Raw genomic sequence first — 203711 nt, forward strand, 5'->3', positions numbered from 1 at the left:
TGTGACTGACACCTCACAAATATTGCTTTATATTCCTTACAAGAGTTATTTCATTTTCTGCCAAAGTTCCCCTAAATCCTTTTTTATTAAGTATTCAAGTACCACTGGCACCACTGTACATGTAATTCCTCTTTGCTGTCACCTACACACTTCATACAAGTCTTGACATTATTTCTCATGAAACTTAGAAGATGCAGAATGGAGAAAGTACATTCCCCAAATCCAGTAATACTCTCCAAATTCCCTTGAATCTCATGGCTATCTTCACTGCCCTTTCCCTTGATTTTGAATGAACTGAAAAGACAAATGAAGATTTCCCCTCCAACTCAGATTGGTTAGTTCTAGGCAACATGACTTATTTATCTGAAATAGGTGACACTGAATGTATTCCTGGATTACTTTTTGAGCTGTACTGCACCACGAAGAACATAATTAAGACTTGTGTGGCAGTGCAAGCAAGTAATTTTATAACCAGGAAAGTAATGCTCTGAAATTCTTATTTTAGGAAATCAAAACAAAGGCCATTAATGTGAAAAATGTTGATCATACAGTAACTTAAATCTTATAACCAGAAAAATATCTTCAAATACAGTTTTTAAGAAATGAGCCATGAATGTTTGTAATGTTATCCTATCAATTAGCTGTGGACCTATTCTTCCTTAAATATTTCAAATTCTCTATGAATTTACAGCTACAAAAGATGTTCTTAATGCTTGCAATTCTACAGATACTGAGTAATTTAAACAATTGGCAGGATCACAAGTTCCAAAAATGCAATTAAGATTCTTTTTCTCTAGTCTCAAGCTATCTCCTTATCCATGCTTCTTTCCTGTGACACTTGGCTGGCACTGAGTGGGACTGGATGATCATAGAGATCATTTCCAACCTTAAGAATTCTATGATTTTGTCTTTGTTGGTTCTGGTTTCCTAATATTCTGAGGATACTTTGGGCTTGCTGAACTCTACATGCTCACTTGTGATGGAACTTGGCACTATGGTCTGTTCTGAGCTCCTGCTCACCCTCATTAAAAAAACTGAGGCGTGGATTTTTCCACTCAATAACCTAAAGAAAGTCAAGAAATGTGTGTTGCTACTGCATTTCTATTTTCTACATTTGTATTTCTATTTCTATTTCTATTATTTTCCCCCAAGACTCCACCTTATTCTGCACAATGCAGAGGTAAATGAGTGAAGATTGAGTCACTGGGCACAAGTCTCTCTGCCACTGTCCAGATTTGATCCTTTAAATGCCAGAAATGCACACAGCAGAAGCAAAGACTCTGCACAACAGATGTTGGGCTGAGAATTCTCAATCAAAGGGAATGGATCTGAGCCGTTGGGAATCAGAAGTAAGACTAGAGCAAGGACCAATATTAAAAAAACCCTCACATCTCCCCCTATATATTTTATTTTTTCAATATAGCAATGATTTCTTATTAATAGAAGCCAAATATCCAGTATAATCAGTGCATTTCTAAATCTGTTTTTTTTCTATGTGGGATATTTAGCTATTCTCCACCCTGCTGAAAGATGTATGAGGATACCAAAGATATTGGAAGAAAGCTCAATTTTTGTTGGAAAGACATGGAGATAAAACTGATGGATGAACTAAGCTCTACAAGATCAGGACAAAAGACACAGAACAGAAAGGTGACCTGTACATAGAAACTCACATTTATCCAGTGTCATCAGCTTCCAAAAAGTACAACCCAGGTATTTTGCCCCCATGATTATGTAAAACAGCTGTTGATATCATCACTGATGGTGACTCAAGAGGCATCTCCCAAGCTCTGAGCATGAACCTTCAATACTTAAAAGCAAGTGCCTGATATCTAACTGAGATACAAGCTTCTCTTATCAGTGCCTCATATGTATTTGCAGAGTGCCAAGGTCCAGGTTCCTGAATTGTCTCAATGAATGTGGCTTTATTTCCATGTCTAGCTCAGTTCCTATAAAAACCCAGCCATACAAACAATGTAATCTACCTCCACAAGCAGTTACCAGCAGGTAACCTGTGACTGTTACCTTCCTTAGCACGGAAAGCTGTCTCCAGTGTGGTGGTGCTCCAAAGTATTTGAACTGAATAGGTTTAAATTAGATATAGGTAGGTTTAGATTAGATATTAACAAGAAATTCTCTACTGTGAAGATGGTGGGATACTGGAACAGATTGTCCAGAAAAGCTGTGGATGCCCTGTTCCTGGAAGTGTTCAAGGTCAGGCTGATGGGGCTTTGAGCAACCTGGTCTAGTGGAAGGTGTTCCTGCCCACGGCAGGGGAGTTGGAACTGGGTGGGCTTTATGATTCCTTCCAACCTACACATTCTATGATTGAATGTTGATGGTCCTTCCACTGCAAGTCCTGCATCCAACAAAGGCCAGGCTTGACAACATCACACCAAGCTCTGCACACCAAGCTGTGGTAATACCTTCAGATTATACTCTGTGGAGCACCTCAACGCAAAGAGTTTTGTTCTGCTGCTTTTCATCCACGAGGGACGAAGAAAACTGGGGCGGGGGGGTGGGAAAAAAAAAAAAAAAAAAAAAGAAGTTCAGGCTCTGGCCTGGGGAAGAATTTTTTCCAGTGTATCAGTACTGCAATTCCAGACTGCACGACTCAGACAGCGCCAGGAGCAGGAAAGGATGATGTGAGCTTCAGGGCATCATTCCTACTGGAAGCTGAGTCGCAGGACTGGGGAGGGGGAAGGAAGGCTTGGTTTCACTACAAGTAAAGCTCTGCACAGAAGGAACAGGAACCCAGAAACCCTCAGCATTCGTGGCAGGCAGGATTTCTCCGTGCTGTGCACTCTTGCCGGGGGACAGGAATGCTTGGAGACCACAGCAGCCTGTTTTCTCCTGATGCCATCTGCTGGCTGAACTGCCAGGCTAAGGCAGAGACAGCACACCGACAGAAATGCCAGCACAAGGCTTCACTCAGCAACACTTAGCAAACCACTCAGAAAAACAGAATACTTATTTTTAAAGATGGAATAAAAATGCACAAAATTATTTTACAGGTTTAAAATTAGCGAAAGCACAAAAGTTAATATTTAGCTAGGACAGCTTTAACAAAATTATTTACATTACATTATTGCATTGCTTAGATTAAAAATAAAATAATTATAAAAAAGGCTGTTACTTCCAGAAACAGAGCTGGTCCCTGCTTTGGCACAGGCCCATCAAAAAAATTTAAATAAATTAAAGAAAATCTGCATGACAGTAGGTGTTGAGAGGGTTTGCTAGGTGGGTATTGGATATGAAAAAAAAGGTCACTGAATTATAAATTACAGAGGTTGGTATTGCCTTCTTTCTGCATTTGGACAGATTTTGGCAGACAGGACTGTCATCTGCTACTAACAAGACCCTCAGATGGTATCACATCTGAAATAATAATGACAGGAGGCTGGACAAAAGATGGTGTTTAGTTCTGAGATTTCCAAGCAAGCTTGTGAAAAAGCTGTTTGTCATTCATCCTGCAACATTTTGCACCATCAGTACTCAAAGCTCTTTTTGCAGATAAATATGACGAAAATTGTGTGGGTTTTTTACATTTTAATATAATAGCTACTGAATTTCCATTTCAGTAAGGCCTTCCAAACCTGAAGAAATAACTGCATTGAGAAATATATCTTGGACTGGTTGCCTTTCTTGCACCATGGACAGTTAATTTAATTTTTAAAATTTTGCTGTACAATGGGAAATCAGGGAAGTGCATGCTGAGACGGTTGCTGTTGTTAAGGATGTTCTGGAAGGGGTTGCAGACAGAGGCAAAGCACTAAAATGACCCAGCATAAACTACCCAAAGTAATATAATCACTGTCATCCACTGTTCTACTTAAACAATTTAGTATACAACACCTAGTTTTATTTTACTAGTGTAAGATGATTAATACTTGAATTACATCAGAAGTCATTCAAACTTGCATCATTGTAATTGAAAAATCTTTACAAAGGGCTGATTTCTCTCTCACATTTCTAGTTCATCAACCTGTACATACAACAGACGTGCACAAGGAGGATCTCCTGCCTAAGGCACTGAACTTAAAATAAATAAACAAATGACAATTATTATTTTATCTCTTTATTTTTTTTCCCCAGAATATTTTAATATTGAAGCCCAAGTTGTTATTTTCAAGGGAAAGGGATGGGGGTAAGGAAAGGGAGAAACGTTATGAAGACAAATTATTTTATTTAATTTATGGTTTTGTGAATGGTCATTTCTGTAGGCAACGAAAGGTTGTTTTCTTAAAAAAATAATAAAACAAACAGCACCATTAAAGAAAGCATGATCCCTGAATTCTAAACAAAACACTGTCTTGAAACACAAAAAATTGCTAAAATGCTTGTTTCACCCTGTCACATCTGGTGGGGTAACAAAGCAAAGCATAACAGCATTAAACTGTAGCAATCTTGCTGAAACCATCTACACCCCCTTCTGAAAATTCAGAGAACCACTTTCCGAGCTTGTCCTGTGGGAGTAACATTTTCTTTGGTAGAGGACTGAAGGAGGGTATTTACTTCACTGAATGCAGATAGAAAAAGTATCTATGCACGTTAGGGATCTCCCCAATGAATCTGTATTTCTCATGCATGTTAGGTACAAGTGGATTTCACATTGCTGTTACACTGCAGGAGTAATACTGCCCTATAAAGGCATAGAATGGCTAATGTTGAACAGATGTAAACATTAAGAATACTGACAAAAAAAATACATACACACAAAAAACCCTGTACTGAAAATGTGAACCAAGTTAAGTTTCCATAAAGCAGAAAAAATATTTTACAGCAGTACAAGAGAATTATGGCAACAAAGTAAAGCACTTTTCTTGTAACATTCATGAACAGTACAAATACAACAAAGTTATTCTACGGACTAAATTATTCTTTAACTATCAAATATAGTACAAAGCGAAATATTATGTGCTATAAAAGAAGCAGCTCCTTAAATTAGACTAAAAAATGCTTTTTTTTTTTTTTCCTTTTCGTTGGTTTTACAGTGACAAAGCATGATGACCGAAGACAACAGGATTCCATAGACTCAGAAACATTTAGCTACACAGGTCCATGATAAAGCCACTGAATATTTCTCTGGTTCCCCCAGTGCTCCGCAGAGCTACGGAAGGCGAGGGGCTGCTGCCAGGAGACTGCAGAAGCCATTCAGTGTTCAGAGCAGGGCCCTTCATGTGCTCAGCTAAAATGATCCCTTGTGCTGACACTTCTCAGCTATCTCGACTGTTTATCCTGGTACTTCACCACACCTTGGAGAAACTGCTAAACCAGAGGCTACAATAACGATTCTGAAAATTGTGCGTGTGTTCATAAGGGGAGGGGGGTGCAGCATAAGGTAATTTTACTTCAGAAATTGCATTATAAAGCACCATATGCACCAGCTTAAAAACTGTGCAAGGAATTGCAGGGCCCTGAAAAACCATCTGCACGTTCTGTAGCTTACCCTCACAACATGCACCACCCTCAAGAAGAAAGCCTATAGTACAGAGAATATACCTTTCACTTTATGGCTCAACCTTTATTTTTGTCTTTTAAATGCTATTTCATGTACTAGATCTCAGCAGATAGATAGATAAATAAAATGCAAACAGGGAGCATCCAGTTCACCATTTCTTAATTATTTTTTTAACATTATTTCAAAGGGAGTTTCTGCTTGGAAAATTATTTTAGAACAGAAACACACAAACACACTCACTGCAAATGCCCTAACGTTATCTGCATATCTCACAGGTATGCAATTAAAACAATAAAGAGGGAGGAAAGAAAAAAAGTGTTTCTCCCTCTCACCCAAAAGTGCTGCTCCAGGGGTAGGAGTAGGGGGACAATTTTGGAGATTAAAAAAACGAGAAAAGGTAAATTATTCATGCTGGACACTGGGAGACATACGTACGTACACACAAACACAGAGCAGTGTGTTCTTAAGTAATTCTTTCACCACTTTTCAGTGCATAAACTATTAACAACCCACGGTGCAAACGGCATGGTCATTAGAAAACACGATGACATCGAGCCTGAAACCTGAACAATCAAACAACAACAAAAAAAGGAGTAATTCAAAATTAACATCTAAATGTGACTGGGCTCTTACCAAAGGCCTAGGGTTGCTGTCCCCTAAGCATTTGTGTGATACCAAAATCCACGTAAGGTTTTCAGTCACGCTGGGATTCAATCAGGCTCTCACATCACCGTGGCTGCTTTTGAGTATTTTCATACCCTAAACCTAATCCGTAACAACACTTCACCACTGTTGCTAACTAATTGCTCGAATTTAATCCTGGTGCAACTCCAATGACTCCAAAAGGAAAGGAGTGGAACTGCACTATGGAAGAGTTTGGTCAGTTGTGTAATGTAACATAGCACCATCCAGTCTAATGCCATTTTAAATACATTTTATCATGACCTCACACATGCAAGTTGCAATCCTGATACAAAAATGACAATATGACATGAATGAGTGACCTATCACATTAGTCACACTCTTACCCTTTGAACAAAGGAAAACTATGTTGTGGCTGGAATTTATTTCTGTATTATGTCAGTCAATACAAGAACTATCTCAAGATGCAAGTACAAACAAATATTGACTTATGTGCTGTGGACAGGAAAACCTGAGCTAGAAATAAGGATTCCCAGCAGGCTTATATAAACATAGGTAAATAGAAGTCTAAGACTGGTTGCTCTCTTTTTTTTTTTTTTTTTAAATAGAAGATCCTAGCTCTACCAAGTATAAATACAATGCAATACAATTCCAATACAAAGGCTCCTCAACTATGAATCTGATATATATTAACTGACTGTACTCATGCTTACTCATGAGTATTACCCAGTTGCTGTTTTGCCAGCTGCTGGCATAGCAGTGGTTGCTAATTTTCACTTGGTTACTTTTAGGTTTTTGCTTGGCTGGCTTATTTTCCTACCAGAAGACCTGAAAGTGCTGAGAAGCCGTTCCTTAGTTCACATGTCATATTAAGGAGCACTTTAGTATAGAAAAAAGAAAGTATTATTGTATCAGCAACAAATTTGTTAGTCAATATAAATGGCCTTTGTACCACACAGTGTCAAAAATAATAGATATGTTGCTAATTACAATAAAAGAGAACATCAAGGTGCACCATAGAGCTTCCTATGACAGGAATGTATGTTGTAGATATTCCAGCTCACTTTTAAGACAACAAACGGCATTTATCATGTTTGTGAAAATGGTCCCGCAAGAAAATAAATATGGTTCCTTCACTCAGCAGAACCTCACTAATACACCCCTGAGTCAGGGAGACCAGTTACAGCTGATGAAAAGTACACAAACAAAGATCAGATAAAAGAAGTATGCTCTAAAATATACTTTTCAATTCTTAAATGTAGCTCTATCATTCACATTAGTACTCCAGAATGCAACAGTTCACTGCAGGATAAAACCAAGCAGTCTTACATCTCACACGTTCTTACTATACTGCTCTCTTAAAACTGTGCAAGGAACATCAGTTTTCTTGGGCAGGCTGTAATGGTCTTTGGATTAGTGAGGTTCTACTGTGATGGTAAAAAAAAAGTTTCTCTTGATGCTGACATTTGGGCAGACCCAAGCACATATTGGCAGATGGATGACTTGAACTCCACATGTTGCGTTCTTGAAGTGGGAGTAAAAAAAACCCAAGGTGTTTTCATCTCCCCAGCAACTGCATGTGCTTTATCCCTTTATAATATTTTTCTTTCAGGTGAATAGGACTCCAAAATCACCGTTTTTCTTTTTTGCTTTTATGGTGGCTAGCACATCTGGAATGCAGCTATAGTCCTGAAGGTAAATACAGTACTGGATAACTACTGAAGGTTACTTTAAAGATGCAGTATCCCTTTTAAAAATACATTTGGGTTCCAAATTTCTAAAAGGGGTCTGACTTCCTTTGAGGAAAAAAAAAAAAAAGTGAGTATTGTAAGATTCTAAGAATTACTTTAAATGGCAAAACTCTCAGATGTTATTTAAATCGAGTAACTCACACAAGAGGAAAAACAAATGATATAAGCCAACATTCAACCAATATGCAATTAAAATCTTGCCTTATTCATCCATCAGAAGAATGCATCATTTTTAGGCCACAGAAAGGCTACAACCTCGAGAACCAATGACCTCATGTCTGACCTTATTTTTATATATATATATTTGGGACTGACAAACCTAGTGGACAGATTAGAGAGACAAATACAAATAAAGACCATTTAAGTGACAAACAGGAAGAGAAAAGAGGTTTCTAATCTCCAGCAGAGAAGTTACTTTCTCCAGACTCTACTGAAGCCAATGTGTTTCCAGTGTTGGTCCTGCTAACTCATCACATATACAAATCTTTCTCAAGGAATCAACAAAGAAGACATGATGAGGAAGATTTGAGTTCCACAGTCCCTGGCAGGCACATATGGAAACTTCTCTAACAATCTAAATTCCTCTTTTAAATTTGTTTTGTTAGGTGAAGTGACTATATTTTAGCCATAGATAGTGAAAGTCAATTAAGGAAAACAATCTTGTCAGCAGAAAGACTGCAAACTGATTAGAAGCTACGATGGTCAGCACCCTGCACCTTGCCACTACCCCACTCACACCAGTTGCTGTTCAGTGTGTTATTCATTCTGCATAGTTACTCCACTTCTTACAGTGCTATTCTTCCACTGATCTTTAACCTGCAGCTCGTATCAACTATCAAACAGTGGAGAAAAAAATGTGCTGCACTTTGTGCAAATAAATAGAAGCTACGAATGACATGCATTAATGCATTTCTCTTTTTTTTTTTCAGCACAGCAAGAGAACTCATAGATGCTTCAGTAACAAGGCTTTTTTTTAAAACTACTTCTACAGGTTTCCTCTTCTTCCCAGAAAATGGCACTCAGGCAGAATAACTAAGTTCTGAAAGCACCATGTAGAAGAAAAAAAAAAAAAAAACCAGTTAAAAAAAGAAAAAAATCAATCCACTAATTGCAAACCATTAGTGGCCTAAACTGTTCAAATTTCTCTGTTCCTTTGTCCTGTCTCCCACGCTGATAAGGGATACTGCATCTTTGCCTCGGCTCCTACCGCACCACCAGGCAAGCTACACAGAGTTTGGAAGGCCCAATGCAGTCATCATGACAGAAGGCTCCGCAGCCTTTGCACACGATCATGGCTTTCAGCCTGCAGGAGCATTTCAGTTCCAGCTCATCGGCGTTGCTGCTGTCAGCAAATTTCTGAACCGGGATCTGCGCGTTCTGGTTTGACAGGCCTGTGGCAGTGTTTGAACCACTTCCTAAAATCCCAATCGATTTCTCAATTGCAGATGCTGCCCTTTTGAAACTTGTGCTACCAAAGTGTATTGTTGGATAATTTCCACAGAGCTGCTGCTGCTGCTGTGGGTGCTGCGTCTGTATTTTCTGAGCAGCAAGTTGGGTAAAAGGCTTCTGTGGCTCAGAAAGTAAATAGGAAGAGAAATCTGCATTTTTTAATGCAAACGCTTTTAACTGTTCTTTCACTTCATTTTGATCATAGGAAGCTTGTTTCATGCCCAGTTCGCAGCTGCTGCTTAAACCTTCCTCAAAAGAAATAGGTTCAGATTTTATATTGCTACAGATGCTTGCTGGCTGAGGCCAACTAAGTCTTTTAGTGGTTTCCATAGTAACTGTCGGTTGTTTTTGATCAGAGGGGACTTCTGCATTTGGGTGAGGTGGGGGAGGAGGTGGCAGGGGCGGAGGGGGAGCAGGGGGATGCGCTAACGTTTTACTCTGCAGAGTTTGAGAGGCACTGGCAATGTCATCACCTTCCTTAATTTGACTATTAGGGGAAAACACACTTCCTAGCCTCAGCTGGTGAGCTGCCGTAGAAATATTCACGTCTCCCAAACCCTTCTGTTCCAGGTGTCTGCTAAAAGCAAATGCGTTGCAGCCAGGTGGGCCTTTTGAAGTAGTTTGCAACAAAGCTGCCGTAGGAATGGGGCCTCTTGCAGCCATGGACATTTGGTAAAAATGCTGTCTGTGTGAGGTACTGGCTTCTGCGTGAAAGCTGCCATTTTTATCCATGTGAAATAAGCTCTGCTGGAAACTGCATGAAGGCAATGGTCTCTTCTGCTGCTTGATCTCCGGGCTGTGAGCGATCCGGCTCTGAATGGCATGTTTGTTAAGCCACTCCTGCTTAAATGGCTGTCCATGCCCTAGCTGATTCATGCTGGAACTAATTACACAAGGAGCCACTTTAACATCTGTGTCCATTGACACCTTCCCAGGCTCACATTTAATTTGAGCATGTTCCCCTATAGTCCTGGCCATCCTCTTTTTCGGATGGTTTTCACGCTTTCTGATTTGTAGCGGGGCTATGCTGCCTGCTGTAAATCCTTTACCATCTGGATTAGCAGAGTTGGAAGCATGTTCAACAATATTTCTCTCAGCCACTACTGTTTTACATACTGAGGTAGTTTGCAAAGGCAGGGGAAGCCTGTTAATTTCTAGCTTGGCTCCTGATCTGGGCTGCGGCAGCACTTTTTCTAAAGGCAGATTGCCTTGCAGTAACTGTGTCACTAAGGGGTTGTTGGCCTCCACTGATGACAAGCGACAGCTAGAGCCCCCAGCACTCGTCACTCTCTTTAGGGTTTCCGTTGTCAGGGACAGGGAATCTTCCATGGAGTCCACGATGGACGTCTTGGAGCTCTGCGGTGGCTGCACACTCGTGGCTATTTCTGCAGTCTGGGCAGGCAATTCAGGTCCTGTAAAATCCTCAGTGTCCATCCTGAAGCACTTGTCAGACTCATGAGTCTCCGATTTAACAGGAATGGCAATGCTTGTCAAAAGACTCCTGGACTGCAGTTCTGACATTTGTGTGTAACTGGAAGGTTCGCTTTTGACATTTTTCAAGCAGTTTTGCTCTGCATATTCCTTATGTTTACCAGAGGTAAGATGGCTGACCACTGGCTGGTCTGTATTCATTGCCTCCTCATCACGCCAACAAATTCTATTGTTAGTGTTGTACTGATTGGCACAGGCAGCACTGGCTTCATTTTTCAGTGCTGAAGGGCCTCTTAGGTGCTCAGCAAAGCCTTGGCTGGTAGTAACCACCTCAATTAATTTATTTTGAGGAGCAAGAGGCACTTCTCGAAGACTTGAACAACCTGCCTGCAAGTTTTTGCTGTCTTGCTTTGCTGTAATGGCGATAAAGCTGGAGCTGTGCTCAAGGTTTTCATTAGTGACCACTTCAGGCCTGCTTATGACAGACACCTGAGGACAGGCTATACTTTGTAAGGCAGCTTCTGTCCTTACAGGTCTGCCCTGCAGGTCAATGCTGTTCTCTGCGTGTTCAATAGAGGAAGAAAGTGACAGATTGGAATTCTGGTTCGTAGTGTGGTCAACAATGACTTTACAAGGTATAGACCTATTCATGGCAGTTTGTGAAAAGCTCAGTGGATGAGATTTACCAGAGAGATCCATCCGGTTTCGTGCTCCAGAGCTCTTTTCTAAGAGATCTGCACTCAATTTAGTAGCGTTGTCGTAAGAGCTCATTGTCACCATGTTACCAGTAAACACTGAAATGGGTGGCCTTGCAACAGAATCTGCAGCAGCGAGGGCCTCACTGCAACTCAAAGCTGACCTGGCGGTGGTGTGGATGGAGGCAGCGCTCTGCTCGCTACACCCGCTTATGGCTATCTTATCAGAAGGAAATCTGGTGGTAGTCCCCACTGGGGGAATCAGTACAGAACTACCAGAGAGATGATTTGGCAAGTTACTTGCAATAGATGAAGCTGGCACTGTGGCATAATGACCGGAGACTGCGTTATTCACATTGCTACTGGGCACTGGCAACCTTTTGTCATCGATGGTGTTTGATAAGACTGTGTTGTCTATGGAGACTGGAACATTACTGTTATCAATACATTTTGGTCCAACAGTTATGCAGGGAGTATCAGCCCCTTGGATGGTTTTCAGCATATTTATATTACAGGCTGAAATTGCTGTGTTTGCGCTGTCAACAGACATTAACACAGAGGATTTATCAACAGAACTTGCAAAAGAAAGTTCTTTAATTGCTCCAGACATAGCAGTGCTGCAAACACACACAGAGACTGAACTTTTATTATAAAGCACTGGCACACTGTTACTTTCAGTAGAGGTAGATGAAATAATTTTCTCACACAATTGTGGCACAGGTATATTTTCATCAGAACTGTGCACAGATATCTCAGTAGCAGTTTCTGGTAATGTAGCTGTGTTAAGGGACTGCTGCAATAAAGTGGTAGTCTCACGGTGATGAGAAGACTTGTTGCTAGGGGACCTGCAGTTAGGATTAACTATAATGACACCAGTAGAACCTTCAATCTTTGTGTCAGTAGTCGCTGGTATCTCCAGAGATGAGGTACTACTTTCCTTTGAGCTGAACTGCGACTTTGACTCTTTATTAGTCTGGAGTAAATGAGCTCTGGCTTGATGCTTTGCAAATAGCTTGGCCTTTGTTTGCTCCTTGATGTGTGCCAGTGTTCTTGTCTTTCCACCTTCGCATGGGGTCCCCATTGCACCAGAGACTATGCTGGCAGCTGCTGCCACGGCTGCTGCAGCTGCAGCTTCTCTTTGGGCTCTTGCTTGCTGAGCTCTTGCTTTGATATCTGCCAGAGTTCTAGCCCCAGTGTTTCTCCCACTGCTGACTGATGTACTTGAGGAAACTCGAGGTTCTGGTTTAGAAACAGGTTGGCTCTTGATGATAAAAGGTGGTCCAATTTTTGAAAGCTGAATCTAAAGGAAGAAAAAGAAAAAAAACCAGTGAATTTTAATGAGATCATCAACTCACTAAAACAACCAGCTGTCTCTAAGGGTCAGAGAAAGATCATGAAAGGAATTACTGTTCAATGGAGGTAGACAGAAAACTGCTAAAACTTAATGATATTTATGCTTCAATATTTTATCATCCTCGAGTGAATAACTGACACCTGTATTAGCCTACTCACACTGATCCTTCTGACAGGAAGGAAGATTGAACTGGACAACAACATGATGCTTATCAGATACAACTTGTCAGACCTGTTTTATATTCAGTGCATCTACCTGAGATGATCAGCAAGCCTCCTGCAGTGACACTGGACAAGAACCTGCAAGAAACCCCTTCCAGCAAACATGAAAACGTAATGATGATGAAGTGTCTTTCTCCTTGGTCACCAGTGATTAATACATCAGGAACAGCCTGTGTTCTTCTTATAAACCAGACAACAAATCTTTCCACTAGATAGGATGTAGTGTATCTACACTAAGCCTGTTTTCCAACTTCCACGATGGAGGATTTAAGAGGTATAAAAGAAGTGAGGATACACCTTTCCTTTACTCACTTGCATTTTTAAGAGACTTGCTTTAGTACATCCCTAGATAACTTCTACATTACTGCTCTTCAAAAATTAAATCCTCAAGACTATAAATAATAAACCCACAAATATTAAAAATTTAAATACCTACCACTTTAAGCAAAATAATAACCTGTAAAATCACTGGAATTATTAGGATGTTTCCAATTAGGCATATATTTTTTCAGGGTTAAGAATCTTGGAATTACTTTGTAACTCACACGCTCTCTCAGCATACCCCAAGGTTGGTAAAAAAAAATTCCATTTCTTAAAATGGACATATGTCTACTGGCTGTCCCTAGCAATAGGACCAATAGTGGTCAATGCTATGACTCATCTTCTGAAAGGAATTGAGAGGAAAACCAGGTAGTATTTGTAGAAAAAGTAGTTATAAGATATGATGGAATGGGACAGCCATATAGCAGAATGGCTTAGAAGAACTGGGGTTCTTTTTTCCTCTTTTAATTACAAAGGATAGGGGTTTGTTAGTGAGATGATACAAGAGCCAAATATTTGTTACACAAAAAGCACACTAGAATTGATTGCCCATAATTCTTCATAACATTCTGCTTTTGGTTTCAGAAGCAACTCTTTCTAGTTTCCACTCTGCACTACCAGAACTCCTAGAGCTCTAACTGTTTGGTTATTTTCTTTATTATTATTATAGTAATGACCTTTTTTATTCTCTAGTGATCCATATTCCTTTATGCTTAGAGAGTTATTAGAATTTATTAGGCTAGACAGACACCTTCCAAATATGAAAGAATATCACTAAGCTCAGAATGGAGCTGACTTCTAATTGCATCACTGCTCTTAAAAATAAATTAGCTGAAATATGCTTCTGCACTAGTGATTAAAGCAGTTAGTCTATTTGCCCTCCCGGCCATATTAAACATGTTCAGTGACTGCACCAGTTAAAAATAAATGCAGAAAAGGGCATTTCTGAATAATCAGGAACTAGTATTGCAAAGTCAAGGGCTTAAATGCAGTAAATTGGATCTTAAACTTGGCTGATGTCATCAAGTACGAAATTAAAAGGGTCAAAACACTGAGCCTATATATAACTGAATCCACAGAACTCTCTGTTATAAAAATACTCCTTTCAACTGAAATATACTTTTTTACTTAGCAGAATAATACACATAAAAGTGTTTGCTTAGGTGGTGGTTTGTTTTTTTTTTTTTTTACCTTTTGCTTTGCCATTAACAAAGGTACCTATATATATATAAATAACATACTTCCCCCTGATAGGTCTCTGCTCCCAGTTAATTCTATAGGGAAATCTTATATTTCAGCCTACCACAAGCCTTGGGCTTGCAAAAGGATCTTCAACTATTCTGACTCTTGGTTCTCTGGCTGGATTAAGGTGCTGGTTGTTTTTCTAAGTACTGGTTATGACAACGTTTATTAGTCATGCTTGCTAGAGGAGACATCCACAGGAGAACAAGAACAAAATACAGACGGCCAGTTAAAAAAACAAGTGCTGCATGTGACTGATGGGGAAGATCTTGAATTAGATTAAGCCATGGATGCTGGAGAGCTCTCCCACACACAAATTCAATTGTTTTAGCAAAGATCCCTACCGAACTACTGTAGATATATCTGTATCAGAAGTAATTTGGCATGGTGGAAATGTAATAGTAAGGCCAAACCATCAGTATTAACAGCCCTTATACATCCCCCAAAAAATACACCATGCACTGTGCCTGTATGCAGTTCATAGAGGGACATAATAAACCTTTTGCTTCCAAGCCACCCTGTTTATTCCTTACCTTAAGGGGTGGGACTCGGGGTTCCTCTCTGGGTGGCTGTTCTTTATCAGATGGACTTGTTGATGAAGCATTACGACTAGGCAGATCATCATCTATTCTTGCTCTCTTCTCTTTACAGATTCCAAACCCGTGCTGTTCTGCTGTTTTCCTCTTTGGGATCTCTGGGTCTCTACTTTCATTTCTTGCTTCCGGTGATTTTGTGGGTTCTAAAGACTTAGAATGTGAACTCTCTAGGCGACTTTGGGTGCTGCCTGTTAGCTTGTGAGATTTACTTCTGCACACTTCAGAGAACGTAGCTTTCTCTAGAGATGAGGTATATAGTTTATCATGTGGCTTTGATGGAAGCAATTCAGTATTTTTGCCAAGTGGTCCTTCTGATAAGACAGATACCTCTGAGGGCAAGAGTGTACCTTTCTTGTCACCTCTTTGCTGAACACTGTGATTTTTACTTTTGATCACCTCTGGAGGAGTGTGTTCTGGGATGGCTGCAATATAGGATTTCTCAATTTCAGAATGTGACTTACATGGCTGATGACTGAGGTTTTTGCTTTGGGACTCTTCCAATACTGAAGTATCAGGCATAATTGTTAGTGGACCAACTTTCATATTTTCAGGGGCACTCTGAAGTTGTTTTGGCTGAACAATATTCTCTTCTTGAACCACCTTAGGAATGACAGAGACTTCCTCTTTCGGAGTGGGGAGGGAGTCTTCCAACAAACACGGTGATTTCCTTTGTTGCAGAGTAAGTCTTTCACTGCTTGGGGAATTAGAAACTGGAGATATCTCTGATGGAAGAGGCAAACTATTTGTCACAAATGTTTCAGAAGTCAGAAGAACAGAAGATACTGAAGATGTTTCTGATGTTAAAGGCAAATCAGACATTGGAGATGTTTCTGATGTTAAAGGTAAATTAGAAGCTGGTGATGCCTCTGATGTTAAAGGTAAATTTGACATCAAAGATGCTTCTGAGGTTACAGGTGAGGTGGACATTGGAGAGATTTCTGACATTAAGGGTGTGTGCAAGTTTTCATCACTGGCCTTTTGCTGAATATCACCTTCAGTGTTTTCAGAACTGGACACTTCAGATGAGCAAGCTGTTTCAAGAGATGCTGGAGTACAGGGTTCCTCTGAAGTCGACTGAGTGTCTCCTCCAGGAGAGGCAATACAAACTTCTGGACTTCCAGAGGAAAAGGAAGTTTCAGAAATACAGGCATTCTCAGACAGCTGCTCCTCAGGGTCGCTGTGAAGCTCCATGTCCACTGCAATGCCTCCACCAGTGAACAGGGAACCTTCCAGAGCAGCACTTTGCATTTCTGGCACAATTAGCTCTTTTGCAGACTCAGAATCCTTCTCAGCAGTACCACTGACAGAGTTTGTGGATGAAGCTGATTGTGCTGGTGATATGCAATCCTCCAGTTGATCTATCACAACTGACATCTCCTCCTGAGGGCATTCTGACTTCAACTCTACTTTAATTTCAATGCGAGATACAGTATCAGTTACATCATTCATCGTGACACAGGACTCGGTGCTGTCTGCAAGCTGTACTGCCTCTGTTTCCTCATTTGTGCCAGCTGGACTTACAGACTCCTCAGAAAACTCGTGTTCTGGCTTATGGTTCTCCTCTTGGCATTCACAAATACTTGTCTCGACCTCTTCAGCAATTTCCTCCTGAATGACTGACTCTTCAGGTATCAGTATATCCTCGGAATCTGCTGTTAGATCCTTGACAGGAACCTGTTCCATACTACTGTTAGATGGACTATAATCTCTCTCTGGAGGTGGAGCTTTAGCACCTTTCTCCTTTTTATCCTCAAAGGTGGCTTGTTTAGAAGGACCAGGTGTGCCAGAAGATCCACACAAAGAATTGCTTTCATCTTCATCATTGTTCTGCACTGCAGTGAGCTTCGTTGATTCTCCTCTAGACATTCCCAACCTAAAGAAAAACAGAAATTAAAATAGGTATTTCCATCACATTAAGGATAAGGGAATAGGCTAACCTTTCTCATCCACATTTTTTATTTCCAAAAGACACATATTTTCTAGTTGAAAATAGTGGCTTGCTTAAGTGGTGGCTAACTAATATACATAGTTTTATGTATTTTGTATTTTGGAAACCTAACTACAGAGATTTTCTTAAAAATGTTAAAAATCATTAATATTTTTAATATAAGTAATCTCTCTGTTTACAATCCTGGTGGTTTTTTTTTTGTTTTGTTTTTTTTTTGCTTGTTTGTTGTTTTTTAAATACCAGCACAATATTGCAAGACTGGTACAGCATCCACTGCAGAAGAAATGCACAACTGCATCTTCTTCTAGCAGGAACAGTTGTAAAGGAAATCCCTTTTTCCCTCTTTCACCTGCTTTTAGGGGCAACACAGCCAGCAATATGACAGAAGTTTAACATTCTTAAGGAGCTAAACCACGTATTTGCAATCTAACCATTCACTCTGAGGGATGAAGTGCAAAGGAACCATGTATACTATGCACGTTTCTGAGGATTTTCTTAGCTTTCATCCTGAAAATACTAGTTTAAATAAAGTTTTATTACTTCATCAGAATTTTAAAATCCACAAAAAAATCCTAAACAAAACTAAGGCCAAGAGATGGAAGAAAAAAAAAGGTTGTTTTAAAAAGTGTATGTGCTCTGACATCCTCCTTTCCTTCTAAGGCCAGTGGGAGTACAGACGTTCAGCATCTTTAAAAAGATTTTCCAAGCAGACTTTATGCCTCAGCAATTCCATAACAGTAGAAAATACACAAAAGCTTGGTGGGAGGCCTTAAAAGAAATTTCATGGTCTTAAGGATCTTCTAATCTACTAAACAGATCTCTGTTTCCATTTTAATCAGAAAATAAAGAATAAAATGGAAACAAGCAAGCATAAAAGATATTCAGAAGCTATGGAAGCAAAATTGCTTGTCAGTGTGTACCCAGAGGACACAGAGATACAAAGGCCTATTCAGATGAAAGTACAGAACACGTAAAAAACCAAAATCTCTGGCTGTGCACTTTAAAAATACTGAACAGATGTATTAGTGAGAGCAGTAAACACAAAATAAACCCTCCAAACCAACCCAGCCCGGAAGTGGTATCCCAAATGGCACACTTAATTAACAGTATTGCCTACCACTAGACACTAATCATGAACAAAGTCTCCCTATGCCATCAATACGCTGAGGAAGGATCCTCCAGAGAAAAATTCAGAGCAGCAAATTCACAATTCCTACTCTGAATGCATTCCAGAAGATGTGTCTTTCAGACTAAAAATTCTACATATGGTCTAAGTTTAGGTTATAAGTTTAGCAAAGTTTAGTTTACCAAGGTTTTGGTGAGTTACTTCCTCTAAAATTCCTTCTGTTAAGGAGCCAAAGTTATCTCAGAAAGATGAGAAGGGAAAACAAATCCACTCCACTACTGAAATCTGAATGAATGGTCTATTTTCTCTAGCTGGGTTACATCATGAAAAAATACTGCTTGATGGTTATCTTTATGGATTGAGAATCAGCAAAGGAATGAAGGACAGGATAAAGGTGAATGAAACTGTCACACAGACACTACACAAATACACACATTCTAGTAACATATTGAAGATAAAGAACTGTAAGGGAAATAAGATAAAGCAGATTAAGGCCAGCAGAACACATAGTGAATCTTAATAGTTTTTTTTTTAATATTGGAAATACTGCTATGTTGAAGCAGAAACTGAAGTGAAGAAAAAGGCTTTCTAAAGAAGGCTCAAGATCAGCATGTTTAAGGCAATCTCAGATTGCAAAATAAACAGCTGATCTGTCTTCTCCCTCAGAGAAAAAGACACCCAAAGTTTGCAAAACAGCACAAAAATATCACAAATCAGCAGCAAGCAGATTTCAATGAAAGTGCTAAGGACAGGATTCAACTGGTAGAGTAAGGGCACTCAGTCATCCACTAAAAAAACCCCAAAAAGCATCTCAAGGATATTTGAATGCTGATATTCTAGTACTGTGATAAGTAGTACTGTGAGGAAAAAAACAGTAAGAAAAGGATTAAATCAGAAATAAAATTTGGAGGAAGACTATACAAAATTAAAACTTTGATATAGCTGATAGTACTATCCTGACATGTAACTCTCAAAAATGAGAAAATAAATAATATATTGACATAATAGAGTATAGCCTTTGCAATCTTGGGGCAACAAGCCAGAATAATGTGGATTTCCAGCAACATGCATCAGCAGATCCTAGATAAATAACTGCAGAATAAGATTTTGTATTTTGAAGAAAGTCAGAGAGAGGAAAAATGAACAAACATGAGGAAGTGGAAAAAGAACAAAAATGGATGGAAGTAAACTGCAACTGACAGTGCCACAATAAACAGCCTGGGTACAGATAAGAGCAAACACAAGATGCAATGTGTAGAGCTAACAGGGAAAAAGCACTCTAAAGTCTTTGATTGCCATCAGCTGTGGAGTATATAAAAATGTTTTCAGAGATTCTGCATTTAGTAATGGTCCTTCTCTAAGTAGAAGGTGAAACTTGAATTTACTTAAGGAATTTAGAAGATCAAATTCACTTAAGTCAGAGGAAGCATACTACTCTGGTTGTAAAGTGAGCCAGTTAGACTGCAAGACAGATTCATTTTGCAGACAGTGCATGTGAGAAACAGCTCAGGGATGCTTACAAATTCTGCTAGTTCAGTCAAATCAACATAGCTGAAAAGAAACAAAGCCCAATCATACTGAAAGCTAGTTTAAAAACCAAAGTGAAAAAAGGTAAGAGAATCAAGGAGTCACAGGACATCCTGAGTTGAAAAGGATCTTCAAGATCATTGAGTCCAACTCTTGCCCCTGCACAGGACTCCCCCATGAACCAACACAAGGTGGAAGCTGCAGCAAAAACTACCATTCAGTCAGTAAACAATGAGGAAAAGTACTAAAAGTCAGCAAAGTACATCTGCCTATATAAAAGCCAAAGAGAAGAATGTAAGTGAAACAATGCAAGCAGGGGAAAGGGCAGGGAGACCAGATACAATACTTCAGTCAAAATAGAAATTATGTGGAATATGACATTTTGCATAACAATGTTGATGTCAGAAACCTATGAAACCAAATGACATGTATCATCACAGACTGAGCAATCATCTGCCAACCACTATTGCATCCAGCATTCAGCCAGCCCAGCAGGACAGCTGGCTCTGCAGAATTATGAGCATCATTCTCTGAGAATGTAAGAAGCATTTTTGACTGAGGTCAAAAGCACTGCTGGTAATAAACTTCTACTTCTTGTGGAAGACCCTATACCAGTATCTTACACAAACCTTTCCTACATGAAAGGTTAGTCACAGACTCTTCTCTTGACATGGATAATGAGAAGCCATTATGCTCTTTATCTGAAAACCTAACCTATTTTTTTGATACTAAAAGGATCAACATCTGGACTAAACTGAAGTCTCAAAGCTGTTTACTAAGAAATTAAGCACTTTACAATAAGACAGTTTGACACATGAAGAGCCTAGAATTTCCATTATATGTAAAGATAAGGTGCTGTAGAAAAAATACAGTGGGGGAAAGCATCTAGCAAAGGTGCACAAAATAATACACTAAAATGGATCTGTCCATTTCTTGCCTCATTTTCATTACATTTCCCAGTGGTCCAAAGCAGCAGATTGTGAGAAGTAGTACTGTTACTGCAGAAAGATTTTAGTTAATCTTTAAGATAATCAGTTACATGAAGGGTTCCCTGTGCCCTGGATTTCTTAAGTGAAAAACATCTGACAGCAAAACTAAGACAACTTATGTAATGACAGTTCCCATTGAACAATTCTTCTGCTAAGTACTATGCATAATTTGATTGAGTAGATGGTGAGGTAGGTTGAGAACTGACAGAATGGCAGACCCAGACAGCTGTAATCACTGGCACAGGGTGTATTTGGAGGCCTGTCACTAGTGGTGTCCCCCAGGGCTCAATACTGGGCCAATGTCATTTAACTTATCCATCAATGACTTGGATCAAGTGGTAGATGCCTCCTCAGCAAGTTCACTGACAACACAAAGCTGATGTAAGTGGCTGATACACCAGAGTCTGTGCAGCCCTTCAGAAGGACCTTGACAGCAGGAAAGGTGGGCAGAGAAGGGTCTGAATATCAGCAAAGGCAAGTGCAGGGTCCTGCACCTGGGGAGGAATAACTCCAGGCACCAGCACAGGCTGGGGGCTGCCCTTCTGGGGAGCAGCTCTGTGGAGAAGGAACTGGGGGTCCTGGTGGACAATGAGCTGTCCATGAGCCAGCAGGGTGCCCTGGTGGCCAAGATGATCAATGGTATCCTGGAAGCATTTAGGAAGAGCATTCCAGCAGGCTGAGGGAGGTGCTCCTGCCTCTCCTCTGTGCCCTGGTGAGGCCACAGGTGGAGTGCTGTGTCCAGTTCTGCCTCCTTGGTACAAGAGAGACATGGAGCTTCCAGAGATGGTCCAGTGGAGGGCAAAAAAGATGACTAAGGGGCTGCAGCATCTCTCTTAGGAGGACAGGCTGAGGGAGCTGGGCCTGTTCAGCCTTGAGAAGAGACAACTGAAAGGAGACCTCATCAACTTCTGTGAGTACCCAAAGGGAGAATGTCATGAGGATGGGGCCAGGCTCTTCTCAGTGATGCCAAGCAATAGGACAAGTGCTAATGGGCAGAAACTGAGGCACAGGAAAACCTGAATGTGACAAAGAACTTCACTATGCAGTGACTGAGCACTGGAACAGATTGCCCAGAAAGGGTGTGGAGCCTTCCCCACTGGAAAACTGCCTGAGTGCAATCCTGTGCCATGTGCTCAAGGATGACCCTATTTGAGCAGCGAGCTTGGACCAGATTAGTGACTGTGGTCCCTTCCAACCTGACCCATTCTGTGGTTCTGTGATATAATTAAAAAACACTCTAAAGTAAAAAAGAAAGAATCAGGAATTTTTAAATAGCTAGTTTATACTTTATAATAAATTCTTAGCATTTTTAAAAACAGAAAAAAATTAAGTACTGATTAATTAGCTTTTAAAAATAATTTCTAAAATGAAAATTCTTGGATTTTAAGATGCGAGTCTCCTTAAATTTTATTTTTTTAAAAAAATGAAGATAAGCAATGAATCTTCAGCTGCTGAAGAATGCCATCTCTGTATCATCATCATCAAATTCAAATTGTGTTGAGTCACCCCAGTTGTGCACCTGGACTGATACTATATTTAATTTTAGTCAGTTGAAGGTATTTATTTATTCTTTGTATCTCACTTCTAAAATTAGATTAGTCATTAGTCACTAGTTCATTTGTCTCAAGCTAATATTTGTTCTATGTGATATATTCTTCTCAGGCCAATAGGCCATCTCAGCCAAAAAATAAAAAAGCTCTATTTGATTTTAGTAACTTTGTAACTAGCTTAGAAAAAATAAAACAAATGAAAACATATTACAGAAATATTGCTGTTGGTCTTCTCATCTGTAGAAGCTGTATTTATATTTTGCAGGAGGGAGGAATTGCCCTAAAACTATCTTTTAAAAGATAATTAAAAAAATATTCACATGCTTGTGTCTTAAGCTCTCTCTTTGGAATGAATTTTTATGGATGAGTTATGACTCTTAAAAATGCAATTGCAATGCAAGTGCAGACACACGACTATAATTCTACCCACAACTTCTTATATTGGGGAATGACTGCTCTTGATAACTGCTTTATTAAGTTTTACAGCATATGACCGTGCTATGTGAAGCATAGAATTATATTTTCATTTCCTCCTAAACGAAAATATCAAAAAATCCTTTTATTTGCTTCAGTACTTACTTTTCACCATAAAACCTTTCAAAGAATTTTTCTTTCCAAGGTTCTGTTTTCTTTTCCTTTTCAATCTCTTGTCTGATGCGCAACTGCATTTCTGGTGTAAATTCTCCTAAAAAACAAATACTAACAAATTGAACAAAAGTTGTCAAGGATTAATTCAATATGGGTGATTATAAATTGTGGATACAGTGGTGATGTACAGTGATTTCTGATACAGTCATCCAACAATGCCAAACGAAAATAATGAAAACCAAAAGGGCAAGTGACATAGAAAGATTTAATTTACCATATACCATCAGTATTTCAAAGGTATATTGGCAGGGTTTAGTTACATGCATTCATGTTTCCAAGGCTGACAGTGATGAAAATACTTGTTTTTTTTTTTTAACTGTCAAAATAAGCTGCCACAGCAAGCTGCAAAAATGTACTCTAAATTCAAAATGGAATCAGCAATTTCTCTTTTGCTGAATTACTGGTCTATTACAGTTTCTGTTCTAAAAGTGTTTCTCAAATGCAGAGAAAGAGACATTCCTCATAGAAACAATTAACCTTGGGCAAACCTGGGAGCAAGCAGAGTTACCTTCTGCCAGCCGCTGTTTCCAGCCCTGCGCCGCATACGCGAAGAACTCGTTATTCAGAGCGGAGCTGCTGAGGCGCAAAACTCCATCGCTCCCCATCTAGAAAATGAGCCCATGGCAGCAGAAGATAGTGTCAGAAACAGCGCCAGCCACGATCACATCAAAGCAGAGCTTCAGTTAGGGGAGATGGGGGAAGTGTAGGCAGTGGGAAGAACACAAAATGACTACTACTAAACCTGCATTTCCATGACAGTCCTTACTGTAAATGGAAGTGAGCTAATCCAGCATCTCTGCAGTCAGAAGAGTTACTGATGATAACACAGTTTACAACTGATTGATGTGCCTTAATCACAGCCCTGTCTTGAGACTATGCCTACAGGCATTGTACACAATCAAAAATCAAGATCGTTATTGTACTTGTGCATCTGCCTATAATAAGGTACAAAACAAATTAATTAAATTCAATGAAGACAAGTAACTTTGCTGTTTCTTAATAAACCTAATACTCATGCTAGCTAATAAGCTGTATTGGCCAAAGAGTGGATGACAGGCATCCTTAACAAAAGAACTGATGTAAACTCAGCACTGAAACTGAAAACACCTCTATTCATAATTTTATAGGCATCAAAAGTGAAATCTGTGGAAGAACATTAGAATTATTTGAATTTTCTACATCTGCCAAATATTCAATTATAAGACAACATTAAAAGTCTTAATCACAGTATTTTCTACAATAATTTTTAAAAGTAATCCAACTATTGAGCTGTCTTACCACAAAACTCAATGTATATTTTCAGAGTTTTGAGAACATTTCTGTTGCTGAAAGAATTCTAATAACTGAAAAAAGTAATTGCATGAAATAAATTAGCAGTGGATATCACCTCTATCATAATAAATAGATAGTTAAAAAAAAAAAAATTAGCAAATTAAAAAGAGAGGAAACGGCAGTAGAGGTAATGTTACTAGAACAAACACTGTCACTGTTTTACATCCTTCCAGGTAAGTAAGAGATAAATGTCTGACAAAACTATTTGTAATCTAGCAGCAAAATCCAGCACATTTTCCAGCATATTAACAGATGTTTTAGCTAAGTAACATCTCCTAGCTCTCAGTGCCTGTTTTAAACAAGAGCCAGAAAGACACGGCATGCCAGAAACATTCAATGATATTTCACTGTAGTTACCTCATGGAGCTCTACATTTCAGTGATAATACAGGCCCTATTTTGAAAAGTCTTTGCTAATTTACTTGTTGCCTAGTTGGCATCCTGTCCCACAATTATCTCAGAGGAGTAAACCAAAAAGATGTGAAGTAGTAACCAGAGAAATAGAAATTATCGTGGACTCTGAAAAACAGGCATTGCTAAAGGCATTTGATTACAGCAAGAAAATAATGTGTGCACAGTACAGAGTTCCTCAGCAGGATATGAACCTACAGAACTGCTGCCTGTGCTTTCCTGCTATATGGCATTGTTTTGCCAACATGTCACAGAAGTTGGATTTAAGTGGGTTGGATATGTAACATTTCCATACATCTCACGACGTGGGTTATGGAACACATGCATACTAATTACAGGTAGGCTATGACTAATGCTGAAACTAGAGGAAAACTGGAAAGGAACAGTGAAACATGCAGCAGAAGCAGCAAGATAAGAAAACCAGTGAGGTGAGAAAGGCAATAAAGAACATGTACTTATTGTATAAATCAAACTACTAGGACACATTATCTTCCTGCACAAATGAATTTTGCCAGAAATACCTAAATTCCACAATTAATACATTAAAGAGGGATTTTTAAATACCAGCCCCTCTTGCACCTGAACAAGCAAACCAGTATATGGTCAAAACCAGCACATACACAATTTTCTAGAAAGATCAGGTGCAAAGTCACAAAGGAAAGAATCACAACTTACTAAACAAACAACTTTCTGTTCCTTTAAGAAAGGTGCTGAAGCTACCTTATGTTGCAACATAAAAGGAGATGAAATGGAAACACTCACTTGCCAACATATGTTCTACTCCAATCTTTATTAAATTCAAGATTTTTTTCTCTAAGTCTGGCAATGTTTTGCAAAAAAAAGAGTCATACAGACATTAAATTCTAATAATATTTAATGACATTTAACTGCAGACTGTGTCTGAAAGGTATGGATCTCCTGAAACTCCATGGCTCAGCTGATGACAAACGGTGTAGCCATATCACCAGCCAGATCAAAAGATCTCATGGGAAAGTAATGATTTGTGGACAATAATTTTCGGTTAAATGAGCAAAATTATCCAACTTTTTCTAAGGTCACACCTCTATTAGATTTCATGCAAAGCTTGAATGTACCACAATAGGTGGAAAGAGATTGCCACTTGTCAGCAGCAATCCACTATCAGATTGCATTAAACATAATTTGCAATTGCAGCCAAGTGTGACTGAGCTATTTCACCAGACTGCATAAATGAAGAGCATTATAAAGACTGCCAAGTTCTATTACCATGTGAATACAAGAAGAACAGTATTAGCTTCATTGCAACCCTGTTGTTGTAAGGACAGGAGAAAAGCAAGCTTTGCAGGAAGAGTTACTGCACCTTTTATTTTTGTTGGCTAATAAACTTCAGAAAAAAGTACCAAGTTTTTGGGTGCTAATTTCTTAACAAAGTTTCAAAAAGAAAGTGTGAACCCCACGCTAAATGCCGGGAAAAGGTCCAAACAAAATTCAAATGTGATCTAGTTCACCTGAGAAAAAAGCACAGGCAGGAACTTCAGAACAGAAAGCAAATGTTAGCAAGGTCATGGGTAAAGGTAGTAAGTTCTTGTGGACTAGAAAAACATGCCAAATTGTAAGTATCTATAAAGAAAAAAAAAGGAAGGGGAAACAAACTCCCAAAAGAATAGCAAAAAGGGGGAATTATATTGGTTACCTAAGAAGAAGAAATATTATAGGTCAGCTAACAATGGAACAGCAGTCCATTTGTGAACTGTATCAAACACTGATGCATACTTCACTGACCACTTTAGGTATGAATTGCAGCTGTTTACAAATACTAGGTAACTATGTCCACAAAACTGAAAAGATGACATTAGAGATGCTTAGGTTAAGAAATGTAAGAACAACAAAGCAAACATGAAGTCATTGACTGACTACATGATAGTCATTGCCACTGATGAGCTGGCAGAGAAGGGCCTTTCCTTAGGGGTTCATAAAATTTATGGAACATTTATGTAGCTAGAACAACCAAAATCTAAACACAAGAGCATCTAATGATACAGAAGGTGGAAATACACTAATTAATTAGAGGAGAATCTTACAAAAATCTATTTTAACACAACATGAAAGAATCATTTCAGGCTTAAACATTGTAGAGGGATGTATGAAAGTAGACATCATTATCTAGACTTGGTACACATATGGATACTAATGTTAAAAATGGAAGAAATAAAGAGTCGTGCAGCCCTAGTGAGTTCACCCAATTTGCTTAGAAAATTGAGATCAAAGAAAACATTTGCTGGGAATGGAACAGGATGGATTTATTCAACCAGAAAAAGCTCAAAGAGAAAAGGATGAGGACAACAATGCTAAAGAAACTCATAATGGCCAAAGAGATAAAGCAAATGAAACAGAAACTTTGAAAATATTATAGAAGGAATAAAGCACTATGTGGAAAGTGGATACCACTACCCAAACTAAATTAACAAAAAGTTCAATCCTTTAGCCATTTTCAGTTCATTTAAAGAATTCTACACAGTGAATAACAGTTTGAACAAGTTGGAACAGACAAAACCCAAGTAATTTTACATCTAGTTGTTTTGAAAGAGTCCATCAGAAACAACAAAACTAAAAAAGATGTTTTATGCTTTTTCTCAATACCCTAGTCATGTGAAATCAGGCTAACATTTTTTGTGCTCTGTTTAACTTCCAAGGACTAAGAGGTCATCCTTCTACAGTGTTAGCTAATGATCTCTACTGAAATATTTTCTTACTTCACCTGGAGAATGCATTGTCACCCAAATCAACAAGTTAAAGTGGAAATTTTGAAGCCATTGAGTGTATTCATTTCTCTAAGCTCTGATGATAGAGACAGCACAGTTAACCACTAGCTTTAAATTAGAATTTGGAGAAACATGCCAATAAAGCAGTTCTTAAATACACTGTTAATTTTTATGGTATTTAAAAAATGCTGTGCAACAGAGACAGTGTGTTAATGAGCTGGAACAACAAACCATTCTTGGAAAGTTTATGTTTTATTCTGTTGAGCTTTAAATTTCTGGGTTTTTCTGATTAAGCACAATGCTAGAATTATGTTTTCTAATTAATACTTTCATGCAGAATTCACAATGGCTTTTGAATGTTCCTTTTTTTCATTGAAAGCACACAAAAAAACCCCACCCAACCCCAGAACATATCTGTTAAAACCCAGCATCTATTTGCATTACAAAGCAAATGTCAAATACTCTTATCAGAACAAACTGAGTAACCTTTCTAGAACAACTACTTCAATTATTTTCAGTTTCACTGAAAATTCTCTTCTGAAGATAAGGCAGGGATTTTTTTTTTAGCTCAACCTGTAGATGAACATTGATGTTTAGTAAGTATACAGAAATTACTGCATAGGTCTTTACTAGAATCTGGAAAGCCAAGGAATTAGTCAATCTATTACTTCTATATCTCTTTCAAATAATTCAAATTTCTCCTAATGCATTTATAAAATTTCTAATGATTCATTGTACATAGTTCTTGTGTAGTTTACTGTATTTCTTACATGAAACCTTATGTGTCAATATCATGCCATTTGACTAGAATCATAGAATAGTTTGAGTTGGAAGGGACCTTTTAAAGGCCACCTAGTCCAACCCCTCTGCAATGAGCAGGGACACACTGAACTGTCAGAGGGACCCACTCACCATCAGATGCCTCAGAGCCTCAAACTGACCTTGAAAGTTTCCAGCATGAGGCAGCTACCACCTCCATGGGCAACCTGTTTCAGTGTTTTACCATCCTCTTCATAAAACTTTTCTTCCTTATATCTAATCTGAATCTACCCTCCTTCAGTTTAAAACCATTACCCCTCAGTCCTACAGCAACAGGTCCTGAAAATAAGTTTTTCCCCATTTTTTAAAAGGTCCAGCCATCCCAATCCTCTCAGACTTAGAATAAAAATACCAAACAAAATCCAACCAACCAAAAATACAAATACAAAAGCAATCAAAAAAATCAGCAAAGTGAAGATTCATCCAAATGAAGGGTCCAATACAACTTATTTTTTATACCCTTTCTAAAAATTGCTACTAACTCTATATTTTATCTCAGGGGAAGAACAATCCTATAATTCACATACTTTCCCAAAGGTATGTAAAATAAATTATCTACAAAAGATGGAGAAAATACTTTTTGATGCTTTTGCATTAAACCTTCCAATATATTACAAATGAAAAATTTAGGAGCATTTATATCACACACAGGAAACATTACATTTTATTTATGTGTGCAGAGAGACACCACTGTTGTTTTGTAACATTAATTTGTAACAAATTCAATTCTCCAGCGCTGGGCATGAGCATTCCACTGACCTGTGATTATTGTACAGTGCAGATGGAGCATCTGAAGATGCAGCAACTTTAGTGACTGACATTCTGAAGGCAGACATTTTAGAGAGCTTTATGCTCAAGTATTGACTTGATCTACATCATCTGAAATGAGGGAACGAGGACAACAGAGACTGTGCAATGAACCTCAGGATTATGTTGGCGGGTATGATACCTGCCATTTTCACTGTTCATGATGTCCCTCCACCTTCCCCCTAAGAATAATGCCAGACATGAGACTGAGTGGATCAGAAGTGACAAGGAGGCTGTTGGAATCATCATGGAACCTAGGGATCTGTTGATATTTTCATCAGCAGTGATAGACATATACTGATAATGAAGTGGTGGCTTAACAGATGCTATAGCAGAATGGCTTTGTCATTCTCAACACATAGCTATGTCCAAGGCTTAGAGATATGGCAATAGGTAAACAGTGACTGAAAACAGTTCTTATGGAGGAAAGGAATTTGCTCTATAGACAGACTTGCTTATTTCTTCAAAATTTGAATGTTGTATTCATACAAACAGCGCAATAGTATGGGCAAATCAGATTCAAATAAATCCTGTTCTGTGATCCACTGCCAAAATAAGTTTATTTATAAAAGAAGGGGTTAAAGAAGAGGATAATGTGATGGAAGTGGTACATTTATTTCAGTCTTTGATGGTTGAACACCAATGCAAGAACTGCAAATGGTACGTAGGAGGACTTGGAAGATTTAGCTGACAATCGACATTTTTGACTTAACTGGCAAAATGACGATCTGATCATTCATGACTGATAGTAATATAAAATATTAGACTTGTTTGTGAAAAAAGAAGAAAAGAAAGACATGACAGAAGAGTTTTTAAAAATGTGATTTAAGAAGGCATACTTTCATAAATGCAGAATTAGATGGCAGAATCCTGAAGAACACGGTGCTAGTGAAAAAGGAGTCAAAAAAACTGTCACAGTTCTTTAAATAAACAATGCTGACCACATGGAGTGCAAAGCCTCCTGCAAAGGAGTAATGGGGATTGTACAATAAGACCACATTGTCTTAGTTAGGATCTTGCTGTTGATCTCACAGCATGTAGGGAATGGAAACGAGGTCAACTTACTGAGCAAGAATACCACAGCAGAACATGGTATAATGGGCCAAAATTAGACACAGTTGGAAAGGGACACATCAAACTCCAGAAGAAATAATTCTGTAAGTACATTAAAAGCAAGAAGATGATGAAAGAAAAAGTCCACTGTGCAACACTGGGGAATACTAGGGGAATACAGAGACAAAGCTAATGTTAAAAATTCCTTTTTTTTTGCATGAATCTTTGCCACAAATCTACTGGGTTGAAGTGCTTAATACAATTAATAACAGCAACAAAAGGCAAAAGGGTCAGAAGTGACCTTGAACAGGCAAGGAGCTCAACAAATATTACTTAAATGCATTTAAATCATCTGTGCTTGATAGTCTAGCCAGTTAAATGCCCATATATAAATCTATTTCAGAACTGTTAAAAGATGGATTTTGAAGAAATGATGAATACAAATGCAAAGTTATACATGCTAGTTATACATATACAGCACCTATGTATCACCTGTGTCTAAAGAAGGGAATAGGAACAGCTAAGGACTTAGAGACTTAGCCAGCTCCAGAACTCCATGGCCCATGCACAGACAACCCATTCTTTTTTTGTGATACTCTAGGCTGTCCTAAGATACTGATATGGACACATTCTGAGCAGACACAAACCAGAATCCAAATGGGACCTTTAACATTTTTAAGAAGCTAGGTGCTAGCCTCTCAGCTGACCCAAGAAACTTATGTTTAAATTGCTTGCTTCTTCCCCCTGCCTTCATGCTCTGGAAGATACATGCAATGGTTAAAACAAAAGATTGAATCATAGGATCATTGAGGTTGGAAAAAACCTTTAACACCATTTAGTCCAGCCATTAACACAGCACTACCAAGCCCACCACTAACCCATGTAAGGTATCACCCCATACACAACTGCCTGAAAATTAACCAGGAGTTGAGGAATAGCCAACACAGATTTGGAAGAGTAGGTTATGTCAGATCAGTCTGTTTTCTCTCTGACAGCATAAAAGACCTTGGTCTAGAAGAGAAGCAGTACAAGTTCTGTATCTTGATCATAACAATGAAGTGTTGCTTAACATTTTTTTAAGTAAAGCCAGGATATATAAATTGTAATTAGGTCACCAAAGAACTACTCAAAACTCTTTACATAGGGAACTATTGTTTATTTATTTTGAACAGGGAGTCTGTGTATTCAGAGGCATGATAAAAGATGGAAGTAATTTGAAAATACTATCAGTCAGAGAGCATGTAAAGAGAGCATCAGAATTCTCTTGACTGTTTTGTGAATTACTTTGGAAACAACAGGGATAAGCAGGGCATTGCAATAGTGGCAAATGCAAAGTTTGACAGTCTTGTATAATACAGAGCTAGAGAAATGCAAAATGAGGTAACTAACTGGCTATGCAATGGTTCTGTAGAAAAGTACTTGTATAGATGGACTGTTCACAAACTGAATATAGGTCAACCTTGCAATTGCAAAGAAGGTGAGCACGACACTCTAAGTTACAAAGAAGAGTACTGTGAAAAAGCAGAGAAATGAGTTTTGCTTTCCTTGGTGTTTCTTACTAATTGAGCTGGAGTAATACATTCAGTTCTGACTGATGCAACTCAGAACACATACAAAATGCAAAGGAGATAAATGAGGCTAAGAACAGACTTAAGATCCTAGATCTACTAAGACTGTATTATTATGGGCTGTTTCTCAATAAAAAGAAACAGGGACACAGCAATCTCCACACTCTACATGTAGATGCCAAAAAGAACAAAGAGTAACAGTCAGAATTGCAAAAAGAGATATTCGGATCAGACCCCAAGGAAAAAGCTTTCTATCAGTGAAAACAATGAAGCACTGGATTTCTTTGGGAGAGGCTGTGAATTCTCCACCACTGAACAGACAAAAAAGTTTTATCCAATATAAAGAAAAGCAGGCATTGTTGATTTTGCCTCAGTGTAGAGAAGACAAGATAAATTTTCCTTTTTTACCATGTTTTCTACGTCAAGATGGTATAACAAATTGCCATCTATTACAACATCATTTAAAACAAAAATAAAAGTGCTCTTGAATATATTTAACTTCTGACCAATTGCCAACCTCCAATTTCAAAGAAAGGTGCTTAAGAGTCAGTCCTTGCATTGGGGCTTCCAGGCTTCTAACCTCTTAATGCCCTTCCAGTGGAGTCACTCTATGCAGTCTGATATAAATGACCACAGCTTGTGATTAGTATCTGAAAGAGCCCCTCATTTGGACAGCTGACCTTCAGAACATTGTGATTTCATAAAATAATGCCTTAGGTTGCCTGCTTGCAATTAAAACCTTGGATTACACTCAGTTTTTTGAACCATCAATCTCAAACACAAACCCACTGTATCTGCTACCAGTTATGCTCCATGATGGCTGGAAGGATCCTTACTTATTCATGAACAACTTTTTTTACTAGCAGTTGATAGCTTGAGCCATGTTAAAAGTCAAGGTAGATACTTTCTCCCTTGAGGCTGTGTGGCAACCCTGTGGAAGAGGTTTCTCATTAAGCCCAAGAGACAGAAATTCTCATTGGGAAATACTGAATGGCTGCAGAGACTAGCATTATAAAGCCATATACTTTGTCCATACCAATATTTTAGTACAAGGAACTAAAAAGTGAAACAGAACTTTTTACTATATGTGTGCTCCTGTTAGTCTCTGGACTGCTCATGTTGTGACTGACACATTTTTCAGAAACTAACAAGATCTGCTTGCACTTATAAAAGCCTAAATTCTCTACAGTAATGCAAAACAATCATTATCCTGTTCACTACTTTGGCTAATGACCTGGGAACCAATTATGTCAAGGAGTTATCCACAGCTAGAGCTCTCCTTGTTAAATAATGGCAATTATAAAACTTAACTTCTACCCATCTGCAAAATACTTTTAAGTGAACTCACATGTATTTCTAGTAAGAAAATAATTGAGTAAGTTTCTCCATTTCCTATAGAATACTGCTGACTGTTCAAGTATGCCATTACCTATCTAAAAGTCATTTTTCCATTTATACAACTACTATTCAAAGGAGACTGTGATAAATGAGACCAAACTAAAAGAATGCTCTAACAGTTGGCAAGTCTATAAAAGAGAATGAGTGTGAATGCACTTGGGTCAAAAGGAAAAGCAGCTGTAGCTGTCACAAAAAATCTGTAAGTTCTGTTAAACAATGGCTGCATTTCTGATGGTAGTGTTTCTGCTACACAGCTCAATGCTAAGCAAAGATGCTGTATTTTACAGCATTTAGTCATATCTGAATAGTACCATATGGTAGCAATATCAGATCAAAGCAGAGGCTGAACTAACCCTTGATAATTGCAAGGAACAGATCATGTAGATAAAGCTTGTGAAAGACCATACCATAGCCAATTACTAGGAAAGCTGTCAAATAAAAGTTTTCTATTTCTATTTAGTTTAGCTGGCATAAGACTGAAAAAGGGAATTTTAATGTCCATAAATATTTCAGTCTCTTTGATATAACTGTGGCTACTACTCATATATATGCATTCACCATCTTCTATTTATATCAGTTGAACTGTGGCAGCAATCAATACTAACTTTTAGTATGCAAAAGACTTCCATGGGTTAGTTGTCTATTGTATGAAATACAGCAGCTGATTGTATTAAATTTGATGCTCTTCACTTTTAATTTTGTTCTGGTAGATTAAAAAGCTCAAGTCCAGTAATTTTTCCTCAGACATTTTTATGGCTTGTGCAAATTTTAGTGCCCTCCTCTGAGTTCTTTCGACAGCTTCTGAACTGAACTGGCCACACTTAACATTGAAGATGATGACTTAATAGTATTTATTTAATGAAAATGGTATTTTGTTTAGTTTTGGGGTTGTTGTTTCTTAAAGGTTCACTGAACAGATGTTTCTGCTGAACTGTCCATAATCATGACCATATTTTCTTTTCAAATTGGATTTAGAAACTAGAAATGGAATAACCCACATTATTTCCAGTACAAAAATGGTGTATGCATGTTCTGGTGTACACTAAATCAAAGAATGGTTTGGGCTGGAAGGGACCTTAAAAGATCATGTAGATAAAGTTCCACCCCCCTGCCATGGCCTGAGACACCTTCCACTAGGCCAGGTTGCACAAAACCCCATCCATAGGAAGCACCTGTACACGTGCTAGATAACCTACCAAGTTAAGGCACAAGCCTTTCATTCATCTCCCAGACCTGAGAGAACCACACTGAAAGTATTAACATATTTGTGTTATTGAAGCACAATAGCACACTTCAGGTGGAAATAAAAATCAATTCGTTTTTAATATGTCCAAGGATGGAGAACTCACAACCTCTCCAGGCAGCCTGTGCCCTCAGTAAAAAAAGTTTTACTTCATGTCCATTTAAAGCTCCTGCCTTGTGGTTTGTACCTACTGCCTTTGGTAGAGCCACATCTTTTTATACACATTGGTAAAGCTGCCTCTGGCTCTGGTCTTATCTAGGCAAAGTCCTACAACTGCACAAGGCACTCTAGGCATGGCCTTAGAGTGCTGAGTTAGATGGGATGGTCTGTTAAACTCCCATCACCATGGCCTTCATACCACTGCCTGACTCCAACCCCTAAAATCTGAACCAGCCTGTAATCCACCCTAAAGAAGAGGAGGAGGCACACATCAGCATGTGTCCACACACATGCTGATCCCCTTGAGGGCTACAATCACTCACCCTGTTCTTCTCTGCCTGTCTTTTGTTTAAAGGGAAGAAAAAGCTTGTCAACAGTTCTCATATACATAAAAAAAGGAAAGGGAAACATGCAGAGAAATGGTGTAATACTGGAGAGAAGCAAAAAAAGGAGGGGAGTGAATAGTTAAGGAGTCAGTAATTACCAAGTTCAGTACAAAACACTGATGATTTCAGGTCCTGAGGACACAGATGGTAGGAAAGTGGAAGTAGTAATGCAGCTGAAGACACAGAACATTTTTAAAAAAGAGACAGGCCTTGCTTGCAAAACCCCACAGACACAACAGGATAGCAACTGCTTCTTTGCCTGAAGATAAGGAACACTCAGAGGCTCATCTCAAATACAAAAATGAATACATTTACACAGTGCCATGACTGATGAAAAATCTATCCTTTCTCAAACCAGTTACCACCTATTTAAAGCCAGCAGTGGAGGAGTTTCTGAGTAGGAAGTATATAAACAGGAATACAAGGGAAATACTTTTGACAAGATGCAACTACCAGGCCTCTACAGTAACACTGAGAAATACATGAATGGTAAGAGAGACATCCAACACTACATACATATGCAAATACAGCAAACAGAAATGCAGAGTCTGACTCATGAGCTGCTGCCAGAACAAAGTCAGCCACCACAAGTTCAGGTCTGGGGAGGTGACATGGACAGGTACCAACCCATGCTATGGCTCTGTCAGCAATTCTGATGTATCTCAGCTTGGCTGCTCATGTTCACTCTGTATAAGCTCTCTTCCATGGGTCTCACCTCTTCACAGTAAAGGGTAATGTGATCCACAATATGGCTAATTTTCTTTAGTTCTGGTTATGAAGTTATCAACTGTGATAAGTAAAGCTCTTTGTCATTCCCACCTGATCACTAACATAACATGAACAGTCTGCCTTCAAATACAAAATGAAAAGACAGATTTTGAAGACAGATGGTGAAAGTGATTCTGAGTATTACTTTAGTCTTATTAAAAATAACCAGATTAAACTTAGAAGTAAAACATCAAAGGATGAAAAAGAGAGTATCTACTACTGTAGGAATAATTGCTTCAGACATGAAGAGAAAAGCAAGAAGCATCTTTTAGAGAAAGAAACAAAGACCTTTTCCATCTTCACTAAAGTGGGAAATATGCCGAGTAAGACTGAAGAATTGCAAACATATGTTTTCAAAATGAAATGTGACTTGTTAATTTAGACCTTGTCTAAATCAAGAAGACAAGTGGGATAGCTATATTCATTCCAATACACTGTAGTGTCAAAAAAGACAATAGAATCCAATCTGTTTGAGCTCAGATGCAAGAAATTAGATGAAGAATTTTAGGCAAGTAATAAATCTGACAAAATGAAAAGATAAAGCATGTTTTAAAATGAAACAAAATCCATGCAAAATAGAAAAAACCCCTAGAATATGCAGCAAACAGTACTGTCTAAATGCATCCAAATTCTAGAAGTAACAATTAAAACCCCTTTTTTTTAATATGTAGTTCACATAATTAGTGAGCCCAAGCATGTCAGAACACATAAAAAAAGCAAGTATTTATAAAGGTACTAGAAAAGGCACATAAGCCTGGAGGGAAAGTAGGCAGAAAAGCATATATGGATTGTGATCAAGGCAAGCATGTATGGAACTTGTTTAAGGAAAGATGACTCTGAGAAAGTTAAACATTATTAAATTATCCAAGAATGTTCATATTTTGTGGAGAGTGCAGGAAAAGGGATATAAACAACCAGGGTCTATTCACTTAGCTTTTAATAATAAAATTATAGATATATACCTTTGAGCCCAAGAAACAGAAGGTGAGGGGAAGTTACATGTAAGCATCTAAAATTAGTCAATCATTTTTGATGACTGTCAAAAATAAAAATCCTGCATCTAATCCCTTTCCTTTAGGCATTAGAAATGAGGGTGCAGAGGAGGAGAGTGCTGCAGAAGCACGGATGGATCACTTCTGCTTGCTCTTCCTTGTGCCACACCTGCATCCAACATCCTGTTTAAAGCCATTGTCTGTCTTCTGATTCAGAAAGGTAAGGAATGTTCTGTTCTCCATCTAATTCCAGAACAGCCCTGCAGTGGCAACACTGGAGGCACTGCAGACCCACTCATATCACTTAATTATTAACACTTTGCAAGGGAGGTGCAGTTTGAACACTACACATGGCAGTACTGCAGAGCATCCTTAACAGCTACATAACTTGGAGCACACCAGTCTCTTGTGCCCATATACATTACCACTTATGTCCACACATTAGTTATACTCTCATAACACAGCTCCTAGCACAGTCTTTTAAAAAGGCACTTCTGTAAGGCACTTACTTTCCCACTGGAAGGGAGCTGCTTTATCACTTCTCTTTTTAAAGTACTAATAATTCTGTCAAATGTAAATGGAACTTGTATTGCATAGAGAGTCCTCTTTTTTTAAGCACTAACAGCTGTGCACTGTACATTAGAAAACTTGCTTGAAGGGAACAAGAAGGGAACAAAAGCTTCACTAGTCTGCATCAGAAGAACAACCTTGAGTGAATGGCCCCGCACACATCAGAAGGACTTATGGGAAAGGATGCTGCAGAGACAGCTGTGGATCTTGTATTTTTTAGCTTTCAGGAGGCATAGCACCACTGCTGTGTCCTACTAGATGTTCCAACTGAGTTTAGCCTTGCTACAGACAAAAGCAAATGCAATAGTTCTGCTAACACCTCTGCAAAATGTGTTCTTAAAGGTGAGATGTGTTTTAAGTGTGACAAGAGCTGTAACTAGGCTTTAGAAATCAAAAAAGAACTTCCAGAACATGGATATGGCAGGATGAAAACACTGATTCACACTTCTGAGATACAGTGACCAAGCCTGCAGAAATATGAAACCATGACACTTAATCAAAAATGTAAAGCTTCCTATTCACATATGTAGACGTACTGATACTGAGGAAGACCTCGAGGGATTACTGCAAACAAGCAAACCAGAATTCCATTACCACATCAATCAGATCAGCCAGATTGCAATGCAATTGCAGTGAGCCTTTCTGGACTGCCTAGGGAAGCTGAAAGAGTAGCTTTCTTGCAGCTAAAGACAATTGGGATTTTGAAGTAAAATGCTTCAGCTTTCAACTCGTGTAAAATGAAACTGATGTTTGTTGTGAGTATGTGACTGTGAAATACACACATACACCATCCATACAGGTGTGTTAGGTAAAATAAGGATTAACTTCCTGCATAAGGACAGAAGGCCAGCTGGGGGTAGTAACCTGTCTGAAAACCCTTGGCTAGCTCAGCTCAGGAATCAGACCCAGAATCTTCCTGAAAAGGTAGACCCAGAAACTTACTGAAAAGATTAAATCTTTGGAATTTCTTCATATATCTAGTCTGTAAGATACCTGTATTAAAACTACCCTAATAAAGATGTACAAATAAGCACATTATAACAACACCATGCTGTCCACATCAACCAGTAAAGCTGAAGAAAAAATGTCAGCTAAAGGGAGAAATGTGACATAAAATGACCTTCAATTACTGCACACACAGGGGTGCCAATTTAACAGCTTTTTAAATCTGCTTAGGTGCAGATGACATATGTTACATTTAACCTTCAGTTGCAAATGTTCTCCTCAGAACTAAATGCTTTTGTCATAACCCTAAAACTATTTCAATGTAAAACTCAAACATTTACAGGAATATTGTAATAAATATTTGAAAGCTACTGATGATAGAGAATGGAAAAGGACATAGCTAAAAGGTTGTAGTATCAGCAAAAAAGGCAGCTAAGATAAGGTAATCATATAACTACTACTACACAATAATTCCATGTAGAGAAAGATAAAATAAACCTGGAAGCAAATAACACACACAGCACTAATTTCTGCAGCTGGTCTTTTTATAAAGGCAATTCTGCAAAAATCCAATGGCAAATACAATCCTCAAGCACTCATGAAGTTAATAAAACAAGCAGGGAGATGGTTATATTGCTACAAGAAACAAACTGTGAAAATCAAGCCTCATTTACTCTCTTCTGATAAAGAAACTAATATACAGTAAGATACATACTAAATACTAAGTGCTCAGAATGTCAGATACCAGACTTTCCTTCTTGACTTTTACAAGTAAAAGAATATTTTGTATTATTCATTACCCACTCTCCAGCACAGAATTCCTCCAACTGATGTGCTTGGGAGTAGGAGTAATTTGTGCACATCAAAAACAATGGTTACTTTCTGCCATCATTGCTCAAAATGTAGGAACAGATATTAAGCTGATTCATACTGCATGAAGACAAAGAGGTTTGAATTGGAACTCTGTAGATAACCTTCTCCAAAATTACTATTCGTTATTTTAAACAGAGCAGAGTAAATCACCAAATGACATCACCCTGTGCCTTTTTTCAATGCAAGGTGAGAAGGAATCTTTACATTGACAGATTCAAACTGCACCAACCTAAAATGAATAGGCCAAGACAGATAGGCACAACCTGCACTGATCTTACAATAAAAGGATGCTCTGATGTGATGCATAGGAATACTGACCCATGAGACAGTAATTATGTTGGGATTCGCTGATTTAGAAATCAAAAGAAAGATAATAAGGTGAGTTTTGACACATTCTAGAATCTTTGGATTTGTACATTGTGTTTTTCTTTTTAGTAGACTGACCTGCTACCAACCTGGAATATTCATAGGCCTGTCTGCAATACTACACGACTTAAGTAATTCTTTAGGAATACTGAAGTTTCTAATTTAAGTAACTGACTTGACTATCTATAAACTGTATATAAAAGATAGATAATTGCTGAATTTCTTTCATTAAACAAGTAAAGCTGAGACAAGATATAACTACCACTTTGATTTCCTCTACTATTTTGAATGTTCTTCCTGAATAGATTTGGTCTGATAAAATGGCAGTGCTACCTAACACACATGTCTGAGGTGGCTTTGAAGTATTTTTGTAGGAAGAGGTTCACAGCCTATGTGAAAGGGTGAGGCAGGTGCAAATCACAAGAGACTCAAAAGAGCCCAGTACTAGCAGAAGAGAAAATGCAAGATGGAGTGAAGTTCTCAAAGATCAGGAAGGTGTTAAGCAGTTACAGAGTCTGAAAAGACACACTTATTTCAGAGCATTGAGGAAAGAACATTTTATTTAGCTCTCTAAAGATTTGTAAAATCACTTCAGCTTTCTGCTACTCTTCAGATAATGTTACACTTCTTGGAAGCTAAGCAGGTGGGTGTGTTCCCTGTCCTTTTGCCTACTCCCCAGTGTTAAGAGGAAGAATTTGACTACCCAGAAGCACCAACAAGGAAAGCTGGTGTAGACACAACATGGCCAACTGCCCTTCATCTTCAGCAACCAGTTGTACAGACCTGTTGCACAACATACATTGTTTAATTAATATTTAACAACTCAATGATGCCATACAGCAATCTAGATATGGAGAGAAACTTCCTGCTTTGAAGGTATTTGATGAGAGGTGGTCAGGAAAGTTTCTGTTAAATGAATTATCAGCTTGATGTATCAATGTCAGAAGTAGGCATTTGATTAAAACTCCATTGTTCTTTAGCTGTAGAATTAGAGCTGTAAAGAAAAATACATTGCTGGAATTTGTGATAACTGAAATATCTTGTGCAGATACTCTTCTTTCCATATAGTTTCTACACCAGCATGTTTTCTATATTTCCAGCTCAGTCATATAGATCTCCCAGGGAATCAGCCTTCTATATCAGCTGAGTTTCAAGGATTTTGAGTCTTTGAATCTATACAGATTAATGAAGAGCTGAAAATCTGGAAGTTCAAATTTCAGCCAGGAGGCTCCTGCTATCCAGCAAGGTTTTGGAGCAGTCTGCTAAACAGACAACTCTGGGGTATGGCTGCTTCTCAGCCATGACTGGGACTGACCTCTTCTCTATGGTGACAGTGACAGGACCTGAGGGAATGCCCTGAAGACATGTCAGGGGAGGTTTAGGTTGGATATCAGGAAAAGGTTCTTCACCCAGAGGGTGGGTGGGCACTGGAACAGGCTGCCCAGGGAAGTGCTCACAGCACCAAGCCTGACAGAGCTCAAGAAGCATTTGGACAATGCTCATGGTGTGATTCCTGAGGCTGTCCTGTGCAGGGTGAGAAGCTTGACTGGATGATCCTCATGGGTCTCTTCCAACTCAGGACATTCTTTGTTTCTATGATTTGAACAATGTCTACATACTTATTCCCTCTGAGCCCAAATAAAAACAAATAAAATCCTTGATAAAATGCATCTACCATAACTGCCAATTTGCTCCAATTTATTTTATAGGCATTTTGAATACAGAAAATTACACATGGTCTCATTGCTACTGAAATAAAATTTAAACTAATATGCAAGCTGAAATAAATTTAAATTGAAATCATAACTCATGATACAGTTTATCTTTTCCCAAGGGGAAAAAAAGGCAGTGACCCAATTGTCAAAAATCTAACTGAAGGAGGAAAAATGACAGCATGAACATCAGAAGAATTGTTCTCAACTTCTTCCATTCTGGGACATCTTTCCTAAGGCTTTCTGTTCCATGGGCTCCAATAGCTCCCTGATAGCAAGCACAAAACTTGAAAATGAAAGAAAGATCAGAAAACACATCCCAACAAGCTCCTAACTTGTCCCTGAACTTCTCTTGAACACATTAGACTAACCAAGGTTGAGACAGAAGTCATTCATTTATAATAAACACTTGCATATAAAAAAACGCAGAAAACCTCAACTCCCTTAACTAATGGTTTCTAAAAATGCTTATTCAAACTGACACATGCATGACAAGTTTTGGCTGAGTACGATTTAAAGAGGAGGAGTTATACCACCCAGAAAAATGGTGTTTATGACAGAAATGACAAAGAATCATTCATCATGAGGTTTTTCTATGTGAAGCAGTAATAAAGCCTAAATGAAACTGCACTTCATTAGTAATTTATTTCACAGATCACTATATATACACAAATAGCATAACTCTATTACATTTTTATAGTGCCATTTATTACAGTACTTCACATACTATATCCACATGGCAACACAGAAATGCAGCTTTCTCTGGGGAAGACAACAGCAGCCAACTGCAGAGCAGCACAAAGGGAGGAAATACTTCTGAGCCAGAAGAGCAGAAATAAGAGTTTTCAGACTAATCAGGGAAAGGACAATACAAAACAATAAAACTGAACCCCCGGAGATGTGCAGCTAACTCAAAGAATAGTGTTGCACCATTTTTGCTTGCCTGATGCCCCATTTGATATAGAAACTAGAAATAAAAGAGGAAAACTGAATATCCTTGCCTTGTTCAGTCAGAGTGACCAACAGCAGAGACTCCCACCAGAGCTCCCTGGCTAAAATTCTCTCTCCTTTTACTTGATCCTTAAGCACTACATGGGCACTTTCCACTTGCCACAGGAAGGAAAAGAACATCAGTTCAGTTGCTTTCATCAGTCTGTCTCTGGGATGTCACACTTCAGGCACAGCCAAGGACATATGCTCAGACATCAAGAAAAGAGATGCATTTATTTCTCTGCTAAGATTTCTGCAAAGTGAGAGTTCAGGGCTATTCCACTCTGCACAGGAAAAAAATTTCAAACTTTCACATTTAGAGGCCAAACATTTCCATTAAACTTTCAGAGATGACTGGTGATTCCTGCCTTCCAAATGCAGGTGAAAACATGGTATGCTACATAAACCCACAGAATGCTGTGGGAACATGACAGACAGAAGGACACTTGCAAATGTCTTATCACAACATTTGTTTGTGAAGTAACAGTGTCCAATTATGTCTGAAATAACATCTTATATGCATTATGTGAATGCTCTTTGAAACAAAATGCACTGCTTTTAACTAGTGAGGCATGTTTAAATTCAACAAATATTCTCTTGATTTTCTTGCCAAGAAACTCTGCTGTAAGAACACTGATAAGAAGGCAAGTGGCTTGTCAGTTGTAGATACTCCACTTCTAAAAATAAATCTTAAAGTAAAAAACTTCTAAATAAAGACCTCATACCTGAAATGTAATTTATAAACATTGGGTCTTTGATGGTTGGAGAGAAAACATGATTTTACCTAGTACATTTTTTTCCTCTTTTTTGATGGATTAACTAGATAAGAGGACAAAAAATCAAAACTATCAGAAAAATATTTGCTGGGCACTGAGTTAAAATCTGTTTGACAGCAGGGAAAATAGTTTTCTTAAAACTTGTCAATATTGACTTTGACTGCATTGTGGGAGCTTGAGAATAAATACATTTATATTGTTTCTCCTATGGATCTTGTTCTGATGTTCTTTCTCAAGCATTCTGTTATTAAATTCTGAATTATGGTCCACAACATACAGTATCTAATTTGACAAGAGGCTGAGTAAATGTACATCAATACAACTTTTCTTTCTCTTTTTGTGTCATATTGAACTTCTTTGCCTTGCTTTAGTGGTAGACTAACTACTAACAGTTTAAGAAATAAAACCTGAATTGAAATACTGATTTCAGATGCAAGTTTTAATTGCTCATAAGAGATCTGCATTCTCTAGTTACTATATTAAAAGAGGGGCACTGACCATCTGCAAAAAATATAATGCCCTATTTGGGTAAGTTAATGAGTCTGAATTAAGTGCATGAGTATTCCCCATTGAAACTGGTAAGACTGTTTGAATCCCTAAGTGAGGCAAGTGAGTAAATGAAATCTCTCTTCTATTTTAACTACTAGACTGCTGGAAAGATTTCTTTTCCCCCCTCACTCTAAGAAACTCCGCAATCTGACCAACAAATGCAGGAAGGGCCAGACATTGTAGGAAAGATCACGAAATTGAAATTTTATTTCCAGCCTGTTACTGTCCAAATAATTTTCCTCAACAGATCTGAGCACATAGACATAAGCTCTGGAGAAGATACTCCTTATAAAAGGTGAATGAGTGGATTCAGTGCACTGGAGCTGAGAGATCATATGCAAGCATGTGCAAAAGGTGAAGAGCAGGAGAATGAACAGAACTGATATTGACCTGGACAGTGCTGGCAGAGCACCAAGAAAGATCACAGGTGAAAAGAGACTCAAAATAAAGAAAGTCTTGAGAATGAGAAGTTTATCTTCAACACCATAGGCAGAAAAGCTAATTAAGTGATTTGGCAAGTTTGAAAGATTTGCTGCCCAGTTTCCATTCAGACAAATCAGGGAACTGCAGAGTTTTCAGGAAGCAAAGAAGCAGGAGCTGGTTTTCATAGATAAATAAAGTTTATCTACAAAAGTTTATCATTCTACATCTAACAGTTTTACCTAAGAAAGTATGAAGATTTTCTAATTCTTTCCTGGAACGATTCCTAGTCAGTCAAATCAGCCTATATGAACACACTGTAAAAAAGTCCCATTAAAAATAAAATATTTTATGATGCTACTTACCTGCCTGTCTACTTCTGGAAGCAAAAGCAGGAGGTATTGTTGAAAATGCTGAGGTAAAGAAGCAAAGGTGTGTTTATTTATTAAAGCCCTCAGGTTAGTGTTCACTAGAATAGATCCCGGTGTTTCTATGTCAATATCCTCAGCTTTGGTCCATTTCAAATGTCCTGGAGTAAATAAACAGAAATAACTTTAAACATAAAAAAAGGAAGAAAGGAGGAACAAGTCTTTTTAAGTTTTTAGTTTTACTGTATAATACAATAAGCTCTAGAGAAATGGTACTCTGAGAAGGGTAACAAGCCTTTTATAGGTGCCTTAACAGCTTTTGTATTTGGATAATAACAAATATTTTATATTTGTCTCTTGAATATAAAATATTTTTATTTTACATTCAAGAGGCAAAATGCATTTGTCTTTTGACCTCTTATGTTCCAGTCAACATCACAGCTGACATATTCTTACTTCCAGCTCGAGACCAACTCAACTCAACAGCCACAGAAAATAATCCTGTCATGTCATCAACAATAATTATATAAGCACCTATTTTCAAGCAAAAGGCTGCTTGATGAGGCTGATGTGAATCAATCATTATGGACATCTTCTCTTTTGCCATCAGCAGTGCCCTGTGGCCTACACATCTTGTCCCATTGCACCTGCTAAAACTACCTGAGTGAACAGAGAGTGATCAAAGAAATGAGAATATTTAATACGTTAATGTCTGAAAACATTAACCACAAAAAACAAAAGCATTTTTCAGAATTCTCCTAAGAACTGATGATCTAAAATGATCAACACACAGAAGGCAGCAGCAGGAATTGTGAGATTAGTAAACAGGGTATGTGAGGAACAATACAAACCTGGACTAAGATAAAGACTCAGCAGAGGGAAAGGAAAATACACATATGGCTCATGAACAGCACTACAAAATATGTCTTTTTACTCTACACAGTGGACAGAAATGCTATCATCTTAACTTGCACAGTAAGAAATATATCTGTTAAGATACTGGGAAAAGAAAGCTTTCAACCACCAATAACAACGAGATGCTAGATCAAATCCACAGGGAGGTATTACAGTCTCCATCAGTGAAAATCTTTTAAGAATATGTTATTAGACAAATACCTGTCAGTCATGACAGAGGCATATCTGATTTTGACCTATGACTGATGAACAAATTAGATGATCACTGCAGATCCTGTCTGGTCTGATTTTGTTAGTATTTCTAGGATAATATTTAGAAGACACTTTTTAAAGTTTCTTAAAGAGCTACCTGCCTCAAGGTATTTATATACTGCTACAATCCCTTTTTTTTCCTCTGAATATTAACATATCAAAGTCCAGGTGGCTGGAAAAACTCAAAAGCATTTAACTCCTCCCAGGAAACTTCTTCAGGTTTCAATCTTCAATTCAATATTTTAAAAATGGTATAAGAGGGGCCTGAACTATATAAAACACTACAAACTCCACCAGAATCTCTAAAAAAGTGATTAAAAATTATTCCACCGCTATGATGAATGATGGCATTTGGCATTTTCACAGGATTTCTCAGCAACAATTAAAACTGACATGTTAAGGAGAATAAATATGTTTTAAAAATGAGAAAATGTGGGCATACTGCTTATTAGGAATTACTAAAATGCTACAAGCTACTTAACAGTAACATTAATAGAAGGAATGCAATTATGCTTTAGATTTATTAAAGGACCTGTGGTGGTTTCTTCCCTGGAAGTGTGTAAGTACAAAATACACATATGCAAGAAAATGAAGACTGGTAAATTCTAAAAGCTCCATTTCAGTCACAGCCTCCCATAAACATTCTTGTAATTTTATTTTTCAGCAGCCAATAGTAACTGAATGAGACAAGAACTACTTTGCACTCAGCACAGGATAACCTTTTCCTACACATATTTCTAACATATTCTATTTCAGTACAGCAAAGACTCCATTACCAGCAAATGAATGCCCTGTTATACAGGACAATTGCATGGAAGAAGTGCCCATTTTCATGAATAAACTTCACAATAAACTATTCTCACCATCTGTTCCACCCACTAAATATAAATGTAAAAAGAACACAGTCCCTGAGCATAACACAAATTGTATGATGCATTGAATTTTAATGCCTGCATGTATATTCTCTTCTTTAATCAATACAAAATACATATCCACATCTTCTAAGTGACTTCAAATTAGAGTAACATTTTCCCCAGCTAGCACTCCATATCCTATGGGAAGGCATACACACAGAGATAATCCAAACTGAAATAAGATACATGACTGCAAAATCAGTAACATCCTCCAGTGGCAGATATTCTCATAGCATGAAAAGCCCAAGACAAAGAGTCAAACCTATATTTTCTGATTTATTTGACTTGTTATCACTTACAAGAATACTATGGAGGTTTTATCATCTTCTAGAAGAAATGTGTGTATTGCTTCTAGGCCAGTAGCAAACTGGGGATGCCCATCACAGTCCTACTTAAAAAAAACACCCTCAAGATCTGTTCAGAAGGACAACAAATTCTCTCTCCTGCACACCTATGGCTAATTTAGGATCTGTTTAGCAGGTCCCAAGCTTCTAATGAGATTTAGTGAAGTATTTGGAAGTATGACACTACTGCATCATTAATCACAGCTCTGAGAAGAGTTTATGACAAAACATGTGCAAATGTTTTTTATGTTGTTTTCCACAGAGAAAGACATTTTGAATCCTTGTATACTGCAGGGGTATCACTGTCCAGATCAGAAACAGAAGCTGTAAGACAAGAGATAAACTCAGGCTTGCAGCCTTGGAAAATAAGAGTTTAGTCTTCAACATAGAGAACTAATCATAAGGAGATGGGAGCACCATGGTTCTACATTAAGGTATAAAAATGAAAACAGAAAAAGGACAGAAATCACACAGCTGGCAGCATCTGTTAACTAAAAGGGAAAAAAAGTAACCATATTTAATCAGAGCTCAGAAAGTCTACCAAACACAACATGTAATGAATGTTGGGCAGATCAGCAGAGTTTCAGACATCAAACAATATCTGGACATGAATTGTGCACTCTAGAGGACTCTGGGCCAATTCTCAAAGCTGCTCTACAACTGCACTTTTAGCATCCTAAGAAATGTTGTGCCATGAGAGAAACATTTCAGCAGGTACAAGAACAGTAACCCTTAAACAACCTTATACAAAGTTCCCTGCACTCCATCCATGGTGTTCCAAAAGGCCAGTATATTTATTTTCCAAAGTCCACCAAAAAACCCCTAATGAATTAATTTGATATCATCAGCCAACAGTTGATGTCATATCTGAAGATGGGGAAGAAGGTAAACTTGAAATGATGTATCTCAGTCTTAAATTTAAAGAAAAATTACAGGAAATCATCTAACATTGAACATAACTGGACAGAAAAAGCTGTAATACTGAACGAGTATGGTCTATTTTGAATAATGATGTTGGATCAACATAGAAAACTAGCTATCCATATGGGACTGATTGATAATCTGAAGATCATGTATGAAACCAAAGAACACTTTCATGGGAGGCTGTGATACAATAATGCTTATAGGTTACACTGCCAGGAACTGGCAACAGCACATTTAACAACTCTCCTATGGCATTTAGGAAGTAAAGTGCCTTGGAGTTATTTCACAGGATCATTATATATAAAACCACGACTAGGCTGGATGATTAATAAAGAAGAACAATCTTATCCCCACAAAGACAGACATAAAATAACTTCTAGTATTTAGCCACTACAAAAAGCTTGTTATCTTTTACATGGCCACATTGCAAAATACTTCTCTAAATGATTCAGCATTCTGCTGAATGCAAAAAGTACTTTGTAAAGATAAAGAAACAGTTATGTCATTATTTGACTTCACTTAAGCAGAGACAAGAGTCTTAGTGAACACTACATTTTGTGCCCTCTAGGGAATTTTTCCAATTAAATTTCATGCAGAGCAGGAAAATCTGCCTATCACATGGAGATTGAGGATTTACTTCTAGCATCTCTTCAGAGAAAATTCTTTGTTAATTACAGAACATGATCCATGAACATCATTAAAAAACACAGAGAAAATAAAACCAGAAACTGTATCTACCACCTCAAGAGATGTAGCTTCAAAAGAGTTACAGATCCAATTGAAGAACTAAACCAAAGGAGAACCAACCAAAACTTTTATGCCAAATCTCTATGTGACATGCAATAATGCAAATGAAGAAAAGAGAATGTTAACTTCTAATTGGGCAAGCATGTTAGCAAATATGCTACTATCTCTGGGAAGAAATGCACATTAGGCAAGCAAATTCACCATGAAGAAAGAATATCTGTTACACACCATCCCCCAGAAAATCATTACATAACAATCAGAATCTAATTGCTAAATCACCTCTCTGCCTGCAGTTGCTTAGGTCTGTCAAACTTTAAAAAGCAACCACTGAGGATGGAAAAAAATCCCTGACCATCAATTTTCCAGGTTGACAGAAAGATGTCTTCTTGAGAAAGGGTCAGCGTCTGAGTTTGAAAAAGGGACAGGTAAGCAGAAAAATAAAGCTTTTCAAGAGAACACAGAGTATAGAAAAATATCACTATTACAAGCAAGATATTTATTTTTCTCCTACTCACCTAAACCAGATTTTTTTAACCTCTTTAAGTGCTGGCTTGTTTGCTTTCCAGTTGGAGACTTTTGCCCATGTTTCATCTCTTTATCAGAACCATCTGCTTCACCATTTTTAGATTCCGATCCTTTGGAAAAAGTAAAATCCCTCAAATATGATCCTTTTGCACGTTTACTAACAATCCCCTCAGCACCCCCTACTCCGTAAACAAAACAAAAATAGAATTTTTAAAAAATTGACATCTTCTTGCTGAAAGGCAATATGCTTTTCTGGTCACAATACAATTCCTCCTCATCAGAGGAATTGGAAGTAAAAGCTCAATAAATCAATTGAGAGCTGAAAACTAAAGTTTACTGAACACTGCGGTCAATAAAAATGTTCATGGATCTAATAAAAATAACACAGCTCTATAATGCCCAGGAGATATTTTAAAAAATATTTTAACCTTAAGTTATGGGGCAGTAAAGCAATCTAAGGCTGAAAAAAGATCATTTCTTTTTGAAGAAACATTTAAAGTAAAGATATGCTTGGAAATAAAATTGTCAAATTGTGTAAAACGTAGACACAGAAATCTCTTAAAATGAAGCAACTTAACCACCAGAGCTAAAGGTCAAGGTTATGCTGCAGTGATAAGCATGGTATAAGAAGAAGAAAAGCTAACAAAAGGATTTGAGTATTGCAATGCAGAACTGAGACACAAATTCAGATTCACAGAGAAGCATGCCTTTCCCCCCCTTCTCTTTTTATGGCATTGAATACCAGCATGTGGTCCTCCATTAGAGCTCCAGAGCCAAACAAAATGTTATTTTGCATTCCTTTAAAGCTGCTGCTATTACCAATTGTCTTTTTACTGTGTGCCTTCAGTTTTTTATTAAAGAAAAATCTCCATCCCTGAGACGTGAGTCTTGATAAGGAAATAAAGACGTTAAACAAAGCCACCCAGTGGAAATATTATTGCAGCAATTCCAAATTCTGTATGCTACACATCTGATTCAGAGGAAGGCTCTGTGACTGGAGCTGATCTTGCACACGGTCCTTTAGCTATTTACCTGAAGGTGAATCCGACTGCTCATCGGACACCTTTAATGGTGTCAAAACAACACGAGGAACAGTCTTGTTTACCATCATTGAGACTCCATTTCTTCTTTTCTGCTGTTGTCTCAAAGCCTACAAAAACGATAACAACACATAAAACTGTAGCAAAAAATAATGCTTATAAGTGAATTACATATGACATTTCTCTACCATTAAACTGAATCCCTTAAAATAAGCATAATTCACACAGCTACTGACTTGCCAGACTTCACACTCGTCCTCTTTCTGTCATTTTCTTTTAAAATACAAAATCATGCTTTTTTCCCTTTTATAAAGAAAGAAGATGCACCTTAGATCATTTTCCAATCCAGTTTTGACAACAAAGAAACATGTAACTGTTTGCTCTACCTTAACAGCACAACGTGATAACCCATGAAATGTGAAGCTAAAATTTCAAAAAAAAAAAAAGTAAACCCAAAATGTTTCAAAACCAGAATAAAAATATATATGTCTGCACATCTCTTGCAGGTGCATCCTCTCCAGTATACTGCTCAGTCAATCAAGTTAACACAGAGTGTCATCAGTATGTACAGCATGTAAGGACTACAGTATTGATGCACTCACTCAGCCGTGAGTAGTGCTGCACAAAATCACTGAACATGGCAGGAATCATTTATTTTCGTGAAGGGAATCAGTCCTAATCTTGGAAACCTTGCAGCATTTGGCTTCTGTCTGTTTGACTTTGGGCATTAACCTTCAGAACACGAACATGATGGTGTTCTGGCAAATCTGGGGAAAAATGATACGTGAATAAATCTCTACATATGGTAGTGCTTTGTGTTTCATAAATGTATCAAATACAGGGCTGATAATGTGATATAAAATATCTACAGATTAGAAATAGCAAATACCCATCAGATTATTTTATATGGAAAATGATATTTCATTCAAAAAGTCTTAAAACATACAAATACAAATACCTGCCAATTAATACATCTGCAAGCATTAAAATTCTGGAATTAATCAGAACGGGCTGGGCTTAATACAGATCTCTGCTAGCCTCCTGTCTTTTTTTCTCCATTCTTACAGTGCACTCTATTTTTACAATTGTGATTTGTGTTACGAACTTGGGGGGATTTATTAAAGTAATACCATGTCAACAAGGAACATATTTGAAATGAATTATCCCTACAGGTTTATGAGCATGAATGACTGATGCCCTATGAGGCTTAAGTCTGTAACTTTAATGGACTGTAATATCTTTCCAAATTGTTCACATAGCTAAATAATAGAAAAAAAAAAAAAAAACCTCTGAGAAGAAAGAAATCGATATTGGTCTGTTCCTCTAAATAACACTCTACACAACGTAAAATACACCAGGCACATAGAAGCTATTTCATGGATTAACCCATTTTATTGTACTTCTTAAAAGACACGTAAGCACTGTGCAATAAAAAGCAAATTAGAAAACCTGAAATCAAACAAAGAGAGGAAGCTGGTCAGATCTGCACTGAACCAAAGAAGCAGCAGAAAGCCATAATGAACACCCTGTAATTTAAACCATTTTAAGACAGAAAATTCATACTGGTATCGAGCAAGCACAGCCAGACTTGTGGACAGAAATTTCTAAAGTGTCAACATTTCTCAAAAATCCTTCAAAATTCCAAGAATGACCCTGCAAACCTAAGTATGAAATCAGGTGATCCTTAATGAACCACAAAGACAGTGGGAAACAGTTCACTAAAAATTAACTGAAAAGACTGGCAATGTCTGCACTACCAATACACCAATATAACCACAACCCAAACTTTGTATCATGGTGCCCCACAATCTGGTCTGCCTCATGTCATCCTCATTTCCTCCACCCAAGGCAAATGGTTAGAGCCCAAACAATGCTCCATGCTCTCCTCCTGCCTCCTCCTGACTTTCCAAGACAACTTCCACCTCTACCAAGGGTCCATAGCCTTGCTGCCAGCATCCCTATGGAAATACCATTTCAATGATTTATACAGCCAGTGTGGCAAAGGCAGATTCTTTGTCAAGCCTCACAGTTGATTCTCAATGCTTAGACTGAACTCCCAGAAGGAGAGAAAGGAACCAGCAGTGTACCCAGCACCAGTGACAGGCAGGCAGTGTTCCCACACCTCAGGTGGCACACGTGCTGCTGGAACAAGGGCAGCGGTACCCAATACTTGTCAGGAGCACCACTTACCTTCTTTTCTGATACTGGCAAGCCCCCTGTAGTCCTTAAGCACATGTTTATACAACTGATCTGGCATTTGCAAGAAGCACAGGCCAGCTCATGCCTATGAAGCACTAATGCAGGACACTCACTGGACAGCAAGATGAGGAAATACAGCTGGGAGCAGACAAAGCTACAGAACTATTTACTTCAAGGCATAGCACACTTCTCGAGCTACAGCCTAAGCATCTCTGTATGTGAGGGCCAAGCACAAACCTTAAAGACACCATTTACCTTCGACAAACATTTGTTTTTCAAAGTTTCTTTTCCCCTAACATACATTGATTCACTGCCAGTCCCTTCCCCAGCTCCTCCAGTTTTGCAGCACAAGGAACTGATTACCAAAAAGGGCCCAAGTTAAGTCTGAAAATCAAGCTGACAGTAAAGCTACACACACCTGAAGGACAGGCTGTAGAACAAAAAAAACCAAACCAAAACAACAATAAAAAAAGTAAACACCAAACCAACCCCCCCCCCAAAACTCTTCCCCCCCCACAATGAAGACATTAAATCTAAGTAAAACTTTTAACACAAAGTTAACAAATTACCAGTCAATTACCCTGTGTACAGAGAATAGAGACATAACCTTCCCCATGCCTTTCTGACTTTTCATTTGTCAAATGAAAGATATGAGAAGAGGTACAAAGATATCAAGTAAATAATCTAACATATGATTTGCAGGGTAAAGAGATGGCTGAGATTCTGCACAGACATTCTTGTTGTGATATACTAGCTAATCACAATTTTGTGTTAAATTCTCCTCTGAATTTGAAGCTGGAGGATCTGAAATTTTGGACAGACAAATCTTTGCAAGACAACACTAGAAGCAACCCAGCAGTGGGAGGAATTACTGACTGACACCCAGTTACAGGGGAAGCCAAACACCAGAAGGAGTTAAGTATAAACAAAGGACAATCACTGTAGTCTCAGCTGAGGACAAATATATAACTTCTCCAGACCTAGCCTGAGGGATATTCATTTTAGAATACAAGACTACTGTAGGATAAGACAAGAATCTTGTAACCCAAGATTAATTCTACTTAGCTGGGAAGTCAATGAGATTACTCCAAGTGAAACATGCACCAAATGCCTGCTATACTGAGCTTTTAGTGTGCTGAGCTAATTTAGTGCTTTCCTAGTCACCACCACCAAATAAATCAAATTTATAACTAGCCCTGAAGAAAATCAGAAATGTTGTAACTTATTCCACGGAAAATGGTTCCAGATTCACTGTAGATACGGAAACAGAAACTAACACATTGTCATCTTTTACCGACACAGCCTTTTGCATCTCATCCATATTTAGAGATATATAACCTCCTAGCTGGACTTCCTACAGAGCTGCAAGAAACAGATGATGATTTTACCAAATGGTAAGGTGTCGATTTCACTATGGAAAATATAGAGAAAAACACATGTAGTGCATATGATATGCTTACATAAAGAGTATTTTTCTTTGAAAAGACTCTATGTTTATATTTCAAAGCATTCAATCACTTCATGCTAAATGCTTGAGTTTTAAAAAGCTGCACGTTCTAAATACTAGAACAGATCACCACTGAAGTATTCTGTAAGACACTACTACCATCCTATTTGTACCAAAAAAAAAAAAAAAAAAAAAAAAAAAAAAAAAAAGAAAGGAAATTAAAGTTCATGTAATATACAAGATAAAACATTACAAACTCGCTTAAAATTACTACCAAAATATAATACTTACATCCAGCCTTTCACAAGCAGATTTGCAAAGGACATCTGTGAATCTCTCGCACATAATGAGTATGGAGAATTCCCAGTATTCCCATTCATAAAAATGAACCTGTGACCATCTGTTGAATAACACTGCCATGGTCATTATACAGTGCTTGGCATAATTATTTGGTTTAATGAAGCTATTTTTATTGCCAAAATCTTTAAGTAAACTATCAATCCATTTTCAGCCAAAGAATTCAAACTAAAACAAAAATATGAGAATTAAGAAAACATAAACTCTATAGATAGATGGCAAAAGAAAAACACCGTGAAATTAACAGTGAACTCCTAATTCAAAGTGTTTTGTGTTTTTTTTTTTAATAAAGAGGTGACAAGTGCAAGATTCCTTCTTTTTTTTAGGGGGTTTCTATCCCTATTGGAGTATAGCAGTATTTTGGAGGTTCCTTGAATGCCATTGCATGCTCTTAAGAATAATAATTTCATATTTAGTTGATCTTAACACAGGAAAGACTTCTTCACCCATGTGACACAATGGTTGACTGTCTTCAGTAAAAACTCATAAAGTCATCTTTCAAGCAGGAATGAAATTCAACAATATAAACTAAAAGGTAACTGGGGATGAGGGCAAAATACCTCCCCAAAAGAGCACCAGAAGCAAAATGTCAGCCTCTGTGCTCTGATTTTACTGCTGCTCAGTAATTTTTAAAATTATTTTTCTTTCCCACATCTTTTCAACTCAGAATGAAAAAATGGAGCACACAGATAAACCATTAATGCAGAAAACTGCTTTCATTTGAGCTTAAATGCGTGACATGCTGAGAATGTTAAAAATTAAAGTTATTATCAACAAAGACATGTAACACTTGGTTGCATTAAGCAACATCGTCCCAGATTTCTACTTGTTCCATAAATGTCAAGACTACATTCTGAAACTCATGTAATGAAAAATAACCTTTGAAATTTCACACATTATGGATCAGAAATGTAAAGCTATGGAATTCCTCCATTCTGCCATGTGAAAACAGAAGCTATGATATACTGGGCAATGTCCTTGCACAAAATAAATAAAAACTCTACATCATGGTCATGGATCCCAAATTGACAGAGATGAAACAGGTTTATGGTTTAGCACTGATTCACTTAACATCACCATAAAATTCAGTCTTTGTCTTCCCTCTCACCCTCGTTTTGTTAGTAAAGTTAAGAGCCTTTAATTCCCACGTCTCGGTTAAATTAAAATTTCTCAGTAGCAACCTGTTTCACAGATAGACAGAGCAGTTAAACTAAACCAGTAAGCACCAGAAATCATGAAGAGTGCACCCATTATTATTTCCTGGATGCCACTAATTCTGATATTAAACATAAAGCACTCAGTTATAGACATGCAACCATAAGATCAAAACACAACAAACATGTCCTATGGAAACAACTAGAAAGCACAAGTACCATTTCCAAAGCAAATTAATTTACTTCAAAACAGACTAGTACTCTAAACATGACAGTATGGTGCCAAGTGGACACAAATGGTCATCCAGAGATGAAGAACAGTGTCAGAATCAGCAGGATGGAAGTTAGGAAACCTGGGGTTTATTTTCAAACAAATGCTAATACCTTCTCAAATAAGCATCCATTCTTGTCCCATGCCATCCTCCTACCTCGTGGTAGTTACATCTGTATTTAGAATAAAAATAATGTTTTGCTGCATATTTGTTCTTTAGGTCTCAGTAGGGCTCAGGGTCTTTCTGTAGAACTACAGTTTACATTAATACTGAACCTGTGTACCAGCCAACACTGAACTGAAGTGTTTGGACCTTTATGGGGCAGACACAGGAGAGCTGTCTGTTCACATGGGTGTCTGTACACCTGCAAGCCAGCACTACTTTCCATGGGATTACAACAATGCAGTCACAGCTACAGTTGCTGCAGGTCACAACAGACTGCAAAGGAAATGTCTTTGGTGCTTACCCAACTACAGAAAAAAGGGCAGAAAATATGTGATGTGTTCAATGTCTTTTTGACTTGCATGCGAATGGGAATGATGGTGGCAAATGCAAGCTTTTTTACAAAGAGAAGAATTGGGGTTTTCTCAATCATTTGTGTAGTATTAAATTAACAACATCCATCAGCTGAAAAGTGTTTTATGGGGAAATCTGTTCTTTGGCACAACAAAGCACATATAGGTAAGGAAACAGTTTGTAGAAAGCAGTTGAAAACCAAATTAAAATAAAGATAGCAGTGTCAATAAAAAAACCTTAAAACATTAGGCAACACTTTCCATGAGGTCAAATTTTCAAATACACTCTGCACAGGAGCCAAAGCATACAGCAGGGGCTTCATAGCTAGACTCCCCAGATAAAAAAAATCTTCTCATATTACCACTCAGACAATTTACATTGCACCAAAGTAAGCAGTGCAATGTCATTCTGCCTGACATCCTGTTTCAGCCTGGGTACTCCAGCTTGCCCACACATCCTGAGCACACAGACTTTTGGGGACCTACCCAACAGCTCCTGGAACACCATTTGTAGATAACTGCTTGTCAACATTTTGTAGGAGGCTTCCTAGAGCTCTGAAGAGTTGCGAGCTGTTCCAAATCCTGCCTTTTCCTGAAAAGGCCAACAATTTCTAGGATGCACTTCAAAATCAAGGCATGATTCATTGTCACCTGGATATAATTTCATGTTACAAACTATTCAAATTAAAAGGTGTTCTTTTCACATGGCCCAAAAGAAGATACTCACTTAAATATTCACTGCCAGTATAAAGAAAAATCACATAACTCCACTGGAAAAGCTTAACTGTGACTCCAGTCTCTAGTGATTATATTTTCATTAATACAACCGCAATGACCAATCCACCTGAAATAGTTCCCCAGGCTACTTAAGGGAATTCCCCAGGCTATTTAAAGAAACACATTATCAGATAAATGCAATGCTTAGAACTGCTATCTTCAGCTTGATTACCTGAGACTTGGAAAAAGCAGCTGCATCTACAGAACAGAAGAAAGAGAACACTTTCAGACTATATTTGGGAAGAAGACTCCACTATGTTGCAGTGGTACAATTAAACAAAGGTAATACTCATGCCAGGACATATTTTAAGTGAGGGATACTGTCCTACACTGAGGTAAAAGGGCAACTACACTTCAACACTTAAAATTGCTTAGTTATTTCTCAGACTAAGAAACTCTGCAAAATACATTTATTAGAACAGAAAAGGTGCAGGAGTGCTGTAAAAAGCACGCTGTGCAAACAACCCCGGAGAAGAAACAAGCAGAACGCTCCAGCAACTGGGAGGCAGTTCTTAAAAAGCAGCACAAAAAGAAAGCAAGGATTGTGTGGATTCCTGTCCCTTCTTTCCATCACAGGCAAGGGCTGAGGACCACGGGGATGACCCAGAGGAGTCACAAACACTGTCTTGCGCCTTACCCAAGCAGTGTGCTGAGCAGCTGGTACACGCTGCCCACGCAGAGGGACCTTTAGAGGGACATACCGTGCAGCCAGCCTTCGGGCAGTGCATGTACTCCCTCAACAGCTTCTGCTGGAACTCCTGCTCTCCCAGCTTCTTTTCCCCATTATGCAGTCTCCCTGCCATAGTTTCTCTGTCCTCTTCCCTAGACTTGTCTTGGCAATCAGAAAATCAGTTTAGTTTATCATCTTCGAACTTCCATTTTCCAGAATGCATTTTGTAAACTCCAGTGTCCCTTCCCAAATCTCTCTAGAAGTCAAAATGCAACATGTTTTCCTTCTTTTCCATTTGTTGTCAGGAAAATTTGTCAAGAATCGTCACTTATGTTGCCAGACATCTGATCAAATGCTTCAGCTAGGGAGCCAGAATTCTCCAACTGTGGCATTGGTACATTTGTTGCATCTGAAATGAAACATAAGAAGGTGGTTAACAGAGACAGCTGCAACAAACTCTCTATAATGAGGAATTCAGTATAAAAAATACCTCTCAGTTCACAGTGGATTTTCAGAGCCTTTCAGGAAGACACCCTGCACTTAAATTCTAAGTGATTAAGACAAAATCATAATGATCTCCTCTGTCACCTTTGCTTCTTTGGGGTGAGGAAGGGAAAGCAGGGCAGGCTTATATTAGAGCATGTGAGGGAGCAGTTCCTCAAATGAGTCAAAGGAGAGACACCACAGACAGACTCATACTGGATCGCTTCCTAAGGACAGCAAAATGCTTCAAGATAACCTGCATCTGGCTGTAGCCAAGGAAAGAAGTCCTAACAGAATGAGTGTGGAGGGAGCAAGATTGGTGAGTTTGCTCTTCTCTGAAAGAAATGTAAGCAGTGTGAGCTGAAGACAGGAAAGCAAATTCACACCAGCATCATGGGAGATCAGGATTCTACCTTCAGTGCCAACCTAGGCACTTGGACACCTGTGTTAAAAAAAACAAAACTAAAAAAAACCAAAGAGATCTTGATAAACTGGTTCTATGAATTTGGGTAAGTCAGGACTAAATTACAGTCTTAATCATCCTGAAATTTAGCCTCTTGTAGGTTAGTTTCTAATAAGAATTACAGTTGTGGTGGATATGTCAGCCTGAAATGTTATTTGGAGCTGTACAGGTCTAATGTCCTCCAATTCAGAAGCAACACTTGAGCTAAACCCTAACTTCCCCATAAGCTCTATTACTGCTTGGGGTGTGACAGCATCCACTGGAAAAAAAAAAAAAAAAGGGTATAGAGTTGCCATTTCTACCCTAAGACCAAATCCTATAAATGGGTGCCTTCCTTCTCATTAAAAAACTGCATCTACCCACTTCATGAATCAAATAGTGGCACATATATGAACCCAGCCACCAAGCATGCAGACAAAGCCCAAAGTTAAGGAAAACAAAACAAACCATGGCAGTGACATACCTTGTGTTGATTCCCTTATTTCCTGAGCTTCTCTCCTCCCAAACCCACTTGGCTGCTGTCTCTGGAGTTTCTGTCTCTACAAAGAGATCTGGATGCCCAGCACAGTCTCAGACATGTCCTGGTTCTGTATTCAGATCCTGAGTCTGAATGGAGTATCCTTCTCTTCTCCCAACAGAAAATTTATGGGTACCCTTCTCGGTGCTGATTCCAAAGTGCCAAAAGGGAGGCAGGATTTTCTTCCATGTCTGGGAGGTCTACTATCATCCCAGACACCATTAGAGCGCATCTTCGAGTTCTTTCTCCTCTCTTGGTACTGACCCAGGGAACACCTGGTACACTGACGGGCAAGGTGCTCTTACACTTGGCTATCAGAGTCCAACAGACACTAACACCACCTCAATGTCCTGGATATTCACACATTCTCAGTGTTACCTACGGGAGGCCAGTTTGCAGGTATGATCGTTTCTTCTGGGAAATGTTCCAAGAACATCTTGGTAGATACAGAAAAATCTGTATACAGCGAAGAATTCCAGAAAAAAATATCACCTCAAGTCAATGGAACAGAAAAATGGACCAGACAGAAGCATGTAGATACTATGCCATGACTTGATGTCCACACTGGAGTTAGCCTTGTCCAGAGTAAGAATAATGCACACAGTAGTGTGACCATGTACCACTGCTAGCAGATGCAGGTGTAGTTCAGTGCTTTCCCAGGAAGAGGTCCTTACATGGGTCTGCGTGCCAAAACTCTCGGGTGTGAAAATGAGGTAGATCAGTAAGGAACTGATCAGCACTGATGGGAAATCAGCGTGTGACAGCGTGCCATAAGCCTTCTTTTCAAAGGTACAAGATCAGCAACAGCTGGGAACACATGCCCAAGCACTCCCAACAGCACAAGGGAAACAGAAATCTGTAAAATCTGCCATCAGAAAGCCAAGCATAAAAGGCAGCTCTACACCATAGGCTCTTTTGTCTATAACCTCATATACAGGGACTGGCTTGTGGGACCTTACACTCAGAACAAAGTGTAAGCATTTTACAAGAGCAAAACTGAAATTTGTTCAGAAACCAAAGGGAAGTATGAAACACACTTAGTTGTAAAACACTCAAAATCTCTTTCCCAACAAGAACACCATGGAAGGTGGTGAAGCTAGAAAGTCTCCAGACCAAAATGGCAGCACAGCCTCTAGAAGGTGAAGACATAAGGGCTGATCTGTGACACAGACCTTATGAAAATCCACTGCAACTGCAAACCTCCTTGGTCCCTGCAAAGCTCCCCAAATCCACTGATAACTGAGAGAAATCAAAACCAAGAGCCAGGGCTCAAAAAAATGCCCTTTCCTCCACGTTCCTTGCAAAGCTCATGAAATGGAGCATTGTGGCTAATTTGATTCATAAGAACATCCTAAAATGTGGGCTGCTACAAGCCAAATATGAGATTGCTCTTTGCAATCTAAACCCAGGAATATATCTCCAGAATTCACTAAAAAGCAAATCATATGTAAATCTAGAACATAATAATTTAAAGAGAATTACATATGACCGGTTAATAAGTAGATAAACAGTAGAGAAAATCTTCTATTTCCAGCTCAGATCTTCAAGGAGAACTGCACATTATCAACTTCCCTCTCACTTTATTTTTAGAGGTTACAAAACAAATACACACAAGACCAAAGTAATGTGAAGAACCCACTGGTTTTAAATAAATTGAGTAGGAAACTGAAAACTATCGTGTAGGGTTTCATTCTTTGAAGACTTTTTCACAGTAGATAAAAAGCAATAGCTAAGGAAGACCCCATTACAATACATTATATACAATATATATACATTTATATATTACAAGCACTTGCTGAGAGTCTGATGGTTGCTTATCCTGTTACTTTAGCATGGAATCAGTAAGTTTGTACCAGTTGTAAGCTTTGTATAGTGGGTCTAAGTTTCTTCTGTATTCAAAGGTCTGACAGATTCTTTGTACGAATATTAGGTATTATGCAGCCGTAAAAGCAATTGAAAGATTAGAAAACAAAAGAATAAATTTCCAACAGCAATTTTATAAATAAAATCACTGTTAAGGTTTATTCACCTGTGCTACAAATCAAACCTGCACTATGTAAATATGGCAGTAGCCAACGCCCAAAACTTTAAGAGAAAACAAAGCTACTATTCCACCATACAAATGCCCATTTGTCTCACATTGTGCACAGAGAAAACATTTTGCTGATAGCTGTAATGCTACTCTCATACTCTGAAGTACAGGATCTAATTACCATCAACTTAATTAAAACTAATTTCTTTTTATCGATTACTTAACTTTCTGATGTTGCTTTAACCCGACTGCCTTAGGGAATGTTTTCAAAGATTCACATCAATGTTATGACTTTTTATATTAATTAAGCTATTCTGATTAATTTGGCCTTTTAAAATTATTTGTAATGCTATGTATATGCTAAGTGACAAATGGCAGAGTTTAAACAATTCCAGAAGTTCAAACATTTGTGGCTTTGCTCTTTTTTTTTTTTCCTTTCTTCCCCCTTTGCCTTTCCCTTCTTCTACTCCCTCCATCCCTAGGGAAGTTCACAGATCACAAAAGATCTGTACAGAAGCGTTTCCAAAAAGTGTAAATTTTTCACAACTATCCTAATGGTTAGTGAGCTGTTTTGTGCCCACTCTTCAATTGTCCAGAACAAACACACGTAAAACCTCAATCTAATAATGCTTTTCAGTCCTCAAAGTCTTTAAATACAGCATAACCTTATGTGAATAAGAAACATCTATTAAATTTACTGGATTTAAACTCAGCCTGCATGAAAAACTAAAGTGTTTAGAAGAGATGTGAACAGGCTTTGCTTAACTTAAGTCTAAACAAACTATTCAGCAATATACTACTCCATGAAATACAAGATCTCCATTAACCATAACCAGGAGAGCAGTCGTGAGAAATATTACAACAACATCATCTCATTATCCTAACACTTTAGAAATGTCACAATTCAAAATGAAGAAAAGGTAATGATAGGGGGTTTCATCAATTCTAGTTGTATAGTTTTTCATTTTTCTGGCTGCAAGCTGAATTAATTTGGCAATGCTGGAAAATAATTTTCACATTATCATGCTTTCAGCTAATAGGTGACTTTGAATAATCAGCTGCTTTTGCAAGCTTTAATACTTATCATGGGTCCTAAATCATCCAAATCATAATTTTTTTATAAAAATAACCCTACCCCACTTTTATACCCTTTAGTAGCAAATACAGTATGAAAAAAGTTATTTAACAGATCATAAAGACAAACTAAACAAGTATACCTAGAGTCTTTCCTATCGACAGCACTTCTTTAAAAATATTTTTTTTTAATTTATTCCTAAACTCACATAAAATTTTCAGCACAAATGCTTACATAGGAAAAGCAGGGGTGTGAAAATATAAAGAATTCTGCTTACTTGACTTTAAGTGCTTACTCTGAAGTACAGGATCTGCACTTAAACCTCCTTTAAATGCATAACAAATAGGACTGCACCTTTATTAAAACCAGAACAAAACCCCCAAAAAACGCCATGAACATAGCACTAAAAATCTTTAGAAGACTCTTTAAGTTCTGCTGACACCCCATTCACATAGGAATGACAGAGATGCTAAAGGGAAGCCAACTGATGAGCAGTCAGTACAAGCTTACCTGTTTAAGTGCTTTCTTGGTGTGCTGCTGGAAGGAAGAGACTAGCTTGCTTTGCACTGGTGCATTTGTAAGGCTTGAATCACGATTGGAAGACATTTCCTCAGATGTCTGCTTTGGGCAAACTGCATAAAAAGAAATAAAAAATCAGAATACTGTTATGGAGGTTATCTTCCCTATTTCTTGAAGAGTCGTAAGGATGGAAAAATAAACAAATACAAACAAATGCCTTAAAAACAAAAAGCTTGCTGTAGAAAATTCAGTTGATCTTGAGGTCCAAATCAGCCGAAAATCCAGCCATATTCTAAGTAAATGGACTGCTTCACAAATATTTGTACCTCATCATACCCTTTCTATGCATTTCAGGAGGCCTTGCATATTTTGCCTTTCAGGTCCTGAAATAATTTAACAACAGATTTCACATAGAAGCTAGACAAAAACTATCCATCTCATCAATACATTTTAATGGATTATAAGATATTTAAAAGAGCATTTATACAAGAGACACTGATGACCCCTGGTTCTAGAAAGATCCACACATATATAACTTCACATCAGATTGTAATGTCTTCTTAGGAGCCAGACTCACCTATAGTACAAGCACTTCTTGGTAAAGCTAAGAACACACTTTGCTGTTTAATGGGTGGATTGGAATATCCTGTAAGATGAATTCTGGTCTCTCAGGTAATACATGCTGCTATACTTGTCAGCTTTCTAAATAATACATGCTTTAATGAACAAAGACCACAGTACTTGCATTAAACAGCCTCTTGAATAAATGTGTGCGACACAGAAAAATTCTTCTACTTAAAAACAAGTGAAAATATGATTTTTTTTTTAAAATAAGTTTTATTAAACAGATATGAAAGCTGTGAGAATAGCTGGAGGATCCTATTAGTCTTGGTGGTCAGCAAACTCAACTAAAAGGGCTGTAGAAACCTTTCCACACTTAATGCCTTGCACTACTATTACTATCACTAGTAACCTAAGGCTGCCCAGCTAAACCAGAATTAGCATGGATCCAGAAATGAAGCAGATTTCTCACATTCTCTGCTGACTCAATTCAAGTCTGCCTTCCAGCAGTGTTCAAAAGCGGGTTTGTGTGTTGACATACCTTCTATACAAAGTTTTGGGGCAGTAAATGGTTTTCCAAGATTTGCCATACTTTGCACATCACCAGAATATTCTGAAGACACTCAAAGAAGCTGCACAGACATGAGCCAGAAATAATGTAGCCCAGTGGTGATCTATTTTCTCTGCCTATCCTTCAGTGGGATGAGGAGACACAAGAAGTAGCTAAGTCTCATGCCTTTACCAATGGTTCTTAGAAGAAACATTGTAATGGTTTTTGATTTGTGTTTGTAAGAAGAAAAGACACAGACAATTTAGTAATCAATAATTAATGGTCATTATAAGATGCATGTGATATTAAACCCTTTTTTCACACTGAAAGGAAAACTAATTAATACTTACCTCAGTAAGAGAGAATACACTCTGTGGCACTGCTGTTATGCCAAGATAACTGTCTTATAAGAATAACATTTTTCATTACCAGGTAAGAGAAATGCTATTTTGTCACAAGATTTATAACTGATTTTTGTCTTTTTTTTTTTTTTTTTTTTTTTTTTTTTTTATATTTTTCCCATATACTTGCTGGATTTATCAAAGTATACAAAGAAGAGTTGCAACACAAAACAGGTTGTGAGTTTAGAGAATCACCTGGTTTGGATCAGTCTTTTCCACATGATGAGCAAAGCTTACTATCAAACAAGAACATGTAAAGGAGCTGCAAAGTGTCCGCAGAAAACAAACAATAGCTGGTTTATATAATCCAAATCACTGCAACAGCTAAGCTCCTGAGACAAGTAACACCTACATAAAATAAAAATGTGACATTTCAAATTGCCCAGATTTTGTTTTCTCCTTCAAAGAAACCTTTTTTTTTTTTACTGTGTTCTGGCAAATTTTGAGACTCAAAGAATTGAAGAAAAAACCCAGAAATAGCATGTGCACACAAACCCCAAAGTTAAGAAGAGAAAACATTCAAAAATCCCTAAAGAATAGAAACTGGTAAACATAAGTGCCTCTCCTGAAACAGGATAGATACAACATGACCTGTCATGATAAACCTATTCCTGTTCCCCAGAATGACTGCAACTCCTATTACCTTCTGGTTGAGATGGGAAATTCAGATTTTCATTATGGTGATCTAGGATACTGCCCAGGAGTCTCTCCTATTTATTTTGGTGATAAAGTTCACCCTGAAGAGGTTTGACAGCTATCTGATGATACTCAACACCACAACCATTAACATCAAAGTCATGATACAGCAGGAATAAAACAAAGCACAGCTCTATATTAATTTTGTACTTTCATTCATTTCTCTTTTAACAATAAACCTGGAGCTGTGAGAATCTATAATAGGCCACACTTCTTATTTCTATCGTTACTTCAGTTTTGCATAAAATATTATCAGCGTATTGGTTTGTTTTGCTTTTGTTCCTTTGAATCTTTTACAACAAAGTTAAACCAATAAACAGGGACTGTTCTAGTGGGTGAAACAACTGGAACTGAAACTCAATGAAATAATAAATAGCTTTCCATCACTGTAATTTCTCCTGCAGATACAGAAAGAACACCTCACTTCAGGCTGGTTCTTTAGTGCAACTCAAACCTAGTTTGTTCAGAGTTTTGAAAAAACCCTGAATTTTCCTGTAATTCATGATTAAAGAAATAGATATATGAGTTTGAAATCTTATATATGAGTTTGAAATATTTAAAATGACACTGTGACTAGAGAAACTCATCCCAATTTATTTAGAACAAATGATACTTCCTTTTTAAAACTTATTTTGCACATTGTAGTTTTCTTCATGTACCTTGTATTTTAAAATAGTAAGATAGTAGGAAACTATTTCACATGTTGCATTTTATGTTTTGATTAAATTTCCATTTCCACTTAAAAACAGCTTGATACAAAACATTGCTATGAACCTAACCATGTAGTAAATAAGAGATGTCACTGCCTATTTTCCAGAAGTAGAAGCATTAAAAATCTAAATACATTGCTTAATAACTTATACAGTCTACTCACTTCATTAGCAAAAAGTAATACTGAAATTGACATACAGGCTTGATTTAGGGGATAATCAGGATATTGTTTAAAAACAATATGAATTGTCTTTTCTGTAGGAAATTAAATACAAATATGCAACCATTAATAAATTTAATCTTTAAAACATGTTCTGCTACTTAGTAATTTGAATCAATGTGTGGCAAAGTGTGACTGCATTAAAATGCCTGTGACCACATAAAATTGTCATTATTTATTTCTTAATTTCTATGGATAAAGTCCAACTGCTTTTCTCTGAATGGGTCAGACATAAAGAAAGAAAAAAATATGACAAAGAGATACACAAGTGAAGTCAACATTGATGATCCTAGTAAAAAAACAATGCCCTAAGAACAAAAGAGGCATTTCTCCTATGGAAACCAAAGATCACATTAAAAGAAAAGCTAATTTAAAGTGTTCTTTGTACATATATATAACTTTGGAAAGCTACAGCCACTTTTTCCATAAGCACTGAGGATCCATGAATATTATCAGATCCATGCTCCCTTGAAAATATGTATCAGAAAAGAATGCTAAAAATAAACTGGGTGCTGGGGAGGGAAAAAAAAAGCCCTGAGAGAATGTGACAGATAAAGGAAAAATATTTGGGTAGCAAATAAAGAGGATTCACCATTATTGCTACAGTAGAAAAAGGAAACAAGAGTGGTTTTAAGCCTACAGGAGGCATTTCCATTTAGTGGAGAATAATTAGGCTCCATTCTTTAAATCGGCTTCCTCAAGGGCCAGGAGCGAGTGAAGGAATAAAGAAAAAGCAACTATTAAGCCATAAACTGTTAGGTTATGAGCTGGAAGAGCAGCTGGGTTTCTGAAGATAAGACCTCCTTAGTGAGTGTTCAGAGACTGTTAACATGAACGATAGAATTAGAATTACTTAGCAAAAAGAGTATGTTAAAAATGTTTTTGGCAAACTCCATTTAAAATAACTTCCTCTCCTCCATTTTTCCAAGAATTTGTTAATTATTATAAAAGGCTATGATTTATAAAAATCAGCAATGCTGAATTTCTTTGAATTTCAAATTTTACAGGCTATTTCTGTTATTTTTTATTATCTTTTACCTTCCCCATCCAAGAAATGACACCTATGTGAAACATATTGGCAGACATGTTTCTTCAAAGAAACAATTTTTTGAGGAATACAACAAAAAACTATTCTGTCTCCTTGACATTGAAAGTTATTAGGAATAACTGTAAACAGATTTATGTAACTAGATGGACAGAAAAATTCCTGTCCAGTAAAGGGCTTATTTTCCCAAAATCAACAGCACAATTAATTTTGATTTCTGTCAGATCATATTGATTTTAAATCAAACCAGCAAAATCAACAGCCGTTCACTTCCCTTTTTATTAATCACAGCAGATGAGAAGGATTGTTCACTAATGGCCACATTGCAAAGCATAAATTAATATTGTTACCATATGCTAAAGACTAGAGTCTATCTCAAGCATAAAATGTATGCACACACTCTGGAGATATGAAATTTCAGAGAGAACTCCCTCAGGAAAACATACACACAATCTCTCTCTCTAAAATATCCATAAAATTCAATATGTTCTTTGGGTGACACAGATCTATACTTGTAGTGACATAAATAGCTGCACTTTGCCAACACAGATGTATTGACTAATTCACCTCCATCACTCTTGGATCTCTAGAGCCCAACTTGCCAAAACTGAACAATTCAGAACTCGGCTGTTGCCATCAGCTCTTGAAAATGAAAACCAGTTTGGGAGTTAGTTAATTGTATGAGTTTGCCAAAGCAAGCAAAAACAGATGTATACATCAAGGGTACTACGGTGACTGCAATATTCTTTCTGAAAAGCAATACTAGCACTGTGAATTAATAAATAGTATTGAATAGTATTTTTTGGAAAAAGGCATCAAATACCACATCAGCTTCTTAGCCTGCATTGAATGCCATTATATTAACAGCACGTTTTTGAGCCCAAATGTTTCACAAAGCTTAGAAAACTGTGAATCCTTATTCCAAAGCAAGTCAACATTTTCCACCAAAAATATACAGCCTGTCATCACTAAGCCACCAACTCCTTAGACCTCATTAACTACTGTACAGGAAAATAAAAAAAACAGTTGAGAAACATCCTCAAGCCTCACAGTATCTTCTCTTATTCTTATGACTCCCTTCAAGCAGAAATGAAACAAAACAAGCTCAATCCCGGGTACCATATTTTTATTTTATAGTTGCAGAAAGATGAAGGAAAAATATACCAAAAAAAAAAAATCTAAGCCAAATTAAAAACTACCTCTCACTGCTGTGTCACCCAAAACTCTATTTGAGCTGCTATACTGCTTTGCTGCTCTTCTGCTTTTAGAAGAGTCTATCTCACATCCAGATGTTGCCACGTGTCACAAACATTTTCAGTAGAATCATCCAATATTATTCCCAAGAGATGAGATAATAGCAACAGGTTTCACTGAATTGCCAGGAATTCCATTCCTGGAAAGGAACTGAATATCCAAATGGGGACTCAGGTTTCAAACAGTGGTGAACATTCCTTGCTACAGAGTTATCCCAGGGTTTCCTAGTTGAAAAGGCACAAGGTGTTCAAAAACACAGTAGCTACAAAGCACAATTTCAGGATTCAGCATGAACATGAACCTCTGCTGTCCATCATTTTGTCAACTATCTCTAAGAAAACTGCCTAAGGAATTAACTCTGCCATTTCATGTTCATAGTTGAAGAACACACACTTCTAGGAAGTGCTGAAAACCAAAGTGCCTCCAGAGGAGACATATGTTGCTCGTATTTGGGCAGATATTAGAAGCCCTGCTTGGGCTGAGGTGGGGAGGGAAGTCATGCTATGCAGGAATTGCTGTCTCCTGCACACTTACATCATTGTGCATTCCACTGGCTCGGGCAAAGACCATTTTTAATCAACTGCACTCCGTGGCTGATGGATTAGCCCTGGCTTCAGAAACCCTAGGGACAAATGCTTTTTGAGAACTGAACATCCTATTGATGGGCAAAAGGATATTATAGTCATCATTTTCCCAGGCAACAGTAATTGGGATTTTAATTCTTTTACCCACAGCATCTTTACATGCTACCCCTGTATTTGAGGAAAATGGCATTTTAAAGATATGGGACTGCTCCAGAGCTTCTATCAGAAATCCCATTCCAAACAAAATCAACTGTAGCGTAAAGAGTTTCTTTAACATATGCCTTTGGAGAAGGTGGGGAAAGAAGAATTCTCCACAGCATCTGCAAAATCCTGAAGTGTGACCATTTCACTTGTCCACTTAGCAATACCGATGTGTTGTAACAGCTTTTGCCAAGTCATGTGTTTATAATGGTTAGGAATTTTGATATTATTATGCTAATAAAATTGTTCAGTAGCCTGCATGTATACTGCGAAAAATGTGCCTGCTGAGGAATGATGTGATTCTTCTCTGTCTGAGTGTCAGCTGGTACTTTTTATTCCCAAAGACTATGGTCTCAAAGCCCACAAATGGGCTGAGGCTGTTGCTTACAGTTTCATCCTTTTGCTTCCAGCTACATTTAAAGAGGCATTTTTTTAAACTCTTGCTAAACAATTTCTGATCACTCTGTCAGAACTGCAGCTTCTGGATTCTATCAGAGTGGAAAAGAGCAAATAAAAATGCAATCAATTGGGCAATTAGGAATTCAATGTGCAAGCAACGCCCATCCTCATATGTATCTCACATACTCTAAAACACAAATCAGAGAATTTCATGAAGTGTTTTTTGCACTAAACTAAATGCTACTTTCATCCCACAGAATGGTTTCCTGGAAAGGAAAAAAAAACCCCAGCTTTAGTGTGAAAAGTGTAATTGGTCTGTTAGACCAAATATTTTCTACAGAAATAACTTTTCTCAAATATTTACAAACCGATCAAGTCACCACCTCTCCTTTCATAAACTAATGAGACCATCCCTATTAAATCCCCCAGAAGAAAGGAGGTATTTGTTCACTCAGGACTTATGTGTCTTTTCTAAATCCTTTCCTGTTTACCTTAATTCCTTCTTACAGCTATAATGAATGCAATACACTGGTAATCATTTAACTAGTGCTATACCCAAAGGAAAATCTGTGTCTATATTCTTTAATCAGTACTATCAGAATTATAGTCTAAGAACTGCATTGGACTAATTAGCAAAAGCATCTCATTCATGTTCAATTTATTTTCTGCTGTGATCCTTAAATACTTTTCAGATATATTGATTTATTGAATACATATTTCTACTACATAAATATGACCTTTTTTCTTTGCTTGAAAATCTAAAAAAATTCAAGCTGTTCAACTGCAATAATTTACAAGGCAATCAAAAGAAGTCTCAAAATTATTATTTATTATCAATAAATTTAAGCTAGAAAGATTTCATAGTTTTCAAAAAGCATTGACATAAAAAAATACTGAATCAAGAGTGGTCAAATTACACTCTCCAGAGCAAAATGCCTGTATGGATGATCATTCCTATGCCTTTGCAGATTAAATAATTTGCAATTTCAATCTACCAAAAACTGGAAGTATTTTTTGGGCATGGTTCTATTTTTAAGCCAAGCCTTCTGTATTGTAAACGAAATCAGAATTCTAAGTGCATATAAATGATATCTTTAACAACAAACTTGCAGTCTCAAGAAAAGCTATTATCAAACATCTTTGGCAGAATTATTTTCTGTATTAGCTGATTGATATGCTATTTGTGAAATACATGCTGCATTTAACTCTTAATTAATCACATCCAGCACTGGCCTTTCTATATGCAATATCATTATTGCCCTCCCATTTACTTTTTTTTTATATATCCATTGATATCCATTGGAGGACAAAAAAAAAAATCTTTAAAAGTCTAGTTCTCAAAATGTTAAATATATTGCAGTTTTCCAAGATTTGTTAAAGATAACAAATTATGGAAAATTCTCAGGTTTAAAACCAACCTAGGTGTAATTTAATGTTCTATTTCAAAATGTTAAATTTTTGCCGCTTCTCTTTTATGTCATCACAAGTGCTATAATTATTTTTATTACTGTGAACTGTGAAAATAGTACATAGCCTGCTCCCAGTCAAAACCCAGCAATTTTCTACTTCTGGAATTATGACATCCTATTTACATTCTATAACATCCTATTTACATCCTAACACTCTTAAATAATTGGCCTTTTTTTTTGCCATAATTTTTATCTGTTTATAACAAGTAACATCGACTTTTGCTTTGTATTTGCAACTGTATTTACATTGCTTTTTACTGCTCTATACTTCTTGCAATTTCAGGAACTGTGAATCAACAAATTTTGTGAGTATCAAACAGGAATTGTTAAAGAACTGCAAGCATGTAAATTCACTTACATACATAGCATACACTACATAAGCATCAAATCACTGCACATGCAGAGTCAACTTACAGACATAATATTTCAAAGAAAATGAAGAAGCAGAAACATTTACTAACTCTGAACTTTTGTTTCCACAGAGCTTCAAAACTTCAGTCCTAGACAGACCCACAACATTTCATGGATAGTTCTGTTACTCCTATCACTAAACACTTTATGATTTTTCAGTGTGGCTGGAGAGCAATAGAAAAATGCAGTACAGTCCAGTAAAGGTACAGCCTTGAGAGCTAAGTAAGTTGCTCAAGTTAAAAAAGGAAGTCTATAGCAGAACAGCAACATAAGCTGAGCCTTTTCATGTCCTAGTTCTAAACAGGACACCTCTCACCATACACCAAGCATGCCAAAACAGCAGGCTGCACTCCAGCAGTGGGACGGGTTGTGATGGGGCAGCAGAAGAGAACTGGCCAAGAAAAGGTTTATTTCAGAAGTCCTGGACAGGCAGATTTATTTATTTTTTTTAATAAAGCATTCACTTTACAAACATTACATGAGTGTAGTTGTAATGATATTCACTTCTCTTACTTGCAAAGTAATTTTAGCTGACTGATGCTCTCTCTATGACTAATTATTAACTCTCAAAAAAAGGAAAATAATATTTCTAAGGTTCCCATTTTTAACATATTTCAGTGTTTCAGTTTGTCATTATCTTAGAGGAAAAAAAAAAAATGCTCTTGATACTTCAAGAGGTTGTTATGTCACGATGGCAAACAGGAGTACCTCTGCCTGAAAGAAAAAAATACAAACCTTTGTCCTCTGCCCAGAACTCTGCTGAGGGACCAACCCCACATGTCCACACTGAAATCAATGAGATGTCTGAATCTGACAACTGCCAAGCCTGAATTCTGGTAAAGGTAAATTATTCTTTAGCTCTGGGCTCTAAACAAAAAAATTGTAAGATGAAAAATTACCTACTGAAAACACACCCAACACCACTATTCTTTGTCTTTTAAAACACTAAGTCAAATAAAGGCACTTAGTGTTCCTGATTCCTTCATAAGGCCAAAAAGAGAGGCAGTCACTCAAAATAGTTCCACTGAGTACAAAATATTATTTATCCTGCTTACAAATCACATCACAAAAATCTGAAGAAAACCATACTTTTTCTTTTCCCAAAATATGCCCTCTAATATTGAGATTAAATCACCTACCACCATTTTCTTCTCCATTATTATTGTTTGTCTCAGCCATTTCAGTGCCATCTAACTCAGATTCACATCCTAAATCCAATGTTCCATCAGTAGGGCATGTTGATTCTTCTTTCTACAGTTAAAAAATAAAAATAAAAATAAAATTAACAAGGAAAAAAATCAATCATGGTCCTGCTGCATCTCCGAAAATAGATTACTGCAGTGTACTTGTTCTTACATTTCAAAAAAACCAAGAATAAAATAAAATATGCTTGCAAGTTACTCTAGAGAGAGCCATAAAAAACAGACTTTTCTGAAAAAAACTTGCAAACTAAAAGCAAAAAAGCTGTTTTGTGAGGTCATAACATGCTCTTTTTAAGACTGAAAAAGTCACATAAAATGCAAGATCTTCCTCTTTTTCTTCTTTTTCTTTTTTTAACAGAAACAGACTAGTGTGGCTGTTAAAAATCCTAGTTTTCCAGTTGAGTGTCTACAACACTGCAGCAAAACACAAATCCTTTAATGTTTCTTTTCTGCCTTTGCCTGTTTCCTGAATTCAAATAGCTGAAGCAACCTGGAGCTCACAAGCATGGGAGTGATTGTGAATTCCTGGAATTGTGCCAAGAATATCTCCCGATTTAAAGAAAAACAACAGCATTTGTTCTAGTAAATTAGGAAAGACAGCTTCTGAAAACTATTAATTCAATTTCAAGTACAGGATTTTTAGTTAGCAGGAGCAGACAAATCTATATACTTTTATATTTTTATACCCTTACAACAAATACATCTGTCATAAATTATAAAAAATCCTTCCCCCAGCCCAAAATTTTAGTTGACTACATTTACACTGCCAAGCAGATAATCTCACTTTCTTTTTCTCATCTCTGCCTCACATTATTCCACTTCTATTGTGAAACCCCTCTAAGTTTGATCATGTACTACAAGAAAAAATTTCCACCCACATTAAACATCATGTTCATATAAAAACAAAAAAAAAAAGGAATATAAACAGAATAAAGGCAAAATTCTATCACTGTAATTGCATTCCTTCTCAAAAGTAATGATGCAACCATTGAATTAAAAGCTGATTTATATTAGACTTGCAAATAATTTTTCACTATTCAAAAATCAAACATTAATACAATTACTTAATTAGAAAGTCAGTGATCCTCTTGAGATCACTACACATAAAACAAAGGCCTTACTGTGAACAACTCCAAAAAAGCAGCATTTTAACTAAGCTACGTGTTTTTTATACCATGTGCCAAATTCAAGAACACGAATATGCTTTCTAGGATAAAACATTCAATGTTTACTTTCATTATAAATCCTTTTAGAAGACATCTGAAAGCAGTTAGAAGGACTATCAGGTCATTTCCTCGCCAAAGAATCTAATCTGTTTACTTTTATATCTATTGAGACATTCATAAAATGGATTAATAGCTGTGTGTACAATCTATATACAAAATTTAAACTTACTTTGAGAGCATAGAGTCCTGATTTCCCAGGGATTTTGAAGAATGTTCCATCACCTACACGAGTGTTAGTATGAAGCATTGCATTCAGGCAAGCTAATGGAGAGGTTCCACTGAAAAATAAAATTGTGCAGTCTAAGATTGAGTGCCTCTTGTAAAACTATTCCCTCGGTCTTTTTTTAAAAACTCATGCTTGCCTGGCTTCTTTTTTTTTTTTTTTGCCCCCCCCCCTTTTTTTTTTTTAATTCTCTCAACCCTGAAAACATCTACATTACAATAACAGGCCAGTTTCAAACTTAATCATATGCATCTGTCCCCTAGGCTTGAGGCAAAAAGTCTGTGAATTATAATTACGCTTTTCTTCATACAGCAACCAGCTCCACATTCTGAAAGAACCAAAGTCCAAATATTTATGTGAAATTACTTCATAAATAACACCATGAAGCCTCATTTTTAAAATGTTACAGACAATGTGGCTGCTGCACATGAATGATCAAAACAGTACCAAGTTCAAGGGCAGCTGCATCCCATAGGATGAAAGGCAACAAAAGAATAATAAAGAGCCCAGAAAGAACACATTTAAAATTAAAAGTGATATATAGTAAAGCCTTCTTCTGGCTCAACATGGTCAGCATGCATTATTATACACAAATATAAGCACATTTGTGCCTTCTATGAAACACTATCCTTTCTAATTAGAATTGTTTTAGAGATTATGAGACTGACCTTCTGAAGGTAATAATTTTAATACCACTGTGGAATTCATGTTAAAGGATTATTTAAAAAGAAACACAACACATTAAGGAAAAAAAAATAAAAAGAGTATTTGGACAGGGATATCTTTGTAGCAGATACATGTTTATGTCAGAAAAAGAAAGCAAATATTTCTACCCTAGCTAGATGTATACTATTTTGAAAAGCTGATCTAAAAAATGATGGGGAAGAAGGCAGTTATAAATGATTTTATTTAATTTTAGTTTAAAAAACTGAATTACGAGATCTATAGATGCACTATCACATCTTTGTCCCCATTTGCTGGCTACTGTACATGGTGTACTTGGGGACTGAATCTGAAACTGTGCTTCTTCCCTGGGGCCCCCAGTCTGCACGCACACTCATCTTCAGCCACGTAAATATATTCCACTTGGTTAAGTGGAACAATGCCTGTGCATTAAATTAAGTGTGTTGTGAAGTATTTCAGGATTAATTATACACTCAACTATAAACCAGGAACAAGGCTTCAAAGTTCATCAGAAACCACTCTTCTTTATTCTGTGGTATTATAACACAACATCCAATCCTGGTTGAAAATTGTACGTCTGATTTTTTTTTTTTAATATGTGAAACTGGATTGAAATTGTTGCATTTCATATGGTTATGTTTTCTGTTGATTTCCATGGCTCTGTTACAACAAAATTCATCCTTACTGTACATATATCATTATTTTAATGGCAAGATCAATAGTGTGGTAATTGCTCTTCCGGTAAAAATTAAACTATAAAGTGCCCTCAGGCCAGGAAGTCCTGTCTATTATAATTTATTTACTAGAGGTCACCTAATGTATCATATCACTACATCTAAAATAAAAAATTACAGGTAAAAATGTTTATTGTTTAGAAACACATCAGATATGCAATAGGTATTTATTTTATGGGTATTCTAAATATGATCACACAATATGAAAATTCTGAGAAGTTTCTGTTGTTTCTTTTGCTTGCCTGCAAATAAAACTAGCTCCACATTTGGTTTTGATATAATACTTTGACAAAATGCAAACTGAAATATGTTGGAAATAAAATGATACTGCTAGAAGACATTAAGAGAGTTCATTGAGTTTAACGATTACTTAAACACTTTTGCAATTTGTAGGGTACTTCTCTTTACACATTTCCCTTACTGTATTAATGCTTGACAAGCAAAGATACAAAGCATTTAATACAGCAGTTATGGTTGTGTAATTTCTTCCATATGTTAACATACATAATGTGAGCAATTTCAACTCTCTCAGACTTGGATCTTTTTAGTGAAACATTATCACCAACTAAGGCTTTCTCTGCAAGACAGAAAGAACTTGCTGACTCTGCAGCAGAACACAAACTTGGTATGTCAACAAGAAACAAAACTGTGTGTGCAGGTATGCACAATTTGTATTCTCCTCCTATTCTGATGGAGATACCCTGGACTCCACACTTATTTTTAGATATCATTAACCAATTAAAATGATACAGGATGAATGAACCCAAAATAGAGGCTTTGGCAACATCTCATGATCACTACTGTGCTCACAGCAGATATCTTAATCTTCAAAGTCTAGACAACTGGCAAGTGGACAAAAGAAACTACTCTCTGACTTAGAAAGAAATCCTTATCGGCTACTGAGCCAAGAAGCACTTTAACTACTGCTATGCTTGTTTCTTACAGATATCTGCAACTCCTCATGGCATGCAACCAAAGGGCCATATCCATCCCTCTTGAAAACTGGAGCTGGGTATGTCCATAAGGAGCACAAAACAAGCCATACAGAACACACTTAAGTTGCAAATGAAAATAATCTGGGAAGACTGAGAGGTGGGATTCATTCTGAGCTAACAGATCAGACTGAAGTTCCATGGTGTCCTGTGTCAGTGACCCATGTCAACCAATGACATGCCTATTCCTCTGTCAGCACTGGCACCCTTAAAACTCCATATTCAAAATCCCAAATGTTACACACAACTGACGCTGGAAATGCTTGCAAGACATGCTATCACAGCACATGGGGTTCAAAAAGCCAGCACAGACCCCACGATGCAGACTGATATCTGAATCACAGAGCACTTTCTGAGGGATCTGTACTACTTACTGCATGCTTTCTAAATTCTCCTACTGCCTGAGGATATGTTCCTTCTGCTCAGAGCTCCTGGCATGTATTAATACAGCAGTCAAGGCCTGCCAATATAAGGCTGAGTATCTCTGAATATCAAAAATGGCACAGCTTGACCTAAGTTCTTGAAACACTCCAAATCAGTTCAAATTTGATTCGGTTAAATGAAATTGGATACAATAATATTCTACTTTGTAACTTGATATCTGTGAATTTTTAGAGCCATAATATATTTTAAATTGATACGCTGCAAGTTTTATTGCCACAGTCTGCACACAAGAAATATGTTTACCATTTACAGTCCTCAGATGCAGAACTTTCATACTATTTATCATCATTTGGGTGAGACTGCTTTAAACCACTGTGGTATTCTAGAAGTCATTCATATCTAGAAGTTACTGTAGCAGTATGTCTTTAACATTGGTATTTTTCTGCTTGTGTGTTTGTTTTATATACATACACATTTATACACAAATACAAGCAGTATTACCTCCCCACCCAACACTTTTAAAAATGTTTGAAAGAGGAAAAGTTACTTACTTTCTGTAAAAGTGATGTCATGATGTTACCAACCAGCAACATAGGAAAGAAAACAAAACAAAACACTCATTAACCTTCCAATATAAAGGTTGCTAATACAACTTGATCATTTAAAAGACATCAGGCATTTCAACGTTTCATAAACTCTCTTTCCCAAAATCACTATAAACTGGTAGCACTCAGTGCATCCCTTCAAAATTCCTGTACATTGTCAAATCAAACCTTGCACCCCAAGTCCCCCAGTCAAAAATATCTCCAACATTTTGTGATTCTGGGCTCCCTCTACTGGTCACGCAGCCAGTGTTACCTAAATCGAAATGCCAGACTTTCCACACACCAATCTCTGCTAAAACATGTAGGGGAAGTACAGATTTCAGCTATTTCCTCCTCTGTCACCCTTCCCAAAACCCTGTTAAAAATTAAAAAAAAAAAAAAAAAATTCCATAAAAACATTACTTATTTTTATACTGCAAACTTCTCAAACACATGTTTCTGTCAGAAAACCCAGAAAACTTCTGTGGTTATATTTATAATTCTAATGGTCTCTGCTAGACTGCTTGCCAAGAGACAAAAATTATGACCTTGGCAAAAGAAGAGATGTCTTAAATATGGAAAATAAATGGACTAAAGCTGCCCTGTCCAGGCAATATATTGTGGCAGACAGTGAAAGTTCTCTGACACTTTGCAGACTAGGCACCTCCTGCAGCAGGCAGCATTTCAGCCACCCAGCCCCACTGTACATGTGTAATGCCCTCCTCCTCCTGACATGTCCCCAAATCCAATGATAACTGCTGTGAGAGGAGCACCTAGGTGTCATAAATTTGTTCAGTATATATTTGTTTGAAATCATCTGCTCTTTTTATACACATCCATAAATAGTCACACGGGAGCAACAATTTTTAATCACTGCTGGAAATTAAGTAAAATCAAAAGGCTTAAGAACTGATTTCTAGGCATGATTTGAAGTCACACAGAATACAATATATTCATAATGCATGTAAGTTACACCAATTTTAGAGTAACAATAGACAAATGAAATAAAACCTATCAGAGAAGGCTGCAGAAAACCCACTTTGTGGTACAGTAAACAGAAAAGAAAGCATAATTGTGATTCTTCAGAAATATGTAAAAAGCTGTTGAATTCAGTGGAGATGAATGTTCTTCATGGCCACTGGGGGAAGAAAATTAAAGTTCATGGATAGCCTAAAAGTGTGAATGTAGTTGCTGATGTTTTAATCAACAGCAGAACAGAGCAGGAGAGTTTGTAAAATGACCTTTTTCAGAAGGTGATACACACACCAGCCCCGGCTGATACACAGAATGGAATCTGTCCCAGTGTTTGTATTGAATGATCTCTAGAGCATCAATCCATCACTGTAACCTGTGATTCTTTATCTCTTCAATAAATCCAAATTTTGGTCAAGGCTGAGGTCAATCACGTACCCTAAGTATACTTGTTCCAACATATAGAGCAGCTAGAAATGCTGGAAAATTGACTTGATATCTAGACGTGCATTGTTTGCTGAAGTGCTCCACACAGCCTGGTGTGATGAAACCCTTTGGCTTCTTCTTATAAGCTCTCCCAGAATCTTCAAGGAGCCATGCTCCACAGTCCTGCTGACAGTGTCAGCAGAATGTCCCAACCTGCCTCACAGGACTGTGGCTGTGACCTAGCTCAGGAGTGACACAGAAAGCCACCAGGAACCTAAGCAGCCATACCAAGACGAGAAGATAGCTATGCTATTTATGAAGATGACAGGAAAACTGCTGCTGACCAGTCTAGAGCTATTCTCCTCCCACAGCCAGGCTTGGCCAAGGCACATTCTACCACCCTGGGCTCAGGAGGAACAACCAGGAGAGGTCCAGTGAATTGATGACTGAATAAAAGACCCAGATGTTTTAATATATCCTTCTCTTGGCACAGAGGGAAGCAGAGAGCACAGGTAAATAGCGATAAACAAAGCTGTTGATGAGTGCAAGATTTCCTGCCAACCCCCTACAACTTTTTCAGCAGTAAACACATTAAGTTAGTCTAAACAAACCAACCAGTTGTCCCTGGCTGGACATCACTTCCCACCAAAGCTGCTTTATCACTGCCCTTCTCAGCTGGGCTGTGGAGAGAAAAATCTAAGGAAAAGCTCATGAGGTAAGGACAGGGAAAGATCACTCAGCAACAATCATGGTCAAAACAGACTCAACCTGGGAAATAAGAATCAAGTTTATTACCAATTAAACCACAGTAGGAAGATGTGAAATAAAACCAAGCCTTAAAACACCTTCCTTGCCTCCTTTCTGGGCTTTATTTCACTCATGGTTCCTCTACCTCCTCCCCAGCAGCAGAGGACAGGGAATGGGAGCTGAGGTCAGTTCATGACACAGTCTCTGCTGCTCATCCCTTTAGGGTGGGGACCCCTGGCACTCTCCCCCTGCCCTGGGGTGGGTCCCTTCCACAGGGTGCAGTCCTTCAGGGCAATCTCTGCCCCAGCATCTGGGGCAGCCCCTCTCCCTCCTCCTTCAGTGTCCCTTCAGTGCCTGCACAGTTGCTGCTCTCACACATTCTCCTTCCTGCAGCTGCAGTTCTGTGCAGGGGTTTTCCCCCAGAGGCACCACCATGGCTGAAGGGCTTTGCCTTGGGCAGCAGTGGGTCTGTTTTGGAGCCAGCTGGCATTGACTCCATCAGACATGAGGGAAGCTGCTCACAGAAGCCACCCCTGTAGCCTCCACTATCAAAACCTGGCCATGAAACTCAACACACACAGGAAGACTGCAAGCAGTATATTTCCTTTCTCAGCCACTATTATATACAGACTATGCATTCCAGGTACACTCAGCCATCCTTATTCCAGTAGCAAAATCATAAGACTAAACATGATAATCCAAACTAAACCAATTTAAAATATCAAACAGAAAACCTGATTTGAACTATCAATTAAAATCTCGCTTTTGATTTTTTCCATTTATTTTCCTGCTGCAAGGGTAATTTGTTCATTGCTTGAAATGATTAAAATACCCCAATCAGCCAAAAATTAGAGCTTTAATGTAATCTCACTTTTTATTTATTCAGAGACTATAAATGCAGTCATCAATTATCTGACTTATTGTACAGAAATTAATCCATGTCGTATTTTCCAATGTTAAAATAGCAATGACACAATATTTACTAAATAATCAAATAATGTCAAATAATTTCTGGAAGGAACTTCGATTTGATTAAGAGATTGACTTTTAAATGCTGAATGAAAATACACTAGATGTGCAGGACATAAAAGGAAAAAGGGAGAGACTTTCCAAAATATCACATATCCAACATGATTTATTAAACAATAAAACCATCTCTTAATATGTGGGTAGTAGGTAGCTAGGGAACCATCTACTATTTTTATATACACAGTCTAGTGAAACTGTAGAGCTAGAAGATTTCAGACTCTCACACAAAGTTCTTATTCATAAATTGGAGCAATAAAAAAAGCATTTTTCTTTTTGAGCTTCCAATTGGCTTTTTAATTTTAACGGGACTGCTAATGAGAACTACAGAGAATACTCAATATGAACAGTCGGCATGACTGTCAAAACTATTTATGTTCTGAAGTCTTAACCATTTAAATAATAAAGTCATTATAAATAAAGTCTTAAGCCTTAAGTTATCTGCTTAAGTTTTATAGGAATTGAAGTACATACAGGTTGAATACTATTTATACAGTCTGAATGAATCATATTCCAGGTTTAGTCCTAACATAAACTCTCCCACTTGAATATTTTCATATATTTTAAAGGATTAAAAGACAATTCTTAAAATAAATGCTTTTTAAAGTTTATTTCAATCATTTTTATCCACATTAATCAGAATTAACACCAGTTTTGTTCTCATTTGGGCAGCACCCTGAAGAAAATTTTTCCATCTCTGGTCCTACCTATGCTTCACACACGTTTCCTGACTTTCAGCCTTTGAATATCACCAACAGGGCTACTGTTCTTGGGCAGAGCAAATAAGCCAGGTTACTGGGCAACAAGACAAAGTGGTACAGCTCATTTGTCTCACAGACTGCAAATAGCTACCATAAGATGCTAGAGAAAAAGACCTATTATTTTTACTACTGACATTGCTTCATCCTCAGCTGTCATACAGATTTCTGGTTTTCCTAAATCAGGGAAGGAGATAGAGGAGATAGAGGCATGATTATTGGTAGTATGATGGAAAAAACAAGGACTGGAACAGACATACACAGATGTAATATGTCTGTCATAGATACCCCATGTCTGTCTCACAAACAGCAGAACTTACCTATCAGTTTCACTGAAATTAACCAAAAGTACTGACCCCTGAATTCTAAACCAGAAGAACCTAGCAATGAACTTGAGCCCTGCCCTTTGCAGCTTTGAGGGAGTTACAAGCAGCTGGAATTGTGGTTGACTAAAGTGATACATCACCAAGAAACAGAACCTTAGCAATATCCTTCAAATATGAAATGATCTGGAGCAATAATGTATAAAAACTCAACCTGGATCCTAAATTCAAGCTAGGCATTATGAAAAGGTGCTGTTTTGGTTTTTTTACATTCTCAGCAGGAAATCTCATTTACAATCTCACCTAAGTGTCTAGTTTTACATTTTGAATTAATCCAAACTTGAATCAGGGAAGGAGTCAGAAGTGAAGCTGCTTTCACAGAACAGATTTCATCTCTCCATTACCTTTGAAGCATTAAACAACACTCTCTCTCCTTGGAGGAGAGATGTACAAATATTATTCAAGACTTCTGTAAAGAAATGCATAATAAACAAATACTGGAGCCTATGCCACTACCCTTAGGACCTATTTCTAATTCTAGGATCCTCTTGCATGAAGCAATCTCCCCCTGGACCTTTTGTACATCTAGATACAGTCACTGTGTGCAGTGATTACAGGGCATTAACACATACAATAGAGCATAAATGTATTAAACCTCTAAACATACATGTCAAAACTAAGGTGGACAAGTGAATGAAACTGCTATCTGAAGGCAAACAGGACAGAAAGGCAGAGGATGCTGGTAAGAAAATGTGGCTTTTTTTCCTTTAAGAGTTTGCCAGACTGGCTGCATTCACCCACAGTCAGTTACAAGTGGCTAACTGACCACCAAAGTCAAAGATGTTTCTTGGAAAGCAAAGCTCTCATGAATGGCTGCACATAAATTTTAATTCTAATTCCCTCTCAGTAGCTAAGAGTTTGGCTCACTTTTGCAAATGATGGCACAGACTTAGGCATTTTTTCACCTTTTAGCTGTACTGCAGCACTATCGTGTATCTGATGTTTCTTTTTTCCCTCAAGGATAAAGATTACTGAAAACACATCTGATCCTGCCCTCTGCTCTCTGCAATGGCCTTTCATAGAAACTTCAATCAGGTTTGGCATTTCCACCCTTACCTTTTAAGCACTCTGTGGTCTGAGGCCAAGGTAGATAAAGTTCTATAATGTACAACACTGGTAATGAATCTTTTTGCTATCTAGACAAAATCTATTTTATCTCATGGTGCTGGCAGCCTGAGAAAACTTCTGATGGTGTCAAACCTGGTGACAATAGCCACAGAAATGTTTCAGAAGAAAACAGCAAATGGAATTCATCCATGCTGAAAGCAGAGCTTTATTATGACTCTTCTAAAACAATAAAAACTCCTGTGAACTAAAGTTCACTGCAAATCTCAGTACTCCTTAAGCCAGACAGGCTTTTCCTCTGTTTTTTTTTTTTTTTTGTTTTTTTTTAAACATTTTCTGCCACAAGAAAACCATTAATTATAAAAGTGCCAGAACTTGTGTAAAATTTAAGGGTTCCTGAACAGAATTTTATAGAGCTACTGTTATGGATTTTCCCTTGAAAATATTTGTAATGTATCTGAAAACAAGATGCTCTCAGTACAGCAGGTAAATTTGAGAAAATAAAAAGCACACAAAACCATAGTATCAATGCACCATTATATATTACAGGCTGAAAGATGCTAACAATTTTCCTGAAATTCAAATACCCCTAGCCATTAGTTTTGCTGATTATCCACTGCCAACCAAACCTCTGAGTTGGTCTCCTTGAATACTTTGAATGTTCCATAAAGTATGTTTGAAACACCATGACACCTCCTTAAATGATATTCACATATGGCAACAAGCATTCCTCAAACAGAAAGGAAATGAGAATACAATTTTATAGAGAAATGTTTACACTCCTCTGTGCTCCCTAACACCTGGGAAAACCCAGGTTTTTCTTCTTTGTGAAGAAAAATCTCAAAGAAAAGATATATGTAAATGCATCTCTGCACTTTGAATCCTTATCATTTCATTAGATGTTGTACAAACAGTACAAGAAAAAAAGCAATACTAACAAAAAAGGGCACTTTGAACTTATTATTGAAAGACACAGGCAAATATTAAAGAGTACCTCTTGAAATCATCCTGAAAGAAAAATGTTTCAGAAAGAAAATTATCCCAAAAGAACAAGAAATCAGCATGCATCAGAGAGAGTCACGACAGCTAAGGTGTCCCCTGGACTGAAAACACCCTCCTCATTCAACAACACTTAAAAGAAATTATTTGATTTTTTTGTGTGTGTAACAAATTCTTATACTGGTTAAATAACACAGTTCTCTCTGACAGCTACTTCCTATTCAAGAACGTACTTTTTTGTCCTTTTCTGTTATAGTAAAATATTTCCTTTTAATAGTTTTAACTGATTTCATTAAAATACAGTAGTACATTTTTCATTTTCTACTCCAATATCAATAATCACCATGAAGGACAAAACTATAAATATAGGAAAAAAATTAATTCCTACCACATTAAAGGAATTCTGGAGTAGAGGTTAAAAAATGGCTTTCTTAAAGAAACCATGGTTTTTATATATATGATGTCTTATTTTAGTATCAGATTTCACAGACCCTTGTGGGCTTTAAATACATATGTTTAGAAAAATGAAGTAATGACTGTGCTACAGTCAAAAATGTACTAAACCCAAGAAAAACATTGCCATAAAATGTGCAATGTATAAAATGAAAAAATGCATCCCACCCTTCCAAATATTCTTGGCTTCAAGGTGGGTGAAGCTTACTCCTCAAGGAAACAAAAATTGTTAAGGTGGAAACTAAAGTCACTATGCTGAACAAGACACAGTCTATAATCACTGAATGCCTTTTGGCCTCTAAAGCTTAATCACTCTACACAAGGGACCTGTATGAAATTATCCCAAGTTCTCTTGTTTAATTTGGCTTTTCAATTGGCCAGTCTCCACAACTTTCCCTTTAGTGTTTTAAGAATATCTTGTTTGTGTGTGCGTGTGTGTGTGTATGTATTATTGATTTACAACTGCTTAGCCAAATGCAAAATAAAAAATACATGCCAACCTACCCCACCCGCCCTTCCTCCCCCCCAAAAAAAAGTTATAGCTATTTTTAAAAACATTTAGCTTCACCAAGTTTCACACCCTCATATAATTTACACTGCTAGGAACTTCCAGAATTTATCTAGTCCAACCTTTTGCTCAAAGCAGGGTCACTTGGATCTCAGCCTTGTCCACTCAAGTTCTGTGCAATCTCCAAGGATGGAGACTTCACAGACTCCCTGACAACCTTCCTCCAGTGCTTAAGTGCTCCAGCTGAGAAAGTATTTCTCTCTGTATCAGATCAGAATGTTTCATGCTCCAGTTTGTGTCTGCTGCCTCTGTCTTCCCTACAGATGTCATCCCATCAGCAGTGGAGTGCCATGGGACGCCCCTGAGCCCTCTCTTGTGCTGTGAGAACAGCTCCCAGCCTCTCCTCATGTGCCATGTGCCCCAGCCTCCAGACATCTTGGTGAACCCTCACTGGACTCTGATGTATCAATCTCCCTCCTGGGACAGTGGCCCAAAACTGGACATGGCTCTCCAAATGTGGTGCCACAAGTGCTGAACAGAGGGGGAGGATCAGCTCACTTGGCCTGCAGGGCACAGTCCTGCTAGCACACCCAACATGGGCTTGTCCTGCTTTGCTGCAAGGGCACATTGATGGGCTAACAGCTGCCTTGTCAACCACCAGGACTCCCAGGTAATTTTCTGCAAAGCTGGTTCCTGCCCTGTTAGCCCCCAGCCTACACCACCACAGATTACTGTGCTCCAGATGAAGAAGTTTGCCTGTGTTGCATTGCACAAGACTCCTGTTAGCACAGTTCTCTGCTGTCTAGATCCCTCTGGACAACAGCCCAGTCTTCAGTGTACAACTGCTCCCTCTAAACCTGCAGTCTGCCCCATAATCTAGGTGTTTAACTGCAACACTGCCATTATCACCCTCAGCATCAATGTGTGAGCAACACCACTTAGTAACCAGTCACCAACTGCAGTTAGCACCTCTGATCAAAACACTGGGGCCTGAAGTCAAAGCAAACTTCCATCTACCTTACTGTCCACTTACTGAGCTCCTATATCATCAATTTGCTGTGAAGATACTGTGGGAAATGATGCCAAATGTCTTGCTGAAGTCAAGGTAAAAGATATCCACTGCTGTCACCTCATGCACACAACCAGTCATCTGAACATAGAGAAGGTGAAGAGACTGGCCAGGTATGATTTGCCTCTTCTCACTCATATTGGCTTTCTGCCATATTTCATGATTTTTATTTTTTTTCATTATAATGAGCCATTTTCATTTACCAGGGAAGAAAAAACAGCCTTCCTGGAACCTTTTGTCCATAGTTTGACCAAGGCAGTCACCAACTTTCGTATATGCAACCAGATCTCCCTTGCTCACATGTAACGAGTTCAGGAAGCACATCACCTGCATCAAGAAATTACCTTCCAGGAACATCCTGGCTTGCTTGCATCCCCCACAACTACTATGGTCTGCAATAACTGCAAGGCACCCACAGCTACTTTAAGGCCTCAGCTACTGCTTGGCCAGATGGTCAGCAGCAGATGTTCACCCCAGCACTACTCATGCTGTTGTGCCTCAGGCTCAGTGCTCATTCCAGGGTAAAGCACTGTGCACTCCCACCCCTCCTCTGCATGCTCTGCCCCTCTTTGCCAGCTTGCATCCCTCCATCTATGCACAGCAGCATCCTATTGTGTGCATTATCCCTCCATGTGTTTGTAATGCTAAGGTGCCCAGAAAGTGTGAAGACACTGCAAAAAGAAAGTATATTTCTCCAATTATGTTTTTCCCCAGGTATTTCCATGATGGTCCCCATGCCTTCTCTTCAAATTCCAGCAACCTTCACATCAAGTAGTGGCTTCAAAGCTCTCTAGAAAAGACTGAGACTGTCAGCAAAGATGTCTTTGCCACACTCCATCTTATGAATCCTGTCCCTATTCAGTAATCCTTATTCCTCAATGAGGGCACTGCAGCTTTGCCTGTGACACCAATCATGCAGCCAGAGCTTGGACTTGATGGATGTGTCCTCTGCCACCTGAGCAATTCCACCTCACTGGCAGGATTAAGAAAAACACCACCTGAGCATTTGAGCTCTTCACCCTCGCCACCAGAGCTGTGCAGTCATTTATAACACACTCAGGCTCACCCCAGCAGCATCACGGAAACCACATGGATGAACACCAAGGGGTGAAGTCTGAAGGCTGGACAACCCTCAGAGATGTCCATCTACAACATCTGTGATTCAAGTACCCAACAAGAAGTAACCTCCAGCTACAGCAAATATACCAGGTTGGAAGATGGGTGACTGTCTTGATATGACCTCCCTCCAGTGCACTGCACCCATCCCTCTCTGCAGGCAGAGAAGCTTTCTTCTATTGCCAGAAATCCTGTTTCCATCTTCCCAACCTTAGCAGTCTTTATCCACATAGGTAATCCACAAGCAGTGAGTAGCCCCCAAAAGCTGCCAGAACTGACAGAGTCAATGCCTCCATAGGCTGGCCCTGGCAGGCTGCAGTGTACCACCAAAGTTCCCAGAAACAGGAGCTCCCAGGAGACTTTCCCTGAAGCTTGCTCAAGAAGCCTGAAAACTGCAGCGACTGTTCCTTCTCCGATTAGCTGCCTCTGCTGGAGATCTGCAACAAAGTGACAAAATATACTGCAAAAGAACAACAGGACTTCTGAGCTGCTGCACCACCCACAGAGGAAGCCCATGCAGCATCTGACAGTGGCTTCATTAACTCTGCTGCACAATGAAAAAGGGGAAAAAAGGAAGAACAAAGTGTTGCCAGAAAACCACTGTGAACCAGGCCCAGTTCAGAAGACTAAGTAGGATTTCTACTTTATCACGCTGTACCAGGACCATAATCCTGATGCAAGTCACAGCTTCCAGCCACACTCCTCCCCTGATTGATTAGAAGAATTTCCAGCCTTTCTTATCATCCACAGCAGGGACTTCTGTTGCCACAGCTGTAATGGCTACAGGACACCACCCTGCAGTTATGCCAGCAATAGTGCTTTTCTGGACCTTTTTGTAAGGCCACCAGCAAGGTTTACACCAGGACTAATACTGGACTCATGTCACTTTCTATCAGCTCTGCTACTCAAAACAGCAGCTTGAGTGGCTTCCCTCTAAGGCAGACCACATGTTCGTGTCTCCATGATATGTTCTCCCCACACCCTTTTTTTCTTTATTTACAACTTGATTATTAAAACTTATTGTTAAAGAGCCATGCGAATGCTTGTGCCAGCATCCAGGGAGGTGGGCAGCCCAGAACAGGAAAAGCAGCTTGGAGAGAACAGGATTATTCTTCACTACAATATTGGCTTACAGTAACTGGAGAAGGATGGCCTCAGACTGACACAATGGTTCCCATTTCAGGCTGCTGGGAGCAGGGCCTGCATTTCACCTTTTGCCAGCTGAGGCTCGGAGCTCCTCCAGCCGCTCCGCGGTGCCAGACGCAGCTGGCTCGGCTCAGCCCCAACCCCTGGGCTGCTGCATCTGTGCCAGGGAGGGGAGGTGGGGTACCACCCTGCTGAGGGACAGCAGAATTACCACCAGAATTACCACGTGGAGCCCCACACACCCACACGTTCCTCTGCTGGAGCCTTCTGTCATGTTCCTGCCTCTCTCACCTGATTCCCGTGCAATTTCCCAGTCGCTGCCACTAAAACCAATTGCAACTAAATTTATAAAACACGAGGATGGGCTTATGAGCATGCATCTCCTACCTTCCCCCAGTAATGAAAACAAAACACAAAGAGCAAAGCACAATATGCTGTTTAGACCTATCCAAATTGAATTCTGAAAGGCATGTGATGCATGTCAGTGAAAACGCTTAAATTATGGCAAGATTTAACCACTTAAGGAAATAATAAAAGAGTACTGCCAAGCAAAGTACTATATAAAGAACTTTACTAAGTACTATACAGTTTAAAACTATTCTTCGTATTTCATGAGAATTATGGATTTATTTTTTCATATCAGAAATCTTTAAATCTTTAGTATGTTACTGAATGTTGAGCTACCAGGCTGTAATATGACATGACTTTATTAAACAATATTTCTTCCTGATACAAGCAACAGTGTGAAATTACTATGCTGAACTTAAACTGAATTCTTTTTTACTATCAAAAATCCTACCCAGTTATCCCAATTAAACTGGCTCAGTAACTTTGTCTCTTCATAATAACAGATGCATGCAACATTCTGGCCTGCCAGAGTTTACTATGCCATTACAGCCACAGCACCCACCCACCAAAGTAATCAGTCCAAATCAGTAAGAGAGGTCTTAATGCTTATTACAATTTCTTTGGAAATTTTTACCTGGAAATAATGTATCTATTCACTGAGTGGCAATGCTGAAACCAAAGTTAGGTTATTTCAATATATGGATTTTACCACTTTTACTTGACGGAAAGTAATTTCCAGGGTCTAGGTTACCACATATGAGCTCTTTCTGTCAGTTAAAAATTTTAACTTTGCTGCTAAAAGCATTCAGCTGCAGATTCCTCAACCACAGTGGACTTCATTCCAAGTCCAATTTCATTATTTTTGCTCTTATTTTCTCTTCTAGCTGCTTTTCTTCAGTTCTTTCCCTTATCTTTCTTCTTCTTCTCAATCTTCTATTTTTCTTCCTTCGTTTTTTCTTTCTTCTCTCTCCCACTCTACATTTTTCTTTCCCCTTTAATTTCTCTCTTCTTTCCTTGTTATCTTCTCTGCCTTCTTCTTCCATGTTCTGTTCTTCATTTTCTGCTTGCTTTCTTACTTTTCATTGTTTTCTCTTTGGTTTTCCTATCTTTATTTTATATAATTTTCTTTCTTCCTTTCCTCTCTTCTCTTTTCATTTGTCCCTCTTTTCTCCTTCCTTATTTTTTTTTCTCAGTTTTATTTTTCTTTTTCCTTTTTCACTTCTCTCTTCCTCCTCCTTTTTTTACTATTTTCCTTCTACCATTATTCCTCTCATTTCTCTTCTCTTTACCTCATTTGTTCCTCTCTTTTTCTGCCTAGTTTTTCCTTTCTTCCCTCCTGTGGTGGGTTTGCACTGGCCAGCAGCCAAATGCCCACCCCGCCTTTCCCTCCCCCTTCCCAAAAGGAAACAGTGAGAAGAGGGGATGAAAAACCTGTGGGCTGAGATAAAGACATGGAGATTGCTTACAAGTTACAATAAGAGACAAAACTAAATCGACTTGATGAAAATTTATTATTGCCAATTAAAAAAGATTTGGGTAGAGAGAAGCAAAGACCTTCTTTCCTTCTTTTCTGGCCTTGGTGTTCACAGCACTGTTCCACACTCTGTTTTTACCCTCCTCTTCTGCCTGAGTGCTGGTTTTGCCTTTTCTGCAATGTTACCCCAGAGGCACCACTATCTCAGCCACAAGGCTGTGTCTGTCCCTGCAGCCCCACACTGCCAGAGCATTATCATGAACTCCTCTTCATTCTGTCTTTTCATCATCTTTCATTTCCCTTTCCTCTCTCCTTTATCTTTCTACTTTCCCATCCTTTCTCTTCTCTCTTCCTCATTCTTCTCCCAGAGTCATCTCACCTTCTCTCCTGCCCTCCCCACCTTCGTCCTAAAACTTCCCATTCTGATAAAAGAACCATATTTCTTTTAAAGCAGAAATAAAAAATAATATTAAACCTTTTTTTATGAAGTAAGAACAATTGAAATCCCTAAATTTAATTTTAGTTTTGTCCATTTCTATTCAAAACCAAAGAAAGTGCACCATATATTATGCCCTCTTAATCACCAAAGTTCAGGAAAATCTCCACAGTTTCTTTGTTCCTTCTCTCCAGTTTTCAATTAGGACATAACTTCCAACCGAAGGAATTCAGAATTTTGAAACTAAATGTCAAATTCTGTTTATTTTTAACATCCAAAACATTGCAACCAATCCAAGAAAAGAAAGCTAGGACATAAAAGAACAACCTATTTCTACACCTTCAATTCACATTCAACTGAAAAAGAATAAATTTTAAAGTCTGTCATATCATGTGAGAGAATAAATGAATAAAAAGAATAATTCCTTTCCTTACAGAAAAATTTTCTCATTATTCTTATACTTGAAGAGTCAATCAGAACTTGAGCATCTTTTACTCTATCACACCAAAACAGGCAGAAAAATGAAACTGATACAAAGAATATGGAAGCTGGGAGTAAACATGAAATTAGATCTGAAGCAAATTATTGTTGTCTAGAAATACTTTTTCCTAGAAAAATACTTGTATAAGCATGACCATACTTTCACCCTAAACATTAATATAAATGTAACTACTACAACTTTGCTGACTAATACATGCTAATTATGTGCATAAAATATTTTTGTTAAGAGCCCTTGGCTGTAAGAAAAGCCTGAAGATAAACACAATATGGGCAAAAGGCACCTTGTACCTTAAAAAATGTAGCAATGTATGATTTACTGTATTGTGTCAAATTAAAATATTTGCGTTGATGTGAAATGTTTAATTTATACTTGTAGTACGTAAGGGAGTTTAACTTGGCAAAACAGTACAGTAAAACTTTTTTCCTTCCCTCAAAGGATCAAGCAGATATTTTTATTTTTGTGTTTTAACTTACTCCAGCTGTTGCAAATTAGTCTATTAGTAGATCTCCTTATTCCTCTTTGACTTAAGACAGCTCCTTATGTCTGGAACTGAGAAATCTAAGTTAATAGAAACTTATAAATAGAAGTCAATCTAATTTCAAATGTCCCATACAATGTTTTCAAATTATAACAAAAGAAACTATCAAATATTTTGTGAAAATATAGCACTGATAACAAAAATGAAAGCAGACTAGTCATTTTTGATAGCCACATCAATCCACCTGAAAGGAAGCTTGCTCAAGTCCCTATTAAAATCCATTTGAACGAAGGAGCTGAGCTGCACATGCCAAAGAAACTTAAAATAAGGTGGGTCACAAAAAAAATTCAGTCATAGTCCAAAATGGCTGCTTTCAATAAGAATTGAATGAGAAGTAGAATATTAAATTAATTAACAGTACCAATCATGTCACTAATTCCTGGATTGTAGCTTGGGTACAAATAATCCTGTACCAACACTAGTTTATATAGTTCAGCATATCATTTGACTGAATAATATTTTGATGCAATATCAGCAATATCAGCTATTACTATAAAGAAAGAAAGATAATGATTGGACTGGGTTGAGAGTGCTGGCTTTGGACAAAGGGGATAGACAATTAGGAGTATAAATACACTTTGAAACTGCCAAATTTTCACTGGCAAAGGAAAAAATCCCTGATAGAAAACAAGCAGTCTTTAACAAAACAAAGTAACAAATAAAAGCAAAACAACAACTCCTTGCTTGTCATATATTCTTTAAGGTAACTTCCTAAAAACCTCCTGGCTGTCTCTGTAGAGAGCATGTTATTTTTTACACTATGATTTCATGTTTGATAATGCCTACCTAAAGTATTTAGCAGTCTAGAAAACAAAAACTCCATGTATATTGGTGACATCAAAATAAGAAAGAGGGAATAGCGAGTATTAGGGGCCATTTGCAAGAGAGAAGAGTTGTCTGGATCCCACACTGTTTTATTTTATTCACTAATTAAATATAAAAGCATGCCAGTGAATCTCTGAATGGTGTATCTCCATGGATTCTGATAGCAAATAACTGTATCTTAAGCAAGCTTATTGAAATATTAATGATGCAGCAGTAGCTATGGATGCTGCAAGATCCTAAATAGGGTGACTCAGCTATATGCACTTATTTTTTTCTTGCTGGGAGGTAGTACTTACTGAAAAGAGCTACTAGAACCCATTTTCCTTTCCTCATATTACAAATACAACGAAAACCAAAGGAAATGAGGGAGAAATCAATTTGTCCTCTTTCAGCTATTGAGGGCAAACAGAAAAACAGCTCCTGAAGATCATTTGAGCTCTTTCCCATACTCAGCTCTTGGAATAACTGAGCAAAGGATGTATTTGACTATAACTTTGTGATTTACAATTTATATGCATATAAGGGCATCTGTACATGTACAGCGGTGACTTTGTGTTTGTAGGTGTTATTTATATGCTCGAGCCCATAAACACAATTTCATACATGCAGTTTTTAAGTTCTTCTATTTATACTTTCCTTTGAGGTATACATTATAGTCCCCAGTTCTCTTTTAATATTGTAAATATCTGTCAGCCACACGGTGACTGGTTCTAGCACTTAGCTATCATAAAAAAGACTCGGTGACCAATGCAGAGTAAATTGGAATTACAAATACATGACAGCTCTCTAAACTGCTGAAAGAAAAATCAGATCTTGAATAAAACATTTTTACTTCATATGACAGTACATAAGCAAGCAAAATATGTTCAGGCACTTTTAAAATTCTGTTTTGAAATGACAAGGATGCATGTAATTTAATTTCACAGTAATTAAGACTACCTACAAGACTCGAATAAAATGAAATTGCTATCAGCTAGCCTTACAAAGAAAAGAAATACACACGTGTAAAAAATTTTCTGGATAGTTATACCTAGCTTTTTCATTGTCCTCCGACAGTAAATTCTGAGGCTTTTTTGGGGGCTTGATTCTATAAAAAATGTACTACAAAATTTTAAATTACATGTGGCAGTACATAGCCATCAATCTCTCTAAAAGAGAACTAGTAAATTTCTCAGCTCATGCAATATGAACCGCAAAAAAAAAAAAGAAACAACAAACAAACAAACAAAAAACCCAAAAAAGTCCACAACAACAACAAAAAAAACCTCATTGATTTTTCTGTGGTTTTCCCCCTTCAGCTAAGGAATGGTTTAATTACAGGTAGACTGAAACATACACGCCCATATCTTTATAGAAAGATAAAGACATCCACATCAAACTCTTCCAGAGAAATAAATTATTACTAGAAAATGATGCTTTCATAGAAAGCCTGACAATGTTTTCTTCTTTCACATTCAAGTAAAACAGATTTAATTTAGTCTGCCAGAAATGGCTATGCTTCTGCTCTGTGAAAAATATGCTAATGATGAAAATAAGGACTTGACAATTTACTGAATACTAAGCGGAAAATCTGTAATGAATTGCCTGTGTTGTAGTGCTCAGTTTAGTCTCTTTTTTCCCCCCTCAGTTGCTATGGAATACTAGAAATAGCATAAAGAAGATTATACTATTTTGTGGGATGTTGTGCATGTCCCTCAAGACAGAATGCTTAGAAATAAAGACAAAAGTCAGCTGTGGGATAAATGAAATTCAAAGCAGTAATAAATAAAAGGCTTAAATACTAACTTTTCAATGCAAAAGGGAAATACAGAGAACAAAACAAATGCCAAAAAAATTCAAGCCCAACAAATAAATCTCAATCAGCAATGGCAAGTTGAAACCTAGAGTAATTCATTTTACACCTGCAAGGAAAAGCAGCTTCTTAGGTTACTTGTATGGTGCAACAAAAGCCATAAATCCATTAAACACAGGCATGTCTTCAAGTTCTCAGCCAGACTTCCATTTTCACTGCAGGTTTTAAGCCTTCAACAGATTAAACTCTTTTCCTAAGTATATTTTACCAGAGTGTACATTCAAAAGGTGACTCCTTCTAGCTGAATTGTCTGCATCCTTCTGTGTTTGAAATTTTTATATATATGGCTGGTCCTGACAGGCTTATGTGTAGAATTGCATTTGTCCAAATACTATCCAAAGTAAATCCAGTAGATTAGTCTTGCCTTTTCCAAGCACAAGAGAGCTGAGCAAGGTCACTGTCTACTCCACAAGATTCTTATATTTTGCCATTAGGCAGTATCAGTTATCTATTAGTTATATCAATTGCACCAATATTAAGCATTCTTCCTTCCAATTTTTATTTCAAAACCACTGGTTTATTACCTCTGCACTTTAGTGTTAATATGTAGTAGATCTTCATTTCAGGACAATGATGGAAAGAAAAACACATTCTGTCAACTTTCAGTTTCCCCATAATATTTTTGAAAACTTTGTGCCTGGACAACATGGACAACTGTTATTGGAAAGCTCTTTCATGTCCTTGCTTCTCTTAAAGTGATGCTGGCAAAAGAGTTTGATTAAGGCAGTAGAATCAGAGAATTTTATTCTTGAATCTTAATCTTTAACCTACCTTTCACATAGTCATGCTTATACAGCTGCAGCCAGACTTTGGAAAAAAAGGAAAGAAAACAGTCTGTAGACTGGAAAACTGCATCTCTTCAGCCATTTTTTTTTTTACATTGAGGCTTAATGCTCTACACTATAGGAAACATACTACACATACACAAAACAAAATAGCCAAATCCCCCAAACAAATAAACCAAACCTAAAACTTTCACTGATGGGAGGATGGATTGAAGATATGGTGAAACTTTCCTGATGTAGCTTCAGAGATTATCTGATTGTTTTGAATGCATTTAGGTCTGTTGGATATTTTTATTTAATTTCTCTTTTTGAAAAAGAAACATTATTATAATGCAGAATTACTCTTCAAAATACTGAAACATTAAAGAAAAAAATATCTGTAGCATACAGTGTAGTTACACTGTCTAGGAGAAATATGGGAAGACAGATAGGTCACAATATACACTTTTGGTAACACAAATTTATAATGTAGGTTTCTCTTTTCATCAGCCTTAACTACTTTGCTGCTTTTCAGTCTCTTTCCATAGCAGTCTACACTGAGAGAGAGACACAACACAGGAAAAAACAAATCCAACTTAAATTCTTTCATTAAACATAAAAATAAAGGAATCACTACACTATGAAAAGCAACACTGGAATTGTTGACAAATTTACATTATCCAGTCACAGCTGATGTCCACCTCACACGTAAAAATAAAACATTTAACAGGAAGTGATATCATGACTGCACAAAACTAGTAACTCTTTTAAGATCTGCACTTCTATACATTATTTTTTTATATTTAAGTTGTTGGACTTCCACTTGTATTAAAATAAGAAGTATCTTTAACATTAAATTAATGGAGGTCTTAATTTCAGAATATTAGGCTGTGATACAGAGAAAGGACATGGGTGCACTTAAAAAAAATTTTGCACTACAGATCTTTAGAACTTGAAAAATTTATCACATCACAAAATCTAACTATCATAAGTTTTCCTTATTTTTCACCTTACAGGTAAAAAAAAATCTTTTTTTTTTTTTTATATTTTCCACATATCCTCTGAATATTATAACTTGATATAATGTATTATAACTTGAATATTCAACAATCACACAGGTCACTTTCCCTTACCAAGAAAGCATCAACCAAATCTAAAAAAGCTTCATACAGTGCTTTATACACAGATTAGGCTTGCATGGAAGGAGCAGAAACCTAAATAGCACAAGTAAAATAAAAATAGTTTAATAGCACCTAGGAGACAAGTATGTCACACAAACTGGATACCTCTTTTCCCAATCTTTGCAGATACATTTTGCAGAACTGTTAATAGATGGAAAGCAAAAAGGTTTATAGCAGATCTTCAAAAAATATTAAAAAAAAAAATAAATCAAGCAAGACCATATCCTATAATTTACATGAAAGAAGGAATGCTGGTTACCATGTATGTTTTAGCACCCAAACAAAGGGAAATATTGTACCAAATGGAAAACTAAAGTCTTGAATTCTAAATGGGCAAAAATGCATATGGAAAAGTAACAGCAACACACTAATCTTAAAGATTAGACTGCTCTAAAATCTCAGTTGACCCAAGAATGCAGGAACAAACTTCAACATGATGACAAATCAAGGGCTAAGTACAAAAAAGGAAACCATATGAACTTTCCTAAACCATGTTGAAGGTCCCAGATGTGGTAAAATAAATGGAATTGCTTTATTTTCTCATAATTGGTTCTGGAACCAAACTAAGGAAAAATGCATGATTGGCCCCAAGTCAGAACACTAAATAAATCCTGGGATGTTTGTAACACTTGAGAAAATTTCAGGCATACATAATGGAGTTTGAGTCCACAAAGGAAGGGAAAATGGATGATAGTAGATCAGGGTAACTGGAGACCATGGGGTGGGTGATGCTGTATGAGAAAGCAGGAAGATTCATCTTGCAGAAACTCATGGGACATGGGACTGCACATAGATGGGAACTAGCAGATAGATACTGCACAGGCAACACCAACTTAATGTCCAGGACACTGGGAGTGGAGGAGACAAGGACCAGGTTATATTCTATAATAGCTCTACATTTAGCTTTGATAAATATTACTTTGCTTCTGTCTCCACTCTCTTTTTACATATGCTCAATTAATACTCTTATCAGTAAAAACAGTATCCTCCACAGTATGCTGTGTCATATTCAAAAGGTACTTACAATTTAAGCTATGCCATTTATCATCTGAAACTCAAAGTTAAATTCACACCTTAATTATAAAGATAACTTTGTAAGAACCACTGATATGGAGATTGATTTTACTGGACTGTTTATTAAACTCCCTAGACAGAGACTTCACTGTCCTGTGAAGGAAAGGAGAGCAGCATTAAAACAAATAAAACACTCCAGAAAATTTCTAAAATACTAAAATATGGAGAAAAAAATTAGAACAATAATGACTCAGGCAAAAAAAAATCAAACAAACAAAAAAACATTCCAGGTAGCTAAATGTCTTATATTGTTTTATATAGTTATACACAATGGAAGACTGACTCACCATGATTAAAAAATTCTTCATCTTTGCAATTCACTGAGGGAAGACATTTGAGATTTTATTATTTCACATCTGTTCTACATCTCACCCATAACCAGTTTCCAAATCAATACAAAAGGTGGGATTACTGCTGTCCAGATATAGGCAAGCTTTAAACAGCAGGGTAATCACAATGCAGCAATATGTAATCAAGAACTCACAACCCTGATCTTAGGCTTGAGTTAATACCTTAGCTGTTCTAGGGCTACATCCCCAAAAGCTGAAATGATTATTACAGAGGTGACAGAGGTGTGATTATGCAAGTTAAGTTCCAATGCTGGGATGTAATACAGAAAACCCACCGGTTTTTACCAGGTTAAACTACACCACACATAACAATGCTGGGAATTGTCTAGGCAAGAAGGAGCAAGCCTGAGATTTTCAGCTGGCAAATTGCTGCTATCAGAACTGCCTACCAAATTAGGTGGTCTGTTGTTACACTGGAAAAAACAGCGTTTCAAAGACATGTCTGAAGTGAATTTATGCAGAAAGACAGGTTGTACTGAAGTTTGTTTCTTTCACCGCTTTACAGCCAAAAGCCACATCTGCAGAAGCATGAAAATCAACCTAATAATGCCAGGCAAAAGAATCTGAATAGCTTTCTCCCTCTCTTTCCATCATGGCTTCTTTTCAGTCCATTGCAGGGAATAACTACCTTCAGACAAAACAATACACTCCCTTCAGCTGAAGAGGCTCCCAAATAAATTCCATCAGACATATGCAACCACAGAAGCCTCCTAACTGTCTGTGCTCTTCTGCTGGCAACCACAGCCTTAAGACAAAAACTGTGGTTCTTTCAATTAAATTTTAAGTGGTTTTGGTAATTGCAGGGCATTTGAGTTTTTTTCTTTTTTAAATGAAAGATAAAAACTGTGACTTAATAATTATGAATTACAATGACATCTTGGAATGATTTTACAGGGAAAGAAAGTAAAAAATTCTGTCTATATGCATACAATAAAACAAGGAACCTGAAAAAGATAAACAACAGAAGACAGTTGCCAGCTCATTTAGCTTATTTACAGAAACAGCAGCATTCAGAAGGGATTTTTTTTAAAGTCAATAGCTCTAAGGATGAAGTATGCAAGGCTTAAAGAGACACTGTCAAAAAGATCAAAGGATTCACAAGTGATGGTAACATTTTCAGGAGACCCCTCTAACTTCAAAGCTAGAGACAGACCCTTCACGGATCATGTGTTTTATTCCATTGATGACTCCACTCTGCAGTTCAAAGTGGGTTTAATTCTAGCTAACCCACTAGTTTCATATTTCTGCACAAAGACTGTAAATCCAGTAAGAGTGTCTTTGAAATTTATTAGGGTCATACTTTGTGCTGCTTTCCTAGGCTCAGAAGACTTAATATGGTATGATATCATTCATGATAAATATTATCAACACTGTGGAGTGCAGAACAAAACAGCACTATTGCCAGTGCCAGTGGCAAGCATCTCTTAGTCTTCTGAAAGACAATTGTCACAACAATAAATCAATAAATAGCTTAGTCTTGCAAAGCAAAAGGCAAAATATGCAGAGGATAAAACAGAGGAAGTGGAGGAGATACGACTGATTCTCTGATTCCCATAGCTGAAATTAAGATCAACAAAGAAACATCAAGAAAAAGAAGTTTAAGATTCCTTCTGGAAAATGGAAAACAGAGTGAGACAAGCCAACTTTTAAAAACTCTTTTATAAATTACCTGAACAGAATAAGGTCATGGTCAAGTTAGTTGACCACACAGAAGACAATTACTCCAGCTGAATAGCAAAAACACTATGAAATTATCCCATTCCAGTATTCACAGTCCTGAGTCTAGTGGAGGAGGAAAGCAAATAGCTATCATAGCTGTGGGCTAAAGTTGTACTCCAAGAAATTAAGCAGCTTGTCCCATTTTGAAAGTTTATTGGCTTTTAACTTGTACTGAGGATCTTTGCCTTTAATCTTATCCAGACAAGTCAATTTCCCAGCCTCACCATGCAAAGGAGAAAGAGAATCACAGAAAGCCAAGACATAATCTAGAGTTATTAGCATCAAACACTTAACAGAGTTTGGCTGGATGTTCTCCCCTAGGACTCAAACAACGTGTATGGCCCAAGAACTGAAAACTGTTCTGGAAAAATTCATAGAAAAACATGGATCAAGGGATATACTAGTTCATTTCCCTAGTTCAAGGCAGGATCAACCAAATCTATGTTATTCCTGACACACACATCTACAGCTACACTGGGTTGTGGTGAGACCTTTCACATCTCTTCCATGGCTTGTAACAGCAATTAATGGTTCCTGTTTAAAAAATCCAAACTTTGTACTTTCTAATTGGCACAGTCTCTTTCTACAATTTAAAGGCCTTATTACTTGTTCTGTCCACAGCAGACAGGATAATTTGCTCCTTCACTCTTCTCCTATCTTTTGTGTGGCTGAAGATTTACTATGCCTATATTCAATCTTTTCTTCCTTAATCCAAACAACTAATTCATACCAGCTTCTGTCTTATTTATATGTCCCTGATAATTTTAGTGCTCTTCAATTGGCCCTATTCCTCACAAAAGTGCAGCCCTCCAAACAGAACTGAACAGACAGCTTACTTCTGTTGGTTCTACAGGCAATTTCCAGGAAATGACAAAAAAGAATAAAACCAAGAGAAAAGAAAGACAGGGACAGAAAAGCATCTTTCTGGGACTATACTTGGTTGACTCGAACCTGTGGGGAAGCAGCAGCTAAAAAACTAAGCATTCATGAAAGGATGATTATTCATTTTTAGGAAAACAAGGGAGAACACAAAAAGAAGAAAAAGCATGTCAGGAAATTAAACTTCAGCAAACTCACCCACACAACACCCACAAAGAAATTTCTGTAAGCACACCAGCAGAAAGGAAACTGACTTGCTCTTCCAAGAAGGGCTTGGCACTGAGTACTTACACTCAAAGCACAGGAGTTCTAATGCCTAATCAGAAATGTGTCTATGATTAGACAGCTGCTAAAACCAATACCAGGAACAAACATGGGAAAATTGATTAGATGATAATTAAATATATTACATATTCTCACATCAGGTAAATGTGCTGAAATTCACCACAGGTAATTAAAGTTGACTGGATCAGCCTCAGAATTATCAATCATAATTTTTGAGAATTCGTAGAGGATATCAGTGATTGCAAAAGAATGGAAAAGACTCAGCAGTTAGCTTAAAAAAAATGAAAAACTCCAGATCCAAAGAAGTAGAGATGCAGCAAATGAATTTCAATTTCCCCAAAATATGGAATGAAAATGATTTGGAAATATTTAGCAGATATGAAGTTGGGTAATACTTTGGCTTGTCAAGAACAAGTTACTTCAAATCTATCAAAATATTCTTTGTGACATAGCAGCAGACCCTGTTGCTAGAGAAGCAGTAGGTATCAGATAGCCCAACTTAAGTTTTTGGTTACTGTTTCTCACAGACTTCTATCAGCAAAGAGAAATATAATTCTACAAAAGAAAACAAGCTCTACTGAGCAGATGACATTAAAGCTTGGAAAAGCTGCGTGTATGCTGGATGACAAGAGTACATTGTTAAAGCAATTTTACTGAATTTGAAAAACAACCTGAACAAAACTGAAATACAATTCAGTAAGGGAAATTTTAGAGCTTAACAGAAATAAGTAACAAAAGAAATGCAAGATGGAGAACAACTAGTGAGGCACAGGGGAAAAGAAGCACTGAGGCAAGATGGTTCATACTCTGACGTGTCACACCAGCAGAATCAGCAAAAGCTCATGCTAGGGTGTACAGACAGCAGGTGGTGAGCCTAGAAATTAACAGCAGCATGGGGAAATGTTTTCAGGACAGAAAATCCAAATTACTGTGCTCTGAAGAGAGCTGCTGTTTTCCTTGTAAAGAGGTTTCAGTGTCCAAATCTGCTGGCCTGACACTGTTCACCATCAGCACAAGTATGAATCTTAAGTAAATACTTCCCCCTCCCTGCCACCTCCCACAGAAAAAAGCCATACATTTTCTATGTCCCTGAAAGGTTTGCCTTAAAAGTTTTTTACACCTTCTAGGTAGCAGAAGAACTGCCTGCCTGCTTACCATTTTACAACCAACCAGCATAACAGGAGAGATACTTAAGAAACAAAAATGAGTTTTTCTTCCCCAAGGTAGGTGTACAACCTCTCACAGGGTACATCAGTAGAGTTTTTTTGGTTTATTTTCTAACATATATCTGCTTTGTAAATTTGAAATTTAATCCTTCTGTATTTAATTATATAAGTAATACAAAAATAAATGTGCAACTTGGTGCCTTTATGGCAAAAAAAGAAAAAGAGGCTGAATAGTCTGACAGCATTTTTTTAAGATTACTCATAATGACAATGAGATGGCTGAAAATCATACATTATTCTTTCAGATTTACTATCACAGCAAAAAGCTTTAGATTAATTAATGATAAAATATATATGAAAAATGACTGAGACAATTAACCTCATTCATCTATAAATGGAAGAGTAGAGAGGGGAGTTTTTTAAGAACTTAATGTAGAATCACCAAGGTTCTACTGACAATGATAATCAGTAAAAAGGAGTAAGTAAAGTGTATCAGAGTAGTAACATACTCCTGGCACAAGTTCAGACTTGGAAGAATACACAAATCGATACAGAATAAAATATGCTAGTGTCATTCTGCTGCTTATGGCCAGGTGACTGCACATCATAAATGTACATCCCTTGCTCATCTTAGCTAGCTGCAGCAGAGAGACCAGGAAAGATCATCTTTAGTAACAGCAAAGGCATCAACAACTTTCACATAAAATCGGAAATCAAATGAAAACCCAAATATTTAGAAATCAATACCGAATCAACATTTTCTCATTTTACAATTGCAGAATTTAGAATGCTTAGGCTAAGGAGTTTAGGATGAAAATATTTCAAGTATGAAGAACATTGAATTTTATCCTTCTAAGTTTTCTAGAACTCATGAGCACATACAGCATCCTGCAATCTACTACACTGTCACATATACCTGCACGTACCATGAATAAAAATCAGAATGAATCTGAATTTCTTTCCTATTTCTCTGCAATGCTCAGTTTCTTAGTAACTGAAGAAATGAAAGATAATCTCATTTGGAACCTCTTTAAAGGAATTTTTCTCTTACTATTCATTCTGCAGCAATTAAAAAGGGTTTTGACTTTTTCTATATTTAAAATATAAAACATTGCCTTCATTTCTTTCCATAGGTTTTCACTCAAAATTTTATTCGTGCACTGATCATGAAAACAAGGATTTTTAAAATTACAAAGAAATGCTACTAGCAGGCATTAGAGCCCCTCCCAGGCAATTCTCATATCACAAGACATAAGAAGAAAGCAATTCATTCACTGCTGTGAGAAACGGTATCTTAATAGAACAGATTTTCAAAACTGTGTTTTCTTGCATTTTTGTTGTTTTTGTATGCAAATCATTGCAGTATAACACGTTTGGACATCCATTTTCAAAAGTTTTCATCCCCTTACTTCCTTGGAATCATTGCCAAATGTACTCAAAGCAATTTCTCGACAGGAACTAGAGCACTTTAAATCTGTAAAAGGTGGCAAACTCAATTTCACTTTCCATACCATCTCTTTTGCAATTTTATCAAAATATAGCTATTATGAGTATGTTATGAGGCTGCCAACAAAGAAGTGCATGGTTATGCCGTGCAAACAATCACACAGATTGTGTACTGCTCTGTTTCCTAGGAACAACAGGGAATTCAGGAAAAAATATGTCCCATGGTTAGTTCTGGTTCACCTTTACATGGAGTTTGAAGTTCTCTTGTTTTGAACCTTAGCTTCCACACTGGAAGAGCATTATTAAAATAAAAGTACATGTCTCCCTGTGCTTTGAGACAGCAACAAGTATTAATTTATTAAACCAGAAAATTTTACTATAATATTTGAAGAAGAGGCAATTGCATCTTGTAGGAGACCCCCACCAGTCAACCAGTTTTTCCTTATTTTCATTTCCTGCCCAAGTTTCCACTGGAAGGTCACTAGAGGACCTAGCAAGTACACAGTCACCTTTGAGAAAAAAAAGCTGCATGTACATCTGAACCAGGCAGGTATGGAAGACAACGGATTGATTTCCACAGTCTCTGGATAACACATCTATCCTCTAAAAAAGTAATTATTATCACTTGAATCTACACCCAAAGTATGTTGTTATCAAGCAAGCTGAGTTGCTGTATCAGTTACTGTACCCACACTCTGCAGACACAGATTAGCTCCCAGTGTCCAAACCTCCCTCTCCTTCCATTCCCAGTTCTTTATCAGCACAATCTCTTGTTACCACAGGCAACACCAGCAATTTCTGACTGTGATTTAAGTGCCAGACCATAAACCCAAGTGAGAAGTGCACCAAGCTTCATCTTGCACTTTCTCTGTGCACACAGTGGCAGAGGTAACCCAGCTGATGAGCTTCAGTCCTTAAGCAAAAAGGAGATGCAGCACTGGGCTGTCTGAGCAAATGACACTGTCTTTCTAAAGACAGGCCACAGTCCTGGAGCTGGCCCACAGACTCCTTTGGTAAGATACAAAGTTAAGACAGTCACTAAGCCTTTTAAAAGCCTTGAATTAACAATCAAAACCCATCAATTGTATTTCCCACTTTGACACTGAAAATCAATTAAGCCAGCACTTGAAGTTCTGTAAAGATTATACACCAGTCCTAGATCATTTTCACAGAGATAGCAGAAATACAAAACATATAAACACTGACCTTGTTTCTTTTAACCCTTCTTTCTGAATGACTTCCAGTATTTGTTTTGCAGTCATTGGTGAATTGGGATACTTTTCCAATGCCTAAAAAGAAATAGTAAATGTAAGTGACAAGACACAGCTGTCCTATGAATCTGAAAGGTTATGTGATCATGCAGGTTTTTATGCAGTTATTTGTAAAAGGCAGGGAATGACAGTGTTGAGACTGGAGTCCTCTGTCTGTTGGAAGGCCAGATACAACCCAGGAAACTGCAGCAAGAAAAAGATTTCCTTGCTGCTTTTGTACATCATCTGCTACATCTGCCTGGGAAAACTCTTACCAGGTTACAAATAAAAGAGTTGGAATACGCAATGGTTTTATGACACAGCAACAGATTTTTCTTTCAGGCATGAGGGGAAATACATAAAACACAAGAGCCAAAGGGAAAAATAACCAAACCCACTAGCACTTTCTTTGCTTTTTATTACTTTAGAATTCTTTGAGGCCATTTACTATTCTACACTTAGCTTCGCCATGACCTCAGAAAAAAATTGGCTAAAACCTTCCATTTGTAGACTAGGAGCTACTGTAAGAATTGACACAGTGGGATTTCAATTTTAAAATGTCTTTTTATTCTAAAAACAATGAAAAATGAAGCAGTCAGAACAGTCACAGCACACAAGATGCTACATGACAAAGTGCAGTATATTTCTCCAGTTCAGCTCATTTTCCACTCCTTTGCCTTTTCCAATTGAGCCCAAAGTAACTCAGTCCCCCTTTACAGATAGAACCATCTTGTAAGATTTTTTTTTCTGATTTTCCACTTCCTTTTTGTCCCCATCAGTTTTATGCTGCTAAACAAACAGCTGCTCTTTTGCTCATGTAAAATGCCAGACTGATAGCCCTGAAAAATGAAACCCTTCAATCAGCAGTAAAAGGTGCAGAACAGGCCACAGCAATCAAGCTTCCCAGAGCACCCTGCCAACATATCTCAGCCAGAACTTGCATTTCTACCCTCTGTAACTATGAAATCAGTTTGGTCTAATTCCTGAGCTTCTCTGTAGTATTTACCAAATAATGGTAATTGTGAAAGCAGCTACTACTATGTGGATACCTGCCCACTAGGAACTAGAGACACCACCACATCATATCACACCAATCCAGCTGTGAAGGGTGCTGGCCAGGGCTGTAATTCAGCAGCCCACCTAAAGCCAAAGACTGCCTACTCACTACAGCTTGACCAGCTCAGCCCTTTTACTGCTCTAATTTCCTTCCTGCTCTCTTTCACAGCCAAAACGCAGTTTACCAAATCCTTCAATTCTTTGTTACAGATGTGCTTTGTATCTTTTATCTTCCAGTTCCACAAAGGAAAAGGTATAGGTGAAAGTTGCACTAGAAAGGTCAGGGAGCTGAACTGAGCTTGTCTTATGTACATCAATAGGCAAGATTCAAAAGGGACCCATCAGGAAAGGAAAACCAAAAAGTGATTTGAAAGGAGAAAGAAGAGAAGGTGGGAAAGAGTAAAAGTACAGCAATGAGTAAGGACAGAAGAAACTGCACAGGGCTGGGAAAAGGGCCATTGCACACAAGGGAAGAGAAATGATATGATATATTAGTGACAGAACAACAATGACACATTGGAAAAATGACAATGCGTAGAAAGATTAAGACTAGGATGAGAAAAGATTAATGGTGTGAAGAGACAAAAATGGAAACTTTAACCTTCAGAAAGAAGACAAAGTACAAGGTGAAATGAGAATACACCAAAAAAAAGGGAAAAACAGAATCAAACTGGGAACATTCCAGAGAGCAAACTGGAAAGGACAGCAGAGGATACTACACTGTACTGGACACGGCTATGAAGGAAACTGTGTGCACTTGAAAGTGGGGTTACTCACTGTGGAGGATTCCCTGTTTCTCTTCCTGAGTACAGGCCCCTCAGCACACCTGGGCAGCTCCTCCCTGCAATTGAGAAAATTTGGGTAGCCCTGTCCCCTCCTCTACGACATCACATCCTGCTCTATAAAGTCAGTCAAAGTGCCAAGTGTTACCATGAGAGTTTGACAATAATGGGAAAGAAACAATAAAGCTAAGCAAACATCAGAAGTCACCCTGTCCTGGACAATGGGAGAAGGGTGAGCAGTTTGTGCTGAGGAAGCTGCACTGAACTGGTTGTGGAAACAATGGCCAGACACACGGATATGGAAGATCATCTTCACCATACAACAATGAAACCAACAAGTAGGATCCATAACACCACTACAGAAAGTTTAATGAAACCCACAGGGCAGATTTCAAATACCACAGTATGAAGTGAACACATTCAGGGAATAATGACAAATTGAAATGCAGACTGTTAGGGCTGAAAGGGCTGGAGTAAATAACTGCCCATTGTTGGATTTGCTTTACACTGGACATGTAGTGTGGGCTGCAGTTCATATACCCCACAAATTTAGTTCTGTTCATCTAACCCTGTAAATCTTATTATTTAAAGAACTGTTCATACCCTAACTGAAAATCATAGATTCTCCGATTTAAACACTGCTTAAGTTGAAAATCCTGTTATTATGTACAAGATTAAATTTTCTTTATCATAACAAAAATTAATTATCAGAGAACCTTAGTAAGGATGGGTTTTTTCTGCCCCTCCCACCATGCTGTCCATCCTCACCATTGCTCTCCCCTCCCCCCAGTTTTAGCCTAACCATTTATCACAAGAAAATAAAAATAATTACTTGTAAAAACCTTTCAATAATAATATAATTTTCTTCTCTCAGTTATGGAAAACAACATCAGAGTGTTATTTAAGATTTTGTGAGCTAATGAATACATTGAACTCTTGCCTCTGTTTCTTACCACTAACACTGCTAAAAGCCTGCAATTCTTTTTGCATTTCTGAGACTTTTAAAAATAATATTAGAAATTCAAACTGAATAACTGTGCCTTAAGGCAAACAACATACTAAAATGCAAAAGGAATAGTTAAATCATAGGCTTCTTGGTCAGACACAGTAATGCACATCAGGGGAGGAAGCCCTAATTTGTTTTAAATATCTTTCTTCCTCCTCCCACTCCATCCACCAACACTTGTATCATGTATGGGCAGTGACTAATAATGCTGAAATTAAAGCACACCAAAGTACTGTCGTGAAGAACATGACTGCTTCAATGTATTTTGTTAAGAAGGACAATGGCAGAAGAATGGTTTGCACTGACTGCAACCTCTATCAAAGAGGATCAGATATGCTCTATTTATTCCTGCCATTCAACCACAGCCTTAAAAAGAGACAGTCGCTAAATAACTGGGACAAATAATGTGAAACCCATCAGGACAATCAGAAAGAGAACTGAAGCAGTCACTGCACAGAACAGATTCTTGGTGTTCATTCAAAGCCTGGTTAACAGCTCAAGGGAAAGAAGGCTCAGATCATCCAAGCACAGTGGAAATCCAACCTCCCAACAAACAGCAGCAGCCTAACAAATTGTAGTGTTTGTGTCACCTACAGGTATCAGATCACAACTTCAGAGATATTAAATAATCACACAGATGCCACAAACAAATGCATTCCCACTTTAATTGGAAAAGTCATGTCAGTTATATGGGAAAAGAAGAAATACCAATTCTTTTTGTCACTACAGCATCCATCAGCATCTGTTGACAACTACTTGACAAATATCAGTTGCCACACCAGGGAAAAACACCTTCCAGTGAACTGTTAGTTTGGAAGACTCTAGTGCACAGTCAAGACTTTCAGCTTTGCATAAGAGAGAAATCCTGAATGCTCAGCTTTCCTACAAAATCAGAGGAGGACTTCTCTGTAATTGATGAAATTATTAGTTTAATTTATATATACAGATGCTTGTGACTACCTAAATCAGATCTGCTAAATAATTTGCATTTTAGACACTGAAGAGAACACAGCAGAGGGACAAAGTGAAGAAAGGCAAATCAGAGAGCTGGCCCTCTTGCCACCCATAAACATTCCTGCAGAAAGTGGGAAGCTTTGCCTGCAGCTATCAGTTACCACACTGACAGAAAATAACTATTCTAAACAAGAACCAAGTGTGTTCTGATACTGCACTGTGGTCCAAAAGCAGCAGCAGATCAGCCTAGTGGGCTTGATGCTGCTGACTGTGTGACCAAACAGTCTGAAACCAGCCAGGGCTCCTTCCACTCCTGGATGCTGCTAGCAGGGATCTGAAGGTCAGGTAGCTGAAAAAAATCAGGATCATTTTATAGTAATAGGCTGAGCCACGAGTCAGAAACTGAAGCAATTCTCCCCTAGAACATTATTTTTAAAAACTGAGGAGGAGGAGAAAGAGGAACAGTGCAATTACTCCCAGTGCTCCTACTCATCAGCTAAAAGACAAGTCAGGCTGAACTACACAATGGACAATCTTCACTGCCCAAAGATAGCAGGGTGCAAAAAAGAACAAAAAAACCAACCAAACAAACAAGCAATCACAACCACCAAACAAAACCCCCCAAAAACTTTCTTTCTTCTAAGCAGAAAATATAAATTATTTTCTAGCCACCCATTACTAAATTAATGAATTGAAAGATGGAGTATCAAACAGGGTACAAGAAATAACAGTATCCTGGAAAAAATCCAGCATTGTCTTCTACAGCTGCTTATGTGAGGTTAACAGGAGGACTGACTTCTATTGTGGGAAATGCCCCACTCAAATCTTTTGTGTTCATTTTTGATTAACAGCTTCAGTCATTGGGGAATTATCAGCAGCTTGGTAAAAGTTCAAAGCCCTTTGTGTGAAGAAAGATGGGTAAATGGTTTGGAGAGGAGGGGAGGGTACAGAGGGGGGGAAGAAAGGAAGTGCATAGAGATGGATGAAGAGAAGAAAACAGCAAGGAGGGGTATATGAGATATGAAAAACAGGGATGAACATAAGGGTAGGTGCACTATGTCCTATTGTAATGTAAGTTCTCAAATAGGTATTCACAGAACTTTTGCTGATAATGATCAAGAGAAAGGTAAAGAGTGTTTCCAGGCACTAAAATATTAAAAGAACTAGAAACAGGAGTAATAATTCTCTTGATAGAACTTTTGTCTTTGAGCAGTTGAAATTACAATAACGAAATAATAAGATCTAAATAGAAGGTGCATTCCATAAGACATGTCACTCTCAGTATGCTCCAGAATTTGTCTTTGCAATCCACTTGACACTACACATAAGCATGAAAAGAAATACTAAGCCAGGAAAAGGACAAAGATGTCACATGAATAACAAATTAACATATTAAAAATACCATAATATGATGAAATACATTGTTTTAACATCAGTTTTGTCCATACTTGCTAGTCCACATTTTTTTAGGTTCAGAGGTAATGCCACTGACCAATAGAACTCAAGTGGTTTAAAGCACACTCATAAAGCAATTTTCCCCAGCTCTCTTTCAGTGAAAAGCATTTTACTGTTCCTTTGGCATGAACTATAGGGAACAACTGGGCAAGTGTTTCCCACAAGAGAATTTCTGTTATAGAATTTGCAAGTTGATCTGAAATCATCTAGCTTTGCTAACCTGCCAGATACATAAGGCATTATCATCATCTCCTAAAATACTGAATGAAAGAAAAGAGCAAGAAAGAAGCTGAATAGTTTCTTTGTTCATGCCATTGCTTTAACCGGATCTTTGAGGCTTGTTCTAAGATGTCTGAAACTTTCATTGTTCTTTCCAAAATTTATTTATAATGCCATATTTCAAATGGCTATAAAGGCAGCTTTCGAAATTCCAGATAAACTGTACTCTTGACATTTTAAATTCAAAAGAAATTGGATTACAATTCAGTTAAAATTAACATACAGTTGGGCTATTCCCTTAAAAGGCACAAGCTCTAACAGCAGTGACATCCTGCCATTGCTAGCGGTCTCATACATGACAGCAGAAAATGTAGGGTAAAGTTTTTAGCTCTAAACAACTGACTTTTATTAAAATAATTTCATGATCTGGTCTAGCACACTGAAATATTTCTCTCTTTACTAACCCAATCTGCCTGTCCAAGCAACCAGGAACTTTCCCTTACAGGCTCTGTCAGGATAGATCCATAAACACATCTGTGACTATAGCAGGATGAATCCAGTGAGCACACATAATCCTATCAGATCCCCAAGATCAGGATCAAAGATACCCCAATGAGCACGGTGTCAAAATTGCTATCCCACTATGGGTTCCATTTAGCAGCAAGGTTACTAACAATGATTTCAGTTCAAGCAATGGAGCATCCCCATTCCCAGAATGACTGCTCAGTTCTGATAGTTCAGTGCCAGTTCTGCTTAGCCACGCAAGCCCTAGCTCTCTTTGCTTCCTATTGCAATACTCCATTGCTCTCACTGTGCCCAGCCTTTCCCTGCTCTCAAACTGATAGAAAACTATCTTCAGAGGTGTTGCAATGACCCTAACTTGTGTATCTCCTACCTTCCCACCTCCCTACCCAAATATCTTTCTTCCCTAATCCTTACCACAGCACAAGCCTACAGGATATTCCTACATCCTCTACTCCCTCCAACATGAATACAGATGCAGCTCATGGGCTCCCCAAAACCTGCACACAAGTGCTGCATAGGTAATCAGCACTGGTACCTTGCTGGCAGTACACTGCTGGCAGCTCTTAGGTGCTGACAGGACAAATTCTGATGTAGACCTCCTCTGGCTTGTGAACCACATTCTCTTGCCTACTTAGAGCAGAAGTTTCACCAGCGCTGACCCAGCAGGAAAACTTGGGTCAAAGCTTTTAAAACTACAAATCATCATTTCAGAGAAGAGACAAGGAATAAAAAAACAAAAAGCTCTGCCATCCAAAAGCGTTACTGAAATATGTATTCTTTCAGTGATCACATAGGCCATTTTCCTGAAATGCTTCTAATTGTGGCAGGGATAAAAACTCTCCTTTGGCACCTACTTGGTACAAAACAAAGACAGGCCTTGCTTAGGTGACTGGACCCAATGGAGCTGAATGGATACCAGTGCCCTGTCAGCTTCCTTTACATTACAGATAACAGAGGAAAGAACTACTCTCAGTCTGAATACATTCATCACTACTAAAGGAACAAAAAACCCCGTAAAAACCTTAAACATATCTGTTTCCATATATGCTTTCTCTATTAGAAGATGATACAGATTTTTTTTTTCTGAGGCACTGAAAGGTTTGCTGCATAAGTTATGTTTCAGCATAGTAGGATAAAAAAAACAATTACAAAGAGCAAAACTTTACAGAAAAATCAACAGAGAGAATGAATATATGTTTGTTTCGGAAGCTTTCATCGCTTTATTTTCCTCAGGCAACCATAATGTGTAAGGGTTACATTTAATGTGAGAAATAAAATTCCTACTGGCTACTTTCTGAATGTACCAAATTTAACAGGAGGTGACAGTTGTGCTGATTTTCTTGCCATTGCTTTACTATCAGAGCTTATCTTGTTAGACAGTGTCCTAAAGATACAGACATAAGATTTTCAGAAGGAAAAAAAAAAAACAAACAGGAAAAAACAAAAGAGAAAACAGAAAACAAATAAAATATTTTAAACTATGCATTCTACATAAATATTCTTACATATTAGTTTTGACCATTTTTGGCATTACATCCTGGTAAAATTGACTCACTAAAAGGAGAAATTTAATGCTGCAAGTGACATTGATTCCACTGATCCAGCATGAATATATTTATGTTTATAAAATGTCTAATGACAACAAACATAAAAATTATACTTCCATTTTAATTGTGTGGGATAGATAGCAAGAAACTAGCTCATGAAATTTACAGCATATTTTGATATTTTGGTGAACAACCAGGATAAGTCACACTGATCCTCTTAACCTCAGAAGGGAAGTCCATAAATTTCACTTCTCGTTTGTCTGGACTGTGTCTCACTTACAGGATGATACATCCTTCAAAACAACAAGCAAATGGACATGCAGAACATAACTAAGAACCCTATCTAATAAATGTATCCCAGAAAGAAAGACTACTATGTGTCTAATGCATGGAAAACACAGAATTAAATTCCTGAGAGATGTACAGCAAGTGATAAAGCTAAAAAATATACATGGCCCTTGAAATCACAGACATAGCAAAAATCCACTTTCAGTTCTTTAAGTTCCCTCAGTCCCCCTGTTCAAATACCGAGGGAAAATGGAAAACCAAAATTTCCACAAAATGAAAGCAGCCAACTAAAATTTTCACCAAAATGAAAAATTTTCATCCAAAACCAATGGCTTGACTTTGGGGAGGGGGGAGAAGTGTTGCTTGTTTTAAACAGGAGAGTATTCTTTCTTGTCCAAACAGACAATAGAAAAGAGCAGAGTTAAGAATCCTTGCATGTTATGCACCTTTTTTCCCTTCCAAAGCCTTCACAATTATCTCAAATCAGGTTTTATTAGTCTGAATCATGACATCATTATGTACAGAGTACAGTTCACTGGCACAATCCAGATCTACTGCTTAAATTGCTCTGAGAATAGATATGATAAGTCATGTTTTTGAACTAAAGAAATACAGCCTTCTCAAAGAATGTATAAAGAGAGAATTCTTTTGTTAGCTGTCAGTGAGATTTTGCTATCTCTGTTAAATATATAATGGTTAGTGTCATAACGAAGATCAGCCATCGTGTTATGGCATTTATCTTCATGAGTGAAGAGAGGAAGGGCTACTGTGATTTATTCCGTCTCTCCTCACGAGACGATTAATGTCATAAGAGATTAGTCTTCAGCACTGACTTGTACACAGAATACACTACAGGGCTGGAGTGGGATGCTAAGCAGTCTTAATTGCCACAAGTTTGGAAGCCCACATTACTTACATATGGCACGGTTGACAATTAGTCATATAAGATTCTCAAAAATAGGAGAATATATTGCAGCTCACTAACTCACATCCACTTTGTGTCATTTATTTGTTCAGTCCTTCTCAGCAGTATTTCCACACAGTCCCTTCCCCCAGCTCACAACCTAAGTCCACCCACACTTGTCCTCTTAAACACATCATTTATTGTAAAATTGAAGTCCATACTGCTGGTTTATATCAATTTTTGGTAGCATCTGTTTAAAGGTTTAAAAATATACTATTTAGCAACTATTACCAATAAACATTTGTCACAACATAGGCAGATTAGTAAGAGTATATAATGGCTCTGTATCTAAGTTTGCATAAGATGTATAAACAGCCTTCCTCAAGACTTGAGAAGTTATATGTTCACCTCTTCCCAAGGACATGGTAAAATAATCTGACCATCCCTAACTGAAGGTAATAATTTTTCAAAAGCTTATCACTTTAGATGTTTTGTTTACATGCTGCCCGCTTCTTCTTATGGAAGAAAATACTTTGAATAATACTGCAGTGAAAAAAGAGTAACAAAGCAAACCAAAAAACCACAACGTGATAAGCACAAGTTCTGTTAAAAACAGAAAAATTATTTTTCCCCCAAACCAGAACATGAATATCCTGCATTTTCTTAAATCTCTTTTTCTGAATACTGCTTAATCAAAAAATCCCTTGATAAAAGAGGGTTTTTTGTTAAAAATAGCAATTCCTTACCATTGGTGTACATCAAACAGAACACATTATTAAAAAGCTCTCATGATAAAGTGTTATCTTTATCTAGGCTTCTCAAATATTGACTTAAACATTTTTATCAGGCTGTTAATCACATCCACATTCAACGTGAACAGCAACTGAGACCAGTCTTGACAGTCAGGTAACAGGGCAACATTATGGCAGGGAAAAAGTATTGTGAAAGCTAAGGACATTTCTTATTGATGGTAAGTGGATAGGAGAGAAAAATCAATGGGTCCTCATCAGTACAACTGTCTACCAGCTGGATGCTGATTTTCCTTAGAGATTAAAACCAATAGGAGCAATCACTTGGCACAGGTGAACAAATTCAATAGGACCTCCACTCTCTAAAGGAGAAAAGTGAACAGTGAATTCAAGGCTGGAGTTCATGAAAAGACAAAATGCTGATTGTTAAACCAACAGTTTGCAATCAGATCTTGAAACAAAATACAGAACATGTCTTTCCCTGTGGGGATACAACCTGAAATTGTTCAGTATAATTTGCAGTTGTTGTGGAGGTTCCAAACTCCTGACTCTGCCTAAAGCAATTATTTCAAGCTGCAAGACTGGCTGACCCCTCCAAGTCAAGATGGACTGGACTGAGCAGGTTACAGTGTGAAGTGGCCATCAGCCACACATCATGCACCTACCACCACCAAACACCAGAATCACAGCAAAGTAATAGGTCAACAGAGGGGAATCACAGAGGGTTTTATAAGGGAGTATAAATGCAGAGACTTCCCATGAAGCTGGGCTTCCTATTCAAGACAAGCTTCTATTTTCAGGGGTCCCTAACATCACATTTCTTATCCTAAGATCCCTCACTATGCACAGAACAGATGAACTGTTACCTTACAGGATGGTAACTGTAACCCAGGAAAAGCAAACAAAGAGGGAGTAAAACATGGCTCTTATACTGCCATGGTCTCTTCGTGGGTTCTTTGCTTTTTCTATGAGAACCAACACGAAGATCTGAGTTTTTCCAAAATCGCATCTCCTCAGCAAATGTAGGACTAAAAATTGCCAGATCTAGGAAATGCTACTGGCAAATAAATTCAATGTCTATGGGGTTTAGGCATCTACATTTACATTTAATGTTTTAGAAGTTGATAATAATATATTTTAGCTGTATGGAAGAATAATATATTTTAGCTGTAGGGAAAAATTACAGTGCCTCAGCTTGGATTTGTGGTGTAAGTACTGACTTCATACTCTACCTCTGAAACAATCAGAATCACTGAGGTTGGAAAGACCTCCAAGACCATCGAGTACAACCTCTGACCAAGCATCACCTTGTCAACCAGACCACAGCACCGAGTGCCACATCCAGGAATATTTTACACACTTCCAGGGATGGTGACTCCACCACTTTCCTGGGCAGTCTGTTCCAATGCTTAAACACATTTCAGAGAAAAATTTCTTCCCACTGTCCAACCTGAACCTCCCCTGGTGCAGCATAAGGAATTTCCTCTTGTCCTGTTGCTGGTTTCCTGGGAGAGCATCCTCTGACTAAAGCCAGGTGGTTGTAAGGAGCGATAAGAGTGATAAGGCCTCCTCTGAGCCTCCTTTTCTCCAGCACAAACACCCCCAACTCCCTCAGCTGCTCCTCATCACACTTGTACTCCAGACCCTTCCCCAGCTCCATGGCCCTTCCCAGGACACACTCCAGCCCCTCAATGTCCCTCTTGTAGTGAGGGATCCAGCACAGGATTCATGTGACCTCAGCAGTGCTGAGCACAGGGGACAATCCCTGCCCTGATCCTGCTGGCCACACCATTGCTGATGCAGGCCAGGATCCCATTGGGCTTTTGGGGCATCTGGGCACAGCTGGCTCACGTTAGCCACTACAAACCAGCACCCCCAGGTCCTTTTCCATTGGGGCACTCTCCAGCCACTCTTCCCCCAGCCTGTGGCACTGCCTGGGGTTGTTGTGACCAAAGTGCAGGAACAGCACCTGGCTCTGTTGAACCTCACACCACTGCTCCATTGATCCAGCCTGTCCAGATCCCTCTGCAGAGCCTCCCTGTCCTCCAGCACATCAACATCCCACCCAGCTTGGTGTCATCTGTGAACTCACTGGACTCAATCCCCTCATCCAAATCATATATAAAGATATATAAAATCTTGTATAAAGGCTTAAAAACTTGCCCCAAAACTGAGCCCTGGGGGAACACCACTGGTGACTGGTCACCATTTGAATGTAACATCATTCACCACTGCTCTGGGCTCAGCCATCCAGCCAGTTTTTAACCCAGCACAGAGTGCACCCATTAAAGCCATCAACAGTTTCTACACAAGAATACTGTGGGAGCCAGGATCAAAAGCCTTACTGAAATCCAGGCAGACAACATCCACAGCCTTTCCCTCATCCAGCAGATAGGTCACCTGGTAATAAAAAGGTGATCACTGGGTAAAGCAGGACATGACTTCCCTAAACCCGTTCTGTCTGGGCCTGATGCCCTGGTTGTCCTGTATGTGCTACAGGATGGCACCTTCCCACACACTGAGGTCAGGCTGACAGGCCTGTAGGTCCCCAGATCCTCCTTCCAACCAACCCTTCCTGCAGGTGGGCATCCCCCTGGCCAGCCTCCAGTTCTCTGGGTCCCCCCTGGTTAACCAGGACTGGTGATAAATGCTGGAGTGGCCTGGCTCCTCCACTGGCTCACTCAGCTCTGGTGTGGATCCACCTGGCCCCACAGCCTGGGGGGTGTCAGTGGCACAGCAGGGACTGACTGCTCCCTCCTGGGTCACAGCAGTCTCTCCTGCTCCCTCCTGGGTCACAGCAGTCTCTCCTGCTCCCTCCTGGATCACAGCAGTCTGTCCTGCTCCCTCCTGGATCACAGCAGTCTGTCCTGCTCCCTCCTGGGTCACAGCAGTCTCTCCTGCTCCCTCCTGGATCACAGCAGTCTCTCCTGCTCCCTCCTGGATCACAGCAGTCTCTCCTGCTCCCTCCTGGATCACAGCAGTCTGTTCTGCTCCCTCCTGGATTCTGTTCTGCTCCCTCCTGGATCACAGGAATCCCTTCTCTCCCTGTCCCTGCCCACCAACCCCCCAGGCTGGCTGCTGCCTTGAGGATGTTGGGTCTTTCTGCTGAAGACTGAGCAAAGAAGGCACCAAGTACCTCAGGCTTTTCCTCATCCCTGGTTACATGTTCCCCTCTGTATCCCATAAAGGATGGAGACTTTCCTTGGTCCTTTTTATTGTTAATGTATTCATAAAAACACTTTGTATTACCTTTCCCAGCAGTGACCACCAGTTCTAGCTGAGCTTTCACCACTCCAGTTTTCTCTCTACAAGACCTAATGACATCCTTGTACTCTTCTTGAGTTGTCTGTCCCTATTTCCCAAGGTCATAATCTCTTCTTTTTCTCCCCAAGTTCCACTGAAAGCTCCCTATTCAGCCAGGCCACTCTTCTTCCCTGATGGCTCATCTTTTGGCACCTAGGGATAGCCTGCTCCTGTACCTATGTGATTTCCTTCTTAAAAGTATGTCCAGCCTTCCTCCCTTTGTTTTTAAGGGCTGTTTCCCAAGATCATCTCTGAACCACTGCCCTGGACAGGCTGAAGTCTGTCCTCCAAAAGTCCAAGATAGTTTTGGTGAACTCCTTCCTTGCCTCACTGAGAACTGAAAACTCCATCATATCGTGGTCACTGTGCCCAAGGTGGTCTCAGACCTGGAGTCTCCACTGGGAGATTCTAGGAGAATCTCCAATGGGAAAATCTAGTTTTTTGGTTTTTTTTATCATTTTTGATCTAGTAATAATATAGGCAGGATAACTTCAAACCAATTCTAAAAATTCTAATAGGAGATCATATTACCAAATGATGAGAAAATATTTCAGATGACAAATTGGTTTTCTTTTTTAATTATTTCAAGGGCATTACTTGTAATTTCAACAACACTCCTTTAGTCAAGATAGATCATAATACAACTCATTCTAAAATTAAACTGAATGTAACATCCTGTAAATATAATATTTTATTTCCAAGACAAAGGCCCTGTATTTTATAAAGGAGAGAAGACAGACTTTTCTTTTCTTTTTTTTAAATCTCAATGTTTCATTGAAATCCTTTTATTCTTAAAATCTGAGAAAAATTCCAATTTTAAAGATGAAAGTTTGGGGACTTTAGCTGATGATATCATTAAGTGAAATGGAAGAAAAATTAATAAATAAGTTATATGTGATTTGATCACTGAATTGAGAGAGTGAGGCTTTTTTCTCTTTTTTTTCCCTTGTCAGTCAGATTTATTTTTTCACTCCCTTCACTGTCTTTGCTATTCTACTCTTGATTGGTACAAGAACACCTCTATTTTCTCCACTGCTCCCCAATGCAGTACTGTTGTTTTTCTACCCAGGATTACATTGGTACCACCCAGGCACACATTTTTTGTGGTGAGATGACATGCCAAGAGACATAAACCCAGTTTCATTCTCTCCTACTAATCCCAGAAAATGCATGCAAGTGCTAAAAGTAGTAAGCTTCATAATTATTATTATGTATGTATGGAACATTCAAAAACTCTCCTTTTTTTCCAGAACATTAATTCTCAGAATGCTTTTCCCAGATCCCTTCCCTCTTCCTCCACACACATATCTTTCTATAAAATTAACTTCAACATTTAACAACACTTGAACTCACACATGAAGCTTCTTGCCATAACAGCTCCAACAATGCAGATAACAGTGAACAGGTGCAGTGTGTTTAAAATTTTTTTAAACCTTTTATTCTCTTTGTAGCTCTTTCAGAAGCATTTCCCAACCACCAAGCATATATACCAGCCTCACTTATCCAAGCTGCCACTTTTGTGGATCTGGCTCAAAATGAATACAGGAGCATTATTTCACTCTATTTAACATTACTTTAAATAGCTTGAAACATTTTCCTACAGCTCAGACACTAATAAAATGAACTAGCACAAGAAAATTACAGCATGAAACTGAGTCTGTCCTCATCAAGGACAGTTAAAATTGACTAACAATGACAGAGACATTATTTTAATGTTATTTTTTTATTTAATGGAAGTGTTACAGATTCTGAGAATTACAGAACTACAGAATGGTTTGGGTTGGCAGGGATTTTAGAGATCATCTGGTTTCAATGCACCTACCTTGGGCAGGGACACCTTTCACTAGACCACACTGTTCAAAGCCCCATCCAACCTGGCACTGAACACTTCTAGGGATTGGGCATTCACAACTTCTCCAGGCAACCTGTTCTTGGATGATTACAAAGGTTTGATAATGTGTCAAACAGTCTATTTCCAAGTGAAGCAGCAAACCTTAGGAATTGCAGGAGACAGAAATGTTCTATTACGCAAAATAACAATTATTTAAATATTAATTACAAAAAAATCCAAAAAAAAAAAAAAAAAAAAACCAAAAAAGAAAAAACCCAAAAACCAAAAACCAGGTCCCTGAAGAAAAAAAATAAATTTATTCCTATTTTATTTATTTTTACTAAGATATCTTTGATTGGTTTTGGTTGGTTCATTTTATCAATCAGATTAAAAATCAGTAAGACAACGCTTTTCTGATGTAACTTTCAAATTCCATACAAAACATTTCTAATCAACTGTTTTGACTCCATTACTCCAGTTTTTTTATAGTTCCCCATCTTCTATTGAATTTTTCACAGTGTAGTTCACAGACCACCTGAAAGACTACCTTTCTGGAGTCCATGAAACACATTAGCTAAAATCTCTGCTCAGACACTGACTTTATTCTCAAGGCCTTTTACTCTGCTCACTCACATTATTGCTCCTTTCTTGCATCGTGTCCTGCATCCTTCAGTCAGCCATGGAACTTTTTGTTCACACTTCTCCCATATTTACTCCCTCTCACTGAAGACTCCCCAGACAGCCATATGAGGGTTCTGAAGGTTCCTCCTGAAGTGCCAATGCTGCTGGGACAGGAGGCTGAATTAACAACCTGCAATGGCTGCAGTGAACATCAGACATTTACAGCCAAGGGCTGATCAGCAGCACAGGTACTGAGAAGCTCCTGCACAGGGACTCAGTAAATGCAACAATCATCCCTGACACATGTATAAAGGCATGCAGTAACTTGCACAGACACACTGATAAAAATCTTCAAGTCTACCTTGTGAAGCCACAGCCCCCTACTTTTAAAGTGCTTCTAGAAATCCAAGCCAGAGCATGTTTTAACATCACAGCCACTTAGTGGGGCTCACTCATTCAGCCATTGGAACACTGGTATTACAAAGAGCAGGAAAGATCCCTCTTCATAAAGCAACTGCAGCATTCAAGATGGCTCCAAACAGTAATTCCAGTTGCTTTCAATGTTTGCTCCTTGAGAGCCAACCCCATGCTCTAAGAACCACAGATTTCAGCAAGAGACTTTTTCTAAAGACAAGGGACATCAGTGCAAGACAAAGTCATAGGATTGGTTATTCCTGATATTCCACCTGGATGGGCAGCTCTCAATCCAAAAGCAACAGGGGAAGTTAGCACTGAGTCAGCTGATCCCTGAACACATTTTAGCAAGAAGAATCTGACTGCAAGACGAAACAACCACAAAACTAGACCAACCCAAGAGCTGGGTTGCATCCATTTCTTGCTATCAGTAATTGTCTACACAAAGTATGCTGAGGCTCATTAAGGGCAGATCAAATGTCCCAGGCATGTAGTCTCATTTCTGTGATTCTCCCAGTCAGTTTCACAGGCCTGTAACCCAACAGCTGAAAACCTACACACACACACTCACACACACATATATAGATATGTGTTGGGTTGACGTGGCCAGAAATGTGTATTCTATCACCATCTGTTGAAGCTGGATGGGGCAGTGATTCCTTATCTCAGTGGCACATACCATCTGCTAATGGGCCATATTTAAGACAAGGTGGGGCAATCATCTTTACCTTTTCCACAACCCATCCTCCCTCCAGGAAGATATCATCTGCTGCTGGCCCATTCAGTCCCACTGTGTGACTGATAAAATTACATCATCCCACTGGGAGATGCTCCAGCCAGGGGGAGGAGCCAAGCCTTTCCTACCTAGATAAAAACTGAGATTTTGGACAACAAGATACCTTTTGTCCACTGGATTCCAGAGGAAAATTGGACCTTTCCACACCATCCTTGGACTTTCAGAGGAAAACTGCACCTTCTACAGGAGCACTGCTTCAGCTGAACCACATCTGCCACTGCAGGAGGATGCAGCCACCATTTAATGGGACTGCTACCAACACACTGACTGACTGACAGGGTGTTCAGGTTGTATTCTGACTCTATCAGTGTTTTGGGATTGCTCTTTGTAATACTGTATTTCTATTTTAATTTTCCTAGTAAAGAACTGTTATTTCTAATTCCCCTATATTTGCCTGAGAGCCCCTTAATTTCAAAATTATAATAATTTGGAGGAAGGGGGTTTACATTTAAAAGAGAAGCCTCTGCCTTTACTGGTAGACACCTGTCCTTCAAACCAGGACAATATATATGATTAGGACTGCAAGTCAGGAATTCAAGGGACCACATCAAAACATTTAGTCCTTATTCTTCCCTCCCACCAAATATTTCCTCCTGGGATACATAGCAAAAAGCACTTTAGATGTTGCCCAGGAGGGCACCTTCAGGGAGGTACATACCTAAGGAGCCATGGGTCATCCTGAAACCAGAAACAAAAAAAATATTAACATCTCTTTAATAGTACATCATTTGAAGATTTCTTCTGCAGTGAATTCTGAGCTTATTCCACACCTAGACAATGAACCTCACTACATTATTCTACATTTTAACTTTTAAAACAGAAGACATGTAGTTGCAAAATGTCTCAAAAATCTGTGTTATGAATGAAACAAATTATGGAATAGATTAGAATGCATTAAGCACTATTGCTCTATGAACAAAGCTGCTGCAGCATTGCCGCATCAAATTCCCAAAAGAAATCAAGAGACTAAGCCCAAAATGTCTCAAAAAAAGCCGAAAACATGAATGAGAACCATTAACTGGATACAGAATTCTCACTCTGTAATAGAAAATTGATGTTTTCTGTCTAGTCACTGTCAGAAAAATATGTCTAAATTCTAAATCATGCATCATCAAGTTTTCCTAATAATTTTATTTTCTTCATTCTTTTATTTTTTAAAGCAGAATGTAGATTTTCACTAAAAGAGCAGATTCTGGCAAAGGCCAGACAACTCATAGTTCCTATCAGTAATAAAAGCTAGTAATTTCATTGATTTCACAAAACTAAAACTAACTTCAGTTGTATGACTTCTTTTCAGGTGTAAATAGACAAGGTGACCTTGAGGCCCTTTCCAACTCCACCTTCTATCAAGTAATGCTCTAATTAAGATGCTTTTCTCAATTGAAACACCAAGTTCCAAAGAGGTTCTCATTGGTCTTACCAGTCTGGAATTTCTAAATTACAGAAATGCCAAATAAGATTAAAGAAGCTAGTATATCAGAGAATGTAATGATTTTGAGATAACTGCCAGAATCTTGATCCAGAAGAATGACAGCAGGCTATGGACAATAAGGGTCTATTTTTTCCCATTACCCTTGCTAGGTAATATTGGCAGGCAGGCACAATGACATGGAATGTCACATGCTTCACTGATAAAGCAACACCAGCAGGTGATGGATAACTGAGAATTTTGAGTTATAAAAAGAATTAACATTTATCTAAAAATAGGTATCAATAGACATTCAGTTTCAATTTATGGGACAGAAAATAGAAATAATCAAACCAGATACCAGATGGTATCACTTAATGAAAAATAGTTAAGTACTCTGGCAACACAGTCATAGTGATAAAGCCTCATCTTATATAAAAAGAAGGTTCAGTTCACAAAAGTAGGAACAAATCATATGGGACATGAATTTGACTGTGATTTACTAGACTCTAGACATTTCACAAGGCATCTCACCAAACATGTGAACCACTACACAGTTAGGCAGCTTCTCCAGGCTGCTACAAGTCAGCTGAAATGGAATCAAACTTTGACCTTCAAATGTTTGATATATACTTTGGCTAAGGCTCTCTTGCCTCTTTATATGTCAAGTTACACAGGAAACTAACTAGGATAACACAACTATAAACCCTGATTGATTCATTAAATTCCTAATTCTAAAAGATCTAAGCAAAATCACAAGAAAGAAAATAACCTTGAGTTTTCCCAAGCAAATAACCTCAGGATCTTGTCTCTCAAGGCACAACTCTGAAATTGTAGAAGTTTAGGAAATGTTGTTATCTATGTCAGACTATGTTCTATATGCAACTGTCACCCACAGAATAATGATCTCTAGAGCTGACCCACTACAAGCAGTGAGAAGATTCTCATCACAGACTTGTCTAGACCAATCTATGCATATAGGAGAACAAGTTTCAGCATGTAATATGTACCTTCTAAACAAATTGCTTTCTGATGATCCAAAATTGTGAACACTAATCTAGGATGTGACCTAGCATATCTTCTACACAGAACTATAGCCCAATCCTCTCATGAGTCTGATGATTCCAGAACAACAAACTGAACTGTGACTGCTGATCCTGGCAAATGCTGTCAGACAGAAACAAAACTCGATGCTACACTACAAAGCAAATCTCAGACACCTGAGGTACAAAGGGCCGCATCAGTCATAAGCTACAATGCAAAAAGTTGGATCCCATACATAAAAAAACCCCAATAAAAGGTCCTCCAATATTGAGGAAAGTCACATGCCAAAGTCCACAGATTTTGTCCTGCAGAAGTTATAGACAGCTGAACTCAAGGCAAAGGATGAAAACATAAATCACCCAGACATTCCTGTTCTAACATCAGAAACACCAGAGCTTGCTTGAATCAGAGTTAATGGAGCTCCTCCAGACCCCTTCAACACTAAGTGCCACCCCTAACCATCAGAGCACTGATATCAAAGAAGCTCCAGGAAGACAGCAGTTACTGCCAGATGGTTTGCCTGTCTCCTGACCCTCACATGATGTCTGTGCTAGAGCCCTGTCACCATTCAGAAAGTTGCAGGTGATGCTTTCAAACCAAGATTAGCTGCCAGGTAATCTAGGCACTTCTCTGCCATTTTACATCCCCAGCAAGTACATCTCCCAAGACAGGGACTCCAGCAACAGAAAACTATCTGGCAGGATTTCTCAAAAAGAAAACAGTCTCAGAGGGCCAGTATGTCAACAATTTGGGGTTCTTTGGGCACAGTAATTGTCATTCAAGTTGGTAAGTGATTAAATGGACCACTTATGACCAATCTCTTGTGCTTGAGCAGCAAAAATATTTGCTACTTGAACTCATGGGATGAGCAAATGGGCTGTACCAGGATGTGTTGCTTGTTGTTCTGCCCTTGCATTGGAAGCTGACCCAAAGTGAAGGCTAAGACACTTGGTTTGTTCCGTCTGCAAGTTCCTCGGAAGGAGGATTTGCTCAGTGTCACTTGGAACCCATAGATAATGAAATAACTTCCACGAATCTCATCTTGTTACAAGTCTTGATAGCACATAAAGAGGCCTCTATTAAGTTATTGTTATTCATCAGACCCACCAAAATAGAAAACACCTTGAAGCTTACAACATTAAAAAGAAACCAAACAAAAGAAAAACTATTACTTGAAAGTCAAGAGGTCAAATTTAGCACATGATTCTCCACGTGACTGTAATTTGCTGATTACACTACAAAGAACAAAAGAAGCTCCAGCAGGAAGTACAATAAATCTGGCTTTTCACCTTGAGAACAGCATGCTACCTAGTCCAGACTAAGATGCTGCAATGCCATGGTTTGGACACAGAGAACTGGTGAAGCTAGCTGTAAAGAGTGGTAGGGTCTTGAGTGTGGTCAGTGGATACTATTTCACTGTGGTTGAACATGCAACTGACCAAATATGCCCTTGGAAGAAGAAAAGACAGAATAGTTATTTCAACAGAAAATCCAGTATGTCAGGAAAGTATTGGCTTTTCTACAGAGAAAGGTAAGCCAGAAAACACTGGAAATATTCACTGTAACAAGGAACATTAATCATACCTTACAGCACTGAGAACACCTTCACACTATTGAGGAATGCTCACATTTAGGCTCCTGTTAGGGTTTTCTCCTATGTTACCCTGCTTTGACAGAAATAATGTGACATTACTGAAAACAGGTCCCATTCCTGGGTGAGGTTCTTGCCTATCTAAAGGTCTGTCATGCCAAGGGTTAAAGGGCTGTCTCAAGATAAAGAGTTAGAATCTCATTTCTCTCAATCTACCCTAAAGAAAAATGCAAAAGGTGAGCTGAAATACATTACATTGTTTGTGGCTGCTTTTTAATTTTTTTAGTAAAAGATACTAAACCCACATTTATTACCAGTACTTCACACTAACAAAATAAAATATTGACAACGAAAATCACAGAAGGTAGAAAAAAAGATAAGTGCAGGTTCAACCTTGTCTAACAACTGCAAAAATTTCTTTGAATAAAACAGACTGGAGAAAGCCCTAGAGCCAACCAAACTAAAATATAGCTCTTCAAAGCAGCATTGATTGTGGATCAAAGGAAAAGGCCATCAAAACTTCCCAAGCCACAATGTTTCTGCACGTCTGAAAAAGAATTAACTTGGAACAAATACAGAAATAATAGCAGGTCTCTTAAACCAACAACAAAGAAATCTTTAATACCATAAAACAAAGTTATGTCAAATTTTCCATTTTAAAGATACATGATGCTCCTTTAGCACAGTGCTTTAAAATGTTATTTATAGTAACAAAATCAGAGACTTAACATAAAAGTCAAAGGGATTAACATCAATGGTTAAGCAGAAGTTTCTCTTCTACTTTTCTGTTTCATTTGTGGTCTTCAAATATGAAGATGCAATACAAAAATACTTCCATACCAGAACATGATCTGTTTCAACTACACTATCTCAGCACACCAGATGAAGTAACAATCAGCTTTTGGACAGACAGCCACATTAAACAGTAGCATGCAAGCTAAGAATTCCAATGGTTGGTTTTCTTTTTTTTTTTTTCCCAGCATCACTATCCCTAATTAATTAGCATAATTTTCGTAAAGTTTACAAGAGGAAACAAAAAGCTCTTAGTTCAGAGCTGGATCCTGTCAGGAGACTACTGCAAGAAACACATGAATTAAGATATGAATATTACTCACCCAATATGCACACATCACCTGAACCACAAGGACTCTCCACAGAACTGTAAAGCACGTAAGTCTTCAGTAACACAAGAAAATCTTTCTTTCAGAACAAAATTTGGAGAAGAAAGAGCAAAAAATACTAGAGAGGCAATCTAGCACAGAAATAACCAAACAAGAACTACTGTTCTCATTCTTGGGATTTTTTTCTGGTTTATTGTCAGCTTGTGGCAGAGACTTAACTAAATTTCAAAACACCACTTACAGGAAAGGACAATAATAAGGACAAGCTATTAATAAAAAAATAAAAATTAAAATGTTACTATAAACTATCATCCTTCATAGGCAGATGGTCTATGCTTCTGAGCTCTGCAATCCCAAAGTGACCAGTCTCCACTCATTCTGTTCAGCCCTTTGGCTCAAAGTTCTACAAATAACAACAGATCGGGTCTAGAAGTCAAATGATAAAAATCGGATCACTGCTGCCTACTTAAAATTGTCATCAGTTCTTATGTGGCAGAGTATCCTTGGGCATGTTTTGTTCTCAGTATTTTTCATTTCAATAGTTTTTATGCAGAATTTTATGACATTAAATTTTTAAGAGGCAGAATTCACTATTTCAGGACTCCCAGAAATAGCCCCAGAATCCAGAATCTGTTTGAAGGCAAACAGATAGAAGACATTTCAGCTGAAAGGAATCACTACAAATTGCTTTAACTACTCGAGTGTTTAACCTTTCTATACAATTTTAATGAGTTCCATGTATGATCAGAAAACAACAATAAGGCTACATCAAATGAGGATCAACTAAGAGACAAAGGAAAGAGATGTTTCTCCTCCTTCCTTGAAAGGTTTCCTTTTGTTCTCATTCTTTTAAGTGTTCTGTCTTAGTCTATCAGACACAAAAAGCAGAAAACTGGCATGGAGATAATGCCCAGGTCATACATAAGCACTGCTGTAGTCTGCTGCAAAGTACAAAGTGAGTTGACACATCGGGTCTACATAAAAGACATGCCCTTTGGCAGGTTGTAAAGACAAGTTGCAATTTTGTCCATGAAAATGTGTGTTCTACAAAATGGGCTCTGTAACATGAACTGTTAGTGGTATGCCACCATTCCATTGATCCTGCACATGCGTTCATTTCTCAGGAATGCTTGTAAGCTGGGCTATGCCTTGCCCTAAGATAAGCAGACTCGCATGAAGAAAAAAGCAGCGTGTCACAGACAGAAAGATTTGACTCTCTGCAGGAGACTTCTGCCATAAAACACAAGTTCTGATAGAGGGCACGCCAGTGGCTCCTGCTTTATTGCCTGTATCACATACGTGGTATTTACAGTAAGAGATTAATATAATGGGAGACCTTTCCTGCTTGTGTTTTAAAAATTAAGAGAACAGCTTGAAAAAACACTGCATTGCGGGAGGTTTTCAAAGATCCCTTAATCAAATACTGAAAATGAGTAAATACAACACTGACAGTTAATCTGGAGTCTCAGCACTTACACATTACAATGTGTTTTAAGACTGCCATGTAATACATTTTTTCTGAAGTACTTCTGCTTTTTTCATTGTGAATATGGGAAACAGAGAGCTGTGAAACAATTCCAGGCTCAAGTCCAGTTTTTGTGCTCCTTTGTATCCATAACTATTATATGGTACATTATGAGTTTCAATATAGATTGAATACAGAGACATGACCATATCAATTTCTGTCATAATTACTGTGAGAGAAGTAGTAACAGAGAATGAATGAGGCAAAAGTGTAGCCACAGAAGGAAGATGATTTTACGACTGTGGAACAGAACTACTACAGAGACGCTGTTGCTATCATAACTACCTCTCCCACAGATTTCCTGAACAGCTTTGAGTAAGGTACTTAATCTTTCCATGTCTCAACTCTGCATGGGTAAAGCAGGGGTCAAAATACTTAACCTCATAGGCATGTTGCAAGTATAGAAACATTTGCATTTGGGAAGCTACTGGGTACTGCTAATAATAGCTGTATATTCAAAACTGAAACATAAAATAAAAATCTGCTTCAGCACTGTTTGAAAGGTGTATGAAAAAATAAGTACGGCACCTCGCAACAAAGAAAACATAATTACAATTCTGCAGCTCTAGTGAGTGAACTTATAATAGTTGGGAAACCAGCACATAAGTACATCAGTTAAAGTGTACATTGTAATATATGTACATGAACAACAGAGTGATAAAGCAATGCCAGCAATGTTATCTCTATGATTTAATACTTTTTAGCACTTCACTTTGAAAGCCTAATATTGTTGCAATGTAAGGGCTTTTATAGAAAATCTACAACATAAATATCCATACAGTTCTCTATGCATTAATTTACCCTCTTTTTCCTAAAAATAATTCAGCAATACACAATTTTACAACATATTGATCTAGGTAAGTCATGAGTTGTTTTTTGTGAGTAGGTATCAATCACTTCATTGTTTACTTGTCTGTGGAAAGAAATTGATTTAATCAAACTTGCAGTAATACATTATTGATGTAGTCCAAGAAAACAAAGTCATAATGAACCATCAGGGTCCTAACATAAAACGCTGTAAGGAGCAGCAATTTCGGCTTAAATCTTTCATTGTGATTTGCAAGCATGTGTGACTATATACAAGTAGCAAAGACCAATGCAAGACTGTAGTTGGTCTAAGCAGCAGCACATGTCATTCACATATCAGACTTGGGATAAGCTCTGCAGAACCTGGCAACCCCAGGAGGCTGGACAAAACCACACTGTGGACCTCGTGCATCACCACCATTTATATACAGCAGAGTATCATCTTACATGCTACTTGATTTTAGCAAATCATTACTCTTCTGGGGGGAAATATGAAGCAATAGGACATAATGAAAATAAGACTCTCAGCCCTACTCCACAGCAGTGGCTCAGCCTTTGTTCTCCAGAGGCTTTAAACTTTTCCGTGTATTAGACCACATGGGAACAGCGATTTTACTCGATACACAATAAATTCCTTCATGCACATTTGTCAAACAAAATACAGCTCACAATGGTAACTGCAGCAGCAGCTTGAAAGGGTAAAGCTAGGATAGCAATTTGATGTATGTTATAGACTTTTGAATGCATGTTCGTCAGCTTAGAGCACGGAGAAACAAGTACCGTAGCAACATCTGCTGCCAAACTACTTTGGCAAAGATGAGTGAGTATTTTACTGCAGCAAAACTTCTGTTACAATCACGAGAAATCAGAGAGTACAGTAGCGACACCATATCAGAACGTCTTCACTAATGCTGCATTATTACAAAATGCTGGGGGATGTCTAACAAGCCACATCAGAATTTAGCACTGCCCAAGCCTACGAGAGTACCTCGATACAGCTTACAGAGACATCTATAGGCAGGGTCTGTCTAATACCTTATAATTATTTACGTAGGAGAGAGAGGCTGAACTTCCTATCTAGGAATTCGTATAATGAGGTGGAAACATTTTTACAAGGAAAGTGCTTCACAAATACACTAAACAAATATTTGTAATAAGATAGCATTACCCACTACAAGAAACAGATGCAACACTAGTAATGGCATGTTACTTAAACAATTCAGTCTGTATGGGAGATGAATAAAAGATAAAGTTCGCGTAGATACAAAAAAGCAACGTAGCCGGCAGCCTATGTTTCCAGCTTTGTCATCTTTCTACGCACTCGGCTGGAGCTGAACCAGACCCAACTTTGCAGAAGACACGCATACGGACGTGTACAACCATACGTGCTGTACCGTGCGTAACTATTCGTTGTAAAATTCCTCGAATAGAGAGAACCCAGACGTACTCCGAAACGGGAAAACAACATAAACAACGTACTCTGGTACACTTAGCAAACAGTAATACGGAATCATGAGAACAGATACAGTAGGGTAAGGGAGACAGTTTCTTAATGAAGTGGGAATGGACCGGGTCTCCGGAGCCACGGAGCCTTTCCAGAAGCGGGTTATACTGCCCTGGACATTGCCCAGCTCCGTGGTGGAAGTGGAGAGGGTGAAGCGAAATCCCAGGTCAGAGTTGTCTCTAACGCCCCTCACCCCTGTCCTGTCCCCACTAAAGGAATGGAAAGGCAAATCCCGGCTATTTCACTTTTCTCTAGTAAAAGGAGGGATTGTCTCGGGATATCTGATGCACGAACTTCGCAGAGACAGACACGATCGCAGGGTATTTACACACATGCAGAAAGAAGAAAAGAACAGAGGCATTTCCTCACGCACACACCGCGGAAGGGACGTAGGTATCTCTCCTCTGCCGGCAGGCGCGGACGGGCGGCAGAGGCGCGGGCTGCCCGGACCGCCAGCCCGGCTCAGCCCGGCTCAGCGCGGCTCAGCGCGGCTCCGCACCCGCGCCGCCCGGCGCTCCCGCACGGGCACTCCCGCGCTGCTCCGCTCCCTCGCACACACGCCCCGGCTCCCTCTCCCTCGCACTCGCACACTCTTTCCCGCAGACTCGCTCACTCGCTCCCGCTGTGCCTCTCCCCCTGCCGTCCCGCCTCGCAGTGGCCCCGACCGCCGGCAACAAAGCGGCGGGCGGGCAGCGCGCCGGGCTGGCGGCGGCGGGACGCGCTCGCCCCGCACACACACACAATGCTGCCGCTGCCGCCGCCGCCGCGGCACCTACCAGGCGGGCAGCCTCGGCCCAGGTGCGGTCCTTCTTCTTCCTCTTGTCTTTCATGTTTGCATCTCATTGAGGTGGTTCGGGGGGGGGGAGCGGGGGGAGGGCGGACCGGGAGTGGGGGGGGGGCCCGGAGGGGTTCCGCACGGACAATGATACGGTGACACCGAGCCGCGGAGCCCCCGGGGCGGGAGGGGCGGGGGCGGAGGAGGAGAAGGAGGAGGAGGAGGGTGGGGGCAGAGGCTCCCCGCGGCGGCGGCACAGCTGTGACAGCTTGAGGGATGCTCCGCCGCGCTCACAACAATGCGCTGTGACGTCACGCGGGGGAACCGCGCCCGCGCCCAACATCCCCACGGCGGCGGCGGCGGCGGCGGCGCCCCCCGCCCCAGAGCGCGCCCGCCCCCCAAGCCTCGCGAGAGCGGGGCCGCGGGCCGGGGGCGGCGGCGAGGGGCGCGGGATGGCGGGCGGGCCGGCCGGCGCCGCCGCACTACAACTCCCGTGCTGCTCCGCGCGGCTCCCCGGGGACGCGGCGCTGGGGGCGCTGCCGGGGCGGGGGCGGCGGTCGGAGGTGGCGGCGAGGGCGGCCCCCTCGGCGCCTTCTCCTCCCTCTCCGCCCCGTGCCCGCTTCGCGCCGCGCTCCGTGGAGCCGGCCCGGCACGCCGCCCGGCCCTCCCCCGCCGTGCTCGCTGCTCGCCGGCTCTTACTTACGGCTGGGGCAGCCCCCCGGGCCGGCGGTGCCCCGCGCCCTCCTGGCTGCGGCCGGAGCCGCTGCGCGATTGCCGAGCCACGGGCAGCGCCGGGCGGGCCGGGGCTGGGGCGGGCGCGCAGGGACCCCGCGGTGGCGATTCAGCTCCTTTTCTTGTCGGAACAGGAAAGAACATCTTGTTCCAGTGTGTAAACAAAGGGAGTTGATGTGCTGCGCTCGTAAAACCGCCGAAGGAGGTTTTCTTTAATTGGATGACCCAGGATTAAGATACCCACGAAATGCGGAGCGAAGGGACTTGGCACACCTTCCTGAGTTACAGGATATTGTTATGCGGGGCTTTTCCCCTCCGTGTTTCCTCCCTTCGCCCAGATATTAGACTGCATTAGGAATATTATCGGAATACATTAGGTATTTTTTGTTCGGATTGAAACGAGTTAGAAATTATCCAGGGTTTTCCGTATCCATCTATTCAGTGCCTGCTCCCCCTCCTTTGTCCTCTCAGCAGCACCCGTGTTACGCCTTGCCTTATTCCTTTGGTAACATTAAACCTTATTTCTCCGCAAATACACAGTTTGGTGGGGAAAAAGAATCACGCCCAGCTACCACAATGCTTAGCCTGTTTTATCAAGAAAAGGACCCCGGCAGCCCTGAGGACCTTCAGCCCCTCAAGGAAACAGAAGAACCTGATAGCATCCCCCAAAGACTAAATGAGCACTCACATAGTCCGGTGTTTTGGCTCTTCCTCTTCATACTTACATTTTATTGGGGAATAATGGAAGATAGCACCTTTCCAGATTTCGTTATTCACTCCCACCTCTATTAAAAAAATATAAATATGAGCAAAACAAAATTCTATTAAAACAGCTGCTTCTAAATTTAGTTTTGATCCAGTCTATATAGAATTAAGCAGACAATTCAAGTATGCCTCAAAAATGTTCTTGAAAAAAATGTTGTTGCAACTGCAATGTTTCAGGTTTGACAGTGAGGTTGTGCAAAAATTTTTACAATCAGCCAGGTTTCGAAACAGGTACATATTCCTTTGTTATTTACTGAATGCTGTCTTTGTCACCTTAGTAACACTTAGAAAGAAAATGCTTGCTGTTAGTATTGCTTCTGTATGTTTTGTGGTTTTGACTTCATTTTCACCTTTTTATGTCTCTGTCTTACTCCAGCTTTTTTTACCTTTGCATTTCCTCACCTTTAGTGACTTTGTATTCCAAATTATGCAGGTTTTATTCATATCTGATCCCCCATGCTAAAAGCCTAGGTCTGTAGTGATTGAGTACTTCATTACAACTGCCTTTGAGATACCTTAATTGTTCTCAGTATTGAAAATACAACAAAATAAAAAAATGTTGAGACAGTTATCAGTCATTGCCATCATAACTGGCTATTGGAAGACAGAAAGAAATACCCTGCATTAGTTCCCATCTCTTCATAGGTATCTGCTTCACATATGTAACATGAACGTCTGTTACGAGACCTCTGATGTTGCAGTGGTGGTGTTGGACAGAAAAGGACATCTGTAAAGAAAAGAAGTTCAGTGAGCCCTTAAAGTTAATCTGACTTTGTGGATTTTTTGGTTGGTTTGTTTGGTTTCTAATATTGTCTGCTGCAGTCAGGATAAGACTTCCTTTTGGTATTTCATGGACCCCAGAGTAATCTTTTTAGTTCTATATCCTTTCTATTACAATGGTTAAATGACAGTGTCATGCTGTCATTTAATTTATTTGCATCATTCTTACACAGTCCAGATGCTCCTAAATCACAGAATGGTTTGGATTGGAAGGGCCCTAAGCATGGTCTAACTCCAGCTACTCTGCCATGAGCAGGGACATCTCCCACTAGACCAGGTTGCTCAATGCCCCAATGCCCAAAGCTCCTCCTGTTGTTCACATGAAAATGGTTGGCAATCATATAGTGACAGTGTGCTGCCTTTGTTGGAGAAAGAAAACCTGTTACGCTGTTTGCTGTGTTGGAGGACCCACTGGAGAATACCCACCAGAGCACAGAGCTGGGGGGTACTGTCTGTGTTTTATGATGGGGGGAAAAAAAAGTAAACTGTACTCCTGAAATAGATTTTTTTTTTCTGTAATAAATATTGTAGCTGAATCCAATAAAGTTTGCCAGCATACACAGAAACCAAGTGCCTCAACAGAACAATACACTTCTGCTTTAAGGGAGTTAAAAATCATGTGTAAGTCTAGAAGCACAGCAGAAAAACGTCAAGTTCATCTTATGGAAGAAAGCATTTGCTATTGATGATAGCTGCTATTTACTGCATGAATTGAACCTGACACTACAGGAGATCATAACTGTTGCTTCTCTAATTGAATTGGCAACAGGAAAATTGAGAAATGGTGAACTGTCTTCAAACTGCAACCCTTGGAATTATGGCTAAAAGCCCAGCATATATAACATGCATAAGTGTATATGTGTGTGTGTGTGTGTGTGTGTGTAAATATTTACAGCATATTGTAAACCAGGTTGGATACCCTGCAAATACTGCAGAAAGATGTTGCAATAAAATACATAATGAATTTTTACCTAAGCAATATTTATGTGATGTTACACTACCAGATGTTGCTGTTCTAACCATGGATGGAATTGGTTATTTATTATGGATGTATTTGTGTCTAGTTACATTTTCTTGCACCCATAGAGTGGACAAATGATGCTAAAATGACATTGGAGGCTGATTTTTGGGCTTCATTACCCAGTGAATGCATTTACATGAACTGCTATAGAAGTTTTAGGCTTGACATTATCTAGTGAGCCACCTGAAGAATATTATTCTTGTTTCCTGCATAGAAAAATTACTTTTGATGTCTACTGCCAATTTTTATTCTTGTGTACAGTAATACTTCTGTTAAGCAGAAATCTGTGACCTCCACTTCTTATGCAAGTGTTTATATATATATAAATATGCAGTACTTCAATACAGTGAAACACTGTTTCAATACAAATTTCAGTTTCAGCTCTTACAAAAGAACTAGTATCAGCTGTTACATGAAAATGCCATATGTGTGCAGAATGATTTATTCACAGCATGACAATTCAATCTAATGTGCCACTTCTACAATGGAAATTATATTCTCTACAATTGAACAAGAGATGCTGAGTTACAAGATAATTAAGAAAATATCCCAGAAGATACTAATGGAGTCGCTGCATTTCCTAAATTAGTGTTAGCACAGTGGTGACAAAAAGCAAACCAGAAAATTTGGGTTTGTGCGGACTTAGGGGAAACTAAAACCATTGGGATTGACAACTGACAGTTAACCATTACAGATCCTGGTGTCATAGTCGTAGAGTGTTTTATACTTTTGATTAAATAAAAGCCTATTTCAAAATATCCAGACAGTTTGAGCTTCACAGCATTTTTTACACTTAATGGAACCTTTTTAATCCTATGCCATATGGACCTGAATCAACATCCCAAGTTTTTCAAATATGTTGCTAAGTCATAATAACAAGCTCAGAATCTAGTATCATCAGGATGGTGTTACTGTATTTGGAAAGCCTCCTGAAGTTGAAAAACCCCAGATCTTATAGGCTCTACTTGACACAGGAGGGTGAAAGGTAAAGTTTGCAAAATACTAACTGATATACACAGAGTATTGTATTCTTGAGTATGCCATCTCTTCTTTGAGATTGGTATAGGTCATAGAATATGTGGAGGAGCTCACTCTTCCCACCTCCCACCCACAAAAAAAAAACACAACCATATTTTTCCAGTTCTCAAATTAAGGTGTAAATTATTTAGGTACACCTAAATTACGTACATTTATTCCTAACTGTGCAGAACTATTAATAACAGTGCACTGTAAAATCTAAAGTTCAACTGAGACCTATCTCACCAAAGCAAATTTTCAGATAATGAAAGATTTGACTGTAAATATTGAGGATTTATTCTGTTGGCTTTAGAGTTCACCACAATTGTCATTACTTTGTCTCAGACCAGGAGTGGCCAAGTACTGTAAATGTAGGGTAATTTCCTTTTCTCCCTCCTATAGCTCTCCAGCAGGCAGATAAACACTCAGGTCTTTTTTATGGCACTGCAGCTGATCTAATAATTGTGTTTGCAGCTAAGCTGTGGTCCACTTTGCCCTCCCAACATGTGAGAAGTGATAAACCCAGGACAGAGAGCTTCCCAAGCAGTCACCTTCCAAACTACCACCAGGCAGCACTTCCCTTGGCCATGCTGGCCACCATTTCTCATGCTACAGATATGGAACCACCCTTTCCCAAGTCCATAGGGACAATTCCTAAGAGAAGACCATTTTCTTTGAACAATGAACAGTTTACAAGTTGCCATAAACATGTTGGAAGGAAAACGTTTCTTTGTACATACACAACAGAAGAGTGGAGAACCTGCCTCTGAGGCATTGCACTCCAACTGCATGTAGATCACACCTCCTGGCAGTTCTGTAAACCTCAGAGGAGCAGGAAATGTCTGCAGATGGCTCACAAGATTACTTTCATTTTTATATGGCGCAGTTTAGTCAAATCAAAACCAGAGCAGCTGATAGTTTATCTCATCTGCTCTTTTTTAGATGCTTATCTAGTTGATTATATGGAAGTTCCTGCACGGATTATAAATATGCAATTACAAGAGAAAAAAATTAAAACTGTTTACTTGTAGTGTCTGATTTAACAGAAATTACTTATCTTCCTATCTAGAAGGAGATTCCAGAATTCCAGATGTATGGATGCTATTCTTATGTCATATGAATGGTACCACAGAATGAATTTCACCCACAAGATTGACACATGATGAAATATCACCTCAAGTTATATAGAATTTAAAGGAATTGTGAAGATGTCCCAGAGGAATTACAGGCAAAATTTGTACAACATGCTCATGGTAAGTCTCAAGTTGTCACAACAAACCAATGATTGCAGGACAAGCACTGGTATCCAGAACCTGATATGAAGTATTATAACTACTTATCAAAACTAAGACAAGTGATTCATGCAGTACACTTACAGCCTAATCCTTGCAGGTTTTTTTTGAATGACTGATATCACAGCCAATTTTGGCAATCACATGATTTTTTGGCAATTATTCCAGCTATCTAGCTATCTTTCTGTAATAGACAACCATAAAATGGCCCAAAAGAGCATTTACATTGTGCAACAGCTACTGCTACACTTGCTTTCTGATCTATTTTCACCCACAATTGAAAGCTGTAAAAATTAATATCATTTAACTTCTTACAATGAATAAATTTTTTTCTGGGAATATATAAAAAATTTCATCATCAGGTTATGATAAAGCTGATGAGGAACTAGAATTTTAAAAGAATTCACAGATGACCTGAAAAAAATACAAAAAAAACCCCAAACCAAACCAAACCAAACCAAACCAAACCAAACCAAACCAAACCAAACCAAACCAAACCAAAATAAAAAAGTAACAAACAAACAAACACTCCCTGAAACCAAACCAAAAATAAACAAAAAACCTCAAACCAACTTTGAAGGCCTTCTCAATGGACTAGTCACAAATTTAGGGAGTAACATGCCATGCATGTAATCACATAAATAATTTCCAAAACTAATGCCTGGAGAACTACACACATTGAACTAAATGTTGCTGTGTTGAAATTCAGATACAAAGCACACCATCCAACATAACGAAAAGTAATAAAGATCATGGTTGTACTGCAGATACACAATTCAAATTTGTCTTTGAAAGTTTAAAAGCCTGTAAAAAGGCTGTGAAAGGAATCCTGTGAAAAGGGAATTCAGAATTTGTCTCTATCTTGTTGGGGGAAGAGGACTACATACATATAAGCTGTCTTTGGGATAAGTACACACCTGCTTGCACCTGCTTGCCAAGGGCAACTTGGAAATATTTTGAATTGTTTGTGCATAATGGATTGCTTTCCCTTGCCTTCTTTGCATTGCAAGATAAATGAACAACACAGTCTGCTCAGCCTTCTGCTACTTGCAGGTATCTACCTACATTCATCTGCAACTTTTAGACAGTAACAGAAATAGGAGAGAAATAAAATATTAGTTTATTAGCACCAAAGACTTCTTAAGAAGGAGAATAGGGTTGATGCAGTGCTGGCAGAGGGCATTTCTCTGGTGCACTAAAAAAAGCAACTTCATTGTGGGGAATCCTTTTTTTGTGTTTAGTCAAAGCTCTTGCTGCATAAGTGATGGTGGGTTTTCTCTTTTGCTGCTCCTTTATGGCTGTGAAAAAACCATCAGCTACACCATGTATCATATGATGCTTCAGTACAGATTGTTAACCAAATCTGGTCTAGATGTATTATATTATATTTCTCAATTTGAGCTGTGCCGGTTCTGCAAGAAGAACAACATCTCTCCTGAAGTTAGCAGACAAATCTGTGAGTGCCTGGAACAAAGAAAGACATTGAGATGCTGGAGCATGTCCAGAGAAGGGCAACCAGATTTGTGAAGGATCTGGAGAGTAAGTGCTATGAATAGTGGCAGAGGGAGCTGGGGATGTTCAACCTGGAGAAAAGGAAAGGAGGCTTGGGGAGGCCTTACCACTCTCTACAACCACCTGAGGGGAGATTGGAGCAAGGTGGGGGTTGGTCTCTTCTCCCAGTCACCTCAAGACAAGAGGACATGGCCTCATGCTGCACTAGGGAGGGAATTTCTTCCTAGAAGGGGTTGATAAGCATTGGAAAGGGTTGCTTAGGGAAGTGGTGAAGTCGCCATCCCTGGCAGTGTTCAAGAAATGACTGGACATAGCACTCAGTGCTGTGGTTTAGCTGGCATGGTCATGTTTGGTTAAAGACTGTACTCAATGGTTTTAAGTCTTTTCCTACCTTAATGATTCTGTGATTCTGTAATTCTGCTGGTTGAGGCCCCAGCTCTGCAGGACACCCCATTCACACCAGTACTTGCAGAGCCAGTGCTGTTTTACATATTGTCTTATAGTAGCTATTTCAGTGTCACATGATAGAAGCCAAATAATGACCCAGTAACATAGTTATTAAAATGATAATATTTTCTTTATTAACGATAGAAAGGTATGTGTTATAATTTGCAGCAGAGACTGGCCCTTGGGAGTGTGAATGTAATGTGGTAACCACATCAGATATTAGTTTGTAGGCATCATAACAGCAAAAGTATATACAGATATATCTATATGTGTAAGTTGAAGTTATGCACATTTGACTTATATAGTCTTTTAAAACTGTTAATAAATCATAAGTTTAAATATTCTATGAATATCACACAAGAAACCAAAACTTAAAAACAGGCTAGTTAGAACTATGAGGTTAAGATTTTTAATGTCAGTTTTCAATGCTTGGGTTCTTCAATCTTCTTTCTGTTTTTGTTCTCAGCTACTCTCTGCTATATCTCAGAAAAACTTACACTTATGCTTAGAAAATTCTATTCCTTTGAGCCATCCATTTTCTATATTCCAGCCATTCAACCTGAGATCACTTAGACCTTAAAGAAATAAAGAAAATCTGTATTTGATACCACCTTTTTCCTTTTGTGAGAAAAAATTTCCCACTATTGTTAAGAAGTAAAACTTTCATTTCTATTCATATATACAGTTCATCATGTTCATTATGGGCTACAAAATTAAATTAAAATATAATATCAATACTGAGCATATGATAGATCACAGTTTAGTTGGCATGTATTTGCCCACTCAGTGATACTTCAGAGTTTAAAGGAGGGTGAAGTCTGAATCCCTTTATATTCCCAGGTCTATACCTTTTACAATTTAAAATATGTGAGTAGCCCACTGAAGTTCATGCAGCTAGCTGTGTTAAGGAAATATTGAAACATTAGTAGAACAGGTTCCCAGCATGTATGTATATGCACACTGGAAACTATTTGACTGGATTGCAGAGGGCACAAGGAGTGGATACATACCTATGATATCTGTATCTGCTGATTCTTTATAAATTCTTAAAAAATCAAAAGTGAGTGTAGCACTTTTCTACTGTGCCCAGTAGATGTTGAACTAAGATATAGAGATAACTTTCAGAAATTAATGTTTTAATTCTCCATTTTCCAGATTTATTTAAGGCATTCTTTTAAATATGTGAGCTTATGAAGTTAAGAAAGTTCATTTTTAGTAACCATTTAAAATTAATTAAATGACACAGATGATTTTGGATGTTCTTCTAGAATTAACACCTATGGATGTTCACTATCATTACTGGACATTGACAGCATAGCTGCACTGGGTTTTATATGGCCCTTGTGAAGGGAAGACAGGAAACTGTACCAACAAATTATGATAAGTTACTGGAAAGCTAATTTGGAAAATGTAAGGATTTGCATGGCAAATAACTTTTTAGAGCCTGAGGCTAGGGCAGGGGCAGGAAGTAAAGGTTACAAGGTGGATTATAAGTGTGTGTGCAATTCATAATGAAGGTTTGTGGACTGTAAGCTTTTCAAATCAATCACTTCAAATAGCTGCCTTTTGGATTATACTCAACAATTATGAGGGGGAAAACCTGTAAGGAAGTTATTTGGGGAAATGAAAGAATCTAACACATATTTTTAACAGGAGAGTATAATTTCTGAAAACTGCCTTTATAGCTGACTCGGTTTCTCTACTCAATTTGCATTTAAGAGATGATTAAAATAACCTTATAATTTGCTGCATTCATCCTGCTACAACTTATGAAAAAGGAAAGAAAATAGTTGTGCATAATTACTGAAAGTGTTTGCAAAAGAATAATATTCTGCATGCATAGCATTTACCCTGCCTTTATAAATCCAGCCATTTGCATGCATCAAAAATAACACTTTTTATAAAAAAGAAGTTGCCTTTATTTGCTTTAAAAGATCTAAATTGGTTATTTATAAGCAAGCAAGGAGTGCATTGCAAGCAGTTTTTCAGAGCATATGACAATGTTCTATATTAATAAGCATTGTGAGAATAAAACATTCTTATGCCAGTCCAGTTATAGGTAAATTAGAACATCATCAGCAGCAAAAGGCCTACTGTAAACTTCCTTGCACAACATATGCTAAGTTCTTAGATGGAAATTTGCCATTGAGGAAGGCAAAGGAAGCTCACAGCCTATACATCATTTACATGATGCATGACAGTCTTTGTTACCTACAATGCAGGAGCATACCGCAGTGAAAATACCAAGGCGTGTTTTTAACCTTCCATGTGACAGAGATCTCACTGCTATTTTTCAGCTGATTGTGCTCACTAAGCAGCCTAACCACATGAGCTGCAGACACATCCTATCCCAGTCCATTTAGCCTATATGTGAATGTGTCCTAGCAATTTCAAGGAAAAATTGCTCATTTTTAGCTTTCCACATCAGGATTAGTCTAACAATACTGAGATGTATACAATGCTGTTCCTCCAATTAACTGTTTTGAAGACCATTTCTGTAAATTTTTACATGGAGATTTCATTTAATGCATCCATGAGGTGATCCTAAGAAATATTTCTCATGCTTACAAGACAAGAAAAGGCTGAGATGTCTGAATTAGGCTCAGGCACCAATGCCTTTATCCAAAGTCACAAACCCCAACACTTCTGCCCTAGATTTTCTTTGCCTGGAGATGTACAGCATCCCATGGAGCCTCCCTGTTGAGCTGCCCATTCCATGCATGCTTGATACCATGCTGCTTCTGTGCATGTCTCCTATGAGCAGCCAGGCAAGGCTCCTGGAACTCTACCTTACAGGCAGCAAGCAGTGTGTGATGGGGGATCTGGTTACATTTAGAGATTTGCTGAAAGAAAAAAGTCTACTTGTGATCAAAGAATTTAGTAAGGACCTAATACTCCATCTCTGTTTCTGAACAATAGGAAGGTATTCTCTTATTTACTTACTTCAGTGATGTAGTTATACATTTTAAAAGAGTGAATAAGCTAGCTAAAATATACAGATTTTCTTTCATAAGATCAAGTTTCACATAAAATTACTCTAGCTTTGCTTTTGTGGTTATCCATACATTATTAAAACATTCTTTTCCTTTGGCATTTCTTCTGTGGGGAAGAGGTTGGAACAAGAGTTTCAGGTTCCAGAATAAATGGAGGATGGTTATTCTGGTCTGAACAAGCAAAACTGTGGTTGCTGTAGTCAGGACTGCAAACCAGATTTGGTTTAAAAAGTATCAAATGTGAAATCCTACAAGGCACAGAAGAAAGAAAATGTTCAAATTGAGATGCTGCACTATTGCAGAAATTCTACACTTGGATCCTGGCTCTGCTCTTTATTTGAATCCCTGGAAGTCAGTTGCTTTTTCTCTAACACAGTTCTCCAACTCAAACTAGAGATATTAATATTTAATTTTTTCCTCCATTTTTCTTCCTTGCTTATTCAAATTGAAAGCTTGTCTGAACAGGCACTGAAAATCTCTTGGTATGTATACATCATGGAATAAAGAAGAAACCTGATCTTGGTTTGGTCTCTCAGGCTACCATATGAAGAAATTAATATATATTTATATATATATATATTAAGGTAAGTTGTATGATATATAAAAAATAAATTTTTCCAATGAAAAATTATTGCCTCAATTTTTTTTCCTTGAAGATTTCTAGGGACTGTCAAATGTTGAAATGTTGGATGGGAGCAGTCCAGTCAGTGGACTGAGGGGAGAAAATTGTCAGCTGGTGAATAAGAGCAGCTTTCTGGATGTTTTGTGCAAATGGAACATCACAAAAATATGAACCAGCAAAAATTTTATCAGACTGCAAAACTGAATTAATTTGGCCATTCTGAAGGCGTTTTCAGCACAGATGCTAACATAAGAATAAATTATTGTATTTGTGGCTGTTTATAATTTCTAAGGATAATTCTCCTTCTCTGTTTATTTTTGAATAAGAAATATTAATTGTACGCCTGGAATTTTTTTTCCTAGTAATTCCATTTTCTGAAGTGTTTGAGACTCTGAGAATAATGAGATAAATTGTGTTCACTTTCAAAGGGTTCTTCAAATTGAAATCTCCTCAGGTTTTGCAATTTCACGACTGAAAATCACTGTACCAAACATTGCAAAACATTGTCAAAAGGATTAAATTCACTTGAAGTTGGTCTGGTTTAACTTGAAGAAAATTAATCTTCAAAAATTACTCTTTACTGCTTAAAATACGAGCTACTGAAGAAAAATTCAGCCTTGGATTTTATACTTTCACTAACAGAAGCTGTGGAGTAAACATGGTTTGCCTTACTTGTGTAACTCCCATGTCTTTGCTTTCCAATATTAAGATTGCTCAAGCTGTGGTAATGATTATGTCTACATTATTTTTTGTGATTCCAACACTATTCCAACAGCACTATTCCTGCTGTTTGTTTTGTCCTCAAGTAAATATATGCACTTTTGCTATGCAAAGAGATGTTTTTTTTTTTCATCAGCAGAGACTGTGAAAACGTAAGAAACACTCTCCAGATTAAATATTTTTTGTGATCAAACAGAAAGGCATTAAAATAATTATAGGTAAAATGTAATGTATTGACTCTTTCAGCTACCACTCTTCCATTTTTTTTCCAGATTGTTATTCTTTTAAAATGCAAAATCTGAATATTCTTTGAACATTGACAGTAATCTTCTACAGTTGGAGATTTCAGGTTACAGAATATTATTCCATCTGGAGCTTAAAGGTTTTGACCTTTATTTCTAAATGCTAGATTTCAATGGCTTTATGGAGTTCAGTAATCCACAAAGTATATTTGTTCCATACAACAGTCTCAATGTGTCCCATAATTGGTTGATTAAAGATGTAAAAAGATTGAGATGCAGCTAGTTTGGATTTATGTACATATGGTATTTATACTTGTGGTGCATTGACCCTGGCTGGGTGCCAGGTGCCCACCAAAGCTGCTCTGTTCCTCACCTCCTCAGCCAGACAAGGGAAGGAAAATATAACAAAAGGATCATGGCTTGTGAGAAGAGCAGGGAGAGCTCTCTCATCACTTACTGTCACAGGAAAAACAGACTCAACTTGAAGAAATTAATTTAATTTATTAGCTATCAAATCAGAGTAGGAAAACAAGAAGTAAACCCAAACCTTAAAACACCTTCCTGTCATCCCTCCCTTATCTGCAGGCTCAATTTCACTCATGATTTTCTTAACCTCCTTCCCTGCAGGAGCACGGGGGGAACAGGGAATGGGGGCTCCAATCACACACTGTCTCTGCCACTCCTCTGCTCACACTCTTGCTCTGCTCAAACATGGATCCCTCCCATGGGGAACAGTCCTTCCCCACAGGGGGTCAAGTCCTGCCAGTGAACCTGCCCCAGCATGGACTTCCCAAGGGATCACAGCCTTCTTTGGTCATCCTCGATGGGCTGCAGGTGGGTCTGTGCATCCCTGTGCTCCTCCATGGGCTGCAGGTGGGTCTGTGCATCCCTGTGCTCCATGGGCTGCAGGTGGATCTCCCCATCCCTGTGCTCCTCCATGGGCTGCAGGTGGGTCTGTGCATCCCTGTGCTCCTCCATGGGCTGCAGGTGGGTCTGTGTATCCCTGTGCTCCATGGGCTGCAGGTGGGTCTGTGCATCCCTGTGCTCCTCCATGGGCTGCAGGTGGGTCTGTGCATCCCTGTGCTCCTCGATGGGCTGCAGGTGGGTCTGTGCATCCCTGTGCTCCATTGGCTGCAGGTGGGTCTGTGCATCCCTGTGCTCCTCCATGGGCTGCAGGTGGGTCTGTGCATCCCTGTGCTCCATTGGCTGCAGGTGGGTCTGTGCATCCCTGTGCTCCTCCATGGGCTGCAGGTGGGTCTCTGCATCCCTGTGCTCCTCCATGGGCTGCAGGTGGGTCTGTGCATCCCTGTGCTCCTCCATGGGCTGCAGGTGGGTCTGTGCATCCCTGTGGATATCCATGGGCTGCAGGTGGGTCTGTGCATCCCTGTGCTCCTCCATGGGCTGCAGGTGGGTCTGTGCATCCCTGTGCTCCTCCATGGGCTGCAGGTGGGTCTCTGCATCCCTGTGCTCCTCCGTGGGCTGCAGGGACACAGCTGCCTCACCGTGCCCTGCAGGGGAATCTCAGCTCTGGTGCCTGGAGCCCCTCCTGTCCCTTCTTCAACACCGACCTTGGTGTCTGCATAGTTGTTGCTCTCACATATTCTCATTTCATATCTCCCTCTCCAAGTGAACAGCTTTTTGCCCCCACTCTTAGCTCTGGTATCCCTGAGGTGCTGTCACCACCGCTGATGGATTTGGCCTTGGGACAGTGGGTCTGTCCTGGAGCAGGGTGGTGTTGGCTCTCTAGGACATGGGGAATGCTTTTAGCAGCATCTCATAGAAACCATCCCTGCAGCCTCCTGCTACCAAAATCTGGCCACACAAACTCAATACAATGCTTCAAACAGTTTCCTTACATTTTGTTTGGAAACTGATACTTTGTTCTTCCAAATAAATAATTCAGAAAATGTACTACATTTTGTAACTCGGGAATGAAAGTCAATACTATTCATAGTGCTGTTGACATGCCTTCTAGTAATTTATGGAATAATTATGACCATATTTGGGATATATCTGTTCTCTACATTTTGATTTGTCCTCCTCCAATACATCTTGACAATGTTGTTGTAATTCATGTGTATTGTACAGACTGAATAAAGACAGGCAATTCGTTCCAGACAAATACATTAAAAATGTAAAACAGCTGTTTAGAGCTCACTTTCTCCATGAGACCTTTACAGTCGACATTTAGTTAGTAATGAAGGAATTCTGCATTTCTACCCTTTGTTCTTAGTGTATGAAACCACAAATGATAATTTGTACTGAATCATTATTTAAATCTGTTTAAGCCTCTGAAGAATTCAGATGTTAAATGCATGAAGTACTTTATTTTAGGAAATGAGTGATAGGCAGCATTGTACATATATGGAATTAAATCTTCAATAGCTTAGCCAAATTTTATACAAACATCTAGCCTTACCTTCTCAGATTTTACTTTTCTCAATCAAAAGACCCACACAAAGATATAAATTTATTTCCCCTTTACTGGTGATAATTCTCCTTATGATTGTATTTTGCAAGTGTTTTAATCTTTAAAAATGTCAGTCATGTTGAAAGAGACAAAGTATTTCAAAGAACAGCACAGACAACTTTCAACTGGCATTAGTGGAAATTATAAAATGGGGCAATGGAGTCAGGAGAAGAAAATTGGTAGGAATGTTACCATTGACTTCATGAGATCAGGATTTTTTCCAGCCCCCACTATATAACCTGGGAATGTTGGTTTTACAAATTTTTTTGAAATTCATGTTTCCATTATACATAACTCATGGGCATCATTCCATAAGCCTTAGAATTTCCAAGGGTAGCAATATTAACAAGTAAAAAGCTCAACTAATACTTGTCAGCACATGTAATATTCTATAAACCTACATTCATGTTGTGTTTCATTATGATCTAAAAGCAGAGTTCCATCAGCAGGGACATGACTATTCACATCATGAAAACAACTAGTTCTAAAAGTTTCATTAGAAACTAACAGATTTATCATGTTGTCTGAACAGAGTAACTGAAAATATAATTAAAATATCACTGTTGGTTTTATTGAGAGTAATCAACTTAATTAACAGACTCTCTTTTGTTTAAATTGACTATTTTCTTTAGGAGGCCATCAATAATTTATTTAAACTAATTCCTCATGAAAATTAAGTATTAATTATGAAATGACTATTTCATAATGGTACCATAAAAGTGCAGATCATTTGCAGATAAAGATTGGCATTTTTGTTTTTGTGCACTACTCATTCTCTTTCATCATAAGGGAATACTGGCTTACCTTCAGTCATTAACAAGAATATTCCATTAATATTAGAATATTTTAAAACCTTGACTATTTTTAAAATGTATCTTGTCACAGTTACCTGGTTAATTACAGAATTAAGAGAATAATCAGTGTCTGATTGTTGATTAAAGCCTCTGCTCAGATAAAACATATATAAAAGAATGAGGGACTACTGTCATTGTTAGATACCATTTGATAAATAGAACTCTTAGTAAATCTGGCAGGACAGGAAATATTGACTAATTTTATTATGAATATTTAACATAATTATGTGTTAGAAATTGTTTCTATTTCTTTTTGACCCTGGCTAGAACTTTTTCTTGTGGAAAACCATAGGAGAGACTTTCTGATTTGGGACAATGATCATTATTTAAATGTTACAGAAATACAGGCAGCACAGAAATGTATCTGCACTTCATGCATCAAATATAGAAATACATAAATTTCCTGTTTCAGTGAATGTTTTAGATTACTTCCATATATATAACAGCTCTAAAAATTAGCAGGGACAGTGTTACTAACAGCAGCCTTTTCAGAAACAAATTGCAGAACAAATATTACTAGTGAGTTGTGAGACCTACAAATGAAGATGTGATAGGTAATACATTTCTTTCTGTGTGCTCATGTAACCAGCAGAGCATTACTTTTGTGTAGATATTGTTTTTGTAGACTGTGACAACATTACAGAAGAGCTGTTCAGAGAAATGAAAAGATAAATTTGGAATGGAATATTTTGAGGACTTAATGTCATTTTAGCGTTGAAGCAAAGGACGTCTATATCATCAACAGAATATAATTGACTTTATCAAAGGAAAATGTTTCAATTTGACTTGTATTTTTAAATGCCATTTTGCTGGAAATATGAACACTACATTTATAGATTCTGATTTAAAGTGACATTCTCTCCCCCTCTTTTACCGTCCCCAATTTACATTTTATTTGAAATGAAAATTTGAGATTCCAGCTGCATTTAGTTTCCCTTTTTATTTCAGGTAACTCCTTTAACAGCCAAATACCTCTTTCCAAGACTCTGCTATGCTTGCTGTAGACTGAACCTTCAGGATGCTTTTGAGTTCTCACCTGTGCTTCAACGAAATAATTAAAAATCCAGATAATAAAATAATGCATCTTAATAGAATTAAAATTCGAGGTAGACCACTAGAGAACTTCTGGAAAAATATTTCCACTGTCAAAGTCCAAGTAATCTTAGCACCTTCTAAAAACTCATAGTTTTTTGTCAGATAATTCTATTTTACTCGATCTATGACACCTTTCAATTAATTTGTATCTGCTGCAGTATTTTTTAAATGAAAGGTCCTTGGAGGATCTTGCAATGTAATCCAGAAAAGGAATTCTGTTTGAAATATGGGGAAACTACAGCAATGGTATGTTCAAGCTACTGAGGGCATTTAAATTGCTTAAAGGAATTAATCATTTCTTTAACAGGTGATGAACTCTTACCTGACAAGTTTGCATGGATTCCTTTTCACCTTTGAAATAAATGCATGTTCTTACTTCTGAATGTATCTAACATGTTTTACAAGTATTAAAAGTATGATAGCTGGTTAATAGTTCTCATACTTGGACACACCAATATGAGTAAAGGATCCATTTTTTACTTTCTCTTTTGGTCCTTTATTACATATACTTCTAGGCAATTTAGATTGTGAGCATTCATGTCCATAAATGTAAAAAAAAATGTCTTCTGCTGTTTATTCATAATGTAATAAAACCTTTTAGAATGCTTTCTCAAAATCCATTGCATATATATTATTTAGTTTTGTGCTCCCACTAGATAATGCACCATGAAAATAGAAATGAATAGCAAAACATGATTTTATTATTCAGTAATATCTGTGAAGATAATGATGTGAAATAAGAATGCCACTCTCTCCAAGTAAAATAAACATTAACAGATAACATGCATTTTAGACTTATCTGAAACGTTCAGTGGATTAAAAATTCATTACATTCACTGTAGATTTTCAAAATTCAGAAAACAGTCTATTTCATTATTGGATTCCTTAAAACTTTTCCTATGAGGGAGATTTTAATAAGAATTCAAACTAAAAAATGTAATTACAGGTCTAAGAGCATCTCTGCTGTGAATATCTGGACTATTGTCAGTACATGTAATTTAATTATTTGCATTATCTAGGCAGCATGCTGATAGTTAGAAAAGACAATTGCTTTCTCAAAATTCACCAAAGTGTAAGCTGTTTAATCAGCTTTCTTCTGGAAAGCCAATCAAAACTATGAAATTTTGAGACCTAAGAGCTTCTGTGACACAACTTTTGAATGACAGTTCTGACAGGAGAGATGCATATTTGAGTATATCAGCTGCAGTCTGAAAAAAACTGAAGAATTTTATGACAACAATTATTCTTTTTATCTGTCTTAAAGTATTTTCCTTAAGCTTCATTTAAGCTATATTATAAATTATGAAAAATATTATAATTTGCCATATGTGAGAGATAAGATTAAAATTATTGGCAAGACTTCAGCTTCTAGACAGCTTTCAAGTGAATAAACACTTTTTGTTGCCAGGAGCACACTTTGGGAGGTATTTATATTTGCTGTTTATCTCATTGTTAAGTGTATTGTAAATTTCATGTAAAAAAATGGAAAAGCATCTCAAATTTACACCACTGCCTTCTGCTGCTGTTATTATTATATTGTGTATAAATATTGTCGTGGTTTAACCCCTGCTGGGAACTAAGTACCACACAGCCACTTGCTGTGTATAATTATGGTAATCTAAGATATATTCAGGAGCCTTTCCTGGCTTAGTATCATCTTATAGGATTGCTTAGTTAAGGAAGGGATCTCAGGGGGAAAAAAAAAAACAATGGGAAACAATACATATATTTTTCGACATTAACTGTAATGAGATCCTCTAGGTTAAAAATTTATTTACAGGATATGCATTCTTTTGTGTTTGGAGGTGTGCATATCTTAATTCACACATTAGTCTCAGCTAAAGCCTGTAGAAGGTTTTTCTTTGTCCAGGGTGGGCTTCATATTCCTTTTCAGATAAAGATTTGTGATCTACGTTGCTGCAAAGTAAAAATTTTCCAAAGGGAAGTAATGACACTGAATCAATGCAATAGGTAGTGGTTTCCCTAATGGGCAATTTCTAGTTAGGAGTGCTGACATTCATGTATTAATGTACATGTTCTGGATTATGTAGAAACACAGATCCATATTTTATGATTTCTTACACACAGATGTATTTCATGGGAAGAAATGCTCAGTTGGTTTCGGTCAATGTTTTGTTTTTGCTTGTTTTCAGAGATTGATTCTTATGTCATTCTTAAGCCTTTGGTTCAGAATTTTCCAATCCATAACTTACTTTTAAATGAGTATAAAGTCAAACATAGTTTTACAAACAGTATTATATTCTTCCACACAGTGATACATTTCCATATCTATTATTAATGCCTTGGTTGCTACCCTCTACTTTAAATTATTTGTGTGTATTATGCCTTTAGCCTGTGTTTTGTGTGCATTATCTTCATATGCTTCACCTTGTTTTTCTGCTCAGATCTGAGTGGGGAATTTTTCCTTTTAAATTCATGGCAGCAGCTTCTGGGTTATCAACAGCTCTGCCACAAGACTTTGCATGTCTCACCTCATAATGGTTGAAAGACAATGTCTGTCTCCCTGTACCGTGTATTTTGATACCAGATATGATCTTTATCAGCTGTTCAGTGCAAATCTAATAGAGTGGGAAACTCTATTGCTTTAGTGATAGTTTCTTTTAGGCTTACAGGAACCAAGAAGAAATTGGTTACCTAAAAAGAGATATAGAAATGTCACCCAGAATCCCTGCTGCAGTTAGAGAATGGAACAGACACAGCATTTATGTACATAGACAAGCAAACCCTGGAAAAAAGTACCTGATGGTCACAGAACTTGCATTTTAACACACAGCACATTGCAGTTTTGTGACAGGCCATGATAACAATCATGTGCAGGGATATTAGTTTAGGCAGACAAGATACCATTTTTAAGTATAATATTTGGCTTTCCAGCATTGTCATAGATGCAGTGTGTTCTAAAGAGAGTCACATGAATAATTGAATATTTGCCTTCTCAGTCAAAGTGAAAAATGTATGTGGTGGGAATGAGTCATAAAGAACCAAATTTGTGGCTTTTTACACTAGGAGGAAAAAATTATACTAAATTAAACATATTGTTTGTGCTGTAACATATTTTTTTTTCTGGCAGCTGAAAGAAAAGAAAAGCTTATAGACATCTACATTCTGACTGCCCCCATTCAGAAATGCAGTAATGAAGCAGCCAATCCAGGTGCAAGAAACCAATACCTACTGTTTCTCTGACTTACATGTGCAATTCCTAGAGGGATTACAGCTATGCCTCACGAAATTTAACTCAAATACTTCAGCATTTCACAGAATCAAAGAATAGTTGAGGTTGAAAGGGATTTCTGGGGGTCATCTGGTCTTACCCTCTGCTTTATCAAGGCCAAATACAGCATTTTTGATACCATAATAAAAAAGTGAGTTCTCTACCTTGCCAGAAAATCTTGTCCCTCCAGTTTTCATGTGAAGCTCTTATCCATTGCTAGAGTACTGGTATCAAGTGGCTTGTTTTGATTACATCTGACTAGTTTTTTTTCAGTTATGAATGCAGTCTGAATAATTGTATCACACCATTATAAAATTTGCAAATATATTTCATCAAATACTCTATAAATAAATGCAAGAAAAAAAATCCTACAATAAAATCTCTGTTTCATGCTTTTTCATGAACTTTTACAAAACAGTCTTGCTACTTAGTCTTCTCTCCAATAATGCAGCTTCTTTGGGGGGCTATTCACATTTTGCCCTGAAATGTAATTGCAAAAACTGGGGATGAGGCAGCAGTAGTACATCCTGCAGTACATTTAATTTTCTCCCACCTTATATATTAGATGATGAGTTTTCAATGGGATACAGGAAGAACTGAAACTTTCCTCCATCACACTAGGTGTTTCTCAAAGCTGCAGAAGGGGAAACTCATTATGCAAAATACAATTAATTTTGCACTACTTGATTTGTAGAAAGAAGATATAATGAAGTGAATCTGGGAGACACATTTTATTTTCCTGCATAAGATAATACCAGCTTATTAAAATACTGCATAAAGGCTAAAATATAAAAACTCTTTAAAAGGAAACCTCAGGATATGATTTTGTTCTGAAAATGTAGTTAATGAAAATTGTGCAGTGCTAAACAAATAAATTTTCTCCTTCAATCTGCTGAAACATTTGTAGTACATTTAGCAAGCATTTGGGGCAGGGTGTCAATTTTATATGTTACACCTAGCATTGCAGGTTAGTAGGACTTTCTTGCAGGTTATACACTACTGTAATTTGTGTTATTTATTGTTTTAAGCTGTGCAAAATTTGTGTTAAATCAGCTGCTCTCCCATATGTATAATTAAAGCCACAACTTGGGCATCTAATAATTATTTGTGCTGAAGTATGAAAAAGAAGAAAAAAAGGAAGGGAATAAAAGCTGCATTATTTTAGCAGCATTCTGGTTCAAGGCAACTTGGGACTGGTCAGCTCCATTCCATTTCTTGAGATGCAGACCAGAGAGGTGGCACAGGAGAAGTGTAAACTCAGGTGCTGAAATATTGAGTTGTAGATGATTTTAGGCACCTCATTCTAAGTGAAAGCATTAAGTTAAGTTCCTAGTTAGCAGCTAGGTGTAGAAATACTGCTGTGGTTCCTGGCCTGGTGCTGCTTCTGATGTGGCTTAACATCCCTCCAATATTTGGTCTTGATTATTCAAAAGATACATAATGGTATGTTTGCTCTTGTAATTTTTTTTTTTTGTCATTCATGTACAAATTTCTCACTTGTGTTGCAGAGAGGAAGATTAAAGAAGCAGACCCTGGATTTTAATATCACAATTCACCATTCAATGCTACGAGCTCAGCTTCTTGGAGCTTTCTGTTTGCAGTGTGTGCTTTGTGTGTAGGCTGGGAAAAAAGACAATTGGTCCCACATTTTTCAGATTTTCCTATTCTGCAACACACACCATACAGACCATCTGCACTTCCTTCATGGACTGATCTAGCATATATTTTATTGTCAATAACAAAGAGGGAAAAAGCAGGTTCAGAAGAATCCTACAGAGGAGTAAAATAATCTATATTTTAGTATACAGTGTAGTTTTGTAATATTCTCTATGGTGTCATTTTTCATTCTCTGGTCTATGAGAGAAATATGCAAAAAATTCATGAAACAGCAGCATATAGTAGAAGTTCAGGATTTTCTTAGGTCTGTTAAAGTCTTGGTCTTTAATGAGGGTGAAAGGTTATAAGAAAGGTCTGAAGAGACATTCACTGGCAATATTTAGCTGGTGATATGCTAACTAGGAGATGAGGATCTACATGGGTTTTTTTGAATCTTTTATATGCTTATAAATCCACAATTGCAAAATTTTAAAATGTTCCTTAATACACCTATATGTGATTAAAATATTATGTGTTCAGTTCTGCTTCTTTTTACCAACTTTTAAAACACAACTTGTAGTGTTTAACTGCAAGAATAATCTTAATGCTATTCTAAGAAGAAAAAGACACCAGATAATGCTTTTTATGAGATTAATGAATATATTAATACACTCTTGAAGCTGTATTCCCATTTATTAATAAATTATGCAGCTAACTACAAAGACACTCAGATTCTGGATAAATCCAGTTTTTACTAATACCATCTAAAATTGCAAAAGTATCATTTAGCTGGCAGCTATCTAAATGATTTTTTCTTAATTTGTTTGTGAAATCTAAAACTAAGGATGGCCACAGTACTATTTTATAGTGATCAGAAGATCAGACAACATGTCCTTTATTTCACAATGGTTATCAGGATCAATAACAACTGCACTAGATCAAACACAGTATTGATTAAAGTAGTTATATATTTGTCACTCAAAAGAGTGACTTTTTTTTTCTTTAAGAGTAGTTCCTTTTTTGCTTGGGAAAGCACAGAAGAAAGCAAAACCTGTATTGCAAAATAAGAAGTGATTAATCAAAATATGAGAAATATGTGCAACAGCTTGGGGATCTGAAGTCCTGAATTTAGCCTGGAAAAGTAAAAATGCAGTCTGTAGAAATCACCTTTACCTATCTCCTTTGTTCAGCCTTGGCAAAGGTTAAAATTGTGATTTCAAAGTCTATAAAATATCAGAATGTGGTATTCATTCTCCTGGTAACTGCTGTGCCACAGTTTTCTAGAGTACTGAAGATTATTTTTTTTTGTTCTTTAGAAAAGGCTTTTTATTTTGAGATATTTACCACAAAGCAACATTATTGGAGAGGTAAGTGAAGTGTTGTCTGCTTTTCAAGCTGCCTCTCTATTTACCAGGAGGAGCTGGCATTGAAGACATCATTGTTAGAGCTGGCTCTGATGTCAGTGAGTGTTTTTCAGGCTCCTTTGTTCAGTGACACTTGCTGCAAATGTTGAACCTACAGCAGAGTACAAGGGATTACAGGTGGCACTGGCCCATGCCCCTGATGGAGCCTATCAGAAGGATGAAGGAATATGTGCCGCTCATACTGCCATTATTTCCAGATAATGCTGTAACAGCTGTCCCAATTGCTCTCAGATTTGATTTGTAGCATGATGTATATGTTTACTAAAAATAATTTTAGCTACAATAACACATCCATAATTTTTTCATCCTTTTGATATGTAAATGGGCATGATAGTAGCAATACACAGAAACTGGACAATATTCCTTGATATTTGTGAACCATTTGTGTCTGGTGTTTCAGCAGTCACCCAGATGTTGCCAGGACAACAGAATGCAGATATAGTTAGTCTTCATATGATATATATATGTATATAAAGAGAGAGAGAGATTTAATAAACTGAAGAATTTAAAACTTGTTGCTTTTATGTGATTACTTTAGAAGTACCACATCTTGTCTTCACCAAGACTGTACTGAGGAAGTAAAGTGAAGTTGAAGACTTCATCATCGCTCTTTCTTTTTTCTCACTCAATGCATGCAGTCTGAAGTCAAATATACTAGAATTCACTTAAGATCTACATAAAGAAGTGATGAGAAGGACACAGAATACATGAGAAATTGATTTTTTTTATATTTTTGGACTGTCCCCTAAGTCTTTTGCTTTCTGATAGGGTAAATGGTGTTGAAAGTGGCAGCAAAAGGGCAATCTAGGAGTAAATACAAGTGAGACATGTTTTGCCTATTCCTTTGACTTAATTTTAACCTTCTATCTTTAAAGTGAAGGAGAAGTATGGAAGGCTGAGCATATACCTCTCATGAGGGAACCAGATTTAATTGAGTGCCATTTGAGTCCTAGTCTCTACTTAAATTTGTGTGAAAAGGCTTTTCACATCATGCAAGAATTTCCAGGATGTTTTTTTTAATTAATAATTGGGACTGGCAGCAACCATGGAAACTGCTCTGGAGCAGGTTTATTAATAACTAATAATGTATATACGAAAGAATTAAAAGAAGCAAAGATTGGCTTTATGCTCTAAGATATTAGTTCCCAAATTTTGGATGATGGAGTACTGTTTACCATTATAAATTGTCATTGCACAATCAATTTCAGCAGCAAAGTTCTAACTGGAGACATTTAAAATCAAGGTGATTTCAGGGCATTGGCCATGCAAGCAATAGAAGTTGGAAAGCATTGATCAGGTAGAATGGGGCATGGAGCAGGTTGTGAGTTTTCTCAGATCTGAGAATGGTTTGGGTTGGAAGGGACCTTAAAAATCATCCAATTCCAACTCCCCTGCCATGGCCAGGGACACCTTCCACCAACCAGGTTTCTCAGAGCTCCATCCAGCCTGGACTTAAACTACCCTGAGCAGAAATTCCTTCTTGTTTTTCTGTATCACTCACATTGAGATGTGCATTGAAAGTTGAGGGGCTGGTTATGATCCCAAATGAAATGTGATCATTTTGGGACTGGTCACGTTCATTCAAACTGCCCTGACTGGAAAATTGAGTATGTTTGCTAAATGAGAACCTTTAATTTCAGTGTGCTTTTGGCAATTGAGAGACTGGCTAAGATTTTGAAGGTGTTTGATTTGTAGTCCTCTAGGATTATTGCTCCTGGAGCTGCAGTGTGACTGCCTCTAGTGACTGTACCACTATCATGTACAAAATTGACACCTGTGTCTCCTAAACCTGCTTCTCCACTGAGGGGCTCTCCAATTTTGTAAATGCCTTCATGTTTTCAGATTATACAGATTATACAGATTATACAGATTATACAGATTATACAGATTATACAGACTATACAGATTATACAGATTATATGGATTATACAGCCTCTGTGTGATTAGAGTTTGACTCACTTTAAGGTGTGGTATTAAGATGTAGATATGATAGTCATCATCATATATATGTATCTGAGATATATATATATATATATATATATATATATATATATATATATGTATATATATATGTATATATATATGTATATATATATGTATACACATATATATATGCCTTTTTGCAAAGAACTTTCAGATGGAGCTAAATGCACTGAAGACATGGTAGGAGAAACTGCACTCTAAGTGACTATTTCAGGTTTAATATTTTGCATAACAGGACAGGTAGGTCTGAAACTGTTGATGTGAAGGCAGAATGAGGGAAGGCATCCCCTTGTGAAGGGTGATGTTAAATTGTAGGCTATCTGTATGCATCTAAAAGGCCTTTGCACTGGCTTCATTCCCATCAAAAAAAGTAAAGATACTGATGATTATGCCAGTCTGTTCCTATGGATAAGAAACTAAAACTTTCTCTAGCAAAAAATGGATGCTTATATGAATTTTGAATCGTGTGCAAAAATTCTCTCTTGCTTTTTTGTTTTTTTTTTTTTTGGTTTTCCTCAAATATGTAGCAAAATTTCATATAAAGTTTCAAAAAATTATTTCTGGGTTAATTTTACTGTGTGATTTTTTAGCTTTGTTTGAAAATTCAAGTTGAATTGCTAAATTATGGAAAACAAACATCCAGTAAAGGTAATTATCATATTTCCTATAGAAAATTTTTTATGGTTTAGGATGTCTCACTTTGGACAGTGGTAAGTATTTGCTCAAGTAAGCAGCAGCTCCAGTTAGCTTGGAGATATTTCTGGGGTTTTTTGGGGGGTTTTTTTTGTTTTTTTTTTTTTTTTTTTATTTTTAAATTTTCCTGTCATGCACAGCTTTGTCTCAGAGCAGTAATTTTTTATGGTTGGGATCATGGCAGGTACAAGTATGTATTCTCAATGTAGCTATGCACAATTGTGTAAGTTAGTATTTGCTTTTAATGTTGAATCCTTATAAAAACAGTCTGGGACTGTGTAATTTAAGAATATTTTTCTATTAAGTTTCTTTCTAAACAATTCTTCTATATAACCTCAAGACTTTACTAGCTGCTAAGATGTGAGCAGTGCCACAAAATACATCTTACTCCAACTGAACTAGAATATGTTTATAGTCACTCAGCACTCAGTTTGGAATTTGGCAAGATCTTCTCAAGCTAGAGAACACACAGATGAAATTTCATGTTATTTGATGGTGTGTTGTGTTCCCTTTTCTTATTTTAAATAGATTGTGTGATCCTGCCAAATTTTCAACTCATTTTGTTTCTCTAATTTTTGCAAGTGAACTATTTATATAATATACATAATGGCTAAAATTACTATTTATCTTCAAGCCTCTCTGAAACATAAAGTAATAAAATACATACAGCTTAAAATGAGAAATCAAATAGGCATGGATCAGCATTTTAAAATACTCCTTTCTCCTTTTTTTCTTTTTTTTTTTTTCTTTGAAAGAACACAGAACCAGCAAAACCATGTCATGCATGGCACTGAAGAAAAATGAAATAATGCTGAATATAAGCACTTACTGCATGGTTCTTTCTTAATTTGGACACAATTTCTTGGTGGAGGGGAGCTGCAAGCATTCTGAAAGACAGAATCATTTTGAATGTGAAATGATCTTGAGAAGTCAGAGAATAGGGTATAAACCGGGGAAAAAAAAAGCCAAGTATTATCCATAAGCAGAAATAATGGGTACCAAGGACAAGAAAATGCCAGACAAGGTATGAAAGTGTTTGTAAGCTGATGAGCTAACCATGTCGTGCTGTTGGGATAGAAACAAGAGCTTTATCAGGATGTGAAAACAAAAACATTTCCCACTCTTCTTAGATGAGGCATCAGCTGGAAAGCTATGGCCTCCTTAGGGTAAATGTCTGGACTTGGGCCAGATGGGGAAAACTTGGAGAAAGAGACCAGGAAAGAAGTTGGAAATAATAATCTCTGGGGTAGAGGGGTGTGTGTGCAAAAACTTAGAAGAATTTGGTCTGTTTAGTGTAGAGAAGGAAATCAACAGCAGTTCTTGAATCCTGAGGAAGTTGTTTACACGATGAATGCAATCTGTTATTTTCTGTGTCCATGCAGATGTGACAAGGAGAGTATATTATACATTGGGGTGGCTAACTAATGACAAAGATGTTTAAAAATCTTGGTTTAAATTTGCCTAGACATCTGGTAGAAACTGTCAGGAAAAGATATTGAAACAGATTTGACATGCATCTGCCAGAAATGGTTAAGATTTAGTTGAAATTGCCTTAGATCTTTCTACTGAGGTATTGATCAATTCATTGAGGCATTATTTTGCAAATAGAATCTGTTTTAACATTCTTCTACACTTCTGTTATCACTAAAGAGAAAATAATTTTTCAATCTAGTTTGACCCCTTCTGCTCTGTCATGGAATTCTGTAAATCCTTTATTAAGCAATCAATTTATTTTTTATTCTTACAGATGCTCTGTCACTTGCTCGTACTGTTCCATTCCAGTTTTGGCAGGTAGGCTTTGTCAGTTCTTTTTTCCCTTTAGTTCTCATTTAATTAATCAATCACCATTGTATTTTTGTATTTACTCTGTGTAATTCATGTTTTCTAGCTTTGCTTGCAAGCACCTTTCATTGAATGCACCATCCCACCTGCTTTTCTTTACTATGACAGCACCCCCTGCTTTTTTGTTTCACTTTTGTCTTTTTTTTACTATATTTTTCTTTAGTTTTTAGTACATACGAGATCTGATCCTTTTCTCTTTTACCTGTGTGTGTTTTACTGATGAAATAGTAAAGTTTGACAAAATTTTGATGGAAAGGTAATGAAGCAAATGACAGCAGTCACTGTAGGGACCCTCCAAATAAAGAGGGGGGGTTTGTATATCTAAGAAAACAAAGTATATGCTGTCATTGTATATGGTCTGCCAGTGCCTGTACTCTGGTAGCTTTTGTCTCTTCCACCCAGATTTGACAGATGGCTAGGATTCTCAAAGATGTTAAATTCTTCCAAGTTTCATGAAAATTGGCAGGCCCAAATTATTTCCTTATCTGAAAGGAAGAAGTTATAAATTTGCCCTGTGCATATTCTGTAGGGTAGCAGTCAGCTGACTGATTGACACATCTTGAATAGCCAGCCAAAATAATCCTGTTCAGTGCCCAGAAGGGAATACCAGGGGATCTGGGCTGGTCAGACCCAGTGGCACTGGGCTGCTCAGAGGGAATATTGCACAGGTATCTCTGGAAAACCAGGCTTCACTGACTCTAATGGTCAGGGGGATGCTATAAAATCTTTTTAGCATTGTTCCTCTGGTATTTGCAAGCTGTGAGACATCTCATTAAAAACAGTGATTATTTCAAATAATATGAACTTTCATTCATCCATCCATTATTCTTGGGTTTTTTGGGCTTTTTTTGAGAACCTGTTTTATACTTTAAATTTTTTGTGGATCAATTCCACAAGTTCATGGAAAGCTGAAAACTTTGGTCCATTAATGCTGGGAAGAGTCTGAAGAGATGAGATAAACTGAAAATGATACTGTTGGTACTTCAAGTTAGAAGCATTACACCATGTGCTAAACAAATTATTGGACTTCTTCTTTGCATTTCTTTGTTGCAATGCATTGTATGACTGCAGGATTTTGTTCAATATGAGATGGCTTAATGAAAAAACTTCTGAGTTTCCAAGACTTAAAGTTTTCAAACAGAGATGATCTGTGCTGATGTTAACTATGACTCATTTGTCTCTGTTCTGTATTACCAAACTCTCTCTTGAAATCATGTTTGTTTGCATTTCTGAATATTAAAATGAAAGGTAGTGATGATGATAAACTTGGTAAGTGTAAGGTAGCTCTGGAACAGCACAATCAGTACTAAATTATTGAGCAAACAAAGCTGAAAGTGAAAACATAGAAATTCCCCTGTCCTACTGTTCATTTGTCCCATAGAGTTATGGGATTGTTTTGGGGTAGAGGTTTTATGAGACATTTAAGATTCATTCTGGGAGCTGATAAGGAAGTGGAAAGGAATTTGTAGATAACTCTTAGGCTGGTTGAATTGAGTTAATTTGTTCCTGCTGAATGCATGTTTTTTAATGCTGCTGAGAAAATTATGCTGTTGTAAGACTGAGTGTCAGCATGCCTAGAGTGTTTTTTCCTTTTCTACTATTTCTTGAAACTAAAGACACACATAAATTTATACTTATTCAATGTGAATGTCATTGCAAATGATAAAAACAAAATAAGTGGATTCCAGACTGTTGGGTGTGTTTATTTTCGCTAGGGTTTCTATAGCTCTTCCTGGATGTTTGACTAATAACATATTTATTATTCTAAAATAATAATTTGAATTTAATGACTACAACAGAAGTGGCTTAATTGTCAACATAAAAAGATAACTTAAACAGTACTTAGCTAATGGTTTAATAGAATGCAAGAAAATATACTCTAATTGTAAAAGAAAAACAAATGAGTGAATTAAACACGAATATGTTGTGTTATGTCTATAAAAACTCAATCTCATTTTTTGTTTCTTCATTACTCTGTTTTTAAAAAATGGAATTAAGAAGTGTCTTCATTTCTAATGCTCAAAATAAGAGATGTGATTTGTATGAACATATGCAACAATTATGCCAAAACTAAATTTCTTCAGTTCTGTGGTTACTATGGTAACAAAAAATTCACTGTATTTCATTTAGACATATACAATAGAAGATGGCAGATTTAAGATTTAATAATATTTTCAAAAATATTGTGTGATGTGTGACACTACATGATATTTTGATTATGTGTAAGGGGATAGATCAAATAACTAACATGCTTAGCAGCATGAACATTGGATCTGAACATATTTAGAACATATTTTGTGTGATTCTTGTGGTAATGGCATCTTCAATGCTCGTTTCTAACAATTCCATCCCATTTTTTTGCTTGAGCACAGAGCTTGCTCCTGCTACTGTCAGGTCTCTTTGACCTCACAAGAATGAGGAAGAGGACAGTAGCTCTCCTGTTTGGTTTCTGGTCTTGGAATGGATGAGGAGGGACACTGAAACAGAGGATGAGGTGGAATCTTTAGTCAGAGATATGTTTTATGTGAACCCAAGTCACAGAATGTGATCTCAGCTTAAGGTATTTATTTTCTCAATACAACTGGATAGAAGTATAATTTCTCTTTTCCAATTCATGACAGAATAGTGGAACTCAAGAATATATAGAGGATGAAAAGTGGGACACTTGTGACAATGGCACAGAATACCTGGATTTAGTACCCTTATATATCACAAATTTCCACTGTTCTTGATTTTCATCCTATGTCTTTGTCTGTGGGTTGGTTTGCTTGTTTAGAATTTAGAGCTGTGCTACAGTATGTGGAAGAAGAATAGGTCTTAAGTTTACTTGAAGTGCAGATTATCTAGCTGGAAAGAACCACAAGACTAGTGAAATACAGACAAAAAATCAAATTTATTTTCATGCAGAGCTATTTAAGGTATTTGCATGACAGCAGTGAGATGTCAGCTGTAATATTTTTAGTTTTGTATATCATTACAAGTTTGTGAGAGTATATTATTTAGTCTTAATTCCATGCTTAAGGCTTAGAGTGGCTAGTGTAAGTGACTAGCTCTTGGGATCTTGTTCCTGCAAAAGGAAGAAAGCACAACTTTTTCTTGTCTTTTGTTGATTTTAATAGTAATTCTTATGGTTTTCTTACAGTTGATGGTTATCTTAACCCCTAAAAAATTCTACATGAAGGCTTGTTTTCAAGTGGGAGACCAGACTATCACCATAACTATTTTAATGCTTAAAATTGCTGTTTAAAAAACACAAAGTACTGTTTTGGAATATCTGCACCAAATGTATTTGAGGCAAGAATTTCAGGGAGATTCATCCTCTTCTATGCATTCTGGGCTGCATTTCAGTGTTTAAAAGGGTTCACTGAATCACTTTAGGACAGGCAAAATTGTGCAATAAATTCTAGGAACCTATAATCAAACGGTAAAATATGTTCACTTTTTGCATTTTCGGAAAGTGAACATTTGGAAGTCAGGAAATGCTAGCTCCTTTTAACTATGATTAGTCTATCACTTCTATTTAGGCTGACTGAATTTTCTGGAAGGACAAAAAAATTGAACACAAATTGTGTAATCCCAGTGAAGGAGGAATCAATGAGAACATTTTCAACAAATATCAAAATATATCTAATTGTTCTTATGAGGTAGACTATCTCAATTTTCACTTAGTTTACTTCATGGTGAACTAGACTTTTGGTGAGGGGTAAGTATGGGAAGTGATGGGAAAAAGGTTTTTATAGAATAAGATTTTTATGAAGCATATTTGAGAATATCCCAAGATTATTGATGATTGAAGAATAGTAATACTAGCTTTGTTAGGTGGATAGAAATACTAACATCTGCGTGCTGTTCTCTTTCATCAGAAAATTTTTTATCAGATTTTTGCTTTTAACAAATATTTCTTAGTTTCTCATCCTTCTGTTTGAGATGTTGGTATTGTAAATTAATTTTAGCAGCTGAATTATTATTTCTGTTACATTAAAGTACCAAGAAAGTAATTAAAATGTTGTATGTATTTGCTCTAGTTATATTTATATTTAATAATACAGATAAGGTACAAAGATTTTGAAAAGTATATAAATGTGTGCATCGGATGAAAGTCTCAACTCCTTTTTTGCTTCTTCTTTAGAGAGTTGCATGAAATGACTTAAAACTTGTACTGTAGTAAAATTATTAAAGTGCTGGTTGTACTCATTGGAGTGAAAATGTTGGAATTCTGTGCAGAATAACAATTCCTTAAGGTCAGAGGTATATGCTACAAAATTATGAGTGCTAACTCATTTGTCTTATTTTTTTGTGTGTGTAAGACAATATACTTTTTTTTATTTTGATAGGTAGAGCAGTGAAATAGTGCTATATATTGAGGCTAAAATTGTCAACAGCTGTGAAGTAAGCTGTGTGTTGACTAATTTTTTTTCATCCCTCATACTGAATTTTTTTTTTGTCATCAACTGTGGATTTGTCCAATGATTTTTTTCCCAGTGTATTGTTTTGCACAGTGGAATCCATCATTGTGTTGTGTAACTGGCTGCTCATCAGGCAAGTTCTCACCTTTTTCTTGACACATGCTGGCACATCAGGTGTGATCTATCCATACCTTGTCCTGGATATATTGCCAGCTCTATAAGGAACAACAAATGGCTGTTTTCTTAAGCTTTTCTTCTGGATTTTACCCTTTCATATGTAGTATTTTTCTCATTTTTCCCTCCTTTCTCTAGAGCCATTCTTTCTAGCAATACTTTTTTTTTTTTTTCCTTTTACTTACTAAGAATTTCAGATTCTTTTGTACTCTTTGTTGGAGCTAGTATGGTCCATCTGGTCTGACTGTCAGCCTTTAGGAGACTGCAATTTCATTTTGCTGAGTCCAAAAAGCTGACACCCTGTCACAAATACAGTTAAAAATTCCTGCTTAACAAATCATTGCATTTCTTTGAACAGCATTGAATCCTGCCATTGAAAATAATTGATTCATAAAATTTAAAATGCCACCAAACTTGGAAAAAAGTTATTAATGTGCAAATGACATCCAAGAGTGACTCACATCATTCATTTTCCATAATTTCCTGGGGGAAGTTGTACAGTTGAAAATATGATGACTTGAGGCTTTGTTATATGTATTGTACATTTACCCTTTCCAAAGCTTTATTTTGAAAGGTATTTAATTTTCTTGGTGTTGCCCAGAGCCTCCCAGTGAGTTAGTTTGTTATGGCAACAGAACAATGATGCTGTCCGCATTGCAGTGTGTGGGATGGGTGTCAAAGGTCAGCCATGGATTCAGCATTTCTTCTGGCAAGCTTGGCACTCTTACATCCCTCTAACATTTCTTTGGAGTCCTGAGTTTGGGTTTGGTGGATCTATAAACTGAGCTGTGAAGAATGCAAAGTGCATTTTTTGATCTTGCTCTTTGCTTTCTCTGGCCATGTCTTAGTTTTCCATTTCAGACAGCTTGGAATAAATATACCTCTATTTTTCACAGTATTACATAAAAGAATACAAATTGCTAAGATCTATGATCTAGCTTATTTTTTTTTCCCAATATTTTGTGTTGATGAAGTCTGTAATATACCTGTGGGGTATTTTTGCATTTTTACTAATCATTTTTGTAGGTTGATAATTCAGTTGGAAACTACAATTTACTTGGAACTTCTAATATGCTAATTCTACCATCTGGAAGGTGCCTGCCTGTGATAAAGGTGATAAAGTATTTTGGTAAATTACCTCAGTTTGTGGTCCTGAGATTTAACTACCTAAGTTTTCAGCCAGTACTGTTTTCTGAATTATGTAAATTATAAATAAATATTTTTTTTTTTATTGTAGTAAATTTGAGTTCTACATTTACATGCAAATAAGTAGATTTTTTTTCCTCTATTACATGTCTCTAGTCCACTGAAATGAGATTGTTTCAGACTACAAGCTTATGGACCACCCTTCCACTTACAGTTTCTTAGTTAAAATTAGTCTCATAGGCTATTCATTTTGTTTTCACATTTTTACAGATAATATTGGTTACCACTGTTATAATAGAATCCCAGAAAGCATGTAAAATTTAAAAAGCCAGGTCACATAGTTTGAAATTGGGTTGTTTTCATTCTTATTTGCTTTTTAGCTGTAATTTCATTACTTAAATGGGGCTCAGTCTGTAATTTGTAATGACATCAATTGTTAAGTTGCTGCATTTCTCTTAGTAGAAAAAGTGAAAATGGATTTGCTAACCTCTAAAAATATACCTGATACTTATCACTGATGTATTCCACTTTATATTTCCAGCTTGCTTTTATAAAAGGATTAGATGGCTGGCTTGTAAAATTGCTTGTGTTTACCAAGGAAGACCAAATTGTACAAGTACAATGTTTTTAATTAAAGCTTTTAAAAAATCTAGGTTTTTTTTAAGTGGCTATGTTGTTAGTTGCTCTAGTGATGTAAACAGAATCAATATAATTATATAACTGTAGAAGCAACAAAGTGAAATTAATGCTTGTTATAAAACCTGAACATCTGTGTTGGGCAAAGTCCATCCAGGCTTTGTCAGGATGGTGCTGTGCAGGTATCCTGTGAAGGTTTCTGGGTCTAAAAACAGGCAGAGAAAGGGTCTAGAAAATGGGTTTTGTTACCCATTTTTGTGGGCTGCCTTTTTATACAAAATATTGCAAACCATTTCTTCCATTCCAGTGCATCTGTTTATGATAAACTTATTCTAAAAAACCCTTATGTAACATATAGGCTGTTAATGTTTTAGGCTGGCACTTTAATTAATTAAAACACTGAGATTATTCTTTGAAAAAACCCCAACAGAAAAATCTCCAGACTGTATATGATGGCTGTCTGGTTGTTTTTTACTGTTTAATCTCTATTACTGTTGTTATTTTTGGTCCATCTCCAAGGCACATTGAAGCATTGTATCCCTCTGAACTTAATTAGGTTAATGTTTCATGTTTGTAGGACAGCTTCTTAGATTTTTTAATAGCTCTAGTGCTAGGTTTCAGTATCTTGTTCTGGTTCCTGACACCTCTCATTAGTGACCTCTGCAATCAAATTCCTGTGCTGTGGATTAACTCCATAGTTAACATTCAATAGTGTGACACAGCATCATTTATTTATGCAGCTACAAGGCTAACAGGGTTTAAAGGAAGCATAATTCTGAAATCTGCTTGTTCTGGTGGAACAGTTCATTTATGTCATGTAGCTTTAAATTCCCATCGCAGGAATTACTGCTCTGAAACTTCACCCCTCCATAAGGTGGAAGCAAACATTTGCTGGAACTAAGTATTGTGTACATAAGAGTAGTCTTAGCTTGTCTCTAAGTCTTGTGACCTTTTCGATTTTGCTCTGGGTGTTTTTCTAGTAGCTGCCACATTTGCCTTTTTGGATTGGGATATTTTTTCTGTTTGGACAAAATCCTTGCAGAGGACTGATGTAAAATCATAAGAATCATTTGGGATTAATTATGTAAAACTAGTTACAGTGAATAGTATTTTAACCCTAGCCCTCTTTATCGTATCTCATTTCTTTGAAATTATTCTTTTATATTCTTCAAGCATTTTTTAATCTCCCTCCTTGTGGTTGACTTTTTACTAAAAAAGGAGTAAGAGTCAGAGCAAATTGTGTGCAAAGTAATAGATGTAGCTGTTACATTCTGTGCTAGTCATTTTCAGGACCAAAGCTAGCAGAGTTGCAAATTAAGGGAAGAAAATCAGGTATGAAAAAATCTGATATCAGCCTCCATATGAAGCTTATAGCCCCCTGTATTATCTTTCTTTCTCCAGACAAGAATAAGTGGATCACCACAAGGCAACATGGCTGTGCTTTTGCAAATACTCTGTTACCCTGTATTAACAAAGTTATTAATAATATTCAAGAATTAGAGTTAAAGGAGGAAAAATGCTTCAAACTGGGACAGTCCTGGTGCATTTTTTATCCTTATAGGATCAGATATATAGTTTATTAGGATTACTATGTTGATTTTTATAAAAATTTTAATTTCATATGATATGTAATCCTTGAAATAATGCCTGAGAATTTAATTTACTAGTCATTATGTTTTTCATCTACTTAACAGTTTTGGCAAATGAAAATATTTTATTGCAATCAGTATGGCACAATATCATAATGTAATATCCATATATCATCAAGATTAATAGATTCACACATAATGAGTCAGAGTCAAGCTGATTCAGTGATATCATCTGTAAAATAATTTTTGTTACTAATCTTGAATAGAGTGTCGGATGGAGCTGACTGCCATTTTCTCTCATTTATAGTAAGCAATGTTTTTTCTTGAACACTACTTAAGAATTCCTTGATTAAAAGGTTTCATTATTATAGAAAGACAAAATTGAAAATGTTATGATTCTTTCTGTAGTAGCACATGATTTTTTCCTAGTCTATATGGATTTGTAGAAATGAATAGAAAAAAAGAATAAAGGAAACTCTAAAAAATGGGTAGGTAGAGGAGGAAACAATCCAATATATATATCATTTTAAAGTGGTGTAAAATATTCCCATTAACCTCTCTGAGAACATGATTAGTGTAATTTAAATAATTCACTTTTACTGGAAAAGTGTTTTCCAAATGTTAATAAATTTTGCATATGTCTACACTGCAGCAAGAAGTTCTGATAGCTGCCTGCACAGACAAGTTATATTTAAATAATTTATCTGCAATACTGGCAGTAATGTCATCATAGCAGCACATCAGGAAAGCTGTCTCAGATTAGTATTCCACAAATGCTGTTAAATACTCTGCAGGGAAATTTCTGCAACTGCAGTAGAGAGGCTACAAGAATCTAAGGTGCATGAACTACATCTAGATTTACAGTATAGACATTAATTTGACTGGAAAATTTATATTGCCTCATTCACCTTTATTTAAAATAATGTGAGAACAGTGAAATTATTTAAATGCCATAATTTTTTATCCATATACATGAACTGAATAATCACTGACAAGTCCAGATGTTTATTCATTTTATTGTTAGCTTAAATTGTTTCTGCTAGTCTTGTGTATATTTCCCACATCTCTTCTAATTGCTTTTACTTAATATACAAAGATTTAAAATATCCTGGAGTCTTTGGATGGTGACCATATTATAACTACAAGTTAAAAGGAGAAGAGGTAAGGTTGCTATAATAGGAATATTTGATTTATGCACTTAAGAATTAGACATACAGAACTGAATAACTGTATTACAAATACAGAGGGGTTTGATTTGATATGTCCAGTAGACATGTAATTCAATACAGTACAGGTATATTTCAAGGGCAGAAACTCAGGAAAAAACCACAAAGTAAGCCTGAATCTGTCACTTTAAATTTTTCATGATGCAGAGTACCTTATGCTGTAGTTCTAGTTACATTCTCCTCTTCAAACTCCTCTCTTAATCTTTGTATCTCATGCACTGAGCTTGTTGTCCTGGCTGTTATTGCTCAAGAAATCCTGTGTTTCCCTGACTATTTTTACTTCATATCAGATACACTAGTAGAGTTATCTTGTGTTTGCCTACTTATTTAATTCTTGCTTATCAAGCTGCTGTTTCTGTAGCTAATTTGATATCTCTTCAGATCCCAGTTTTCCTGTCCAGTGTCTTGCTGTTTTCCATTAGTGCACAGGTCATTTTTTACTATTCACTATATTTGTGTTGAGCTAGGAAGGCTTTGATGGTATTTCTCTTGGTCTGTTTTTGGCATAGGATTTTTGTCTGCTTCAGGGCAAGGGGATTTTTCTGTGGGGTTCTTCCAAGAGTTCTTTCAAATGTATGTGTGCTCAAGTGATGGGTGTGTGTGTGATGTAACCCTGTGAACAGAGGTTTTGTTCCATCTCAGCTGCACAAGGAGGACCCATATGTGCCCTTTAAGCCTCACATGTAGGCATAAGTGAGTGGTAATTTTCTTTCCTCCCCTGGTTTTCAGCTCCAATAGGCTAATGAGCCTTTTAAGTGCTCGTTGCAACGATTTGCTTGTGTTCTTGACTTCTTGTGTTACTTCTTTCCCATTCTTGCTTGCAGATTAATTTTGTTCCCTGCTCCGTGTCTTATGTAAATGATGTGAGTATCCTTTGAAATCTGTGTGTATCATCTGTCAAGCTGAAAGTCACACACATTTAAATGATATATTAAGTACTGTTAAGTCACCCTATTTGCAAGAAGATAATTTACATGTCTGTATTTTGATCCATGCTGTATTTTAACCCCTCTAGGATTTGAACCAACTAAAGTGGTTATGTTGGGTGTTGGAAACTCCAAAATTCCATTTCATTTAGTTTCTTTTGTAAAAGAAATAACTACATTGCTGTTACAGGATATTTGTAATATACTCCCGACAAAGAATTCTGTTTCATATAGTTTTCATCTGTAGTCAGAATATGCATTTTTAAATTAAGTTTTAAATATTAAAGAGATTGTGTGCAGTTTTTTAAACCATTGTGCAACCTTTTAAGTAATACTAGCCTGAGGCAATCCCATCTGCAGTAAATTGTGTGATAAAATTTTTCTTGATAGCAGTAAGGCCAAAATTTCACTCCGGATTTTAAGTAGCTTTCCTTCTTTCAAATGCTTGCAGGTTTTAATTGAAATAATTTAGGGAATTATTGACTGTGGAATCAAAGGAGAAATGTCTTGGACTCTGGCTTATTAACTCCCATTTTTTGTACATCAGGACAATGGATGATGTCCTCAAAGAATCTTTTGCCAAATGAAAAATCCCAAAGAAAACCCCCAATTTTTTGTATCCAAATGTCACAGAATGGAATGCTTGTTTGGTGTATGACCAGTAAAACAGTGTTGTTGAGATATTATAATGAATATTCTTAGATCTCCAAACACTAATGAATTAATTGAAGCTTGGGTAGAAAAATTAAATTAAATAATTATTCTTGACAAAATTGAGATAATTAAGAACTTGTACTGTTATTTGGAGATTACTTATCCCAGCAAAGACACAAAGATGAAAATTTTGTGCCATCTCTATTAACACATTTTTGTTGTGGTTTGCATTGGAAATAAAGTTGTGTTTGTAACCAGTTGTGCTTGCCTTGATAGAATTGAAAAGTCAGCTTTATCCTGAGACAGGAGCTGGAATTCAGAGTGTGTGTTTAAGCCTTCATAAGGAACAATTATGATCTATTTTTAAAGACAGAAATGTAACCAGTTGTGCTTACTGTGAACAGACCAGCTTTGTGTTGAGAAGGAAGCTCAACTAAAGAGCATATGATTAAGTTTTCATTAAAAAATATTTCTGATGTATTTTTAAAGATGGCAAAGACGTTAACTTTGAAGCAGAAAACAGAAGATTTGCTATTGGAAGTTGCTGAGTTAATTAAGCAGCTGAAGGCTGATCATGAGGGAGAGAAATCTTTGGAGTTGGAGGAATAGTGAAGAAACAAGCTTGCCATGAAAATTGATTGTACGTCATGAAAAGTGATTGTATGTCACTTTGGAGGCTTCAGCAACTCCCAACAGCCATGCAAAAAGGGACTGATATTGAAACTAAGAATATTTGTAATTTTTCAGTCAGCTCATTACCAAGAGTAAAAATCCAGATATGACTATAGTTTTATTAACTGTAAAAGGATTACAGTGTTTACATTTCTGTACTTGGTACACTTGAATACATATCTGGGAATAAAAATGAGAAGTACTATGAAATGTTCAGCATTTTCTGAGAAATAACATAAGAGTTGGCAAGACACTTAAAATGATTATAAATACTTAGTTTGGGGAAAGAAACGAGAAGCTGAAACATAATTATAAAATAGTACATTTGAGTTAAACTATGGATTAAACCAGAAATAAACTAAAAAAATCGTTTTGAGAAAAATGAAAATGTGATAAATTTGAACAACCTTCTCATGTATTTAATAAAAATTTTTGGACATAATCATTGATATGTATCCTTGAACTCCCAGATTCTGAGGACTTTTTCATTGCCTTTGGGTGGTATCTACAGAATAAAATTAAAGAAAGAAAGAAAAACACTTAGCAGTTTGTTGTTTGTGTTCTGGGTCATGGGCAAAAGCAGGTACTGCCTGCATGCAGGCTTTAGGGAAGTAGCATAATTTGTCACAGTCAGTTGCTAGATGTAAAATCGAGGTTGCACCCACATGCATGTTCTGGTGCACATCACCCCGAGGTCTTGGACAAGCATCTCACAGCCCAGAGTGGGGAGGCAGTGCAGGAGTCCTCCATGGCTGTGTTTAGTGATGGGCAAGCTTTACATGAAGATCAGTGTGTGATGGAGGCAGCCAGCTGTTTAATCCCAAATGCCTTCTACCCCCATCCCTGAAGGCAAAGTGTCAAACTGTACACACCCCTAACAGCATAGGAGAAAAATGTTTGTTTGTTTGCTTTAGTCAATGGCTAACTCTTGACTTGGAAATTAGAAACCTGTGTTGAGATGCTCCCAGTCTGCAGAGATTGCTCATCTAAAAAGCAATTACCCCTTTATGATGCCCTGAAAGCAGAGATGGAATAAAGACTAAGAACTAAAACTTGTTGGCAGGTTAGAGAATTCTTTCAGGAGCAAATCTGTGGCACTGAAAGGCCAATGTTACAGAAGTAAAGAACTGCAAGCATAGTAGCTCAAGATCTGAGCTGCAGTGATATTACCTTTTACTTTTTGATATTCTTACCTACAATGATGTAGATAAAATTATCTTTGTGTGTTGCTGTACATTTCTGTTTCCTTTTCCTTAGTGTTTAGCATTTTCTTTAAAAAACATAAGTTTAGAATTGTAGAACATAATTAGCACATTTTCTGTTCCTTTAATGTAAGCAATGATACAGCTTTTTTTAAAGATGAAATAAAACAAAATTAAGTTTAGCTGTGAATATTGACCAGTTTCTTCTCCCCTGGTTCATCAGTGGCCTATGTCAGTGTGATGGCATATCTTTGGAGTAAATTCTGTAATTTTCAGGATTATAACTTTTTGTAGTATTATCTTTAAGACAAAAAGGATATGCTAACATGGAATTGAGGGTAAAGGCCCTCAGGGATGTTATAATTATCTCTAACCTAAGTATTACAAACCCACGAGATTAATTAAGAGTTTGCATGACCCATTCAGAGCAGACACTGAATCCTGTTGTTTCTTCAGATTTACCTTGATTTCCATTATTTCTAATTCCTGCTGCATCTATGTCCTGTAACACACTCAGGTAATTACATTGATGTAACCAATCTTCAGAAATTGCTTTCTCTGAAATAAACAAAAATCCAATATAAACCAATTTTATTCATCTTAATGTTAGGCACCACTTTATACAATGTAGAAAAGCCATGTGTTTTTGCAATATCTCTAACTTTCAGTAGCAATGAAATAGTAATTTTGCAAATTTTGGATTTATGTCTTGTTAACATGGCAAGATTTATTGACTTAAGGGATTGCATTGAATGTTTCACAGCTACTTCTCAGAGGCAGACTGTTTTTTACATCAGTAAAATGTGCTTCTCTGTCAAATTTATGGCAAAGTTTACTGTTCTTGAGATATTATCTGTTTTTTTTTTCTCATCTGATATTCCTACTTTACTTTCTGTAGTTTTATACCAATACATTTCCCATCAGCTGCTGCAGACGCACTGCCTGTAATAAGCTTTTTCTTTCCCAGGCAAAGTAAGATAAAGTACATATTGCTGTTCAGCAACCAGTGGTGTAGTCACCTATTTTCTTGTAAAGACCCATAGGAAATTTGTGCCAAAGTCAGAAAAGAAAATGCAGCAAACTGAATTAAGGCTGACTGTGTGGCAGTCACAAGATAATACTAATGTGTGGCAACAAGAATATGTTTTTGTTGCTGGTTTTGAGTTTGTATCTTTAGTTTAACTTTCCTGAAACCGTGTTTAGTTCGGGAAGTGTCCATGAACTGAAAATAGTTTTTGTGTCGAGGGGATGTGGGATCTGCACTTGCCCTGTTCTTTCTGTCACCAGCATATGTCATACATCAACATAGCTGGGGGCTAGGGAGCTGGTAGAGCTGTTCTTGTGTCATAATAGCCTCCTCTGCATGTGCCTTGAGGCGAGGTGTTTTCATTCCCTTCAGAAGAACAAAACCACCCCAGCTTTGAGCAGTTGCCTGACTTACATACTAGGATATCTGAGTTTACAAACCAGATCCACTCCTAAAGCTATATCTGCTGATCTTTTTCCATCAATGTCCTTCCTCAGCCTTCAAAGGAGCTTACAGCAAAATTTTGCATGTCTAAGCATTATGGCAAGGAATTTCCTAATCTCATTAGTTATTCATGGTGTCATTCAGATACTCACATTTTACTTTGTTAATTATCTTTTTAAAATAATGTTAAATGTGTGTCTAAGATACCTTGGAGCTACGATGGCATTTTGATTGTAAAAGCTGTCAGCTGCTGCAGGGACAGAACCAAACGTGTAAGAGATGAGAGAGGAAACAGACTTTGTGAAGAAACACAGCCCTCTGCTGGAAGAAAAGCTGAATCCAAGGACAGAGCTGTGGAGGATGTAAAGGTAAATCCAGATCATACACACAGGTTTCTTTTAGTTTCTTTCCACTATGCAGGTGCCCTTTTAGAGAGCAGCAGTGTGCTGTAAGCACCAAAATCCACTTTACATTTTGTACCACAGAGTCCAGGGAGGATAATGTTGTTAGCCCTCTAATGTCTCTGAAGCATACATGGAATGTAATTCTAATTTTGTGAGATTCGATTTCAAGTGCGGCTTTTCCTGGGAAAGGCAGAAGCCACATATCTGATATTTTCATAGATTATTTTCATTTTTTTCACAGACATTTGTGTTTCAGAATATGCACATGTCAGAAGCTGTCAAAAAAAGTTTACAGGATTCAATTATTCTTTAGTGCTGATGTGTGTTTCTCCTAATGTATTTACTTGTGGTATTTATTGATTTTAATATTGATAGTATATTTTAAAAAAATAATAAATGCCTGCTGTGGAGGATGCCAGTCTAAATAATCAAAGTAGAACAAAGCTGCAGATAGTTTAAAATTGATTTCTAAAACTGGAGGGATACTGGGTTACTTCAAGTTCAGATATCAGGAATAATTACTATGTTTTCCATATATTGTTTATAATGACTTTTAAGTACAAATCTAGAGTACAATCTCTTTTTCAAGGTACTTACAGTCTAAAATGGTCTTTTTATGGTAAGTGATTCATAATGTTGTTTCTTTTCATTTGTTGTTATTTTTATTTGTTTTATTTATTTATTCAATTTTGGGAAGTTCAGCAGTCATGTCAAAATATTTCTAAAATTAAAAAGTTAATTGCCTATTACAAATAATATAAGAACTATCATGAATTATTTCTGAGTTATGAAACACATCACCATTCTATCAGTGCTATGTATTAGAAATACTAATTAAAAATCAAGTGGGTAACATTTTTTTTTAAATTGTGTGTCCTTTTTTCATGTTAATATCCTAAAACATATTGCATGCAGCTAAAATATTGAGATGTACTAAAATAAAACACATGAAGTAGACTTAAAATACATTTAAAGGCTTTTTAAAAACCCTCTTTTTTTCCAGAGGGTTTATTTATCTTTCTTTCCAAAAATTGGCACTGCATATCACAAGAAGATAGACCTATTGTTACTGTATTTATGTGTCTTTATATATATATGTATTTATATATTTCATTACAATAGAATTTTTAAACATCAAGTAAATTATCTGTGGCTTTTATTGTGCTGTGATTTCACTGTTACTCAGATTTGGAGTTTCCTGCCATGATCTTAAAAAAGCAGCTGATGCTTAGTTACCTTTGCAATTAAAAAAATTATTTAATTTTGAATCTCTATTTTTTAATATCCAAAGAACTAGTTTAAGCAGTGAAGTTAAGCTAGATTCTAATAAAGGTTTTTAACATTTGTAATATTTGTAATATTTTAAAAAGCAGAGACAACAGACATGCAAATCTCTATTTGAGAGTTGTTACAAACTGAGTGCCCCAATTTTATCTATCCCATAAAAAATTTGGCCATTGCATTGTCTGCAAAGGCTGCACAGCCTCCAGGAGATGTTTCAGTAATGAATTTGTCAGTTTTCACTGAGTGAAACCTCAGTGGCTCCTTTGCACATTATTTCTTTCTTTCTGCTCCAGAGGTCACTATCTTCCCATGAAAGTAGCCACCTTTTCAAAATAACTCCAAAATTCTGTAAGAGAATGAAAACCCTCTCACTAGCATTTCTTTGAGTGATTTTACAACACATTCTGTTGTCTTCCCCTGTAACTTCAACTTTAAACATCAGTTTTTAAACTGACAAGGATCAGACAAATCTTGGAATTGTTTTGTATTTCAAACATTATGTATGCTTTTTATATAAAATCTTTCAGAAAACTTGTTTACTGACATCAAAAATATGCAGTGATGTTTGTTGTGAACTCATAGAAACACAAAAGACAATGAAAAGGATAGATGAATAATCTGAAAAAAAAAAGATGCATATGTATGAGAAAACTAAATATACTGAGATGTTACTGAGCTAATACAAGTAAGATCTGTCCCCTATGGCATTATTATTTCTTGTTGTTTTTAATAGTGGCAATAAAACTATAGAAAAATTGCTTCTAGAAATTATTTTAAATTCTCTTGTTCTTTTTTTTGATTAAAATAATGGAATTATGTATAAGTGTTTGCCTCTTTTATCTTAGCTTGCATAAGCAGAATAAAGAAGACAAGATATCCAGAATTATATCCAAATATGAAGTTCCATGAACCAATTCCTAAACCATGCCATTTTTTGCCTCATATTACTGGAATTTATCAAAATACCATTTTTCTTTTTCTTTTTCTTTTTCTTTTTCTTTTTCTTTTTCTTTTTCTTTTTCTTTTTCTTTTTCTTTTTCTTTTTCTTTTTCTTTTTCTTTTTCTTTTTCTTTTTCTTTTTCTTTTTCTTTTTCTTTTTCTTTTTCTTTTTCTTTTTCTTTTTCTTTTTCTTTTTCTTTTTCTTTTTCTTTTTCTTTTTCTTTTTCTTTTCCTTTTCCTTTTCCTTTTTCTTTTCCTTTTCCTTTTTCTTTTCCTTTTTCTTTTTCTTTTTCTTTCTTTTTCTTTTTTTTTTTAAGTGAACCAACAAAATGGCTTCATTGGATTGCAAGGTATCTTCTATATGGCAGTGACTCATGTTGCAGTTTCCTTGCTGTGAACTTTTGTCAAGTTATTAACCCCTAGATTATCAAGCAGAGCTATACTAACAATTAGACACCACTAATGGCCAGTCACTGAAAATGAAAACAGCCACTTCCTTTCTCTCTCTGAATATACAGTTAAAGAGTCAGCACCAAGAATAGCTGTGCCAAAGAACAAGAATATCAAGTATGTGATGTTTGGTGGGAGGTTACACTTGACTTTGCTGCATATGCCCATGGCTCATTGCCAGCTTTTATCTGTCAAAGTAGTGAGTGACACAAGGGCCTTTTCTTTTTCATTTGAGATGGAGAAGTCTCACAGGAAAAATTGAAAGGCAGCAATAAATTTTTGAAATGTCTTGAGTGTCCATAGCAGACATTTCTGTACCACAGCCGTGTGACAGCACCTGTCCTTCAAATATCAGATATTTCTAAAACAGTGCAAGGTAATTATGGAGTGTAGAAATTTCATAGAAAGTCATGAAATTAGGTCTTCCTTATTCATTCAGCACTACCTGTGTTCACTAGGAATTTATATGCCAGTTTCATAATTCAAGGTGTGCTCTGCACTACCTGCATTGGGTCAGCACGCAATGTTCTGATATTCCAGGGGGCTGATGTTAACAAGTGCCTCATGTACAACAAGGGTTGAAAACTTGTCCTGCTCACTGATGCTTCATTCAAGGCTAAGACTGATGCTAATGGTTGAGTTGTATGTGCAAAGTGGTGTCCTTGGTGACTTCATTTCAGTAAAAGTCAATTTCCCATCCAGCACAATCATTGCAAGGGATTGTCCCATCTCCCATTCCCTGTTTCTTGTAAAGGATTATTTTCATTTGAAGTCACTAAAAAGTTGGCCTCATTACTTTACCTAAGAGCTGTAAAGAAGCATTTACAGAGCTGAAGAAATGTTTCTTGTTACTGAATTCCTTATTGTTTAAAGAAACGAGGACTTTAAAGGCTGTCTGTTATCTACAGATCCATTGAACATCTCAGGTTACTGCCACGTCACTTCAAAATGCAGACACTGAAGTTCTCTTTCTGCAGGATCTCTGTTTGCATGCATTGATCCATTCAGGTCACAGGAAGTACTGTGAATGCAACATACTGATGTTTTTTGGAGAAGATCATCTGTAGAGGGGAATTCTGTTTATTGGACTAACAGCAGAATTTCATGTGGCTCCTGGCAGCAGCATTAGATTCCTCCATTAGAGATGTGCTGTCTGTGTCTGTGAGACAGCTGGGTGATTCCACAGTGCTGTGACAGTCCTTCTCTGTGCATTTAAACATGACTGTGAGCTACAAGAGCTACTCTAACCACCAGCACAGGTGTAATACCTGTAAGAGCTGTTATTCACTTCTGCCCAGTGAATGCCTGTTTGCCAAGAGTCTTTCTCAGCTGTACATGCCTAAGAACCTTATGCCACAGGCCAAGCCATCTCTGCCAAGAAACCATTGATCTCCAGAGGTTGTTACTAGCAGAAATAAGCTTTGTCATTTTCACTGTTTACAAGCCAGCAGCACATGGCCAGGCTTTCTAAAAAGACAAGAAGTAAGCAATGTGAATAACTGTTGTGGTTTGACCTCAGTAGGAGCCTGAGCCCCACGCAGCATCTTGCTCACTTCCCTTGAGCTAGGATGGTGTGGAGAATCAGAAGGGTAAAAATTAAAAAAGCCATTGGTGGAAATAAAGGCAGTTTAAGAGAAAAAGAAGAAGCCATATACACATGGAAAACAAAGCAAGAAATTAATTTACTGCTTCCATGGGCAGGCAGTTGTTCAGCTGTGTCCATAAATCCAGGCTCTATCACATCTGAGAGTTGCTTGAGAAGGCAAACACCATCACTGACAAACAACCCCCTGCAAGCTGATATGCTGAGCATGATGCCATGTGGTGTGGGATTTCCCTTTGGTCAGTTGGGGTCACCTGTCCTGGCTGTGTCCCCCCAAGTCCCCCCAGCCTGCTCCCTGGTAGGGTGAGGTGCAGGGAAGGGCTTGGCTCTGTGTAAGCCCTGCTAACATCCCTGTGTGGAAACAACTCCATTTTCAGCACAAAACCACAGCATAGCCTCATACCTGATACTGTGAGGAAAATTAACTGGACCCAGCCCAAACCAGCATACTTACACATTGCACATTGTAACGCCTGCATTCTGGCAGTGAAATCCCTTTTATAGGCTTGCTTACCACCAAGCCCAAAACAAAATCTTCAAGGAGCTGAGAGAGTAGAGGGTACCATGAGTGACATTTCCATTTGATGTACCAAATAGGAAGAATTGTTACTCTGTTTAAACTGTATGTCAACTTCTTCAGTGAGATAGATATGTTAGAATAAAACATGACACGCAGTAGAATTTGCGAGTAAGGTATCCTGGTCATCTCTGTGAAAGGACCCATTCTCTGAGATACATAAAGAAGAAGTCATAGTAGCTGTAGACATTTTCTCTTGCTTTTAAATTTTAAGTTCTTTCTTCAAGGAATAAATGCATTTAATTGTGATTGTTTTCTTATTGTTTATGGTGCTCTATATGCCATAGTTAAGAGCTGCACCTGATTAAAATAATGTGAGTTAGTTGTGTCATTTTCAGTTAATAAACATCAGCAACTTTATTTCAAACACTGGTTAGTACTCAGGACTTGAAACATCTCTTTTAGTCCCACAGGAGTACTCACTACCTGCCTCACAATCTTACAAGTTACTTAGCCTTGAAGCAGAAAGTAACCCTGATTTTGAAAAACAGGGCACTCTTACAGTATATTTCAACCTAGGTATTGTCGGCATCAGGAACTCATTTCTTTGGCTAATACTGATATTTTGATGCCTGCTATCCAGGGAGATCTGTACTTGCAAGTCAGAGCAGAAACCTTATTGCCACATTCTTGAGCAAGGCAAGGTTGCTTAGATGCAATAATCCCATTTCCTTAAGATATCACATCCCTGTGGATCTCTTTGCCATTGGCACTAAACAGCAGAACTAAAGGAGGATCACAGCTCTCTATTCCTGTTTGGATCCTAACCTTTACAGTGAATTTCTAGCTATTAGTTTTATTGAATTAGGATAATTGTGACATTATATTAGAGATATTTTTGTTAACTATATTTTAGTACCTCTAAAGTACATCCACAGCAGACACATTTGTTTCCAGTTAACTAAGATTTAGCTTAATTTCAGAACCTAGTTTACCCTCTGAAAAGAATATTAGTATATGAAAAATTAAAGTTGTGGTCAGATATATATCTAAAGTGGAAGAAATTTATTACATGAAACCTGAGATCAGAATTTTGTAGTAACACTTGACAATTCTTCAATTAACATCACTATGTATGTCTAAGTAAAAGAAGAGGTGTGTGAAGAGTATGAAATAATACTTGTTTTTAATGTATGTGAGCCTGGGAATGCAAGCTTCACAATGTCTCCATAATGTTTGGAATTTCAATTATTGTTTAAATATGTATATGGAGATGATCTGATCAAATACTCATTAGCTCCTTTGTGGGTTCCAGCTGAGAGAAATCAGAAAGCATGGACCTTGATTCTCTAACTTGTTAAGTTCATTGCAAACCTCATGTTGATTTTAATTATGGGAAAGATCAGGTACTGAGTAAGATGTATTACCAAAATGTCATGTGATTTATTAGAATGCATTCAGATGCTCTGATTATAGTAACCATTGCTGGAGGTGATTTTATCATGCAACTCCAGTAAAATTTTTTTTTAAAGTTTTCTTTCTTTCTTTCTTTCTTTCTTTCTTTCTTTCTTTCTTTCTTTCTTTCTTTCTTTCTTTCTTTCTTTCTTTCTTTCTTTCTTTCTTTCTTTCTTTCTTTCTTTCTTTCTTTCTTTCTTTCTTTCTTTCTTTCTTTCTTTCTTTCTTTCTTTCTTTCTTTCTTTCTTTCTTTCTTTCTTTCTTTCTTTCTTTCTTTCTCTCAACTATTCCCTTGTATATTTATTATTTAACTTTATTCCTTATTGTTTCATATTTATAGAGTGTAATCAACAGCTATTTGGTTTTTCCTGTTGTAGGCTGTAGTTTAGGAGTTGAAGTCTTTAAGGTGTATGTAATTATAAATATTTCTGTCAACTTTCTTCTCTTGGCTAGATTCTCTGTGACTTTGGACTTCTTCTTTGTTCATTAGCCCTTTCTTTTTTCTAAAGCAGTTTTCATTTTTTTCAATGTGCTTTAAGAAAAATTCTGTATTTTAGGACCTTTCTAAGATGCCTTCTGATTTATTTCCATTTCTGTGATATAGTTTTCTGAAATGGGTTGAAAGAGTTGGAATACAAAGAGTATTTTTATTCTAATATTTTCCATCCCATTTCTTGCTTAATTTAACCTTCTTAGTCTCTTTAACTGTGCTAAATATTGAGTAGACTTTCTGGGTGTTTGTGGAAATAAGTACATGTTTCTCTCAAATATAAATTTAGATTTTTAAGATGCGTTTAATTTCTCTGATCTTCTACTTCAAGTTTGGACATGAAATGGTGTGTGCTGTTTTATTCCCCAGTTGCTTTGTCTGTCCTGAAGTTTTTCTGAAGTTTTTTAGCTTGTTTTGACCTTTCCTACTGTAATCACATTATATGCAGACTTTTAATTTCACTACTTCTGGCTTTTCACATAATGTGCAAATATATCAAAACCAACAGATATGGGATTTTGAGATATCGTCCTCCAACCTATTTTTTCAATGAAAATTGATAATCTGATCTTACTTCTGCATTTTTTATTAGTATTAGATTTTTTTTCATCTTATCTTGTGACCACTTTTAAAATGATTTTTTGTGCAAGATTTTTTTCACTTCCCTCTAAATTCTGGCATTATGTCACAGCTATGAGCTTGCTTAGTAGTTGTAGGGCAGCATGCCCAGTTTTTCTGGGGTTTTTGGTAGTCTTGGTGGAAATTGGGGTGCTTGAAATTGTTTCATTTGCAAGAAAGGAAGCGTGGTGTTTTCCTGTAATTAACCTTTGTTCTGAGATGCTTTAAAATTTCTTTGTTCTTTTGTTTTTTTTTAAAGAAATCATTATATAAGTAAAATCCCCATGATAATAGCAATATGTAAATAATACCAAAATTAATCATCTATACTGACAGAAATATGCTACATATGTTTTCTGTTTTTTCCTAGGTACATGATTTCCTTTTCATATCACATGACAATGATGTAGACACTGGTGCACTCTATAACCTGTTTTGCATGTTTGTGAATTAAACTGGAAATGCTAATGACACAAGTGGTTTTAGGAATATCAGCATTTCCAGGAAAAATTCGAGAAGAAAACTCTTTTTTCTATCACTGAGTGAAACATTTATTTTTGTTTTCTTGTGGTTTTGATTTTTTGGGGTTTTTTGTTTGTTGATTGGTTTTTGAGTTTTTTTTTTGTTTTTTTTTTGTTTTGGTTTGGTTTGGGGTTTTTTTGTTGTTTTTTTGTTGTTGTTGTGTGTTTTTTTGGGTTTGTTTTTGTTTTTGTTTTTTTTTTACTGTGCATTTTAATTTTTTTGCAGCTATTTCCTAAGCTGGTAATTAAAGCTGCGCTTACATTACAGAGGAAGCAGATCCCTTCAGCTGCCATCTGAGGAGGACTAGAATAACGTAGTGATGATAGGCATGAGAGACAGATTTGTGGTGGCACGGACTTGAGAGACTGCTCTGCAGTTCATACTCTTTTCTTTATGTTCAGTGCCATCACTGAGAAAATGATGAAGATTGCACGAAACTGCAAACACTGAGGCTGTTATAAATCATGCAGCAGTCTGTGGCTTACACACAGGCATTGTGGCTGATGGTGCTGTAATTTTTCATGACAGCTTCGACTCAGAAAGTTGTAGCTGATAGGCAATATGGGAGGAAAATTGCAGCCTATGACTGTTACATGCCTGTTGTTAGAATAATGCCAAATACTATTTATATGTCTCTTTCATGAGTGGTGGGACCTAAGGAGGTGGAGGAGTTCAAAATGCTGGGCTTCATGCTCGTGCTGTACACAGCCTGTGACACATTGCAAGGTAAGTCTTTGCTTCAGCATTAGATGAAATCTTGGAGGCAAGCAAATGAAGAATATCTCTTAAACAATCTTACAGAAAAAGCTCTTGAATTACTGATGAAGTGTCTTCATGATTTCTCTTCTCTTCTTCTCTTCTCTTCTCTTCTCTTCTCTTCTCTTCTCTTCTCTTCTCTTCTCTTCTCTTCTCTTCTCTTCTCTTCTCTTCTCTTCTCTTCTCTTCTCTTCTCTTCTCTTCTCTCTTCTCTTCTCTTCTCTTCTCTTCTCTTCTCTTCTCTTCTCTTCTCTTCTCTTCTCTTCTCTTCTCTTCTCTTCTCTTCTCTTCTCTTCTCTTCTCTTCTCTTCTCTTCTCTTCTCTTCTCTTCTCTTCTCTTTCTCTTTCTCTTTCTCTTTCTCTTTCTCTTCTCTCTCTTCCGGGGTTTTTTGGGTTATATTGCAAGAGCTGTCTCTAAAACTCAGGTACTGTTGGTCTTAGTTCTGCAGTGGTGGATTTATTTTGCATTATAAGGCACACTTTGGAATATGTTATTGACCAGAACAGTTCTCTCAGGGGAAATTTTTCTGCCTGCTGAAACAATAATAAAAATAATGGACAAACACCAGCAACCATTGTAAAATTTTTACCTGATATGCCTCTATTTCTTTTGCCTTTTTGTCAAACCCATTCACAATGTAAAAAAAGGCATTTTTACAGCCTATAATGAGGCCTATAACCATATCTCATGGGAGTATTTTCCTGACAATTGTTGTAGTTATTAGTATCTTGTTCTGTAATTATGGCAAATTTTCCTTCCTATAATCTATAATGCTCTTATGTCTGCTATTCAGAGTGAAAGTAGAGTCCTTAACCCCTCCTTTGACTTGCCTTCAAGTTCCTTTTAGCATGTGCAAGTGAAAAATTTAATTCAAAAATGACATTTGTCCATGAAATTAGAGTGCAGAGGGTTGATTAAGTGAGGATGGCTCTGAGCTGGATTCAGCCACTCTCAGAGTGTTGACTCCTGTTTTGTTTAGTTAACAAGTGAGGTATGAAACAAAGCCCTGCCTTTCACTACACCAGTGCCTGCTCAGAGGTCCAATTAGAAGGTGTAATGCTGGCAGGATGTTTAAGTGCAAGTGAACTGGTAGTATGAGTAGTTTTTTATCTGGCTGAAATTGCAGGAACCTCCCAGAGTGGGTATTTTGGAATTATCTCATGCTTACCTGTTCAAGGAATGCAGTAGAGAATCAAAATAAATCTTTACTAATTCAGATCTGCTTTACATTTTCTTTTATGGAGAGGGACTACTTTGGAGGATTTCCAAATAGATGGATTCACTTTGTGTGTATTTCTATTAGGAATGAGTTAAAGCATTCTGAATTTTTTTGGACTGAATACTGTATAAAGTTAAAAGAAACAGAAGAGAAGATTATAAAGGATGAAAAACACCTTGAGGAGTTAGTGAAGTAAAAAGCAGAAATCCAGGAAGATGCAAAATGTTGGAACAGCAAATTGACTCTTGAATATTTATAAACAAGGAAGTAAATGAGTATCTTTTATTGAAAAGTACATGAATGCCTAAATATTTTGTATGTTTAAGAGTTATGATTCTCTGTAAGAGTAAAAATAGAAATTCAGATTTTAAAATTAGAAGTGATAAATTCCATAGAGGTCTCTTGTTTGTTATTTTGTTTCAATATTATTTTTCTAATTTAATTATTAAAAATATCATAATTATCACTTCTAAAAGTGACCTGGATATTTTTTGGTTTTGGGCACATATCTGCCTAATATTTCTTATTTTCTTAAACCATCTGTGTGCAGGTAGTGGTACAGCATAAACAACCTCTGAAGTTAGCAGACTTTTTAATCTGAGATGGCAGTGATACACTTTTACACCATGCAAAATGATATCCTATTTTACTTAAAATTTCCCTGTTTTCTACTATATTTCCCTATAATTAATTTTAAAATCTTGTACTTTGTAGTCTAAAATCTGAACTGGAACTCCTTACAGAGCCTGACTGTGAGTTTTCAGTTAAGTGACAGCTCCTGTTTAACCAGTAGAAAATGCTTAGAAAATGTAGATGGCCACAACAGAATATGTTATTTTTTTTACATGCATGTATATATATATACATATGTGTATATATATACAAGTGTATATAAATATGCAATTTATTCTCTTGTACACCATTGTGGATTGTCCATCTTGATAAACAGGTCTTGCTAATGATCAAGTGGAATCCAAAATATACACTATAGAGGATTTCTGAGAAGCTGAATGTATCAAATGTGCCCAGAATTTAACAAAAAGAAAATCCCCAAAGCACCCCCACCCCTTACAAAAGCAAAAATAGTCATAGTGCAACCACAATGGGCATGTTCTTGCCTTTTTTATTTTTAGCTGAGTATTACAGGTTTTTACTATTAGTGGTACCAGCAATTGCTACCAACAGATATCAAGAACACAACTATATTCAAATAGAGCCAATACTTATTAATAAGCTTTTTTTTGTCTTTTTATTTTTCTTTCTGCATGTATATTTCCATCTGGGATTGATGACCAGATATACTTCAGCAGGTACCACCTGGTTATTAGGAGCAAGACAAGACAAAGACAGACATGCACAACAGGGATAAGGTGGAGCATGGAGCTGCTCCATTAGGTGACCACCTAAAGGTGAGACAAATTAGGTTTAGCAAAAAGATGATTTGTTATTGCCAATTTCCTTCAAAAACACTAAATCAACAAACTGAATGCATCTTTATAAATAACAGTGGATATTCACAAAGCATTAATTATTCTTCTGATCACCATTGAAATATTTCTGAGGTAATTTAGTTACTTTGGGAAATAGGAAAATATTGGGATCTTTTTCAGTGTCTTCAGTGGGATTTGAGTCAGATCCAAATTAGAAGGTGACAATTGTCACATACACCAGTAATTTTGAAGACAGAATTAGTGATGTGAACTAATGCTTTTCAGCACTATTTTTCTTAGCTGTTTTTTCTTGTGTTAATTTATGCTGATTTTAAATGTTATATGTGATCTGTTAGGAGTGTTACAACTTTTGACACTGTAAGGACAACTCTGAGTTTTCTTTTTATCATGCTACTCAGATTTACATTACAAAAGGTATCTGTATGGATTAAACCTATCTTCTGTATCTACATGGGCTTTGTTTCTCAAAGATTAGAAGAAACCCTTCTTATAAGATTGTTCTCATACTGAACTATTATTCTTTTATTCTTTTGTCTTCATTAATTACCTGTACAGTGTGACATTATTTCAAGTAATTCCTGTCAAAATGTTTGCTCAAAAGCATTGAAAGAGTGAAAAACATTTCTGAATAACGTTTTTCCTATACACTAGCAATTTAAAAACTAGGGCATTTTGCTCATACTTAATCAGTTGGTTGTTTTTTTTCCCCCTGTAGATACAGCCAGCTCTTTGTCCTTCTCACACTTCACCTGAACCATATTTAGAACCATGGAATGTTTGGATTGGAAGGGACCTTAAAGATCATCTAGTTCCAGCCCATGCTGAGGACAGGGACACCTCCCACTAGTCCAGGTTCCTCAAAGCTCCATCCAACCTGGCCTTGAACATTTTCAGGGTTGGGGCATTTTATTTATCAGAGTATTTTATATATTGGGAGGCTGAATAATTTGGGTTTTCATCTCCTCTTTCTAGGTTAGTAAAGGTGCTTCATTACAGTTTTTTCTCAGATCATGCTCTTTACAATCCATAATCATTCAGGTTAGGACTTTCAGTCCCCAGCTATTTAGGAAGGTACAGCTATCCATGGACAATGCCAGAACCCTACACAAGTACAACAGAGTTGTGACACTCTGGTCAAGACAACAAGTTCCTCCTTAGCTGCTGGGACAGAGTCACAAAGCTTCCTATGTAAATCTGTTCTTTATCAGGTGCTTGAGACACCAGTGGGAAGTTACATGCTATTCAGTGTTCCTGCATCCTAATCCTGATTTTCTCACATATATTATTCTCTAAAACTTTTATTATCAACCTTGATACTGCTAGACCAAACAATATGTCTGTCATCTGGTCATATTCCAGTTGGATTCTCATCACTGTGTGGATTGTATAGGTAAGTTCTGCCAGGATGTGAAGTTGTTTCAACTTTTGCAGAGGAAAGAGAGGGAAGGAAGCAAAGTTTATTAGGCTTCATGTGAACAGTTATTCCTTTCTCCATCTAAAGCCACTTTAAATTATTTCCTTATCCTCTAGATGGTTGTTTCCCTAACATCCTAATTTTCCCTTAACTCTAGTCATTGATCTATGGTTGATTTGAGCAGAGAAGTTATGGATTCTCCATCCCTGGGAGTGTTCAGGGCCAGGTTGGATTGGGCCCTGAGCAAACTGATCTAGTGGAAATTGTCCCCTTCTGTGGCAAAGGGGGTTGGAAACAGATGGCCTTGAAGGTCCCTCCCAACCCCAACCATTCTGATTTTATGAATCTCTGCATGATCCAAATGAATTAAGAGATATGTTGAGATATTAAGGAAAATCTTAAGGCTGAGAAAAATTTGAGGTATTCTGCTTAGTTATACCACATATGTCATAAATGAATAAATGAACAGGTTGTGTGTGTGCCCTTGCTGAGACTGTGAAGCCTAAATATTCTGCTAGGATACACTGCAAGGACAAATGCACACTATAGCATTAAACATCCCTAATTGCTATTTAATAGCCTTCCTTTTAAATTTACTTTTAAAAAATATTGTTTAATTATCACAAAGAAACATGAGAAACTTGTATTGCTTACTTTACAATTTTTTTTTTTATATAGAATATTTGAATAACAAAATAGCAGCCCAAGGAGATGAGAGTGTAAAATTATCAGATTCTATTTCTTAAATGATAAAAGCTGTGGAAGAACCAGTACCCTTTCTTTTTTATGTTTTGTAATGTAAATGAGTTAAAAATACTTGCATACTTGTGTCTTCTCTGTTGGCCTGAAATAATTTCAGCTTGTGTTAAGGTGTCTTAATGATCTAATTTTCATCAGAAATCCATCAAGGAAAGCAATCTACTGGCCATTAATCAAAGGATTCTAGATATTAATGAAGCATTGTTGAGTTTGAAATTTAAAAATTAATAACATGAGGTGAAAAAATAGAGAATTTCTGCAAAAAAATAAGAAATAGGTAATGCCAGCAATATAAATATAGAACAAAAACTTTATTTTTCCACTTAAAACCTACAAAATGAACTTTACTTTTAATATAAGTCTATATGTGAAAACACATTTCAAAAATTTCAAATTGTTTTAGGCTGAAATTTATCAGCTTTTTTTGATTTTACTTGAAAGAAAAACAACTAAAATTATGCAAAAAGAAAATATGTACTTTGAAAATGAGGAAGACTCTGAAGTTTTTTTTTTAACAGAAATCTCAGTCCCCAAAATATTTTGGTAAAAGCTTTTATGATGTTTTCTTTTCATTTATGAAGGTTATAAACATAGAATCTCCAATACTATTTTACTCTAATTTCTGTGAATTCTTTTAAGGTATGCACAGGTGTTTGTAGCTTTTCAGAATATCAATTCCAAATATCTCTACTTTAAACAACACTGCATATAATATTCTCAGTGCAGGAAAAAAAATCAAATTTTTTAGTTCCCTCTTCCTTTGAATTCTGCTTGTATGCTATCATCTTTATCCCCCCAGAAATGTTGGTTTTTATTGTCTGGTTTCAACAAAGTTGTCTAAAAAAAAAAAAGTTCTTGAAAATAATTAGATTCTTACAAATTTTGTAGAAATTGATGACTGACTTGAATAAATACATCCTGTCAGCATGAAAATGTTTTTTAATAATTCCCAAAAATGCCATATAAGAAAAGGGAGGGGATAAAAAGATGAAAGAAAGGAGGAGTTATGTCCAGAGTCCTTATTAAATGGTCCAGGTCAGAGCTCATACCTTAACACACCAATGTAAATCAATGATGGGACACAAATGGATAATAAACCAGGCTTCATTATTTCTGATGTTGATGGAACTACTTATTGGGATTATTAGAACATTTTAAAATTAGTGACAGATTTCCAAATTTATTATTTTCAATTTCATTGATATTTTCTTGATTGACAGAATTTTTATTTCATCAAACCTGCAATAATGGAGAGAGAACTTACCTGTTTTGGAAGTACTAATTGATAATATGAAAGAGGAAACTCAGGTTTGTAAGAATTTGTAGAAACAAATCAGGGTTGAGAGGTGAGTTCTCAGAAAGCAGATTTGAGAAGCATTGAGACCATGTTGTACACTAAAAATTTACAGAGATCATAGAAGGTCTGGAGACATTCACAGGAGAAATCCTTGGAGTATTGTTATTTCATATATAATTACTGCTGCTGTGAGTGTGTCCTGGTCATTGTCCTTCCACGTGTTTGGGAATTCAAGAAGTGCATGTGAAAGTTCAGATTCAAGACCCAGAAAATGACAAATTATTAAAAGCTCCCAGTAAAGAGGGATTCCAGGAGCTCTATTTATATCTACAAAGGATGATCTGAAACCATCCTTTGAGAAGGAAATATCTTTTCAGACTGCCATTTATTCTAGTCACAGGAAATAGTGAGTGTAGGCTAAATGTAGTATTCAATTCAGGAAAAATGCATTCTACATCTTGTTTTAGTGTAAAAACAGCATTCTTCTTCTGATACAACCCAAGATTTCTGTTTATGGTTTTACTATCATAATTTAGGTTAACTCTTAAATGGACTTTCTGGAATGCTATTTTTATGGAACCTTTGCATTTTCTCATTTCTGCTTTCAAAACCACCAATCTAGCATCTAACATACTAGATCTTTAGGAAGAAAGCAATTTCTAATCTGTCCTAAAAATTAGAAGTTGTGTCCATTCCTCCTATGTGTTACTGAGTGTAAGGACAAAGAAAGAGGTTTGTTTGTAGGTCTTTCTATTTGAAAGTCTCCTTTTATCTTTTCTGGAGGTATTGGATGAATAAATAATATGTTTTAAACAAGGGTTGTAAATAAATATAGTTGGAAATTTGCATTAAGTGCTATGAGAGGGGAAAGATTTTTGGTTCTGCTCAGGAATCTCTAAATTCTTTGGTCTGCCACTAATTTCTTCCTTTGTGTTACTTTTCCTTCATATTATGTTAGATATCTTGAACGAAAAGCTGAGGAAAAGCAGTGCATTAACCTGATATTAACTCAATTCCCATGAAGACTGAATATCTGTTACAGGTACTATTTGATCAGGAAATCTCGGGTCCTCATGCTATGGACAGTTGCTAAATGCATGAAATCTTTGGAAAATATTCTAAAAAATTAAATAATTTTTAAAAATAATAATAATAAATTAATTTCAAAAGTTAAACAGTGTGCTCCTCAAATGGGGCAGAGTTCCTGAGTAAGCTGCAGAAGCTGTGATAAAAGTTTCAACACCTGTACATGAAGTGTTGCACCAAAGAACTTCTTTCAGCTGCTGTCCACTTGCTTTTCTGCCTGGAATATTTGTTTTTCTTGCATCCATGCCTAAAGTGCTTTGATTTGCAGAGTCATGGGTAGCAGTGTATGCATCAAAACGATTTTGCTCCCCATGAAAGGTGTAGGAAGTCAGAATGGAACAATCATTGTTTGGTTCCTTTAATTTCTTTCCATCTTCAGCACACATCTGCTTACTCTACACTGTTGAGAGGAATTACTGTCTTGGCATTACTTGTTTTGAAATTTAAGTCCTTTTATAACCAGAGACATTTTGGAAGGAATCTGTGGAGCCATTTAGTCTTCACCTTCACCAAAAGAAGATTGACTATTTATACATATTTTAAAAAACAAACAGAAGGGTTTTCCATGTTTACTCTTTCAAAACATCCCTAGGAAAAGGGAATAGTTTATTGTCCAGTGACATTTTGTCAGTATTTTAGGATATGTGTTTTGTTCTGTAGGTAATTTTTTTCTGGTAGAAAACTCTTTTTCCAGCTTAGTCCTTATTATGACCCCCTTCCAAGGCAGGATAACTGAGATTCTTGTTAGGAGAGGCCTTGGAGTGGATTAGAATGAAATAATAATGGATGATTCACCACTCCAGGGCAGCACCAGTGGTGTAGTGGTATCATGCAAGGTTCCCATTCTTGTGACCTGGGTTCGATTCCCAGCTGGTGCACAGAAAATTCACAATTCCCAGCCTGTGCAGTGCCCATACCTCAGGTCAGGTGTGATTCATCTAGATAATGCATAGGCTCTTTTGCTTTGTGCTTTTTATTGCTTGAATTTTGGGCAGGGCAGCTAAGTTGCTGTGGGCTTTTTCTGTGTAGTCCAACAGTGTAATTAAGTGGTATTTTAAGTTTGCTTCTGTTAAAGAGTTCACTTCTGAAAGTTTGTTTTTATGCAAATAAATTGTTTTACTTGACCTAAGAATTCTGGAAATAGTAACTTGTAATTTGATCTTATCAGCCATATAACTAACTAACATACCACTGGTATGAAATATCCTATACATGGCCATTTATCATAAAAGAGATGAACTGAGACTCTTTGACCAATTTAACACTTTCAGATAAAAGGGCTGTCCTTGACACTTTCTTCTCATCCAAAATTGATAGTTTTATATTATATTTGGGAAGAGGGGCCAAAAAAAGCTGTTTAGTATTCAAATACCATCTCCTTCAAACACAAAGCCGTCCATTCCAATGAGTAGGAAGTCAGGCAAAAATGCCAGGAGGCTTGCATGGATGAACAAGGAGCTCCAGGCAAAACTCAGATACAAAAAGGAAGAATATAGAAGGTGTAATATAGAAAATGGAATCAGGGACAGGTAACCTAGGAGAAATACAGCAACATCATATGAGCATGCAGAGATGCAGTTGGAAAAGTTGAAGCCAAAATGAAATTGAATCAGGCAAGAGATATCAGAGACAACAAGAAGGACTTCTGTAAGTGCAGACATCACAAAAGGAAGACTACAGAAAATGTGAGCAGGGAACCTGATGGCACAGGAAAAGGCTGCAGTACTGAATTCCTTTTTTGCTCCAGTCTGTTCTGCAAGAACCAGCCTTCAGGAATCCTGGGTCCCAGAGATCAAGGGAAAGGCTGGAGAAAGGAATGCATACCCTCCATGAAAGGGAATCAGAACAGTACTTATTCAAACTGGATATTCAGAATTCCATGGGCCTTGATGGGATGCACCCAGGAGTGCTGAGGAAGGTTATGACTAGGAGAAGTTCTTCTGGACTGGAGGAAAGAAAATGTCACCCCTTTGTTCAAGAAAGGCAAGAAGGAGAAATCAGGGATACACAGGCTAATCAGCCTTGCCTCAAGCCACAGAAAAATGATGGAGCAGCTAATCCTGCAAAACATTCTCCAGACATGTTTAAAAGGCAAGGAAGTCATCATGAGTAGTGTGCATGAATTCACCAACGAAATGCCGTGCTTGACCAGTTATCCACCAGAAGTGGCTGGTCTGGCAGACAGGGGAGAAAAGTGGATATTGTCTGCCTGGACTTACACTGTCTGCCATTCAGATCCTCATGGACAAGCTATTGATCCAAGGGCTAGATGAGCAGTGAGGTGAATTGAAAATCAGCTGAATGGCCAAGCCCAGGGGGTGGTGTCCAGTGGCACAAGGTCAATTTGGTGGTCAGTGTTATGTTCTGAAATATTTACACAAATGAATGTCCCACTGTACAATCAGGGGAATCTTATGGTTTAAGTATTTAAGGTTTATTAGTTATTAGTCTTAGAAATTAGGATTTTAGAGGTGTGTGTCTCCTGTGAAAAAGATGAGTAGGATAGGGTGATAATGGCTGTTCAGACCTTAAGCCAACACTGGCTGCATATAGAAACTTGCACAAGGTAAAAGCATGGCCTTTTTCTTATATAAAACTTGATACCAGATAAACAGTAAAATTAAATACTTTCCTCTCATCCAAACTGCTTCTAATGACTGGAAAAGATCTCCTGTGATGCATTATTAGCACACCAGTGTGTAAGCCATCCTGAGAGCCTTCTCACAGTTGGTAGGTGAGTGCCATTGAGATTCACCATCTCTTTCTTCCTCTAAAGGAGACCCATAATACCTCTGGGAAGAAATATCTTTGCTATTAATACTCCCACACTTACCATTATGAAATAAAGGATTTTTTGGCTCCATTGTTCCTTCCTGCTCATCCTGCAATGAGTACTCCCATGCTGTGAGTGTTCTGATGGATTCCAACCTCTTATGGGATCAGAAGAACAAGACAAAACTGGAGGGAGGCATTTCAGTCTTTTACTGTAAGTCCTTGAGTCAGAACCCCATTTGGGTCCTTTTGCAGTGATCTCAGATAGGAGAGATTTACTCTGAGAGCTGTCAAAGGCTATTTTTCTTTAGAACAGAATGTTGGATTTACTGTGATGACCAGAAGTCCTTCTGAGATTTTTATTCCCCTCTTTTTGGAGAGAGAAGTCTGAACCTTTTTTATTTTCTTCTGAGCAGTGATAATCTCCATTTGCTTTTGTTACAAAACTCGTTCCCTTCCATTCTGTGACTTTCAACTGTGCAAGAATTCAGAATAGAATCTGATATCTACAAGTCCAATTTATAGAAAGATAAGCCCCAAGGGAGATCCTGAAATTCCTGTTTGTCCAAGACATTAGCAGGAAGTGTTGAATGTTCCTCTTCTAAGCTGGCAATGCACAAGGTCTCCATCACATGTATTTGTGATTGATGTACAACTTCCCTCTGATCCTCAGGCTTTGCTTTAGAAAAGGCTGAAGGGAACATTTCTGGGCCTGACTGACACAGTGTGATAGGTTTGATTCCAAACATCTCCCTCCCTTTTTGTCTATTCAATGCTTATTCTTTTTTGATTAATCACTAAAACTAAAAGGCTCCTTTCTTTTCACTGGATTCTTGAGCAAGATTCTTAGTGCCATTTTTTTTTCTTAATGCCCACTTTTTTCCTTTTACAAACAGAAAAAATGGACACTTTCCTAATAGGAAGCAAATTTTGTTCCCAAGATTTTTTTTTTTTTTTTTTTTTTAAATTATAGTTCATGTTTTTTCATGATAAAGAGTCCTTGAGATGCATGTTGTACTTCTTTTAGGGTGGTTTTTAAGTTCTCTTTCAACTGAGCCTTTTTCTCCTCTTTTTCTTCCAAAGCCTTGTTTCTCTGAGCTAGACAACATTCACATCCTTGCTGTCAAGAGGCTTCTTCTTCCTGTTAGAACAAAGTTTAATGATGATGTCAAAGGCTGTGGAAAGTCCAAAAGCTATCATTCACTAGTGATGGTCAAAGTATAGAGCTGTTTAGAGGAGACTATTCTGAGACAGCCAAAGGGGATCTTCTAATGCCACAGAGACCAGGGATGTTAGTGGTTTTCTGGGAAGCTTGTCCACTCCATCTACTAACCACATCTGTAGTTTTACCTAATGTTGTGGCATTCTATGGAAATTCAGAAATTATGCTGCAATTCCTGCTTGAAAAACTCACAGTAAGCATAACTGTGTTTGTAGGCTATGATTTAAAACTGAAAAAGGATATATTTACCATCAACCACTATATTTTGAAAAGAGTAGGCTGCAACTAGGTGATCCTTAAGGTCCCTTAACATTCTATGAATCTATGAAGATAGGAAGAGCATTGAAGGGACTGAGAGCCAACTAGCTGATTTAGAAACAAAGATAACATTTCAAGACAGCCATGAAGAAGAAGTAGTAGAGTTGGGACCAGTCCCTAGCATTCTTTTTATCATTGTTAAAAAAAAAAACAAACAATTTAGACTTTGATCTTTAGTCTTTTTTAATGTCTTTTTCTTAGGCAGGTGCTCGCTCCTTTTCTTCTTCTGCAAAATGTCTCTGAAAGCAGCAGGAAATGTGGGAAAAATTTAATTTGTTTTCAGTCTTCTGTCATAAGTGAAACAGAGTAGAAAACCTAGCTATTAATTAAGACAAGTAGTTTTCTGTAAGCCATATCCTTGTTAGAGAACATTAAAGTATCAGCATCTATTGAGCCTATTGAGTTTAGATACAGTATTTTTTATTTTTCCTTAAAGCCCAGATACAACAATTCCTGCGGCACCAGCAGGGAGGGTGTTCTGGTGCAGAATCAGTCTGTAGGTTCATACTTCTGTTATCCAACTGCTTGCCATGGAATATCATCTTCAGGATTTTAGTGTTTCCCTCTTTGAAGGGCTCTTGGCATAATCTGCATGCCGCAATACTTCCCCATTTTTGGATGAGAGATGGGGGATGTTGAAGGTTTGAGTTCAGGTAATGGATTATGTGGTAGTTTATTTTTAATGCAGGCTTAATAAGTCAAATTGAAAAATTAAAACAGAAAGAAGATTCTTCTAATACCTAATAGTATTTTCAAAACAAGGCATTAATGGCAGTGACGAATGCTGTTAGCCCTTCCCCAGCTGAAACTGAGTAGAAACAATGTGACAAAGATCACATCATTAGTTCTGGGGAAACCTAGGGAGGTGTGGTGCGAGTTATACATCATGGTCTGCACCTGGCTATTTGCTGCTGTGTTAAAAGCTTGGAGAAAGAGTTTGCACAAGCAAATTTGTATGCAAGTGATACCCAAAAGGTAGTGGCAATTTCCAGGGAGAACTTTTGCAATGTATAAGGCTTTTCAGAATGGAAATATTAATACCTATTTTAATATTTTTTTATATCTTCTAGATGGAATTTTGAACTTTGAATAGTACAAATATTATGCAATTCATTTAAGCATATTTATTAGTGCAAAATTTTCCTTACTACATGTATTAATCATAGTTCCTTTCATTTAATATTTGGTGCTTGTGTTAATGATGCAAATGAAATTAATACAATAGACAAGGACCATTTTTCTTGAGATGCCAATTAATAATAGACTGGATTAATGAAAAAGAGAAAAATGAGATATTGTAATATATTAGTTTCTTCTTCCTCCTCTTGTTAGCTGTCCTTAGCTGTATTTTACATGAGGTAGTGATAACAACAAATGAACTTCTATTTTGCTCTGTGGAAGCTATTTCAAATATATATTTTTACTTCAGAACTTTATTTAGTTTTTCTGCAAGATGAAAAATGTTTTATGAAGCAGCAGAGGTATTTTCTATTTTAAAATGGATTTTATCATTCAACGCATACAATATCTAAACCTACATGATGAGAAAATGAGTATGGAAGGGAAAACCAAAATAGGCTTAGTGGTGACTGTGGAAATATTAACTGTTAATGTGTTTTTTTTTTCTGGCATCTATAGATGTAGGACAATAACTTTTGAATACTAACACATCTATTTAGGCATAAATTCTGCAGAAGGTCTCCTATTTGGATCAGAGTGTTCATGAGCTAGAAAAAGAGCAGAAGCAAACTGAACAAGTGGAACAAAAAAAGAGAAGCAATACGAAACAACAATTAAATGGTGTCGGGGTGAATAATTTAATGCTTGCATAGAACTGTTTAATGTTTTAATGCTTTTTTGAAGCATGTTTAATCTCAAAGGTTAGGCTGTCGTTTTTACAGAGTTGCCTTGGAACTGTATCCACACACACACTTTATGTACTATTTTCTGTCTCTTGCCTGAACTAACCTATGAGGTCCATAGCCTTGAGACAGCGTGAAGCGCAGAGCAGAATTGATATCGGGGTCACTGAGAAGTCCTTTGCTTTCTTCATTTGCTGCACTGCCTCAGATTGCTTGAGGGGCTTTAGAAATGCAATAAAGGACAAAAAAGATTCCAGTGTAATAGGAAGTGCCTGCTGATTGCATGTTTGCTCAGCAGATGGCATCTTCTTGTAAATGATGGTTCCTATCTGCTGTATCACTTACTAAACTATAATCCACGAAAGTGAATTGCTGAATTTCATTACTGAACATTGTGCTTTGTATAAACATGTTATTAGAAGAAACAACCCTTTTTGTCCCTAAGATTCTGTTAATTTTTATTATTCTTTTATTTCCATCTTGTATAAACTTGTTAGATATTACAGCATCAAAGATGAATCATGTATACACATATATAAAACAATAAAAGCTTTCATGTTGGTCAGAGTAGCTTTTAGGAGTCCTGTAATTTCTATGGGAAAATTTCAAGACTTCTTGTATATCACAAAATCTTAAATAAAGCATCCATTGATTGGCACAGGTTTCTAAATTTTACAGGGAAAAGGAAGTTATATATCCCTCTCTGTTAAAGATGATGCTTTACCAAATTGCAGGTTTACCAGGAGATCTTAGAACGTGTAGAAATGACTGATGAGTCAGCATGAAGATAATCAGGGTTTCTACAATGTTTTTCAGAGTATTTATTTCCTATTCCTTTTTATTGCTGTTTTTAATGCTGCTTCTCCTACTAGCTCTTAATAACTGCATCCATTATTTACTTGAGTAATATTTGAGTTTGTGTTCTGAAGGAACAGAAGACTGCTAAGTGGAATAAAACAATATACAAAGCCTATTTTATGAGATTTGTAGAGCTCTGAACTGGTAACAGCATTTGGATACCTTAAATGTTGCATTTTTAGAGCCTGATACAGTTCCTTGATTGTAGAAATTAAAGTTTTTTAAAAGGGGCTGCCTTGTTTTGACAATAACTCATACCACTAGTTGAGCAGGATTACATTATATGATTTCTCTAATCATGCTCTTTTGTTTTTCAGAAAAAGTTTTTTAAAGTTGTATTCAAATATATTACTGCTCTTCTATGATTAAGACATTGTCTTGTTAAAGCCAGTGTGTAGCCTACATGATGTTATTGAAGGAATGGCTATGATTTTACAGTATTTTTCTTGCAAGAACAATACAGTCTTCAGCTTTCAACTGACCAATCCATTCACTCAGTGCTCCACCGTTTGCTTATTTTAAGTGCAGCTGAATCACAATGAGGAGGCTACTGCATCTGAATTTGAAGGGACTTAGTTTGGTCAGCTGGCATTTAAATGTCAAAAATTTAATTACCTAGATAACAGCATATGAATTTTATCTCATGAAACACAAGTGGCCTTGTTCAGCAGCTAAGAAGAATGAAGAATATTGTTCATGTATTGAACAGCTGGATGACCAAGTGCCAAGAGACTCATTCAGCTTAGGCAGGATAGAGAACTGTTATCCTCTACAGCAAGCCATAAAGTGCAGATATTCAGTCAATTGATACTTGGATCACAGACTGTAGAGTATCTCACCATTTTTGTTTGTTTATTCTAGAAGCTGATGGTAAATTCTCTCTCCCCTGCAGTAGGTACCAGGTTGCACTGACTCAATGGCTAACATCCATATGTTCAGAAGCCAACATTTTCAGTTTTGCTTGTCTTGCTTAAAAAGTCCTCGATGAGAAAAGCACAAAAATGCAAAATTCTTCTTCATTGACAGTTTTGTTCCAGCAGAGCTCAGATATGGACCTGAGTTTTTAGTACAAAACATATCGTGGCACATTTGTGTGTATATTTCTATCTGGACATGATGTAATTATCATCTCAGGTTTGCAAATTTTAAGGCCAGGACAGATCATACAGACATCCTAGATATCACAGGGTATCACATTGCACCAGGCTCTCCTGGTACTGAGCCTAAAACTTTTCCTCAGGGGTTTCAGACTCCCTGCTGGCAGTTCAGTTACACAGAAATTTATATCAATTATTATACCTTCATTTTCATTCTGCAAGAAACATGACCTTTTCATCTAACCCTATACAGATACTTATTGCACATTTGCAAATTTTGAAGGTCTTGAAATCTGACATCCTTGCACAACTTCATGTATCTGTGCTAACATCTGTTATGAAAATTTTGATTCCTTGTTTTTTTTATAGCTACCTTTTAGGTATACCTTTCATAAGGAAAAATTTCCTTAGACTATGCATGATACTACTACTCCAGAAAAAATGGGACAGTGTCTAAAGAAGAAATTTAAAAAATACTGATCTTGAAATACTATGAAGCATTCTTTGCTTGCTGATGAGCTCTTGAAATCTGCTATTTATACATTGTGCACTTAATTTATATGTGAATGTATGTATATATATAAGGATAATCAAAAGGCATTTTCCTTCCTCTTAATTTAACCCATTTACATAGCTGCTTACAGCCCATTAGTCTGGGTTACAAAATCTAATGCAGCAAGACCACTTTACAAGTATCACCCAAATAGAAGACTCCCACCTGTTTATTGCTGCTGAGCTGCTACAGTGCTTTATGGTTGTCTTGTTTTTTGTGGGGAAGCTGCAGCTTTGTTAACCAGACACTCTTGCTCTTGAAAGCAGAGTTTGCTTGTGTTGTGAATGCTCACATTTTTTGGGTTCTGTGACCATGTACCACATTTGGTACCAGAAAGAGTGCAATTTAACCTCTCTTCTGTAGAGCAGGAAGTTTAGTGAAAACACTTTATAATTTAAAGGTTTTCAGCAGCTTAATGTCAGCATCACTTCAAGTTGCAGCTGAGAAAAGGAGTAATTCTCTGTGCTTTAATCCTCCTCTGTCTGTAGAGTACGGACTAAAATGAAAAACTTGACATCTGAAGGAAGACAGCTCTCTATTTAGGCAGCTAAATGAAAAATGTTCTTGGGATTGGCAACAAAAAATACTGATTTTTCCTGAAAGGTGGTTTAGGTATCAGTCTAAAGCAGCATTGTATTTTGTAATTACTTGAATAGTCCAGCAGTAGAAGCTAGACACTGACTCTGCACACACTGAAATAAATAGTCCCACACTTGGATCACAAGCAAATACTGTTACTTTTTGCTGTCATTAGAAATTATTTTGCTCTACAAGCCAGGGTTTACTTAAAAAAAATTATATAGGGATAAAAATAAAAGGGATATGTATTTTTTAAAGATAGTGGTCTACAAATACACATAAATCTACGTACAACATAGGCAACTTCAAAAATACAGGTGTCATAATAAAATGTGTGCATTTATTTACTGTTGCACAAGAACTGTGCAACCAGCTGGAGAACTCTAACTAGATTTGGGTATATATTGTCATGAATTTTTCACATGATCATATATGAATGTGCTTAAAACAGTACTTGGAAATCTAGCCTTGCCTAATTTACATGATGTGGATTTTTTGTTGCTGATGGTGTTGATTGGTTGGTTGTTTTCAATTCCTAGTTAACTTGCTGAAAACTATCACATGATGGAAAACCTAAAGAATTAATGTAAAGAATGAAATTAATTATGGAATGTGAAGCAAATACAGATAGATACTACAGAAAAATCTTTGCTGATTTGAGGTAAGACCTATCTATTACATGAATTTTAAAGGAAAATTAATGACATTAATGAAAGTAAATTAGCAATTTTACTTTATCGTGAAAGATGCTTATTTTACAGTATTATTTCTAGAAAAGATGTACTTTCCATCAATAACTTGAGAGTATTTTTGTCTGATCACTGCTGTAGTTTAAACACATCTGTCGAAGTTATCAATGAGAAATCATCTGTCTACCAGACTGAATTTTGGTCACCGAAATTGCTTTCAGAATTCTGATAATATTCATGGCCAGTTGCATCCTTAATGAATGGAGGGTTCAATGCACTTTGTGTTTTCTTTGGGTTAGGAAACGTGGACCTAAACTTAGTGTGACTGATGATTGCCAGAAAGAGGGAAATGCCTGTGCCTTCTAGGCCAGGCAAGCCTTGGAGGGCTGTATATGCTGATTGCACAGCAGGCTCACTCTGCAAGGATAAAGGTGAGCCTGCTGTGCAGTGTCAAAAGAAAGCAGCTCAGATTGTTGAACTGTACAGGATGACTAAACAGTGAAAAAGTCATTCTTACATCATTACACTACAGCTCTCTTCCTGTGGTCGCTGTTTATGTGCTGTTGGTGTTGAAAGATTTTTGAGAGATTACTCCATAAAATTCTTGACTTGGAGGGAAAAAAATCTCTGTATATTTTTTGATGAATATGTGGGATGGGATATGTTTTATTCCCAGCTCTTTGTTCAAACAGAATGATTCAGAGGGACCCAATGGGCAGTGGAACTTAGTGAACTTCAAGAACTGAAAGCATCTTTCCATGGCTGAAAAAGTTTCCTCATTTTTCACTATTTTTCAGTCAGTAGTCAGTGGTTTCATATCAGCAGCATTACATTTAGGCTCAGAGAAGAAATGGGTAATGTCAACACAAAGTGGCACTAAAAGTTCATTCCAGCAATTTGTTGCTTCAATGTAGTAAACAAGTTCATCTCTCTTTCAAAGAGATATTTTCTTGCAAATTCTGCAGCTTCTAGACTTGAAATAGATAATAAAAAACTTGCATTTTTCTCAAGGACCTGCTGTTAGAGATCCTACCTAACAGGAAGAAGCCTACAGTCAAAAAACTCCCAAGCCCCACCCCTGACTCCCACCTTGTGCATCCCAGTGGTTGGTGTCACCTTTGTCATTCTCTGAGCACAGAAGGCACAGCACACAGGAATTTCTCCATCGTGTGACATGCTGAGAACTGGCAGCTTGGTTCTGCCTTCTGATTGACAGAGCAGACTCTGTGCATAAGGGGGGAAGGAGAGGAAGAGTTTGGTGTTGCTGGTGCTTTTTCATTGCTTACTGTTTTTCATTAGTGAAGATTAATAATGACAACATTCAGAAAAAAACATTCAGGCTAATCTCTATTATTCTTCTATTAATGTTTTCAGTTATAGGCCATACCACAAGGCATTTTATCAACCTATTTTAACACAGCCTACTCTACTATTTAATCCCTGTTACATTTTGTGTTAAACATACAGTTCAAATATTCTTATTTATTTGAGCAGATCTTTCTTCTTTTCATAAAACCTGCCTGACTTTTTGGAAAACCTGGGAATAATGGAATACCTGTTTTTACACTTACTCTTGGCTTTTATTTCCATTTTTTTTGGCAGCCTGAACTGGTAGAGAAATTTGAAGTAAATTAGTCCCTACTTCTGCTTTCAGTCTTCACTGTTGTCCCTTTGTGGGTACTTCTTAGCATATTTCTCTGAATAAAACCTCCTTGACTTATTATAGCTTACTGTTAATGCAATAAAAAGACCAAATAATAGCCACTAGAGTGAAATAGAAACACTGACACGATGGTTTCAAAACAACAGTTGCTTGAAATAAATACTTTTAGTAAATAATATTTACTACCACACTGAACTCTGCTGAAAAATACAGCCTAACATGCTACCCAAAGGAAATTGCATGCCACATACCATCTAGAAACTCTCTCATAATTTCTGAAAAATCATTTTTGCATTTTTGAAAGGCAACATGTTTTCATATCTGAATTTAAGAATGAAGACAAAATGTATTTGCTCAATTGTCTTTATCTCAGTGAAGTTTGGTGCTAATAAAATCAGAAGGAAGGTGAGCAGATCCTGTGAATTAAAGGTTTGTGTAAGGAGCATCTTTGCTTGCATTGACCCCCACATTTATATACATCAGTTGCTGAATGGTGTGCCTACACATCCATCAGGAAAGGAAATAAGAGCAGGAAACAAGATGTGGGGATATCCTGGAGATTAGGAAGGCTGGAAGGGTGTTTTACTGAAAAGAACTCCAGGTAATTCCTGATGGCTCCCCAAGTCCCTCTTTAGATTCAGGGGAGGTCTTAGATGTTTAATTTTCTGCAACAAGATTTGTTTCTCTGAAGAGTCTCAGCAAGAGACTTGTGACCTCCAGAATTTAGAACTAGGTTCCAAAACTCCTAAATACATCTGTTCTGTCAAGTATCAGCTAATCACCAAGAAGGATAACAGCTCATTCTTGGTCCCAGCTGTTCCATTCTTGCTGGTGTAAATGGCTCCTGAGCCATCTTCATCCTTACATGACAGATTCTTCCCTTTCTCTGGCTGCTCATTTGTTTTAAAGTTAGAAACATATTTTGTTTTAGTGTTAATACAACATTGAGTTTACATAACCATGCCTTAACATTAGGAAATTAGGTTTAAGTTTGTCTCCCGAGTTTCCTTATTTTGTGTGCACTTTGTGATGCAGTCTTCATTATGCAGCCAACTGTTACATTACCTCCTAGGCTTTAGTTGAGGTTATCTTGCAGAAAATCTGTTAAAAAATCTTTTTTGCTTTATTTTTTTTTTTTTAAATATGGTTCTGTCTATGATTAACAGAAATACAGACCCTAAGAGAGCAGCATGTCAGTACCAGGTGAAAACATCTAAAAATTGCTTAACTTTACATATTTAGTTTGTACAGGTTAAAGCAACCATACTAGGTATGGACAGAGACAAAGCACAAATGATGTGAAACTTCATTGGGGACTTCCAGTCCCAATAAATAATAAAAACGTGGTTACTCAATATATATATATTGAGTATATATATATATATATAGAGAGAGTATATATATATATGCTATGTATATATATATATATACTCAATATATACATAGCACTGGCCATAGGCTAATTCTGTGTCTCAGAATATTACTATTTAGGCAGATATTTAAACATGGTGAGCCAGTCTGTTCTCTAAAAATGCAAGCTGTTTTTCAAAACTGTGGAAGTTATGTATCTCAATAGACTCATTGGGTAAGGATTGATAGGAAGAATGTGGTCTTTAGGTGGTCTGAACATTCATGATAAGCTCTATTATATGTCTTTTTTTTTTTCAAGGGTGTCATTAGTTGTGAGAAGACACTTTTATCTATAATGAAATTAAAAATAAGTAAAGACTAAAAGAATAAAAAGTAAAGCAGAATGTTTTGAGTATTTAATTGATTTTTTTTCTCTTTCAAATAAAAATTTTAAGGGGTGTGGTGTATAAGCAAAAATATGCTCTGATGGCATTTAATAATCTCCAAGATAAGATGGCAGAATATGAGAAAAAGTTACAGCAGAAATAAAAAACATACTGAGAATTTCTGCCCAAGGATAGCAAGATATAAAAAAGCAACACCTCAACTTTTGTAGTACAGATTAAAGGAAGAAGTTCAAGAGTTCACCTAGGGTTTCTAGAAATTCTAGTGAGATATTATACTGAATGAGAACTGCCTGTCTTGATAGTTGAAAACAGCAGAATACTTGTTCCAAGTACTACAGAACTGCAGAAACTAAAAGTGGATGTTTCCTATGTAGGCAGTGCAGATATATTTGTGGTAATGCTGGATGTACTTAGAGCTAAGGTGAGAACAAAACCTCGAGGAACTCAATGTAAATTGTATCTTTTAGTCTGGGAAAATCATTATCAGATGCTTTTTTTTTTTTTTTTTTTTGGTTGATTCAGGAAGAGATTTAAGCAGGAAAACAAACTCTAAGCTCTGAAAATGGAAAGTTAGTTCATAGTTCCTCCTGCTTAAGGAGAAATGCAGATGTATATGACAGCACAAATAGAGGTGCACAGCAAGCAGTGCAGTCTGGAGGTCAGAATTACAAGTCATTCTCATTATCCCATTTTTAAGATGGACAGGTATGAGCCATTACACCTTATGCAGAAGAGAATGATGAAGAAATAAATGGAAAGACCAGTGAGATGGAAAATCCCAGTCTGAGGTCTGTGAAAAGGTCCAATAAAATGGCCTCTTTGTGGTTACTTGCAGGTTTTGTGAGGGAGAGAGAAAGCTAGTAAGCAAGAACAGAAAGATGGAAAGACTTTTTGCCTCAAAAAGAAGCAGGAAAGAGATAGCAAGTTACATCTTTATTCAAGCAAGAAGTTCCCTCTCTCCTGGAGATTAGATGAGACTGTTAAAGACCTAAAGGAAATAAAAAAAATCTCTTGTCATGAGACAAACTGATCCTACATTAGGTGAGATACTTGGTGAGAAAACTTGGGATGCTTGTTGTTGGCATCATGAAAGGAAATGGAATTGAAGAATGTTCCAAATAGAGGGATAATCTTCATGAGAAACTAATGTCTTCAGCACAGACACAGAGAGAAAAGTGGTGAGGTGACTCTTGTGGTGCCCTGAGGGCTGGAAATCATCCATTCATGATCAGGACTGCCAAGGGTGTGAAGCTGAAGCACCTGTGTGCCTGGTTCTTGCAGGAGAACACATCATGTGTGGTTTGGAAGGCTGAGTTCCTATATATATATATTATATCTTACAGGCCTATTTTATCCTGTGCTCTCTGCAAGTGCTCTCACAGCAGCCCATGAGCTCCTGCTCTGCTGGGACACTGCAGTCCCCAGCTATCATCCTGCCCTTTGGTTCAGCACTGACATGGGCTGTACAACACACAGATAAGGATTCTTTGACAGAACAATTCCTAATGAGGGCTGGATCACGTGCAGAATGATTATGCTGTGCCTTGTTTTCTTAACCTTGAAACAAGCCTGCTTGTGCTTATTTTCTGCTGCTAATGTGATTATTGTACTCTCAATTAAAGGAACTGTAAAAGTGATTACTGTGGTTTTTGGAGATTGAGCAAGACAATTTGAATGACCAAAAGTATTTTGAAATGTTAACATTTGTCCTCATTAGTATTTGCTATTGGGCACATGACAACATATTCTTGAAATTTTTAATTTGAGGTGGATATAGACTTATACTTTTGATAAACATATTGAATATCAACAAAGTTTTATTAAATATACAATGCCCTGACTTCCTTTTTGCTTTGAAATACTAGCAATATCCTACCTTCCTAACTCTATTAATTAACGCTAGTCTTCTGTTAAAAACTCTATTATATCCCAATAGTTCTTCCAAATTTTCTGTGATATGTTTGACTGTTGCTTGATACTGGAAAAAAAGACAGTAATAAATTGATATTTCTTTAGCATTGTATCCTAGAATTGCACCAAGTTCAACAGTGTTTCTTCTAAAATTAAATGATAATTTCTCAGTTATATAAAAGGATATATGGAAATTTATCTCATGGAACATCTTCTTATCACAATGCAGGAAACAAAAAAGAAGAATATACTCTAAAAAAATTACTTTAAATTTTGTAGATAATAAAATAAGCTTTTTATCATTTATTATTAAAAAACCTTCTGTTGAGTCTGGAAATGTTTGATCAGAATATTTTTATCTGAACCTAAATCTTTTTTCATTTTAAATCAAATCAGCCTATTCCTATGAGTACTTTCTTTTTCACAGAAAACCATTTTCCATCTGGGGAATGATATATCAGAAAATCCATGTCTGGTTCTAACAGCTAGTCTTGATATGTTGTTTCATCAGATATTGAGAGTATTACTAATGAAATAATCTAGAGAATGGCATATTTCAGAAGAGTTTGTTATAGAAATATGATACTTCTGAAAGCTGAATTAAGATAAAGGGAAAAACTGATTTAGATCCAGGAGGCTGTTTATTATCATGGTATTAGGTAAAATCCACTGGGTCTCTTTTATCATTTACTATTCATCTTCTAGGTTATCTTTTCTTCTAGTCATTTTTTAAGTCTTGCTGCACTGATGCTTTCGGTTAAGTTTCCCTCTCTTACTTTCAAAAAAAACTGTTAATCAATATTAATGTTACTGGAGAGCATTGTTACAGCATATTCATGTAAACACAAGAATTAAACATAAAGATACATGACAATAAAGGA

The 203711-nt window shown here is 37.3% G+C and overlaps 1 protein-coding gene and 1 non-coding gene across 2 annotated transcripts; one reads left to right on the forward strand and one right to left on the reverse strand.

Moving 5' to 3' along the window:
- Positions 1-4090: 4090 nt before the first annotated feature.
- Positions 4091-114770, reverse strand: ASXL3 (ASXL transcriptional regulator 3). The gene is made up of 12 exons (XM_056482787.1): positions 114561-114770; positions 103582-103664; positions 73437-73545; positions 71979-72090; positions 62329-62450; positions 49850-49967; positions 48808-48927; positions 44194-44357; positions 23460-23556; positions 22883-22988; positions 15101-17036; positions 4091-12729 (listed from the first exon to the last, which is right to left on the reverse strand). The coding sequence occupies exons 1-12, from the start codon at positions 114768-114770 to the stop codon at positions 9058-9060; spliced, it is 6849 nt and encodes a 2282-aa protein (XP_056338762.1). The 3' UTR covers positions 4091-9057.
- A 73586-nt stretch (positions 114771-188356) lies between these two features.
- Positions 188357-188427, forward strand: TRNAG-CCC (transfer RNA glycine (anticodon CCC)). Its single transcript has one exon. It is a non-coding gene; the product is annotated as a tRNA-Gly (tRNA).
- Positions 188428-203711: the final 15284 nt, after the last annotated feature.

The sequence above is a fragment of the Oenanthe melanoleuca genome, chromosome 2 (genome assembly GCF_029582105.1).
Source record: "Oenanthe melanoleuca isolate GR-GAL-2019-014 chromosome 2, OMel1.0, whole genome shotgun sequence".
In the NCBI taxonomy this organism is placed as follows: domain Eukaryota; kingdom Metazoa; phylum Chordata; class Aves; order Passeriformes; family Muscicapidae; genus Oenanthe; species Oenanthe melanoleuca.

Coding starts and splice junctions, on each gene's coding strand:
- ASXL3 (XM_056482787.1), bottom strand. CDS start 114,770: ATGGAGCTGGGGAAGGGTCTGGAGTACAAGTGTGATGAGGAGCAGCTG. Junction 49,968..62,328: donor CCAAGAAAGCACTTAAACAG/GTAAGCTTGTAC, acceptor TCGTTTTTGTAG/GCTTTGAGACAACAGCAGAA. Junction 12,730..15,100: donor CCCGAGTCCCACCCCTTAAG/GTAAGGAATAAA, acceptor TTCTTCCTTTAG/ATTCAGCTTTCAAAAATTGG.